This window comes from Protopterus annectens, chromosome 1.part1 (assembly GCF_019279795.1).
Source record: "Protopterus annectens isolate FY-2018-M chromosome 1.part1, PAN1.0, whole genome shotgun sequence".
NCBI classification, from domain to species: domain Eukaryota; kingdom Metazoa; phylum Chordata; order Ceratodontiformes; family Protopteridae; genus Protopterus; species Protopterus annectens.
Genome location: NC_056726.1, coordinates 1,112,629,620 through 1,112,917,977, shown reverse-complemented (window position 1 = coordinate 1,112,917,977; position 288,358 = coordinate 1,112,629,620). Strand labels below are relative to the sequence as shown.

Below are 288,358 nucleotides of genomic sequence, written 5' to 3'. Positions count from 1 at the left end.
AGCAGGCACAGCAGCCTCTATGTAGTCATTTACATGGTTGCGCAGAGCCTCTGTGAATAATTTTGTGTCCTTATGTATTTGAAGTTCTTGTGTATTTGGCTGTGTTTGACTTCAACTATTGACATTTATGTGTGCTTGTGCATTTTACCATGGTGTAGTTATATATTTTGACATGATAGATGATAGCTGAAGTACTTTGCATACATTTCCAAAGTGGGAGGAGCAATACTTATTAGACAATGTAATATGGATGTTTAGAAAATGCCAGAAGCTGACGGCAGTGTTTACATTTCTGTCATTTTTACATAGTCAGACGAGATTCTTTTCTTTGTTTCCTTTGAAGTAAAATGTATACATGTGAGCTGAGCGACTAGTATAATAGTCAAGGTGTTTATCTTATAAACACAAGTTGCAGGGTTTGATTCTCACCTTTGAAACAGAAATTGGCTAGGTTTAAAATGGCTTATAGAGGCAGATAGCCAAGTAATTACCTATGCAACTATGTATGACACATTGTTAGATAACACAATTAAGACATATGTAGGGTGTCATAATTAGGTGGGGCATAACTGCCAGTCCTTTATTTTTTGTCATTTTTTTTCCTCTCATCTTCCATTGTTCAAATTCCAAGCACACTTAGGACTCTTGATGCCAGTAGTCTCATTTCAGATGGTATGACTGACATTTACTGCAGTGTTACTCCCTTCCTATGAGAAGCAGTCAGGTTCATTTTATTTAACTGCTTTCATACAGTATGCTTTCGGTAATCAGTCTGACATGGATACTGTGTTAGCTTTCAAATTTTAATCCTTTATTTTACAGTAAGTGGCATAGTGTTCATAGGTTCATAGATTAGTACTAGGCTATTTGCCTTTGTGGGCCATATTAAGCCTAGCCAAGTACCCCATGTGAGAATCAAACCCTGCACCTTGTGTCTGCAAGGTAAACACCTTAACCATTCTGCCATCCTCCCACCCCCCTTCATTACAAAAGGCTTTACATTTTTGTTTGAATTAAAAAAGCACATTTGTGTTCCTTTACCTTAACATCTCTCCAGGGTGTTAGATCACTGTCTTTGATATGCACATGCTTATTTCAAGGCATCTTCCTCATATGACTAGTGACTTAAACTTATGAATTTTAAATGAATGAGTCATGGCCAGAGCACCATATTTAATAATTTGCAGTATATTCATATAGCTCATGAGTTTTTATGTATTTTTTTTTATTATTCTGTGTTACCCCTAAAAGAACACTGGTCTATAGTGACAGTTTTCAAGTTCAGTGCAGGTGGACACAACAAGTGCAGGAATACATAGAATACATAAAAAAAGTAGATTGATTATCAGAAAGCATAGAGCTGTGTGTTATTATTATTCTCACATGTAGAATGAGGACCAACCAAATAATAAGTAACGCCCAAATGTGAGTGAAGAGGTCGCACCAACACAAGTTGAATTATAAAAATGTTTAATAAATTTTGAATAACGCAATGAAAACACAACTGATTCCATGCTTTCATCCCATTACATGTTAGGACTTCATCAGAATAAAATTAACCATTGCATCACCTCCTTTCATGCCTAAAATCCTAATTAAGAACATTAATTAATCAACCATGTTAAAATCATAGTGTGAAGTGTAAAAAATGGATGAAAATATTATCAGACACAAATCCTCCAAAAAAGTATCATAAAATAATGTAAACTCAAAGCACTGTTAAAAATCAGGAGAACAATTAAAACTCATTGCAAAAAATACCCCTTATTCTTTCAAAAAGATGTTGAACCCTAATAATATAATACATAAAAAACAAAACTGCATGCTATAAACAAGTCATAATTTGGCTGCTCGAATCCTAAAATCCGTAAAATCTTTGTAATATTCCTCATCATAAACCAAACCATTTGAGAACTTCAAAACTCTTAGCCCTTGTAGTACAATCCAGAACTTTAAGCATTCCTTCAGATAATCATTGTATAGTTTTAAACTTCACACTTTGAGAAGCTTTCCCTCAAACTCATGTATATAATGTTGAAAGAGTTCACTGTACCAAGAACTCCTAGATGTTCATAGGTTCATAGGTTGGTACTAGGCTATCGGCCCTAGGGTCTATACAAGCCTAGCCATAACAATTCCCTGGCTATTTCTTCCCACACTATTTACTTCCCTGGACCCCTGCATAGGTTCACATGTTCTGAATTATTCTCACCATCACCAGAACAAAACATAAATGGTTTGTCTAGGATATGATTTACCAGTCTTTGGAAAGTCGCTGGGACATTTTTCATCCCGAAGGGCATCTTCATGAACTCATACAAGCTGAAAGGAGTCACAAAGGCTGACCTCTCTCTAGTGTTAGGAGTCAAGGGCACCTGCCAGTAGCCCTTGGTAAGATCAATAGTTTTCAGATACTTAGCCCCACTCAGCTGCTCTAGGGCTTTGTCTGTTCTAGGCATGAAGTAAGCATATGACTCTGTGTGACTATTTAGTTTCCTGTAGTCCGCATAGTACCTGGTGCTGCCATCCTTCTTTGGTACCAGCACCACTGAGGAGGCCCAGGGACTTCTAGACTCCTGGATTACACCCAGTTCCAACATCTCCTGTATCACCTCCCTCAAAGTCTATCTGACTCCCTTAGGCACCCTGTAATGGGCCTGTTTTATACGTCTTTGGGGCCCTGTATCCACATGGTGCTGCACCTTCTCAAACCTGGTTAGTGGATAGCTGCTGGGACATTGTTACCCCTTCCACTGAGGTGTCATTCTGAGCCTTACTGAGGAGATCAGTTACCAGATTCCCCGTCAGACTCCTCCTGCCATCCACTGCAAAAACTAAGCAAAAGGGCCTCTCGTTCATAATAAGGCTTCATCATGATAACATAGTACAATTTGTGCCCCTACCTCCTGACTAGCAGTTCTACCATTTAGTTAACATCACTGACCTTCCTTACCACCTTGAAGGGTCCCCTCCCAAGCTGCCTGCAGTTTATTGTGTCTGTCAGGAATGAGAACCAACACCTGTTGCCCCACAGCATACTCTTTGGCTTGAGTATTCCTGTCACACTAGACATTTTCCTGCTGTTGGGCTATTGCCAGGTTCTCCAGGCCCAAGCCCATGAGCTCTCTAAGCCTTTTCCTGGGGCTTAGGACATATGCCGCAACAGACTCCTTGTTGGATTTGCACTCATCCTCCATCTCATCACAAATCAAATCTAAAGGCCCCCTCACCCTATGCTCATACAGCAACTCAAAGGGTGAAAAAACCTGTGGATTCCTGGGGAAGCTCTGTGTAAGAAAGCAACATATGGGCAAATATTTGTCCCACTATCTCTTAACCTGGTCTGCAAATGCATGTAACATGGTCTTTAGTGTAGAGTTTAACTCCAAAAGACCATTAGTCTGGGGGTGGACTTTAGGTGCTTCACCCCACAGTGCACCCACAGATAAGCCAGCAGGTCTGGCATGAAATTGGCAATTCTGTCAGTCAGTATTTCTCTTGGGAAACCTACCCTGCTGGAAATCATTAGCAAAGCATTCGCCACCTTCATTATCTCAATGGAGGACACAGCCACCACCACAGGGTATCTAGTCTACTACCACTAGGATATAATTCTTCTCTCTGGAACTCGGGGTGCTAAGAGGCCCCATAATATCCATAGCAACCCTTTGAAATCCCTCCTCTAACACAGGCAAAGGCATCTAAGGAGCTGTGACCTTGTCTCCTGCCTTGCCTAATTTTTGGTACTGCTCACAGGTCCTCACAGGTCCTGCAGTACCCTGTTACATCCCTGGAAAATATGTCTCTTGGTATGCTTTATGCCCATATGAGCTGCAAAGGAAATGTCATGGGCAATGGCTAGAAGTGCAAGATGGTAGACTCTGGGCACTACCAACTGCTGTATTACCTCACCTTCTAGCCCTCCCTCAGGGGTCCACTCTCTATACAGTAACCCTTTGTTCCAGTGTACAGAATCCTCTTTTTGTTGAGAATCAGGTGCCTCCTGAGCTACCTCCCTCAAGCCTTTTATTGTAGGGTCTGAGAAATAAGCCTGTCTCAACTCACTCTTTGTAACTCTTCCCAGCTCCCCATCCACAGGAAGTCTAGCATCCTCTGACAGCAGTGCCTCACTGTCAGCCTGGGTACTACTACTCACCTCTGCCCTTGCAGTCACTCTGTCCAAGGGAACATCAGTACCCACCAGCAGTTGTAGCTCACCTTCAATCTCAATGCTACAGGGTAGCACCCTCCCTGAAGTAGCCACATCATTAGTCCTGGCTTCAGGTGTGCAGTCTATCTGGATCTTTTGCATGCTACCAGACCTACATGCTTATCTTCAAGCCTGACTGCATGTCACTGCATGCACACAAAACTCTACATTATCAAAATCATTCCCTGAGGAATATCCTCAAACACACCTACTTGTTTGCTTTCTTTTCCACCCTCCCAATCAAGGTGATCCGTGGCTAAAGGTATTTGGAATGGAATCCTTCCTAAAGGTCTGAGTGGAGTGGACTGCCCAAGCAAATACTGCTCCTCTTTAACCACTGCAGACTTCCCTATGGTTATATCAGAGGCTATATCTATGGTTATATCAGTGGCCTGTTTTCCATCTACCAAGACTGGATATAACTGAGATAAGAGTCGGTATCCCTGTTAAAAGATTCACTCACCAAAAAACTGAATATAGTAAAGGCAAAAGTGAGGAACCAACCACCAGGAGTGTATACAAATTCAGTCCGTAAAATCAATGGTGTTCTAGCTGAAGAGAATAGTCGCAATCCGTTGTATAATCCAAGCAATTCTTTATTAAAATACAGAAGATGAGCGCTTTCGCGTGGTGAATCCACGCTTCATCAGATATCATTGAAAAATGCATAATTCCTGTTATTTAAATCCAAAAGCGCGGGAAATTAATAGTGCAATTTTATAATTAAAAACAACTGTGTTCTCGCTGCTAGGCGCTCTATGGATGCGCTCATTAAGCAGCGAGAATCTCACCGCTATTACAAGCGAGACATAACAAGTAAGAATCAATGTCATTTAAAAATCACATGACTTGAAATACTTCACTATAGTTTTGTCAATATGATATATTTCTGTTTTAAAACTTAGAAACAAAGTATTATTAACTTGTTATCTAACATTAATTATACATCAGTGGCGTTCCTACGCTTGATGTATCAATGTAAATACATAATGAAAGTCTCGCTAAACATTTGTTAAACTTGGTCAATATGGAGAGATTAATAATCGCAATGATCATGAAAATCTGCACATCTTTTGATTAATAAATATGTCACATAATCATAGAACACTATAAGTGTATATCAAATCTCCAACCTATACTTCAGACATTATTAAAACGTGTGTGAGAGCTTAAATTGCTCTGCACAGATGGTTAAAAGAAACAAAACTAAAAAACACTGTTGAAAAACAAATATAAAAAACAAATATAAAAATGCTAACTCCTTCTTAAAGCTTCTTCATGAAATTATTTCTTCTATATATATATGCATTGCCGTGCACTGTGTTTGAATCAAATAAGCAAAACTCTAACTACAAAGTATTAGCGCAAGGAGCTTACAAATGCGAATGAGCAGCCCAATCCAGGGAAGCTTATTCGGGCTGCGTATCTTTAATAATGTTTAACTAAAATACAATTTTTTTTTTTTTCTAAAGGCGTCAATCTGTTCTATATGATGCATTTTTCAAAACCATAAGACAAAAATAATACGGAAATTAAACCAAAAAAAACAAAAAATGATGCCAGAAGGCGGAAAAACAACATTAAAAACTAACTGCCATCAAATTGTGAATGAGCTAATAGAGCTTACATAAATATACAAACTTGTATGCATTGATTTTACCTCTCACTATAGAGTTGTCTCTATGATAGGACTGGAGGTTATTGATGTCACTTATATAAAGGATGTGCATCTGAATAAAAAACTTTTTGTTAAAACTTAATAAAAATAAGAAATATATAAAGTTATATATTACATTGACACATGAAAATTTCCTGTAACAAATATATACTAATATAAGCGACCTAATATACATAAGTCCATAGGTTCAGCTTAAATGAGGGCTATATATACATAATAATGTTAATATCCTACCTATCTGGATAGCAAAATAGGCTTTATGGATATAAAATTATTAATTCCTGGTGTCAGATGTGCTCCTAATTTTAGTATCCAGTTTAGTTCTTGTATGGCCAAGTTATTGTCCTTATTGCCTTCCTTACCATTGTCAGTGACTATTTGTAGCACTCTAAAATTGAAAGAGTGTAGTGGAAATTCCAAGATATGTTTCGCTAGCGCATTTGTCTCTGTTAGTTTCCTGATATCATACAAGTGGTTGTAAATGCGCTCCTGGAGCTTCCTTTTTGTTAATCCTACGTAAAATGCCTGGCATTTGATACAGGTGGCAAGATATATGAGGTTGCGGGTATTGCAATTTGCAAAGAAATGTGGTATAAAGACATAATCCATGACTGGATGTTTGAATATCTGTTCTTTAGAAATATAATTGCATCTACTGCAACTATAACATGGAAAAGTGCCTCGTTTATGTGAAACGGGGTTGTAAGGGCTCATTCTATCACCATCAGTGGTGATATGTATATCACCACATAAAATCCTTTTTAAGCTTTTACTATTTTTGTATAGGAAAGATGGATTGGTTCCAACCAGATCCCTTGTAGGAGTATCTATACTTAATATATGCCAGTTGTTTTGAATGACTTCTTGTATTCTCTTAATGTCACTAGTATAAGTTGTTACATACCTAACATGATTATTATAAAATAATTTCTTTCTACTACAATACTGAGCAACTTGATTATGTGGTTCCATACTGTCTAGTTCTGCTGATGTTCTCTGTCCCAAAATATCATATTTGATTCTCCTGACCATTTTGGGGTCATAACCTCTGTCGAGAAACAATTTCTCTAGTAGTTGAACTTCTTTATTGAGGTCTACTTCATTGCTACATAGTTTCATTATCCTGAGGAACTGGCTCTTTACTATACCCTGGAACACATGCCTAGGGTGCATGCTGTCAAAAGTCAGTAGCGCGTTGCGCCATGTAGGTTGCCTGTATAAAGATGAAATAATACCACCCTCAGGTGTAAAACTGAGAGTCACATCAAGAAAACTGATTTGAGTGGCAGAAATTTCCTTGGTGAATCTCAGAAAGCTGTTGGTAGTTTCCAAGTAACCTAGGAAAGTTTCGAACAGTTGCAAGGTACCTTCCCATACGATAATGATATCGTCTACAAAACGTCTGTAGAGTTTTATATGCTTAAATCTTTCATCTATAAAGAGAAAAGACTTCTCCCACCATAGAACTACCAAATTGGCGTAGGTATTTGCACAGGGGGTGCCCATGGCTACCCCCCATTTTTGTAAGTAATACCTATCACCAAACATGAACACATTGTTATACAAAATGAGTTCTAATAATTGGCACACCAAAATAATTCTGTCATTACTGAAGGTAGTTTCTTTACTCAAAAGTTGTCTAATATTCTCCACCCCTTCTACATTGGGTATAGATGTAAATAAATTCCTAACATCTAAGGTAATAAACATGTGTTGTTTGCTGTTGTCCAACTTAATGTTCTTTATATTGTCTAGGAGATCATAGGTATCCCTCAATATGGTAGAATACTGATTTACTACAGGTCTCAATAAATCCTCCACAAATTTGGATATGTGGGCTGTCACCCAATTGTCACCTGACACAATGGGTCTGTAAGGGATGGGAGTTATGTCCTTATGAATTTTTGGTATGCTTTTAATGGTAGGTATGGTGGGGAACTCTATATATATAAGTAATTATAAATCTCCTGGCTGACTTGACGACATATGACTAAGTCATATATGGTGTCCTTAACCGTGTTGACAATGTGTGACACTTCTTTGTGAGTTATGGGTGTGTAGGTATCTGCTTCTGACAGCATGCTATGCATGCCCTTAAGGTAATCTTCTCTGTCTAGCACAACAATCCCCCCCCCCCCCTTATCTGCAGGTTTCACTACTATACGAGGATCCTGTTTGAGATTGTTCAGACTATTTGCTTCCAGTGGACTAAGATTATAATATCTACCTTTCTTTGTAATTTTACTAAACAGTAGATAATATTGGTGTTCACATGCCTTTAGGAAGCACTCAACATGTGGGGGCATATTAGGTATAAAAGTGCTATTGGTTCTATAGTATGCTATGCCCTGATTAATCACTTCATCAGTTTTAAAAAGCAATTTTAAACAGAGATTCCTACAAAACAGTCTCAAATCAATCAAAGTATCTGTTAACTTTGCATTAGTCGCTGGTATAAAATTAAGGTCTTTATTCAGGACCTTAATGCTGGATGAGTCCAAGGGAACACTAGAATGATTAAACAGAAGGCTATGAGTCAGTTCCTTCTCCTTCTGTTTTGCGGAAACTGTTCCGATGAGTTTTTCCTTTTGCGTGAGTCTCTGCTGTGAGACCTCCCTCTGTTGTAATAAGTGGTTTGTTTTTTCAAATACGGTAAAAAAGCCCCTGAGGCAGAAGATGTAGTAGAAGTGTTCTTGGGAATCGCTCCAGTAGAATGAAATGAAGCTTTATTAGTAAATGCTTCTTGATTAGGCGGGGGCGTGTCTGCAAAGTCAGAAACCGTTTGCAAGTTGTTAGATGTAGTCGATGTCATCGCTTCTGCCTGAAGCATGGATGAAGGTGGTTCAGGTAATGGTTGAACAATGCTGGTGGTATTAGGATTGAAGGGCCTGACATTATTACCAGTCCTTGCCTCAGTTGTAGCTGATTGAGCAGCTTGATGTCGTGGCCAAACGAACACTTGACCCCTTTGAAAATCGTTATAGTCCCGTAATAATTTTTTCTGTTTGGTAGCTTTCAGCCTTTCACTAAACATGTTGACTTGTGTGAACATGTGATTGATTTTATCTACACAAAAAGTGGAGGTAAAACGCTCAGATAGTTGTTTATATAATGAATTTGTTTTACCTCTTAATTCCATTTCTATAGGTTGAAAGTAATTTAACATGAGTCTCGCATAGTTGAATCCCAACTCTATATTTAAGTCCTGCCAACGTTTCAACAGTTCAGGATGTGAGTCCCCATAGGTGGGCATACAAAATACCCTCATACCCCTGGGGACTATTTTAAAATGAACACATGCTTCTAAATGAAGCCTCTGCCAGGCATATCGTTGAAGTTGGTACAAATTGTCCTCTAACAATTTCAGCAAAGGAAAAAAATCTGTAAGGTTCTCACCATTTTCTTGAAGCTGTATACTTCGGACATCATCCGATAAGTCCAGAAACAATAAAGGGTTATTAGTTGTATGTATTAGTCCATTCCACAATGACAATGTTTCCCTCGGCTCCGGTTCTGGATGTGAGACAGATTCCATAGTGTACAGGGTATACCAACCAAGGAAAGTGACAAAACTGAGATAAGAGTCGGTATCCCTGTTAAAAGATTCACTCACCAAAAAACTGAATATGGTAAAGGCAAAAGTGAGGAACCAACCACCAGGAGTGTATACAAATTCAGTCCGTAAAATCAATGGTGTTCTAGCTGAAGAGAATAGTCGCAATCCGTTGTATAATCCAAGCAATTCTTTATTAAAATACAGAAGATGAGCGCTTTCGCGTGGTGAATCCACGCTTCATCAGATATCATTGAAAAATGCATAATTCCTGTTATTTAAATCCAAAAGCGCGGGAAATTAATAGTGCAATTTTATAATTAAAAACAACTGTGTTCTCGCTGCTAGGCGCTCTATGGATGAGCTCACTGTCAGCCTGGGTACTACTACTCACCTCTGCCCTTGCAGTCACTCTGTCCAAGGGAACATCAGTACCCACCAGCAGTTGTAGCTCACCTTCAATCTCAATGCTACAGGGTAGCACCCTCCCTGAAGTAGCCACATCATTAGTCCTGGCTTCAGGTGTGCAGTCTATCTGGATCTTTTGCATGCTACCAGACCTACATGCTTATCTTCAAGCCTGACTGCATGTCACTGCATGCACACAAAACTCTACATTATCAAAATCATTCCCTATCAAGACACCTGCAGGGATATCCTCAAACACACCTACTTGTTTGCTTTCTTTTCCACCCTCCCAATCAAGGTGATCCGTGGCTAAAGGTATTTGGAATGGAATCCTTCCTAAAGGTCTGAGTGGAGTGGACTGCCCAAGCAAATACTGCTCCTCTTTAACCACTGCAGACTTCCCTATGGTTATATCAGAGGCTATATCTATGGTTATATCAGTGGCCTGTTTTCCATCTACCAAGACTGGATATAATGTTTGCTGGTAGTCTGGTACCCCTGTTGTCTCAAGACAACTTACCACTGGCATTCTGTTAATCCTACTTGCTGGTTTCCCCACCTTTTGTTCCCCACTTTGCCTCTGGGGACATCTATATGTATATGGTCCCACTGGTTACATTTAAAACATTTAACCCTTGATCCTGGCCATGTACCTGAACTAGTGGCTTCCCCTGTTACTGTCAGGCTCTGTTGGGGTGGATTAGGCTGCCCACCGTGGGTTCCATTACACCCATGTGCAGCACTGGGTATCCCTTTCCTGTGCAGTGATGCCCTGCTTGCTAGGTATAGGTCTACTTTTTCCCCAAATCATCTGCAGAGTTGCATTCTCTTTCTGCCATTTATGTTTTCAATGTTCTCATGTACTCAGGCAAAGTGCTAAGGGCTTGTTCCCTCACCATATGCCCGCCAGCTTTTCAAATGTGGTGGCCTGACACCCACTTGTCCACCTATGAAAATAAGTGCTTAGTTCAGCAATATAATAACATACACTTTCATCTGCCTTGCATCTATGCTCATGAAATTTTCTTCTGTAAGCCTCGGGTGTTAACTTGAAACATTGTAATAAACAGTGCGTAACTCAATCATATAACCTAAACAATCAGTATCAGACAATTCTGAAACAACAGTTACAGCATTACCATGGAGTAAGGAGGTGAGGAACTGTACCCAGAGCCCTCATTCAACATTATACTGTTTGCATACCCTTTCAAAGAGATGAATAAAACTATAAAATGATCAACTTCTTGGTACTGGCAAAGACTTTTACTGACCTTTATTGCTTCGGGAGTATGGTTACTCCCTTCCTCATTATCTCTATGACCCTGGTGAAGTCAACATTTCCTTTTCATGTTGCCTCTGCATCTCATTTTCTTTGGCTTCCAAATGCCTGAATCCTCACTATTGACACTGGAGAGGGACGTGTATTTGGAATATGAATGGCTACACTCAGTATGTCCAGATGCAGACCTCTCTGCATCAAGTACCATTTCCCTTAAGAGCATACAGGGAACACACTCAGCCCAGGGTCTGGATGTCTCTTTATCTGCCTCCCTCCAGATCCCCAATAAGACTCCCCACTTGTACAGCTGTAGGGTTAGATCCTCAGCCAATTGTCCAAGCCAAATCCTCTAGCACCCCCTCTGTAAACACAGTGATTTGTGTCCCCACCCCAAGTAGTTCACACACACACACACACACACACACACACACACACACACACACACACACACACACACACACACTTAGGAAAGGCTGACACAGGTCTACTAGCTATGCCCCCTACTGCCCAGATTATAAGGTGGATATCACTGCCACACCACCAGACACTCCACAGTCAGCTACTCTAAGGCCCACCCAGGTGACGCCTCCAGGTGCATCTGCAGTTAACTCCTACTGATGCCTCTAGGCATCAAGTGCTTGCTCATATTTCCATCAATAATTCCAAAAACATGCTATGTACAAGGTTTTAAAAGATTTCATCTTAAAGCTTACATAATAGCAAACTCAACTGCATCACTATTTGACCTCTTTCTAGTGTAGGTAAATAGATTTTAACTGTTGTTTTTATGATATTAATTTATATAGATACAATTTTCACATTTTGCTAAATATCACAACAACAAAGTAATACAGACATAAATCCTTAGCCTTGTATGAAAGTTCTCAATTACATGAATAAAATGCTGCTGACAGTTTGTGTATAACTTGAGCGGTTGCTGAGATATTGTAAGTTGTTTATAAAATATTACAAATATAATAGTTACTGTGTTTACTGAGACTTACAAAATTCACTTTAAGTTTTAGAATCCAAAGAATATTACCACTATAAAAATAGTTTGTGCTGAAAAGTTTGCCATTTCTACTGCTTTCATAATCCCTGTGGTTCCAGAGATATGAATATTTGTTTAAAATTTGAGGACATAATTTAATTCTGACAAAAGGCTTAGGCTCCACCAATTAGAAATTGCAGTGCAAACTTCCTGAGCTCCATTGGAGTGAATGGATTAACAAAGGGTGCCCAATTATACTGTGCAATATTAATACTACTACAAATGGTAGTAGTTCATCAAGACGGCTAGGCCTTTCAGAGTGGCCCACAGAATGTCACCATATAAATATAAGCACTCTGAAAGGCTAAATACTAAGGACCATCCACAATAAAAGTTTTAAATATATTAAATAAAAAAATTGAAAATGTTAAATATATTATATTCACAGTAAACCACAGAGTTCAATTCACAGAAAAGACTGAAAACAACGTTGATGGACATATTCATACAAATAAAGAAAAACAATCTCTAAACTAAGCTTCATTATATTCTTGACTGAAGCTAAGAAAATTATACTGTTACTTGGGCAAGGCAAGGTGAAATATGTGAGCAGTCATTATAGTCAGGCTTCTGAACAGAATACTCTATATTCTGAGATTACTCCCTTAAAATATAATATCCAAGATGACTTGCAGAATGACCTCATCTGGTCACCTGACTGTAGGTTTCCACAATATGTCCTTTTGAAGTTTAAGACAGGACTTTAGCAGACTGCTACAGTACACATTTAGAGCTTTTATGGCAATATCCTGGAGCCAGAAACTTTTACAACACTTCCCCCTTTATTTACAAAAGCTAAGAAATAAAGACTGCTCCCAGGCCTACTAGCTCTGGGCCTACTCAGCACTGTGGGGTAATGTTCAATGATTTAACAGCTCATTTACATTTCCCTTATTTTTTCTTAAAATAAGCCAGCTGGTTAAGCATTGCTGTGCCAGTGTCCTGTATTAAAACATATACATTTAATTCAGTTACCATAATACATGTACATTTCTCTTCGTTTCAGCAGGGTGCACTTTTGATACATTTTAACACAATTAAAACAAGCAGAACTCGCAAATAATTTTTCAGCACAAGCATCTGTACAAATCACCCTGATAGACAGATGACATATAATTATTTATAAAATTCCAGCTAGCTGTGCTGGCACAAGTTTTAAATCCACTGCCCTACTTCTCCCTGACATGGCTGGCAGTACCTTCTACCATTACAGTAGCCATCAATTATGTACCCCAGAAATGAATTACTTCAGCAATACCCATATTTATGGGGAATATGTATTAAAATGCTTCTGTTGTGGCCACTAAGGATATGTGGGAAGAGACCAAATAAAAGATAATAAAAAAATTGAGAAACTGGAAGTTCTTGTATGTTGATATGGAGGTCCCCTTCAGAAGACTAAAAGTTGAAAAGACTGAAAATAAAAATATCTAAAACACAAAATATTGAAAACAGAATTTCCCTTTCTCCACTGTTTTACAATGTCAGAGTTGGCATATATAATCAGCATGGGGGCAGCCCCCACATGATGTTTGCAGGGGCTTGCCCCCTGCATTAAAAATGTTTTTATTTTGAGTTTTAGATATTTTGATTTTCAGTCATTTGAATTTTTGATCAGACACAGATATGGAAAGTAAGATACAAACATTGAAATGTTTTTAGTGCCATTGATTTTATAAACGGGTCAGGCATATTTTTATCAGCCAGAGAAGTTGTGGACAATACCTAATAAGGAGTTGAAGGAAATCATCTGACAGAGGAAGAGGGCAAGAGTTAAGTGGTATAAGTTAATCTTTTCAATAGAAAAAGGAAGCTTAGGATTACCTAATTTGAAGGGGTACTTTACAGCTACTCAGTTACAGCTCATATACATAACACAAGCAGAAAGTTATAATTCAAAATGGAAAGGGATGATGATGAAACATTGGGGGAGATCAAGAAATTGAGAGAGAGAGAGAGAGAGAGAGAGGGAGAGTGGGGTTTTTGATGCAAATCCTTAAGGAGATTAACAAAAGTCATGCATAATATTATATTCATAAAGTAGCAGAACATATTATAAGAACTAAGCTAACATGAGAATGGAGAAAAGAGATTCTATCAGTATGAATAAGTGCAAGTAGGTGTACAGAAAATAGATAACTGGTTGGAATTTACTGGAGAAACTATCAAAGGAACCATGGTATGAGGCCAAGAAGGCATTTAGACTGCCAGCTATAGGTTGTTTTCATTACTGGGGATTGATATTAGAGTATAACAAAGAGGAAGGGATACGGAAATCTGAAGTGGAAGAAAATGTCAGAAGCTGTCTCTGTTCCTGCTCAGCACCAGGATAAACTATACCCCTAAATGTGAACAAATACCACTTTATACCTTACATCTCCTTAGTCTTCCTTCTTTACTCACTTGCTTACTTCTATCAAATGATCTCCCTGGCTTTATCTGTAATTATACCATAAGTCTGCTTTTCTCTCATTTCACATTGCAATTCCTGTTGTATTATACTAACTTACATTTAATTCCTTCATAAACGGGCTACGATTTCTTTATTAAATCATTGTCATATAACTTGTGTCTATTCTTAACCAGGGTTTTCATTTATTTATTTATTTGACATTTGCTTACCGGGAAAGTCTGACTAGGCCAGAAAGTTCTCATTTTCAGTGAAGTCCTGGGGAGATAAGCTCCACAATTACAATTTTTCAGACATCAACTACAGATATTTCAAATCGCAGTATCATGTTACACTACAAAACATTGGATTAAAAAAAAGTTGTAATGAGAAACACATATAGCATATGTTTCATAGTCGAGTGCAATGAAAAACAATACAATGAGTTGGAAAAAATACGTGAAGAAAAACTCATTAGACATATCATTTGTTACAGCGATTAGTATGTGATAAATGAGAACTGAGACAATTCTAATAAGATATTTAAAAGAGATGTTATAGATTACATGATTAGAGACAGTGAGGGGAAATTGAGTGATGTTTTATTATGAGAGGGCATTCATATTATGGCCATAGAATGAAGAAGAATGCAGAGAAGGAGATTATAAGAAAAATGCAGGGTAGGGATTCTTCAGGTAGCTTAGGTGAGTAGGAAGGAAAGAGAAGGAGGTAGAGGAATGGTCCACAGAAATGAACTGGATAAGGTAAGGTAGTGGGGAAAACAAAAGAAAGGAGTTGAGTAGAAGGTTGGAGAGGGTTGTGAGGTGTGACTTAGGTTGAAGGGGGTGAGTAAAGTATAGTGAGGAAGTTCAGCTGGGATTGGCACAGCAGCAGGTCTATGATTTTGTTAAGTATTCTTTTAGGGAGCATTTAAAGGTAGGTAGGTTAGAAATATGTATGGTTACTAGAGGTAAGGAGTTTCATTTTTTTTTTTTGCTATTGATACCTGATTCATATTGTCAATAGCTTGTCTTGTTCGATTCTCAGCTAAAGCATCTTCTGGAGACATGCATGAATGTGTGCATCAGGACCAGAGACAACAATAACCTGATTCATATTGTATCTAATTTTGTATAATTATTTAAACTGTATTTTTTGTATTATTTTTTAAAGACTGTAAAAGTATTGTTCTAGAAATGTTTTGTAATACTTTGGAGCTTTTCTTCCTAGGCATCTGCTGAAAATGGCTGCTACCTACATGGACTTTCCTGGTAATCAAATGTCAATAAATAAATAAATACCTTTCTGGTTAAATCTAGAACAGAAGCTGCTGCTAAAAAGGGGATAATTAGTCAGTGATATAAAATATTGCATGTTATGCAATGACCCCCCATTAATATTCCAAAATGTGCACACTGACTGGCCAACGTACCCATTGTAAATCCCACAATATACCAACAGAAAAAAGGTCCAGCCGCCTGGACTTTTTTCCGTTGGTATAAAGTCGTCAAAATATTTAAAAAAAAAAAAAATGGAGCAACGGAGACTCTTTTCTCCATTGCTTCCATTTGTAAGCATTGATGTACTGGGTATGCATGGGATGCAAGTTCCATACGCATGTTCAGTACATCAAAACAGGGAAGCAGTGTACCACAACCAGCGGAAGAGCAGTAATGTGCCATTATACAACGACATTATTTAAGAAAAGTAATTTTTTTTTTCTTAAATAATATCATTGTATAATAGGAATAACCGACTCCGTGGTATATTGAAATTTACCCATGGTTGGCTTTATTTAATCACTCAGGTTTCACCCTCAGGATTAAACCACACCAACCATGGGTAAATCTTCAGTATACCACACCACGGCATCGGTTATTACTTTAATAACTATAAGAATCAATTAGAAGAAGTTAGAAAAGATTGGAAAAGCTATTTTGCAAGAGAATAATGGGAGGACATATATTAGTAGTTGCTATCCCTTTTATTTATAACTTCAGACATCAAGTTATTAATTAAAGGTTCTGGGTAACCTCTCTGTATGAACATGTTTTTTAACACGAAACACTCTTCCAAAATATATTCATTCAATGAGGTCATGCGGGCTGCACGTACAAATTGTCCCTTAATTACTGCTCTTTTTTGTGTCTCAGAATGGGAGCTGGTGTAGTCAAACAAGACATTTGAATAAGTTGGCTTCCTATAAATTCTAGAAGTATAATACTTGTTAATGCTATTCTTTGCCAACCATGCATCCAGATATGCTATACGTCCCTCACTTATTTCATATGTAAAGCTCAAAAAATCTGTGCTTTTTTAATATATTCCAAAAAAGGGATACTTTTTCCTTTCCATCCTTCATACAATAAAAATGTCATCCAGGTATCTTGTATATAATCTATACGATTCCATAAATATATATATATATATATATATATATATATATATATATATATGTGTGTGTGTGTGTGTGTGTGAGGTCTACAGAACCGATATGTGGCTGAGCCAGGTATGGAAATAAAGGTACATAAGAAAAGCTGGTGGTGGAATGCAGAAGTCCAGGAAGTCATCAAAAAAAAGAAGGAGTGCAGGACAAAGTGAGAGATAGAAGAGATGGACCAGACTAGGAAGGAATACTGGTTAGCTAACAAAGAAGCTAAGAAAGGAGTTGCAGAAGCAAAGAATAGGGTATCGGAGGCACTCTACCAGTTTCTGCAAAGTGACTCAGTAGGTGGACAAAGAAACTATATCAGGTTGCAAGACAAAGACAGAAAATAAAGAAAATAGTCAGATGACCTTCGTAAGGGATGCCAACAACAATCTGCTCAACAGTCCACAGAACATTAAAGGCAGATGGAAGGAGTACTTCCAGCAGCTTCTAAATGAAGACCCCACAGAAACTGTACTGTCCCAAACACAACCTACAATGAGAGAAGAAGAGGATCCCACTCTAGAAGAAGTAGGAAAATAAAGTCAGGGAAAGCAGCAGGCTCAGATGAGGTCACAGCAGATATGATAAAGATGCTGGGTGAGATAGCAGAGAAATGGCTCCTGCGGATACTCATAGCAGTATGGAGAGAAAGTCATATCCCAGATGACTTTAGAATAAGCATATTCATGTCAGTGTATAAGAACAAAGGGGACATCCACAACTGTGGGCAGTACAGAGGTATCAAGCTCTTGTCACATTGCATGAAAGTCCTGGAGAGGGTGATTAATAAATGGATAAGCAAAGTAGTACAAAATAAAATGGGAGATGAGCAGTTCAGATCAGGATACAGGACAACTGACCTGATGTTTGCTCTGAGGCAGATAGTTGAGAAGAAGCTAGAGATGAGAAACAGTTCAACTGGGCATTCCTAGGCTTGGTGAAAGTGCATGAGAATGTCCCGAGAAAGCTGATTTGGACAGTACTGTGGTGGACTTAAGTCCCAGAAACATTGGTAGAATTAGTGCAGGCTATGTACAAGGACCCAGTGACTCAAGTATGAACAATGTTCAGTCTCAAAGAGGGGTTCCCAGTGGGTGTACATCAGGGCTCAGCTCTGAGCCCACTCCTGTTCACACTGGTGATAGACTACATTAGCAAGCAGGTTGAAAGGGACAGATGAACAAAGTTACTGTATACAGATGATGTGGCATTTTAGGTAGACTGAGCAAGAACTTCAGCAAAGGATAGGGAAATGGAATGCAAACCTGAAGGCACATGGGATGAAATGAAGTATAGGTAAGGCAGTGGTAATGGCAGCAAACTGGGGAAATCAGAAGAAATTGAGAATTGACATAGAAGAGAAGACAGTGGAACAGGTTAACAGCTTCAAGTATCTGGGAGGGGTAGTTAAGGAGAAGGGAAGCACATAGGTTCATAGGTTAATACTAGGCTACCTGCCCTTGTAGGCCATTTTAAGCCTAGCCAATTACTGCATGTGAGAATCAAACTCTACACCTTGTGACTGTAAGGTAAATACCACAGCCATTATGCCAACCTCCCACCTAGTCTGAATGAAGAGGTCAAAGCTAGAATCAGAGAGGCTGCAGCCAGCTGGCATAGAGTGTCAGGTGTAGTACATGAAAGAAGAATGCCAAACAAAGTGAAAAGTAAAGTGAACAAATTGTTGGTGCTACCAGTACTAATGTATGGTACAGAAACCTGGGCACTAAAGGCAGAGCAGATGAGGAAGCTAAAGGTGAAGGAAATGAAGTGCCTGAGACAGGTGGTAGGATGCACACTGTGGGACAGGTGAAAAAATGAGGACATAAGAGCAAAAGCCAAAGGAGCTCCAATTATAGATAGGATCAATGCAAAGAGAATAAGGTGGTTTGGGCACATGTGTCGAAAAGCAAAAGACAATCTGGTAAAGAAGATTTGGGACAGACAGGAAGAAGGTAAGAGGAAATGAGGGCACCCAGCAAAGAGGTGGATGGATTGTGTGAAAAAACATCTGTGACAGTCAGGCATGAGTGTCCAAAAAGGCAGGAGTGTAGCATTGAATCAAGAGAGATGCGTACAGTTAACACAACACCCTGACCCCATGTAGAAAATGGAAAAAGGAGGCTGATGATGAATTAAATTGACAGAGGGGTCAATATCATTCCTAGGCATATGTTGTGTGTGGGTGTCTTTTATAGTTTTATAGGTGTTTACTAGGTTAATGACCACTCAGGCCTTTAAAAGCTTAGTCAAGCATCCCAACTGTATCCAGCAAGTTAATGTGCCATACAGGTTATTTTAAGGGGAATATGTAAGGTAGGGCAAGATTTACAGGCTGCCTGTAGCCATTAGGGACATGAATGTGTGCGGCCATGACACAGAATATTTTATTGTGTGTTGCAGATAGTGTATAAGGTAGGGCAAGATTTACAGGCTGCCTTTAGTCATTAGTGAAATAGATGTTAGATATGGAGTATGAATGTGTGCAGGCTCAACATAGAATATTTTATTGTGTGTTGCAGAAAGTGTGTGCGTGTGTGTGTGTGTGTGTGTGTGTGTGTGTGTGTGTGTGTGTGTGTGTGTGTGTGTGTGTGTGTGGTCTTGCTTACAGCTTCACATGCATCTGCTTGTCACAGTATAATGAAACCCACTTTGCAAATACAGATTGACATCACAGTGCTGGGCAGGTAATGGAAAGCTGGTGTCAGAATAGTCATGGTTATTGACATACTGGGCTAACTGAAGTTGCTTTGACAACAGTAGACATGCATCATTGTTTCCAAAGAACTTACCATTGGCTTCTACATTTAGTACATTTAGTGTGTGTGTGTGTGTGTGTGTGTGTGTGTGTGTGTGTGTGTGTGTGTGTGTGTGTGTGTGTGTGTGTGTGTGTGTGTGTGTGTGTGTGAAACACTAGTACATTCTACACATGGTTGTTTATGTGGTGTAATGGGGAACTGTGGAAAAAACCTGGACTGACACCTGCTGGGGAAAAGTTATGTCAGTGCAGTGGGATTCGTGCAATAGCTGTGAGAGGGATATCCAAAACAAACCAGGACTGAAACACTAAAGGTGGAGGAGTGTCAATATTCACCAAGGATATTCACACCACCAGGCTAGTTGCCCAACACAATGCATCTGAAATTCTCCAAGTGCAACTAACACTAGGTAAGACTGCAATCCAAATTGTAGCTTGCTACAGATCCCCCACCATACCCCAAGATTCTCACTACACCTTTCTAAACATACTGGAAAATATTAAGATAGAACCAAACACCCTAATACTGGGTGAGTTTAACTACCCTGCCATTAACTGGGAAAACTACTCATGTACCAACACCTTTGCCCAACGGTTCTTGGAATTCATAAATTCCAATGCCCTGGATCAACTAATCCATAGTCCCATCAGGGGCTCCAATATCCTAGACCTGGTCATTACCAACATGGGAAATCGATGCTCCACACCTATGGTCACCCCTTGTTAGTCAGGTCTGACCATAAGCTAATCACCCTTAACATCCACATCCCACCCCCACCCCCCAGTAAGGAAACCTCCATAAAAAACTTCTCCAAAGCCAACTTCATGCTACTCAAGTCAGAAGTGACAAACTTCATGACACCCATGCAGACGGAAACTGAAAGTTCAACTGCTGAATCCTACACTAAGGCACTGTATGAGCACATCCACTCATGCATGAATCGTGCCATCCCAAATAGAACCAAGATGCTCTCATCCAAAAAAGGAAGCCAATCTGGTGGACCCTGCCATAAACAAACTTTACAACAAAAGGAAGAAACTGTTGCAGAAAAGAGGAAAATCCCAGGATGCAAAAAACTCCCTTACCAGCCTCAGTAAGAAACTGAGATCCCTCATAAAATCCTCCAAAGCTAGTTACAAAAATAAAATTGCCAAAGATTCCAAAAACAACCACAAGGCATTCTATAAGTATGTCAAGAATCTAAATGGCAATGCTCAGATCTGCTCTGAGCTAAAACAGAATGGCATTAAATATACTGATCTCAAGGATATTGCCAATATCCTGGCAAATCGATTCAGTGCCAACTTCACCCCCCCCCCTCTCACCCCCTAAATGGCCCATCTCAATACTGGAAGATTGCCAAATTCTGGTAATAACGGCCACACAGGTAAAAAACGCACTCTCCAAAGCTAAGAATACAGCATCCATGGGACCAGATGACATCCCGTGCTGTGTACTACATGAACTACAATATGAACTGACACCTCACCTAAGTTTCATGTTTAATCATAGCCTCACCTCAGGTTTCATGCCCACTGAGTGGCGCAGAGCTGCAGTTATCCCACCCCACAAGGGGGGATCCACCTTGGATCCCAGAAACTACTGTCCCATCAGTCTGACAAGCCTTATCTGCAAGGCCATGGAGTGTATTATCATGGAACTTATAAACAAAGACATTGGCAACCTTCAAACACTGGACCCCATCTAGTTTGGGTTCTTGAAGGGCCAATCTTGTCTCCGGAACCTGATTGACTTCTTCGAATCAGTCTCCAGAGCCATGGACAAGGGTAAGGTGGTCCACACAGCCTATCTAGACCTTGCCAAGGTCTTTGACACCATGCCCCACTCTGGAATCATAGATAAACTTACTAAGCTGGGCATTAATCCCTACATCACCCAATGGGTTGCTAACTGGCTTACTGATAGAACCCACACTGTAAAAGTAGCTGACTCCAAATCCAGCTCCAGATAAGTGACAAGTGGAGTACCTCAGGGTTCAGTCCTGGGACTGCTCTTGTTTGGCATCTACTTCTCTGAAGTACAGGCCAACACTAAGGGACTCTGGCTAACAAAGTTTGCAGATGACTGCAAACTGTGAGCCATTATTGAATCCCCAAATGATGTGGATACTCTACAAAAGGGCCTAACAGAAACAGATGCTTGCTGCCAGAGCCATGGGCTCAAGCTCAATGCCAAGAAATGTATAGTTATCCCCTTTGGGAAAAAACATGAATCTGTGAATTATCATATAGGTGGCTGTACACTAAACACCAAAAGTTTGATAAGAGACTTAGGGACACAGGTGGACAGTGGTCTCACCTTCGATAACCACATCACCACAACAGTCAGGAAATCCTTCTATGTGGCACATCTCATCACTAAGGGCTTTTCATCCAGAAAAAAGGAGGTCATTGTCCCACTGTACTCATCCCTCATTAGACCCATTATAGAATACAATGCCCCGTTTGGTAGGTACCTCTCAAGACATCTGCAACAACTGGAAAGGCCACAGAAATACCTCACTAAAAGAATCACAGGCCTAAAGCAGATCCCCTATGTGACCGTCTCTAACAACTCCAGCTATACTCTGTCGTGATATCGCCTACTCAGAGGTGATCTCTGCTTAACATACAAGGCCATGTCAAACCCAGAGCTGTTGGACATGCTACACTTAAAGAAATCCCAATCCCTCAGAGCCACACACTCCAGGGATCTAAACCTTGTCATCACAATAAACAAAACATGCTCGAGGGATAGTTTCCTGACCCAGAGGCTCCCCAGAGTCTGAAATAGATTGCCTATACATGTCAAGCAGAGTGCCTCTTTAGCCCTCTTCAAAAGGAACCTTGACAATTGGATGGGAGAAAGGAAATTCACCCCAGGGATGATGTCAGTCGCCCTGCTAGACAGGGGTCCAGGGAAGTAAATAGTGTGGGAAGAAATAGCCGGGGAATTGTTATGGCTAGGCTTGTATAGGCCCTAGGGCTAATAGCCAATACCAACCTATGAACCTATGAACCTATGAAACATTGTCGGTGGCTTTGGTCCTCCATTGCCATTACAGCACCATTTTGTGGATAAGTGGGCAAAGCAACAGGCTGCAACAGTACATGCTTTTTTCTGTGTTTGTGTGTGTGTGTGTGTGTGTGTGTGTGTGTGTGTGTGTGTGTGTGTGTGTGTGTGTGTGTGTGTGTGTGTGTGTGTGTGTGAGTGTGCTCATATGCTGGCACACACATGTCAGTTGGTAACAGTGTAACAAACAACAAACAACCACTTACAGCTGTGGACTGATATCAGACTGCTGCTCTGGCAATTGACAACTGGTGTCACTGTACTGAGTTAGCAGCCATGGTAAGTGACATATTGACCTAATTGCATTTTCTTTGGCCACAGTATGCATATATCATTTTATTTGTAGAGAATTGGCTTTTGCCTCTTGGTTATCCAACGTATTCTGTTTCAATGTGTGTGTGTGTGTGTGTGTGTGTGTGTGTGTGTGTGTGTGTGTGTGTGTGTGTGTGTGTGTGTGTGTGTGTGTGTGTGTGTGTGTGTGTGTGTTGTACATTATGTATATATTTTAATGGAAAACTTTTGAGCAAGCTAGACTGACACCTGCTCGCTGTCCTGTCGGGTCAGCTGTGTTATGTTTCCCTGACTTATGGTTTGTAATTTTGCTCTGAAATCTTCAATTTATTATGCTTTATGAAAAAGTTAATGGATTATCAACAAATAATGGCCATCATTACAATTACATACTTCTTTTTCTTCAGAAAATGCATGAAATTCATGTACTCTTATTTTGTCAGCTATTTATATCAGTAGCACTGCTATCTGAAATGTGTCCCTGATTTCGGTCATTTGTCTGTGATTCTGGTGCTGAGAGGTTGAGAGCTATGCTTAGATTAAGTATATAACTAAGATGAGCAAAATGAGAGTCTTGGAAGGTCACCATTAAGAGGAAAAACATGAGAAGCATTTTATTATGTAAATCTTTGTATGAAATAACAGTTCATGGTATGCTTTAACCAGGTTAACATGCAAAAATAACCCAAAATGATTTATTTATATTTATTTATTTATTTATTTAACATTTGTTAACTGGGAAAGACAGACTGGACAAGTCCTTTTTCAGCAGAGGCCCGGGGAAAAAAACTCTGCTTAAAATTAAGCTACTACAACACAGATACACGGAGAATATAATAAACACAGTAAAACACAATTAAATATACAATATGGGGCACTTAGCATCATCAAAGCATAGTACTAGATATCATTTATATAATTTGTGTTTATATGTATAACTAGTAAGAATGACACTCATATAATGTCAGCATAAGGAAACATACTGGATTAGTCAGGAGCCATACATGGACATGTCCAGTTTTTGGATAGGTGAGTTTCCAGTAAAGCTTTAAATTGCAGTGACGTTGTGATAGATATTATATTAGGAGGTAAACTATTCCATATTTTAGATATACAGTTGGAGAAGAGGGATTCCCCAGTCTGATTATTGGCAATGGAGACTTTTATCAGGGATTTCTTATTGGATCGTAAAGTTCTGGTACTGGAGTATGGTTGTAGTAGATTTTGCAGGGCTGGTGTCTTTTCTTTATTGTAGAGTAATTTATGGGCCATGGTCAGTTGGTTGTAAAGTAGGAGTGGAGGAAACTCTAGCCATTTAAGCTGCCTGAGTAATATACAGGGATGAGACCTGGAGTTTGAGTTGGCTGCAAGTCTTATAATTTTATTATAACATGTTTCAAGTTTTGTAAGGTCAGATTTCCTAAGGTTGGTGAGAATCAGAGATACATACAGAAGGGTTGAGATTAAGTGTGTTTGAGCTATGGTGGCTTTAGTGTTGTTTGTGAAGTAAAGTTTATTCCTATACAGAGTACCTAGTTTTTTTGTGGACTTTTTTATGGTTTCAGCTATATGGAAGTCAAATCTGATGTTATTGTCTTTTTCAACACCTAGCAGCTTCATATGGACAGTGGGTGAAATTCTGGTGTTGTTCACAGATTGGATACTGAATGAGGAGGGGGCTGTTGTAGCTTTGGTAGGATGAAAAAGCATAAGTTTTGTTTTGTTGGGGTTCAGGATGAGGTGGAAGATTGTTAGCCAGTTTTTGATTGCAAAAATGAGTTTTGGGTGAGCACTTGTAGTTCTTAAATAGTAGGGGCAGTGCAAATTACCGTGGAGTCATTGGAGTACTGAATTAGGGATGTCTGTGGGACTGAGGTCTGAGGTTATTTGTGAATAATAAGAAAAGACGGGGACCTAGTAGAGAGCCCTGGGGAAATCACCTATGGTGGTAGGTAAAAGGGGTGATAGAGCTCCTTGCCATTGTACTGCTTGCTGTCGTCCAGTCAGATAGTCTTGGAACCAGTCAAGTGAAAATTGGGAAAAGTTTATTTAAGAAAGGGTGGTAAGGAGTTTGCTGTGGGTGACCATATCAAAGGCCTTCAATAGGTCTAAGAAAATAGAGGACACATATTTGTGATTATTTCTGTGTTGATTTATTGTGTTGATAAAAGATAACACTGCAGTGGTTGTACTCTGGTTTGGATGGAAACTATGTTGTGATTGAGTTATTTGTTTGTAGGTAGTGCATGAGCTGTGTGTGGACAGTTCTCTTTAATACTTTGGACAGTGGGGATAAGATAGGAATAAGTCAGCAGTTGGTTAGGTCAGTACAATTTCCTCCATTGTGAAGTGGGATTATGTGGGAAGTCCTCCCACAGTTTTATGTGGGAAGTGGAAAAAATGCATTTCAAATTGAAGATTTTACAAACGTTCTTAAAAAGGGTTAGGTTTGCCTAAGTTCCGGATTGACACATGAATTTTTTTAGAATTCATTCATGTAAAAGTGCTACCCAGAAGCCAGGAATAAAGAGGCATATTAGGGAACATTTTTAGTTAAACACCAAGCTAAGTGATTTGCTTGATGTCTGTTATGTATAGCTGACTAATTAGCTGAACATAGCTAATCTGGAAATGTGAGACTGGCTCATTGAAGGAGGAGTAACTTGCCCAGGAACTACAAATCACAAAATTGCTCTTTGTAAAAAGTTTGTTTATTTCAGTAATTTGTTGACACTGTTGTAAGCTTTTTTCAGAGAATGTCTAATGCATCAATAAGAAAAACAGTTGTAAGGCAGTGCAGACCACTCAATGACACTTGTTCTGAAGTCTCTCAAAGTTAGCAGTATCATCAGGTCTTCCATTCAAAGTGAATGGAGCTGTAACTTGACAATTCACAGTAGGGCAACTTAGTTTCACAATCTGTGCTCTCATAGTGCATTTAACAGATTTAACTTTTCAAAGAAACAAAGTCTCATCAGGTTTTCTGCCCCATGAGACACTCACATTTAAAAGAAATAAAATAAAATTAAGAATGAGCACTTATTTGTTGCATACAGCTTTGGGTATAGTATCATCATCATCATCATCATCCCCTTTTTCCCATTTACATGGGGTCAGGGTATCGTATTAACTGTCGCCAACTCTCCCGATTCAGTGCTACTCTCCTGCCTTCTTCAACACTCATGCCTGACTGTCGCAGATCTTCTTTCACACAATCCATCCACCTCTTTGCTGGATGCCCTCGCTTCCTCTTACCTTCTTCCTGTCTGTCCCAAATCTCCCTCACCAGATTGTCTTCTGCTTTTTTACACATGTGCCCATACCATCGTAATCTGTTTTCTTTGATCTTTTCTGCAGTTGGAGCTACTTTGGCTTCTGCTTTTATGTCCTCATTTCTTCACCTGTCCTGCAGTGTGCATCCTACCACCTTTCTCAGGCACTTCATTTCCATCACCTCTAACTTCTTCAACTGTTCTGCCTTTACTGCCCAGGTTTCTGTACCATACAGTAGTACTGGTCACACCACTGTCTTGTACACCTTACTTTTCAGCTTCTTTGGCATTCTTCTGTTATATACTACACCTGATACTCTATGCCAGTTGGCTGCAGCCCCTCTGATTCTAGCTTTGACCTCTTCATTCAGACTACCCTTCTCCTTTGGGTATAGTAGATGTTCATGAAAATATATATTTTTTAACATAGTGGTATGTTAAAGGAAGGGAGGGAAGGAGTTACAGAAAAGGTAAAATTTGTGGCTTAAAGCAGGCAAACACAAGTACTGCATTTATATCCCACCCTCATTGGTGCTGACCATGAGATAGAACAGTGAAGTGATGGAAAATGATGGGGGGAGTTGATCATACCAGGAATGACCACCAGCAGAAGAATTCCAGCCCTCTAGCAGGAAACAGAGTACTGTGGTGTATCATCAGGAGTTTGGGTTCTAGAAGTATTAGTATTCACTGTCCATGGGTTTAATTGGACCACACTAAGAGAATTGCTTACAGTTTTTGGAGACCATATAATAAATAGTGTGTTGTGTCAGTGTCGTTCATTGTTGTCTTCATTACTGATTTAATGTTTAATGTTAACATTGTGGATTTTATTTTATAACCATGTATTTTGTATTTTTGAAAGTTTTGTCCCTGGAAACTCACTACAATGGGATTAATCAAATGAGTTATACCATTTAACAAATGGAAACACACACACACACACACACACACACACACACACACACACACACACACACACACACACACACACACACATTTCACACAGCTGTAAGAAATCCAGAGGAAAGCTATTAAAAAGGTCTGAGGAATGGTGGGGAAGGCATATCACCACAGAACGAAAGTACTATTGGCCTTCAAGTCCACTAAGGATATGGAGCCATAACAGCCACCATTATAGTTTCAGCCTGACTACATTGTCTGTTCACACGGTAATTCTACATTTAGGTTCATAGGTAAGTTCTGGGCTAGCTGCCCTTAAGGGACATTTTAAGCCTATCCAGTTTCACTTTTTGTGCTCAAATTAACCTATCCCATTTGGTTAGAGATTTGCCTTACCCATCCGATGGTCAATTATTATATTTTATCTCTGCAGTAAATCCATCAATATTGTGTCGGAGGATGACTTGTATGCCAGACATAGATCACCTCCTAGCAGTTTGCAAGATACTGATTACAGTGACAAGGATTTGAGTCAGTCCATGTAGAATATCTTGCTTGTCTTTGCATCCTTTAAGTAAGGTATATCTGTAAGCTTTCCAGTTGTTAATGTATCTGGACAGATACATGCCAAGGGGGGCATTATACTGAATGACTGGCCTAATGAGGCCTGAGTAAAGGGAGACATGTTTTGCCTTCAGCCATTGCTTTGGTGACATTTTAAAGAAAATCCACCAGTCTGAGTAAGCATGATCTGCCCTTGAAGAATCCAAACTGAGACAGGTTCAGTGTTTGGAGGTCCCCTGTGTCCTGATTAATTAACTTTGTCCATGGCTTTGCATAGGAGGCTGGTCAAATTTATGGGTCTGTAATTGCCTGCATCTGTGGAAGGTCCTCCCTTATGCAGGGGAATGACTATAGCTGTTTTCCATTTGCTCGGTACAAAGCCTGTATGGAGGCTGAGATTGAACAGCATTGTTAGGTGTGTGGCAAAAATCATGCTTCATGTTAGTTAAGATGCATCCAGAGATATTTTCAGGAGCCATCAATACAGTATTTTTAGCTTTTGATAACACTTTTCGGAGTTGTGTGATAGCTAGAAGAAAGCCTGTTTCAAGTATATCTTGATGTGCAGACAGGGAAGATGGGGTAAATTTAGAGCTAAATTTATCGTCCGGTAGCTTTGTTATATCTTCAGTCTCAGTGAAGATAACATTGTTCACAATAAGCTCAGTGCATTGCTGCATCGTGCTTTTGAGATTACAAACATAACTAAAAATGCCTTGTGAATGTATTTTTTAGATAGCTATTTAGCCTCAAACTTGGCTTTAATGGATTTTAAGCTCCTCGTTTGTTTGATTATTTCAGTGACAAGGTTGCTAACATTCTAGGAATTACTCTTCTTACTTTTGGTGAACATTATTTTCCTTTTATTATAAATCTTGTTGATATCATGCTGGTCTATTTCTGGGGTTTGCCCCGCACTTGTTCCTATGGGGTAAAGTGTTTACATCCTGGTATCATGCGGTGGTGTATGTTTCTTTGTATTCAGTATCACTTAGGAGTAGGTAGTTTGTCCTACATAAATTTCCAAAGGTACCTTGGGTGGAAAGGATCTCTGATTTCAACTTTATTTTGAAAAAGACTGCTTTTGAAATAATTTCAAGACAATACTGATCCGGCAGCAGTAGGAATTGAAGGATGTCCTAAAGTAGCAAGAGGAACACTGAACCACTCTTTAATAAATGGACAGTGAACAAGACAAGCATGTCTGAGAAAATGCAGTTGTATTATCCACTTAAATGATTCCAGTCATTTACTTAGGATTAATGCCTTTGAGAACTGAATGGGGAGTTCCACTCTAACAATCTTCGGAGAGCCTGAAAAACTGAAAGATCAGAATGCAGTTAAATTTCTAACTATTTGGTTTCCAATTTTTTTTTTTTTGAAGGGAGATCAATTAACTGACAACAGAATAAAGTCAACACTCTTTCCATACCAAAACTGCGGTGGTGGTGCTGTGGTAGCGTTGTCGCCTCACAGTTAGACGTTGCCCGTTTGATCCTCAGTTAGAGCGTCTTCTGTGTGGTGACATGCGTGAATGGGCATTCCTTCGTTGAAGGTTGTGCGTTAGGCCCGGCAAGCCAGCACGTAAAACTCTACTGCCAATTATTAGCGGACCGGAGTTCCGCTGTGGCGACCTCTAACCGGGAAAAAGCCAAAAGACACAAACAAAACTCTTTCCATACCAATACAACAACTGATCACTGCCTTCTCTGGCCCCATCATTTTATTTTTTAGCTTCCTGTTTTTCTTCCCCATTTTACATAAGGAACAGCTCATCTGAACAGCATGGCTAACTCTTCTTTCTGGGTGGCAGAAGCCAGAAAAACGTCTGGTCACTGGTAGAGGGTGAAGAGGAAGAAGGTAAACTGTTCTATAAAGTTCCCCTTAGCCTGTTATCTAGGATGCTGGTTTGGAACTACAGGGTGTGGACCTGTAATCTTGTCAACAATCATTGAGATGGAAATGGTGAATAGCTCTGGAACACTGGTAAAATAGTCAAAAAGAATAATCTCCTTCAAAATGCCCAGCACATAAATGACAGACAAGATTACCATCTTGGACTGGCACATCTCCAGAGTGAGTGCTGAAGTGGGCTATCTTCTTTTTGTTTTTGTTGAACTCACACAGTGTGTGCATTTCTGGGCTTACATGAAGTTTCCATGGTAATTGTCTAAGGGTAGCTACCCTTTAACTTTTGTTTGTAGTTCTGGGTGATAAAAGCTTTTATTTATAGTTTCACTTGCCTGGGACTTATTTTTGTTATTGCACTCATTTGCATGGACTTTTTCTATTTGGGTTTTCCTTTGAGTCTAACAGGTGTTGGACATCATTGGTGCTGTACTGTTTCTTGCTCCCTGGTATCTCAGCTGGTGGTTGAAGCTAGTTCTCCTGCTTTCTGGACTCTGTATGAATACAGGATCCATATTTATGGTGGAAATATTGTATTGTGCCTAACATTGCATTGATGCTTGACAGGGATTTCTCTTCTCCCTTTCTCCTCCCAAATTGGCATGGAGCACACCTGTATTAGCTATATCCTTTGTTTTCTTGTACTACCTCTCTGTTTTTTAATGTAAATGCATTCATTGAAATTGCTTTGTTCTTTTATTATTTATATATTTAGTGTAGATGCAGACACCCATGCATTCAAATTGCTTTGCTCTTTTATTATTTTTTATTTATTGAATGCTAATATCTAGTTACAGTACTAATCACTACTAACCTGTTTCAGGTCAAGTATCCCTTGGCAGCTGCTATTTTGCTTTCATTTTCTTAGTAGGCTTGCCTTTATTTTCTTTTTTTTCCTTTTCTGGGTTGGTGGCCATAATGAATCAATTATTTTCAGTATTCTTCAGATTTGCATGCATTGTAGAGTTGCATAACACAATGGGCCGGATTCACGATGGCTTGCACGGAGTCTAAGAGTAGAGTAAGACTCCATGCAGCCATCATGTCCGATGAGCGATCCACGAACAGCCTGTAGGGGCATGTAAGAGAGCTCCTAAAACGGCTCTTACACGGACAGGGTTTGGATATGCAAATTACCTCACTTGCAGCCGAATGGAATGCAAATGAGGTAAATTTGCGATCCAGGAAGCACAAACCTGTCTGTGTAGGAGCCGTGTTAGCTGCAGAAATGTACTCAGTTGACAACTGAGTACTGTTCTGCAAATACCACAATGGAGCCTTGTCAGCTCCAGATAAAGGTTGCATATGTTCCAGGAAGCATGCCAATGGCCAAATATGTGGCCACTGGCAACGTACTCACATGCAAAATTAAAATAAAAATGTTTTTTTTCGGTCGATGTTTAAACGTAGCGCAGCGCTGCGCAAATGGGCTGCGCTGCAAAAAAACAGAAAAAGAAAAATTTTATGAAAACCATCAATTTACAATGTAAGGGAATAGCAGGCTGAAAACAACATGGCCACCGAGTAGGGGTTGCTAAGGGGGGAAGCTCAGTGTAAGACATGTAACTAAGCATTAGTAGGCAATCCTATGTAAATGAGTGTTAGGATACTGAATCGCACTTTTACATAGCAAATGAGCACATTCCCTGGAGTGTAGGAGTAGGATAAGGGAAGTAACAGAGTAGGAGATAGGTGACATCACAGGGGGGTATGTATGAAAGAAGTGAAGCTCATTGGAGCAGAGTGGCATGTGAAAGCTGTCAGTTAGACATCATGGAAAGAGGTGTGTCAACAGGTAGACAAGGGAAAGCCAAGAAATAGAAGGTGTACACTGTGGATAACACCAAAGTTTCTTGCTGAGCATTTACGCCGGAGTAAGCATGTAGAAGCCTGTTTAAAGACTTGTAAGCGAGTTTGTGCTGGTGTGCGCGCGTTTTAACCCAGATAAGCAAGCTGTAGTCCATCTAAGCATGTGTGCACGCGTGTTAGCTGCTGTGCGTGTGTTTGCACCTGTATGCGCATCTCTCCCCCCTGAGGAAACAGACAGAAAAAAGGAAGCACAACAAATTGTAGGAAGCTACCAGGGAATACTAGCAGAGCTAGCAGGTGAAAACAATCAGAATCAGGCAATTACACAGGCAGAACAGTAGCCCAGCCCAGCACTGAAAACTCTGCAAACAACAGTGCAGTATGTGTCTCTCAAGAGACACTGCAACACTGGAGTAAGCTACTAGAAGTGAAAACTGAAAAATCTTCACTCAGACAAAAAATGCGAGGGGCTGCCATAGCTGTTATAAGGTGACATATGCAACATGCTGAGGGTGGTGACAATGCAAATGCTGCCGGACAACCCACAGTGAGGAGACGGAGAAGAGTGTACAGGCCCAGGGTCACCTACCAGGGGTTACATGAGCTGGAGATAGTGGAGCACTATAGAGTGGACAGAGACCACCTGCAGCAAATTGTTGAGCTGTGCAGGCCACGCCTCACACACAGAACCAACAGAGGGGAACCCCTCTCAGTGGAAACCAAGGTATGTGTTGGCCTAAAAATACTAGCAACAGGTACCTTCCAGAGACCAACTGGTGATATGATGGGGATATCACAGGCATCAGCATCCAGGGTACTGCACCAGTTCCTGGATGCCGTGTCAGCACATGTCGGTGATCATGTATATTTCCCCAATTCCCATGAGGTATTGGCCAGCAATATGCGTCTCTTCCAGCAAATAGAGAATACCCTGAGGTAGTGGGTGCAATAGACTGCACGCATATATGCATCAAAGCACCAGCCGGTGAGCGGGGTAGGGCCTACATTAACCGCAAGGGCTTCCCCTCCATCAACTGCCAGGTTGTGTGTGATGCCCAGGGCATAATAATGAATGTGTGTGCTGGCTGCCCTGGAAGCTACCATGATTCCCATATCTGGCATCTGACGCAGCTGTACCAGACATTTGCAAATGGAGACATCCCACATGGTCACCTATTGGGGGATGCTGTCTATGCACTGGAGCCGTGGCTGATGACACCCATCAGAAACACACACACACCTGAACAGGAACGCCATAATGAGGCACACGCACAAACACGTAATGTAATAGAGCGTGTGTTTGGGCTGCTCAAGTCATGGTTCCGGTGCCTGGACACATCTGGCGGAGCCTTGCAGTACTCACCAATTACATGTACCCAAATTGTCATGGTATGTGCTATGCTACATAATATGATTCTGCAAAAACAGCTGCAGCAGAACCAGCATAGGCCCGGCCCAAACAGCCCCCCACCATTGCCAAGGCCATCACAGGCAGAACATGACTTGGAGGAGGAACAACCTGAGCCTGCCCCAGTAGGCAGAAGGAGGCATGCCCAGTATGCCTTGGCCTTGGCAAAGAGGCAATGCATAGCACATACACTGGCTCAGTAGGAACCCTGGAAATTATACCTCTCTCTGACTCACACATATAGTAAAAGGGATGCCTAAGTTGACACAACCTGCTTTCAAACATGTACAGGGCGTGTAGTATGTGCATCTAACATAGGCAGCCCTGCAGCACCACCTGAGGCATGATTGCCATGTATTAAGCAATGTAACACCATGTAGTATATGCAAACTTGATGACCCATGAGTAACATCCTACCCTCACCAAACATGATGCCACAATATGAAGACAAGATGATCAATTACAACAATTGGCTTAAGTATTGTTAGTCAAAGGGGATCCAATGCCTGTCAGCCTGGGATGACATGCTGAGCAAGACACGATGCTCCACTAGGGATGGCTTGCACCTATCACCCCTGGCCTTTTGGATACTGGCAAAGGCTGTTGTCACCCCCATAGTGCCTTGAATAGGTAAGGCTCAAAACACAAACCCACCCCCATAGGTATCACAAGGGATACAAAACTAGAAGTAATGCTACCCAATGCCAGAAGTCTAAACTGCAAGATGCATGCAGTCCAAACTCTCCTCAGCATGGAGAATGTTGATATCTGTACAATAACAGAAACCTGGTTCAAGGCTCCCAAGAGCACCCTAGCACTACCAGGTTATACTTCATACCATGCTTTACAGCCCCAAAACATGGAACAAACTACAAAAGGAGGGTGAGTACCAATAATTGTCAAGGATACCCACACCCCCAGGTTGGTGCCACAGCATGAAGCAGCACAGACTATCCACGTGCAAGTAACAGTGGCTAAAACTGCCTCCCAGTTCGTATCTGCTACAGACCACCCTCCTAAATCCAGGAACCCCACTTGGCCTACATGAGAACACATGAAAATATGAAGGTCTCTCCAAACAACATTATATTGGGCGACTGTAGCTACCCAAACATAGACTGGGAGCATTATTCTAGCTCCAACAACCTAGGCCAAAGGTTCCTAGACTTCATAAACCAAAATGCTATGGAACAACTTGTCACCACTCCCACAAGAGCGGTAAACATACTGGACCTGATAATCACCAACATGGGGACTCCATGGCCAAGACGAGAAGTGTATCCCTCACTGGTAAGATCAGACCATAGAGTAATCTCACTGGATATTCACATCCTGACCCCAGTCCCTGGCCAGAAAACCACAGTGAAAAACATGTGTAAAGCAAATTATGCACTCCTAAAAACTGAGGTGGAATCCATTAAAGCCCTTGTGCCTGTGGAAAATATGGCCCAGACCTCAGAACCCTTTATGAATGCATTCTATGAACACCTTCAGGAATGCATGGATTATGCAATCCCAAATAAAAACAAGACCCAATCCTCCAAAGGCAGGCATCCTGTCTGGTGGACCCCAGCCATTAACAAACCATGCAAGAGAAGGAGGAAGCTACTACATGATAGAGCAAAACCCAAAAAGAGAAGGCATCACTGATCAGTATTATGACAAAAAACTATGGCCACACATAAAATCCTCTAAGGCCAGCTACGAGATAGAAATTGTACAGGGCACTAAGGATAATCACAAGGCTTTCTTTACTGATGGCAGGAACCTGGGTGGGAATTCCCAGATATGCTCAGAATTAGTCCAGAATGACAAACAATACACCAAACCCACAGACATTGCCAACATCCGACCTGACAGGTTCAGTGCAACCCCCCACCCCCACACCAAAAGGCCAAATATCTATCCCAGCAGAGTGCTGGCCCCCTGACATCGCAGATGCTCAGATAACAGCCAGCATCTCTAAAGCAAAACACACAGCATCAATGGGACCAGATAGTGTCCCGGGCTGCATCCAACATGAAGTCCAAGAAGAACTGAACACCAAATAAAACTACTGCTCAATCTCAGCCTTACCACAGGATATGTACCCAAACAGCAGTGTACAGCAACAGTGGTCCCTCTCCACAAAGGTGGTGCCTGAATGGATCATGCAAACTATCACCCCAGAATCCTGACTAGCATGGTCTGCAAAGCTATGGAAAGGATCATCATGGACCTCAGAAATAAAGATATTGGGGACCTACAGACACTGGACCCTACCCAGTGTGGCTTTCTTAAGGGCAGATCCTGCCCCTTAAACCTGGTTGAGTCATTTGAATCAGTCAACAAGGCCATTGATGAGGGGAAGGTGGTCCACACAGCCTACCTGGACCTTGCAAAAGCCTTCCATACAATACCCCACTTGGTCATTATAGATAAGCTCACCAGCTTAAATATAAACCCCTATGTAACTAGATGGGTTGAAAACTGGCTCAAGGACAGAACTGACATGGTCAGAAATGCTGGAGCCATGTCAGAGTCCAAATCAGCTACAGCTGGCGTCCCACAAGGCTCGGTCCTGGGACCCCCCCTTGTTTGGTATATATTTCTCAGAGGTATAGGCCAACATGGAAGGACTGTGTCTGAACAAGTTTGCAGATGACTACAAACTGGGTGCCATATCTGACCCTCCAGCTGACACAAGCATCCTACAAAAGGGCCTCATAGAAACAGACAACTGGTGCCACATCCATGTCATCAAGCTAAACACAAAAAAGTGTATAGTCATCCCCTTTGGAAAAACAGTAAGTGCCCACCAATTACCACATAGGTGGTAACCCATTAAGTACAGAAGAAGTAATAAGAGACCTGGGGACACAAGCTGATAGAAATCTCGCATTTGACAACCATATGGCCATAGTGGTTATAAAAACATTTCATATACCCACCTAATCATGAAGGTATTCACATCTAGATCAGGGGAGGTCATCGTGCCTTTTCAGTCATCCTTCATCAGGCTCACAATTGAGTACAATGCCCCTTGTGGGATGTACCTTAGCAGACACCTCCAGCAACTGGAAAGACCCCAAATCTGCCTGATTAAACAAACTGCAGCTCCACACAGTGGCATACTGCCTGCCCAGAGGCGATCTGTGCCTGATGTATAAAGCCATGTCCAACCTGGAATCAATGCACATGCTGCACCTTGTAAAATCTGAATCCCATTGAGCTATGCATATGAGAGACCTGAACCTCAGCACTGAAATAATTAAGACATGCTGTAGTGATTGATCCATAAACCAGAAGCTCCCTCCACTCTTGAGTAAATTCACAGTCCAGCTTAGCCAGAGAGTCCCTCATTGACTCTCTTCAATAGGAATCTTGATGAGTGGATGGCAGATTGTAGGTTTACCCTGGGTATCACTTTTATGTCACAGTTAGACAGAGGCACGGTATACTAACCTTGAAAAATGTCATGGCAAACTCCAGTTAAAATGTGTGTTGAAGGACAAACACACTCTGACTAGGATTAGAAATGCCCTAGGGCACATAGCCTAGTGTTTTTCAATGTCCACCCAAGTTGCGGAATACACTAGTAATTTTGGACAAGCCTGGTTTAAGTAGGCCATAGCTGAACAAAATGCAACATGGTCATACCTTAGTCTGGTGTGCTCAGTATGAATATTTAAAGCAGTGATGAGACTCAAACCCAGGATACTGTGCACCAGAGTGAAAGGACTGAACCACTACACTATGACAATATTACAGTGTTTGGTCAGTATGAAAGAATGTTGACAAGTGTATGCAAACTGTCCCATGGAAACCCTGCAGGTACAGCATACTACCTGTTGGGTTCAGACACAAAGCAGTTGGGCAGTAAGAACACAACATGACTTCCAACACACACACTATACATGTCAAATATTGTTCAAGTTCACACACAACCACAAATGTAGTGGACCTCAGATCTCAACATATGGAAAGGTCACACTGGGCATGCTCACACACTTTGATAAATGAGACATATGTCAGGCAACAAACCATGGAAAGCCTGAACTGGGCATGCTCACACACTTACGCCATGTCTCAGTATAGCAGTCTGCCACACATATCTGGCATTTGTATGTGTTAAGCCAGGAACCTCCCACAATACAGCAATCTGCCCAGTGCACACAGTTAAATGACAACAGAGACATAAGTAATATACTGGAACCCTGCCATGATCAAACATCTTCCACAGATACACTAGTTGTTCATAGAAACAGGGAAAGCTATGGCAATAAAGACCTGCAAACAGTTTATCAGCAACAAATATTGTGCATCCGAAACATAAACATATGGGTGCAGAGGTCAATACTAAGCTGTTTATCCTAAGGAATACATAAGCCTAGCCACAGTGTATTTGGCATCTGCCTCCAGAGTACAGTAGCCTACTGTGCCTCTGTAAAGTAGGTCACAGAAGGCACCATTTAAGGTTAGTTTGCTGTGCCTCCGTCAAGCAGGGACACAGTGGAGATCCCAGGGGTTGAATTTGCAATGTCACATCCATGTGACTGGCATTTGCTGGAAGAGGGTTGGCGAGGGGCTATGTCTAACATTAATTGGGATTCAATTCCAGACTGAGGGGAGCCTTATCTGTAGTATCTGGGCAATTTCACTGTCAAAACTTGCAAGTGATGATTTTGAGGGATTGAAATGTCCTGCCAATACTGTTCAGAGATGTCCTCCCTCTGTGGAATATTGCTCTGTTATGTATTAGCTCCCTCCTTCTTTTGTACAGCTTAGATATGGCTGGTGTCAACCAGACAGGTCTCCTGTTGTGGAGGAGTCTTGGTTTTATTTGGGATAGCATGATCAATGAAAACCTGCAGGTGCTCATAGAATGCATTTGTAAAGGATTCTGCAGATTGGGCTGTATAATCCTCCAGCACAGGGCCTTTGAAGTATTCCACGCCAGTCTTCACAACTGCAAAGTCTGCTTTTGAGAAATACTTTGTTAGCAGTGATTTACTTGCCTGGGAGTGGGGATGGGATATGGACGTCCAGGGAAAGTTGGTTATGGTCATATCTTAACAATGGTGGTCTACCTCTGGTGTGGAACATAGAGTCCCCATGTTGGTGATGATCAGGTCCAATATGTATTCCCCCTTGTGGCTGTGCTGACTGATTCTGCCATAGCACATGGATTCACAAATTGTAGTGGCTGTAGGGTGATGTTGTTGAGGCCTGAGTAGTTCCCCCAGTCAATATTCCTGTACCTGAAGTTAACCACTGTAATGGGGTATGTGAACACCTTCATATCCGACACTGTTCCCAGGGAAGCCAAGTGTGGTTCCTGGATGGGGGGGGGGGGTCTGAACTACACACCAAACCAAAAGGCAGTTTTGCACAATGGTAGTTGTATATGTATGGCCTGTCATGCTTAGTGCAGTGGTAACAATCCAGAGGTGTGTGTATCTGTGATGTATATGGATACACTCCCTGGTTGTGTTGTGTGTTACAAGTCCTGTGTTCACGAAGCATGGTATAAAACATAACCAGGCAGTGCTGATGTGCATATGTGACCCTGAACTAGGCGTCTGTTAATGCATATATATTGTTATCCCCCATACTGAGGGATAGTAATAGATGTACATACCTCTTTGTAAAAACTGATGTCAGCACCCTATAAATATTGCAGGAGAAGAAAAGCCACCCAGTAATGCGAATAGCGTGCTGTGCTAATGCATCTCTCTCAAGTGTCATAACATAGTTAGGTAGGGGTTTGAATCCTACAAAAGCCACGTGTGTGTTTGTCAATGTGTGGTGGGTTTTGCTTTTATTATTGTATGACATATAATTATAACAGTAATTGCAATGCACACATCAGGTATGTGTGTGCCACATACAGATATGTACCTGTGACCTGCGATAGTTCCTATGTGTGAAGCCTGCCTCATATGAATACAGTTGTTACCTTTGCCAGCATGTGCTGCAGATTCCCAGACCGTACGCCAGACATGTATGTTGATGACAATGCAGGCTACTGCAGTGATCTGTGTCTTAGGCCAACTGGGTGACACACAGTCATGAACGCTGTGATATATTAATGTGGGTGAGGGTTCATGTCTGGAGTATATGTCCCACATGTTATAACACAGCAAAGTCTGTGAGTAATGGACATCCAGTGTAGGTGTATGGCAACTGTTGCTGATATGCATAAAGACACCTGCTTGCTTAGGCGATACACCAAGGGACTGCACAATACCTTTGGAAATGTGAATATCACAGGATAGACAAGAAAACACTTGTCCATATGTACACACCATTACCCGTTCTACATGATGGGTGCTGCCACCTACATGGTACTATTGGAATACTATGTTAAGTACATGCTGATGACAAAGTTACAGTTGTGTTACAGTAATAGAGCATGGCTTGGACAACAGGTATCTGTCTGTATGATACCCTTGTGGTGGTCATGTGTGTCATGTGCAGAATGCATTGTAGGCCACTGTATGCATTTCCAGTCGTGGATAAACATATCCCTAGTGTGTTGGCATGTACGTAAACAGTATTCTTCCCAGAGATGTGTGGGGCTCAGTAAGAATGGCTACATAGTATAGTGTAGTACTGCAGGGATATCACTGACACTGGGTTTCCTACATCTGTGTATCAGTGGAGGATACATCATGTAATAGGTTAATAGGTTCATACTAGGCTATCTGCCCTAGGGAAGTTATAAGCCTAGCCAGACTGTGTTTGGCTTTCGCCACCCATTTTAAATGAATTTTGCTATGGCCTTTTTCCAGGTTAGTATACTCTGCCTCTGTGTAACAGTGACACAGAAGTGAGACGTTTGTGCTGTACCTGTCAGCAATGATGTTGGCAATGTATGTGGCTTACGTGTATTCTTTGTCATTTAGGACTACTTCTGAGCATATCTGGGAATTCCCACCCAGATTCCTAACATAACTAAAGAAAGCCTTGTGATTATCCTTAGTGTCTTGTGCAGTTATTCTCTTGAAGCTGGCCTTAGACGATTTTATGAGTGCCCGTATTTTGTTCCAAATACTGATCAGAGATGCCTTCCCTTTATGGGATATTGTTCGATCATGTAGTAGCTACCTCCTTCTATTGTTTTCTGTTATGTGGCTGGGGTCCACCAGAAAGGCCGCCTGTCTTTGGAGGATTGGGTCTTGGTTATATTTGGAATTGCATGATCTGTGCATTCCTGAAGGTGTTCATAGAATGCGTTTATAAAGGATTCAGCAATGTGGGCTGTATTTTCCACAGGCCCGGGGGCTTTGAAGGATTCCACCTCTGTCTTGGTTTTGAGGTGTGTGGAATATGCTTTGGACAACTTTTTCACTGTGGTTTTCTGGGTAGGGGCTGGGGTTGGTATGTGAATATACAGTGAGATTACTCTATGGTCTGATCTTACCAGTGAGGGATACACTTCTGGTCTGGAGCATAGAGTCCGCATGTTGGTGATGATCAGGTGTAGTATGTTTTCCCCTCTTGTGGGAGTGGTAACAAGTTGTTCCATAGCATTTGAGTTTATGAATTCTAGGAACCTTTGGCCTAGGGTGTTGGAGCTACAATAATGCTCCCAGTCTATGTGTGGGTAGATGAAGTTGCCCAATATAATGTTGTTTGGAGAGACCTTCATATATTCATGTGTTCTTAAGTAAGCCAGGTGGGGTTCCTGGGTTTAGGAGGGTGGTCTGTAGCAGGCTATGAACTGGAAGGCAGTTTTATCCACTGTTAGTTGCACGTGGATAGTCTGTGATGCTTCATGCTGTGGCACCAACCTGGGGGTGTGGGTATCCCTGACAATTATTGATACTCACCCCTTTTCATAGTTAGTTCCATGTTTTGGGGCTGTAAAGCATGGTATGAGGTGTAACCTGGTAGTGCTAGGGTGCTCTTGGGAGCCTTGAACCAGGTTTCTGTTACTGCACAGATATCAACATTCTCCATGCTGAATAGAGTTTGGACTGCATGCATCTTGCGGTTTAGATGTCTGGCAGTGAGTATCATTACTTCTAGTTTCTTATCCCTTGTGATACCTATGTAGGTGGGTTTGTGTTTTGAGCCTTACCACCAGAATGCAAACCATTGACATTGGTAAACCGGATGACCCACAGCATACTGTCAAACCATGTCATACATACATGTGACCCCAGGTGAGAAATATGTGTAGTACAACACAAAGTGGCCACCAATATGAACTACAATGTATGACTACTGTGTCACATGGTGCATGTCACCCTTGCCATGTGTGCACTACGCATCTACATGCAGAGAATGCAACTCCACCTTGTTCACAAATGTACACCTGCAACTGTGTGCTGCAAACATCACACATGTACTGTCCAGTCCACAACACATGCAGGCACAGGTACACACAACTGCCATGTGGCACATGTGCAAACATTACACTTTTGGAATTAACACTGGTGTATAAAAAACTGCAATGACAATCATAGTGTTAATGCATCAGGCATGCTGGGATATACCCACAATGATATCATTACACTGTACTGTTAACAACATGATAATATTACTACAGTGCTATGTAGTCACCCAGTGCATCAGCACCATGCTATCCTTTTCCTGCATCAATGTTACAGATTGCAGGAGGTGGCACAGTTTTATCATATGCACAGGGTGTGTACTTGGTTTGCCAGAGTCTGCCATTGACACATCCAATCGACATGTATGTGTGTGCATGTTAGTGAGGGACAACAGTACAACATGGGGCAATGTTGATGCGGTGTGTGTGTGTGTATGTGTTAGCCCTAGGTGTTAGCATTATGCATGTGTGTATGCATGCACACAGTTCCACCACATGGCTGCCATATACGGGTGTTTGTGGACAGCCACAGACTGTACCTGCCAGGTCATACAGATCACTGTCTCTGGCCACAGACATGGTACCTGTGCCTGGCAAGGGTGCTACGGACAGTATCAGGTACTAAGCCAGACTGGGTGCTGTCATCAGAAGCAGTGGGTTGCTGACTGGACACATGTCCCTGCTGGGACTGTCCAGAGCCATGTGCACGTGGTCTTCTAGGATGGTCTGATTACAGCACATACCCAGCATTGCTGGGGCTGGTACTGGCACTGTGGAAGCGGCTGCGGGTTTGTTGCCATCCGTGATGACTACCAGCTCCTGATGTTGCTGGCATACGTCCATGTAGATGCCACAACCGTCCTGCATTGCCCTGGCTTATGGACATGAAGTTGTGGAACAGATCTAATGTGTCCCCCCAACGTCTATCAATGACCTCGCTGACAGTACAGATGGCAGCCGCAACGTCACGCATAGTGTCATTCATAGCAGTGCGATGTGCTCTAAGCTCCCTCAGACCCTGTCTGGTGCTACCATTCCATACGTGCTTGTGCCTGCATTACAGCACGGAACATAGCTGAGGTTGAAAGACCTCTGTGGGCACGTCTGACAGGGGCAGTACGACCACAGATGCTCCCACAAGAACCCCTGGACATCTGCCTGTGTGGTACCATGTCAGGACTCTGGCCATGGTTGCTGTGAGGGGATGCATGTGCCACTGATACCACATTACCCTGGTCAATGCCCACTGTATGCTGTCCCTCAGCTAAGGACACTGGTGACAATGGATGTATCGGCAGGATGACTGTGCGCATTGATGGGGTTGACTGACCAACAACAGACCCTGTCACACCTCCCTGTTACACATGTATCATCATTATCACTATCACCAGCAGTGGCTTCAGGTTCCCTGCTGCACGCCAACAGAGCAACACCAGAACCTGTGAGAGGAAGACAGGAAACTCAGTTTACAATGTGTACACAATGTTACCACACATGCACACGAGCACACATGCACACATGCACACATGCACAAAGGCACACATGCACACATGCACACGGGCACACATGCACACATGCACATATGCACACATGCACACATGCATATGGGCACACATGCACAAAGGCACACATGCACACAGACACACATGCACACATGCACACATGCACACATGCACAAAGGCACACATGCACACGGGCACACATGCACACATGCACAGATGCAAACATGCACATGGGCACACATGCACATGGGCACACATGCACAAAGGCACACATTCACACAGGCACCCATGCACACAGGCACACATGCACACATGCACATGGGCACACGGGCACATGGGCACACATGCACACGGGCACACATGCACAAAGGCACACATGCACACAGGCACACATGCACACGGGCACACGGGCGCACATGCACACAGGCACACATGCACACGGGCACAAAGGCACACATGCACACAGGCACACAGGCACACATGCACAAAGGCACACATGCACAAAGGCACACGGGCACACATGCACACGGGCACACGGGCACATGGGCACACATGCACAAAGGCACTCATGCACACATGCACACATGCACATGGGCACATGGGCACATGGGCACACATGCACATGGGCACACATGCACACATGCACACTCCTCAGTACAGCAGATAAAAACACACACACACCTGTAATCCAACACATACACAATACTGTTTGAGGGTATTATTAGTATTAATATTATTATTACTATTAATAGTATTGTTATTACACACTCACCAGCATGGATTGGCTGCATTGCTGTTACTCCAGAGGGACCTGCACAAATAAGAGAGTTATTGTCAGTGGCTACAACTGTGCCATTGATAATGTGAGTATGCTACAGTACAGTAGTAGAACAGTTGGCTTTCACAGGTGTAGTGATGATATCCAGAATATCAATCTTGCACAAGAATAGGCAGGATAACAGCTACACACACAGTACACATCTCACACATGCATAAACTGCCAGTGCAGAGAACAATCAACTACAGATAGGGCATGTTACCTGCACACTCCATGACCACATGCTGAGTGGCTCCTGCCTCCATCATGACACATGTCTGTGGATGTTGTTGTTGTTGGCCTGGAGCCACAACACTTAGGAGTAGCTCCTCCACTCTGGTGAGGGGGGTGGATAGGTACCCCACCACCTGTAGCAAGCTGTTGTCTGTGGATATCAGACGCACGCTGATGGACATTTCTAATTAAATCACTGCAGTGATGGCGTACCTGCTCATATGTCCGGTTATGCATGCCTGTGTCATTTACCCGACGGACAAGGTCTTGCCACAGTGCAGCCCTCTCCTGCTGGTTCTGGCTGGCCCTGGAAAACAGTGTATTGAAATCCCGCACCAGGCTCTGGTGTATCTCCTCATCCTCTGCAGCTGAATAACATGGGTTGCAGTGATGCACCATCACCCTGGAAGGAAAAGATAAATATGTGAGCAAGTCATATGGCACACATAATACTCTACTGTACTGATATCACTGAACTGCCATATATAGCATCTGTCTGTCTATCAGGGGATACACATGTACATTACCACATATCAGTGCTCAGCCTACAACTGTGTGACAGTGCCTGCCACACTCCATACAACAAACTAGTATACACCAGCACTCAGCACACTGTTTGAGGTACACTGCACACCCTCACACTGGGGGTATGTATCAAGCTACTGGATGGAGAATATTGTCATCCCATGCAATGCACATCTACAGTTTCACTGGTAATCCACCCTAGTCTTTGCTGCCATACCCCTACCTACACCGCACTCGTTCACAGGGAACTACTGCACAACATATGGCAATCTAGTATGTTAGCATCCCAATAACTGACACATCTTTCTCTGGCCTCACACTAAGGACGCGGACTACCATGACAGACACAAAGTCACACTGAGCAATCACACCATTACAGACCTTGCACACAGTCAGTGTCACACTCATTCCACCTCACATAGTTGGTATTGCACTGAGTACATGTGTGTGTGCATTGTGTCATAGGTAGGTGCTATACTATTGGCCCTGGGCCTACGGCAGCATAGCCTTATGCTACCCTGCCTCTTGGGACACATGTAATGTGATTGTACTTGCTCCTGTCAAGCAGTTACACAGAGGTGACTCACACGGCATATTACCTATCTCCATAACATTCATCAGGGTTATGTCTGATATCTACTAATGAGGAGCCTTGTTTGTTAATGCTGGGTGTTTTAGTCCAGGGTATGGCACATTTGTGGATATCAGAGGGGAGGCTATTGTACACTTGTTTCCCATGTTCACTTCTGACACCTCCAGTAGTAGGCAGGCAACCACCTATGTGGTAGTTAGTGGTTAAAGTGTTTTGGAATGGGGTATGGTACTCCTGTATCCACACTGGTGTTCAGTCCATGCCTTGGTCACCAGGCAGCTGTTGCAATTCATCTGCCCCCATGTCCCTCTCTCACTCTATAGATATATATATATATATATATATATATATATATATATATATATATATATATATATATATATATAGATAGATATATTCATATACATACATATCTACATATCTATCTATATATGTGTATGTATCTATATATATCTATATATGTATGTGTCTATTACATCTATATGTATATACATATTCTATCTATATATGTCTATCTATCTATACATACCTCTCTATGTACATATACATATATATATATATATATATATATATATATATATATATATATATATATATATATATATATACATACACATACACACACACACATACTTATAAACATCCATTGCTGTACAACTACATGCACATCTTGGCACATAGAATGCCCACCTTTCATGGTGGGGATGTCACTTCTGTAACAGTTGTGAGACATACCATTCTGTAATGATATTGCACAGTGTTGTGCAGAATGCAGTATGCTGTCCTCAGGCCGTATAGCTGTAGCAGGCCTCACTGGCTTAGTCCCACAGAAGTTCACCACCACATGACATATACCTGCACTGCATGCTGTTTTCAATGCCACACACTACAACCTACATTGATATGTGCACATAGCAACCTTCAACTACATATGTATGTCCAGCCTTCGCTAACGGTTGCAGTATGTCCCTTGCCCTATGCACATCTTCATATACATATAGATACAGACTGCTGACACATATGGAGGGTTCACAGTATGTAGATTATTAGATTATGTAATTTACATTACCTTTGTCTCTAACAGCTTTTTAAGTTTGGCTGGCTGGCTGGCTGGATGCCTGGCTGCCTGGTTGGCTGGCTGGTGGGCTGCCTGGATGGCTGGCTGGCTGGCTTGCTTGCTGGCTTGCTTGCTTGCTGCCTTGCTTTTTTTTTTTTTTGGGTCTCTGTCTCTGTCTGTCTGTCTATCTCTCTCTCTCTCTCCCTCCAGTTGCTGCAATGAAAGTATTGCATGTGTGGACTGGCAGTACAGGCTGCTTTTGTAGGTATCTGCACATGTGCATGTGATGGCCTCTGCACTAATTGGTGGCCAGCATTTACTAATTGCATGCAGCCTGCTGTGTGGTAATTGCAGTTCTCACTGTGATTTCAGGACACTGCTATAAAATGTTAGGTTAGGTAGGCGTAGGCCTTTCAGTTTTGCAAGGTGGGGACCATGCTGGTTTGCTGTGGACACTGTTGTGTCAGTCTGAAGGTTGGTATGTCTCTCATATCTAAGGCTGTGTTGTAGCCACTGAAATGCATGTTGTACTGAAACCTGTCTGTTGCTTCTTCCAGTTCATTCTTCTCAGTGTGTATGTTAACTCACACCTGCTAATGCTAACACTGTTTACATGGGAGTATGTACTTTCCTGTGGGACTTGTGGATTAACTGGTATACAACTGTAGCTCTTGCAATGTGTTGCTATGGCTTCCCTATTTTCCCTTTACATTCACTCCTTGAAGGCCTGATATTTCTCTTTACTGGAATGTGTTGCTATGGCTTTCCTTTTTTCCATTTACATTCACTCCTTGTAATGCATGTTATATTTCTTTCAGCAGTAAATTTGTATATGTTTGCTGTGGTTTGGTGGCACTGCATGCAGTCTGGTGAGGCCAAGGTCTGGGGTTTGACACTTACAAGGGTATCATATTTTGCTTCTGAGTAGTAGTAGGGCCTTGTATTTTGTACTAATAGTTATGAATATCAGGCACATGCAGTGCTTGTAAACTGCTATACTGTCCTTAGTTTGTTAGATGGCTGCATCCTTTGATATTTCTGTGTTGTACTCCTACATGAGGGTGTGCTTGTGGAAGTAATTCTACAGCTATTTGCAGAGTGTGTAACAGCAGACAGGCTGATATGCCGGTGTGTGTCTGACACTTGCAGGCCTCAGATACTCTCAGGTATATATTTGAGCAGCCTCAGGGAAAGGTACATATCAGTGGGATACACCCGTGATATATTTCAGATATTCTGCAGTTGTGACTGTGGGGACTGTGTGTGTTTTGAGCATATGTATTACTACACCTTTTCTGACATGCAAGTAGTGTCTACTTTAACTTATTGATGGTGAACATTACGTGGGATTCCCCACCTTTCTGCCTACTGTTAGTACATTTCACAGGGAGTCAGTGGGGCACAGATAACATTTTTTGATGACAAATCAAGGACATCCCTGTAAATCAGTCACAGTTGGGATGTCTGGCCTCATACCTATTCAAATATGGTGGTGTTTATCCTGCTCTGATACAGTGTGTGGTTTGTAAGGTGCTACTGTAACATTATTACCTACTAGCATGGCTGTTTCTCTTATCACACTCATGTAATGCAATTCCACAGGAATTGCCACTAAACATACAGGGAACAAGCTTTGTGTAATGACCTTCCTATATTCCCTTTACATTCACTCCTTGTATTTCATGATATATTTCTTTCAGCACCATGTTCTTGTATATCTGATGTGGCTCAGTGGTAATTCATGCAGACTAGTGTTTCCAAGGTCCAGGGTTCGAGACTGACAGGAGTATTTTATTTTGCTGATGAGCAGACTACAGGCCTTGTCATACAGAGTGACTAAGGCACTTTTAAGCAGTTGTAAGCAGGTTTGCGCTGGTTTGCGTGATGCTCACGCATGCGCACAGTCACTTAGCTAAGCGCACACAAGCGCACACCCACTGACTACTGCTTAACAGTGCTTACTCTCGCTAACACCCGCACTAATTTCTTTTAAAGAAAAGAAAATGGGGAGATAGGAAAGTGGTGAAAAAGGGGGCACAAAGAGAGTAGGACAGTAGGAAAACAAGCTCGGGATTTGCAGGAAGGATGTAGGGAAAGCTCATAGCTGCCCATTTCTGTATCAGCAACAGCTGTGCATATGTGTGTAATATGGTGTGAAATTTGAAACCTTCCACCCCTGAGAGAGGGGTGAGGACAACAAAATATGTTGTACAGCCAATTTTAATTATCAGTTGACATGTCCAGCAGACATGTCTGCAAAATGGGCAGCTATGTATGGGGCGTAATTTTTTTTGTGGGAACAGAGTGCCCTTTTTTTTTTTTCAGGTGAGAGTGGAATGTGAGGTACAGGAAGTAGGTATATTTGGGGAGGTAGGTTGGGGAGGTTAACAGACAAGACAAACAAGACACATACAGGGGCAGAGTATGACACATGTGGGGGGGGAAACACAATTGATGGGGATGGATGTTTGGATATCGCGAGCCCATGAGCCCACAGATGGCAACAGTGGAACTGAGATCCCCACCCATGGGCAGTTACCACTGCACCTCCACTGCCCAGGACAGGGCTGTGCTGGGGGCTGTATAGGACGGGCAGGCACACCCATGAGTTGCGCCACCCTCGCCTTAAGCTGGCGTAGGGGATCAAGCACAGAACGCCTGATCTCACTACGCACCACAGACTGGACACTATGGAGGGTGAGTGGACGTTCTCCTCCGGCTATGCTTGCAGAGGGGGGACGAGCCCCATCCCCTGCAGCGCTTCCACCTGAAGGTGGCACAGGGCCACTGGAGGAGGTTCCGGCCTGGGCACTGGTGCCAGGTGCACTCGCCAGCTGAGGTGGGAGAGGTGGGTCCACTCGAACCCGCCTTCCCTGTTGTCCTATGTTTAGCAGTATTTTATGACATTTTGGGTTAGTAACAAACAACACCATTCAAAATTAGTTGTAACAGCATGCACCAGTATTCCCATTAACCAAACACCCATAAATTCCGAACATTGAACAGCAAGCATAACACATGCATATTTAGAACAACAGTACACATTCCAACAGCATGCAGGGTTGATTGGTGGCAACAGGCCATCAGGTTTGGATATGTGAACAGAGCACATGCATCAACGTACATGCAGATATGTATGAACCAACAGGACAAATATCCATGGGAATTAATTGTGTATACACATACCTAGTTTGGTGTGGAATGGCATCATTTGTGAAAATAGGGTAGGGTGACGAAATATTACATTAACAACTTAAACTACCTATACATATGCTGTACATTCCTAGTATATATCCCCTACATGTATTAGTACAGTTTCCTATATGTAAACTTAGGAATGTTGGTGATGGGAATGTTACTGCTACATTAATATAAATTCCAGTTTTATTCATACATGTTCATATCTGGCTGTGTTCAGGTACAGCATCCTGCTACATTTGATTTATATGGCTCTAGACAACTGTGGATGTTCAGTATTTCAAACAACCATACTATCTCCATATTGCAAGGGTACAACAACATATCCAAATTGTGGGACAGACACATTCCAGGTTCAGTACTTTATTACACACATTTCACTCTGGTTGTGGCTGTCTCATTCGTTTCATTATGTACTCACTGCAATATAACTTTATTCCAGACTTATTACAGCTTTCTTGGTAGATTCATACCCTCTTTCTCACACTCTCACTTGTTTTATTTTTACATTTCAGGATGGTACTTAATTCTAGGTATTATTAACATTTCTTACTGGGTTACAACAATCTTTTCCAACTGACTCACTTATTTCATATGGCAGATTTTAAAAGGGATGTATTTGACATGTCTATCCTTTGTTGATTGATTACCACTCATTTTCAGGCTGAAGCAGTTATCTGATATTACAATACAGGTGGAGACTCTCTATTTGAGACTTGTCTAATGTTTATTTCTGGATTACAGGCTGCATCACTTATCTAATCTTACAGTACTAGCAGAATCTTTCTTCTAGGCTTATTTGAACTTTATTAATATGTAACAACACTGAACTCTTTTACAAGCTGTCTCACTTATATTCTATAACAATTCCATCAAAATAATTACTAACCTGTCTGGTGGCGCAACCTCACCAGCCTATCAGCATAGGCTTGCTGATTCATGGAACGGACACCTGCAGCTGTAATATAAATGATGTAATATTGGAACATACATCTCCATACTATAGGCTAGGATAATTTCTTACATACTTAATTACATGGATACTTACTTAGTAGTGGGGCGTTGGGCATTTGCTGGGCCTCCTGGATCCAATGGTTCAGTTGGTCCTGCTTACGTCTCTTCAGGTCCACATGGTGGTGACGGACCTGTTCACCAGTCCTTGGAATGCCTGTGGCACTGGTGAGATCATGTGCCAACCGGTTCCATGCCTCTGCCTTGTATGCACCCCAGTGAATCTGGCCCTGCATGAGTTGTGCCTCATGATTATGGACTAGGAGCCAAACCTTTTAGTTATGTACTTACCATAACAATAGATGTATGTGATCCATCTCGCCTACATTCATAACTGATGGGCTCAGAGCTGAGAATCGGCCAATACACTAGCACAAAGTCTCTCATTGGCTGGGCCAACCCCCTTATCCCAGGATGCACCACGCCCAAACCCCCAGATCTTGTTTACCCCACCACAACTCACTCACATGAGCCACTCCAACTGTACAATAGTGTTTCCTCCAGATCCAACAGGTAGGGGGAAGGAGGGCGGGTACGTACAAATGTAGGCGAGATGGATCACATACATCTATCGTTATGGTAAGTACATAACTAAAAGATGTAATGCGATCCTATCTCACCTACATTCATAACAGATGGGACAGCGTCCCTAGCACCTAGATCCTGGGAGGCTCACTGGAAAACATTCCTGAGCACTGTGGAACCAAAGGACGCCCGACCTCTAGAGGCCACGTCCAGTTTGTAATGAGAAATAAAAGTATGTGGAGAAGCCCAAGTGGCCGCTGCACATATCTCATCCACCGACAGTCTGGCATGGAAAGCCACTGAAGTAGCCATAGCCCTAGTAGAATGCGCTTTAACTGGAAATGGAAGGTCCCTTCCTGTTGATGTATAAATAAATGAAACACAATCCCTAATCCACCTAGCAATAATAGTCTTAGTTACTGCTTTGCCAATCCTGTTATCTGCAAAGGCCACAAACAACTGGTCCGATTTCCTCTGCTGCTGTGTCCTATCCAAATAAATCCTCAGTTGTCTATGCACATCCAACTGATGAAGTCTGTATTCTGCCTTGTTGGAAAATTTTGGAAAGAAAACTGGTAGCTCTATAGATTGCTGCAGACAAAGAGCAGAAGAAACTTTCGGAAGAAATGACGGGTTTAGTCTTACAAATACTCTCTCTTTGTGAAAGATCAGATAAGGGGGGCTTAACAGAGAGGGCTTGAAGCTCTGAAACTCTTCTGGCTGAAGTAATAGCTACCAAGAAGGCAGTCTTCCAAGATAAGAACTTTTGCTCACAAGTGGCCGCCGGCTCAAAGGGAGAAGACGTCAAGGCTCCTAAAACTACATTCAAATCCCATGGCAAAACAGGTTGCGACACCGGAGGGCGAAGCAACCAAGCTCCCTTAAGAAAGGCCTTACACAACTTATGACTCATGAGTGAAGGCTCAAAGGCAACATGATAATTAGAAATCGCTGCCAATTGGACTTTAAGCGTGGAGACAGCAGAACCCTGTCTAAAAAGAGTTGCCAAAAAATCTAATACTGCGGACACTGGGGCTGTCAAAGGGTCAGGGTTGTGCTGCTGGGCCCAAATGGCAAACCTTTTCCATTTATTAGAATATATCTTCTTAGTGGAAGCTCTGTGAGAGGATGACAGAATCTGGACCACTTCAGGCGAAAGGATATGCTGTCTGACTAAGGTCGGAAGTGGAGCAGCCAAGCCGTTAGCTTGAGAGTTCGCAGTGATGGATGGGCCTGACCTGACTGAAGAGTCAGAAGGTCTGGAGCTGGGTCCAGAATCCAAGGATCCTTCACTGCATAGTTCCGAAGGAAAGGAAACCAAACCTGGAGGGCCAGTGTGGTGCGATCAAAATCATGTTGCTTCCCAAGCAGATCGCCTTCTGAATCACCTTTGACAGTAGTGGGACCGGAGGGAAGGCGTAGAGCAGACCGGAGGGCCAATTGTGGACTAGAGCGTCCCTGGGTGACCCCCACTGGGGGGGGAATCAGGGAGAAGAAATTGCTGCACTTCACGTTCCAGGGGCTGGCGAAAAGGTCGCAACAGGGAAACCCCCACTTGGCGAAGATCCGAGCCGCTACTCAGCCGTTCAGGGACCACTCGTGAGGCATCAGAATAACTCTGCTCAGCCTGTCTGCTATCACATTGGACTTCCCCGGAATGTGTGTTGCCACCAGAAATCTCTGGGAAGCGATCGCCCAGTTCCAAACTCTCATGGCTTCTCTGCAAAGAGGATAAGACCTGGTTCCTCCCTGCTTGTTCAGGTACCATACTACTGCCATATTGTCTGAGAAGACTGCAATGGTACCCTTGGGAAGAGAGCTGTGAAGTGCCTGCAACACTAGAAGCACTGCCCTCATCTCCAGAACATTAATGTGTAAGTGGGTTTCATGATCGTGCCACGTGCCTTGAACTGTCCTGTCCAGATAATGCCCCCCCCACCCTATTTGGGAGGTGTCCGTGGTCACTGTGGCGATGGGGGAGGGGGGCAGAAAATTCGCCCCTGGTTCAAGTTGGAGGAGAGGAGCCACCAACGAAGATCTCGCCGGCAGGTATCCGTAATGAGAATCGGGTAGGACAAGGGCAGATCTTGGTACGACCACTGGGTCGACAGGAGCCATTGGAGAATTTGCATGTGCAATCTTGCCAGAGGGACCAGAAGATTGGCGGTCGCCATCGACCCCAAAAGCTGAAGTACCATCCTGGCTGGGGCTTTGCTTCGGGAAAGTAAGGCTAGGACTTGGTTCTGTAGTATCTTTATCCTCCCTGTAGGAAGGAATGCTCGCATTTCAACAGAGTCTAGCTCTGCGCCTATAAAGGCAACATGCTGTGATGGCAGCAATACAGACTTTTCCCAGTTGAATGTAATTCCTAATAGATGTCCCAATTCAATGGTAGTACTCACTGCTTGCATAAGAAGATGCCTGGTGGGGGCGGTGAGGAGTCAGTCATCTAGATACGGAAACACCTGGAATCCCAGACGTCTCAGGTGAGACGTCACCACTGCCAGACATTTGGTAAACACCCTGGGTGCTGTGGTGAGATCAAAGGGCAGGGCTCGGAACTGGAAATGACTGGCTCCTAGGCGGAAGCGTAAATGTATCCTGGATGACCTGTTTATCTTGATGTGATAATAGGCGTCCTTGAGATCGATAGAGCACATCCATACTCCTTTTTCCAGCAATGGGAAAATGGATTGCAACGTGACCATCCGAAACTTGGACTTCTTTACGAAGCGGTTTAGGTGGCTGAGGTCCAGAATGGGTCTCAAGTCCCCTGTTCTTTTTGGCACCAAAAATAACTTTGAGTAAGTTCCTAATCCGGTCTGGTCTGCGGGGACTGGCTGGATGGCTCCCTTTCCTAGTAGCTTTGCGACCTCTATGGCTGCTTGATCCCGTTGACTGGGTGGCACGTCCAGGATTTTTCTTGACAGTGGAGGGGGACGGATAAAGGGAATGGTGTAACCTCAGGCGATGATACGAAGCACCCACTGATCCTGAGTGATGGAACCCCAGGCCCTTGGATGCTCCAAAAATAGACCCCCGACTGGCTTCGGAGATGCACAGTCGGGCAGTCCCTCAGGGATGGTGGAAGGAGGAACCACGAAAGGATTCGCAGTCTCCTGTGTTGTGGGGGCCTCCGCTGCCTCTAGGGCGACGTCTTCCAGAATAATTCTCCCCTCCTCTGCCTCTGGAAGGGGGGTCACTCTGATGGGCAGGGAAAGACTTTTGGGACTTTCTGAACCACATCTTTCCTCCCCTCTGCGCCTTGGGATAAGGTCTCGAAGGGAGTGAAAAACAGGCCCCAATGGCAGACAAAGTCTTACCCTCCTGCTCGCATCTAGTGAGTGTGTCTTTCACCTTGGGTCCAAAGAGAGAGGACCCGTCGAATGGAGCGTCTGTGAAAGAAGACTTGAAAGCCTCCGCAAAGTGACACAAGCGCATCCAGGCTTGCCTCCTAAGGGCTACGCCCGAACTCGCTGCCCTACTCGCCCCTTCGGCTGCATACGATATGAGCCTCATGGATAAGTTAACAACTGACGAAAGGGTAGACAGCTGGACATTGACAGACTGCGTCAATGCCTCAGGCATGTTACCCGACAGGGTATCTCCCAACTCCTTTATGAGATCCCTTTGGAGCCTCGCAAAATGACACAAATAATTCAGCGACCACAGGATAAAGGTCGCTGAAGTCAGGGTACACTTCCCGCACCTATCCATGCTCCTGGACTCCTTGTTAGGAGGATGGATCGACGTAGATGCCTCTGCCACATCCTGCTGGGTGGCAGACGCCACCACCATAGCATCCACTGGGACTCCCTTGGTTAGAAACTCCTTGCCAGGGGGTGCAGATAAGAATTTGTTGGGGCGAGAAGGAACTGGCTCCACAGAGTCAGGGTGCTCCCACACCCTTCGACAAATAAGGTCCAGTAATTCATCGAAGGGTGGAAACACCCAGGAGGCAGAAGGTTGGGCTCCGAAAGCCTTGAGGAAGACCGACTCCTCCACGGAAGGGGTTTTGGACGGCCAGTCACCCCTCTGTCTCAAGATCTCCAGGACATTGGAGAATGAGACATCGTCAGAGGATGACTTCGGAGACCCTTCCGCATCATCGAGGTCGGTGTCCGAGGTGACAGACTCATCTGGGGAGTCTATGTGCTTCCTCTTGCACAACTTTTTCCTGGGGGGATCTTCAGGCAATGACTCTGAAGGCTCCTCGGAAAAAGGGGGACCAGACATGGAGGAATCCTCAGGCCTCGGAGCCGCACTGTCCGAAGACAGGGGAGCACCAGAAGCTCTAGTCGCCGTGTCTAGGGAAAGGGTCGCAGATTCAGGTGAAGTCACTAGAGCTTTGTCTAGCGCACTCCTCATAGCCTCGAAGGCGGGTCCACCAGAATCTGAAGAAAAGCCTGCCTGCGAGACCATGACCGGTGTCGGGGTCCCCCTATCTGAGGTGCCAAGTGGGAGACTTGGGGCAGAAACCAGAAACCCCGAGAAATCCCCCTCGGGCTCGGTCGAGGAAACCCGAGAACCGAAACCCTTGGAAGGAACCAAAAAGGTTGGAGCTGAAGACGGTGCCGACAGACAAGCAGTGGGTCTTGGAACTGACTCAGGAACTACACCAGACTCTGCAAACCCCGTCTTCGACGACACCAGGGTTGTCGGAGGAGGAAAAAATGGAATCGAAATGGTTGGCTCCGGCCGCTGGGCTGGAGCTGAAAATAATTTAGATAAAACAGGTGACTGGAGGAGCCTCTGGACCACCCTATCCAAATCCAAATCTGAAAGCCTGGAGGACCTGGAGGAAACAGACAGGGGGTGAGAAACTCTTTTAACCGGCTCCGAGGCAATGCTGGAATGTCGACTCCTAATCAGCTCCAGAAGGATCGGACCTGAAGAAGACTCGATTAGCACCGAGATCCTCCTCGGCGCTGACGGTTCAGGAGCCGAAGAAACCGACCCTGGAGCCGAAACACTCACCTGCGGCTCCGAGACCAATGGAGCCGAGGAAAACTCAGATAGAAATTCTCTCTCCTGCAGCTCCAAGACCAATGGAGCCGAGGAAGGAGACCGAGACTTAGATCTTCTCTCCTGCGGCTCTGAGACCATTGGAGCCAAGGAAGAAGACCCCAACATAGATTCCCTATCCTGCGGCTCCGATATCAGTGGAGCCGAGGAAGAGGACAAAGACTTAGTTCTTTTTTCCGGTGTCTCCGACGGACTTGTCGGAGCTGAAGACTTCTTTTTCTTCGATTTCGAAGAGGGAGAAGAAGATAAAGCTTCCTCAAAGGCTGGTTTTAATAACCCTTTCAAAATCAACTTATTTTTCCTCTCTTGTAGTACACGAGAGGAAAAGGCATGGCAAACACTGCAAGATTCCTGCAAGTGTTTAGCCCCTAGGCAGTAAACACAGATGGCATGGCCATCTGTTAAAGACATTTTGTAGCCACATTTCGAACATTTTTTAAAGCCTGATGGCTTATGCTCGTTTTCTTTGCCAGACATACCTACAAAGCACTCAAAACACAAGGAAGGGAAGGGAGGGGAGAGTTCTAACTAAAACACTTTAACTCAAACGGGCCTAGCCCGCCAAACAGAAGGAATCACACAACACCAAAAAAAAACACAGCCAATCACAAGGAATACAGACAAAGGTAGCTTTTAAAATAGCTGTTTGGTTATGAAATATTTAAGCTATGAGCAAAAACGACCCAAAAAGGCTGAAAAAGAAGCGTACGTAGCCACAGCCAAGTCGAAACCATGTCGTTACTTCAGAAGCAGCAAACGAGATCTGGGGGTTTGGGCGTGGTGCATCCTGGGATAAGGGGGTTGGCCCAGCCAATGAGAGACTTTGTGCTAGTGTATCGGCCGAGTCAGAGCCGATTCTCGGCTCCGAGCCCATCAGTTATGAATGTAGGCGAGATAGGATTGCATTACATCATATATTTTGACTCCTCAACACCCCACCTCTGTGCTCTAAAGCGACTTTCCTCTCCTGCACCTGCCATCCTGACTGCAAATGGGTAGCACAATCAGTTATGCTGTGTATTCCCACCTATGGGGCTTATATATGCCCGTTTTCCCACACTTATCTGTGATTGGCCATTTTGGATATTTATCAGCTTAAAAAAAACCTGCTTTGTCATGCTTCTATTTCCATTCATTCCTATATATATGCTAATACTGCATTTCTCAGTACAACTGTCATGGCTTAGTGGTTCAGTACTTTGACTATGGTGCACAGTATCCTTGGTACGAGCCTGGGCATTGTTTTTTTTATTTTACTACTGTCTAGACAGGCTAGGAGATGTGTCTGTGTAAAGGCGGCTTTGATACAGCTTGCTCAACGTTGCCAACCGGTGAGCTGGTTGGCGCAGTGCGCAGCTCCACGCAAACGGCTTATGCTGGGTAACGCATTATTTGGCTATGAGCACTCATATTACGCTGTGTGAAGCATTGCTCAACTACGGGCACTCATTTTAAGCATGTTAAAGCACTGCTCAAATCTGGGCACTCATATTACACCTGTTAAACCGCTGCTCACCTGAGGGCAGTCATATTAAGCATGTTACAGCGCTGCTCACCTATGGGCACTCATATTAGGCTTCTTGAAGCCTTGTTCAGTTATGGGCACATAATCTCTTTTTTATATTTTATTGTGTCGGATTTCTTCAAAAATACATGGCCCATTTCATTACATTTTACTTAAATTAAAGTTATATATATATATATATATATATATATATATATATATATATATATATATGTCAGGGGATTGTTTCATGCTTATTTAACTAAAAATAGAGAATGATGTTGTGGGGGCTTGAACCGTGACTACCTCCTCTTTCGCCAATGTCTCTAGCCCTACGCTATTGCTACTTGGCTTAATTTGCATATTCAGATCTTATATGCTTTTCACTGTCTGCTAACTGTGACTGAGCGGAGGGCATACCCGCGCAAATGAGCGCAACTACGGGCAGACATTTTGGAAATTAAAAAAATAAAATTAAACTGTTATTTTTCCGTTTTACATTTCAGTTGGGTTTATAGTCTGTGGGGGCATGTGTGGTGTTGTGTTCATTGACATTTCCGCGGACTCGCTCGTGGGAGTTTACTTTCAGGACTCTGACTCTTCTGGGGGCGTGTCCCTTTGCAGAACTCGGCATTCGGACACACCCCTTACTTTCCTACATGGACCGTGTTAGCCTAGGGTATGATTCAGCATGCCCTCATGAATACGCATGGTATGCTGACGTCATACCGTTAGACTGCAGTCTCCGTGTAAGACATATTAACTCTTACACGGAGGTTTTGTGAATCCTGCTCACTATCTTGGTCACTCAGTGTTACTTTTCTATGAACAAGGTTGTCTTTATAATTAGATTTTTATCAGACTCACTGCACTTAATAGGATATTAGGCATAGTCATATACCTGTATTCAGTCAGTAATGCCTTTTATAAACTCCCCTATTTTCAGCTGTTGTGACGGATGGGGTTGACACCTTTTTGAACATTCAAAATGGGACTTTTTTATGGAAATCTAACATTTTGCAGGAGAAAACATACCCACAACCAGTATAAAGGATGGACTTCATTTTTCTCCAAAATAAAAGCTCTGTCCTGATGAATTTGAATTATTTGTTTTGTTGCAAATAGTTTTAAGGTATTTGAGGTGGAAAAGTAATTGTTTTATGCATCTTTGATTTGTGCATATATTATGTATGTATGTACATATGTGTTTCTGGTCGGCCAGTGCAAAGACCATTGTTATCCATAATTTGGTTCAGAAGGGTAAACAGAAATTACAGACAATACACAGAAGATCGTATAAGACATTGCCATATAAAATAATAACATTTGGTCTCTGTGATAAAGTATATATATTACATATATCCAACATAGCAATAGAAATTTAGGAAACAATGTTTCATGTGCTGATTTATTTTACCTAGTAGCTGTTTTCATGTACATGTGTCTCTCTGTGGAATAGTTTAGTACGATGATTCTTGAATTAGTCCACTTTTTCAGTTTTCTGGTGTTCTGAGGTAGGGAATTCCGGGCATCACCTATTTGGTGAAAGCACTTGTGTTACTATCTGTGCACTGAAGTAAAAGCTTTTAAGTTGGATATAGCAGCCATTTCTGAGTATTTTTTTGTAGATTATTACCAACTGGATCTCAGTCATATAGTTCCAGATTCATGTGAAGTCCTTCTAGGTTTATTTTTACAGTTTGAAAACTGATTTATTAGATCTACATTTAATGATGTAAATTTTGCTTAGTGTACAGATAAGACTGGCAGGTCAAGTATAGGTTGCTAATAAAGCTGAGAACAGAAGAGGACCTAAAACTGAACCCTGGGTCACCCAAATGTAGAAATCACCATTTCCTTGCCGTTGTGATTAGATATGAGAGTAAAGGTTCCACTGTGAAACTATGCTGAAAACCATTCAAGAGTTGTGCCACTAATGCCAAAGAAAAAAAGAAAGTCTGCAGAGTAGGACTTTACAGCAACAAGAAATAGCAGGCACATCTGTCTTAGAATCTCAGGAAATTTTTCATATTTTCATTGGGACTGTCTTTTACATATAAAGAGGTGCAAGTGATAACCTTTGTTTCAAACAGCCTTCCCTGCCATCATCAACCCCCATTTTCCCATTTCCTACATGAGTTTGGGATGCCATGTCAACTTTTGCCACCTCACTGAGTTCAGTGCCACTCTCCTACCTTCTTCAGCATTCATGCCTGACTGCTGCAGGTCTTTCCTCACACAACCCATCCATCTTGGCTTTGTTTACTACTGCGTTCTTCCCATCTCTCCTTAATTATCTTCACCACATCATCATCTGCTTTCATGCATGTGTTGAACCATGGATGGCATAATGGTTAGTATCTTCATCTCTCATGCACAAGGTGTAGGGGTTCAGCCTGACTTCTGGCCAATGACTGGGTGGAGTGTGCATGTGGTTTCTGTGAGTCTCCTCCCACAAAAGTCATCTTGGGTATTTCTACCTTATAGTTAAGTGGTATGCTACTAGAATCCACCCAAAACAGAATAAAATTGTAGACAGCAACACAGACTATAAGTGGTACCTATAGGGGAAAACCTGTATATATAAAGTGCTTTAGGCATAAACTGTGGTATGCAGTATCTTTTAGATAAGAAAACTCTAGTCCCACACTGTATTGCATGTTAGCTACTCAACAAGGTAAAATTGCCTTTAAGTTATTTGGTAATATGGGCAAAAGATTATTGTATAAAAATTGTAAGTAAGTACTTATGTGTTTCAATTTCTATTAACCTGTTGCCTCTTATTTCCTTTATTACTGACCCTTACACACACACACACACACACACACACACACACACACACACACACACACACACACACACACACACACACACACACACACACACACACACACACACAAATACATACATGATGCGTGTGTGCCTGTGTAGCTTGCTTACTGTTTTTTTTTATTTGTTTAGTTTCATAGGTATAGTTGATGACTTATTATTTTTACTCTCAATTTATTCCACCTTATGAGACTTTAGGACATACTACATTTATGTATATCAAGCTCTCCGTCAAGTATCTCATTGTTAGGGGTGAGAAGATTACACCTTGTCTGAAGAGTAGCTTTAGAATTTTCTAAATATGTTTCATGACTGGTTGGTTTATAGGTTCATAGATTAATACTAAGCTAATTGCTCTGGTTGGTCATTTTAAACCCAGCCAATTACCCCATGCGAGAATCAAACCTGGCACCTTGAATCTGTTAGATAAACACCTTAAGCATTATGCAAACCTTCCAGTCCCTTTCACTGCTTGGTATCTTCTTTATAGATGGATCAAATAGTTATTTTGTTAAAGAAAATAATTTTAGCAGTCACTCTCTTCTTCTAGTGGTCCATATTCAACTTTGCATAATATATTGGAATGTTTATCAGACACATGGAAATGATTATTCCTCAGATCTGAAATTTTCTACCAGATAATAGAGTTTCTTGGCACCATACATCTCAACCTGCAGACATCAGAAATCTGGACAAAATCTTTTGAAAAGTAGGCACACCCAGACAAAAATCTGGACATGTGAATAGCATAAAATTTGCATGCTAATCATAACCCCACCCATTATTGATGGGCTCATGGGCTGTATTACCATCAGAAACACAGGTTTAAAAAATAACTGTGACAATGATACAATATATAAACATTTCATTATGAGATGACATGTCAGAACAGAAAAAAAGCTTTCATTCCAGCTGCTTCCTACTCTCTTGTGTTTGATTGCCTCAGCCTCGGTTTACCTACTGAGTGACTGTCTTTATCAGACAATGCTCATGGGCTTAGTCTGAAAAAAGGCCATAAACCCAATGCTCCTTGGTCAATCCCAGTTCATAATACAAATAAAGAAATAAGCTTGACATACATATACATGCACTAACAAATCAGATTAACAAAATCAGATTTTTAAAGCTGCAGCTATTATGTAGAAACATGTTGTAAAATCCTAATTTACAAGTGCCACTCAGAATTTCATAGCAGCATCTTACTTGACTTAGAAATTGTATATTTTCAACAAATTCTGAACAGTTGAGAGGTATGCCTGGCACACCTTAAAAATGGAATAAGATTTTGGTTCTTATAGGTTATTGGGGAATTATCCCTTTCTCAGTGGAATTGCTTGGTCTATTTTTTAATTCTACTTTTATGGAAATATTTTCAGTTAGGATAAATGGACTTAAAATCTGTATCAAGAAAGTTAAGATACTTGGTGGTTACAGAGACATGGATATAACCTTATCCTTCTTCAGTGGATTTGCAATTCCCACAGAACATGAAACATTTTAGAAATGGACACAAATTATCAGCTGCATCTCCACATAGCTATGCTAAAATGAAGGACATGGCTATTTCTGCAATGTATTCTCCAGATGTTAAAACAGTGCATGCCTAAAGGGATAATGGAGGCAGGATATCTGTTGTCACGGCATACATTAGTATGGTAGTAGATACCACAGTGTATATGTACCACCCAGGCTGGTAGTGAAGGTTATCAGATTTCCCCACTGGAAAGTAAAGGAAGGAATTCATTGTAGACTGGACTGCCCATCTAGTCCTGAGACTACAGATAATGATAATAAACTTAATTTATTATCATTAATCAAGTTTTTAAATGACTTCAATTCCCTACCTGATCTTAGCAATGGTGTTACAAATTTCTGATATAAACCCTCTATACTTCATGCAATATTCTTTGGGAACAAAGTCTCTCTCTCGCACTGACAGAGCTTATTGATGTAATAACTTAATGCTATTAAGAGGTTTGATATGGCTGCCCTTTCCTCTCTGATCATGCCACCCATTTTCTTTAATTATAGCCAATAGACAGTGACCTACCTTTCCTTTGTTGGTTGATTCCCACCTTACGTTATCTGAAACCAGGGAAGCTATTTATATGTTGTAGGAAGAAATATATGACAATATAGCAGGCATTAGATAGCTCACTGAAGTTTTGCAGAATACACAATGCTATTTGCTTACCTGTTTTTGACAAGCTAACTAAAAATCTGATTTCTTCCTGGTATGAGCAGCTAACATATAGGCAGAGTTGGCTCAAATTTTTTTTTTTTTTTTTGCAGCAATAAGACTGTGTAGCTATAGATTAGGAAACCCACTGAATTATAAGGCAACAAATTTATCATACATTGAAGTGAAATTTGTGGAAGCATTTCAATGTACTGTCACCTAAAACAGTTCAACTGATATTGCCAACATCCTGGCAGGTAGGTTCAGTGCTAACTTTACCCCACTCTCACCCACTAAAGGACCCTTATCTGTACAGGAAGAATGCAAAGTCCCTGTAATCACATATATCCAGGTAAAAACTGCACTCTCTAAAACCAAAAATACAGCATCCATGGAACCGGACAACATCCCAGGCTGCGTTTTACATGAACTTCAGAACTAACTGCCTCCCTACCTAAGCACCATGTTCAATCATAGTCTCATGTTCGGCTTTGTGCCCACTGAATGGTGCACAGCAACAGTTATCCCACTCCACAAAGGAGGAGCCACTACTGATCCTGGGAACTATCTCCCTATTAGCCTGATGAGCCTGGTCTGCAAGGCCATGGAAATTATAATCATGGAACTCATAAACAAAGACACTGGTAAACTCCAAACTCTGGACCCCACCCATTTCGGGTTTGTGTAAGGCAGATCATGCCTTCTGAACCTGATTGACTTTGTTGAGGCAGTCACCAAAGCTGTAAACAGGAGTAAGGTGGTTCACAAAGCCTATCTTGACCTTGCCAAGGCTTTCAACACCATCCCTCATTCTGGAATTATAGCTAATCTCACTAAACTAGGTATAAATCCCTACGTCACAAGATGGGTTGCAAACTGGCTCACTGACAAAACCCACACTGTAAAAGTTGCAGACTTCAAATCTGACTTCAAACCAGTGACAATTGGAGTACCACAGGGTTCAGTCCTGGGACCTCTCCTGCTTGGTATCTACTTCTCTGAAATACAGGCTAACACAAAAATCCTCTGGCTAACGAAGTTCGCAGGTGACTGCAAACTAGGAGCCATAGTTGAGTCTCCAAATGATATGGACGTCCTACAGAAGGGCCTCACTGAGACAGATGCCTGGTGTCAGAGGCATGGCCTCAAGCTCAATGCCAAAAAGTGCATTGTCATCCCCTTTGGTAAAAACTCTGTACCCATGAACTACCACATAAACAGCAGTCTGCTTATTGCTGAATGTGTGATATGAGACCTTGGAACTCAAGTGGACAGTAGTCTCTCCTTTGATAATCACATCACCACAGTAGTCAGAAAATCCTTCTATGTGGCACACCTCATCACAAAAGGGTTCTCTTCCAGGAAAAAATAGGTCATTGTTCCCCTCTACTCGGCACTCATTAGTCCCATTATAGAGTACAACGCCCCTTTTGGAATGTACCTCACAAGACATCTACAGCAGCTGGAAAGGCCACAGAAGTACCTCACAATGAGAATTTCTGGCCTCAAATAGATGCCCTACACTGACCATCTCAAAAAACTCCAGCTTTACTCTGTAGCATATCACCTACTCTGAGGAGATCTCTGCCTAAAATGTAAAGCTATGTTAAACCCAGAGCTGATGGACATGCTACACCTAAAGAAATCCCAATCTCTCCGAGCTACATGCTCTAGGGACCTAAACCTTGTCACCACAACATCAACATGACATGTTGGAGGGATAGATTCTTGTCCCAGAGACTTCCTATACTCTGGAATAAGTTACCCATCTATGTTAAGCAAAGCTCCTCATTAGCACTCTTCAAGAAAAATCTTGATGAGTGGATGGGAAATAGGAAATACACCCTGGGGATCACTTTTGTGGCTCTGCTTGACAGGGGCACAGGAAATTAACTTTCTTGGGTGGCGTATGCTAGGGAACCTTGTTGGCTAGGCTTACATAGGCCCATGGCCTGATAGCCTAGTACCTACCTATGAACCTATAAACCTATAACCCTTTATTTTCATCTAGATAGTGCAGAACACATTAGTCCTACCACTAAATGCCCAAATCTGCTTAAAGTTATAAGAAGAAAGAAGGCAATCATGCAAGCATTTCAATGACATTTACAGCCTGTGCGCCAGGCTTCAATGGAATATTTAACATCATCAATCATACATTAGCTACAGAAGCCAAACTTCTAGTACAGAAGGACAATTTACTAACCCCATATAGGATTCAGAAATTAGTCTTGTCATGTGTAAAATAAAGATAAAGAAACCACCAGAAACTAATGTGCTCATACTCATCTGAGAATTTTTAAGTACATGAGTCACAAGGTTGCAGGGCTTGCAATCAAGTGATCAGCCTTGTAATGTGTCATCAGTAATGCGTGAGTCCAGGGTTTTGACTTTATCAATCATTGTTGTCTGCCATGGATTTTTCTTTCTCTGAAATACAGCAGTCTTACAGCTGATGTGAATATGAAAGTAGTGTGTGTGTGTGTGTGTGTGTGTGTGTGTGTGTGTGTGTGTGTGTGTGTGGGTGCAAACGTGCATGGAGGGAGGTGCAGCTCCTTTTTGAAAAACGCTTTTTTATTGTATTGATTTTTGCAAAAATCATTCTCTTTTGAGTGTTGAGTCTTTTATGATTACCATTTTGAGCAACAGACACAAATGACTTGCATTTTAATCAAGGAACTGAGTGACAATATATTCTTGAACTTTAAAACTATTTTGGCCAGGGCAAATGTAGTCACATGCTCATGGAAACATCCTCTTATACTGGGCTTGCTTTAACCAGGGAAGCCAGCTCTGTGGATTACATCTGTACCAATCTACTGTCCCTCATTTGCAGCTTGTTCCTGATTTTGCCTCATATTTATGGTACATTCCTCCAAAAACATTTGAATTTCTGGTATATTATCAAGGATTGCAGTCAATCAATAATACCAGACATTACTGTTTCATGTTTCTTATTGTTCAGAAAATGACTGTGGGTGCAAAATAACATTAGTGTATTAACATTTTAAGTGAATTAGAGTAATATATAAAATGACTGTGGGTGCAGAATAACATTAGTGTATTAACATTTTAAGTGAATTAGAGTAATATATAAAATGGTTCTAGATTTGTGGCCTTCATGTCCCTATTATTTTCTTTGGTCCAGAATTCCCGAGCAAAGAAGCTGAGTGGTATGATTGCATATTGTATTCCAATTGCACTGCTGAATGCAGTTGCCAAGATTTTCACAACCATTTGAGAATTCAGGCTGCAGAAATACTTGCTTGACTAAGTTGAGTAGCATATTTGAGTGTGTGGCTTCCTTTAAGAAAGGAGAAACAGGGGCAATTTTTAGAAAGCAATTCTGTTCTGTTAAATGAGCTTGTAACAAAGTGACACATTCCAGGCATTATTTTAAGCTTTATTAAAAAAAAAAAAAATCTTGGGTTACAATGACTTACTTAATGATATTGCTCCAGCATTTAAGCTTGTCAATTTCTCTGTTAGTATTCAGAGTTTTTATATGGCTTCTCATACAGTCCTCAAAATATTTCACATTGAATATTGGCTTACAGTGGTAACAGACTACTTGGACAGCTGAACTTTATTTGGGGTTAATCAGAGTCTCTTTAATTGATGGCAGGTGTGTACCCAAGAAGACTGAATGCTGTAATTAATTCAAAAGGTGCTTCAACAAAGTATTAGTTTAAAGGTGTGCACACTTATGCAACCAGCTTATTATACATTTTTTAATTTTTTTATATTTTTCCCCTAACATATTTGTTTGTTTTTCAGTTGACTTTTACAGGTTATAGGTCACATTAAAGGTAGGACAAATTTTGAAATGATTTATTGTGGTCTAATTTTTTTATATCACAAAAACCTGGCATTCTAGCAGGGGTGATTATGTGCTTTTTATATGCAGTGTATGGGGGAATTTGAGAGACAATTCATGTAGCCTAATGAGTATTTTTCAAGGAATGTGGTATATTATAAGAGATTTATTGATGATTTGATTTTTATGTGTAGAGGTGAACACAAGGATTTTTGGAATGTATACAGAGTGTCTGACAGAGTGATGTTTATGAAGCTCGAAATTGATGGTGTAATGATGAATGTTGTTAGTGCATATGCTCCACAAGTTGGGTGTGAGATGGATGAGAAAGAGAAATTTTGGAGTGAGTTGGATGAAGTTGTGGTGAGTGTACCCAAGGGTGAGAGACTAGTGATTGGAGCGGACTTTAATGGGCATGTTGGTGAAGTGAACAGAGGGGATGAGGAAGTGATGGGTAGGTATGGTGTTAAGGAGAGGAATGCAGAAGGTCAGAAGATTGTGGATTTTGCGAAAAGGATGGACATGGCTGTGGTGAATACATATTTTAAGAAGAGGGAGGAGCATAGGGTGACGTACAAGAGTGGAGGAAGATGCTCACAGGTGGATTATATCCTATGTAGGAGGGCCAGTCTGAAGGAGATTGGAGACTGTAAAGTGGTGGCAGGGGAAAGTGTAGTTAAGCAGCATAGAATGGTGGTATGTAGAATGACGTTGGTGATCAAGAGGAGGAGGAGTGTGAAAGCTGTGCCAAGGATTAAATGGTGGAAGTTAAAAAAGGGTGATTGTGAAGTGGAGTTTAGGGAAGAGTTAAGACAGGCACTGGGAGGCAGTGGAGAGTTACCAAATAGCTGGGTAACTACAGCAGAACTAGTAAGGGTGACTGCTAGAAAGGTGCTTGGTGTGACATCTGGACAGAGGAAGGAGGACAAGGAGACCTGATGGTGGAATGAGGAAGTACAGGAGAGTATACAGAGGAAGAGGCTGGCGAAGAAGAAGTGGGATTGTCAAAGAGATGAAGAAAGTAGACATGAGTATAAGGAAATGAGGCGCATGGCAAAGAGAGAGGTGGCAAAAGCTAAGGATAAGGCATATGGAGAGTTGTACGAGAGATTGGACACTAAAGAGGGAGAAAAGGACCTGTACCGATTAGCTAGACAGAGGGACAGAGCTGGGAAAGATGTGCAGCAATTAAGGGTGATAAAGGATAGTGAGGGAAAGGTACTCACAAGAGAGGAGTGTGTTGAGTAGATGGAAAGAGTATTTTGAGAGGCTAGAGAATGAGAGAGAGAGAAGGTTGGATGATATGGGGATAGTGAATCAGGAAATGAAACAGATTAGCAAGGAGGAAGTAAGGGCAGTTATGAAGAGGATGAAGAATGGAAAGGCTGTTGGCCCAGATGACATACCAATGGAAGCATGGAGGTGCTTAGGAGAAATGGCAGTGGAATTTCTAACTAGATTGTTTAATGAAATTTTGGAAAGTCAGAGGATGCCTGAGGAGTGGAGAAAAAGTGTTTTGGTACCTATCTTTAAGAATAAGGGTGATGTGCAGAGCTGCAGTAACTACAGAGGATAAAACTGATTAGTCACAGCTTGAAGTTATGGGAAAGAGTAGTGGAAGCAAGGTTAAGAAGGGAGGTGATGATTAGTGATCAGCAGTATGGTTTCATGCCAGGAAAGAGCACTACAGATGCAATGTTTGCTCTGAGAGTGTTGTTGGAGAAATACAGAGAAGGTCAGAAGGAGTTGCATTGTTTCTTTGTAGACTTGGAGAAAGCATATGACAGGGTGCCTAGAGAAGAGTTGTGGCATTGTATGAGGAAGTCGGGAGTGGCAGAGAAGTACGTAAGAGTGGTACAGGATATGTACGAGGGTAGTGTGACAGTGGTGAGGACTGCAGTGGGAGTGACAGATCCGTTTAAGGTGGAGATGGGATTACATCAAGGATCAGCTCTGAGTCCTTTTTTATTTGCAGTGGTGATGGACAAGTTGACAGATGAGATCAGACAGGAGGCCCCGTGGACTATGATGTTTGCAGATGACATTGTGATCTGTAGTGAGAGTAGGAATCAGGTTGAGGAGACTCTGGATAGGTGGAGATATGCTCTAGAGAGCAGAGGAATGAAGGTCAGCAGGGCTAAGACAGAATACATGTGTGTAAATGAGAGGGAGGGTAGAGGAATGGTGAGGATGCAGGGAGTAGAGTTGGTAAAGGTGGACGAGTTTAAGTACTTGGGATCAACAGTTCAGAGTAATGGTGAATGTGGAAGAGAGGTGAAGAAGAGAGTACAGGCAGGGTGGAATGGGTGGAGAAGAGTGTCAGGAGTGATTTGTGACAGACGGGTACCAGTAAGAGTGAAAGGGAAGGTCTACAAGAGGGTAGTGAGACCAGCTATGTTAGATGGGTTGGAGACAGTGGCACTGACAAAAAGGCAAGAGTCAGAGCTGGATGTGGCAGAGTTAAAGATGTTAAGATTTGCAATCGGTGTGACTAGGATGGATAGGATTAGGAATCAGTATATTAGAGGGTCAGCTCATGTTGGACAGTTTGGAGACAAAGCAAGAGAGATGAGATTGCGTTGGTTTGGACATGTGCTGAGGAGGGATGATGGGTATATTGGGAAAAAGATGCTAAGGATGCAGCTGCCAGGTAAGAGGAATAGAGGAAGGCCTAAGATAAGGTTTATGGACGTGGTGAGAGAGGACATGCAGGTGGTTGGTGTGACAGAGCAAGATGCAGAGGATAGGAAGAAATGGAAAGAGATGATCCGCTGTGGCGACCCCTAACGGGAAAAGCCGAAAGAGAATGATGATACAATAGATAAATGGCACCCCACATGGTTTAAAATTCACATGTCACCTTATTTCTGTGGATATTACTTTCTTGGATGTGGAGTTATATGTGGACAGTGATCACAGGATTCAGTTTAGACCTTTTAGGAACCCTACATCTGTTAATAATTTTTTCCATGCAGATAGTATGTATCCCCCTCACTTGATTAAATCCTTGTCATATGGAGAGTTTAAGAGAATTTATCAGAATACTTCAGATGTCATGTTGAAGGATATTTTTTAAAATGAGGTTCAGAATAGACTGGGTGCATGTGGTTACTCTGAATCTGTTCTGTTGGAGGCCTGGAATAGAATTTAAGGCAGACATAGGGGGTCCTGGTGATAGATGTTGGAGGGAATATGGGGAGAATGTGAGAGATAAGAAAAGGATACATTTTTTTGTGACTACATTTTCCCCTTTTTCATTATTTTGGAGAGGATAGTTAGAAAATCCTGGTACATGGTATAAGGTGATGTGACAGTAGGGCATCTATTTCCCAGACATATAATCTTTTTCATATGGCAGGTATAATAATTTTAAAGGACTGTTGAGTGGGGATGGGTTGATAGCCAGAAACGGTAACAGAGTGAGGACAAGAGCCTGTGGTAATTGTTCAGTATGTGGTAGGGTGAAGAACTTAAATGGGTATAAAATCAATGGTAGACATTACAGAGCCAGGGATTTTTTTTAATTGTAACTCCCAAGGGGTTGTGTATATTATTGGGTGTGGTTGCCAAAATATAAAATGGTATAGTGGACAGATAAAAAGAAAAGTGAAAGTTAGAATAATGGAACATTTAGGGACATCAGAAGACATAATATGAATAGCCCAGCAGCTAACCATTTTATATCTGCACATGGGGAATTGGAGAGTAGCTTATTTATTAGTGTATTAGAATGGCCACTTTTGAATTATGGGGGTAGTTTCAGAGAGGAACTCAATAGACTAGAATGCAGGAGGACTATTAAATATAGGGCACTTCATCCCAGGGGAATGAATTTGGATAGTAATGTAACTTCATAGAATGGGATTTAGGAAGTGTGACAATAAAGTGTGTTTTACTATTTAGTTATTAATATATAAACTTTATATATATATATATATATATATATATATATATATATATATATATATATATATATATATAGTTATCAAATGTGATTAACTCACTCAATCATTCAATCATGTGGGTAGTTTGAGTTAATCCTAGACATTATCTTCTGTTATTGGTTTCTGTTTGCATTGTACTTATATCTGATATTATGAGATATACCCAAAATATCACCTTTCATTAAATGACTTTCTTGTTTAACATATCCCACAGGCTATTGACTCCACTTTTCTTTATATATGACTATACCCCATTATATATCTCTTAGTGTGCAAAGGTTATATACTCCATGAAACAGCTATGATAAAGTACTCAAACATACAGAGGATAAAATAGGATATTTTTGTGAGTCTCTCAGTTTTATTGTTGGTATTTTAACAATGTTTGTGTAAGCATGGACAGTAAACTGAATCAGCATTCCTTTGATAATTAATTGCTACTTTCCATCAGAGCTACAAATAAACAATTTGACACCTATGAAAATAGTACAGGTGTTACTCTATAACACAGACTGAATGATGTTAATAAAGTTTATAAATGTCAATTAATAACACCATAATTACAAACTTACTATTATACATATGACTGAATCTGTTTTTATTACTTTAAAATTTAAGCAACATTTTGTCTTACAAGGTATCTTCTAGTGTTCATATCTGGTCTCAGTAGAATAATGTAGCATTTGGGGGAAAAAATGCAAAGTAATAATCCAGTACTAGATGAGAGAATTGCAAAAATCTCAACAGCAACCATGTATTTCCCCTTTGTGCTAATATAAGCTGGTATGAATGATAACCAAACACTTATAAAAACAATCATGCTAAATGTGATAAATTTTGTCTCATTAAAACTATCTGGGAGGTTCCTAGCATGAAATGCTATTAAAAGGCTTATAGTTGCTAATATACCTAAATATCCCAGCATGCAGTAAAACATGGCAGCTGAACCTTCATTACACTGAAGAATTGTTTTCTGTGGATATGTTTTGTCAGTTTCTTGGAAAGGTGGAGAAACTGAGATCCATGCAATGCATATTATAATCTCAACCACAGAACAACATACAATAGTGAAAAATGATGTCTTTGATCCAAACAGGTTTTTCAGTCGGCTTCCTGGTTTTGTGGCTCTGAAAGCGATCACTACAGTGATGGTCTTGGCCAGTACAGCGGATACACAAATGGAGAAGAATATCCCAAAAGCTGGTTGCCTGAAAATACAAGTTTCATTTCTTGGATGACCGATAAATATTAGTGAAGCCAGTAAACATAATGTAAGTATTACAAGGAGGAAGTAGCTGATTTCACGGTTATTTGCCTTGACAACTGGTGTATCATGATGTTTGATGAAGATACACAGAACCCCCACAGGCATCAATGACAAGGCAACAGCAATAGCAGCTAATGATGTACCCAAGGGATCTTCATACGAGAGGAACTCAATGTATTTTGAAATGCAGAAATCTTTTTCTGTATTTGACCAGTAATCATCAGGACACTTTATACAAATACCTGTAATGATACAAAAATAATGAAGTGAAAACTAATTCTGAATATAACTTCAAAGACCTTAAACTCCTTCGTGAACTAATATCAATAAGCAAGGCCTCATATCATCTCCTGTCCAGCTATTGTACCCCATTCATTATATTCGCAAACCATGACACATATCTTAATAAACAAGAGTGCCCCTCCATTAACCCAATCATAATCTTTTTTTCTAAATCACTTTATATAATCTCTAAATTGGCACATCTACACTCCTTCAAACTAATATGCTCAACATTTCCTTGATATTATCATTGCAAATTCTCCAGATCAAACATTGCCTTCCCCATTAGATGCATCAGCCTACTGTGCCTTGTCCTTCCAAGCATAGCTCCATTGGTTTCTTGCTCATTTCCATTCCTTCATTGGTCACATGCAATATCTAAACCATTGTATTCACCATACAGTCCCAGTGTAGGTCAACAACTGACCTAGCCATCTTGCAGACTTTTCCAAGGTCAGTCTCCTTGGGCTTAATGATAACCTGAGGCAGTTCAACAGTCCCCCACCCTTCAATAACTTTATAGCAAATATTGCTGGATACAACTAAAGTATATATATTTGTATCAGCTCTTGAATAAGGACTTACTCATACTCTGAGTATAAAGCTAATATCCTTTCAGATAAATTCAGCTCCACATCACCTCCAAAATTCCTGTCACAAAGTATATAGTCTGTACTTCCCAGTAATTACTGCTATACAGATACTAAAAACATTTAATGGGTCCAGTTAATACATCTCTCTGTTTCCTGATTAGTAAGAAATTCCCAGTGTCACATCTTCTTCTTAAACTATTCCACCAGAACATTTCCACTAGAAATGTACCATAAGCCTGGAGAACAGCTGCAGTATTTCCCATCCACAAAGAAGACCCCACCATGGTCCCTTGCAACTACAGACCTATCAGTCTCAACAACATGATTTGCAAGGTGAAGTAACACATAATCCTGGAGCTCAAAAACAGGAAATAAGGAAACAACAATTATTAGACCCTAAGCAATCTGGCCTTGTAAAAGGTAGATTATGCCTGTTAAATCTGGTTGACTTGTTTGAAAGGGTCACAGAAGTACTAGATGAGGGCAACTTGTTGCACACAGCTTATGTTGATTTAGCTAAGGGTACTGTCACTATACCACACTCTGGAATATTAACAAACTGATTAAACCTAATATATATATCACTACCGGGTTGTCATCTCTCACACTGACATGCATAATTTTATTAAAATCAGTGTAACACTGTTCTACACAATACTTATCATCAGTGGTGTAACCCAGGGGTCTGCTTCTACTACTATTACTACTACTACTACTGGCACTACTACTACTGCTGCTGCTATTACTACTGCTATTGCTACTGGCATGACTACTACTACTACTGCTATTATTACTACTACTGGTACTACTGCTACTACTGCTGCTACCACTATTACTACTACTACTACTGATACTGATACTACTATTGCTGCTACTGCTATTTGTACTACTACTGGTACTACTGCTACTACTAGTACTATTGCTATTACTATTACTACTGATACTGATACTACTACTACTGATACTACTACTGCTGATACTGATACTACTATTGCTGCTACTGCTATTTGTACTACTACTGGTACTATTGCTACTACTAGTACTATTGCTATTACTACTGATACTGATACTACTACTGATACTACTACTGCTGATACTGATACTACTATTGCTGCTACTGCTATTTGTACTACTACTGGAACTATTGCTACTACTAGTACTATTGCTATTACTACTGCTACTGATACTACTACTGATATTACTACTACTGATACTACTATTACTAGTACTGCTGGCACTACTACTGCTACTGCTGCTGCTATTACTACTACTGGCATTACTACTACTACTGCTATTATTACTACTGCTACTGGTAATACTACTACTGCTGTTACCACTATTACTACTACTACGCTGATACTACTATTGCTATTACTACTATTTGTACTACTACTACTGGTACTACTGGTACTATTGCTATTACTACTGCTACTGATACTGATACTACTAGTGCTACTACTACTGCTACTGATGCTACTATTACTATTACTACTACTACTGGCATTGATACTGCTACCGCTACTGCAATTGCTACAACATTCACTAGTACTTCTATTGTTGCTACTACTATTTGTATTTCTTCTTTTCTGATACCTAATTTGAGATTAAAAGCCTCTGGCTAACAATGTTCCAGCAATTATCAACTCCCCAAAGGACCCTGAGATCCTCTGAGAGGGCTTAACATGGACAAAATCATTGTGTTGGGATAAGTGCCTAAATCTGAATGCTAATAAATGTAGCATTGTACAGTTTAGGAACAAGAACTGTCACAGAACTACCATGAAAGCAACACACATCTTACAGTAGTCCCTGTCATTAAAGACCTATGTGATTTTGTAGATAACACATACTGCTTTGACCTCCATAATTGCCATCTGCTTGTACTTCATCAGGTCTATAATAAAATGCAGTGCACCCATAGTTACATATTTCTTTTCATTTTATTTTACACACTCGTTAACCAGGTAAGCCCAGTGGACAATGTGGTAGTTTTCTGGGGTGACCTGAGAGCACTGGCTGGTTAAGTGAGTTGTCCAGAGTCACAGAGTGCACAAATGAGGGTGGAAAGAATCAATAATTTATTGGCAGAATTCCATCTCTTTCAACTTTCTGGTTTAAAAGCCTGTGTTTGTGCTTGTTTCTCGTCTTTCCTGTAACTAGTTTAGTCCAGATACAGATCTGCTGTATCCAGGACTGTTTGTAAGAATCTGAGCAGTGCCAGAAAGTCTGCTCTTAAATTTTTCCCTTTGATCTGCTAGTTCTCTCCTCTCCTACACTTTTACTAGCTTATTAGTCTAGCACTTTACCAGACCTCTTGTAGCAATTATTGTTACCAGCACTAAACGTTCTACAAGGAAACAACTCCAGTACTTATTATTAATGCCTACTCCTCCAGGCATGTCTAAAGATCAGTTCCCTGTGCTTTCTCCTATTAACCTGATGAACTTGGGCATCCTGAGGCAATGTAACAACTGCCTTATGTACACTGACAACCCTCTTCTTTTACCTCCCAACACTCAGACTTGCGAGAGGTGCACTTATATATCCAAACTGGTAGCCACGCACTCTCCAGCTGAGACCGGGATAGCTGGTCAAGAGGAGAAGGTCAACACTTATGCCACACCACATGGAACACATAGCCGTCCAGAACACACACCAGCACTGTCTTCACATGAAAACACAAACCACACACCCACCTTCGCTGAGGGTCTCAATACAGATCTACTCAAGCAGCAGAGACTTCCAAGGCAGAAACACACTCAACCACCACAACACAACACTAATCATGAGACACATAACTCTCCTAAACAGTGTGCCACTCAACCGAAGCCCGTAAGGCAAAACAGCATTCCCAACAAAATAGTCATAGGTGACTTGATAGTGAGGCATACTGATGTTCCACTCACTAGGTTGAATAAGGAGAAAGTAACAGTCAACTGCCTGTCAGGTACCAGGATCTGCCACATAATGCACTCACTCAGGTTCCTCAACAGTAGTACAAATATGACTCTATCATTGTACATGTGGGTGTGAATGACCTGAGACTTACCTCCCTGGACTGCATTAAAAGATACATGGAGGAGCTGCTGGATTATCTAGCCTAGGCGGGTAAGGCCCTAGCCCTGAGCAGCCTCCTACTATCACCCAGAATGATAGCACAGTGCAAGCAGAAAATGATTGATTTCAACAATTGCCTAAATTTCTGGTGTCATTCTAAGGGGATCCAATATGTGTCTGCCTGGGATGACATGATTGACAGACCTCGACGCTTTGCCAGAAATGGCCTGCATCTGTCACCCCTGGACTTCCAGATACTGGCCAAGGCTCTTGCCACGGTAATAGTGCCTTTTTTGGTGGTGTTCCAAAGACCAAATTACCACCATAACAGCTATAAACAAATGCAATCTGAGGGTCATGCTGGCTCAATGCTAGAAGTCTAAATTTCAAAATGCACTTGCTTGAAGCACTCGTTAAAATGGAGAACATCGACATTTGTGCTATAACAGAGACCTGGTTCAAGGAAGCAGAAAGCACCCCTGCACTACCAGGCTATAACTCATTCCACACCTTTTGGCCCCAAAACTTGGACCTAAGCTCCAAAGGTGGTGGTGTTTCCATATTCATAAAGGATGCTCACACCTCCAGACTAACGCATCAGAGATACTCTAGGTGCAGCTAACATTGAGTAAGACAGTGAGTCAGGTCGTAACCTGCTATAGGTCCCCAACCATGTCCCAAGACAAGTTCCTAAGCACCCTGGAGTATATTAGCGTCCAACCTAACACTCTCATATTGGGCAACTTTAACTATCCCTCCATTAACTGGGAAAACTACTCATGTACCAGTACTCTTGCCCAACGTTTCCTGGAATTCATTAATTCCAGTGCCCTGGACCAGCCCGTTCTTATCCCCACTAAAGGTAGCAACATCCTTGACCTGGTCATTACTAACATGTGCAACCATTGCCCCACACCATTAGTCAACACCTCCATAGTTGGATCCAACCACAAACTAATCATCTTGAAAATCCACATCCCTCTCACCCCCCCCACCCACACAAAGGTAACCACCATGAAAAACTTCTCCAAAGCTAACTTTGGGCTCCGAAAAACAGAGGTGGCTAACTTCACGGCACCCATGCAAATGGAGAATATTTGCATGACTGCTGAATCATACACCAATGCACTGTACAAACACGTACAGAAATGTATGGATCTCACCATACCCAACAGAACCAAGACACTCTCCACCAAAAACAGGAAACCAATCTGGTGGTCCCCTGCCATAAACAAACTCTACAACAGAAGGAGGAAATTGATGCAAAATAAGGTGAAGTCCCAAGACTGGAAAAACTCCCTTATCAGCCTTGGGTCTATATCACATGTTAGAAGTTTTATAATTTTGAACATTAAAATATCAATTAAAATGTTCGAAGGTATAAAACTTTGAACATATGTAAAAAAAAAACAACAAAAAAAAAAGCAAACCCAAAACTAATTGCTGTAGGCACACCCCATGCACTTAAAATATACCAATTCCAAGACTGCACTAAAGTGCAGTAAGGGAAATCTTCCCTTTATCACACTATGGTGCAGTCTCAGAGTTGGTATATTTAAAGAGCGGGGGCGTGGGGGATGCAGGGGGGTGTACCCCGCCTACACAAGTCAGGTATGTTCCATTTGTTTTTTGTTTTTTTTATTATATGTTCAATGTTTGAAACTTCGAACATTTAAATTCGATTATTTAACATTCAAAGTTTTCAAACTTCGAACATATAATATAGACCCATCAGCCTCAACAAAAAGTTGAGATCCCTCATCAAATCCATTAAAGCAAGCTATGAAAACAGAATTGCAGCAGATAGTAAAGACAGCCACAAGGCCTTCTATAGTTATATAAAGAATCTCCACGGCAATACCCTGATATGCTCTGAGCTACTGCACAATGGTACCTCCTATACCAAGCCAACAGATATTGCCAATATACTGGTCGACAGATTCAGTGCCAACTTTACCCCTCTCTTCCCCACAAAAGGACCAATCACAATACCAGTAGATTGCCAGGCACCCAGTATTACTGCTGCACAGGTTAAAACAGCACTGTCCAAGGCCACGAATACAGCTTCTATAGGACCTGACAATATCCCTGGCTGCGTTCTACATGAACTACGGAGTTATCTGGCACCTCATCTGTGTGCCCTGTTCAGTCACAGCCTCACCTCAGGCTTTGTCCCTACCGAATGGCGCACTGCTACAGTCATCCCTCTCCACAAAGGAGGAGCGACTACAGACCCTGGGAACTATCACCCCCATTAGCCTGACAAGTCTGATATGCAAAGCTAAAGAACACATCATCATGGACCTAATAAACAAGGATATAGGGAATCTCCAAACTTTGGATCCCATACAGTTTGGTTTTGTGAATGGTAGATCATGCCTGCTCAACCTGGTCAACTTCTTTGAGTCAGTCACCAGAGCTGTGGATGATGGCAAGGTGGTTCATACAGCCTACCTTGATCTGGCCAATGCCTTTGATACAATTCCCCACTCAGGAATCATAGAAAAACTCACTAAGCTTTGCATCAATCCCTATATCACTATGTGGGCTGCAAACTGACTCAAAGATGGAACCCACAGTGTGAAAGTAACTGACCAGTCATGAGTGGAGTCCACAAGGTTCAGTCATAGGTCCTCTCTTGTTCGGTACCTACTTCTCTGAAATCCAGGCCAACACAAAGGGACTCTAGCTGACAAAGTTCACAGACAATTGCAAGTTGGAAGCTATTATTAACTCCCCAAGTGATGTTGACATCCTACAGAAAGGCCTCACTGAGACCAATGACTGGTTTCAGAACCATGGCCTTAAGCTCAGTACCAAAAAATGTGTCACCATCCCCTTTAGGAAAAATCTGGTTCCCATGAATTACCACATCGATGGTAGTCCACGGAAGACAGAAGGTGTTATAAGAGATCTGGGAACACAGGTTGACAGCAACCTCTCTTTTGACCACCACTACTCTTTCCTCATTAGGCCAATCATCAAGTACAACGCCCCATTTGGCATGTACCTCACTAGACACCTGACACAACTGGAGAGGCTGCAAAAGTACCTCACAAAACAGATCCTAGGCTTTAAACACTTGTCCTATATGGACAGACTCAAAGAATTCCAACTGTTCTCTGTCTCATATCACCTACTTAGAGGTGATCTCTGCTTGATTTACAAAGCCATGTCTGACCCAGCTCTGTTATAAATGCTACATCTAAAGAAATCCCAATCCCTCCACACCACATGCTCCAGAGACCTCAACCTCATTACCACAATCAACAGAACAAGCTGGAGGGACAGATTCATAATCCAGAGACTGTCCATGCTATGGAATAGACTTCCCATACATGTCAAACAGAGCACCTCACTGACCCTCTTCAAAATAAATCTTGATGAATGGATGGGAAATAGAAAATTTCCGGGGATCACTCCAGTGGCTCTACTCGACAAAGGCACTGGGAAGTAAGGTCCGGTGACACAGTGCCAGGGTAATCCTATGGGCTAGGCTTGTAAAGACTCCAGGGCCATTAGCCCTGTACACATCTATGAACCTAAGCCATTTTACCATTTAGTTACAAGAAGCAGGTCACTAACCGTTCAGAGATTCAGTTGTCTGCGTTAACTTACATCTGTGATCTATAACCTCTACAGACTTCTAATCCAAAAACCCCAGTGGTTTCTCACTGAACAAATATCAGGTATGCACTCCCTTTGTTACTCAGAATGTCTAAAACCCTGTGTTCTCTGTCTCCTAGAAACACCTACACGGTGGTCTGTACCTGCCCTACAAAGTTGCAAAAGATCCAGTCCTGCTTGATCAACTGCTTATTTGCAAAAGCAGTAGTAAGACAAATACAAAGTCAAGTACCTAAATTTATATTGTGACATCAATAGGACTTATTACGATTGGTATATGTTTCAAAGAATTCTCTATCTCTAGTACAAACTATCACTTTCTGTAAAGCAAGGTATGCCCTTCACTATATTCAAATCTAACTTAGAAATATCGTTGGGAAACTGTAAATTTACCCTGGCCTACCAACTTGTCCCTTATCGATATGGTGGGCTTACTAGCTGTTTGTAACAGTTAGATTACAGTGACTAATCTGAAAAAAACCTTAACTAATTAATCACCTAGTAGCAAACTATGAGCCTAGGAATATTCTCCACACATATTACTGTAAATTGTCTTTTTGAAAATACCTGCTCTGTAAAATCTATAAATCATTAAAATACTTCAAGGACACATTTTCTGTGACTTTCATAAAGCATTATAAGCAAATAGCATTTCTGCATCAGTGAGCAGTGAGTTAAGTAATCAGAAATGAAGGAGGACTAGTTATTACCAGTGATAAAAATTAAGCAACTTGCAATATGAATGGGACATAAAAATGATCATTTGGGTAAAAGAGAAATGGTTGTATTCATTATAAATTAATTTATAATCTTAATGAAAGCCATGTATTTATGGTTAAAATACAGTGATCAGCTACAAATGTGTTTATTTGAAATCATTGGGCTGACAGAAGCGATTAAGATACCCTATCACAAAAAATGCAGTCCAAAGCATCAAGCCAGTTCAAGTTTCCATTTCTTACAACTTCAGCAATCTCAAATTATGGGCAGCTGGTTGCAAAAAATGCAATAGATGTGATTCTGAAAAATAAATAATTATCTACTTGCTGTGATTCTGAAAATTAAGTATGTTGATACCGTTGTAGTTCTTTGTAGCTTTCTTATGATAAATTAATTTTTCAGAAGTCCCTTGGACTTTGTGCAATGACTGAAATTACAGAAACTGTAAGTAACACTTTGGTAATTTCAACTATTCTAGACATGATTCAACATTTATTTTTGTTAATGCGTCTCGGGCAGTTCATGCATATGAAACTAAAACATGCTGTTGTGCATTGGGGTCAAGTGTATTCACTGTAAGCGTGTTAAATTTTCATGACAATTAATGGTGATTTAGTATCAGTGCTGCAACAGGTAACAAACTCACCTTTGGAGCAGGAGGCTGTGGATTTTATTCCTGCACAAGGTGCATCAATTGCTGTCATGGGGAAGGGGGAATGCTGCACCCCTGAATGTGTTGTTTTTCAGAAGCAACATTAAACAGAGGTTCTATCTGTTTGAGTCAGTGGGAGCTCAGGTGAATATAAAAAATCTCATAGTACCTACCGAAAAAAGTAAGGGAAGTTCCCTGATGCCATGTCCCAATTTCCCCTAGTAGTATGAATACTGCAACAGGTCTCCCCTGAAAAGAGGCCACTAGCCTGGTGGTACTAACACAGTAATAAATAGTGTTGTGCTGTACAATAATGTATTTTATTTCCTAGCATAGACTTTGACAGGTATTCAGAAACACATACTACACTGAGCAGTCCTGTATTTAATACAGTTGCTCATCGCATTACGGGGGTTTTAGACTTATTTATTAAATTGTCATTAACCTGACAGGCTTTGTACAATAAAGCACTTGCTATAAGTTCAAATAAGGGGTAGGAGAGGGTCATAAACTTGTGTACCTGACTAAGATAAGGTTAGCCTCATAAGTCTCCCTGTTGGCTCTGCACTGTTTTGAAAATGATGTCTTGCTGCACTATTCCAGTGTTATGTTAAGGGAATGTTTACATGAAGAGAAAAAAAAGATATTTGCAATTAAATATATAATAGGAATATGAAATGTTATGAAGTAATACATTGCCATACAGCTGTAACTGAACCCATGATACTATGCAAAAACATCAGACTACAAACACGGTAATTATCTCAACCTACCACATAGGAACTCCAACATCCAACAGCCTAAGAACTGCTACATTATCTGTTGCACTGTGCTGCCTTTAGTTTGCCTTTACTCTGTATTCCGATTGTGTAATATATTTAAGCATATTTGCACAAAAGTAACAGGCCTGCTGCAGGTTAAATTGAAATCTTTTGCAATAAGATGTTAAACAGCGTTTACTGTCAGTCAGCATTGCTGTGCTATACCAAATTCTGTGCAAATGCTGAAGGCTTGTCCATTGGCCTTTTCTGGCCCTGTGTGCTGTATGTGAAACTATTTTTGATCAGATTAAACATGTGGAAAGGGTTGGATAGGACCATGGTGAAAATGGGGTTGGCAAGCAGAGGGAAAGACACAGGGGAAAGAAGACAGGAATTTGCCGGAGGGTTGTGGGAGAGCACCATATCTATCCACTTCTTCACAAGATAAATGTACAATTGTACACACATTGTCATGACTTTGCAGAGTCAACATACTAGTGATTAATGACAACAGAATAATGTTGTATGACTTATTAGACAAAATCAGGCATCTCAAGATGCCACATAGACAAAGTGGAGAGCTATGTATGGGGCATACTTTTTTTGTGGTACAGGTGCCCATTTGTTGAAGGCTTGGGGGAAGAATGTTGCGAAAGGTACTTAGGAATGACAGGGTCAGATGAAACTGAGGAATTGATGATGAAATTTCAAAAAGGACATTTATCTGTGAAACAATTATTTGTTTTCAGGTAGTAACGTAAATGTTAAAAATGTTATTTTGCAGTTTTGAACTGATTGACTGGAAGAAGAGGATGTTAAAATGCATACAGGATGTATGAAACTGTTCACAACATTGTAAAAGTCAGGGATGACAGAAACTTATAAAATGGAGGGTTGAGGTCGGAAGCTGTTAAAAAAGCATGGTGATAAACTTGCCAAGTGTTAATTTTATGCATGATCATACAGAGACACTAAGATATGCTGGCTAGCCAAAACCATGTTTCTTTTGTGGGACTTTTCTCATTTAATTAATGATTATGACAATGTAAAATGCAACCAGTGAGGGGAGAAATAACATACAGGAAGATGTGTGCCTGAATGCATGTTGTGTGAAAAAAAGGACATTTAGAGCAAACAGTAAATAATGAAAAATAAAGAAAAGGATGAAAACATATGTGAGGAAGGACAACAACAGGCTGGGAGAGAGGGTGAACTCAATGAAGAAGAAACTGTAGAAGAGAAAAAATATATGGAGGGGAAAATGAGGCGAGAGAGAGAGTGCATGCAGGCAGAGAGAAAGAGAGGTTGACACTAATATTTTTTAAAGGTCTGGCCAGTGAAAAATCTGATTCTGAAAATAAAGGATTATTTGTGTATAAACCCAGGAAAAATATCCATTTGGAGAAAGAGTAAAAATAAGAAAATGGAAATGTTAAAATACTTTCCCTAAACTTAAAAAGAAGGAAAACATAATTTTACAGTACTTTTGGTAAGTGTGGGCAGTATTGTTAACATTGTAAAAAGGATAGGGATACTGGAATGATGTGCTAATTATGATGTGGATGTTATCATGTTGAAGGATATAAGATTCCTGACAAGTGAAGAAAGACTGCAAACAGAACAAATTGTGAGGAGGAAATATAATAATGAACTTAGGAAGTGAAAGTTGTTCTGAAGTGGCTTTATTGTATAAAAAACAGTGGCGATACTAGCTGCAACATTACTAAGGACAGGAAGATTAACTTTTGTGAATGTGAGGTGGAGAGAACATGTTTATAGAATTATAGGAATATATATTTGTATGAAATATAGCATATATGAATATATATATATATATATATATATATATATATATGTATATATATATATATATATATATATATATATATGAATATATATATATATATATATATATATATATATATATATATGTATGTATATATATATATATATATATATATCTATATATATATATATATATATATATATATATATATGTATATAATATAGCATTATATGAATATCTGACTAGCAAAGAAAGAGAATCTGTTTCATCAAATATTAGGTTAATATGAAAATTATAATTGCAAGGGACTTTAATTGTGATTTAAGGAGAATATGTAAAAAGAAGGAGAAATATGTAAAAAATACAGGAAGTGATACAATGTGGTAAATTATTTGTGTGGAACAAATGTCAATGGAGTTATAGAAGGGGAGCACCTGGATCTAAAATTGATTATTTTGCATTATCAGAAGGCTTGAGAATAGTAGATTGTGATACCATTGTGACTGTTTTTTCAGACATTTAGCAATATGGATAGAGGTGATGGAAACATGGAGTACATTAAAAAAGGAAATACAATAAAAAAGAATAAATGAGAAATTATGAGATGAAACTGGAGAGTGGGAAGTACTACAGTTATGGAAGGATCATATAACCATGAAGGACTTCTATAAAAACTGGTCTTAATGGCGGATTTTATTTAAAAAAGAAATATAGAATGTGTTTTTTAACAATGCCAGGATAATGTAATGAAGGAAGAGTAAGGCAAGTATGGGAAAATTTATAGAAATGTGAAGGCAATTCAGAGAATAATACAAGAGAGTATTATGGTATGGAAAAAATATATATATAAGAAAATGAGAAAAAATAAGCATTACTGTTTAGGCAGAGATATTGAAGGCATTCAGTAAAGCGTACACAGTGTTTTTTACCATGTCCATGGAAAAATTTTGAATTGAGTAAGTACCATGTAGATTCAGGGCTGTCAGCATGGTGAAGATGCAAGTAAAGTCTGAACTCATAAGAATTTCTGAATCCCAAAAAAAGTTGGATCCATGTAGGAATGTTTACATCATGTAGGCACTTCCTCAATGTTTGTGTTTATGGAATGGATTGGCTACATCATCAGGTGGGTGTGTCAGTTTACACTTACAAAGTATTACATGTAGGTCTGTCAAGGTTGGAAATGCAAGTAAGCAGTGCACAGTTCACAGGTTCTGTTTCATTAACATCCAAACTCCTATTCATTTGTTTGCAAACCGTGTTTTCTTTGTTAGGTTTTAGTATTATTTAGTAGAAAAGAAAAGAAAAGAAAAAAAATAGAAAAGGGAGAAATAGTTGAAATGAGGAAAAGCAATCTATGACATATGCAGAAGAAAATGTTAGTAGACATGAGATATGTCTACATAGGTCTGGATTTCAACTCTCACTCCGATGTACCTTCAGAAAACAGGATGGGTACCTTATCCCTCTTTGCCACACAAGCAGCTTAGCAGCAAAGAACTGAAGTCATTCATCACACAACCAGCTGCAATGGAATTTATACTGATGTCAAGCCATAAACCACCAATGGGACCAGGTTTAGGGTTTCATTCTCAATTGGCTAGGATTAAAATGGCCCAGAAAAGCAGTTAGCCTCGTACTCATCCATGAACTGATTTATTATTATATTTGGAAATAGTGCACTTAGTGATCACACAACCTGTTATGATTATTGCTTGCAAATATACAACTCTGTCTACCTTTCTGTGTCTTCTGTTTATTCATCAGTTATCTGACCACTACTGTGAGACATGGGGTCTGTAAGCCATGCTTTATCATTGGCCTTAAAATGTGTGAGGATATTAACTGGCAATAATATGAAATGCATTTGCCAATAACTGAAGGGCAGATTGTATGGCACAAACATACATAGACTGTGCTTTTGTGGGGGAGCAGAGGTGAGTTACTATTATGGCACATACATGGGTACAACTATTCTGTTGAGGGGGCAAAGGTGAATTACTGTTATGGCAGAAACAAGGATATTCTGCTCTTGTTACTCTCTTTGTTTTGCATCCTGCCTGTTTGATCATGTGAGGGTCGTGAAGTCAGAAACTGCAATGTGCATCATTACTTTCTAACTTCTCTATGCAATGATTTTCTAGTACAAATGTATGTTGCTAAACTGAGAGTGCAGTCATCATCAGTACTTTTGAGAGGTATGACTGTGTGAATCCTTGATGCTTGAGGCCTATGACTTACTAATGGATACATATATGTCCATTAAGCCTCTACTGCCACAAGTGAGGGTAATGTTTGTACAAATCTCACACCTTTTACTTGGTTACTGTAACAAGTGATGAAATACAAGGGTATGCCATACTATTATTAAATAACACACTCCAGGTTCAGGACTTACCTTGTAGATGCAACAGTTACCAAAGTGTTAGACCAGGGCTGACATAAGTAGTACACAGACAATACATGGAGAGGTAAAGGTTGTTTGAGTTACCTGGCATCAATATTACTATATGTATGTGAGTGGAGGAAGGTTTTAGGTCCCTAGGTGGTGAATGAGTGTGCTATGCATTGTCTCCTAGCCAATGCAAGGGCATGCTGACCATGCCTATGTCTGACTACACCTACAGCAGCTGGTGGCTCCCCCTCTGACTCCTCATCTGCCTGAGGCTGTGGTGACCTTGGCATTGGTGGTGAGTGCCCCTTCCATTTGCTGATCGTGCTGCAGCTGTTTCATCAAGATTATATTGTGTAGCATGGCACATACTGTGAAGATGTCTGTACATGTATGTTGATTGTACTGCAGGGAACCCCCAGATGTATCTAGGCACTGGAAACATGAAAGCAGACTAAACACATGCTCTATGACATTTCTGGTCTGAGCATGTGCCTCATTATGGTGTTCTTCTGTGGGTGTGTGTGCATTTCTGATGGGTGTCATCAGTCACAGTTCTAGTGCATATCTTGCATCTCCAAGTAGATGACCCTTTGGGATATCTCCTAGCAAACATCTGGTACAGTTGGGAGGTGTGCCAGATATGTGAGTCATGGTAACTGCCAGGGTTGCCAGCAGACATGTTCAAGATGATTCCCTTGGCATTACACATGAATTGGCAGTTGATAAACTGGTAGCCCTTTCTATTAATGTAGTATCTACCCTGTTTCCCAGGTGGTTCCTTCATTTCTACATGAGTGCACCCAGTACTGCAGGGTGGTCTCCTACCTGGTAGAAATGTTGCATATTTCTGGCCCTCTCCTCAGAACTACAGAGAAAATATATGTGCTCACTGGCATGTTGGAGCATAGCATCCAGGAATCGATGGAGGATCCTGGATGCTGATGTCTGTGACACCCTCAGCATGATACCTGTTGGTCTTTGAAAAGTACCTTTAGCTAATATTTCAAAGGCTACATATACCCTTAGTTTCCACTGGGAATGGTTCTTCTCAGTTGGCTCTGTCTCTAAGTTGAGTGCGGCAGAGGTTGCAGAGTTCCTGTAATGTGCCTGTGTCCACCCTGTAGTGCTCTACAATTTCCACATTATGTAGGTTGTAATAAACTAAATATGTCCTGCAAACTCTTATCCTTCTTGGCCTAGGTCTATTGGTAGCAGCAGCAGCATTTGGCTCCAAAAGTTTTGACATCCACAGGAAAAAACAGCATGTGGTCTACAAGGATGCTTTATAGTTTATTGAATAGCTCCACAGTGTTGGATTGGTTGATTAGCATGCAGTTCAACTCCTTATGCTGTAATTTGCATCTGTGAAACAAAGACAAAGACAGAGGCAATCCATTAATAATACACCACTATAAAGAGTCAAATGTGTAACTAGCCAAACTGATGGTGAGGGGAGTTGTATATGTTTGAAAGACTGCAAAAAAGCTTTTTTCAGGATATATCTGTACATAGGAGTACCGAACCTTAGCAGGTATGTTCCAATTTTGTCACCTACATACCTTATATGCTGGAATGTATTTAAGAATAGTGTGAATCAAAGGCTTTTACACTTTTTTATCTGTATGCATTAGTTAGAAGTGTACTGATGGCAAGGGCCTGTTTGTCAAGACATTTCAGAGGTACACATGATTGACAATACATGAAAATGGAATGATGTGTAATAAATATGTACAAATGTGTAAGTGACTGGTCCTTTGAAAGCACTTTTAGCATTTCAAGGAGGTTTTGTTAGAAGAATAGGTCATTTTCCTGTTCTTTGGGGGGACAAGGATGAGTTACTGTTATGGCACAAACAAGAATGGACTGTTCTTTTGGGTGGGGAGCAGAGGTCACTTACTGATATGGCACAAACAAGAATGGACTGTTCTTTTGGGTGGGGAGCAGAGGTCACTTACCGATATGGCACAAACAAGAATGGACTGTTCTTTTGGGTGGGGAGCAGAGGTCACTTACTGATATGGCACAAACAAGAATGGAGTGTTCATTTGGGTGGGGAGCAGAAGTGACGTCCTGTTTTGGCACAAGCAAGGACATTTTGCTCTTGTTACTCTCCTTGTTTTGTATCCTGCCTGTTGTTAGTATTTCACATCTGTACACTGTTCTATGTTTCGCCAGTGGGTAATACTGATGGGCTACCTTTTCTGTTTTATCTAGAAACAGTTATTTTGTAGTTATGTGATATTTATGCCTATTATACTTCTGTTGTCTTTTTGGATACCTACAAGTATGTCACTTAAGCATGTCAGTCTAGGGAGACACCCCCTTCACTGATGTGGAAAGTCAAGTCTTAGTAGATGGGTTATGACAACATGGTGATTTTCTCCTGGAAAGGGGATAGGTAGATATTGCACTTAAGATGTGAATATGGCAGCAGATCTTTCATGATTTCAGTGCCATGGAAGGCCATGGCAGAGCATAAGAACAGGTGCACCACAGGGCCACTGACATGATAATATCTGCAAGGAGGTGAGCAGCTGAAGTATTCTATGACCAAATGGTTACCAGGGGAGGGCCTGCTAGAGAACCACCACTAACCTTCAATGAAGAGTTCCTGACCAATCTGAGAGATCCAGGCAGCTCCCAGGAGAGTGCAGGATTGCTTGTTCTGGATGTGGGCGCAACACCTTCTGAGACAGCAAGCACATCCTAGGAGGCGCTTCCAGGTAAGCTTTGATATCTCAGCAATTGAATACTGTTGTATAGTAAAACAATTGAAATTAATAAGTTAATTCTGTATCACGTCTTGTTTTTTGGGGGATTGAAGATTGCTACAGTTAAGCTTAATTTCGAGTTGTCAACCACATTCTTGTTCAAGATACTATTAATGAACATATACAGGGGTAACTGTATCTTCTGCAGATGGAAAGCCAAGTATTTTTATGTCAGTAGTGCTGACCAATTTAACGAAATATTGTAGTTTGTGATTTTGATCTCAGGCACGTTGTGTATATTGCTCTACTTTCTGTAATAGAAACAGCAATGTTAGTTTGTTAACATATATTGCACTATAGTAGTAAAGATATTAATGTATTCCTGTGTTTCATGCTTTTTATCACAGGTGATCATGAGAGTGGGAGTGTGGGCCCTGTGCCATCCTATGTCAGTGGATCCACAGACTCTGATGATGATTGCAGCCAAACTGAGGCAGAGTCAGAGGTTGCACAGGTTGAATCTGACACAGAGGTTGACATATAGCCATCCCCTGCATTTCCATCAGACACAGCCAGTAGGTCTATACCTTCCCAGTCTACTGATCCTGCAGACATTGGATAGGTGGAGGGTGAGGACGTTGATCAGAGAAGTGTGGCTACTGCAGCTTCAGTGCCTGTTGAGTCTGTCCATAGCCAAATTGTAAGGGAGGTGCCACACAGGAGGATAGATAAGGATGTCTGGAGGGGGCCTGCTGTCTCTTCTTCATCTTGTGCAGATGTCACCTCCCACGCTACTTAATGTAAGTTTAGGGCAGTCATGGAGGCACAGGCATGTTCTCATAGGTGCTCCAGACAAATGCTCAGGGTTGTGGACGTGGCATAGTTTGACATGAGTGACTGACTCCAACATGTTGCCAGTTCACAGAATTGGATGTATGATACATTGGAACAAGGGGTATCTGTGATGGACCGAGGGGTGTCTGTCATGGAACGAGCAGTGTCTGTGATGGAACATCTGCTGGGAGCGGAACAGCATCCTCATGGGCATAGGTCAGCCACATCATCTGCTGTCAGCCAACATGGCAGTGACTGATCACGCTCCCATAGTGGCAGTAGTTCCACTACTCCATCAGTGAGTCTGATGTCAGCACCTAGATGTGGCAGGCCATGAGGTTATGGTCCTGGGAATGCCCATGTAGGGAGCTCATCCAGCAGACATCAGTCATGTTCAGGTAGCAGCACTGCGTATGACTGTGGGAGTGAATGTACCAGTGCAACATCTGGCATTACCAGTTCTCATGGTCGGGGACAACAACTAAGAACTACCACCTCTACCATACATGGCTCACATCTGTCCAGCAAACTCAGACATAGAGCTAGCACAGAGTTTTGCTGTGTTCATACAGACACTCACACTCATTTCATCTGAAGGACCCCTACAAACACACACACAACAGTTACTGAGTTTGTATCAGTGGCCATTTGTTGTTTTATTCCAGTGTCTGCCTTCTTCCCCTTCCTGCTCACACACACACTCACCAACCTTCTGTGCCAGTCTAGCCCCCGCTCCCCCCACAACACTCTGTGCAAGTGATCATAACTGTGCCATATCCCTGATTTCTGTCTTTTGGATTCAGGGATACAAAAGCTGTGTCTGATGCTTAGGATGCATAGCTAACTTAGTGCCTAGTATATCTGCATTTGTGTTATTGAACTGGTCATTGTACCTTTGACTTACATTGGATTTGAAAGTTAGACAGTTGATAGCATCAACTTTTCACAACATTATAGTTAATGCTCATGTAAGGGTGTTGATGTCAGAAACTGCAATGTGTATCATTACTTTCTAACTTCTCTCTTTAATGATCTTCCAGAAAAAAACATATGCTGCACAACATAAGTCACGTCATCATATCCCGATCTTAGGATTGTATGACACTGTAGTCAAACCTCATCAGAACAGTAATACAGTATAATGCTGTCTTTTGCATGAACCTCTAAAGTCACGTGCAGCAGCTGGAGAGACCACAGGCCATTCTCAGGAAGATAGCACAGGGCCTACAAACCATGGCATGATGTATGTGGATAGATTAATAAATTAAAAGCCATGTCACTGTCATCTGGTACAGGATGAGGTGAGATCTGCCTGGTCTCCAGGCCAGTGTCTGACCATGCCCTGGTGGGATGATTGCATCTGATATAGTTGATGACAGCAATGTCCATTGAGAATATGATAATAACAGTGTCCCACATGCTGTTGTAAAGGTCTCTTTGTAATGTCGAGCAACAGCACACAAAGTTGACTTCAGTGAGAGTAGAACCCCTATCTATCTATGTACACAGACTACAGAACACAGTACATAAAGCAAGTATCATGGTGCAAGTCTGACTTTTGCAAGATGGCAGCTGAACTTATAGTACATGACATCAGCAGCCCATGCATGTGAAAAAATGTTGGCAAGGCTGCATAGGTTCATACAAGGCTACTACCATAATGGCCTAAGGTTCATAGGTTCATAGAAGGTTACAAGGCTAATGAACCTAGGGTCTTGTCAAGCCTACCCAAGTTGTACCATTGTTCCCTTATAGACCAGGATATCTTGTCCATATTTGCAAATCCATGATCAGCACTGGTTGACCAAGTCTAAGAGTGACATAAGTGAAACCCCAGGGATAAATCTATGCTTTCCCATCCAATTGTGACCAGTTACACTTAAACAGGGTCCTTGAGGAGCTCAGTTTCATGTTAATTGTGAGTTTGTTCCATAAGACTGGCAATCTCTGGGAGGCATATCTGTGTTTCCAGGATGTCCTGTTGATGTTGCAGGCTGGGTTAAGATCCATAGAGTGAATTACTCTTGTCCCATGTGATTTGCAGAGGTGCAGCATTTCCATTAAGGCAGGGTTCAAGAATGCTCTGTAGTTCAGCCACAAGTTGCCTGTCAGCAGTCTATACAATAGAGTACAGTGACAGGGCCTTCAGTCTGTCCATGTAGGTAATGTGTTGGAAGTCCCTGGATTTTCTTAGTGAGAAACCACTGAGGCCTCTCCAGCTGCTGCAGGTATCTGGAGATCTACATGAAAAAGGCAGCATTGTACTCTATTACTAGTCTGATTAGTGAAGAGTACAGTGGAGTTATAACATCATTAGTCTTTGATGCTCTGCCCTCACTTATGATGTGTGTAACGTAAAGGGCCTTCATTATCACTGTGGACACATGATGATCTAAGGTGAGGTTGCCATCAACCTGCATTCCCAAATCTCTACCATTGAGTTAGAACATAGGAGGGTATTATTAATAGTGCAATTTGCATGCACTTCTGCTTTGCCCAAAGGGATAATAGTCCTACAGGAGATATATTCAAATCAATGCTATTGTAGAGTCTGAAAAATATTGAGGAATATACACCATCTGGCTTATGGACTGCCCAAACTCCTGCCAACAAGGAAGCACTACAGAAGCATTAGCTGCAGGACATCCAGATTCCATAACAGCTTCTTCCCACAGACTATCAGACTGCTGAACAACAAACCTATAACCTAACCTGCTAAATGAGTAAAACATTATGTATGTGCAATATGTCTGTTATTTACATAACTCTCTGCATAGCTCACTTTATAAATCTCTATCTGCACTATGAAAACTGCAAACAGTAAGTGTATGGCATATATTTGTGGTGGGCAACTTTTACATACGTGCCTCTTTTATTTATTTATAGTATTGTTTTTTTATATATCCTTACATTTCTACTGAGTCTTCTGTTCCTGTTGTTTTTGTATTTGTTTTGTTTCTGCTGTAAAAAAAAGCTTTCAATATTTTACTTTATTTTTAGTATCTTATTTTGATTTTTATTTTTACTACTTAAATTTTTATTAGTTTAATCTATCTTCCTTCTGTAAAGTGTCATTCTTATGGTACAAGCCTGAGTATCGAAATTTCATGAAGTGATACACACTTTTTCCTCTGTGTTGATCTGTATGACAATAAAGTTTACTTTTGACTTTGACTCGTGCATTATTTTGGGTTAACTGTAAATCTGTAGCTTTGGCAACAACCATTTATGCATGCAAGCACATTTTCTACTATGTTAACATCATTTGGGAATTCAGTAATTGCTCCCAGTTTGTAGTCATCAGCAAACTTGTTGAGCCACAGGCCATCTTTTTCTGCCCGATTTTCTGAGGAATGCATTTCAAACAGTAGGGGACCCAACACAGATCCTCATAAGACTCCATTGGTAACAGGTCTGCTGACAGAGGTGGAATTCCCACCTATGACTGTATGCATTCTGTTGGTGAGCCAGTTGGCTACCCATTTAATGATGTATGGGTTAATCCCCAGGATGGTGAATTCCACAATGTTGCCTCAGTGGGGGATTGTGTTAAAGCCCTTGAGCAAGTCAAGATGGGCAGTATGTGCTGATTTGCCTTCATCCAGGGCTTTGGTGACACACTTGAAGAATTCCACTAGGTTTAACAAGCATGATCTGCACTTGACAAAGCCAGAGTGGGTCAGGTGATGGGTTTGAAGGTCACCAATGTCCTTGTTGATAATGTCCAAGATGATTTTCTCCATGTCCTTATAGACAAGGCTGGTCAGGCTTATAGGTATATATTTACCTGGGTTGGTTGAGGGACCCACTCTGTGCAAGGGTATTATGGTTGCTGTTTTCCTCTCTGTCGGGGCAAAGCCAGTACTTAAACTGTTGTTGAAGAGAGTACCCAGTGTTTCTGCTAACTCTTGCTATAGACTGTTTAGTAAGCAGCCTAGAATGTTATCTGGTCCCATATAGGTTGTGTTTTTGGCATTGCTGAGTGTGGTTATATCCGGTTATTCAGAGATAATAGGTAGAGAACTGTTGACAAGTAGGCCATGGGGTATGATCAGTGAAAATAGGGGGTGTAAAATTGTTACCAAATCTGTCTACTAACAGGTTGGCTATGTCCTCTAGTTCAGTATAAATTATACTGTCCTCTCTGAATTTGGTGCAAAGCCGGGCCTTCCCTTTTACATTACAGATATAGATAAAGAATGTGTTGTGATTATCCTTAGCTATGGATAGTAATCTAGTTTCATAATTAGATTTAGAGGACTTTACAAAATTTCTAATTTGCTTGCTCAAGTTATGGAGGGTGCTGTTCTGCTGAGACCATTCCCTCTTATTCCTGGATATCAGTTTCTTTCTGTTGTTGTATAATCTATTTATGCTATATGTCCACCAGGGTGGCTTTTTTTCATAAGAAATTTTGATCCATTCTGGTACAGTTAAGTCTATACACTTGTAAAAGTATTTATTCAGGGCATTTGTGTACACCTCCATATAAGAGCCTTTAATGTCAGTGGAGGCAGTAGGTTTGAAACTATATATGCCATCACTTAGGAGGCTATAGTTTGCTTTGCAGAGAATTTTCCCCATTTTAGATCCTAAGGGGGCAGGTATGATTGTTACATTGAAAATGACTGATTTATGGTCAGACTTTACCAGGGAGGGTCTCACACATGGGCTGGTGCAGCAATCTCCCATGTGTTTGAGTACTAGGTCAAGGACATTCTAGTCATTTGTAGGGGTGCAGACTAACTGTTCCAGAGCATTTATGTTTACAAAGTGCAGAAGCCTTAGAGTGGACATGTTTGAGATCATATATGTATCCCAATCGATGGAAGGATAGTTAAAGTTACCCATGCCTAGGGTATTTGGCTGTATTATGAGTGACTCAAGTAGGTCCAAAAAGGCACTGTGAGGTTTTCATGGTTCATTTTAGTGGACCTGTAGCTATCAATGACATGGAGGGGGTTTCTCCTACAGTTAGTTGGACTTGTGTTAGCTCTTAGGGAGTCATACTGCTGAATCTGTCTTGTGGTGCAGTTGTCTTTATGAAGATGGATGCACCTCCTCCTTTGATTATTTCATTTTCATTTCATGTCCTGAACATGTGGAAGGCATTATAACATTTCATGGCACAAACATCAACATCTTCCCAAGTAAGAAGTGCCTCCATTGAGCGTAGTTTGTGATTTAAACTCCTAACAAAAAGCACAAATCTTTCAGTAAAAACTGTTTTAATTCTACTGCCTCAGTGAAAACACTTTCTTGGAATACAAATCTCATCAAACATCAAACTTATATACACACTGTACATCAATTGCATAATTAATTAACTAATTAAACTGTTTATCCCTTAAAGCAAACTTCTCCAATTCAGTTCCCCATTAAGTCCCATAGGGCATAGTTTTTACTGGAAGATTTGTGTTTCATTTGGAGCCTGGTTGTTCATCTATTGAAGTGTGGTGGTGGTGTTGTGCTATATTCGGTCGTGTCTTCGGATCCAAATGTGGATATTCCCCGAGTGTTAAGGGATGAATCTGTTTCTTCATTGGAAGCATTTGGTGGTTTGGGATCCTTGATGGCATCCCAAAGAACAATGGAGCATTACATGAATTCTCAAGCAGCTATAGGTCCAAACCAGGATACTGGAACATTAACTAAAAATTTGGGACCTTTATTTGAAACATTTGTTAGTGAGAGAGCTAAATGCAATGTTAATCCATTTATGGCAGTGGGACAAACTCTGACCACCATTCTGGTGGAGAAAAGAGAACTGCAATAAATTTGAAAAACTGCTAGAGAAAGAGACCCATGTGCACTATAATATTTTGGGCCTGAAGAGGTATATTGAGCTGGACATTACTCCAAGGGGTCTCCGTTTTGTCAAAAACCCAAGTACTCCATTTGATGAGTGCTGTCCTGCAGACAAGCAGTGCAAGGGCCGTTGGTTGGCAGCCTCACATAAATGTGTAATGGAGTGGCAACAGATATTGCTATAAACAGATGAATTAAAACATAAAAAGCTAAAACAAGAGTTGGTAACTTTGTCTAATACTATTACCAACTCTATTGGGGCAGTGAATGTGAATAATTTTCTGAGTAAAATTAATACTAAACTAAGCGCACTGAAAGCTGAATTGGTTAACTACAAAAAGAAGAAATTGGTGAGAGACGTCAATGACTATGAGGGGGGGATGAGCTTTCGTAACATCAACCAATCAGCGCAGAGACAAACCACGGAAGCAATATGGTGACAAGAAGCAAAGGTTTTCAGTGTCGTTTGCTTCTTCGGATGGTTCAGGTCTAAGCGATACTACAGAGAATTTTGAAGAGGACTATCCACCTTTACCACATCCACAGCAACCATTTGAGCATCAAAATAGTTTTCGGAACCAGGAAGGACAACAATGGCAGGGTTAGAAACGGAGCAGGAATAATGACTATAATCCAAATGGCTTTTACAACAGGGACTATAGAAATGGACAGTACAATAGTAAGAAATTTATAATAATTCAACATGTAATGCACATAATGATGTTATTTTAAATGTAGTGAATTTATCTAACTGCAATTTAACACAAGAATAGTATACAGTTTTAAATTTAGGCTTTAAGTTCATCCCAACGGTTATACCACGGACGCATGTTTTTAAACAAGAAATTTTTAAGTTTGTCCATAAATTACATTTAAAATGTTTTTTCTCTAACAAAGCAAGTTTGAATGATAGTGAAATGAATTTAATTGAAGAATTTTCTGATGAAAGCTTGTTTTCATGCAATGAAGATAGTGAGCAGCAATGTGATGATGATGAAATGTTTAAATGTAATGCTTATTGTTTACTTAATACCTCTAGTATCTTAGTAGTTAGTAAATGTATGCCTCCTTTCCAGAACCAGAGTATCTCCCATTTCAACTCAATAGTTAATTTTGAAGGAGGTAATATATGTGAGAAAGTATTAGAAAATAAAAAATCTATTGCTTATAATTTAACTTACAAAGAATGGTAGAGCTTAAAAATAACAAAGACCTAGTAATTAAACCAGCAGACAAAGGTAATCTAATTGTTGTAATGAATGCCATACAGTATCATAGGATGTGTATGGAACATTTAAATAATCAAGACGTATATGAGAATAGTGAAAAGTCATGCCTTACTAGAGCAATGGGAAAATATGATAAATTGTTACAGAAGGGTCTACGTTTGAGCTACTTCTCAAAGAAGGATGTGGAAATTAAATTGGCAGGTAATAATAAAAAAAATTAGTGATATTTGTTTGTTTGCCAAAAATCCACAAAAATTTAAGAGAGCCCCCAAGAAGACCGATTGTATCGGCCTGTAACTATTTTTTACATAATATGGACTACCGCTCCTTGTGTAAAAAAAACATTTTCCTATATACAGGACAGTTTTGATTTTTTAGCAAAAATTGCTGGTATTGAGTGGAAGAGGGAGATGTACTGGATTGTGTTGATGTGAAAAGTCTTTACACATCTATTAAACATTGTGATGGTTTATCTGCCATATCATATTTTTTAGGGGATAATCCTCTTTCTACTTTTATAACAGAGATGGTAGATTTCTGTTTGCAGAATAATTTCTTTCTTAATAATAAAAAAATGTATAGACAGAAACAGGGGACTGCCATTTGGGCACAATTTTCCCCCATGTATGCCAACCTCTTTATGTCTTTTTTTGAAATAATGTTCTTGTTTAGACAGGAATTCATAAAACAACATGGCAAGAATTATTTTCGTTACATAGATGATTTAATTTTTGTATGTGAAGGAGGGGCAGAAAAGGTTAATGAGTTTATATTAGAGATGCAGCAGAACCCATTTGACCTCAGTTTTGATGGTTTACAACAAGGAAATAAGGTGCATTTTTTGGATTTGGAGTTAGAGGGCAAGGAAGACGGTTCCATCGTAACAGGAGTACATAGAAAATTTACTGATGGTAACCAGTTTTACATGTATCTAGTTGCCATCCACCCCATACAATAGCTGCCTTCACTATAATGAATTATTAAGGCTGTCAAGAATTTGTAATAAGGAAGATCTTTTAAAGAATGAAATTTTCAAATTGGCAGATATGTTTATAAAGAGAGGTTATAGGTTCATAGGTTCATAAGTAGATACAAGATACCATGGCTTACACCACCCAAGAAAGTTATTTTCCTGTGTCACTGTCGAGCAGAGACACAGAAGTGATCCCCAGGGTGTATTTCCTATTTCCCATCCACTCATCAAGATTTTTCTTGAAGAGTGCTAATGAAGAACTTTGCTTGACATAGGTGGGGTAGCTTGTTCCAGAGTATAGGAATTCTCTGGGACAGGAATCTAACCTTCAGCATGTCCTGTTTATTGTGGTGACAAGGTTTAGGTCCTTAGAGCATGTAGCTTGGAGGGATTGGGATTTCTTTAGGTGTAGCATGTCCAACAGCTCTGGGTTTGACATAGCTTTATATGTTAGGCAGAGATCACCTCAGAGTAGGCGATATGCTACGGAATAAAGCTGGAGTTTTTTGAGGTGGTCAGTGTAGGGCATTTGTTTGAGGCCAGTAATCCCCTTTGTGAGGTACTTCTGTGGGCTTTCCAACTACTGCAGATGTCTTGTGAGGTACATTCCAAAAGGGGCATTGTACTCTATAATGGGTCTAATGAGTGTCGAGTAGAGGGGAACAATGACCTCTTTTTTCCTGGATGAGAACCCTTTTATGATGAGGTGTGCCACGTAGAAGGACTTCCTGACTGCTGCGGTGATGTGACTATCACCTGGGTCCCAAGGTCTCTTATCACGCATTTGGTGTTAAGTAGATTGCTGCTTATGTGGTAGTTCATGGGTACAGAGTTTTTACCAAAGGGGATGACACTGCACTTTTTAGCATTGAGCTTGAGGCCATGGCTCTGACACCAGGCATCTGTCTCAGTAAGGCCCTTCTGTAGGATGTCCGCATCATTTGGGGATTTGACTATGGCTCCTAGTTTGCAGTCATCTGTGAACTTCATTAGCCAGAGGCCTTCTGTGTTAGCCTGTACTTCAGAGAAGTAGATACCAAATAGGAGAGGTCCCAGGACGGAACCCTGTGGTACTCCACTTGTCACTGCTTTGAGGTCGGATTTGGAGTCTGCAACTTTTACAGTGTGGGTTCTGTCAGTGAGCCAGTTGGCAACCCATCTTGTGATGTAGGGATTCATACCTAGTTTAGTGAGTTTAGCTATAATTCCAGAATGGGGAATGGTGTTGAAAGCCTTGGCAAGTTAAGATAGGCTGTGTGAACCATCTTACCCTCATTCACGGCTTTGGTGACTGCCTCAAAGAAATCGATCAGGTTCGGGACGCATGATCTGCCTTTCACAAACCCAAACTGGGTGGGATCCAGAGTTTGAAGGTTACCAATGTCTTTGTTTATGAGTTCCATGATGATACGTTTCATGGCCTTGCAGACCAGGCTCATCAGGCTAATAGGTCAATAGTTCCCGGGATCAGTGGTGTTGCTGTGCACCATTCAGTGGGCACAAAGCCTGATGCGAGGCTATTATTGAACATGGTGCTTAAGTGGGAAGCAAGTTTGTTCTGAAGTTCATTTAAAACACAGCTTGGGATGTTGTCCGGTCCCATGGATGCTGTGTTTTTGGCTTTAGAGAGTGCAGCTTTTACCTGCGTAGTTGTGATTACAGGAACTCTCCATTCTTCCTGTATAGATATGGGCCCTTTAGGGGGTGAGAGGGGGGTAAAGTTAGCACTGAACCTATCTGCCAGGATGTTGGCAATAACAGTTGATTCTGTAATTTTCGTGCCTTTGTGCTGTAACTCAGAGGAGATCTGGGTGTTGCCATCTAGATTCCTGACATAGCTATAGAATTCTTTGTGGTTGTCCTTGGATTTAGTTGCGATTTTTTTTCGTAGCTAGCTTTGGAGGATCTTATAAGGGATCTCAGCTTCTTACTAAGGCTGATCAGGGAGCTACTCCACTCATGGGATTTTACTCTCTTTTGCAACAGTTTCTTCCTTTTGTTGCACAGTTTGTTTATGGCAGGGGACCACCACACTGGCTTCCTTTTTTTGGAGGATAGCACGATCCATGAACTTGTGTAAGTGCTTATAGAGTGCATTTGTGTAGGATTCAGCAGTTGTAACTGCATTGTCCATCTGCATGGGTGCCATGAAGTTCACCACTTCTGTCTTAAGAAGCATGAAGTTGACTTTGGAGAAATGTTTTACTTTGTTTTCCTTAATTGGGGGAGGGGGGTGGATATCAAGGGTGATAAGCTTATGGTCAGATCGGGACGAACGAGGAGCTGACTTCAGGTGTGGAACACCGGTCACTCATGTTGGTAATGATTAGGTCTAGGATATTGTTGCCCCTGGTCAGGGTGTGGATAAGTTGATCTAGGGCACTGGAGTTTATGAATTCCAGAAAGTGTTGAGCTAAGGAGTTGGTACACGAGTAGTTTTCCCAGTTAATGGTGGGGTAGTTGAAGTTGCCCATTATTAGAGTGTTTGGTTGAACCCTAATATTTTCCAGTACATCAAGAAAAGAGGAGTGGGAATCCTGGGGCATGGTGGGGGATCTGTAGCAAGCTACAATTTGGATTGCAGTTTTGCCCAGAGTTAGTTGCACTTGGATAACCTTGGATGCATTATGCTGAGCAACTAGCCTGGAGGTGTGGATATCCTTAATGAATATGGACACACCTCCGCCTTTGGTGTTCGGTCCAGGTTACATGGCCAAAAAGTGTGGTATGAGTTATAGCCTGGTAGTACAGGGGTGCTCTCTGGAGCCTTGAACCAGATCTCAGTCACTGCACAGATATCGATATTCTCCATTTTAAGGAGTGCCTCGAGTGAGTGCATTTTGAGATTTAGACTTCTAGCATTGATTAGCATTACCCTCAGTTTTTGCTTGCCTGTTCCTGTTATGGTGGTGAATTTGTTATTTGAACCCTGCCTAAAAAAGGCACTATAGGGGCAGCAAGAGCCTTACCCAGTATCCATAATACCCAGGGGCGACAGGTGCAGGCCATCTGTGGCAAAGCATCGTGGTCTGTCGACCATGTCATCCCAAGCAGACAGATACTGGATCCCCTTAGAATGACACCAGAAGCTTAGCCAATTGTTGAAGTCAATCATTTTGTCCTTGTACTGCGGTATCATTGTGGGCGATGGCAGGATGCTACTCAAGGCTAGGGTCATACCTGCCTGGGCTACAAGATCAGAGAGCTCTTCCATGTCTCTTTTCATGTAGTCCAGGGAGGTACATCTCAGGTCATTCACACCAACATGAACAATGACAGAGTCATATTTGTACTTGTGGAGTGACCTGAGTGCATGGGTTATGTGGCGATTACTGGCACCCAACAGGCAGCTGACAGTAACCTTCTCCTTGTTTAGCCTGGTGAGTGGGACATCAGTGTGCCTGACTATAGAGTCACCTATGACTAGTGTGTTGGGTACATTGTTTTGCCTTATTGGCTGTGGTTGAGTGTCACACTGAGTCTATGGGCTATGTGTCATTTGGGTTGTGTTGGGGGACGGAGGTTGCTTGCATTTCTGCTTTGGAGGTCTCTGTTTCTTAGACAGATTATTATTGAGAGCCTCCGCGAATGTTTTTGTGTTACTATGTGTGGATTTTGGTGGTATAGATTTAGTGAGACTATGTGATGAGTGTGGTGTGGTGCAAATGTTTACCTTCTCCTCGTGACTGTCAGGTTCAGTCTTGATTGGAGAGAGTTTTACCTCCAGTTTGGCTAGATAAGTGCATCTCTCAGAGGTTGTAGTGTTGGGTGGTAGGAGGAGAGTGTTGTCTGTGTACATGAGGCAATTTCTACATTGCTCCAAGATGCCCAGATTCATCAGATAGACGAGAGAACACTAAGAGCTGACCCTTGGACATGCCTGAATAAAAAACTATTTTCCTCTAGATAAGTGAGGAAAGTGAGTATAAGAGCTGTTTTTCTCTAAGCAAGTGAGAAAAGTAAGTACAAAAACTGTTTTCCTCTAGGTAATGAGGAAGTTTGAGTGCTATAGTAATTAATAGCTTATTTAGTGCTTACAAGTTCTGAACAAGTGCTGAGCATGAATAAGCAAATTTAAGTGCTAAAACTAAGAATCTGTATCTGCACTAGATGAGTTACAGGACAGAAACAAGTGCAAATGCAGGCTTTCAAATCAGAAAGTTGAGAGAGATGGAAGATTGCCCAAACGGCCAATAACTACAATTTCTGGGCCAGAACCACTCCTTATGTGGCAGACAGGTTACCTAGTGCTTACCACTCCCACTGATAAGCTAGAAGGCTTCCCCCAACACAGAAAGGCTTGGGGAGGCTCAGAAGCTTACATACAGTCCTGGATACAGCAAATCTGTATCTGGAACACTAGTTACAGGAAAGGTAGGAAAGAGGCTTGCAGTATTTTTTTTTTTTACAGAAAAGTATCAAAAACAGTCCAGATATGGTAAAGGAGGCAATACATAGGGTGTATTATAAGAATGGAAATAAATTAAGAGAAATAAAATAATACATGAAATGAAGGAATTGAAATTAAATCAAATACAACAGATTTACTTTGTCTCTATATTTGAGATGTTGGAGCATTATTGGAATTTTTTGTTGCATGATAAATATTTGGCAAATGTTTTGCCAAGACATCTCTCTAGATCATATGTGAGAGGTAGAAGTGTAAGGGACATGTTAGTCCATGGATTATTTGCTTTACCAGATTTACCAGTACCTAGAATGTTGATAGAAACAGGCACAATTAAATGTGGGAGATGGCCAGTTTGGCCATACATTATCAATTGTTTTGAATGTATTAATAATATTTATTTTACTCCTAAGGATAGATTTTAATGTGAGTCTAAGGCGGTAATTTATATTTTAAGTTGCCCTTGTAATATGTTTTCTGTGGGAGAAATGAAGAGGATGTTCTGGTTAAGATTTTTGGAACAATATTGATTATTCATTGCTGAAGGGCAGCATTCTAGAACAGATTAATTGTTTTTGTATTGATGTTTAATACATTGGTCCCTATGGGACTTAATGGGGAACTGAATTGGAGAAGTTTGCTTTAAGGGATAAACAGTTTAATTAGTTAATTAATTATGTAATTGATGTATAGTGTGTATATAAGTTTGATGTTTGATGTGATTTGTATTCCAAGAAGGTATTTTCACTGAGTGCTAGAATTAAAACAGTTTTTACTGGAAGATTTGTGTTTCATTTAGATCCTGGTTGTTCATCTATTGAAGTGTGGTGGTGTTGTTGTGCGATATCCTAACAAAAAGCAGTATAAGTAAAAAGAAAGAAACGAACGAATCCAATAGAAGATAGCCACCAGGTTTATTGAGCGATAAATCTTTTAGTAGTGTTATAAAAACGCTTTCGGTGGGAACAATGTACCACCTTCTTCAGAATACAAATGAATTAGTAACGAATGCACCACTTTTAATACATTTAAAAATCATTAATACACGTCACTTCCTTCTATTAATTACACTAAACCACCTGGAATTCATTACATCTATTTGTGTGTGTTTAATAAAATGTATGCGCATATGTCGGTGTTCTATTAAGAACTGTATTTGCTTTCAACATGTGTTTAACAAAGCCCTGAACCTGTAAGAGGTAAAAATAAATAATAAATGCATTTTAACATTATAAATGGGCTCATCTTTACATCAACATTTGCTCAAGCGTGTCACTATTATACGCAAATATATACAGCAGCAGCTTAAAAGCACATCTACTTTAAAAACCGCATCCACTTTCAAAAAACTTACAACTAGTAGGAAGGCGCCCTGTGAATGGGGAAGTAATTCAACAAGATGGTAATTTACCTTCCATTAATTCATTTCTGGACAATAATAACTTTTTTTCACTTGAGACTCAAGCAGGGCAGCAACAGCAGAGTATGCCCACAGTAAGTACTTTAGCTAATGACATTAATAACTTTGATTATAAACTGTTCCGTTGTAGAAAACTCCAATTAGAGGTTGCATATTTAACAGAAAATCTAGAGAAAAAGATTGTGCCTAAAGGCTTGCGCCAATGGCGGTACCCTACAGGTTTAATTGATAATTCACTTTTTCACCAAGAACTTTTAAACATGTTTGACAGGCAAGGAGCGGAGTTTATTAATAGATTGATTCTTCAATACAACACCGAAATAGGTGACTTGAAGGCTGATTTAGAGATTCTAGAACATATCATAAAAACCCATGAAGAGTTTTCAAGATATAAATATGACTATGCCCGTATTTTTTCTAGCATTGAAGCTACAATTATCAAGCTGTTAGCGAATAAAAAGAAGAAAATTGCACGGGATGTTTCAGATTATGCTAATAAAAAAGCATATCCGAGGCCTCCAGCCTTTCATTCCAGGAGTTCGAACCAAACAAACCTAATTGTAGATCCAAACAACATAGACCTTGACGTAAACGGAGCTGACACTAATGGTACCTCTTGTGCAGTACCAGAAACACAACTTCCTAGGCGCAGTGAAAGAATTAACAGTAATAGAAACAACAGAAATATGGAGATGACTAATAACACTAACCAACAACGGAACGTCAATAATAGTCACAATAACAACTCAAACCTGATTGACCAGTATGAAAACAATACTAATGGAGGACAACAGGTTTTTCATAGGGGCCGCAATGGATCCCAGAACAACAATCAACCCCAAAAGAAACAATACATGGCCAAGAACAAAAGGAGGCAGAGGAAGAGATAATGAACAACTTCGAGACAGGCCCCCACCCAGTAATACTCACAAGTACTGGGGGCGATTTTAACGTGTATAATTTCACAGAATTGGACATCAAACAGGACTGGGTAGACTTTTTTTCAAAAGGTCTGTCTTTTGTCCCTACTAGGAAGATGAATTTAGTTAAAACCATTATAGATTTAAAATTATTTGTTCGTAAACTGAACTTACATGTGTTAATAGGTAACACCACATCTTTAGTTAATACTAGTAGGGTGTCTAGTGTATTTCATCCAGTCACCCACCCTACTTTAGGCCTGTTTGAAAGAATGTGTGAAATGGATTTTAGAGACCTTTACAAGAATTCCAGTGGTGGCACAAATCAAAATAGTAACAGTAATTTTGAGATGATCGAACATGAAATTGCTAGTTTATTACAATTTTGTCAAATACGAGCAATGAAACCCGACAAAGGTGGAGGGTTAGTCTTAATGAACCAAGATGATTACAACAAAGCCATGTCCAAACTTTTAAATACAGATGTTTACGTTAAGATTTCATTAAATGAACTTAATTCAGCTTACAATAGAATTAAGAACATCTTGGAAGACCTGTTTTTAGAAGAATATATCGATTTGGATCTTTACCAATATTTACAAATGATTGCACCTAAGGTACCTTACCTTTTTGGGGTTCCTAAGTTACACAAGTCCATTAGCAATCCACCATTCAGGCCAATAGTGGGCGGGAGGGGTTCTGTAACATTTGCTTGTGCAAAACATGTTGATAAACTACTTAAACCATTTATTGAATCTGAAACCCAAATTTGCAAAGATTCATGGAGCTTTTTGCACAATATGAACCAAGTTGAATATCAAGAACAATCATGGTTCTTAACAATAGATGTTAAGGACCTCTACACCGTCATTCCGCAACATTTAGGAATGGAATGGGTTAGAGATTATTTAATTTCCAAAAAAGCCACGGACAACACCATTTACTTAATAGAAACATTATTAGAAGTAGTGTTGTCCAATAACTACATGATGTTTGAGGAAGAATTGTTTTTGCAAAAATCAGGAGTAGCAATGGGTTCACCCTGTGGGGGAACCTTTGAGAATGTAATTATGGCACATTGGGAAAAGACCTTATTGTTTAAACACCCAATGTTCAAGGAACATGTCTCATGGTACACTAGGTACCAAGATGACATGTTTCTAATTTGGAAAGGACCAGAAGCACTGGTGGCCTCTTTTATAACCAACATCACGAGTCTAACAGATTTTTTGCAATTCACATTCACCTTAGAAGAAAATAGCATTAATTTTTGGACATCCTACTTGTTAAGGATAGATTGAATTCTAGATACATTAGTAAGATCTATAGAAAACCTACATATTCTAATGCCTTTTTACACTTTAGTAGTTGTCACCCTTTTCATCAGAAAAAGGCAGTTGTAAAAGGGCAGATGGTCAGGGCAGCTAGGATGATTACAACATCAACTTATTTCGAACAGGAATGTGATAATTTGGAAAATATGTTTGTAAATAGAGGATATCCTTTAAGAATGATTGTTAGCATTAGGGAAGAAGTTAGAAATAACAGAACTTCAGGACATTTTAATCCCTTGCTAAACACAACTGTCAATAATATGCAAACTTTGGAAGCAAAACTGTTTGAACCTGCTTTTGCTATGGTCGAAAGTCACAATAACAGTTTCTTGTGTACTTTTTCTAGCGACCACAAATATATCAGGCATATTATGAACAAAAATTGGAGAATAATTTTTGAAGATACAACATTACATAACAAACTAGGTCCTGAATTAAAAATTACATATAGAAGAAACAGCAATTTGAAAATGCTGTTGGAGAAAAAACATGAACCCTATTCCAGTTTATTTAAAGGAATGTACAAATGTGGTGCATGTACTCATTGTTCTATTCTAGTTAGTAAAGAGGTCGTTATTAATGAAGTAAGACATAAGATCAATAAAAGATATAACTGTGAGAGCAAAGGCGTTGTATATGCAGCACTATGTCAACAATGCAACGCTTTTTACATAGGTAAAACAGAAAGAAAAATAAAGCAAAGGATTTATGAGCATAAATATGCCATTTTTAAGCAGGACACTAATAACGCATTAGCTAAGCACATATTGGAGCACAGTAACCACAATTTCAAATTTATTATTCTGCATCAAAGAAAACCAGACCCAAGAGGTGGTCCATGGCAACTAACTTTAGAGTTAGATGAGCTAATGTGGCAAATTAGGACTAATGCTAGTGCATATCCAGGCTTAAACGACTTTATATCCATCAAATGTATCCTGAAATTATTAGCTCTTAATAGAACTTAAGAGATATTTCCTACCAATAATTTTGATAATATTCTTGGTTCCACATAATGAAAAAGACTAAGTAACATACTGCAAAATGTCAGTTACTATCATATATAATTTTAAGTTACATGGTATAAAATATGAATAATTAATTTTTTTTAATAATAGTACATATCAATGTAAATAAAGTATAATCAACAGAATTTCACAGTAATTTTTGTAACTATTCCTATTTATTTATTTATTTATTTATTTATTTAAAATATAATTTATAAATACACATGTATACACTAATTTACATAATTTTTATAAATAAATATATATTTTTTATGATGATGATAAATAAATGAATTATAAGTTGGATTTAATAAATATTGGTCTGTTAATATAACAAGTTCTAGGTTAAGGAAAACAACAAGTTTACCACCATCATCAATTATCTATTGATTTATAAAGAGTAACATGATGGTTAATGGTAATAAAGACATATTACACGATTTCATATTACTTTTTCCTGCAATGGATATAAAGTAAATGTAAAAAGTTTAGACATAATTTTTTAAAATTAATCCAAGTTTTAATGTTCACTTGTTTTTAATAATATTTTACTTTCTCTGATAAGCGATTGTTAAAAGTAAGTGCAGAGAAGTTTTTTGAAAGTGGATGCGGTTTTTAAAGTAGATGTGCTTTTAAGCTGCTGCTGTATATATTTGCGTATAATAGTGACACGCTTGAGCAAATGTTGATGTAAAGATGAGCCCATTTATAATGTTAAAATGCATTTATTATTTATTTTTACCTCTTACAGGTTCAGGGCTTTGTTAAACACATGTTGAAAGCAAATACAGTTCTTAATAGAACACCGACATATGCGCATACATTTTATTAAACACACACAAATAGATGTAATGAATTCCAGGTGGTTTAGTGTAATTAATAGAAGGAAGTGACGTGTATTAATGATTTTTAAATGTATTAAAAGTGGTGCATTCGTTACTAATTCATTTGTATTCTGAAGAAGGTGGTACATTGTTCCCACCGAAAGCATTTTTATAACACTACTAAAAGATTTATCGCTCAATAAACCTGGTGGCTATCTTCTATTGGATTCGTTCGTTTCTTTCTTTTTACTTGGTTTGTTTTTTCGTTGTGTGGAAAAAGCAGCATAACCCTGAGTTTCTCTTTTGAGGATATTTTAACATCAGAATGTTGGTTCTTATGACATTGCATAAAAACGTCACTATGGGGGCGGCAAGTACCTTGACCAGTAACCAAAAGGCAAGAGTTGACAGATAAATACCATCAATGGCAAAGCAGCATGGTCTGTTGACCATATCATCCCAGAATGACAACTACTGGATCCCCCTGGAGTGACACCAGTAGCTAAGCTAATTGTCAAAGTCAATAATTCTTTTGTTTGTATTGCGGCATCATCCTGGTGAAGGTAAAATGCTGCTTAAGGCTATGGACATACCTGTCGGGGACACACAATCTCAGATCAGTAATATGTTTCTTCATATAGTCCAGTGAGGTATGTCTCAAGTCATTTACTCCAACATGGAGTATAACAAAGGTGTAACTGTGGTTGTTGTTGAGAGACTTGAGTGTATGCATGACTTTGTGGATTCTGGCAGCTGACCGTGGATTTCTCCTTGTACCACCTGGTGAAGGGAACGTCTGTGTGTGTCACTATAATTCACTTATGACCAAGACATTGGTTTTGAGGTGTTTTGCCTTAAGGGCATAATAGGTGAGACACTGATACATTTATTTTTATGTGAGCAGGTTCTGTTGCAACTGTTATGTATGCAGATTTGCATTTGTGAAGCTTTTGCTTTTTCAGTAAGTTTTTAATTAGTACCTTTGGTATGTGGGTTTATGTGGTTTGTTGAGCAAGTGAGGTGTGTGTGCTGACAATATGTTTGATATCTGGTTCATTGTTACCTGAGAGAGAGAGAGAGAGAGAGGGAGAGAGAGAAAGAGTATTTATTCTAGATTAATTGTATACTTGCATCTCTCACATATTGTTTTGGTAAGTTTTAGGAGTACATGGTTATCACTATACATGATGCAATAGAAACCTAGTTGAGCGAAAACACAAGTACCCTTATTAAACATATTTAGATCATCTTTATTAGCAGAGTGATTCTGTGATTAGCAACAACTGGGCCTCTGTATGAGGGACACGGGTGCCACCTGAGAGCCTGAAATAAGCTCTCACTGGGTGGAAGCAGTATTACTCAATTACCCTGTTCAATTACAACCTTGACTACTGGATGAGTGATTGTACAGTCATGTACATGGCCAGTTGGTGCTGTTCACAAACATGCCCTGCTAAACGCAACCATCCAACTATGGTCAATGATGGTACTTGTGTTTTTACACAGATAGGCTTCTACACACCCTAGTACTATTTAGGCTAGTAGCCTCATATGAACCTATGAAGTTATGTGCCTATGCAGGCCATACAACCTGTTGTCCCCACATGGCCTGCTGATGTCATCTACTATAAGTTCACCTGCAGTCTTATATAAATCAGGCTTGTGCCATGGCTTTGTGTAAGTACTGTGTTCTGTCGTTTTGTGTACCTAGGTAGGTAGTGGTTCTTTTCTCACTACAATCAACTTTGTGTGTGTGTGTGTGTGTGTGTGTGTGTGTGTGTGTGTGTGTGTGTGTGTGTGTGTGTGTGTGTGTGTGTGTGTGTGTGCATCTGCATGTGTTTGTGTGTGATGTCATCTACTATAAGTTCACCTGCAGTCTTATATAAATCAGGTTTGTGCCATGGCTTTGTGTAAGTACTGTGTTCTGTAGTTTTGTGTACCTAGGTAGGCAGGGGTTCTTTTCTCACTACAGTCAACTTGGTGTGTGTGTGTGTGTGTGTGTGTGTGTGTGTGTGTGTGTGTGTGTGTGTGTGTGTGTGTGTGTCTGCGTGTGTGTGTGTGTGTGTGTGTGTGTGTGTGTGTCTGCGTGTGTGCATGTGTGTGTGTGTGTCTGCATGTGCCTGCATGTGTGTGTGTGTCTAGGCAGAAGAGCAGAAGTGTATCCCACAGTTACTTCTCCAATAGCATAGATTGATAGTATTTTGATACTTGCACATACCTACACATCCATTTCATGCAGACCTCCCAACCTCTTGTCTACCACATAGCCTGCTGATGTCATCTACTATAAGTTCATCTGCAGTCCTTTATAAGTCATACTTGGGCTGTGGCTCTTGCATTACATACAGTGTTCTGTAGTCTGTGTACTTAGGTAGGTAGGGGTTTATTCTCACTGCAGTCACCTGTGGTAGGGTTTGTGTTAGTGCTCTTGCTTGACATTACAGAGAGTCTTTTATACCAGCATGTGGAACACTGTAATTATCATATTCTCCTCACCAGACAATGCTGATGTCTTCAGCTATAAAGTGTTGTCTGACACACTCCAAGTCACACTTGAGCTTGTGTTAAGTACTGTGTTCTGTAGTCTGTGTACTTAGATAGGCAGGGATTATATTCTCACTGCAGTAAACTGAGGGGGGAGGTGTTCACTTGCTTGATATTACAGACAGCCTTTTGCACCAACATGTTGGACACTGTCATATTGTCCTCAACAGACAGCTATATTACAATTTTGGATATGCAGTAGTCCCACCAGGGCAAGGTCCGAGACCGGCGTGGGGGCCATGCAGAAGTCACATCATCCTATACAAAATATTTACAGTGATGTGGCTTTTAATCTATCCACATGCATCATGGCATGGTGTGTAGGACATGTGTTATCTTGCAGAGAAAGCCCTGTGGTCTCTCCAGCTGTTACAATTTGTTTGGTGAGATATATGCAGAAAAAGATCATTATACTCTATTAGTGCTTTAATGAAGTTTGACTGCAATGCTGTCATACAATCCTAAGAACCCAAAATGATGATGTGACATGATATGCACAACAAAGGCTTTCAATAGCAGTGTGGACAGTTGGTGGCCACAATTCAAAATGCTATCTAAATGTGTTCCCAGTGCTTGCATCACTGGATTTCTGCATAGCAGGACTGTTGTCAGCGCTGTGGTTAACATGGAACTACACTATTCAGATGGACAACATTACAAACACACATTTCAACATTTATCTGTAGATCATGTGCCTCTGTCACCGTTTAGTTGTGTGTGTTACCTCCTCCTGTACTATGTTATCATCATTGGCGGACTCAGTGATTGCACACAACATGCAAGACTCAGCAAACTTGATAAACTAAAGGCCATATACTTTAGCCTGAACTGTCAGGAAATATAGTTCAAACAGTGAAGCACCAAACACAAATCCCTAGAGTTTGCCAGGGTGACAGCTATACTGGTGCAGGTTGATTCGCCAGCTATAACATGATGTGTTCAGTCACTGAGCCAATTGTTTACCTATCACCTGATGTAAGGTTTAGTCCCCAGCTTGGGGGTTTTCTCAATGATACCAGTGTGTGTGACTGTGTCAAAACTCTAGGACAGATCACAATAGGCAGTGTGCACTTTCTTCCAGGCCTTTCACATGGAATTAGTGTGCTTTGATAACATAACAGATCACCTGTGACATGACCCAGCACATGCACCTTTCTGATATGGTGGAATACACAGTTCAACACACTCTCCACACTGTGGTATTCAATCAGCACTGTTGCATGTGGCCATAAACAGCTATATTACCAAATGGTTAGACCAGTGTATGACATACGTGGCATCTCACTATGTTGAAATGTGTGACGTGACATATCTCAGGTCCAGTGATCAGGTCAGTACATTAGGGGTGTCTGCTAGGCCCTTGCCTGCCCCTTAGTTATGTGATGGACATCACAGATGACATATACATGCTATGTCAAATCAGCTGCCTGATGGACTACAGCTTGTGGGCAATCATTTACTTCAACTGTGATATTAGTATAATTCCAACAGTATGAGCACATACTAGAGACTGCTGCTACAGCCATGACAACACCTGAATTGATGAGACATATGGAGGGATGTGTTGCATCAGGAAACAGACATACCACTCAAGAATAATATGGACATCACATGTTATAATCAGACCAATAGGTATGTGACTTGTGTCCTGGGGTAGAGGGCAAGTGGCGCATCCACCAGCATGTGGTTAAAGTGGTGGCTACTCCCTTTGACTGTAACACCAGTACTGGGTATGTGAAGGACATGCAGATCAGAGGGCATACTAACATCATGGTTCCCAGCCTTTATTACACCAATAACTGAGTACAATACACCCTTTTCCATGTACTTCCCTACACATGTTCCAGAGATGTGTAATTGAAGTGTACCACCTTTGTCAGAGTGCACTGTCACAAAGCTTATTGTCCATACCTAGGTATTCTTTCTGTGAAATAAACATGACTGTCTGATGGTGCAGAACAACAATCAAGTTGTTACACCAGACACGTGTGCTACCTGTTCACCTTATGTACACACTGCATACATAGGTGCTTGACAGCACTAATGGCATGTATATCATTTGTGACAGTGTGAATTGTGCCATTGCTATATGCCATGCACACAAGGCAACTAGCCTGTAGTGCCCATACTGTCACATATAGGTATAGCAGTGTCCCTCATCTGTCATCACTCCAAGTCACATATGGTATGTTACAGGCATGGGATTAGTGGTGGTATTATTCAGATATTGTCCATGATTGTGGTTGGTTCTTGTAATGTTTGCCATGATCCTTTACCTGTGGCCACCAAGCTGGAGACCTCTGCTGAGAGTACACGCATAGGATCATACAAGGTTACTAGGCTATTGGCCCTGAGGCCTTCATAAGCCTAGCCAAGAATTTAGCCCATGTTTAGACAAATCAGCACCCAATGCCCCTGTCCAGCAGGGACATAGGTGGAATCCCAGGGGTATATTTTCTGTTTCCCATCCAGTTATCTAGGTTGCCCTTAAAAAGGGGTAAAGAGGTACTCTGCTTGATGTAGAGTCTATTCCATAGATGAGGGACTCTCTGGGACACAATTCTGTCCTTCCAACAAATCCTGTTGATGTCACAGACTAGGTTGAGGCCCCGTGTGCATGGGTGCCAGAAGCATAGAGCCAGGGGGATGGGGCGCACCCCCCACACACTTTTACAGATGCAAGACCTGTCAGGAAAAATTAATGAAGCGGAGTTTTCACGCTAACATGGATTCATGTGCGGAAGTTAAACTACCTAAACTAGCTGTTCTTGTTCTCTTATTGCTCTGTTACAGGAGTTATGCTGCCACTGTTCTGTTGGTGCTGCCAGAGCCAGAGTTATGCCAGAAAGGAGAGCTTTGTTCTTTTATTTGTAGAAGTTATGCTGTTTGTGTGGGTGTGTGTGTGGGTATGTGTGTGCAAAATGGCACAGTTAGGAATACCTTGTGGTTAGTGTTACTCAGGCTCAAACAAGAGCCCAAATTCTCCACCCATATCACCACTAATGATTCAGGGAGTTGAGTCCATAGATCTCAACTGTCCAGATTTTCACAGAATATTTGGCTCATACTTTTGGTCTGTTCCTCTTAAAATTTGTGGTTTTCTGGCAAATCAGTAGGAACTGAATTCACTAAAGAATGATAGCCCTTTAAGTTTCAGTCTTCCTTTCTTTCAGGAAAGACATGGTAACACATACTGAATTGCTTCTTACTGAAGTTGGTGTGCCTTGTTTGCTGTGGCATAGACTGGATTCGGGCCTGCTGGATCTAGCTTTGTTTGTGTAACTTGAGCACTAATCCAGGCATTCTCTAAAGTATTCAATTGTATTTATTACTGCTTGGTAGTAACTTGATTAAAGTGTAGCTATCATTCTAAGTCTTTTGGATTAAGCACTTGGGCTTCAGACCAGTTGTTTTACATTAGGAAGGTTTGTGGCATGCACTGTGGTGGCAGGACAGGTAGCTTTCATCCTTCTAAGTTGGGAACTGCTGATTGAGAGCCCAGTGTCTGTTATTCTTAAAGTGTTTTAGTTCTGGTTTAAGCACTTGGGCTTCAGGCCAGTTATTTTACATTAAGAAGGTTTGTGGTCTGCACTCTTGTGCGAGAAGATGCTGGACTCTGCCCTTCTGAGCTGGGAATTTCTGGTTAAAAGTTTATAGTGCCTGAATATTTGAACTGTATCTTACTGAAATTGGTACACCTTGTTTGCTGTAGCATAGACTAGATCCAGGCCTGCTGAATCTAGCTTTGTATATATGCTTGTTGTTTGTTTGCTTGTTATTTCCCTGGAATGCTAATTCCACCTAATACGCGGCTTCTCAGCGCTTCTGTGGATCACTAGTGATATCTGCATTGCTTACTGTACTTATTTCCTTGTTTCACTTGAAAGAAAGTTACTGTTTGTCGTTTTTGCATTTAAGTTACCTGTAACACATTGCACTTAAGTTACCTGGCACTTGCTCACTAAAGCAATTATATAAGTCAGCACTAAAATTAAAAGCACTACACCCTCACTCCCCACTGGCCCTGGTTTTCAATTATTAAGGAATTCCCAATATTATTCTAGCATGTCAAAAGGTCAGTTGTCAATCTCCTCTCTGGTCCAGCTGGTGAATCTGGGAATCTTGAGGCAATGTTACAACTGCCTCATGTACACAGACAACCCTCTCCTCCTCCCAACAAATTCCAACACATGTGAGAGATGCAACCATATAGCCAAACTGGAGGCTAAGCTCTCTCAACTCAGTACTGGCATAACCAGTCAGGAGGAGAAGGAAACCACACTCACTACAATTCCAGTCTCACATAGACCTACCACGACAGCAAACCAAACACATAATCACACAAAACATACTGGAGGCTCTAAATAAAGATCTGCTGAAGCAGCAGAGACCTCCAAAGCAGACACCCAAGCAGCCGCTACCCCAAAACAAAACATGTGCAACACATATCTCACAAAGCCAGTGTGCCAAACAGTCACAGCCCTTAAGACTAAACAACACACCTGATACCCTTGTAATAGGTGACTCTATCGTCAGGCACACTGACGTCCCGCTCATGAGGCTGAACAAGGAGAGGGTCACGGTGAGCAGCCTGTCGGGCGCTAGGATCCGCCACATAACACAAGCACTCAGGTTACTCCAAGGCAAGTACAAATATGACTCAGTCATTGTCCATGTTGGTGTGAATGACCTGAGACGTACCTCCCTGGACTACATGAAAAGAGACATAAAGGAGCTCTCTGAGCATGTAGCCCAGGCCGGTATGACCCTGACCTTGAGTAGCATCTTACCCTCACCAAGAATGATGCCACAATATGAAGACAAGATGATCAATTTCAACAATTGGCTTAAGTACTGGTGTCATTCAAAGGGGATCCAATGCCTGTCAGCTTGGGATGATATGCTCGACAAGCCACAATGCTTCACTAGGGACGGCTTGTACCTGTCACCCCTGGGCTTTCGGATATTGGCAAAGGCTCCTGCTACCCCATAGTGCCTTTTTAGGCAAGGCTCAGAAGACAAACCCACCTCCATAGGTATCACAAGGGATAAGAAACTAAGAGTAATGGTACTCAATGCCAGAAGTCTAAACCTCAAGATGCACACACTCAAAACTCTCCTTAGCATGGAGAACATCGATATCTGTGCAGTAACAGAAACCTGGTTCAGGGCTCCCGAGAGCACCCCAGCACTACCAGGTTATACCTCATACCATGCTTTTCGGCCCCAAAACTTGGACCGAACCACAAAAGGAGGGGGAGTATCGATATTCATCAAAGATACCCACACCTCCAGGTTGGTGGCAAAGCACGAAGTATCAGAGACTATCCATGTGCAACTAACAGTGGGTAAAACTGCCTTCCAGTTTATAGCCTGCTACAGACCACCCTCCCACACCCAGGAACCCCACTCGGCCTTCCTGAGAACACTGGAAAATATGAAGGTCTTTCCAAACACCATTATATTGGGCGACTTCAACTACCCAAACATAGACTGGGAGCATTACTCTAGCTCCAACACCCTAGCCCAAAGGTTCCTAGAATTTATAAGTTCAAATGCTATGGAACAACTTGTTACCACTCCCACAAGAGGGGAAAACATACTGAACCTGATCATCACCAACATGGGGACTCTATGCTCCAGACCAGAAGTGTAACCCTCACTGGTAAGATCAGACCATAAACTAATCTCACTGGATATTCACATCCCGACCCCACCCCCTGCCCAGAAAACCACAGTGAAAAACTTCTCTAAAGCAAATTTCACACTCCTCAAAACTGAGGTGGAATCCTTCAAAGCCCCCGGGCCTGTGGAAAATACGGCCCAGACTGCAGAATCCTTTATAAACGCATTCTATGAACACCTTCAGCAATGCATGGATCATGCGATCCCAAATAAAACCAAGACCCAATCCTCCAAAGGCAGATGTCCTGTCTGGTGGACCCCAGCCATAAACAAACTATACAATAGAAGGAGGAAGCTACTAAATGATAGAGCAAAATCCCAAAAAGGGAGGTCATCACTGATCAGTATTAGCAAAAAACTATGGGCACACATAAAATTGTCTAAGGCCAGCTTCGAGAGAAAAATTGCACAGGACACTAAGGATAATCACAAGGCTTTCTTTAGTTATGTTAGGAACCTGGGTGGTAATTCCCAGATATGCTCAGAATTAGTCCAAAATGACAAAAAATACACCGAACCCACAGACATTGCCAACATCCTAGCTGACAAGTTCAGCGCAAACTCCCCCCCCCACCAGAAGGGCAAATATCTATCCCAGCAGAGTGCTGCCCCCCTGACTTCTCAGATGCTCAGGTAAGAGCCGCCCTCTCCAAAGCAAAAAACACAGCATCAATGGGACCAGATGGTGTCCCGGGCTGCGTCCTACATGAACTCCAAGAAGAGCTAAACCCAAACATAAAACTACTGTTCAATCTCAGCCTTACTACAGGATATGTGCCCAAAGAGTGGCGTACAGCAACAGTGGTCCCTCTCCATAAAGGTGGTGCCTCAACGGATCCTGGAAACTATCGCCCCATAAGCCTGACTACCTTGGTCTGCAAAGCTATGGAAAGGATCATCATGGACCTCATAAATAAAGATATTGGGGACCTACAAACACTGGATCCTACCCAGTTCAGCTTTGTTAAGGGCACATCCTGTCTCTTAAACCTGGTTGATTTCTTTGAAACAGTCACCAAGGCCATTGACGAGGGGAAGGTGGTCCACACAGCCTACCTGGACCTCGCAAAAGCCTTCGATACAATACCCCACTCGGGCATTATAGATAAGCTCACCAGCTTAAATATAAACCCCTATGTCACTAGATGGATTTCAAACTGGCTCAAGGACAGAACCCACATGGTTAGAATTGCTGGAGCCATGTCAGACTCCAAACCAGTTACAAGTGGTGTCCCACAAGGCTCAGTCCTGGGACCTCTCTTGTTCGGTATATATTTCTCGGAGGTACAGGCCAACACGGAAGGACTGTGGCTGACCAAGTTCACAGATGACTGCAAACTGGGGGCCATAATCGACTCTCCAGTTGACACAAGCATCCTCCAAAAGGGCCTCATAGAAACAGACAACTGGTGCCAGAACCATGGCCTCAAGCTAAATGCCAAAAAGTGTATAGTCATCCCCTTTGGCAAAAACAAAGTGCCCACAAATTACCACATAGGTGGTAATCCATTAAGTACAGAAGAAGTAATTAGGGACCTGGGGACCCAAGTTGATAGCAATCTCTCATTTGACAACCACGTGGCCAAAGTGGTTAGAAAAACATTTTATATAGCCCACCTAATCATGAAGGGATTCACATCTAGATGAGGGGACGTCATTGTGCCTCTTTACTCATCCCTCATCAGGCCCATAATTGAGTACAATGCCCCTTTTGGGATGTACCTTACCAGACACCTGCAGCAACTGGAAAGACCCCAAAAGTACCTCACCAAGAGGATCAAAGGGCTCAAACAGATGCCATATGCTGCCCGGTTAAAGAAACTCCAGCTCTGCTCAGTGGCATACCGCCTGTTCAGAGGTGATCTGTGCCTGACGTATAAAGCCATGTCCAACCCAGAATTAATGGACATGCTGCACCTCAGAAAATCCAAATCCCATCGAGCTACGCGCTCGAGAGACTTGAACCTCAGCACTGAAATAAATAGGACATGCTGGAGGGACAGATTCATAACCCAGAGGCTCCCTTCACTCTGGAATAAAATCCCAGTCCAGGTTAGGCAGAGTCCCTCATTGACTCTCTTCAAGAGGAATCTTGATGAGTGGATGGGAGATCGTAGGTTTACCCTGGTATCACTTCTGTGTCACTGTTAGACAGAGGCACAGTATACTAACCTTGAAAAAGGGCATAGCAAAATTAATTTAATATGGGTGGCGAAAGCCAAACACATTCTGGCTAGGCTTATAAATGCCCTAGGGCAGATAGCCTAGTATGAACCTATGAACCTATGAACCTATTATACATGCAACATTTAACATGTGTCCCTGGTTTGGGGCCTTTGCCCCCCCCCCCCCCCCCACACACACACACACACACAATACATTTTGGCTTTTTCCAGATTTCATGTGCTATGAGGTTGAGAGATTTAGTTGAGTGTCAAGTGGAATTCACAAGGAGCTGAGAGCTTCAGGGGAAGAGAAGTTTAGTGCTATGTATGCTAAGTCATGTGCATTGCTAGTAACACAACAGGTAGTATACTTGCATTTAATGCAGAAGACTGTGGGTTCTACTCCCACAGTATGTAGATAGATCGCTGATACTGTCCTGTGTTGTACTTTAATGGAAGTGAATGCTGCAGTCCTATGAAATGTCCTGTTTTGGAGGAGTTACCTAGTAACTATGTTTCTGTTATCAGTTTGCCATCCATTCCCCATTGCAAAATTACTAGCTTATCATTTTGTTAATGTAGCATAGGCAATTTATTCTTCAAGGGCAACATGCACTTTATTTGTAGATGAAGCAATGAAATATAAAATTGTTTGCTAGCAGCAACCTCTTCATTAGTTACAGATCCCTTTAATATGGAATTATTTAGATGACTTACTTCTGCAGAAAATGTGCATGTTTACTGATATTGGTGGATTGTAATGACAGAAGTATGAGTGGCCTTTTATGGTTGAAATTTTCTGAAATGGGTAGTTTTGTCATTATTGGTTCATATATTTTGTTTCATTGCTTACTAGAAGACTGCTCCAAACTTCAAATTTAAAACACATTCTAACAAGCGGTGCTGTATTATACAAGGAATATAATTAAATACAATCAGGTTAATGCAATCAGGAAGGTGAATCAAAGAATGCATACATGTATGCTTGCTCACAGGATGCAGAAGATCAAAATAGGCGAAGAGACCAGTCACCAATGGAGTCCCCCAGGGTTCGGTGCTGAGACTGTTTCTGTTTGGCATATACATCTCAAAAGTAAAAGGAAATACCAAAGGGCTTTGGCCGTCTATGTTTGAAATTACTACAAACTAGGAGCAGTTATTGAATCCCCAAATGACTTAACCATCATGCAGGAAGGTTTGTCCCAAGAAGTAACTGGTGCCAGAATCATGAATTGAAACTAAACTCCAAGAAATACATTATTATATCCTTTGGGAAGTCATCTACTCCAAGGAACTGCCAAACTGACAATGTCCCCTGAGAACTGACCTGGTTGTTTGGCATTTGGGAACTTGTGTGTACAGAGACCTAACGTTTGGCCAATATGTGCCCAGAGTCATAAGAAAGTTGTTCTATATTGCACAGCTTATAAAAAAATCGATTGCGACTAGATCAAGAGATGTTATTGTCCCCTTTACAAAGCCATAATTAGGTCAATTAGGTCAATCATTTTGTATAATGCCCACTTTGACATGTATCTGTCCAGACCCATGCAACAATTGGAATACCCACAGAGATAACTTACTAAAAGGATGCAGGTCCTAAACAATAGGTCCTGCATGAACCACCTCAAGGATTTATCACTATACTCAGTATCCTACAAAGTGCTTAGAGGTGACATGTCTGGCATATAAGACATGTTCTGACCTAATACAAATAGACCTACTGAACATCAGAAAGTCAAATGGCATCAGAAATACTCAGGCCAGGTATCTAAACTGAATGTTGTGGAGAGATGGATATATATCACAGAGGCTACCACTGTTCCAGAACAGACTATCCATTCAAGTAAAACAAAGCATATCCCTGTCCATATTCAAATGCAACTTGGATCTAAGGATGGGTATTAGAAAATGTACTCCAGGATTGCCTCTCATGCCACTAATGGATAGAGGCAGTTCCTAAATGCTGCATCCCTTACATGGGTCCCCTCAAATTATCTATAGTGTGATCACATTTATTCTCACTAGGACTAATATATAATTAACAGCCATGGGATAAGACTGATCAGGAAATGTTAATTCAAGCACCAAAAGGGAAATTGGCTAAGCTTAAAATATCCTCCAAGCAAACCTATGTTGTGGTAGTAAATAGTTTAAAAAAAATGTCCTTTTTAGATCACTAAGTGCCCCTCTCACTATCCCTCCTCCAATCTTCAACAGCTTCTGGCACCTCTCTCCATGTGTGGGTTACTCGAGTGGAGCTTGACTTGTGGATATGCAACAGTCCCATCAAGGTGGGGTCTATGATCGCCTCATATGCCAGACAGTGGTCACCTCTGAGGAGTCTGTATGACACTGAGTAGAGAGATAGTGCTTTTAGCCTATCTGTGTGTGGTAGAATTCTGAGGCCCTGAATTCTCCTGGTGAGGAACCTCTGTGTCTCTCCAGCTGCTGCATGTGCTTTATGAGGTACATGCCAAATGGGGTGTTGTACTCAATAATGGGCCTTATAAGGGAAGAATACAGGGATGTTATGAACTCCTTGTTCCTGGATGAGATACCCTTACTTATGAGGTGGGCCATGTAGAAAGCTTTCCATACCATGGAAGCAACATGGTGGTCAAAAGTCAGGTTGCAATCAGCCTGGGTGGCCAAATCCCTTACGACTAACTGAGTGCTTAGGACGTTGTTATTAATGTGATAGTTTGTGGGATGTCACTCTCCCCAAAGGGGATGATGATGATGATGCATTTTTTGGTATTCAGCTTGAGGCCATGTTTCTGGCACCAGTCATTTGTCTAAATGAGACTGTCTTGGAGGATGTCCACATCACTAGGGGAATTGATGACAGCACCCAGCTTGCAGTCATCTGTAAACTTGTCAGCCATAGCCCACTGGTTTTGGCCTGCACCTCAGAAATGTATATCCCAAATAACAGAGGCCCCAAGACCGAACCCTGGGGTACGCCGTTTGTTATGGGTCTACTGCTTGAGGTAGTCTCCCCTATTTTGACTACATGGGTTCTGTCAGTGAGCCAGTTTGCTACCCATCTGGTAACATATGGACTGATGCCTAGTTGAGAGAGTTTATCTATTATGCCCATGTGGGGAATAGTGTCAAAGGCTTTGGCAAGTTCAAGGTAGGAGGTGTGCACAGTCTTCCCCTCGTCCATGGCTTTTCTGACTGTCTCGAAAAAGTCAACCAAATTTAGCAGACATGACCTCCCCTTGATGAAGCCAAACTGTGTGGGATCAAGTGTTTGGAGGTTGCCATTGTTCTTGTTAATGAGGTCCATGATAATCCATTCCATGGTGCTGCAGATCAGGCTACTTAGTCTAATGGGTCTAAAATTTGCCAGATTGGTGGATGCTCCACCTTTGTGTAAAAGGATGACAGTGGCTGTCCTCCACACAGCTGGGATTAAGCCAGTACTCAGGCTTTGATTGAATAGGGAGCCTAATGGTGCTGCAAGTTCCTGCCTGAGTTCATGTAGGATGCAGCCTGGGATGTTATCGGGTTATTTTTTTCCTTTGAGAGAGCAGTGATGATCTGTTGCCTAGATTAAGGGAAAGGGACCAAGTACTGGGGATGTCCTGATTTACTGATGGTGGGGGACAGACGGGTATGTTTTCACTGAATCTGTCAGCCAGCAAGTTTGCTATATCTATAGCATTTGTATATGTGTTGTTCTTGACCACCAGTTCTGAACAGATCTGGGTGCATCGTTTGAGTTTGCAGACATATGTGAAGAAGGCCTCTAGTAGATTTGGCCAATTTGGACTTTAAATATGCTTTGGAGAATTTCACTAGTGCTCTTATTTGCTTGTTCAGGCTGTGGAGAAATTGCTTCCAGTTGTGCATCTCCTCCTTCTTGGTCTTGAACAGCATTTTTTTCCTTTTGTTATACTGTTCATTTATTGCAGATGTCCACCAGACAGGTTTACTCTTCCTTGCGGAGGATGATTTAGTACTGTCGGGTATTCCTGATTCCATGCATCCATATAAATGCATGTACAGTACTTTGGTATAGTTTTGGATATTGGTGCCAGTTTCTACAGAGGGGAGGGGGTTGTGAAGCTGTTTATACCATCCCTCAGGAGGCTGCAATGAGCTTTGGAGAAGTTTTTATGTCTGATCCTAGCTAGAGGGGGGTTGGGGGAGATAGTGGCTTCTAAATATTCAGGTATATCAGTTTGCACTGCTTCCCACTGTGCACCCTATCTCAAGTGTATGCCAGATCCCTGATTTACCAGAAGAAGTGAATAAAGCCATTAAAGTTAGGAAACGGTGGTGTACCCAGATAATAGAGTGTCAGAATTTCCTATGACGAAGGCAATGCATAAGTTACCAGTAAATGGGATTATGCCATATAAAAATAAAATTGAAAGAGTGAATTTATTTTGGATGGCTGAAGATTCAACAGAGTACAACTTTTGAAATGTAAAAGCATGATGAAACTCTTCAAAAAGGTTGTGTGAAGATATTTTTCAGAATATTGACTGTAATAGAAGACCAACAATGAGGATGTTATCAGAAAAATGATAAATAATAAAACATAGAAATATGTGTTGTGTTAAAAGAAAGGACAACTACTCTTTTCAATAGATGCAGTGTGATCTTTTACAGCTACCTGAATTACCATCAGCTCAAGAAGATGGGACCTTGGTTTGGCATCTCATCCAAAGAACGAGACACTCAGGAGTGCTGAACTTCCCTTATATTGCACTGCAATGTCAGCAACTGCTCTACCTGATGTGGGAATAAAACCAAAAATGAGTGTGCAACATGATGTGCCACTGACACTGATTGTTTCATGAGATTTTTTCTGACTGAACAACTCACGCAGCACTCAATATAAGCAAAGCTAAAGCTACATGACAATACCTCTCAACCGTCCAGATTTTTGCAGAATGGCCAGACTTTTTGCCTCATAATTTTGGTCTGTTCCTCATAAAAATGCCTGGTTTTCTAGCAAATCCGTGGAATGATCTAAGGAATAAAGTCAATAAATAATGGCATACATTTGAATTTCAAACTTCATATCCTTCATAAAATGCATATTAACACAAATCCTGTTATTCTAGTAACTTTTTAAGGTTATAGGAGAAATATTTAAACTCTGTCCAAATTATTGGGCCTTTGAGCACCCATTATGTCAGGCTTTGTCCAGATTTCTTGGGCTAGGAGTTTGAGAGGTATGCGGACATGGCTAAGTCAATTAATTTAAAATTACTCTAGCTCCTTAAAGCTATTCTCTTTAAAATATGTTTTAACAAATGTGTTACTTAAACCAGGAAAGCATGGTGAACAGAATTCACTGATCCATTTATATTCACAGTCTTCAGTTAAACATCTTAAATATCCACCTGTATTCCTAAATTAACTCATTTTACAACACAAAACAAAAACTTAAGCTGTTTATCACACTGCATAATATGTTTAGCCAAAGTATTATTTTTATTGCATTTCTTTATATCAGATATATTTTTTACTAATATGTTCTTTTAATGTTCAGTAAAAAAATCCACCTAAAAACAACCTCAAGTTTATGCTACTAAACACTAGAAGTCTCAACAGGAAGCTGCACTTACTAGAAGCTGTCCTCACTTTGGAAGATGCAGACATTTGTGCAGTCACGGAGACCTGGTTCAAGGCTATGGAGAGCACCCCACCCATACCACATTATGCCTCCTTCTATACATTCAAATCTCAAACTGAAGGCATGAAAAATAAAGGAGACAGTATATCAATATTCATTAAAGACAAATACACCTCCAGATTGGTTAAAAATATGATTCCCTGGAGACACTTCAGGTGCAATTAACTGTTGGTAGGACACCTGTTCAAGTCATTGCCAGCTACAGGACTCCCTCCATAAATTAGGACACCCACTCTGCCTTTTTCAATCTACTTGAGTTCATCAAGATACATCCAAACACCATGGTTTTGGGTGACTTTAACTAGTCATTCATTGACTGGGTAAATTAATTGTGCACAGACTCTCTTGCCCAAAGGTTCCTCAACTTCGTTAATTCCATTGCCCTGGATCAGCTGGTTGACACCCCCACAAGGGCTGACAACATCCTGGATCTGGTGCTTACCAATATGACAGACCACTATAGTACCCCTACTGTGAGGTCCTCCCTGGTGAAATCTGACCACAAATCGGTTGCATTCTAAGTAACTATCACACCTGAACCCCCAACAGCAACTAAACTAAAAAACTTCTCCAAAGCAGTTTACAACCTCTTACAGGATGGTATAAATTGCTTCACTCCACCTCCTCCCTTAGATGGAACTGGCCACTATGCCAAGCTCTACAACAATGCTTTATACAGACACCTGTATGCCTGCATTAACTTGGTCATACCTGATAGGACCAAACCAAGCTCTTCAAGGAAGAGCAAACCTGCCTGGTGGACAACTGCCATTAACAGGCTTTACAATAAGAGGAAGAAATTGCTGTCTTAAGAGTAAGTGGGAGAGAGTCCTCCTAAGCAAGAAACACTCCCTCCTCAGCTTAAACAAGTAAAGAAGACTTCTTGTGAAGTCCTTCAACCAAACTATGAGTCCAAATTAGCTTCCTCAAAAAAGGACAACCACAAGGCATTCTATAGTTACATCCATAACCTAAAAGACAAGGCCCAGATTTGTGCCGAACTAGTAGTTAATGGTACCACATATATTGAGCCTGTGGACATAGCTAATCTGTTGGTGACCAGGTTCTGTGAAAACTTCATTCCCCTGTCCCCACCACACCTACCCCATGACACCCCTACCACCTGTTCACTACCTTGTATCTCTAAAGAGCAGGTCATAAATGCCCTCTCTAAGGCCAAAAACACAGCATCTATGGGACGTGATAACATCCCATGCTGCATCCTACATGGGCTCCAACATGAAATAGCAACACCACTCTTTTCAGTCATAGTCTAAGTACAAGTTTCATACCAGCTGATGGAAAACAGCCACCGTTATTCCCTTGCACAAAGTTGGTGCTTCTACTGTCCCACAGAACTATAGACCTATTAGCCTGACTAGCCTTATCAGAAAGGCCATGGAGCGAATTATAAGGGACCTTATGAACAAAGATAGAGGAATCTCCAAACACTCGGTCCTACTCAGTTTGGATTTGTCAAAGGATGATCATGCCTGTTAAACCTGGTGGACTTCTTCAAGACAATCACCAAGGCCCTGGATGAAGGGAAATCTGTGCATACAGCCTACCTGGACTAAGCCAAGGTGTTTGACACTATCCCACATGCAGGCATCATTGATAAAGTAACCCAACTAGGTATCATCCCTTATATCGTTAGATGGGTCGCTAACTGGCTAACTGATAGAACACATATAGTCAAAATAGTGGACTCCACCTCCGATAGCAGACCTGTAACCAGTGGTGTTCCACAGGGATCAGTCCTGGGACCTCAACTGTCTGGAATCTATCTCTCTGAAGAAACAGCAAAAGCTAAAGGTCTATGGCTTACAAAATTTGCAGATGATTGCAAAGTGGAAGCGGTCATAGAATCTCCAAATGATGTCAACATCCTACAAGATGCTCTTACACAAACAAATGATTGGTGCCAAAGTCATGACCTTAAACTCAGTGTACAAAAATGTATTATTCCTTTCAGTAAAAGTGATGTTCTTGCTAATCACCACATCAGTAGCAGCACCATAAGTACACACTCAGTGGTGAGCGACCTGGGCACACAGGTTGACAGCAACCTTACCTTTGACCACCATGTCTCTACAGTGGTAAGAAGGGCATTCTATATTGCTCATCTCATAATTAAGGGCATTGCTTGCAGAAAAAAGAAGCTAGAAACTTCCCTCATCAGGCTAATAATTGAGTACAATGCTTCTTTTGGTATGTACCTTTCTAAGCACCTGCAGCAACTGGAGAAACCACAAAGGTTCCTCATGAGGAAAATTCAAGGTCTTCACCATATGTCCTATGGGGATCATCTGAAATTACTGTCACTTTATTCTGTTTCATATAGACTAGTCAGAGGTGATTTCTGCCTTGCATACAAGGCAATCTTGGACCCAGCTTTATTGGAAATGCTGCTTATCCTTAAGTCAAATGGTATACTGGTTACTCACTATAAAGACCTTAACCTGGTATGTGACATTAATAAAACCTGCTGAAGGGACAGATTTGTCTCCCAAAGGTTACAACACCTTGGGAACAGACTCCCACTTCATGTCAAACAGGGTACCTCTTTGTCCCTCTTCAAATGCAATCTGGACAATTAGATGGGTGACCGTGAATTCACCCTGGAGGTTCCACCTGTGTCCCTCTTGGACAGGAGCAGTAGGTGCTGATCATGGAAATAAGGGTAAGAACTTGGCTAGGGTTGAAAGGGCCCTAGGGCCATTAGCCTAGCAACTTCATATGATCGTATTGTACATAAATTACGGTTAGCTAAATAAACTAGATCATTAAAAGGGTAATCTACAAAATGTGAAAGTACATTCATTTCTCATCAAAGGATATATAAAACAGTAAATAAATTAATATATTTGTAATAATTACATTTTCTACAAGGATAAGTGCCTGATCTATCTGAGATGGAAATACCATTATGTTTACTGTAGTATAACTGTCTTTTTTTTATTTTTAAATGAAAAATATGGCACATAATCTAATATTTTACTTATATCATTATTCACAGTTAAAATATAGCACTGTTTCTTTAAAATAACTCAGATAATATTAATGCTGTTAGAACAGCATAAACAAACTGTAAGTTTATCTTATTTTCTAACTCACTTATTTTCCACTCTAGATACAAAATAAGGCGTAGCTTCAATATTCCTTGATTATTTGTCCTCACTGGCTACGGACATTAAATGTCTATGGCCATACCCTCTTGCTATAAAATCCTTTGATACTTCATCTAATGATTTTTCTAACATTTCACCATCAGTAGTAAGATGTCAGGTCTTAATATCTGTCCTTTAACAATGTTCTTATAAAGGTGATTGGGATGCATGCTTTGTCTACACAAAAGTGTACACCCTTAGATGTACTGATGTATGTATACTGCCATTCAACTTCTTTGAAACCCCAACATCTAAAAGATGTATTTTCTCATGTGAGTCATTCATTGCAAATCTTAAAAATGCTGTTCATAGTCTCATAGGATTATGCTGGGATAATGGTCATCGGGATCTTTACAAGCCTTGACATACAACCCAACTCAGTTTTTTCCCTGAGTTCCTTGGATGCCTATATGGTGGGGTATGTTAGTAAGGAGGTAGCTGATAGTTATGCTGATAGAGGTATGTTAGTTGAGGATGAATTTACTTACTGTCAATCTATGTCCATCAGAGACATGGCCGCCAGAGTGTCGATGAATTTGTGACTTCCCATCCAGTGATCAAGATTTTTGATGCTTGTATGATGTGGTATGTTAGTAAGCAGGTAGCTAATGGTTATGGTGGTGGGGGTATGTTAGTTGGGAACTAATTTACTTACTGTCAACCTGTGTTCCTCGGAGACATGACAACCAGAGTGAGGATGAATTTGTGACTTCCCATCCAGTGATCAAGGTTTTTTTTGTATTTACTTACTGTTAACCTATGTCCATCAGAGACATGGCGGCCAGAGTGGGGATGAATTTATGACTTCCCATCCAGTGATCAAGGTTTTCTTTGTATAAAGGTATGGCTGAACTTTGCTTCACATAGATGTGGAGGTTATTCCATAGCACAGATATCCTCGGAAACACATATCGGTCCCTTGGGCTATTTATGTTGCAGGCAAAGTCTGGGTTCTTGGATCTAGTGTTTCTAGTGCAGTTTTTTTGCAGATTTGCAAGAAACCCATTAGAAACAGATCTGAGGATGCCTTATATGGCAGGCATAGATTTCCTCTCAGTAACTGCAGGACACTAAGTACAAAGATAGGGCCTTAAGACCATCTGTGGATTGTCCTGGTAAGAAACCTTTGAGGGCATTCTAACTGTTGCAAGTGCCTGGTTAGGGAAATACCAGAGAGGGCATTGTACTCAATGATGGGACCGGCAAGGGCTGAGTAGAGAGGTACTATAACTTCCTTGGACCTGTTGTACTATTTAAATATTCTAATAATTTAGACAACTGAATAAACATCACTATTTCAAATGAGGAAACTACCACACACAAATCTACAAAAGAATATAAGGTTTAAAAACATTAGTTGAATACATGCATTCTTTTTCCTCATTTTGCCAGTACTGTATTCACATAGTTATTAGCAGAAGTAATGTCCATTGCAACACCTGTTTTCTGCAAGTAAGTCTGATCAGAATATACAAACACATTATTTTCTAAAATTAAGTCCAGATGGCACTTACAAAAACATTTATTGTCTGTGCCATTATAGTTAGGAATAATAGTAAAAGAACATTGAGTGTAACCAACAAAAAAGTCTATAACAGTTTTAATTTGAATGATGAACTGAGTTACTCTCTACAAGTAAATCTACTGACAAAAATATTTCAGGAAAGGCCTTTTATGAAGGGGACGATTGAGAAAAAGAAGCAAGTGAAAGTATAGTATTAACTTTCACAGATGCAGATGTTATGGGGTGGAATTTTAACTTTGTGGTGATCACAGGTAGCGAGTGAAACAAGCAAGTAAATTGGAATGTATACAGTGCATGATAGATAACAGCTGGAAAATTTTAAAATAAATATGATTTCAGTTCCAATATTATTTTTTTTTTTTGCAAAAAAAGCTTCATTAACAAAAAATTACCTACCGGATTTGTTAGCAATTTCTCCATCTGAACAAGGGATACAGTCAAAGCAACATGGTGGTTCTCCTTGTCGAATAACTCTTCTGTAACCAGCATTGCAGGCTTCACTACACACAGACTTCGGAACCTTATATAATACAAGGGAAATAATAAAATCTAGGTTAATATGTTGGATTCCATTAGTGATTAACTTTTATGGACCTTTCTGAAACTAGAAACTCATGGGTTGATTAATGTAAAATACATATTTATGTTAGAGAGTTACTTGGGAGTAACCATAGAAACATATTTGCAGATGCCAGTGGCAGTGAAGCACAAGAAGAGTTACATGCAAAGAAGTACCCTCACAACAGCAACCTGGGCACTGAGAACCATCCACTGCTGGCTAACACAGCAAAGTGCTAATTCAGGTCATTATATTAAGTGGCAATCAAAGGTATAAATGGGGAATAGTACACAGATAAAAACACTCAAAGCCAACCCTAAAGAAAGGCAGATGGTGGGCAGAAAATGTATCTGTTGACATTTGGTTACAGGGAAATTCCAGCTGGGTAGGAGCCCATTTTTCAGTGGAGCCCCAGGGAGAAAAGCTACAAAGTATTACAACACATTTTAAGGACAATAATATTACAGTCTTCAAAAATAATACAAAAACATCTACAGTTTAAATATTTATACCAAATTAAACATAATATGAAAGCATTGATAAAAAACAGATGCAAGTTATATGATGAAGATTTTATATTAGAGAACTTTTAACAGATTTTTAGAGAAATTAAAGTTAAGTTAGTATAATAGAGACAGGAATTGTAATATGAATTGAGAAAAGAACAGTCTTGTGGTATATCTATAGAGAAAGCCAGGGAAGAGAAACGGTAGAAGTAAGGGAGATGAGTAAAGAAGGGAGAGTAAGATGTAAGGTGCGAAGAGGTACTTGTTCACATTTAGGGATATTGTTTACCCTGGTGTCGAGCAAGAAAGACACAATTTTTTTTTTTTTGGGGGGGGGGGGCAGGTGCCTGTTTTATAGTTACTAAAAAAGGGTGGATGGGGAAAGTAGCAAACAGCTTGTATAGGAAGGAAAGGTGGACTATGAAATGTATCAGAGAAAAACAAAAATAACATATATTCATAGGCAAGGGTTATATGGAGACAAACTGTTGCGACAACAGAGGAGGGCTGCAGATTTACAGAGAGGGGACAACTAGTGATGACGAAGTTTGGACAACAGACAGTGCATGCAGAATGGAACCTAAGGGAGGGGAACACCAAGATAGGCATCTGTTGAATCAGCCCACTAGAGAACTCACCCAGACATCAGTCTAAGATTATGACAGCCCATTCTTCTGGTAGCCTGCATTTTGGGGCTAGATTGTCACACAGCTCTATTAGCTGCACCATGATTCACTCCATTATCCCATACTGGTATCTAATTGCTTGTTTACTTGCACATAAACATACACTTCCTCTGATGATGTATGATTAAGGGGGAAATTATTTCAATGGTGCTTCAGTGAGAGAATTTTCTTATTTCAGTGATAAATACAAGCTCCTAGCCTTAAAATCATACATTCAGAGAGCTTGCCAACTCTCAAATGTTGGCTGTAGGCCATATCTCCCATCCAAGTATCAAGTACATATCTGAAAGATCACAAACTATTGACCTTTCTAAAGCTAAGTGTAACGTCATTCCTCATTCACCCATCCCTACAATGGAAAGCACAGTTTTTAATTATATTGAGACTCTTGGGTACAACTACAAATTATCCTTTGTTATGAGTCACTAGTGGTTGATTTATTATTTCTATACCTATTTCTGCTGCCAAAATGGAGTTATGAACACACTTATACACATAACTAAATCCCATCTCATGAATCTGTATTAAATACAATGTAAGTGCAACTTGTTTAATCTTAGTTTATTTACCAAACCTTTTGTCTCTGTAGTTTGCCTAGTAATGAGACTATGAATTATTTCACTCTGGTAAGATGGCCCCTCTTAAAAAGACCAACAGCTGCACATTATTCAGTTTGAGAACTAACTATTGTTTTATAAAGTGGAATTATCATTATTTTATTACTAATTTAGAGAGAGAGAGGTGTCAGTATATTTGTAATAGAAATATAACATTTTTTTATAATCATCCTCACATTTGCCTTGAAAATAAACTGGTTATCAATAACCAACCCAGGGTGTCTTGCAATTAACACTCCCATAAAAAAATCTCTTCTCTGTCTCACTAGATGGCCATAGTTGCTACCAGCAGCCATTCAGGTTACGTTCAGCAAAGTGACCTTCTTGCCCTCACTGAGAGGCAGGCCAGGTCAAAACCAGTGACACAGCAATAAGCATGTCAGGTGGTACAAAACCAAGTTCCTGTTGCTACTCCTTATCCAGCATCACATCCAGACAGGTTGAAAGATGAAGAAAAAAAATAAAAGAAATTGAATACTTAAACACATTAGTATGTGCAAGTGTTACAAGTAGAATTGTAATCACACAATATAGCCTTGAACATAATGTACTTACCATGCCAGATGAACAGTCTCTCAGACCTCTGCAGTCAGGCCTGCCTGTTAAATTCTACCCCCTCTGTCTCTGTAAAACAGAGTAGGCACAAATAAGCATGCTGTAACCCTATCAAAATAAAGAAAGAAAGCCGACAATCAATTAATAAATAAAAAGGAATGCACACACTGCCTAACCTCTTCCTTCCACTGATTTAGGAGGTTGGGATTGCATGCCAGGAAGTCACAACAGTGATACCTGCCCCACTCATTAGCGTGGTTGATGCCTGTGACAATGCTCACTATCCTGGCAAGCTGATGCCATGCATCAATGTTATCTAATGGGCCATTGTAATGGACTATTAGGGGCTTGTAATAGTTCCTGACCACAGACACAAAAGACATCTCACTTTCCTTGCTGTATTAGGCAGGTGTCCTACTGAAGTGAGTGTGTGAGGAGGCCAAGTCCACTCCATATGTCTTCACAAGGAGTGAAATGATAGCCTGTGTGCATGGCCATGCATTATTGACATTACATGACACACATCATTGGGCAGCAACTGGGCATTATCAAAACCATCACAAGCTAGGAGTCATTGCTCACTGAGCTTCATAGTTTCCATGCACAAGCATAGTATGCGATAGTGCCAATAGCCTTGAGGTAGGTAGGGATGAATATGGTAGCCCTGCCAGAGTGAACTAACTCAATATATTGTGGTAATGATTAGAGGCAAACGCATCATCATCATCATCATCATCATCATCATCATCATTATCGTTGTCGTCATAAATGACATGCTATGAAGCCTGTTTCAATATGATAAAAAGTGTTGCCACCATATTGCAGGAGACCATGTTAAGACAAGCAAGTCAGGAATAGTAAGTCAGTGGTAAAGACTTTATACTGAGTACAGGTATAGTGAAACAAGACAAGGCACCTGGTCTGTAACTCTGCACTGCACTGAGCTCCTTTGGTGCATAGCAGCAACAGAAAAAAATTGGAAGCAATAGATTTGGTGTGGTGACATAGCATGAGAGCATGACAAGTTAATGTCCAGCTTCAGATCCTCACCATGACAACACAGAAAAATAGCAAGACAAGATAATGTCTAGCTGAAAGGCTCACCGTGACAGAGACCATAAAGCATGGGTATGACAGATGAATGTCCAGATGGGAGGGGTGTTACCATGGCACAAGGTATAGCATTGACTGCCAGACATGCAAGTAGAGGCATGGGAAGGTGAAGGGAATGGCTGCCCCAGGTGAAAGGTTTTGGGGGCTGTGAGCAGTAGATGCCAATGGGGTGGTAGAACAGCACTGGTATTCAAAAATGAATGCTAATACTGTATTGGCAATCACAGCTGAAGCACTGATGTGCTTTATGTGCGGTATTATAACAGTAGTTCCTATAGCAAACCACTTTTTATGGGAGCATGTCAGGTTGCTGAAGATACATGCAGTGAATGTGAAATGATCAAAGTAAGTCCACTGAAATGACATTCAAGGACAGCGGAGTTTGCCTTATTCTCCACTGCTGTGCAACCTCACACTGGGTTAATATACATTTGGGAGGAGCAAGGGACTTGCCCCATGCAAAATAATTCTCAGGATTTTTGCTGAAGGCATTTGTGGTGAACATCGTTTGAGATGTTTATGTTTGCTGACATAAAGACATAAACCCCTTGTTACATTTGTAGCGGTATGTTTTCCACAGTTATTGTACTTTTTATTTTTTTTTTGTGGTCCACAAATTAGATTTAAGTAGGGTTCTCAGATCAAAGAACTACACAGGGCAACCAATGAGTTAGCTATGATTCTGTATGTATGATATACTACAGTGGGAACAGTGGTCTCTAAATATAGGTAATCAGAGGTTGTACATGTCTTTTCATGTGCCCGACAGAAATGCAAAAACTAGAAATGTTCATCATCCAGTAAATAGAGGTGTTACTTGAAGGCCTATACATATATGGAATGTGCAGACCAGATAAAGGCAAAACTAACAAGGCTTTCCAGGACAAGGTGTGGCATGAAGTAGTGCAGGACATCAGTGCTGCGGGCAGCCTTAGTAGGACAGTAATAAAGGTACATTAAAGAGTCACCAATATGATAATGCATGCCAAGAGCAAAGCACAAAATATCACAGGTGCAGGTGCACCAAAAAAGCACTATAAGGTGCAGGGTTTGATTCTCACATGGGGTAATTGGCTAGGCTGAAAATGGTCCATGAGGGTGGTTAGCCTAGTACTAACCTATGAACCTATGAACCTACACAAATATAGAAGTGGCTCCTAGAGGTGGAAGAGTTCCAGGTAATTCTACCTGGGACAGACAAGTGAACTCTCTTACCTGGCAGTGACTTAAATGTTGAAGCTGGGCTGGTGATGACTTCCTAAGTCTCCATAGAGGATGTACCAGAACCATTAAGGCATGTACATTTGAAGTTGTATACTCACTTACATATGAGAAGGGGTCATACTCTTCAACTTCCAAGCATTAAAAATCATAGTATTGTCCTTTAAAACGTCCTGTAAGAGAGTCAAAAAATGAGCACTTTTATTTTTTTGAACAGAATTTTTTTACATATTAGATCCTATATAGTTACTAGTTTGGGGAATACTTGCATTTGCTTAGTTTATTTATTTAGTAAGGTATGAACTCAGAAACAGGTCTGCTTTACGAAAGAACATCAGTAAATCTAAGAAGACCAAGCATAATTCTGAGGGCCAAAATCATCATGCTATGTGTAAATCACAGCAGTTGAAAAGTATAAAGTGGCTATTCAGCAGAACATCTATTTATATCTGTTCTCTAATTACATTAAAGCTGCAACTGTAATAACCTGAATCACAGGATAAGTATGTATGCGTCCATATGATGTTGACATAATTGGCTTGTAAGGGAGGAATATGCTCCAACACAGCCACAGATATGTCATATCTTTATGTTTTCACATGTTTCACTTATGGAGGGACAAGCAATGCATGAAAACATTTGCCTGATGTCAGCGGTCATCTGGTTGACAGTGATGTCAGATAACTGTACTCTTAGCAATGATACCATTGGAAGGTATGTGCACATCATTCACCTATGTGGCAATGGTTGAGGTGAAGGCCTAACAACTAGCATCACCTGTTTTTAGAACTGGATTCCATTTCCATGTGATGCCCAGACAGTCTACTCAAATGAGAATAACACACATGGTAACTATCAGTTGCACTGCCTCCAATGTGCGTGCACTTATCGTGGGGAAAGGCATGCTGGTGACTACTGCCATCATGAATTCAGATCTTTCATTGACCTGATTACCACAATTGTACAGTTGTCATCAATCTGAGGATGTGTAGATCAGTAATCTAAGTACAAACATCTACTACACAAGAGATGGTGAGCATGCTGGATACATTGTGTGATGATGTGGAGAGCAACCTGCAGTGCTTGCAGACTGACATGGAATACAGGGACTTTGAGCAAGCATGCTTGTTTGTGTCATTAGCAGCCAACCTGAAATACTGAGGTGTGTCTATATGGTTTGTGGCACATGCCCTCCATTGTGCCTGTGATGACCATACCAGCATAATATGTGCAAATTTCCATTTATATGGTAGGCAGTCATAGCTGGGCTTATATTGATGGCACATGGTGTTTCAGACTCCAGTAGGAACAGCCACACACATGGTCCATTTTTATGAATCAGAAAAACTTGAGTGGAACAAGCACAGAAGAGAAGAACATATGCTTGTGGTGATAACACGACTAATGCCCCCAGTAAGAAGGCAACAAGAAGATGCAAACCAAACTGTCCATTTGGAGAGTTGCTAGAACTCTGTAGTGAGAAAAAGGGAGAGGCAGAGGATTTACAAGAGGATATTCTTGCTGAATGTTTCCAAAATGGCAGTTCATTATTTCATTGACAGAAACATATAGTTTCATAGATTCAAAGAGTCATACGTGTATAATAGGCTAACAACCAGCAGGGCCCTTATAAGCCTAGCTTGCAATCAATCCCACTTGTGTCCCTCAGTATCGCAGGCATTTATTAAGAGTGTGTTTGTTAGTTAGGATGTTACTAGAGGTTATTTGGGGTGTACATTAGTTTGGGAATTACTATCCGCCTTTGTCTATCACAGACAGGAGAGTTAGACCTAGGGCGAATTTCTAATATCCCATCCATTGGTCAAGGTTACACTCAAATAGAGTGAGGGATGGACTCTGGTTCATATGAATGAAGCCTCTTCCAGAGCATGGAGATCCTCCGAGACACATATATTTTTCAAACCAACATTCCTTATTTATGTCAAAAGCAAAACTTATATCCTTGGATCTAGTGTTCCTAATGCTGTTCATTTTGTGGATGTGCAAAAGATCCATCAGAGGTGTATCCAAGGATGCCTTGTATACAGGGCATGGTGCACCGCTTAATAATCTGCAGAAGACAAAGTATAGCAACAGGGATTTAAGATGATCCATATAAGACAATGTGTTTATACTATGGATTCTCCTGGTAAGGAACCTTTCCAGGTGTTCTAACTGTTGCATATGTTTGGTCAGTTACATGACAAAGGAGGCATTATACTGAATGATGGGTTTGATAAGAGCCAAATAAAGTGGCACTATGACTTCTTTGGACCTAGATGCCATGCCCTTACTTTACTGACAAACGTTGAGTTAAGTATACTTTTCTCTGCACTTATTTAAGATTAGATATTTGTAGATATTTGTTTCATTTGAATATTGTGCTCTCTGTCTAGCTGCAGTTAGTTGCCTGAAGTGCGAAAAAAGTGTAGCCATCTGGATACAATGAAAGTTTTTAGCCTGCTTTTGAAATTCTGTGTTAAGTCTTAGCCTGGGGGTTTCTGGTTTTATTATAATCTGTGTTGGTCACAATTCAACCATTTCTGCTCATCTTCTGAGTGGTTGGCTGCTGAGATTCACCTGTATAAATCAACTGACAAAAGCTGATTTAAGTATACATTTTTCTGCACTTATTTAAAATAAGATATTTGTAAATATCTGTTTCATTTCATAGGTTCATAGGTTGCTACTAAGCTATTGGCCCTAGGGCCTATACAAGCCTAGCCATAACAATCCCTGGCTATTTCTTCCCACACTATTTACTTCCCTGGACCCCTGTCTAGCAGGGAGACTAACGTGATCACCGGGGTGAATTTCCTTTCTCCCATCCAATCATCAAGGTTCCTTCTGAAGAGGGCCAAAGAGGTGCTCTGCTTGACATGTATGGGCAGCCTATTCCAGAGTCTGGGGAGTCTCTGGGTCAGGAACCTATCCCTCCAGCATGATTTGTTTATTGTGATGACAATGTTTAGATCCCTGGAGTGTGTGGCTCTGAGGGATTGGGATTTCTTTAAGTGTAGCATGTCCAACAGCTCTGGGTTTGACATGGCCTTGTATGTTAAGCAGAGATCACCTCTGAGTAGACGGTAAGCGACAGAGTATAGCTGGAGCTTTTTAAGGTGGTCAGCATAGGGCATCTGCTTTAGGCCTGTGATTCTTTTAATGAGGTATTTTTGCAGCCTTTCCAGTTGTTGCAGATGACTATTTGCATACATTTGAATATTGTGCTAGCTGCAGTTAGTCTCCCAGTCCCCCTCACTGTTCTTGGAGCGGTATTAATCTTGGTGGCTTTGGAATTGCCTGCCCCTGCTGCAAATCTGTTTTTGGACACTCCTCCTGGACCCATCTCATTTGCTCACTCAACTGAGTACAGTGAGATCATATTTTGATTTCAGACATTCCTACCAGTCCCATCTCCTCTGCTGTATAAAGAGAGAGCACTTGGGAAGGTCATCCCCTTTAGCATATTAATCTGCTCTGTTCCCTCACTCTCCACAAAAAAAAAAACATATTTATACTTTCTTGAGCTGCTCTTACATAACTCTCTTCTACCTTATTGCCTTAATTTGCTTTTCTATGTGGTTTTAAGTGTTCAAGTGCTCTTATTCTGCACTTGGTGCCTCCATTTTGATTTTTCATAACTTACTGCTCTCTGCACTTGTTTTTGTCATTTTTAAATTATCTGCATTTATTTAAACTGTATTTGCCTTAATATTGCTACACACTCAAGTGTGCTAGCTTGTACTGCATTTAAAGTGTTTTGCTACTGTCATTAGCTCATTCTATCTAATACAGAGAGAACTTAAGCTCTTAACCTTGAATTGTCATCTGTTCCTCCCTACTCCCTTTCCACTTTACTAATAAAAAAATGCTTTATATATATATATATATATATATATATATATATATATATATATATATATATATAGATATATATAGATATAAATTCCAAGCTTGTTTTCTGCTTTTCCTGTAACTAGTCTAGTCCTGATATAGATTTGCTGCATTCAGGACTGTTTGTAAGCTGCTGAGCCCCCCCCCCCTAAGCCTTTCATGTGTTGGAGGGAAGCCATCTAGCTTATCAGTGGGAGCAGTAAGCACTAGGTAGCCTATATACCATAGGAGGAGTGGTTTCTGGCCAAGAAATTGTAGTGTATTGGCTGTTTGGGTAGTTTTGTTTCATCTCTTTTAACTTCCTGGATTAAAAGCCTGCAATTGTGCTTGTTTCCCACCATTTTTGTAACTAGTCTAGTTCAGATACAGACCTGCTGTATCCAGGACTGTTTGTAAGCTTCTGACTGGTGCCAAAAGTCTGCTCATCAATTTTTCCCTTAGATCGACTAGTTCTCTCCTCTCCTGCACTTTTACTAGCTTATTAGTCTAGTACTTTACCAGACTTTTTGTAGCAGTTATTGTAGCACACAAAAGTGCTACCATCACTAAACATTCTACAAGGAAACAATTCCAGTACTTATTATTAATGCCCACCCCTCCAGGCATGTCTAAAGGTCAGTTCCCTGTGCTTTCTCCTATTGGAATAGCTGGTCAAAAGGAGAAGGTCAGCACTCACACCACACTGCATGGAACACATAGCCCTCCAGAACACACACCAGCATTGCCTTCACATAAAAACACAAACCACACACCCAGCTTCACGGAGGCTCTTGATAAAAGTCTACCCAAACAACGGAGACCTCCAAGGCAGAAATGCACTTGACCATCACAACACAACACTAATCACGAGACACATAACTCTCCTAAAGTGTGCCACTCAACCAAAGCCCTTAAGGCAAAAGAGCATGCCCAACACACTAGTCAAAGGGGACTCGATAGTGAGGCACACTGATGTCCCACTCACTAGACTGAATAAGGAAAAAGTAAAAGTCAGCTGCCTGTCAGGTGCCAGGATCCACCACATAATGCATGCACTCAGGTCTCTCATCAACAGGTACAAATATGACTCTGTCATTGACATGTGGGCGTAAATGACCTAAGATGTACCTCCCTGAACTATATAAAAAGAGACATGGAGGAGCTCTCAGATTATTTAACCCAGGTGGGTATGACCCTAGCCTTGAGCAGCCTCCTACCATCATCCAGAATGATACCACAGTACAATCACAAAATGATAGATTTCAACAATTGACTAAGTTTCTGGTGTCATTGTAAGGGGATCCAGTATCTATCTGCCTAGGATGACATGACTATCAGACCTTGATATTTTGCCAGAAATAGCTTTGCATCTGTCACCCCTGGGCTTCCGGATACTGGCCAAGGCTCTTGCCACCCCTATATCGCTTTTTTAGGTGGTGTACCAAAGACCAAATTACCACCATAACAGCTACAAACAAATGCATTTTGTGGGTCATGTTGCTCAATGCTAGAAGTCTAAATCTCAAAATGCACTCGCTCGAAGTATTCCTTAAAATGGTGAACATTAACATTTGTGCTATAACAGAGACCTGGTTCAATACAGCAGAAAGTACCCCTGCACTACCAGACTATAACTCATTCCACACCTTTTGGCCCCAGAACTTGGACCAAAGCTCCAAAGGCGGTGGTGTTTCCATATTCATAAAGGATGCCCACACCTCCAGACTGGTAGCCCAACATAATGCATCAGAAATACTTCAAGTGCAGCTAACATTGGATAAGACAGCAATTCAGGTTGTAGCCTGCTACAGATCCCCAACCATGTCCCAAGACTCACATTACATGTTCCTAAGCACCCTGGAGAATATTAGGGTCCAACCTAACACTCTCATACTGGGCAGCTTCAACTACCCCTCCTTTAACTGGGAAAACTACTCATGTACCAATACACTTGCCCAATGTTTCCTGGAATTCATTAATTCCAATGCCCTGGAACAGCGTGTTCTTACCCCCACTAGAGGTAGCAACATCCTTGACCTGGTCATCACTAAAATGAGGGACTGTTGCTCTACACCAGTAATCAACTCCTCCCTTGTTAGATCCGACCACAAACTAATCCCCTTGGAAATCCACATCCATCCCACCCACTTGGCAAAGGTAACCACCATGAGAAAATTCTCCAAAGTTAACTTTGGGCTACTAAAAACAGAGGTGGCTAACTTTACAGCACCCATGCAAATGGAAAATAGTTGCATGACCGCCGAATCATACACCAATGCCCTGTACAAATACATACACAAATGCATGGATCTTGCCATACCCAATAGAACCAAGATGCTCTCCTCCAAAAAAAGGAAGCCAATCTGGTGGTCCCCTACCATAAACAATCTCTACAACAGAAGGAGGAAACTGATGTGGAATACGGTTATATCCCAAGACTGGAAAAACACTCTTAACAGCCTCAGCAAAAAATTAAAACCCCTCATCAAAGCATCTAAAGTTAACTATGAAAACAGAATTGCAGCAGATAGTAAAAACAACCACAAGGCCTTCTAGAATTATGTAAAGAATCTCCACAGCAATACCCAGATTTGCTCTGAGCAACTGCACAATGGTACCTTTTCTACCGAGCCAACAGATATTGCCAATATACTGGTCGACAGATTCAGTGGCAACTTTACCACTCTCTCCCCCACCAAAGAATCAATCACAATACCAGTAGATTGCCAAGCACCCAGTATTACTGCTGCACAGGTTAAAATAGCACTGTCCAAGGCCCAGAATATAGCTTTTAAGGGACCTAACAATATCCTTGGCTGTGTTCTACATGAGCTACAGAATGAACTGGCACCTCACCTGTGTGCCCTGTTCAATCACAGCCTCACATCAGGCTTTGTTCCTACTGAATGGTGAACTGCTACAGTCATCCCCCTCCACAAAGGAGGGGTGACTACAGACCCTGGGAACTATCACCCCATTAGACTGACAAGTCTGATATGCAAAGCTATGGAAATCATCATCATGGACCTAATAAATGAGGATACAGGGAATCTCCAAACTCTGGATCCTACACAGTTTGGTTTTGTGAAGGGTAGACCATGCCTGCTCAACTTGGTTGACTTCTTTGAGTCAGTCACCAGAGCTGTGGATGAAGGCAAGGTGGTTCAAGACAGCCTACCTTGATCTGGCCAAAATCTTTTATACCATTTCCCAGTCATGAATCATAGAAAAACTCACTAAGCTAGGCATCAGTCCTTATATTACTAGGTGGGTTGCAAACTGGCTTACAGATAGAGCCCACAGTGTGAAAGCAGCTGACTCCAAGTCAGACTTCTGACCAGTCACAATTGAAGTCCCACAGGGTTTGGTCCTGGGTCTTCCCCTGTTTGGTATCTACTTTTCTGAAGTCCAGGCCAACACAAAGGGACTCTGGCTGACAAAGTTCACAGACGATTGCAAGTTTGGAGCTATTATTCACTCCCCAAGTGATGTTGACATCCTACAGAAAGGCCTCACCATGACCAACGACTGGTGTCAGAACCATGGCCTTAAGCTCAATGCCAAAAAATGCATCGTCATCCCCTTCAATGCCAAAAAACGTGTCGTTATCCCCTTTCAGAAAAACCCTGTTCCCATGAATTACCACATCGATGGCAGTCCACTGAACACAGAAGGCGTTATAAGAGATCTAGGAACACAGATTGACATTAACCTCTCTTGACCACCACATTGCCACTATGGTCAGAAAGTCCTTCTATGTGGCACATCTCATTACTCAAAGTTTTGCATCCAGGAAGAAAGAGGTCATTGTCTCCCTCTACTCTTCCCTCATAATCCCAATCATCGAGTACAATGCCCCATTTGCCATGTACCTCACTAGACACTTGCAACAACTGGAGAGGCTGCAAAGGTACATCACAAAGAGGATCCAAGGCCTTAAACACACTTCCTATATAGACAGGCTAAAAAAACTCCAACTATTCTCTGTCTCATATCGCCTACTTAGAGGCGATCTCTGCTTGACTTACAAAGCCATGTCTGACCCAGCTCTGTTAGAAATGCTACATCTAAAGAAATCCCAATCCCTCCGCACCACACACTCCAGAGACCTCAACCTCATTACCACAGTCAACAGAACAAGCTGGAGGGACAGGTTCATAACCTAGAGACTGCACATGCTATGGAATAGACTTCCCATACATGTCAAACAGAGCACCTCACTGGTCCTGTTCAAGAGAAATCTTGATGAGTGGATGGGAAATAGAAAATTCACCCCGGGGATCACTTCAGTGGCTCTACTTGACAGAGGCACTGGTAACTAAGGTCAGGTGGCAAGTTGCCAGGGTAATCCTATGGGCTTGGCTTATAAAGGATCTGGGGCCATTAGCCTAGCACACAGCTATGAACCTATGACCCTGTAAGTTTTGTGACAATTATTTTGTTACTACCTTGGCCACATGTTGGTCAAAGGAATGATTACTGCCTACTTATGCTCCCAGATCCCTGACTACTGAGTCAGCTCTTAGGTGTATCTTATCTTTAGAGTAATTAGTCTGGAACACAGTTTTCCCAAAAGGCACTACAATGTATTTCATGTCGTTTAGTTTTAATCTGTGACTTTGGCATCAGTCGTTTGTCTGTGTTAGACATCTTGTAAGATATTTCTGTCATGGGAGAATCTATGATAGCTCCCAATTTGCAGTCATCTACAAACTTTGTTAGCCAAAGGCCTGTGACATTAGCTTTCACCTCTGAAAAGTAGATGCCAAACAGGAGCAGTCCCAGCATGGAGCCCTGAGGTACTCCATTGATGACTGACCTCTTAGTGAAGGTGGTCTCACCAATCCTGACTTCCTGGGCCTTGTTTGTGATGCATCTGCAATCCAGTGAGTTATGTAGGGGTTTATGTCAGTTCAGTGGGTTTGTCATCTCTATCCATGTGGGGTACTCTGTTGAACACCATAAGCAGGTCCAGGTAGGTGGTATGCTTTGTTTTCACCTCATCTGTTGCTTTGGTGACTTCCTCAAAGAAGTCCACCAGGTTTAGTAGACATGATATTCCTTTGACAAAATCAAACTAGGATGGGCCAGGTATCTGAAGGTTGCCTATGTCTTTGTTGATCATTTCCATGATAATTTGTTCCATGGCTTTGTATATTAGACTCATAGGTCTGTAGTTTCTGGGATTGGGTATGGTCCACACTTGTGAATCGGGGTAGCTGTTGCAGTCCTCTATTCTCATGGTACAAAACCTGTTTTCAGGTTATAGTTAAAAAGTATCTCAAATGGTCCAGACACATCATGTTTCCAACTATTTATGAGACATTCTGGGATATTATTGGGGCCCAATGAAGCCGTGTTCATAGCCTTAGTGAGTGACTCCATAACCTGCTCCCTGTTAATAGTTGGGGGGTATGCTAGTATGTATTTTTTGAAGGGAGGCAGGGGTGACTAGGGGGTGAAGTTTGAGCTGAATTTGTTAGCCAGGAAATTCACTATATTGCTCTGCTAAGTGAAGGTGGCACCATTGTCCACCAGTTTAGCACACTATGTGTGCTGCCTTTGAGGTTTTAGACATAGCTGTAGAAGGCCTTTTGGTTGCCTTTAGCCTGTGAGGCTATCTTGACCTTGTAAATGACCTCGTTTGACTTTATTATCATTCTTAATTTCCTGTTTAGTTTAATTAGAGAGCTCCTATCATTGTGGGAGATGTTCTTCCTGATTTCTACCATGATTTTTTTCCTTTCGTTATATAGCCTATTAAGGTTAGTTTGCTTTGGGTTTATTTCTAATAGTAACAGCAGACTCTACACATCTATTTATGTGATTACACAGGGTCTCTGTGAACAATTACTCATAGATTCTTGTGAATTCGAAGTTGGGAGGGGCACTGGATTTTGATAAACTATCTCTTACTATGGTGTAGTTTGCTTAATAGTTTATAACTATTACAGGGTTTGCTGGGGTTACTGGGCTGATTATTATTTTGAAGGAGACAGCTTTATGGTTAGTTCTCACCAGTGAGGTATTGCATCAAACACTTTAGTCAGGTCTAGCTAGGTGATGTGCATAGTTTTCCCCTCACCCATTGCCTTGATAATGTTCTCAAAGAAGTCCACCAGATCTAGTAGGCATGATCTTCCCTTGACAAAGCCAAACTAGGTTGGGTCCAGTGCTGAAGTTGGCATATGTCTTTGCTGATCATGTCCATGATAATTCATTCCAAGGCATTGCATATTGGACTAGTTAGACTAATAAGTCAGTAGTTTTTGGAGTCGGTTGATTGTCCGCTCTTGTGAAGTGGCATAATGTTTGCAGTTCTATATTCTTGTGATACAAAGCCTATTTTGATACTATAGTTAAAAAGGGGCGCCTGTGATCTTGTAGGTCATGTTTCCAGCTATTTAAAAAGCATTCTGAGATATTGTCAGGGCCCATTAAGGCTGCATTTTTGGCCTTAGAGAGCACCACCAGGACCTGCTCCCTGTTAATAGAAGAGGAGAGGGAGGTAGAGGGAGTGGGTGTGAAGTTTGAGCAGAATTTGTCAGTCAGCAAATTTGCTGTATCACTTTGCTCACTGAAGGTAGAACGACTGATCACCAGTCTGGTACACTGATGTGTGCTGCCTTTGAGGTTTTGGATATAGATGTAGAAGCCCAAGTTGTGGCTGTTTTTAGCCTGTGAAGGTATCTTCACCTTGCATTTGGCCTTGTTGGACTTAATTAATCATCTTAGTTTCCTGTTTAGTTTAATTAGAGGGCTCTTATCTATATGGAAGTTGCTCCTCTTTTTTTACACAAATATTTTTTATTTTGAAATAAAACACAGAAATTTTAATTACAATTAAATAAATTAAATAATTAAGTAACTATTTACAATATTTACATTTAGCTTGACATAAGTAGACTTTAGATAGTATTTGATATAAACAAGTGATAAATAGTCAAAACAAATAATAAATATATCATGAGATGACTGAGATTGATTGTAGTGTTAATCAATGACAGAACTTTCTTCCATGGATTATTAACTATTATACCATGACACCCCATTAATATTCCAAAACGTGCACGCTGATTGGCCAGCGTGCACGTTGTAAATCGACTTATACTAATGGAAAAAGGTCCGGTCGCCCTGACTTTTTCCATTAGTATAAGTCTCTTTTAAAACACTGTCTCGCTGTGTTAAAAGAGTTAAAGAGTTTAACATAGCGACACAGGTTTAAAAAAAGCAACTCTACCCCTAGATAATGCTGTTGAACACTTCAATACAACTTTCCTAAAACTGCTAGATAGTTTTGCCCCCATAAAAATCAAAAGAATAAGTAACAAAATCACCCCCTGGCTAACAAAAAACACAAAAACCACTATGCGACTCAGAGACAAAACATGGTCTCGTTACCAAAGAAACAAAACTCCTACCACCCTTAATGAATTCAAAACACTTCGCAATAGAGTTAAAAAGCTTATCACAATTGATAAACAGAATTATTTCTCCTTACTACAAAACAACCACAAAACCAATCCACAAAATTTCTGGAAAGGCATCACTACCCTCCTAAAACCTGGCTCAACAGAAAACCCAAGCCCAGACCCAAATGCACAAGATATAGATCTGGCTACCCAATTCAATTCATTTTTCATAGACTCTATTTCCAAGCTAACCTCATCCTTCTCTAATAACACCTCACCGCCTACTGCTGCATCTTCCCTATCATCACCCCCTTCATCTCCAGCCTCCCAACTCCCATCATTCTCCCTAAAACCCATTCCTACTTCTACCATAAGAAAACTCCTCCAAAAGCTAAAACCATGCTCCAATGCCCCCGATAACATTCCATCATCCTTCCTCAACATAGCTGCCGAAGCCATTGCCTTCCCCATCAGCATCCTAATCAATCGGTCTATCCAAGAAGGTCTTGTACCCAAACTCTGGAAAAGGGCTTTCATCATTCCCCTGCACAAAGGAGGCAATAATAACAATATTACTAACTTTCGTCCCATCGCCATCCTCTCTCCTATATCAAAACTCCTAGAGAAATGTATCCATTTTTAACTCCTTCCCTATCTCTTAGATAACAGCTTACTAACTTCCACACAACATGGATTCAGACCAGGTCACAGTACCATGACTGCCCTCCTTTCCTTCCTGGAAACTGTAAATAAAGACAGAGATTCTGGCTCCACTGTATCTACCCTCTTTCTTGACCTGTCTAAGGCCTTTGATACTATATCTCACAACCTTCTCCTTACTAAACTATCTAACCTAAACCTATCCCCTTCCTCTCTCAATTGGTTCACCAGCTATCTCTCTAACAGACAACAAGCTGTCAAGTGGAAAAAAAGCCATCTCCACTTTCCTTAACACACCCACTGGTGTCCCCCAAGGATCCATCTTGGGCCCTCTCCTTTTCAATATATTCATAAACGATTTTTTCCATTCAATTCCCCATGCTAAACTTATTCAATATGCAGATGATTCTACAATTATCTGTGCAGCCAGATCCATCCCCACTCTTTTACATCTAACTCAAGATGCCTTCTCTACCACAGAACAGTGGATGAAGGACAATCATCTAGCACTCAATGCATCAAAAACCAAACTTATGGTATTTACCCCCTCAAAAACCACAACCTTTGATAGTACACTATTCTCCATCACTAGCCAAAATAATACACCTCTCGAACTAGTATCTGAAACCAAACTACTAGGAGTCCAGATTGATGACCAGCTTAGATTCAAAAGCCACCTATTACTAAACATAAAAAAACCCACCAGAAACTCGGCATGCTGTACCGTAACAATAAATTCCTCACTACATCTACAAAGATCACTCTTGCTACTACATTTCTCATCCCCTCTCTCCTGTATGGTGCACCTCTCCTAACAAACCTACAATCATCTCTCAAAAGTAAACTGTCCTCCTGTTATAATAAGATTGCCAAATTTGCCACAAGCCACAAATCATCTACCCATCACTGTACATCTCTGCACAAACTCAATTGGCTAGAGCTTCCTCACTATCTCTCATATACTCAGCTCACTTTTGCTCACAAACTAATTTTTCAACCCTCACTCTGTCCCTCTCTCAACTCTACCTTTAAAATGCACATGCCACAAAGACTCCTAAGATCTAATAACCAAAACCTAATAGAACTGTACAAACCCCTTCACTCTCCAGGACAAAACCTCCTATCCTATGCCCTGGCACGCATATGGAACTCACTTTCTCCCTCTATCCGTACCACCACCAACCTCCCTGCCTTTAAAAAATCACTGCACTCATATTTAACATCCTCATGGGAATGCTCCTGCACCCACCCCTCATAGCCTATTCCTCACCTCTTACAAACAACCATATCATATATTACGAGACACCAATTTAGCCAACTGTAACAACATCTTATCATTTGACAATCCCTACAATTCCACTCATGGAACTATATATTTACACAACAGCAATGCTTGCTCCTATCCAGAACTTAACTCAAGGATCTTTATTTCATCTACTTATATCTTAATTTTCCTACAAAATAAAACCCGTAACTTATCACTGTAACTGCTTAACCTTTGTTTTGTTTTTCTCTGTAACCCACAAATGATTTAAATTTTAAACTGCTGTAATCTTTTTGTTACCATTGTTTAAAGATTTGTCTCTAATCTACAAATGATTGAAATTGTAAACTAATGTAATCTTTTTGTAATGTTTGTTTTGGAGCTTTTCTCCCCAGGACTCCATTGAAAATGGGTTCTTTTTGGCCCAATGGACTATCCTGGTAAACCAACTGCAAATAAAATAAAATAAAATAAATAAATTGCTTTTTTTTAAACCTGTCTCGCTATGTTAAATGGGTTTAACATAGCGAGACAGCTTTAAAATAAGCAACGGAGATCTCCATTGCTTATTTTAAAGCTGTCTCGCTATGTTAAACCCATTTAACATAGCGAAACAGTAAAAAGCAACGGAGATCTTGCTTTCTCCATTGCTTTTGGCCACAGCTTTGATGTACTGCATAGGCATGCGCAGTACATCAGAACTGCCGCGGATACCAGACAGCTGCAGAAGGGCATCAAAGAGGCATTATACAATGCCATTATTTAAGAAAAGTAATTATTTCTTTTCTTAAATAATGTCATAGTATAATAGCAATAACCCACTTCTGGGTGTGGGTAATGCGGGTTTTACCCATGGTTGTCTTTGTTTGGTCCCTCGGCCTTCGCCCTCGGGACCAAACCACGCCAACCGTGGGTAAATCCCGCATTACCCACACCCAGGCGTGGGTTATTGCTATAATGGCTTAAGGAATATTCTTAGTTTTTTGACTTATTTCCATTGGAAGTTGCTCCTCATGATTTTAGCTATGACTTTTTTTCCATTGTTATGTAGCCTGTTAAGGTGAGAATTCCACCAATGTGGTTTGTTTTTACAGTTTGTTTTGGGTTTACTTCTAGTAGGTACATGCAGCCATTTACATGGCTGTACAGGGTCTCTCTAAAACAATTACACATAGGTTGTTGTGAACTCAGGACTGGGAGGGGAATTTCATTTTGATAAACTATCACTAATTAGGTATAGTAACTGTTACAGGATTTGCTGGGATTACTGGGTTCATTTTTATTTTAAAGGAGACCTCTTTGTGGTCAGACATCAACAGTGGGGATGTGACTCTGGAAGTGGGAGGTGGGTGTTAGCATGTACATCTCTGTTCTGTATTGGTGAGTACCAGGTCCAGTATGTTTGAAACTCTGGTCAGTGTGCGCACTATCTGGTCAAAGGTATTTTTGTTAATAAAGTCCAGGAATCATTTCCCCTGAAAGTATAAGGCAAAGTATGTTTACCATTCTATAGATGGGTTAAAGTCTTATGAATAGGGTATTTGGTTTAATGATGAGTGTCTCTAGTATGTCTAGGTATTAGCAATGGGTTCTAGGGACACAGAGGGCGACCTAGAGTTTGTTGGGATATGGTCTATGATTTTGTTTATGGTTATTTGCATGTGGATAAATTCCAGGATATTGTCCTGTTTAATCAATGTAGAGTTACGCTCATTGCTAATATAAACTGAGACTCCTCCACCTTTTGTCCCTGTCTGTATACCTGATGGTCTAAATGTATGGAACACACTGAAGGCTTGCTCTGATGGAGTACTTTTTGCAGATTTAAACCATGTCTTGATAATGGCATATATGTCTATACTCTGTAGATTAAGGAGAGCTTGTAGGGTGTGAAGTTTTGTGTTTAGGCTCCAAGCATTGAGAAGTAAACACCTTCAGGTTTCTTTGAGTTTTATTTTTCAATATTTGTAGGCCTGTCTATTTGACATTGCCTATAAAAGGCTCTGAGGGGTGGATAAAGTTTTAGCCAATATCAGGAAGCCTAGGGCAGACAGGTGCAGACCATCCTTTGCAAAGCAACGTGGTCTGTTAACCATGACCTCCCATGCTGACAAATATTGAATACCCCTGGAAAACCAGCAGAAACCAAGCCAATTACTGAAGTCAATTATCTTTTGTTCATACTGTGGCATCATCTATGGTGAAATTAGAATGCTGCACAATGCAAGACACATATCTGCCTGACACACATATTCAGAGATCAACAATTTCTCTCTTCATATAGCCATATAAGTAAATCTCAGGGTGTTAACTCCCACATGGACTATGGCAGAATCATAGTGGTACCTGTGTTGTAGTGACATGAATGTATGCATAGCTTGGCGGATCTTGGCTGCAGATAAAAAACGAACTGTTATATCTTCTCCTTCATCAGTTTGGTGAGTAAGGCATCTGTGAATCATACAATGGAAAACCCTATGTGAAGAGTCCTGGGTAATGTGTTGGCTTATCTTTTGGGTTTTGTTCTTGAGGCTTCACTGGGTGTAGGAGAACATCTCTTGTTTGGAGTTGCTTTTGGTGAGTACTTTAGAGATAGCATTACTGCTTATAGGCTTAGAAGGTCTTTGAAGTTAATTGTTTTTTAGTGTCTCAGCTTAAGCTGGTCTATGTGTGTATGGTGGATGTTATGTGTGGTGGATTTAGTGTGTGTTTTTGACAACCTTGTTTGTATGCAAGAATTTTGCCACCAGTGAAATTGTGTCTGTACATCTCTTTTACCAACAGTGATTCTGCAGACATTATCTGCCACACAGTTAAATGAATCTGTTTCTTTCTGACTGTTATGTGAAAGTGGGTAGATTTTCATATTGAATCCTTTGGATATATTAGTAGATTCCACTTAAAAGTCTTCTTTGGAAATGAAAGTAAAAATCATGATGATAATATTTTGAAAATTCGTTTACATTAAATGCATACTAATTTATTTGATCTGTCTATTAAGAAATGGAACAGAGGAATATGAGTATGGTGTCAGAATACAAAGCAGCTGTTAATGTGACTGCAGTTAATATAAAAAAAAGGATATAGTGATGTCCAAGAATTACTTTGTAAAGAAAAACAATTAAGCCACATTTTACTAATCCTAAAGTTAATGTTTCTCAAACGGTCTTAAAGAAAATGCTGGTAAAATTTAATAAATGCATAAAATGGAAGAAAAAGTTTAATCTTAGTAAAAATGAATGGACATTACTTAAGAACTTAAAAATAATCATGCTATAGTAGTTAAGTCATCAGATAAACCCTGGGATTCAGAATAAGGCAGGCATGGCCATGGACAACCCACCAAAGTTTATCTTGTTTGCACAACAAGGCTCAATTCTGTTTAATAATGAATAAGGGTGGGGGGCGGGCAGCACAATGAAGTAAGGTCATTAAACATCCCACTCGCTGTTGTAGCAGGATCTTCAGGAAGACCATTTAGTACTAACTTCTGGATGTGGAGAAGGTGAAGCACAATCTGTGCTTGATCTTAGAGCACACACTTCGATGAGGCTACGTGTGATCCTGACAGCAAAGTAGCGACAAGAAAGAAAAATAATAGAAAAGGACTGTCATTTATTTGTGTTGATCTATTTTTGGCAAAAATGAAGGTTGGGAATGGGAATACAGGAAAGTGATGAAAAGAGGCAAATAAGCAGAAGGTAGAATATAAGGTGACACATATGGAGTGAGCAGTTTGGATGTAGACATTGAGTCAGGTGCCCATTTTATATATATATATATATATATATATATATATATATATATATATATATATATATATATATCCTGCCACGGTGGTGCAGCGGTAGTATTGTTGCCTCACAGCAAGAGGTTCTCCCGTTCGATTCTCAGCTGGAGTGCGGGGAGTGCCTTCTGTGTGGAGTCTGCATGTCCTCCCCGTGGTTGGGTGGTGTTTGAAAGACATGCATAAATTTGCGTGCCTTTGTTGAAGGTTGGACGTCAAGCTGGCACCTCGTGTGTGCATGTGTGTGTGTTTGTGGAAAGTAGGAGCATTAGCTTAAGTAGCAAGGGCACACAGACAAGCATAGAAGAAATACAAGACTGACAACAGAGGTGGTGACACAATGAGGGATGGAAAATACAATGAAAAAGGAGATGAAAGACAATGGTAATGAGGAAGATTGGACAACAAACTAAGGTTGCTACACATCCTGTTATCAGTGGGACACTCACAGGTTGAGCTACCTCAACCTGCTGCTCTCTGTTGAAAGTAGTGGGACTTGAAAAGTCACCCTTTTCACGATCACACTGCATTGCCATGGAAAATCCACAATTACTTCTGGCTTTTCCACAGCAATTAATTTACATAACCAACCTAGACCAGCAGGCAGAGCTATTCCCTGTCAGGTCTGGGTGTTTTAAATCATGCAGCAATTGGCTGCAAACATGAACGAGGGGTGGATTAGGGCAGGAAGAGCCCTGTAAAGATCACGGCTGTAGAGCAGTTTGTTTTTAGCACTTCTACAGTTGCAAATTAAAAGGACAGAAATTTGTTTTAATGAGCCAGCCATCCATCCATTCATCCAGCCAACCTCCCATTCATCCTGCCACCCAGTCATCCATCCAGCCAGCCAGCCATCCATACAGCCAGCCAGCCATCCATCCATTCAGTCAGCCAGCAGTCCAGCCAGTCATCCATTCATCCAGCTAGCAGTCCAGCCATCCACTCATCCAGCCAGTCATCCATTCATCTATCCAGCCAGCAATCCAATCATCCATCCAGCCATTAATTCATCTGTCCAGCCATTCATCCAGCTGCTACTCCCATCAACCAGCTAGCTACTCCAGCAGTCAGCCAGCCAGACAGCCAGAAATCCACTCCAGCAGCCAGCCAGCCAGCTAGCTAGCTAGCCACTCCAGCAGCCAGCCAGCCAGCTAGCCACTCCAGCAGTCAGCCAGCCTGTTAGCTAGCCACTCCAGCAGTCAACCAGACAGCTAGCTAGCTAGCCATTCCAGCAGCCAGCCAGACAGCTAGCTATTCCAGCAGCAAGCCAGCTGTGTCCCCATAAGAGTACCTCCTTCACCACTCCTGTGGTGATGTCAAGGTAGAGGGTGTGGTCAATAGCATATTGACCACACCCCCATGTCCCACTTTGGCCCAATTAAAAAGTGGAAACCCCACAACAAACTGGGGCAGACAAAGACACAAAAGACAGAAGGAACACCAGTATGGTAATAGGATGGAGCTGCACATATGCAGTGCCTTCCAGACATGATCCAGTGAAACCTTATACTCACATGGAAATTAAAATGTGATGTATTACTCCATTAGCTACTTGAACAATGCATGCCATACTTCTGTGTAAATAGAAGATATGCAGCTCTCACATGGCAATGTTGTGAGTACATTACTCAGAATGACAATAAACAACAAAACGTGCATGAACGTGCTAGTGACATCTCAACAGACAACCGAGACTAGGCAATCAAACCCACAGTTAGTGTGCACAGTCGATACATAAAAGACACAATGTGCTAAGCCATTTATACAATCTAACTGAAGGCTGCAGTTAAACTTCTAGTAATATCATCATCGTCCCTCTTTTTTTCTCATTTTCCACATGTGATCGGGATTTAGAGTAAACTGTTGTCATTTCTCTCAATTTAATAATAATAATCATGCTTCTACCTTCTTCCACAGTCATGCCTGACTGTCACAGGTCTTCTCTAACAATTGATCCATCTCTTACCTGGACACCCTTGTTTTCTCTTGCCTTTTTCCTTTCTGTCCCAAATCTTCTTCACCAGAATGCCTTTTGCCTTCAGCACATGTGCCAAAAACCACCGTAATATGTTATCTTTGAACTTGTCTGCAGTTGGAGCTAATTGGAAATCTACCCTTATTTCCTCATTTCTTAATTTGTCTGATAAATCCACAAAAATGAGTGTAGAGGAGGCAGACCACTTCTTAAAACCACCAATCACATCTTTTATTTAATAAACAATAAAATATATAAGTGCTTTTGTCTCAATATTCCAAAATTACAGAGACTTCATCAGATATAAATTTTAAAACAGCCCAGTTTGTTTTAGACCCTGTAAGGATGACATCATATCCTGAAACAGACTTAAAAAGTTTAAAACAGCAGTATGTCCTAAAACAAGGTCAGACAGCAGCAGTATTCAAGTTCAAAAATATATTATATATCATCAATATTTAAAAAAAATTTAAACAATATAATAAAACCAATCCATTTAATATAATATATAAGCTTCCTAGTGGTAGCTGTTCCTTTACCTTTCATTATTTTTACTGTTTTACAATTTTGTTTATCTTTTATTAGCACATTTATAGAATGTTATATTTAATTAATTAATTATATTATATTATTTTAAATGGATTGGTTGTTCTATACAACTCTTCTCCCAATGGGCACCATCTAGAGTATATGCTGCTGCTTCTCACATCTCCTTTCTTGAGTGAATTTGAGGTGGATATATTCATCATGTTTTTGAGAGGTGGGAGGAACCCCACAGAGACATAGAGAGAACATTCAAACTTCATACAAGCATTGCCTCCAATTTAGGATCAAACTTTGTACCTTGTGTGTGGGAGGAGAAGACATTAACCATTATGACAACTATGTCTTTGAATAATTAAATACACTTAATGTCATCAGACCAGATATACAGGTGTATTGAGAAAGCAGTTATGTGAAAGAAATGTACCAGTGTAATAGGAAACTGCATCTCATACATATTTCCTATCAAATGTTGTAGCTGTTGTGTTCTAAAGTAGAGCAAACACCCCATCCAAACTAACAATAATGCCATAATAATCTAAAGTAGAGAATCAAACCCATTGTTGTAATAAGACAAACTCTGAAAGTAATGCCATATCATGTCACTCTCTTGTATAACTCCACAAAAAAATGCATCCACACACACATACATTCTATCAACAATTAATACTGCTACTTCTGAACTACTGAACTTAGCACAGAAGCACCAGTATTTAAAAAAAGCATATTTGTCAAACTGCATTGATAATAACTAACCATATTGTAAATATTGACACATGTAGTATATGTTACATGTATACCCATCCCTGTACCTGCTAAGGTGCTCTCTCCTCCTCCTCCTTTGCAGACATGCATTTTTTTGCTTTGGAGGCTATGGAGAGAGAAGGGGCATTGTGTTAGATATGTGGATTGCTCAGACTGGCAGGTTGTATGTGGAGGCAGAACAAGGGTTACTTACAGTACACAGTAACATATAAATGGAGAACTGCAATGGTCATCACTCTGCACAAAGTGTGGGCCATCAATGGATCTTGGGAGCTACAGACCCATAAGTCTGACTAGTCCCATAAGCAAAGCCATGGAATGAATTATCATGTAAATGATTAAGAAGGATAGAGAAGACCTTCAAACACTGAATGCAATGTAATCTGCTTTCATCAAGGATGGATTATGCCTATTTATCCTGGTAGACTTCTTTGAGAAAGTCAGCGAGACAATGGATAAAGGCAAAATGCCTCATACTGCCTACCTTGACCTGGCTAACACATTTGATAGAAGACCCCACTCAGACATTATTAACAAACTCATGCATAGACACATAAACTCCTATGTTCTGTGCTGGATAGCCAGCAAGCTCTTAGAAAGGACCATGGAAGTTAAAATAAAAGAGATCACCTCCGCAAAAGGCAGGACCCATTAGCTGTGTCCCACAGGGCTTTGTGCTTGCTCTGCTCCTTTTTGGCATTTTGTCAAGCCAATATCAGGGTCATCTGGCTAACCAAGTTTGCAGATGATTGCAAACTAGCAGCAGTCATAGTATCTCCACAAGACACTGACATCCTACAGAAAGGGTAATGCAGTGAAATGACTGGTGTCAAAGCCACATCTCAATACTCAAGGCCATAAAGTGCAGGGTCTATATCACATTATCGAAGTTTCAGAACTTTGAACTCCATATGGTCCACACTATATGATCAAAGTACTGAAACTTCGAAAATGTAAAAAAAAAAAAAAAAAAAAAAAAGTACAGTTGTGTACACTTACCATAAATGTAGATGTTCGAGGGTATTAACTGTTGCAGTCATTACATTCGGGTTATCTGCTTGCAGGTTGCCCTCAGTCACCTGATTAACAAAGTCTTGGGTCCTGCGTCAGTTGTTGTCCCTTCTTCCATGATGTCAGGTCTTCAGGGGTATAAAACATGCAACCAACACCATTACATCAGCTTTTCTTGCCCCAGATGTCAGGTGTCCCCCTAATGGGAAGCAATTAAATATAAAAGCACAAAGATATACCTCCAACAAAAAAGCAAATACACCAAAAAGGCTTTTAAGCATAGCAAAGGAAAGTAGAGGTATAGACAAAAGAAGTTAGGGGGCTGGAGGGAGGGTAACCAGGACTGCAACAGTGAATACACTCAAACATCTACATTTATGGTAAGTGTACACAACTGTACTATGTTCTTCATGTTTCACTGTTGCAATCATTACATTTGGGTAGATTCCCAAAGCTATGGTTGGGAGGAGGAATTTAGATAGCATTAGGGCTAGCTATAAGGCCCTGCAAGACTGCAGGGCAAAAGCCAGCTCTGGATTTGGAGAAAATTGGCAAATGTTAATGCTTGGTGAAAGTATGTACAGAACTCCTGGTAGCAGCTTCTAGGATGTCCCTGGTAGGTACGCCTCTGAGAAAGGCTGTAGAAGTAGATGCAGCCCTGGCGGAGTGAGGTCTGATCCCCTGGGGGATAGGTTTTCCATGGTGCTTATAACAGAAATGAATGCAATGGCTTATCCATTTAGAAATGGTTTGCTTTGAAATAGCCTTCCCCTCTGCCCCTGCAGCAAATGCCACCAGCAGTTGTTCAGATTTCCTTTGAGGTTTAGTCCTGTCCAAGTAGAATCTAAGTTGTCTGTGCACATCTAAGGAATGCAGTATCCATTCCCCTTTATTCTGTGGATTGGGAAAGAAGGTTGGCAAATGAATGGACTGATTAAGAGCCACAATGGATACCACCTTGGGCATGAAGAATGCCTTGGTTCCGAGGGACACCCTGTCTGCATGAAAGATGATGAAAGGCTCCACTGCCATAAGGGCCTGTAATTCAGATACCCTTCTAGCTGAAATAATTGCTAATAGGAAAGCTGTTTTCCAAGAAAGAAATTTTAAGTCTTCAGTAGCAGCTGGCTCAAAAGGAGGTAGAATGAGTTTCTCCAAGACAAAGTTAAGGTCCCAGGCTGTGGTTGGAGCTCTCCTGAGTGGTCTCAAATGTTTGGCCCCTCTGAGGAACTGCTTGAGCAGTGGATGAGAGAAGAGGGGTGGTTCTGTGTTATAATGAGCTGAAATGGCTGAGGCGTGGATTTTAATGGAGGAAAAAGACAGGCCCTTCTAAAGCATCTCAGTTAACTATTGTAAAATCTGAGGTAAATTGGGTGCTGCTGTGCTCATCCCTTGAGATTGGTTCCAGGCACAGAATCTTTTCCATTTTTCAGCACAAGATTTTCTAGTACTAGGCCTCCTTGCCTCTAAAATGATATCCATAACAGGTTTGCTGAAGGATGGTAAAGGAGAGATTAAGTAATTAGCCAGGGGTACCAGTGTTGGTGCGGCCAGTCTGGAGCAATCAAAATCATCCTTGGTTTGTCCTGTTTGATTTTTAGTAGTACTTGGAGAGCAGAGGCAGAGGGGGGAAGACATAGACTGATAGGTTTTTCCAGCTGAATGACAGGGCATCCACTTTCCAGTCTTGTTTGTGGGGACTACTTGTGTAAAATGTGCCTAATTGGTAGCTCTGGGGAGAGACAAGCAGGTCTATATCTGGGCTCCCCCATTTGCTTGTCAACATGTTGAAAATCCTTGGTTCCAGTTTCCACTTGTGTGGGTCCATGAGGTTTCTGCTTAGTCCGTCTGCCAGTGTATTTAATTTTCCTGGCAGGAATTGAGCTTGTAGGTGCACTTGGTAGCTCAAGGCTGTTTTCCACAATACCATGGCTAGTCTGCAGAGGGGGTAAGAATGTGTACCCCCCTGCTTGTTTATGTATCACATAACAGTGGCATTGTCCATCTTTACCATTAGTTGTCCTGGAAGAATGTGGTCCTTGAAGGCTGTCAGAGCATTCTGTGCAGCTAACATTTCTTTTTGATCGATATGCAGGTGCATTTGACTTGGGTTCCATTTGCCCTGAATGCACTTCCCTGCCAGGTGAGCCCCCCATGCATCTGTTGTTAGGGTTTGTGTGGTAGGGGGTGGTGTGAAAGGTAGTCCCTTGTTTTGGTGGCAGGCCTCTGCCCACCAAAGGAACTCTAGGCGTACGCAAGGTATGATAGAAATCATTGTTTCCAGGTCTTGAGAATGTTGACACTAAAGGCTTTTTAGATACCACTGTAGTTTCCTCATATGCAGTCTTGCATATGGAATTAGAAGAATGCAGGAGGCCATGAACCCCAAGGCTTGCAGCATTTATCTTGCAGATAGCAGGGTTTTTGTGGCCACTTGTTTGAAGTAGTTTGTCAAATGAATTTGTTTCTCTGGCATGAGGTAAGCCATCTGGGAAGATGTATTCAAGCTTGCAACCAGGAATATAATTTGTTGACAGGGTACCAGGTGTGATTTATTTTTGTTTATGGTGTACCCCAGACAAGTTAGAACCCTTTGTACAAAGGCTAGATGATTCAAAAGTATGTCCTGGCTTTCTGCCTGAATTAGAGAATCATCCAGGTATGGGTATATTTCAATATTTCGTTGCCTGCAAAATGCAGTAACTGCAGATAGGCACTTTATGAATACCCTGGGCGCAGTAGATAAGCCAAAGGGTAGTGCAGAGAACTGATAGTGCTTGTAGCCAGCTTTGAAGCATAGATATCTTCTGCAAGATTCCCTGATTGGGATGTGCAGGTATGCTCCTTTTAAATCTAGTGTTGCCAACCAGGCATCTTTGCCTAGCATAGGAAGTAATTGGTGAAGAGTCAGCATCTTGAATTTTGGAATCTCCAAAAAAGGTGTTTAGAGTAGACAGGTCCAGGATAGGATGCCATGAATTGTCTTTTCTGGGTACCAGGAAAAGTCTTGAGTAGAAACCTTGTCCCTTTTCCTCTTCTGGTACCAGTTGAATAGCCCCCATGCTTAAGAGAGAAAGTACTTGTTTTTGGGCCTCTGTCCACTGATTTGGGTTAGGTCTGGCCACCCGCTTGGTGTTGGCAACGTGTGGAAGTAAAATCTGTATCCCTGGGACACTATATTTAAAACCCATTTGTCCTAGGTAATGAGTTCCCAATTATTTGCATGAAGAGCAATCTTTCCCCCCAAGGGGGCAGTCAGTTGATAAGTGCTTGGAAATTTTAAAAGGAAGTAATTGAGACAGTTTACCATAGGGGGGGTCTTATTATTCCCAGATTTAGAAGTGGAGGCCCCCCACTTAGTTCTGTATGTCCCCTGGGACTGAAACCTGGGGTTTTTGCTGTGTCTGGGTTTGGTTCGAGAAGACCTGCAAGGGGCTGGAAAGGACCAATTCTTAGAGGGCCAGTGCCTACTAAATCTAGGCGGCTGAACTTGTAAAAAATCTTTAACAGTTTGCATAGATTTAGCTTTGTCTTCCATCTTTTTAAGAACTTCCTCAGCCTTGTTGCCAAACAGGTGGTCCTGATTTAAAGGAGCATCCAACAATTTAGCTTCAACATGATCAGGCAAAGATTGCTCCTTAAACCAAGCATGCCTTCTGAGCACAGACCCACTAACAGCAGCCCTGCAAGAGCCCTCTAATGAATCAAAACCGCATTGCAAAGTATGTTTTCCAACTTGTTCAGCAGAATGCATTAAATCTTGCAATTCGTTATTTTCCACACAGTCAGGAATCAACATGATTTTCTGTTTAAGCAGTCCAATAACATGTTGCTGATACTTTAACATGTGAAACTGGCAGTTTAAAGCCCTAATGGCCAAGGTTGCAGAAGTGTAAACCTTCTTACCCCATCTATCCAGCGTCTCTTCAGAAGGGGTAGGATTTTTAGCAGTAGAAGCCTTAATGCCCTTGGGCCCCTGTGAAATAGTCTCTGGATCTGCAATAGGGTTTTTAAAAAGGAACTTGTAGGACTCAGGGACCCTGTAGTATCTGTCAGGTTTTCTGAGAGCAGGAGGCAGGGAATCAGGAGCTAAACTAGATTCCAAAAAAGCATCATCAACAATGTCTAGTACAGGAGGAATAGCTAAAGGCCTATGCTGCGGTAGGAGAAGGAAATCCCTAAGCCTTTTTTTTTTAATCAAAAAAAATACTGGCTTTCCCAGTGGAAATGCTCCCTTCGAGTATGTAAGGTTTCCAAAAAGAAAAATCCTCAGGAGGAGAGGCAGAGAGAATGGAGTCCTCTGCATCAGAATCTTCATAAGTAGATAAGGGCAAATCCAGATCATCAGAAAAATCAGAAAAAACAGAATCCTGATCAGAAGATTCATAATCAACTTCAGTCCTAGGCCTCTTAGAAGGGGGGGGGGGTTGGCTACCCCTGATTAGAGTTATTAGATCTTCAGCCATTCTTATCATTTGTTTTTTAGGCATAGATGAGCATGTGGACTGGGTGTCAGGTGTCATTTTTTTTTAGGCATGGATCAAGATTTAGGCCTAAGTAAAGAAGGAGGCATCAGTTTAATATGCAAGTCCATCGGCCTGAATACACCCTCAGAAGCCAGTGTCTGCACAGCGGCTCCGGACCCAACCAAGGTAGAGACATCCGTGGGTTACATAGTTGAAGCATCTCACGGCATACCGGACTCTGAATGGGTCTCAGTAGAGGCCTGCGAATCAGAAGTAGCAGGTATCAGGGGCTGCGAAAGCACCTCACTGAGTACCGGTGAATTGGTGACATTTCTGGATAATTAAATCGAGAACAGAAATATTTAGAAGTGAACATATAAAGACGACGGATAGTGCACTGATTAAATAAATCACAAAACCGACAACAAGTTATACCATGGTCAGGGCCTAGGCAAGGAATAAAGTATCCTCGCTAACCATCTTCAAGAGAAACCTTGATGAGTGAATGGGAAACAGAAAGTTTACCCCAGGGATCACTTCAATGGCTCTGGCTGGACAGAGGCACAGGGAATTAATCTAAGGGGGCGGCAAAAGCCAACACATTCTGGCTAGGCTTATAAATGCCTTCGGGCAGATAGCCTAGTACCTACCTATGAGCCTACGAACCTATGAATGAAAATCTTTATGAGCTATTTGCTTTCCACAAGTAATGCAATTATTAACTTTTACTGACATCAGTAAGGAGCAAAAAAAAGTTTCCCCAATAAGGTACTTAGCTTTAGTTGAAGACTTCGGTTCTGAAACTCAAAAACAAAAATTTCAGGAGTCGGCCGACTGGCACTTGCGAGCTGCTTCTGCTTTGGGCACTGCACGGCAAGAAAGACTGATATAATGGCATTGGCTGCATGCTTTATACCCCTGACTACCTGACGTCATGGAAGAAGGGACAGCAATCGAAGCCGGACCCAAGACTTTGTTAATCAGGCCGACTGAGGGTTACCTGCAAGCAGATAACCCAGATGTAATGACTGCAACAGTGAAACACGAAGAACATCAAAGAAAATAAGTAACTGCTGTAAGCAGGGGGGCAAGCACCACTGCACCCCCCACAGCCCTACTACTTAAATATACCAACTCTGAGATTGTGCTACACCGTAGGAAAGGGAAACCTTCCCTTTCCTGCACCTAACTCTGTTAAAGTGCGATCTCAGAGTTGGTATATTTAAGTAGTGGGGGTTGTGGGGGGTACAGGGAGGCCCTGCCCCTTGCTTACAGCAATTACTTTTGTTTTGTTTGTTTTTTATTTTTTTTTTACATTTTTGAAGTTTCAGTACTTCAATCATATGGTGTCATAACTGACACTTCTGAAACTCCAATAATGTAATATAGACCCAAAATACATAGTAGTACCTTTGGGAAGTCTGCCACCCTAGGAAGTTACTTCATCGATAACATACCCCTAAGAGTAGAACAGTATTCATAAGATCATAGGATCATAGGAGGTTACTAGGCTAATGCCTTGAGGGCCCTTACAAGCCTAGCCAAGTTCAACCAGTGTTCCTAAAAGTGTCTGGTCCAAGCATTCTAATTCAAGGATTTGGGTATGTATGTAGATAGTAACCTGGCTTTCAACCAATGTGTCTAAAGTAAAGCAGACCTTACTACAGAGTCTGGCCAGTCAGTGTGGAATGTGGAAATTGAGTGATCCAAAAACAGTACTGTGTTGAGGCTTCATCTGCAAAATTACCATATCCAGGCACCTGAATATGCATAATATAAGCACAAGGGAAGGCACTGATCCCACCTGTTCTATGGAAGAAGTCATGGGGAAGCTTTTCTAACTGCAGCAGATGTATATTGCACAACTTGCTTCTAATTCAACAGTTTCTTCAACCAGAGCCCTCAACCTCATTATCACAATCAACAGAACAAGCTGGAGGGACAGGTTCATCACCCAGAGACTGCCCATGCTATGGAATAGACTTCCCATACATGTCAAACAGAGCACCTCACTGGACCTCTACAAAAGAAATCTTGATGAGTGGATGGGAAATAGAAAATTCACCCCGAGGAATCACTCCAGTGGCTCTATTCAACAGAGGCACTGGGAATTAAGGTCGGGTGGCATGATGCCAGGGTAATCCTATGGGCTAGGCTTGTAAAGGCTCCAGGGCCATTAACCTGGTACACACCTATGAACCTATTGGTAGCAGTTGTGGTAACAGACTATATATACAGCTATGACAATACTTTCTTAGCATATAAAACAAAAGTGTACTGAGAGGAGTACAGAAAGAATAGTTAATTTTCATGCACAAGGATTTTTAAAGCCTAACGGAAACACACTCATATGGAATAACTCAGGGTACCTGTGTTAACCATTAGCTTAGGCTTGTAATATTTGTGAAATAAGCTAACTGCCTGGTGTATACCTTATACAGCCAACACATTTGTCTGTTTTGAAAAATGGCAGGTCATGCTAATATCATCCTGAGGAGTTTCAGTGGTAAAGCTGTCATACTGTGGGGGCATTTGGTCAGTACTATTATGTACTTGACAATAGGTGCAGACTCTGAATAGCCACATAGAAATGTCAGACACAAGTATATGGGCAAGGAGTGAAACAGCATTAGAAGGGGTTTTGTGGGTCCCTCCTGATAAATATGCTCATATAAGTGTTTTCCTTATCTGCAGATCAATGTCAAAAAGACCATCAAAGAAGAAACACACAGGTGATTCTGCAGAAAAATAAATACCAAGAAGGCAAAGTTGTTAGATGCAGAGAATGAGGTTCAGATACAGGCCCTACATCTTCATGGCCAATGACTCTTTGGGCTGGATGCTGCTGGCTAGGCCTATAAAATCCATACTTGGAAAACGTGAGTGGTAGATATTAATGCTGTTAGTGACCAAGACTGTACATATGCAATGGTCTGATGCAGGCCACCAACATTAATCATGCTGCTAAACAACAAACTGTCTACCTGACATGAAAAGAATTTACTGGAAAAGCTCACTCAGACTTTGCCATAGATTGCTGTGAGGAAAAGGGTAGTTTGTTTTTTCACTTTCTTGTAATTTGTATTGCTTCATTGTCTTCTTCTATTGTTTATATTGTGCTGTGTTTTCTTTGCACTGTGTTTTATTTGTATTCTGCTTTCAACTGCATGTTTAAACTAGGAAAAAGACCACTGCTGAATATCTTGTGAGTAACACAGAAATTACATTTTCCCACACCATCCCATCTCTGTAGTTGCTTTCACCTATATTAGTTCAACAACATATTTCCTTCCCTCTCCTGTTTCACTGGTTATTGTGAATAAGCACAAAATTATAATTTTGTGAAATCATTCCCCCTCTGCTATTTAAAATTATTGGCCACCCCACTATATTTCATGGAGCCAAAATACAAAGTGCCAACCCCTTCCAGTCTATGTTGCTCTTTTAAAATTAGTGTCTCTCCTCTTAGATTTCTAAAGTTTGAGTTATCCCCTCTTTTGGATCTAACTGCTTAGTGCACACTGCAGCTCTTAGGATATTAACACATTTTTCTGTCTTATCTTTAAAATCTGCAACATCTTGTCTAACACCACCAGTTATTGGAGAGCCCACATTCTGCCTCTCAGCAGTTATCTTAGGATTAGTATTTCTGTTTTGCTCATGATGAGAGAAAGAGCACAGGGTCATCATTTCCTGGAGACTGCTGATCACCAGAAAGCCTGATAACTGATTCCTAGGTGCCAGCTTGGCATTTGTGCTTATATTTTGCTCCTGGTCAAAGAAGGAGCAGAGGGCATTTATTCCAGACTGTCTCTGATTGAGCAGTGGATGTCTGTTTGGGACCTTCCTGACTGGTCTGGGTGCTATTCAGGGTGTCTACCAGAAAAAGGATACAGCAATCCTGCAGACCTCAGCATCATTTGCGATAAGACTCTAGACCACCAAAGAGACTGTTGCCTGCTTCTCATCTTGGTATCAATACTACTGTTTTGCTTCTGGTGAGAGAAGAAGCAAAGCTGCATTGTAACCCAGCAGCATGAAGCTGTGGTGAGACCAGCACTAGTAGTAGCCAGGCATTAGCAAATCAGGTACATCTTCTCTTTTCATCAATTTTGACAAAGCTATTTTTTTCTTTTGTAAGTACTGCTTCATTAGCTGTTGTCTAACCTAACTTTATAATATCTCCCAAAATACTATAGCCATAACTATCACAATCTACTTATTAGTTTCCCGTCAAGCATTTGGCAGTGCCCTGTATAGATGCAGACACCTTGAGTTGACATTTTCCTGTGAAAACACCCTTGAAATTTCACCAATACCTAGTTGCACCAGGATAACTACTTTGCAGTGACAAGCACTCCCCCTGGAGTTGAAAACCATATACTCTTAATCACGAAAAACTGATACACAAACTGTAAAATTTACACACTGGTAGTCCAAAATAATAAAAGAAAGTTAAATTTAATGTGAAGCACTTTTCATTTACATACAATAGTAAACTTCGTCAGACATTGAACTGATTCAAAGTGAGCTCTTTAAATACATTGAAAATTGGCGCCAATGCAAACCCAGAAATGATGTCATCAGTAACAGAAGTCCCTCCTACTAAATTACATGAATATATAATTAATATGCTCATGTTTATTTAAACTTTAATTTTAATAAAAACTACATTAAAAACTTTATATCTTACATACTTAAACAGCTTTATATATGATGCATATTGAAATGTACTAGACAAGTATGAAAACTGATCTCCAATGTGTATTAAAATACATATATGATTTGTAATAAATATATATTTATTATATTATATTATTATAAAAGGAAATGGTTGATTCTAGCTACTTAATGCCCTTAATTTTAAAATACTACTAATGTTACAAAGATCATTCAACCCTGGCCAAGTGTAAGAGTACAAAGTTAACTACCAAATGAGTTTGGCTTTCTGAAGTAACAATTTCCATGGACCCCCTCTATCATTACTGACAATTTGCTGTAAAACACAAAACTTAAAGTCATGATTACTAAACTCATGGACATGCTTAGCCAATGCATTATTCAAAATTTCTTTTCTTATTGCATACAAGTGCTCATAAATTCTTTCCTTTAACATTCTGGTGGTTTTTCCTATATAGAATGCCGAGCACTTTGGGCATAACGCTACGTAAACAACTCCTTTTGAGTTACAATTATGCTTGCCTTTCATTATGTATCGTTTTCCTTTTATTTCAAGGAATTGACCCTGGTGAATGTACCTACAGTACTTACACATTCCACATGTATTCATGATTCCTGCTTGTCTACCACACGAGTGGTCATGCTTTCCTTTTTTAAGCAAATTTTTCAAATTATTCGCTCTCTTTGCTACTGTTATAAAACCTTGCACCAACCTCATTCTAATTTGTGCATCATCATCAATGACCCTCCAATTTTTCAACATAATAGCTTTTATTTCATAAAAGTGTGGATTGAAAGTTGTTATGAATAATGTAGATGTATCAAAATAGTTAACATTAGTTGATACCATAGGGTTAACTTTTTTATAATTTAAAATAGGTGAAAAATGACCATTTAACCTCTTAGTTCTGACTTCTTCATATAAATCATGCAACATGTGGTCAGGATATCCCCTTTTTTTGAACATTTTAATCAAATTAATACATTCTGTGTCAAACTATGTGTCCAGGCTCACCATTCTGGCAGCTCAGATAAACTGTCCTTTGACCACAGCTTTTTTATTTATTGTTGGATATGTGCTTGTAAAAAGTAAAACATAATTTGAGTAGGTAGGCTTTCTGTGTATCTTAGCTTTATATCTGCCATTGACTCTATACTTACTCAAATTTACATCCAGGAAATTAATCTTATTGTCGTCTTCCGCATGCGTAACTTTCAAATAAGAAGTTGTACCATTAATGTAAGTAAGAAATCGTTGTAACACAATATAATTACCATTCCATAGGATGAAAATATCATCCAGGTAACATAAATATAAGTTAATATGTTGACCAAACTCACTACCAAATATATAATGGTCCTCCCAAACCTCCATAACAATGTTGGCAAAAATGGTACCACACGATGAACCCATGGCTACTCCCACTTGCTGGAAAAATAGCTCCCACTGAATTGTATGTAATTATTTTTGAGAATTATTTCAAACAAGTCAGTATATAAATTAATCCTCGACTGATCCCTTGTTTTATTAAAAATGTTTCTACAGCTTGAATACCTTCCTCATGAGGTATCACTGAAAGTAGATCCTTAATATCTATCGTTAAAAACAAGCTATGGTCTGAATATTCCTTTTTACTAATTAACTCCAGAAAATGCCATGAATCTTTACATATTTGAGGACATTCAGTTAAACATTTCTTCAAGTTAATGTGAAGAAATTTGGCACATGCATAAGTAATGGAATTACACTCATCCACTATAGGACGTAGTGGAGGGTTATTTTCATTCTTATTCTTAGGTGCTCCAAAAATGGTAGGTATAGTAGGAGAGATGATGTTTAAATAACTGTAAGTGCCAATATCTATTCTATTTTCAAGAAACATGTCATTTAACATCATGTGTATCTTCCTGTAAGCTATATTCAGTTCATTCATGTGTGACAAAGGGGGATACTGCCAGCCCAGCTATCTGGAAATTTGTAAATAATTATGTCATTTGTGAATATCAACATGATTTATACAGAAATGTGACAAAGGGAAATACTGCCAGCATGCGATCTGGAATTTTGTAAATAATAATAATATGTCATTGGTGAATATCAAAATGATTTGTGTAAGATGCTTGTGTTGCAACTGTATAAGAACTGTACATTATGTGTATATCAAATTGCAGGTACAGAAATGTGTATTGAAAAGGGTTTATAAAGTACTGAGATTAAAAATGTAACCACAGTATACCCTACTGGAAAATAACAGAAATATACATACACTATTGTAACTGTTTAAATGTATATATTTTAACAACTGAAACTGGAACACAGAAGGTTAACTTCAGAAAAATAGCTGAAATGAATTACTTTATGTCCAGCCCATTAAAAAAAATCTTTCAGTTTCAGTGCAGTAACAGATACAATGTCTAGAGCTAGAGAAATTTCTATATTGTCTTGGAAGTGTTTTGTTGTTTTTTGACTTCCATCAAGAGCCAAGATCTAAGGGAAAGCCCTTGTATATCTAGATTCAGAGGGCAGATTCTAAATACTGCTAGATTTCAGCAGTGGGGGTTTATTCCTAGGATAGAGTCAGATGACAACAAATGATGTCATTCTGCAAGCTATCCCAGCAGTAATATTTGAGATATTAATTTAAGAATTCTCTGAGAGAAACTCTGCATTCTGTATTCTGTCTTGGACCTGCCAAGATCCATTCATCACATCTGCCTTGCTGCTCCAATTAAGTAAGTGTACTTGAGTATAGTAATTCTCTAAGACATAGTCAGGAATATAACAAAGCTTAGCTTTGATTTTTTTATTTATCTGAGACTGTCCTGCAATGTTGTTTTAAATATTTGCTGTGATTATGAACTCTGGTGTTACTGTAAATATATATTTAGTATTGTCTTGTTCTTTTATTTATTATTAAATATATTTAAAGACTTCATTGTGGCTGATTTGTCTAGAGATATATACGTTCTCAGAGCACTTGCATATTTTTTTGGTCACACTGTGTAGGCCACTCCTGATAGCCCTGCTCTTGGTCAAACTACCATTTGTATTGATAGTAACATTACACAGTAAGTTTGGACACCCTTTGTTAAGTGCATTAAAGTAGCAGATAAAGAGCTGGCAGGTGGCAATGATAACTACCTTATAGTCTGGGCAAAAGGGGGCATAGCTAGTAAACCTGTGCCAAACTTTCCCAGGTTTGTATGTGTGTGTAAATCAAACCTCAAAAAGTGTGTGTGTGTGTGTGTGTGTGTGTGTGTGTGTGTGTGTGTGTGTGTGTGTGTGTGTGTGTGTGTGTGTGTGTGTGTGTGTGTATGTGTTGGGTACTTTGTCAGGGACACGAAGCATTGGTTGGACAGAGAGAGTGTTGGAGGTTTTGGCTTGGCCACTCAGCTGAGAGCTCAACTCTATAGCTGTGCCAGTAGGGAGTCTTTTTGGGGATCTGGAGAAAGAGGGAGAAATCAGCCCCAGACTGGCTGTGGTCTCTGTGTGCTCTTAAGGGAAATTGCACTTGATGCAGTGAGCTGCATCTGGAAATACTGTGAGCGTACCTGTCATCCTCCCAATGTACATCCCTCACTGGTGCTCGTGATGAGGATTGAGGCTTCTTGATTACTGGTCCAGTGGTGGGGCATCACACACTATCATCAGACTAAACAAACAACTCAGAGTACAATTAAAGTCTACCAAAGACAAATCTGACAGAAATTTGGCCTCCCAGGCCAAGAACAGCCATAAGGGATTCTTTAGCTATGTTCTCTCAACCTCAAAGCTAATACACAATTGTATGTAAAGTTCACTGTTAATGGTGCCACCTATACTGATCCTTAAATTGTAGCAAATCTACTAGCAGACAAATTCAGCTCTAACCTAACCCCACTGTTCCCCTCATATTCCCTTCAAGAAATGCCATCAAATGTAACTCTCCCTACTATTACAAGGGAGCAAGTCCTTAGTGCTGTCTCTGAAACCAAGAACAATGCATTGATGGGCTCAGACAATATCACAGGATGCCTTCTAAACAACATGAAACATGACCTATCAGGGTCTCTGGAATTATTATTCAACTGTAACCTCCAAAGAGGCTTCATGCCTCATGAACAGAGAACAGCAGCAGTCATCCCTCTACACAAAGGCTGGTCATCTGCTGACCAATAAATCTCACTAGTCTCATACACAAAGCTATGGAAAGAATTATCATGGCAATGATAATGACAGGAAACCTCAAACATTGGACACAACCAAATTTGATTTGTCAAGGGAAGATCATGCTTACTAAACCTGGTGGTCTTCTTTGAGAAAGTCACCAAAGCAATGGTTGAGGACAAAAGAGTTTACACACCCTTTAAAGTAAAACAAATTCCCCAAGGGACAAACTGTGCATAAACCAACATAAATGAAGTTCAGAACAAATGCAAATGGACAGAAACACAGCTGATAACTTTAAAAAACTTTTAATGCAAATGAAAAAATACATTTTTTTTAAAGTTATCGGCTGTGTTTCTGTGCATTTGCATTTGTTCTGTAGTTTACACTGCCTGCTTTGACCTGGTCAAGGGATTTGACATAATACCCTACTCGGGCATTGTTGACAAACACAAAACATTAAGCATAAATCCTTATGTCACCTTGTGAATAGCAATCTGGCTCACAGACAGGAGCCAAGAATTTAGAATTTGGGAGTCCACCTATACAAAGAGGCCAGTTACAAGCAGAGTTCCTCAGGGATCAGTCCTGCAACTGCTTCTTTTTGGCATTTATTTTTCTGAAATCAAGGCCAATGTCAAAGGCCTCTGGCTGACTAAATTTGCAGCTGACTGTAAATTGGGAGCAGTTATAGAATCCCCCACTGACACTAATTTTCTCCAGGAAGGGATGTCACAAATAACTTGTGTCAGAACCATGGATTAAAACTAAATGCAAATAAATGCATAAAAGTATCCTTTGGGAAGTCCTCCATCTCTGCTATCATATTGACTAAACACCCCTGACAGTCGAACCAGTAGTCAAGAACTAGGGGATACACACAGGCAGTAATCTACCTTTTCTCCATCACATGTCTACACTACTGAGGAAATCATTCTATGTTGTGAAACATACAGACAAAGTTATAGCATCTAGTTCCAAGGAGGTCATCAATCCACTGTAATCAACATTCAACAGACCTATCATTACCAACAACTGGAATGTCCACAGAGATTCCTCACTAAAAGAATACAGATCATAAGTAACATGTCCTGTGCAGACCACCTCAAGGCCCTATCCCTGTAGTCTGTCTCCTACAGGCTTTTGAGGGGAGATCTATGCCTGGCATACAGGGTATTGTTAGACTCCACTCTGATGGACCTCCTGCATATCCATAAAACAAACAGCACCACAATTACCCATTCTAAAGACTTAAACCTTGACTGTGATATAAATAGGACCTGCTGGAGAGACAGGTATGTATCACAGAGACTACCCCATCTATGTAACAGGGTCCCCATCCATGTGAAGTAGAGGTCCTCCCTAACTCAGTCCAAGTATAACATGGACAATCAAATGTAGAACAGAAAATGTATCCTGGTTTTGCACTTATGTCTCTAATGGACACAGGCAGCCTGTAAATGTTTCATCTCCCAAGCTCCTGCTTACACTTATCAAGAGAACCAGACCTTGCCAGAGATTTGGTATGTATGGCTAAGCTTAAAAGGCCATAGTTGTCATTAGCCTAGTACACAGCTATGAACCTATGAACCTATGAAGGTGTTGATGAGTGGTTAGGCATTAGTTGAGCTACCTCTGACAGAAATTGAGTTTCTGGCCTCTGTCAGAGGCAGTAACATCTCTAGACGGTCAGACACTGTGGTACTGGATATTAAGAAAAGTGAATGTGTACCTCTCACTACTAAAGGTGTAGCAAGTAAGAGAGAATGAGGAGAAGTGATCAAGCAACACCTCCACGGTTAGAAAATATGCAAGTAGTGGCAGCACGTTAAAACACCAAAGTTTTAATTCTTCTTAAAATAAAACGACTCCAAAACAAATGAAACAAAATGTAAAAAATCCCAATGCTGAATAACACGATAAGCGCTTTCGGTAAACCTCCTTCAGATCATAGTATGAACAGGGACTGATTTCTTCATTAAAAAAGGCTAACAGCCAATAAAAACTTGTAAATTATCTGATCTGAATGTAACAATCAATCTCATTGATTCAGGCTTAGTGCATGTTTCTTTAGAAATATTAGCTTCTGTGCAATTCAAACCCGCTTCCTCATTTCTCATGGGTTTATTGGGTGAAAAGTTAGTATCCTTATTGGAGTATCCTCGTAATTGTAAACATTTCTGTAGATCTTGGATCTCTTGCTGGATAACCAACTCTTGGGTACACCTTCTAGTGATTCTAGTAATCTCATTGTGCACGATGTTACTAGTAACGTGTCTCGGATGCATGCTACTCTTATGGAGGTAATGGTTCCTCCAGGTATCCTGTCTATATAAGGTGGTGTCTATTTTACCATCCATTCTAAGAATAACATTAACATCCAAAAAGCTTACAGAAGTATGTGACCTTTGCCCTGTAAGCTTGAAAAATGTGGTAGTACTGCAAAAACAAAGTAAAGTGTTCCACCTCTCCATCCCACATCAGAAAGAGGTAACCTACAAAATGACCATAAAATGTAACATGCTGGCACCAAGGGTTGGAAGCACTAAGAATGTATTCTCTTTCCCATTCAGACAAAACAAGATTAGAATAGCTGTTCACACAGGGGGTGCCCATGGCTACTGCCCAGCGCTGCCAAAAGGTATGCTGTCCATAGACAAAAAAATTTTGTTTCCAAAATCATTTCTAATAATATGCATATCAAGTTGGCATCCACATCAGTAACATCCTGTGTCAGAATCTTCCTAATAGTCTCAATTCAATGATCATTCGGTATTGAAGTAAAGAGACTATTAACATCCATCATGGTTAACAGGCAATTGGATGTATCTAATTTTAAATTCATAACAGTATGTAACTTGTTTAAAAAATCATCCATATCTCGTAATACAGTACTTGTATGTGTTAACACTGATTTCAGTTCCCTTTCAACAGAAAGAGACATAGTTTCTGTAACCCAGCCTTGTCCTGAAACAATGGGACGTAAGGGTGGGTTTGCTAGATTCTTATGTATTTTCAGATGTCCACTTATAGATGGAACAGTAGGATGTATAATATGAAAAAAATTGAACTGGTCTATATTTATAGTGTCTTCTATGAGCATGTCATTTAGTTGGTTCTTGATCCTTTGCATGTGATTTTTAAGAGTCTGAGAAGTTACTTCAGAATATGTTTTCTGGTCACTTAGCATCTCTAACATTTTTTTCTCTATACCAATCAGCACAAAAAACAACTATAGATCCTCCTTTATCTGCTGGTTTAAGTACAATATTGTCCTTCCACTGCAGATCAAAAATGGCCTGTCTTTCGTAATCTTTACAAGTAAAAGATGTCATACACAAATATTGGCCGATCCTTACTCAGGATCCAAAGCTACAAGATATTGTAGGAGATAAACCATGTTTTGGTTATAAAAACAAAAAGAATATTAAAAGACTTTTGTGCACAAAGGAAGCCATTGCAAGTAGGGCCCAAAGGAACTTTTCAATGTGAGAACTGTCTGGCATGTGATCATATAGAAAGTAGTAATTTTTTCAAGCATCCCAATTCTCATTTTGAACACACCTTCAGTTGTAAAGCCACCTGCAACACTCAGAATGTGGTTTATTTAGCAACCTGCGTGGTGTGTTCAGCATTCTACGTTGGCAAAACCAACAAGGTTTTTAAAAGGAGAGTTCTGAGGCATTTAAATGATATCCGCAAAGGTGATTTGCACAATGCCCTTGCTTTACATTTTTTTGAGTTTGAGTTTTTCTACTCATTCTTTTGTTTTTAAAGTCATTGAAAGAATATTTGGAGGAATGAAATAGGGGGATATTTCTAATAAAACCAAATTGTGTGAAGTCAAATGGATAATCAGCTTACGGGTGGATCACCCCCACCCCCCGATTGAATGCAGTAATCCCCTTAAAACCAGTATTGAAAGCTAGGAGACCAACCATTGGTTAATTAAGAGATGCGCCGCTAGTTGACTTATCTGACTGGTTGAGAGATTATGAATGAAAGAAAAAGGGAGTTGTCTCATCACTCCGTTTTTATTGGCTGTTAGCCTTTTTTAATGAAGAAGTGAGTCCTTGTTTATACTATGATCTGAAGAAGGTTTACCGTAAATGCTTATCATGTTATTCAGCATTGGGACTTTTTACATTTTGTTTCATTTGTTTTGGAGTTGTTTTAAGAAGAATTAAAACTTTGGTGTTTTAATGTCCTGCCACTACTTGCATATTTTATAGCCGTGGAGGTGTTGCTTGATTACTTCTCTGTGGTACTGGATAGTGGTGCTTAGCCTCACTGAATATCAAGGGTCTCTACATTGTGTACAGTTCTTCCTCAGTAGCAGCACTTGTTGTCCATCCTGACTCATACTTCCTTGGCCTAGTTAGCAATGTTGTTTGTTTGGGTTATACAGGAACATCAGAAATTTCACTAGCACAACTCCTTGCACAAGATATGATATTTCACTGTGTGATTTTTCTATAGTTATGATTCCTATAACTGAGTTTAATGTACACAGATGGTAACTGGGTTTCATTTATATGTGGCATTGTGATTTGTTGTGTTTACTGGTAATTCTCTATTTGGCATGACTGCTGTGGAACTGACATTGCCTGATGTTGGATTATTTGATGCATCGATGGATGATGGTATGCAACAGCTGGCACAGCCAAGGGGTAAGATGTGTGTTCTTGACACAGGGGATGTGATCACTGAAATCCCTACACAGGCCATGGACACTGTCTATATGCCTGTGCACACCCAGTAGAAATACAACACAGGGATGATGGGTTACTGGGAATGAGTCAGGGGAGAGCAGCACTCCTAAACAGACAAACGAGATATTGTAGGAGATAATCCTGTTTGGGGATCCCTGTCAGGATTTGCCACTAACATCATTCAACAGGGGGATACAGACATGTCAGGATCTACTACTAACATCATTGAACAGGGGGATACATAGATGGTGATCATTGTTTCTCAGTGGAGACATGGTTACCAGACTTCCACTGAATTTAGTCTGTCAATGGGTACAACCCAGAGTTTGTGCAGAGCCATCAGTCTCCCCTCAAAAGCCTGTAGGAGACAGAATACAGGGTTGGAGCCTTGAGGAGGTCTGCACAGGACATTTTACTTAAGCCCTGTATTCTTTAGTGAAGAACCTCTGTGGACATCCCAGTTGTTGGATATGCCTATCTAGGTACATACCAAAGAGGGCATCATACTCAATGATTGGTCTGATGAACGCCGAATACCGAATGCAGTGGAACAATAACTTCCTTGGATTAGATGCCATACCTTTGTTTATAAGTTGCGCAACATAGAATGATTTCCTGACTACTGTAGACACATGATGGTCAAAGGCTAGATTACTATCTATGTGCATCCCTAAGTTCCTGACTACTGTGGCAACTCTAAGGGGTGTGTTGTCAATATGATAGTTACAAGGGATGGATGAATTCCCAAAGGATACTATTATGCATTTCTTGGCATTTAGTTTTAGTCCATGGTTCTGATACCAGTTTGTCTGCATCAGCCCTTCTTGGAGAACATTTGTGTCTGTGTGGCATTCAGTGATAGCTCCTAATTTGCAGTTATCTGCAAATGTAATCAGCCAGATACCACTGACATTGGTCCTGACTTTAGAGAACTAAATGGCAAAAAGGAGCGGTCCAAGGACTGATCTTCAAGGGAGTCCATGTGTGACTGGCCTCTTTGTAGAGGTGGACTTCCAATTCTAATTTCCTGGGTCCTGGCCTTGAGCCAGTTGGCTATCCACTGGGTGACATATGAGTTGGTAGCTAACCTCCTGAGTTTGTCAACAATGCCCGAGTGGGGTATTATGTCAAATGCCTTGGCCAGGTCAAGGTAGGCAGTGTGAACCATTTTGCACTCATCCATTGCTTTGGTGACCTTCTCTACAAAGTCCACCAGGTTGAGTAAGCATGATCTGCCCTTGACAAAACCAAACTTGATTGGATCCAGTGTCTGGAGGTTTACTATATCACTACTGATCATTTCCTTGGTAATTCTTTCCATGGCTTTACATATAAGACTAGTGAGTCTTATGGGTGTGTAGTTTCAGGGTCTGTAGATGGCCCACCTTTGTACAGAGGGATGACTGCTGCTGTTCTCCATTCATGAGGCATGAAGCCTGTTTGGAGACTATAGTTAAATAGCAATTCCAGAGAGTCTTATAGGTCATGTTTTGTGCTATTTAGAAGGCATCCTGAGATATTGTGTAGGCCCATTGATGCAGTGTTCTTGGCCTTAGAAAGAGCATTAAGGACTTGTTCCCTAGTGACAGTAAGGAGAGTTATATTTGATGGTATTTACTGAGGGAAGGTTGAGGGGGAGAGAGGAATAAAGTTGGAGTTGACTTTATCTGCCGTTAGGATTGCAATATCTTTTGGCTCAGTATAGGTGGCTCCATTTACAATGAGCTGTGCACACAATTATGTATTGCCTTTGAGGTTGCAGACATAGCTAATGAATATGTTGTGGTTGTCCTTGGTGTGGGAGGCCAAATTCATTTCAAATTTGGCTTTGTCATACTTTATTTGTCCACTGAGATGTTTGTTTAGTTTGATGAGAGTGATTTTACCCTGCTGGGTGCTGCACCTCCTAATTTTTGCCATGATTTTCTTCCTTCTGTTATACAGCCTATTGATTTTGTGATTCCACCAGGGTGGCTTGTTTTTTGAGTTAGTTCTGTACTTCTTTCTGGTGGGTACAGCTACCTCTGTGCAGCTATTAACATGTTTGTGTACAGTCCTGCATAGGCAGCAGTGTTCTCAGGGTGTATGGGGTTTTGAAATTTTGCCAGGTTGTTATTGAATAGCAGGAGGTTAGCCTTAGAGAAGTTTGTGAATATTCCGGGTTTAGCTGGAGGTCCAGGTTCTATTTTTACTTCAAAGGAGACCATTTTGTTGTCTGACCTTACCAGGGAAGGCATTACAGTAGGGGGTGTGCAGCACTCTCCCATATTAGTGAGGAGTAGATCCAGTATGGCTGCACACCTGGTTGGTGTATTGACTGTCTGGTTCAAGGAGCTTGTCCATAACCTCCAACCCCTGTCACTGCACACACATAATTGCACTCTTTATTCTACTTATTTTCTGCGCTCACACATCTCCTTGTAAAAGTCATCCACACGTGTTTACTCATCCACCTGTGCAGATGTTGATAACTGTGTTCTTCCTTTTATACATTGTAATTGGGTTTCCTATATCCGATGTACAGTGTGTCCAGCCTATGCCTGGGTGAGCACAATCTGTCCGATGTAGTTTTGCAGGCATCAGTTCTAATGTAGTCTATCTACTTTAGTTTCCTTTGTCTATCTAAACTCCAACTTAACCTTTCTAATCTAAGCCTCTGCAATGGTTACATTCCTAAATACTGGAAAATAGCCATTGTAACACTGTTACACATGGTGGTCCAACCACAGACCCTGGTAATAATAGTCTCCCTAGCCTCACATGTAAGTTTGTGAAACGTATTATATTTGACCTCATTAGAGGATGTTGAAAACCTCCAAATCCTAGATTCTCATCAATTTGGCTTTGACAAAGAATGATCCTGCCTGTTTATCCTTATAATGCATTTGTAAAAATCACAGAAGTAGAGGATATTAGTTATGCAATACATACAGCATATTCTGACTACACCAAGACCTTTAAAACTATTCCTCATTTAGGCACTATTGACAGAGTTGTAAATCAAAATGTAAATCTAAACCTTTATGTGTGCATTCAATACCTAATTGGTTGTTTGGCAGCACCCATGTGGTTGGACTCAAAGGTGCTACTTCTGAAAACAAAAAAGTTACTGATCATGAACGATGGGGCTAAGTGTTGAGTCTCTCCTATTCTGCATTTATTTCTCAGAATTTCAGGCAAACCCTCATGGCCTGTGGTTACCCAGCTTTTGCAGACAACTATAAATTGAATGTCATTTAGTCTTCTGCTGACTTGCAAGTACTCCATCATGAGTTATAGTATGTTTAACAATCATGCAAGAACAACAGTGATCTGAAAATCTGAAATTAAATGTGAAAAAAATGTAGTGTAGTTAATTTTGGCAAAAAAACATTTTCCCATACCATATAGGTGATATACTCCTCAAATTTGACTGTGATCTAAGCACTCTTATTAATAATATCTTATGTTTTGACCAGCAACTCTCATCAATAGTTTGGAAATATGTCTGTCTGGCTCATCTTATTTCCAAAGGCATCTACTCTGGAAGTGAAACAGTCTTAGTTCCCCTTTTCTAATCTCCCATCAAGCCTAATACTGAGTATAATGCTTTGTTGAAGCATATCTTTCAGATTGAGACATCCCAGAGATTCTTCACTAAAAAGGTCAGTGGCCTCAAAAACCTTAATTTTTAGGACAGACTAGCAGCCCTCTTTATGTACTCAGTTACCAATAAACTCTGCTGTGGGGATCTTCATCTAGCCTTTCAAACTATGAAAGATCCAACACACTTTGAATTCCTATTGCTTCACAGAACAAATGGTTCCTCAAATACCAGTTAAAGGTACTACACCTTCATCAACAGATAAACAGGATACATTGGTGTGAGTGCAGCCCCAGTCACTGGGGCTGCACAAGCCAGTGCATTTTTGTGCCATTTCCCAATCCTGGATAATTGGGGAGGGTTATGTCAGGAAGGGCACCCAGTGTAAAACTTTTGCCAAATGACATAGGCAGACAACAATACAGATATACAGATTTTCATACCAGATTGGTTGAGGCTGGATTAACAATGACTGCCACCAGTACTGATAGCCAAGAGGGTGTTGGTGGAAATCGGGCTACTGTTGGCCAAGGAAGAAGGAGAAGAAAAGGGGGAAGGCATGCCCTAAGGCAGGAAGAGAGTATGAAGGTAGGAGAGTAGTGGTGAGGATAGGAACTTTGAATGCTGGCAGTATGACTGGTAAAGGGAGAGAGCTATCTAATATGATGGAGGGAAGGAAGGTGGATATATTATGCATGCAAGAGACCAGATGGAAGTGGAGGATGGTCAGATGTATCGAAGGTGGGTTCAAATTGTTCTGTCATGGTGTGGATGGGAGGAGAAATGGGATAGGAGTTTTCCTGATGGAACAGTATGCCAATAGTGTTTTGGGGGTGAGAAAAAGTGTTGGATAGAGTGATGTTTATGAAGTTGTAAATTGATGGTGTGATGATGAATATTGCTAATGCATATGGTCCGCAAGTTGGGGTGCCATGGATGAGGAAATAAATTTTGGAGTGAGTTGGATAAAGTATTGGTGAATGTACCCAAGGGTGAGACAGTGGTGATTGGACCGGATTTCAATGGGCATGTTGGTGAAGGGAACAGAGGGGATGAAGAAGTGATGGGTAGGTATGGTGTTAAGAAGAGGAATGCAGAAGGTCAGATGGTAGTGGATTTTTCAAAAAGAATGGACATGGCTGTGGTGAATGCATATTTTAAGAAGAGGGAGGAGCATAGGGTGATGTACAACAGTGGAGGAAGATGCACACAGATGGATTATATCCTATGTAGGAGGGCCAGTCTGAAGGAGATTAGAGACTGTAAAGTGGTGACAGGGGAAAATATAGTTAGGCAGCATAGGATGGTGGTCTGTAGAATGATGTTGGTGATCAAGAGGAGGTGGAGGAGTGTGAGGGCAGTGCCAAGGATCAAATGGTGGATGTTGAATAAAGGTGATTGCAAGGTGGAGTTCAGGGAAGAGTTAAGACAGGCACTGGGTGGCAGTGAAGAGTTACCGAATAGCTCAGTAACTACAGCAGAGCTGGTAAGGGAGACAGCTAGAAACGTACTTGGTGTGACATCTGGACAGAGGAAGGAGGACAAGGAGACGTGGTGGTGGAACAAGGAAGCACAGGAGAGTATACAGAGAAAGAGGTTGGTGAAGAAGAAGTGGGACTGTCAGAGAGATGAAGAAAGTAGACAGAAGTATAAGGAAATGAGGCATATGGTGAAGAGAGAGGTGGTGAAGGCTAAGGATAAGGCATATGGAGAGTTGTATGAAAGGTTGGACAATAAAGAGGGAGAAAAGGAGGTGTACCAATTGGCTGGATAGAGGGACCGAGCAGGGAAAGATGTTCCAGCAGGTAAGGGTGATAAAGGATAATGAGGGAAATATACTCACAAGTGAGGAGAGTATGTTGAGCAGATGGAAAGAGACCTTTGAGGGGCTGATGAATGAAGAGAATGAGAGAGAAAGAATGTTGGATGATGTGGGGATAGTGAATCATGAAGTGCAACGGATTAGCTTGCAGATTAGTGCAACGGACAAATAATCATTTATTTTCCATTTTCTTTTCTATGTTTCAGTTCAGCCCTCTGCACCTTTTTAATCCTAAAATTATTTCCACTACTGCTAAGACACTTACTCTTAAACAAATACTAGACCATTCAGAATACCCTAAATCCAAACCAAAACACACTAAAATAACTTCCCTCAATAACCTCATCGTAGCTGGAGACATTCACCCCAACCACGGACCTAACCCACCCACAAATAACAATTATCCTCCCCCTTCCTCTAACCTTTCATCCCCTACAGTACTCTTAAATTTTTCACACTCAGTGCCCAGAGTCTCAACAACAAAGCAAATCAGTTTCAGGCATGGCTAAGTCATAACCAACCTGACATCGTAGCCATCTCTGAAACTTGGCTCAAACCCCACATCTCTGACTCTGAAATCCTACCCTCTGGATTTCACACTCTTAGATGTGACCGCCCAAAGAAAAAAGGTGGAGGCGTTGCATTAAACTATTCCAATCTACTTACCATAATTCCCCTACCAAAACCCATTCTTAAATTCGCCAGTGCAGAACTAACAGTCAGTCTATTAAAAATGAATAATCACAAAAGCCTCTGTATCATCACCCTTTGTTTCCCACCAGGAAATAACATCTCAACCCTTGAAGACATACTCCAATGGGCCTCAGCTGAAATTAACCTTGAAACTTACATACTAGGTGATGCAAACATCGACTGGAATAAAATCAACAGTCCCATACCCTCCCTGTCCATTAACCTTTTTAACTTTAGTCAAGTAACCTACTCCATCACCAGACCCAATAAAACAAATCCCCCAGGATCCACTCTTGACTGGATCTTAGGCACCCATCCAAATAAAATTACAAACTCTAGCACCATCCCTGACTCTATTAGTGACCACTTCCCATCTTTTATTTACCGTGCAACCATGTCCCATCCACACCAACATCAATATATTCAGACTAGCAACCTTAGTAAATTTGACCCCAAAACCTTCTCTAACTATCTCAAACAAATGAATTGGAACATTCTAAAAACCCTTCCACTCAATAAAGCCATAGACCACTTTAATTCTACTTTCCTAGATGCTCTAAATTCCCCAGCTCCACCAAGGAAAAAAAGAATAAAAACTATAACTGCCCCTTGGCTCCCTAGCTCCACCAAGGAAAAAAAGAATAAAAACTATAACTGCCCCTTGGCTCCCCAGCTCCACCAAGGAAAAAAAGAATAAAAACTATAACTGCCCCTTGGCTAACCAAAGGAACAAAGCAAATTATGCATCAAAGAGACAAATCCTGGAAGCTTTACCAAAAGAATAAACTTCCCAAAACCTTTCTCCAATATACACAGCTCTGTAACTTTGCAAAAAAACAAATCTTCAAAGACATAAAATCCTACTACACTAAGCTCCAGTCCAACCATCCTCAAAACCCTAGTTTTTTTTTGGAACTCCATAAATTCACTCCTCGACCCAGGCTCCAAAAATAACCCCTGTCCGGACCCAAGTAAATCTGACCTTGAATTAGCCTCACTAGTCAACTCTTTCTTTATGGAGTCAATATTCGACCTAATGAAAACTTTTCCCAACAACGACCCATCTCTCCTACATTCCATCTCATCTAAGTCACCATATAATTTCCCCCCATGTTTGAGCTTAACCCTGTCTCCCCTAACTACATAAAAAGACTTCTATCCAAACTTAAACCCTGCTCCAATGCACCTGACAACATCCCCTCTTCCTTTCTCAAGTCTGCTGCCGATGGTATAGCTCTCCCAATTAGTATCCCGATTAATAGATCCATAAAGGAATCCTATGTCCCTAAACTCCGGCATTCTGCCTTTATTCTTCCTCTTCACAAGGGAGGCAAAAACATTAACATTTCAAACTTCCGTCCTATAGCTCTTCTCTCTCCAATCTCCAAAATCCTAGAAAAATGCATCCACCTCCAAAGTATGCCTTTTCTGACTAAAAACCAACTTCTTACCCCTACCCAACATGGCTTCTGACCAGGACATAGCATCATAACTGCTCTACTCTCATTCTTAGAAACTGTCAATCAAGCCTGAGATTCTGGGACCTTAGTATCCACAGTGCATTCTGGGTACTTAGTATCCACAGTGCTCCTAGATCTCTCTAAAGCATTCAATACTGTTTCCCATAAGCACCTGCTAAGTCACCTCTCAAACCTAAATCTCTCCCAAAACACTCTTTTTTGGTTCTCAAGCTATCTGTCAGATAGATCTTAGGCTGTGAAATGGAAAAAAGGCACCTCACCTTTCTTACCCACAACTACTGGAGTACCAGAGGGGTCCATCCTCGGACCAATGCTGTTTAATATCTTTATCAATAACTTTCACTCTGCTATCTGTAATGCCAAAGTCATCCAATATGCAGATGACTCTACACTTGTCTGCTCTGCCTCTAACCTCCCTGAACTCCTATCTAAAACTCAGACTGCCTTCTCAACTACTGAGATCTGGATGCGCCAAAATCACCTTTCTCTCAATGCTAACAAATCTAAAATACTAATATTCACACCCTCAAAATCTTTCTCTTGATAAAAATTCCTTCCAAGTCCTTAGCCAAAGCAACTCTCTGATCGAAGTTGTTCCCTTTTCCAAACTACTAGGTGTAACTATAGACAAATACCAAACGTTCGACATCCATATTGAGCAAAATATAAAGAAAACCCACTAAAAACTAGGTATGCTATACAGGAACAACCACTTCCTCTCTACATCTACCAGGCATACTCTGGCCTCCTCTTACCTCCTTCCCTCCCTTCTGTACTGTGCACTGCTACTAACTATACTAACTATCCTATCCTCTACCATCACTTCCATACTTGAAAGCTGTTATAAAAAAATTTCTAAATTTATCACCAAAGCCAAACATTCCACTCATCACTGTATTACCCTCCAATTCCTCAACTGGTTATAATTCACATTTTACCTGGACTTCCTCCAGCTCACTACAGCACATAGACTAATATTTAATCCAACCAAATGCCCCACTCTAACTAACACCTTTCCCCATACACCCCAAATAGAACTCTCAGATCTGAACACAAACATAAACATCCTGCTGGACAACTTCTCCTCTCCTTCTCCTTAGGTAAGAAATGGAACTCTCTCCCTTTCACACTAAGGACAATGTCAAAGACAAACAACTTCAAAACTCAGCTTTACACCTACCTCTCCTCCAAATGGAAATGTAACTACATTATCCCTACCTAGAACTCTTTAATAAAAGCCCCTGGGAGGATATCCTCCTGAGTTCCTAAGCACCTTATAGCTGGCTATAACCTTCTATAGCTAATTCCCATACAATCTCTCACACTCTGTAAAGGTTGTAAATAGCTTTTGAGTTTTGACTTTAACTGTGTGAATTTGTTAACATGTATCTGCACGATATTTTTCCACTATGGTCAATATTGCTCACACTTTGTATTATTTGATATGTATTTGTACTTGTACTTTTATTTTTTTATTGGACTGCTATCTTTACTGTAATCTGTTTCATGAAGCTTTTCTCCCAGGGCCTCCACTGAAAATGGGCTCTCTAGGTCCAGTGGACTTCCCTGGTAATCAAACTGGAAATAAATAAATAAATAAATAAATAAATAAATAAATAAATAAATAAATAATAAATAAAATAAATTAGCAAGTAGGAAGTAAGGAGAGCTATAAAGTGGATAAAAAATGGAAAAGCTGTTGGTCCCGATGACATACCCATGGAAGCATGGAGGTGTTTAGGAGAGATGGCAGTGGAGTTTTTAATCAGATTGTTTAATGAAATCTTGGAAAGTAAGAGGATGCCTGAGAAGTGGAGAAAAAGTGCCTTAGTACCAATTTTTATGAATAACGGAGATGTGCAGAGCTGTAGTAAATACAGAGGTGTAAAATTGATCAGTCACAGCATGAAGTTATGGGAAAGAGTAGTGGAAGCTAGGTTAAGAAGGGAGGTGATGATTAGTGAGCAGCAGTATGGTTTCATGCCGGGAAATAGCACTACAGATGCAATGTTTGCTCTGTGAATGTTGATGGAGAAGTATAGACAAGGTCAGGAGAAGTTGCATTGTGTCTTTGTGGACTTAAAGAAAGTATAAGGTAGGGTGCGTAGAGATGAGTTTTGGTATTGTATGAGGAAGTCGGGAGTGGCAAAAAAGTATGTAAGAGTGGTACAGGATATGTATGAGGATAGTTGTGACACTTGTGAGGTCTGCAGTAGGAGTGATGGATGTATTTAAGGTGGAAGTGGGATTACATCAAGGATCAGCTCTGAGCCCTTTCTTATTTGCAATGGTGATGGACAGATTGACAGACGAGATCAAAGAGGAGTCCCCATGGACTATGATGTTTGCAGATGACATTGGTATCTGTAGTGAGAGTAGAGAACAGGTTGAGGAAATCCTGTAGAGGTGTAGATATGCTCTAGAGAGGAGAGGAATGAAGGCCAGTAGGACTAAGACAAAATATATGTGTGTGAATGACAGGGAGTAGATTTGGCAAAGGTGGATGTGTTTAAATACTTGGGATCAGCAGTTCAGAGTAATGGTTAGTGTGGAAGAGAGGTGAAGAAGAGACTGCAGGCAGGGTGGAGTGGGTGGAAAACAGTGTCAGGAGTGATTTGTGACAGATGGGTACCAGTAAGAGTGAAAGAGAAGATCTACAAGAGGGTGGTGAGACCAGCTATGTTATATGGGTTGGAGAAGGTGGTATTGTCAGAAAGGCAGGAGTCAGAGCTTGAGGTGGCAGACTTAAAGATGTTAAGATTTGCATTGGGTGAGATGAGGATGGACAGGATTAGGAAGCATATATTAGAGGGTCAGCTCAAGTTAGATGGTTTGGAGACAAAGCCAGAGAGGAGAGATTGCATTGGTTTTTGACATGTGCCGAGGATGGATGTTGGATATATTGGGAAAAGGATGTTAATAATGGAGCTGCTAGGTAACAGGAAAAGAGGAAGGCCTTAGATAAGGTTTATGGATGTGGTGAGAGAGGACATGCAGGTGGTTGTTGTGACAGAGCAAGATGCAGAGGACAGGAAGAAATGGAAACAGATGATCCACTGTGGCAACCTCTAACAGGAACAGCTGAAAGAAGAAGAAGAAGGTGTGAGTGATTCATATCCCAACATATTCCCCATATTTACATCAAAAATTCTCTACAAGTCAAGTAGTGTTGCACCCTCGTCAACTTCCAGGTAAACTTAGATAACTGGATCAGCAAACTTGACTTTTTCCCAGTCTTTCTTGTATCACCCTGTACAAAGCTGTAGGGAACTTTTGAATATTATTTATTGGTTAGGCCTGCCATTGCCTGAAGACTGATTGCCTAGTACTTACTTATCAACCTATGAATCTCTGAACAACACAGTCTGACAATAAAATAGCATCATTGTTCCTTTATTACAGTTCATAGGGGAAAATGCATATTTAAGCTGCAGAAAAAACAGAAACATAGACTTTGAAGCTATCCTTAGCTGGAAGAAAATAAAAATTGCATATTACAATCACTTATTTGTAACATTTTTTAATCGGATACCTTATGGATGGGTTATTATTTGCAGACATTTCACTGACTTAACGTTGCATACCTACGACTCTCTAGCAGTTTCTCATTATAAAACATAATAAAAAGCAAAGAGTATGAAGCAATTAACATGTAAAATAATTATACAAAAATGATGGCCATCAAACCTCAAAGTGTCCTCCACTCCACACAACAGCACTGTTATTAACAAAGAGTTGTTGACCATGCAGGGTATAAGGCTTAGACCATCCCACGGTTAGGCTTTTCATGACACCATCTGGAGTGAGCTGCCAGTTAACGATATCAGAACGTACAACTACATCTCCGTTCTCATCAAAAAATAAGTCTTCTCCATCTGATGTTTGGAAATGCACTTTCTTGAGGTGATAAAGAAGCTTGAAATAGCCAATGAAGAATAATAGTAAAATAGTTCAAATTTGTTTTATTAAGCATACAATTATTTAAAGGTGTTAACCCACAAAAAAAGCTAACCATGTAATATGCTTTCCATATTCCCCACAATGCAGAGATTATGCAATACAACTCTTCTGCTGAAAACACTAAACATTATGAAATGGATGGTCCTTCTAATGCATAATCTGTTTATGCATTTTTATTAATTGATATATTTACAAGGAAAACTGATTGAGCATGACAGGATTTTCATGACTTTATTTTATTTTCGTCAGACTGGTGAGAAGAATGTCACACATGATCTAGTTACAGAAAACAAATTGATTAAAATACAGATGATACACCTGGAGAGAATAAATAAAGCAGACATTAAAAAAAAATCAAGAATACATGTGGAAAGGTCTTACCAGACAAATAATAGATACTAATATTTTACTAGTCTCTGTGGTAAAATAAACTGATAAAGCCCTAACCATAGCCTAGGTAACCAGAGTTTGATTACTTGATTGGGCACCTGTCAGGGAGTATGAGCCTTATCATAACAGGTGAGATTGTGCTGGCTAAAGGCAGATCTCTCAATGGGTTCTGGTCATGGTCAGAATTCAGGGTGATCTCCAGGCATATCAGAGGTATGGACAGTAGTGACTCCAGGCTTTTTCTTGCTGGGGCATAGTAAGGGCAAGTAGCAAGTTGTTGGGACACACAGGATGCTCACCTCTCATGCCCTTGTGCTATGTTCTCTATCATCTGTTTGTTTTGTTGGTTTGTTGACATTTGTTGACCAGGAAAGTCCACTGGGCTTGAGACCAACTTTTAGTGGAGGTCCGGGGAGAAAAGCTCCAAGTGACATGAAAATCATTACATGAATCTGTAAGGAAACAATTACTTATAAAGCAAGTAAAATAATACAGAAAACTAAACAGCACATGTGTTGTAAAAAGGCACAATACAGTAAGAATGGAACATTAGCATGTAGGAAAATTATACAGTTAGAAATATTTAACAATACAGCTCACTTGTTTTTTTTTGGGGGGGTAGGAAAAGGGAAAGGTAAGTGTAGTGGGAAGGTAGAATTAAATAGTTAAACTTAAAGGTAAAATAGATATAGTTAGAATCTTATAGCTAGGTGGTGGGAATATGTAGAGTATAGGTAACATGCATTTAATTGTAGTAAACAAAGTAGAAAGTGACAGAGAAGAGAAAATGTGTTAAGATGGTTGTATTGATGTGTGGACTATGATACTAAAGGTTAGGGATAACTCATATGGTGTAACAGTATAACATATACATAAGTATATTTGCTACGTGAAACAGTTTTGCTAGATTAAGGAGGTTGTGGATATGTGTTGCATGTGCAGCTGGAGTTATCAGTGAGATGTTGTTTTAGTTTTCTTTTAAAGGAGATCATGTAACTGATGATGAGAGGCCATTCCACAGCTTAGTTATGGAATGGGAATAGAGGCAGTTACCTGCTCTTTTACTAGGCTTTGATACTTTGCGTAGGTGTTTGTTGTTAGAGCGTAGATTTTTGGATGGGACGTAAGCAGGGTTGCCAGACGTCCCTATTTGGGCGGGACTGTCCCGAGATCAGTAGCCTGATCCCGAGTCCCGTCCTGCCGGTTTAAATCCCGGCCAGCCTCCACTTTGTTTGTTTTTTTGATTGACCCGTATACCTGGCATACGGGCCAATCAAAATTGCTAAACACGGAGTTCTTGTGTTCGCATTAAACACGAGAAGCTCCGTGTTTTGATTGGCCCATATCCCGCATAGGCCAATCAAAATCGGTAACACGGAGCTTCGTGTTTAATGCGGAACTGCAATGCATTAAACACGAGAAGCTCCGTGTTTATTGCAGGCAGAGTGAGCTCAGTTCTTTAGTTCTTTAATGCGGAACTATGTTCCGCATTAAAAACCTTTTTTTTTTTTTTGGTCTTCAGTTGCCGCCGAAGACTTTTTTTTTTTTTTTTTTTTTGGTCTTCACTTTGACGTGAGAGACCTTTTTTTTTTTTGTTCCTACCTGCGTTGCTGGAAATCTGGCAACCCTGGACGTAAGGTTCAATGATATTTTTCAGGGAAGGGCAGCACTTGGGTTTATAAATGAGTTTATGGGCAAAGGTAAGTTGTGTGTAATGTAGGTAATGTGCAAATTCTAGCCAGTTTAGTTCTCTAGTGGCATGGCAATGGTGGGTACAATTTGGTTGGGCTGATATGAATTTTGCAATCTTTTAATAAAAGGACTGCAATTTGTGTTGCAAAGAGTTGTGGAGATTGGTGAAGATAGGAGACCCATATAGTAAGGTTGGAAGGAAAAGATTTTTTGAAAGTTTTATTCAGCTAGATTTGTCTAAGTATTGTTTGTTTCTGTAAAGTTTGACTAATTTGAAGTGAGTATTTTTTATTGCGTTATCAATATACAAGTCAAAGCTGAGTTTGCTGTCAGTAGTAATTCCTAGCAGTTTGGCCTGATTTACTAACTCTATTTGGGTTTTGTTTATGGAGAATATAGCAAAGTCTGTAGGAACAGATTTAGATGCAGAGATGAGTAGTTAACCTGGACATTGTCTTATCATGTCATTTTGCTATGTTCTTTGTCATGGTGAGTGTCCAAAGCTGGACATTAACCTGCCATGCTCTTGTGCTTTTACCTCATTACCTCATCCAGTCTAATGTTTCCTATCTGTCTCTGTTGCTGATATGCACTAAATCAGGTCAGCACAATGCAGAGTTACAGGTAAGGTGTCGTGTCAACTTTCACTATGCCTGTATTTCCGTAAAAAAGGTGTCATCTTCTTTTACTCTGCTTGTATTGCAATATAAAGTCTATTCCACCAGAATTACTATTTCTAACATGTTTGTCTTAACCTGGTCTCCTGCGATATGGTGACAACACTTTTATATTATCATATTAAGACAGGCCTCATAGCATGTCATTTATGATGATGATGATGCTGTGTTTGCCTCTGAACCATTAGCATAATACATTGATTTAGCTCACCCAGGCAAAGCTACTATATGAATCCCTACCTATATCGGCACAAGTGCCACTGGCTGCTCCAGGTTCCTTTTCTTGTCTGGGCACAATGCAGGCACAAACAAAATAAAGAAACAAACACTATACCAATAAATTATAGAATAAATGATATATGATACATTCATCCATAATTCAGTGTTAAAAATGAAAAATCATTTCCCTGTGTAAAACAGTCAATATCTCAGTCTTATAAATCTTGACAATAACCCCCTCCAAAAAAATACTAATTTGTGTTGGTAAGCTTCAGTATAACAACTCAAGGTGCATCCAGCAATGCAACAGAGGTGGAAAAATGTCATATACAAAGACATTGGGTGGTGCAGTGGTGCAGCAGTTAACGTTGTCGCCTCACAGCCAGAGGTTCTCCAGTTAAATTCTTGGCTGGGACGCCTTCTGTGCAGAGTCTGCATCATATCCTCCCTGTGTTTGTGTGGGTTTCCTCTGGGTACTCCAGTTTCCTCCCATATTCCAAAGCCATGTGTCTGGAATGTTTCTCCCCAGGCCTCTGCTGAAAATAGGTGCTGTCCTAGTTGGACTTGCCCAGTCAACAAATGATAAATAAATAAATAAATAAACAAACAAACAAATAAATAAATAAATAAAATTTGTCTCAATAAAAAAAATCACTAACTGAAATTCAAGAACAGAAAGTTTGACTTGTTTTGTTGTTTATGAGCTGTATTGTAAGATTTTTTTTTTTTTAATTAGTATAGCATATTTTGCCAGTGCTCAAGATAAAACACATCATCCCACTGCAAACACTGGTGAATAGCAAAGTAATTTAAATGTCTGTTAAAATGTCTTTAAAGTGGACACAGGAGTGCTCAGTTGACAGCTCCTAGATGACAGTGATAGTTTTAACACTTCAGGAAGAATAAGGGAGAAGGTCTGGTATGTGGGCAAAAATTGAAAAGCCTTAAAACATGCAGTTCAGGTAGTATATTTTGCTGAGCATTTACAACTGCTGATAACGATGTAAGAGCTGCTATGAAAACACAAATCACAGTAATTCAAGCAAAAGAAAAAAAAAATGAAAAGAGGTTCCAGAATTTATTTGTTTATGTATCTTTTTTTGAAATTTGTTGACCGGGAAAGTCAGGCTGAGCTAGTGCTCTTTTATTAGCAGAGGCCCGGGGAGAAAAGTTTCGCAGAAAAGCATCATGTATTGTCACAACACATAGTCATTAAGATTAACATTAACATTAAAATTAAAAATATATATTTTATTTACAATGTATAGAGATAAGCATCTAAGGCTTATGCAGTAAACTCAACAGAGAGAGAGCAAGAGAGAATATTTACACACAATCGGAGGAAAAGAATACAATTAGAAATAAATCCACACAAACAGGTAAATAAATAAGGTACAGGAGATGTGATAAAATGAAGACGATGCAGTTTGCTGTGGCTGGTGGGATATATAACAGCACACAGCATGTTATTTTAAGATGTTAGGGAAGAGGGTAAAGGTTAAGCAAAGTGATGATGGTAGAAGGAAGGCTGTAGGAGAGAAAAGAACAAAGGTTACAGAAGTATTTTGAGATTTAGATGTAATTTCGGGGAGGGAGTTTTGGACTGTTCTTAGTGCAGTGACATATCCTGAAGCTGTCCAAGATGCCTGTGACTCACACTACTGCTATTCAATTTAAATGGAGGTTTAAAAAATATGATTTCCTTATATCCAGTATGACTCATATAAAGGGGATTGTGGGAAAAAAAAGTCTCCAAGATCACTTTACAATTGCAGGTCCATTGAGGTATAATAACAATAAACATGTGATGATTTTAATTCATTAAAACAGTCAGAGACCAGCAATTCTAAGACTAACTAAGATATTGTAGCAACCAAAATTTAGTTATTTCTCCTTTTTTTGACCAGGTTACTACCACTAGGTCAATGACCATTTTTCAGTGAAGACCTGAGGTGGTATTCGACTTGACTCAGGGAAATTTGACCAGAATATCAAGGTACTTCCCCTACTCTTTTTGATAATTGCCCTGGGACCTTTTACATCCACTTGAGCTACTAACAACAAAGGGAGATGGAACCTTGGTTTAATGCCTCATCTGAAGGATGGCCCACCTAAGAGTGCAGCACCCCTCATACTGTACTGCAATGTCAGTACTAGAAAATTAATCCATCTAGCTGGTGTGGGAATAGAACGCAAAGCCTTTTTCACCAGAAGTAGGTGTGCTACACATTGAGCTACTCAGACTGCAAATAAGCATTCCATTTTTCCAGCTCACTCCAAGAATAACAACACTGATAAAGACAAAAGCTGTAATAAGCTAGTGTAGCAACATGAACCACTTAGTATTGGTTTCCTGAAATAACATCAATAGAAAATATTTAGTTCTAAATGGTTTGGGGGTAGCAGTATACCTTTCAACATATTTGATCAAGAATTCCAGACAAAGCAAAAATAATGGGGGTAAAATCAGGAATAGTTTTTAAATATTGTTATAATTCAATTAAAATGAATAAAACATGTTTTGTATTAATATGCTTTTTTAGAATAATAAGAAATATAAACCTCTAATGACCAGCCTTACTAACTGGCCATCATCATGAGTGATTTACAGGAAAATAAAAACTGTTTAGAGGAGCAGGACAAACATTAGAAGCAAATTCAGGGTCATTCTGCAAAGATAGGAGCAGCTGAGACGCAAGGACAGCAGTCAAAAGAGAATGTCTGGTCACAATAATACATTCCAGCATTTATGTTTTGGATGTGTAGAATTTTTAAAGATGCAGTTATGATTTTCTAATGTTATTATTTCAGCAGCAGATTTTAAGAATTTGTATATTTAATGAGCGAGATCATTATAACTACATATCTTTAAATTCTTAAGATGAGGGTTCATCATTTTCAAACAGCTTAGTATGATTTCTCATTACTATAACAATATAGATTTGTAGGTTCCAGGGCCTTTATAGCCATGCAATCCAACGCATTTGTGTCCCTATGTATCATGGGCATTTATTGAGAGGGGATATGCTATTTAGGAAGTTTCTAGAGGTTATATGGGGGTGTATGTTGGTTTGGGCTTTGTTGTCTACATGCTTTTTATTAGAGACATGGGGGTTATATCCAGAGTAAATTTCCAGTTTCCCATCCATTGATCAAAGTTATGCTTAAATAAGGTTAGAGATGGACTCTGTTTCACATGGATGGGGAGCAAGGGGATCCTCTGAAACACATATCTGTCTTGCCAACATGGCGTATTTATGTCTCAAGCAAAAATTAAATTCTTAGATTTAGTGGTTCTGATGTTGTTCATTTTGTGTATATGCAAAAGGTCCATCAAAACTGAATCCTCGGGTGTCTTCTATGATAGGCACAGACTGCTTCTCAGCAAGTTGTAGGAAACAGAATATAGAAATAGGGCTTTAAAGTGATCCATATAGGGCAATGTGTTTATACCGTGGATTCTCCTGGTAAGGATCCTTTGTGGGCATTCCAGCTCTTGCGTATGTTTGGCCAGATACATGCCAAAGGGGGCATTATACTCAACGATTGGTCTGACGAGGGCCAAATAAAGTGGCACTATGACTTCCTTGTACCTGGATACCATACCCTTACTTATAGGTTGGCAACACAGAATGATATTCTTGTTACCCTGGTCATATGTTGATCAACGGTCAGATTGTTGTCAACATGTGTTCTCAGATCTTGATTATTGGGTCAGCTCTTAAGGGTATTTTTTCAATGGAGTAATTAGCTTGGGTGGCAGCTTTCCCAAAAGGAACTATAATGCATTTCTTAGCATGGGGTTTTAGTCTATGACTTTGCTACCAGTTATTTGTCTGTGTTAGACTCTCCTGTAATATGTTTGCATCATGGGAGGACTCTATGAAAGCTACCAATTGGAAGTCTTTTGTGAACTTGGTCAGGTAAAAGCCCTTGATATTAGCCTTTACCTTCAAGAAATAGATGCCAAATAGCAGCAGTCCCAGCACAGAGCTCGGACGTACCCCACTAGTTGCCAGTCTCTAAGTGGAGACAGTATTACCAGTCCTGACTTCTTGAGTTCTTTCTGTGAGCCAGCTGGTGATCCAGCAAGTTATTTAAGGGCTTCTGCCCAGTTCAGTGAGTTTGTCAACTTTAGCCAAGTGGGCAATTGTATTGAACAGCTTAGCCAGATCCAGGTAGGCAATATGCCCCATTTTTCCCTCATCCATTGCTTTGATGACCTTCTCAAAAAAGTGCACCAGGTTTAGTAGGCATGATTTTCTCTTGACAAAGCCAAACTGGGTTGGGTCCAGTGTTTCAATGTTGCCTATGTCCTTGTTGATCATTTTCATAATAATTCATTCCATGGCTTTGCATATAAGACTAGTCAGACTAATAGGTCTGTAGTTTCCAGTGTTGTTTTATGGTCCATCCTTGTGAAGTGAGATAACCATTGAAGTTCTCCATTCACATGGTACAAAGCCTGTTTTGAGGCTATAGTTGAAAAAAATTACAAAAATGGTCCTGATAGCTAATGTTTCCAGTTTTTTAGAAGGCATCCTGGGATACCGATGGGGCTCACTGAGGCTGTGTTTTTGGCTTTTGCAAGTGCCAGTTGGGGGAGTTATGTTAGTAGAGATTCCATGGAGGGAGGTATGGGGAGTAGGGAGTGAAGTTTGAGCTGAATTTCTTATCCAGCAAATTCTCTGTGTCACTGTGCTCAGTGGAGGTGGCACCATTGATGACCTGTATGGCACACTGATATGTGATGCCTTTGAGGTTTTGGACACAGCTATAGAAGGCCATGTGGTTGTCTTTAGCCCGTGAGGCTATCTTGACCTTGTAATTGGCCTTGTTGTACTTAATTAGTCCTCTTAGTTTCCTGTTTAGTTTAATTAGAGAGCTCCTATCATTATGGGAGTTTTGCTTCCTATTTTAGCCATGACTTTTTTCCTTTTGTTTTATACCATAATAAGGTTAGGGTTCCACCAATGTGGTTTGCTTTTAGAGTTTGTTTTGGACTCACCTCTAGTGGGTACAGCAACCTCTATACAGCCATTTACATTGTTGTACAGGGTCTCCTTGTACAATTCCACATAGATTGTTGTGAACCCGGGGTTGGAAGGGACATTCAAGTTTGCTAAGCTATCACTTAATAAGGTGTAGTTTGCTTTGGAATAGTTCCTAATTGCTAGAAGGTTTGCTAGGATTACAAAGTTGATTTTTATTTCATAGGAGACCGCATTGTGGTACGACCTTACCAATGATGATATGACATGGGGAAGGGGCTGCAGCACTCTCGCATATTGGAGAATACACAATATCGGATCAAGGATATTTGTCTTAATGTCCAAGAATTGTTGTACCTACAAATATGAGGCAGTGTATTTTGCCAGTACATAGAGGAGTAGTTAAAGTCTCTCCTGAATAGGGTATTTGCTTTAATGGTGAGTGTCTCTGTTAGATCAGGTATCATTTAAATGTCGAAAAATACAGTATTCTTTTTGCAGAAGTCTAGAAATGCTGCCATATTAAAGCAGGCTTTACAGTTTGCATACAGTTTCAGTGAATGCACTTTTAGTAAGTGAAAACCTTCAGTCAAGAATTTTGATAAGAACAGAATGTGCCATACATTTGAGTACAAACACATTTTGTTTGTATGTTATAACGCTTGAGAACCACTATTATAGAGACATGTAAAAACTTACTGGGTTTTGGTATGATTCGGAAATATTTCAGACATAGTTAATTAAGTTAGTTAGTTTGGACTGATACGCAGAAAGTCTTTGCAGTGCAGACACTCGAGTTTGAGTGCAGAAGTCAGGTCAAATATCCAGCATTCCAGAATATTAATGATATTATTCAGAAGGAAAGGAATATAAAAATATGAATGTGAAGGACTATTTCAATTTATAAAAGAAATATGAATATGAATGCAGAGGACTGGTTCAGTTTATCAGCATTGTTATTGGAAACAGTATTCAGATATTGTTGGTATCTACCTCCACTGTACATAATAAAACATACTTAACTGAATTACAGTGTCTGCAGACTTTATTGTGAAAAGTACAAGAGGATTCGGTCAGTAAAGGAGAGACTGGGACCCGTTCAGCACAGTTCTGGGTAATTACCAGATGAAGACATTCATTCCAGTTTCTTCTAGTTGTTTCCAGTTAATTCCAGTATCCTACAGTTATAGGTCTTGGTATGCACTTTGGGATTCTAGAGACACAGAGGGTGAATAATTGCTTGCTAGGATATGGTATGGGGCTTTGTCGATGGTGATTTGAACATGGATAAATTCCAGGGCATCATCCTGATTAACCGACATAGAATTATGCTTGTTGCTAATATTAATCGAGTCTTCTCTTCCTTTTGTCCTTCTCTGTGCAGCTGATGGTCTAAATGTGTGGAAGGCACTGAAGCTTTGCAGTGCTGGAATGCCTACTCTCTCACTGTAAAGGCAGAGATTTTTATATTATCCAGTGATAAGAGCATGTTACGTGTGGAAGAAAAACATTTTATATACACGCACACACACACACACACACACACACACACACACACACACACACACACACACACACACACACACACACACACATGCGCACACACACTCAGCATAGTCCCAAGCCATCTCATGGCAGTGACAATGCCTCTTGGAGGTGATGGAATATGCCTCTTATTAGTAAAATTTTGATAAATCAGTTTGTATTATCTCAGAAATGCTGCAAGTATTTGTCATTGTCTGGCATTGTATGCCTTTAGAGATTTCGGATTGTATTACTTACATTCCTAATGCCTTCAGTGGAGCCATTAATGTGAAGTCCCATTTGCTGAGCTGATTACAGGTAAGGTGAGTGTAAAAGATCCCATGGCACTTTTGGAAAAGAATATGGTTACGTTATAGACATATATATATTCACATATTTACATGTGTACGTATCTATATATGCCCATCAGTCTTTATATACATAGAAATTATGAATTCTTTTTTTCAATTTTTCAGTCAATATAGCCATTCAAACCCCTCTCCCTGCACACACACACACACACTTTTAACCAGCACCACATTCTGATTTTTCTTATTATGTCTGCCATTACCTACTTTTTATTCATTTATTTATTTATTTATTTGCTTGTTTGTTTGTTTATTTGTCTTTGTTTACTGGGAAAGTCTGACTGGATAATATCAATTTTCAGTGGAGGTCCAAGAGGAAAACCTCCATCTGTTTACATGCATTAGTTTCAGTTAAACACAGAGTAGTTACAGTTCTGTTTACACTGATACACATTCAGTAGTTACATTTATACATTCTAATATTTTACAGAGGTAAAACTTACTAAAGAAATTACTTTTTAATTAAAACCAGTTCTTTTTGGACTTTCCATGCTTTTCAAATGATACTAAATATAGTCAAGTCAAATTTGTATGCATTCAGCTGGGTTCTTCCAGTAGAAAAACATAAAAATCATATTCATATTTGTACCAATATAACAGTTTTCTCTATGTATGCACATTTCATAACTTTTTAATTCTTTCACATGCCAAAAATACATGTTTAAATATTTCAGCATTTTAGTATATAAAATATAATCTATCGCTGAAAAAGAAAATGTAAAAAGTTGGGAAACTTATCCAGTGTTGTGGGCAAACCGTATGATGTAGAAAAAGGGCACAGAGGGAGAAATGCTCAAACGAAACTGCTTTAATGATCCACAAGACACAAATAATTTAAGTGCTTTCATTTCTGTTCATTCAAAAACTTCTTCACAACAAATAAAACATTTTAAAATCTTCAATTTATACTTATAAAACCATACCCCTTTTCCATATAGGAACCAATCAACACCATTATGGAGCAAACCACAATTCTTTTTACAGTACCATTTTTCTTCTAAAATAACAAAGCATATGAAAGTTTCAATTCGTAATAAAATACCTTGTCCATTTATCATAAAAATGGGTAAACAATTAAAATGAAAAAAAAAGAGAGATAAAACCTTTAGAATGCTATGTATGTATATCAGTCTTTATAGTTTAGTTTATAGTACTAGGCTAATTGCCTTTGTGGACCATTTTAAGCCTAGTCATTTACTCCATGTGAGAATCAAACCCTGCACCTTGTGGTTATAAGGCAAACACCTTAACTATTATGCCAACCTCCCACTAAGATAATTCCTGGCAAAAATAATTTAATAAAACATGCATCCTATTTTTATCTCTAATGTCTTCAGTCTTAGGAAACATGTAATAGAAAACAAATCATTTATGCCAGGCCATTGAGTGGCATTTGTTGTAATCTGCCACAAGGCGTCCTACTTCTCAAGGTAGAGGGTCCACGGCCCACCTCTCATCCCTACTTCTAATACTTCAATTATGGAAAATTTAAAGATATGATTGGTAAAATCCATACAATGTTTTGCTAAGGTATTGGTATCTTTTTTGATTTTTATAGCTCTTACATGTTCATAAATCCATGTTTTTAGTTTCCTCTATGTTATCCAGATATAGAAACATGGACATAATGTACAGAAGGCACAATAAACAGCCTTTTCTGTCTTGCAAGTACATCTCTTGTTTAATTTCACTTCCACATTATTGATATTGAATGTGGAACCTTCAAAAATGTAGGAACAATAATTACAAGAACCGCATTTTTTCATACTACCCATACATGGCCCTTTGAGGTTTGATTCTATAAATTTAAAGTTCACTGCAGAGTCTGTTTAAGCGCTAGCATGTAACACATTTCCTAAATGTTGACTCCAGCCTCACTGAATGTTATTTGCTTAACACAAGGCTACTTCATTGAGGATCAGCCTCTCTGGGGTATGGACTGCCTCTGCATATTTCATCTTTCTGAGGGCAAAAACAGGTAAATCTGAAAATGTTGGGTACTTAGGACATTTAGGTATTCCATATTAAGTCTACATGCAAAAAGACAGCATTTCTTTTAGCAACCCAACAACATAATTAGCCAGCTGTTTTGGATTGTGTGTGTGTGTGTGTGTGTGTGTGTGTGTGTGTGTGTGTGTGTGTGTGTGTGTGTGTTCGTGTGTAAATATTATTTAAACATTTGCATATGGCATATCAAGCCCTATTAGACAGTTTACAAAAAATATATGGAGACTCTGCTCACCATTTGTAAGACACTGTGCTAAAGCTTATAAAGTTCTGAAGCAAACACCACATGGCTGACCTGATGTACTGAGCTTCCAGTAATATTAAACTTTCATATTTACTGTCTAAATATTTTTAAGACTTGTTACGTCTTCACAAGGTCTGCCTTTGGTATAGATCAAGGTTAAAAGGATCTCTTCATCAAGCCATCTACAAGGTTAATGACTGTCTAAGTAAATACGCAGACACACTGACACACACATGTGTGTATAAGTGAGAGTGCGCACGTGTGTGTGTGTGTGTGTGTGTGTGTGTGTGTTCACAGGTACATTCACATGTCTGTGTATTGTTGTTATGACATGTACGTGCGAATGTATTTGTTGACATTTTGTAGCTTATTTTTTATGATAAGGCTCAAGTCGCATTTTGATTTCTAGGGGAGATTGAAAGCCTTTTCTGTGGACTGTGGGAGGCTGAATGAGACACAATGTAATAATCCATGCTGTATAAGATATAGAGATATGAAAAATGCAGGTAACTGTGCAGTGTTTCATTGTTACACTGTACATGTAGTATAAACTGGAAGCCACCACCACGTAAAAAGACAATTCTTTATTTAAAACAGGAGAATAAGCGCTTTCGCGTGCGTCCACAAAGGCACGCTTCTTCAGATTCAATGAAAATTGATTAGAATACATTCATTATATCTTAAAGCATTAATTAAATTAATTCATATTAACCAATAACATTTAGTTCTCACTTATTCAATTAATTAAACCAGGGTGTAACTTAAAAACACTTAGTGCTATATGGCTTTTGAGATCATCAGCTTCAAGTAATACAGTGTATATCAAAAAGTTTGTGAACTGTTAAACACAGATAAATAATAAATAGTTTGATGCATAGCAACCCTATATATTGTCAAGTATAATGCAAAATATATCTATTCATATCATAAAAAATATATAATAATCTATATCTAACTTGATAATAATAACTATAAATAATTGTTTACTAATTATGTTAAAACTCTATAAAAAATAGTAAAACCAGCAAATCTATACTTAAACTTCCAATGCCAATATTAACTTATATAGATAGAAAAGCAATTCATAAATGTATTATTCTCATGTTTAGGCTCTATTTCTATCTAGAGCCACCATAAATCTATATATGTATGTATATGCTCTACCCTTCATCATGCATGTAAGTTCATATTAATTCTATATAAAGCCATCATACAACTTTATACAACTTTATACAGTATATAAGAAACTGCTAAAAACTATTTTTGATTTGACAAAGACTGAGTTTTTGCAGTCAGTGTTTTAGCACATTGGAAATGTCCATGTTCTAAATGCTGTACTTTTATTCTGGATTTGCCAGACACAAACAGCGAGTTTTATTTTTTTGTTTTACACCTTCTCCATTTTCTCCAAATGTGTGCAATCCTTGAGCTAATACATATGTTGAAATGTAGAATGGTGATACAACGAGAAAACTTGCAAGCCATTTTTTCCTAACATTGTCTTTCCTTATATCTTTGCATAGTTATCCTATAATTTTTGAAATTTCATATGTGGTGCTTTTCTTCACATGCCTCTGTGAGAAATGGTTATCAGACAAATCAGAATATTCTGACTAACAGACTGTAATAAACAAACAAACAGAGAAGTAAGAAAATAGATTTATAATCTGATATCTAAAGGACCAGAATCTCAAACAATATTCTCACACACATTTGAGAGAGCCGATCCCAATCTGACTTCTAAACTGTGTGTCCTTGTGTGTGAGTGCATGCATGCGTTTGTGTGTGTGTGTGTGCGCTTGCGTGCATGCGCGTGTGTGTGTGTGTGTGTGTGTGTGTGTGTGTGTGTGTGTGTGTGTGCATGCGTGTGTGTGTGTGTGTGTGTGTGTGTGTGTGTGTGTGTGTGTGTGTGTGTGTGTGTGTGTGTGTGTGTGTGTGTGTGTGTGAGTGTGTGTGAATCCCACTTACATGGACCATCTTAGAAAGCCTTCAAAATGTCAGTCAGTTAGTTATAAATATTTATTTTATTTTATTTATTTTACATTTGTTGACCGGGCTAGTCTGGCTGGATAACAAGTCCATTTTCAGCAGAGGCCCGAGGAGAAAAGCTCCACTATCTACTAGTACATTTCAAAATCAAATATATTTTCTCAAAAAAATACATCATTAAAACATTGCAAGGAAGGTATACAAACAGTAATGTAACAAGTTTTCTCATAATAAAATAAGAAAGATACCATTATTCAAATTCAACAAATTTACAGAGAAGGTATAATACTAATTGTTTTAATAGAGGTAGGATCAGAAGCAGAAGTTGGAGTGGAGAGGAAAGGAGTAGAGGAGTAAGAGAGTAATAAATAAAATAAATTAGTCAGGTGTGCTACAGGAACAAAGCCAGTGGTTTTGGAAGTGTAGTTTAATTTTCTGTTTGAAAAGGGGCAAAGATGTAGTCAGAGTTATGTCACTAGGAAGAAGATTCCAGTTCCTACCTACAGTATTAGTGAAAAGACAGTCACCGCAAAGTTGTTTGACTTAATTGCTTTGGCCATTAGTTTATGAGATGAGCGTAGGGAGTTGAGATTGTTATAGGGGATTATCAGTTGGGAAAGTATTGGTGTGTGGTCAGGTTGATAAAGTATACTATGAGCAATCGAGAGTTGAGGGATAAGCAAGTAGTTTTGGAATTCAAGCCAGCCTAGAAGTTTTAGGTTTAGACAATGGTGGGTTCTGAAGGGATTACCAGTGGCAAAGCGGGCAATATTATTGTAGCAGGTTGTTAATTTAGCTAGATTACTTTTTTTAAGATTGGTATAAATAGATGAAGCATATAGTAGTGAAGATAAGAGATGTGATTGGGCTATTTTAGTTCTCGTTGCTGGGGTGAGAAAAGGTTTAATTCTATATAGGGATCCTATTTTTCTGTTAACTAATTTGATGGTGTTGTTAATGTGTTGGTTGAAGGAGAGATTGTTGTCGATAGTTATACCTAGCAGTTTTGTAGTAGACTCAGGTGAGATGATAGTGTTTGTGTTAGAGGAGATGGAGAAATGTAAGGGGGTGGTACGAGAGGTGGGGGTGAAAAGGAGAAGTTTAGTTTTTTTGGCGTTAAGTAGGAGGAAACGTTTTGAGAACCATGTTTCAACAGTATTAAATACGTTTTGGGTGAGTGAGATCAGTTCTGTGGTGGAAGGAGCAGAAATACTTAGTAAATACTTTAGTAAAATTCTAATTATTCTCTTACTCATATTGTCTTTTGACAATATTGTGGCTTGACCAGATTCTCTCCACTGCAGAACCACAACTGGCTAGTATATGTTTTCTTTATTCTTGAAGTATTCCTGTAGTAGTGTTCAGCATTATTTCTTCTTTTGGTGATAGTGGTTACTACATCAACATTTCTTCCTTATTTTTCTTATTGGTGTGCACTACTAAAGTAGTAGTTTACTTTTTATTGGCTACAAAGGTGGTCTTCTTGGGGTGCTCATACCTCCACAGGAAAGTGGCTTCATTAACTTCTCTCATTTCCTATAGCAGGCACATTTGCTGATGGTTTTCTTGCTGTATAATCGTACAGGATGCTGTCACCAGCCTTCTCTTAGGTTGGTTGGGACAAGGCTTTCTTTTTTGATATGTGAATTCAGAAATTGTCACTATAGAGCAGAAGAAGGCATGGTGCTGACATACCTTATTGGATGATTGACCAGAATTAGGTGTAATCTCTGATGATGTGTCTGCCCTGGTCACTGAAGCAGCCACACCCAGAGGTGAGCTAGCAGGAGATGCATGGGGGAAAATGCCCCCTGAGTGTCCCAGTCACTAGAACACTAACAAATTCTGCCTGGCTGACACATGCTACAAGCAGTCGCTTGCCTCTTTCAGCTGAGAGCACAGTTGCTGCATGCATGTGTGCTTGAAACTCATTTTACCAAGTTCCAATGTAGAGAAAGGCTCTAATGTCTTTTATTTCATTTGTAAGCAGCAGTCATGTCTTAATCAACAGTGTGTGTCTTAATGCAAACTCTGGGGGGGGGGGTTGTTAGGCAACAGAGGAAGTAAATGTGTCTTACAGCTGGGAGATGGTGTGTGTGTGTGTGTGTGTGTGTGTGTGTGTGTGTGTGTGTGTGTGTGTGTGTGTGTGTGTGTGTGTGTGTGTGTGTGTGTGTGTGTGTGTGTGTGTGATTAACTGACTCATTCAAAGTCTCATAATTGGAAATACAGAGAATCAAAACCTGTACCCTTGAGGCAAGCTCATTAACAACTTAGATTTCTAATTCTTCACACTGACTGCCAGACCTCCTTAATTCTTCTTTGGGTAAGGCACTTATTAGAGTTTCATAGTTCTTATTTTTCTGAAAATCTGTGTCCATGCAACACCTGCTGTAGTTCTGTTTAACCTGTTGCTTGGCTTGCTCATATTATGCCTTGGACTTCTGCAGCTTGAGTTATTTCTTTCAAGAGTCTGTAATGGTAGAAGAAGTGAGTATGTGATAAAACAAGTACAAAGTAGCATTTTAACCAAGCTATGTGTTGGCACAGGAAACTAATTTTTTTGGGTGGCGAAAGCCAGGGAACCTTTTTGGCTAGGCTTATACAGGCCCCAGGGCCGATAGCCTAGTACCTACCTATGAACCTATGAACCTCTCTAGTTGTTGGTAAGTATTCCACATTTTGCCCATTTGCTGCACTTTATAAGAGGTAGCATAGTTTCAATATTATGAAAATATTAAATTGATTATGGCTGCAGTTTCTTTAATTCTTTTGCTTCTTGGTGCAATGAATGTTTTTCTGTATACAGACAACCCTCTGTTACTACCAGATAGGAACACAATTTGTGAGAGATGCAATTATATTAAAAACCTGGAGTCTGTGCTCTCCTGCTCACAAGCCAGAATACCTGGCACTAAGAAGGTCGTCTGCATAAACACCACAACTTAAACATCACCCACACCAATACAATATACACTCCCATATGCAGAGGTTGTTAACAAAAACATACCTAAATGAAAGAGACCTCTGAGACAAAAACACACACAAACTCCACAGCCTACTACACCACACACCACACATACACCACACATAGTCCACATGCCTGTGTCTCACAGCCATCAAGGTTTAACCTTAAACCCAATATATTTATCATAGGAGACTCCCATTGTGAGACACACAGATGTGCCCCATACCAGGTTGGATAAGGAGAAATTCATAGTAAGTTGTTTTTCAGGTGCTAGAATCTGCCACATCACCCATGCACTCAAGTCACTCAACAAGTACTGCTATGAGTCTATCATAATATATGCTGGCGTGGATGACTTGAGATATACTTTGCTGGACTATATGAAGAGAGACATGATCGAGTTCACCGAATATGTGTTCTAGGCAGGTATGTCACTAGCCTCAAGCAGCATTCTACCGTCACCCAGAATGATACAGCAATACAAACAAAAAATTATCAGTGTCATTCTAAGGGTAAAAGACACTGCTGGAAACAAAGGTAATGAACACTTTAGGACTAAAAGCAAGAAACTCTTTAATGCAAAACCATAAAAACCAAACAGTAATGTAAAGTGCTTTTCATCTGGCTACATAGCCAGACTTCTTCATACAAAGAAACAAGAAGTTTGCAGCATTAAGTATTCACCCTGTACCTTCCTATTAAACTAATTAACCAATAAAAACACATCTCCATAGAAACAGTTAAAAGTCAGTAATTAGTGTTAAAACAGCCAAGTTCAGCATTTTCCAGCATAAAAAGCTACAAATAAGTATTAAGCAAGTAACCCCACTGCCCCCACCCACCAAACAAAACATTTTACCATATAATTTGTTACCAAATATAATATTAAATATTAGTTAAAGTTTCCTTAAAATTGACACAATCTTATTACAATTATATTACACTGTTTCTAGTCACCTACACATGTTGTTTGTACAAAGTGTTATTAGTATACTCCATTTAATACATTTACTATAAAAATGTATACAGTTGCTTCAGACCAGAGGTAAAAAAATCATTTATCTGTTACACTTCCAAGGTGCGAGTTATATTCTACGCTAAACCTCCAATTTTTGTATCCAGGGCCAAACAAGCAATCAATGTCATCTACTCAAACTTTTTAGTTTTAAAATACAAATTAGTGAGATGACTTCATTTAGCCCTGGTGCCCTACTGGCATTTAGCCTCAGTTGCCAAAGCAGTTCTAGTTGTTCCAACAATAATTGGAATGGACCCCCTCTTAAATTGGGTATAATCTGATCAATAATTCTAAAAACAAAAGAATGCCCAGAATTACTGTTACAATGCCTTGCCAAAGCGTTCTCCTGTTTGCCTTTGGCAATACTATGTACATGCTCATATACCCTTTCCTTTAGTCTTCTGTCGGTTTTTCTGACATAGAAGGCTGGGCATGTCTGACACTGTGCTAAATACACCACTGCCTTGGAATTACAATTAAACCACCCACTAACTTTATAAGTACTTCCATGGATCAAAAAAGGTGCTACCAGTCACCATAAATTTATAAAAACTGCAAGTCTCACATTTGAACATTCCAGGTGTTCTAAGGCACATAGCTTTTCCACTGTCTAGGAGAGCTTTTAAATTTTTACCTCTTCTAAATTTTACAATAGGTTTGCTCCCCACCTTCTCCATGATCTTTGTGTCTGAACCAAAAATGTTCCAGTTTTTCTGCAAAATTTTAATAATTTCATTAGCATCAACACTAAATGGGGTGATGAAACTAATTCTTTAGTTCTCAAGTCTACTGTCTTCTACTGGTAAACCATCCATAGGTGCTTCTATACATCTCGAATCATGGGGAAACCTCTTCATGGTTACATAAGATAGGTTTATACCACCCTGTCTGTCTTTTAAACTGGATCTCTCTCACAAGCTCAGACACCGTACCAACTGGGTACCTTCTATGAATAAACATATTAGATAGGGCATCACACTCCTCTAAAAAATCCTTCTCCTCTGACACCATTCTGGCAGCGCGGACTAACTGACTTTTAATGACAGATTTTTTTCTGGTGGTGAGGATGTGAACTTGTATAAAAAAGAAAATAATTAGAGTACGTTGATTTGCAGTAGATTTTAGCCATGTATTTTTTACCCTCTCTGTCCTTAATTAAGTTAACATCCAAGTAGGCAATAGACTCTTCATGGAAGACACTAGTAAATTTTTAAAAAATAATGATATGGTTTAAGTTGCCCACCAGTTTTAAGGCCTCTTATTGTTCCCCTCCAATCATCAGAAAAATGTCATCCAAAGACCTCGTATACACCACAATTTTGTCCATTGTGTCATTATTAAAGAAAAACTGATGTTCCCACTGAGCCATCACCAAATTAGTGAATGAGGGCCCACAGGGTGAGCTCATGGCTACACCTACTTTTTGTAAATAGATGTCAGAATCAAACAAAACAAAGTTGTTGGACAAGACCACATCCAACAGGTCTTCCATGAGCCTCATTTCATTACAAGGAGTGCCATGAAACTGTAACCTCTACACCACCCATTCTATACCAATGGCACTTGGGATAGAGAAGTACAAGTCATAAACATTGATAGTTAGGAAGTTCACATCCTCCATAAACTCACACTTGTTGATGGTAGCCAGAAATGCCCAAGAATTCTTACAAATTTGCCTTTCTTTTTCTACATATTTTTTAAGGGTAAGGTCTATCAGTTTAGCAATAGCATACATAATGGACTCCCTTGCGTCCACCAATGCCCTCATCGGGGGATTGTGGATGTTCTTATGCATCTCTGGGATGTCAAACAATGCTGGAATTTTTGGGGACAAAGTGCAAATAGTTAAAAGTTGACACATCAATAGCTCCTTCAATAAACAAGTCTTGTAGGAAAATCCTAATACAATTATAAGCAACATGTAACTCATGCAAACTTGCTTTTACATATGTAACATTATTTAGAACATCATTCATTATTTTGTTGTAGTCCGACTTATCCATCAAAACTAACCCCCTCCCTTATCCGGATTTAGGAAGCGAATAGGTAATGATAAAATTAAAGACAAAGCTTCCCTTTCTTCTTTTGTTATGTTCCATTCTCTTGTGTCCACAGTATGATTAAACAAGTCCCTCATCTCCAATTCAGATAGAAATTCAAATAGTGACAAAAGGGGGTGTAAAGGGGGGTTATAAGTACTTGTTACACATAATACTGGTAGCTGGTCTGACCTGTTGGTGTCCAATAGGATGTTCAAATTCACTTTCTGAGTAAAAAGCTTCAAATCCACCAGGGTTGCTGGTAAATAAAACCTGGTGGAAGGAACAAAAGGTCAACCTTTTGCAAATACTTCAATCAATATAGGATCAATGTCAAAGGTAGTTAAATTAAAAATTTTAAAGTCCCCACTTTGATTAGTTATAAATTTACAGCATTGCTGTTCACCTAAAGTTGAAACTGGTTGATTACCTTTTGTTCTTGGTGTTTTTGTTGCTCGAGTTATAATTCCTCAGTACCCCTCTTGTGTTGTAATGTCCCTGGTGGTTCTGCCTACAGTTGTCCTGAAAATCCTGCACCTCTCTAGCCCCGTTTTCCATGCCTTCCTGGTTGGAAAAGGCCGAATAAAACCCTCCATTTTTTTGGTGTACTACTTGCTCGCATGTTGCTCTCTTTCCCTTCATCCTGCCTATGAACAGTAGTTCCTGGCTCAACTGACCTAGTTTGATTGTAAGGGTGTGTTTGCGATCCAGCACGGCCAACTGCATTCCAAGTCTGTGGAGGGGGAGGTACTGGATACGCTGTGCCATTTTTGTAGTCTTTTTAAGTCTCTATTGAGTTTCTTCATTTTTTGTTCTGTGCTTTTTAAAATCTGTTGAACAATAGACATAAAAATCCTCCTATAATCAAACTAGTATCTAGTAAAGTCAGCATCAGACTTTATGTCTTTATCTAAACTAGTAGTATCCATTACTAGTTTATCAATAGTAAGTTGGTAAAGCTTACACATTACCTCCATTAGTTCAGTCCCATGTCTATTAAATAAGGCAAGCAGTTCTTGATGAAAATCTGACGCATCTTGCAAGCCTGTCGGGTATTGCCACAATCTTAAACATTTAGGGACGACCCCCTCATGGATACACTCTGTGAAGTAATTTACTTCCAGTTGAAGTTTCCTTAATTTCAGCAACATGTAGGTGAATCTCCCTAGGTTGGATTTGATAGTTGTATTAACTCCAGTCAATCTCCCTATATGCACCTCTTCAGGCTCAGATTTAAGTGAAGGGAGGTTGTTCAACCATCCATTAAGATTGGGAAGACCTCCTAGTCTCGAAGGTGATGAAAAACCATTGTTTGCAGTCACTGTTGTTGCTGTTCCATTGGAAGCTATTACAGCTCTCATTTGTACGTTGTCCATTTGTGGAGTAGTAGAACCTTTTTCCATATCAAGAAACCTTGTAGAAGTCCCCTCATGTAGTTTGTTCAACAAGGGGGGGGTCGCCGAGGATGAGGTTGTGACAGGTAGTCCACCCGAACAGATAGGTCATCAAGTTTCTGTGCCATAACATTCAGTAGGGCAGCAAGGTTACCCACCTCTGTAGCTGACACTTGGGAAAGCAGGGACAATTGAGTGATTAAGTCCAAAGACGTGTTCTGTACTCCTTCAGCAGCCATAATGAACAGCCAAACTAAACTCTCAAAAACAATGAATGGACAAACCATGTAAAAGACACTGCTGGAAACAGAGTTAATGAACACTTTACGACTAAAGGCAAGAAACTCTTTAATATAAAACCAATGAAAACCAAACAGTAATGTAAAGCACTTTTCGTCTGGCTACATAGCCAGACTTCTTCAGACAAAGAAAGCAAGAAGTTTGCAGCATTAAGTATTCTCTCTGTACCTTACTATTAAACTAATTAACCAATAAAAACACGTCTCCATAGAAACAGTTAAAAGTCAGTAATTAGATAGTGTTAAAACAGCCAAGTTCAGCATTTTCCAGCTTAAAAAGCTACAAATAAGAACTCATTACAGCCGAGTGACTTCTACAGGCGTTTCTGCAGTTACATCCTACTGCTCCACTAGGCGCCAAATATTGTGTGTTCATATTTGCATTAATAATTCCAAACCCATGTTACATACAAGGTATCAGAATATTTTATCTTGAAGCATATACGATGGCAAACACAACTGTACTAATATATGACCTCTGTCAATAAGTATCTGTTAGAACTGTAAGGCGATAACGTCATTTTTTTAAAGGCTGAAGCCACACCTACTGGGAGTTAAAGGTGCACACTCAAAAGAGCTCTACTAGAGGGAATGAGTTAAGCAAGTAACCCCATCGTCCCCATCCACCAAACAAAAGATTTTACCATAGAATTTGTTACCAAATATAATGTTAAATATTAGTCAATTAGTAAATATTAGCTATTCTAAAGGTATCCAGTACCTGTCAGCCTGGAAAGGCATGACTGACATGCCACAATGCTTTGCCAGAGATGACCTGCATCTGTCTCCCTTGGGCTTCTGGCTCCTGGCAAAGGCTGTTGCCTCCCCATAGTGCCTTTTTAGGCAATGTCTTGAGGTCAAAACTACCAACATGAGAATCTCATCTAAATGCGATTTAAAGGTCATGCTGCGGAATGCTAGGAGTCTCAATATGAAATTGTACTCATTGCAAGCATTCTTAACCCTGAACGATGTTGACATTTGTGCAGTCAAAAAAACTTGGTCCAAAGCTGTCAAGAGCACCCTAGTTTTACCTGGTTACTCATTCTATCATACATACAGACCGCAAACAAAGTGCAGCAAAGCCAAAGGAGGTGGTGTTTCAATATATAGTAAAGATATACACACCTCCAAACTGGTCAAACAGTATGACACACAGGATACATTCTAGGTGCTGTTACTGGTTGAGAAGACACCTATTTAAATCATAGTTAGCTACAGGCCCCCAATGATGACTCAGGATGCCCACACCACATATCTGGACCTCCTTGAATCTATTAAGATTCAACCCCATACCATGATCCTGGGTGATTTTAACTACCTAACCATTCATTAGAACTACTCAAGCCAAAACACCAATGCTGAAAGATTCCTTGACTTTGCCAATGCCAATGCCTTGGACCTGCTAGTTCATACCCCCACAAGAGAAGACAATATCTTGGACTTGGTACTAACTGACATAGGATACCACTGCAGCATCACCGCAATGTCATAATCAGACCACAAAGAGGTCACCTTCAAAGTCACCATCTCCCCTGAACCCCCCCCCCCCCAGCTAGGGTTAAACTAAAAAACTTCTCCAAAGCTTATTACAACCTCCTGTGAGAAGGTCTAAACAGCTTCACAGGCCCCTCCCCAACAGTAGGAACTGGCACTAATGTCCAAACTTACACCAAAGTACTATACAACCATTTATATAAATGCATGGATTCAGCAATACCTTAAAGGACAAAATCCTCCTCCTCAAGGAAGAGTAAATCTGTCTGGTGGACATTGGCTATAAATAAACTCTACAACAAAAGGAAAAAAATTGCTGTCCAGGACCAAGAAGGAACAGGTGCCTAATTGGAAGCAATCTCTCCTTGGCCTAAACAGGCAAATAAGAGTATTAGTGAAGTCCTCCAAAGCTAACTTTGAGTCTAAAGTGGCCCCATCTACTAAAGACAATCATAAGACATTCTTCACATGCATCTATAATCTAAGGGGAAACACCCACATCTGCTCAAAATTTATGGTCAAGGACACCACATACACAAATTCCATGGATATGACCAACCTGCTGGCAGACAGGTTCAGTGAAAACTTCACCTCTCTGTCCCCCCATCAGTAATCAAGGATATCCCCAGCTCCTGCTCCCCACCACTCATCTCTAGGAAATGAGTCATTACCGCCCTCTCAAAGGCAAAAAACACAGCTTCCATTGGAGCCAATAACATTCCAGTCTGCATCCTGCAACAACTCAGGCAGGAACTCACAGCACAATTAGGCACCTTATTCAATCTAACCTTGAGTACTAGTTTAATCCAAGCTGAGTGGAGGATAGCCAGTGTCATCCCTCAGCAGAAATGTGGAGTGTCCATCAATCCAAGCAATTATAGACCCATCAACTTAACTAGCTTGGTTTGCAAGGCCATAGAAAGAATTATCATGGACCACATTAACAAGGACATCAGCAACCTCCAAAAGCGTGATCACACACACTTTGGTTTTGTCAAGGGGAAATCATACCTGTTAAATTTGGTAGACTTCTTTGAGTCAGTCACTAAAACCATGGATGAGGGGAAGATGGTGAACACCACCTACCTTGATCTGTCCAAAGCCTTCAACACTATTCCTCACTTGGGCATAATAAATAAACTCTCCCAGCTTGGTGTAAATTCATATGTGTCCAGATGGGTAGCTAACTGGCTAAGTTACCTCAAGTAGTAGACCCATAACAAACGGTGTACCCAAAGGATCAGTCTTGGGATCCCTGCTGTTTGAGAAATACTTCTCTGAGGTGCAATCCAAAACCAGAGGTCTATGGCTGACCAAGTTTGCATTTAACTGCAAGCTGGGTGCTGTCATCAACTTCGCTAGTGATGTAGACATAGTGTAAGAGGGTCTCTCCTAGACAAATGACTGGTGCCAGAAACATGGCCTCAAACTAAACGCCAAAAAATGCATTATCATTCCCTTTGAGGAGAGTGATGTCGGGTCTGTATCAAAATGTTGAACTAACAAACATCCGATCATTGTAATATCGAACCCTAAATTCCAAAACCCAAGGAAACCGAAAACACAGAACAGTGTTTTTTTTTCCCAGGGAAATAAATCGCTGTTTTGTGACAAAAAAAAAAACTTAACCTTAAACTTAAAATAAAGTGGGGGCTTTGGCCCCCACAACCCCTCAACTTAAATATACCAACTCCGAGATCGCACCACAGTGGAGGAAATAGCAAAACCCAGAAAACGGCCCACTGATTTTTTCCCTGGGAAAAAAGTCGATGTGCCGTGGCTTCTCTATTTTCAACTTTCGGACTTTAGGGCTTGCTATTACAACATTTGAACTTGTTTGAGTTCGACGCTGTAATATAGACCCATAATGTCTACACAAACTGCCACATTAATAACAACATCCTAAGCATGCAAGCAGTTGTGAGGGACCTGGGTACACAGGTTGACAGCAATCTAACTTTTGACCACCATGTTGCCTCCATTGTATGGAGAACTTTCTATGTGGTTCACCTCATTAGTAAGGATATTTCTTCCAGAAACAAGGAAGTCATAACTTCCCTGTATTCCTCCCTTATCAGGCCCATCATCAAGTATAATTCTCCTTTAGGCATGTGCCTTGTGAAGCACATGCAGTAGTTGGAGAGACCACAGAGGTTCCTGACCAGGAGCATCCTGGGCTTCAAAAATCTATCCTACATGGACAGGCTAAAAGCCCTGTCCCTCTACTCCATCTCATACAAATTTCTCAGCTGTGATCTATGTCTGGCATATCTGCAAGCCAAGCTCCACTCGTGTGACCTGCACACAGAACCTCAACTTGGTCTGCGACATCAGTAGGACTTGCTGCTGGGACAAATTTGTCTCCCAGAGATTCCCCATCTGTAGAATAGACTCCATCTCCACATCAAGCAGAGTACTTCATTATCCCTCTTTAAGAGGAACCTGGATGACTGGATGGGAAATAGAAAATACATCCCTTGGATTCCACCTCTGTCCCTGCTGGATAGGGGCATCGGGTACTGAATATTCGAAACATTGGTTAATTAATTAGCTAGGCTTATAAGGGCCTCCGGGCCAGTAGCCTTGTAACTTGCCATGATCCTATGATCCTATGAAATTGCTAGGCTTGAAATGACCTCTTGGTCAGCAGCCTAGTAACCTCCTATCATCCTACGAACCAACCTGGATTCATGCTTGAACCAAAATAGAGTTATGCTTGTTGCTAATACAGATTGAGACTCCTCCACATTTTGTCCCTGTCTCTGCAGCTGATGGTCTAAATATGTAGAATGTACTGAAGGCTTGCACTGCTGGGGTACTTTCTGAAGATTTAAACATGTTTTCATAACTACACAGATGTCTTAGGTTCATAGGTTCATACAAAGCTATCTGCCCGAGGGCATTTATAAGCCTAGCCAAAGTGTGTTTGGCTTTTGCCACCCATTTTAAATTAATTTTGCTATGCCCTTTTTCGAGGTTAGTATACTGTGCCTCTGTCTAACAGTGACACAGAAGTGATACCTGGGGTAAACCTACGATCTCCCATCCACTCATCAAGATTTCTCTTGAAGAGAGTCAATGAGGGACTCTGCCTAACCTGGACTGGGATTTTATTCCAGAGTGAAGGGAGCCTCTGGGTTATGAATCTGTCCCTCCAGCATGTCCTATTTATTCCAGTGCTGAGGTTCAAGTCTCTCAAGCATGTAGCTCGATGGGATTTGGATTTTCTGAGGTGCAGCATGTCCATTAATTCCGGGTTGGACATGGCTTTATACGTCAGGCACAGATTGCCTCTGAGCAGGCGGTATGCCACTGAGTAGAGCTGGAATTTCTTTAACCGGGCAGCATATGGCATCTGTTTGAGCCCTTTGATCCTCTTGGTGAGGTACTTTTGGGGTCTTTCCAGTTGCTGCAGGTGTCTGGTAAGATACATCCCAAAAGGGGCATTGTACTCAATTATGGGCCTGATGAAGGATGAGTAAAGAGGCACGATGACCTCCCCTGATCTAGATGTGAATCCCTTCATGATTAGGTGGGCTATATAAAATGTTTTTCTACCACTTTGGCCATGTGGTTGTCAAATGAGAGATTGCTATCAACTTGGGTCCCCAGGTCCCTAATTACTTCTTCCGTACTTAATGGATTACCATCTATGTGGTAATTTGTGGGCACTTTGTTTTTGCCAAAGGGGATGACTATAGACTTTTTGGTGTTTAGCTTGAGGCAGTGGCTCTGGCACCAGTTGTCTGTTTCTATGAGGCCCTTTTGGAGGATGCTTGTGTCAGCTCGAGAGTCGATTATGGTGCCCAGTTTGCAGTCATCTGCGAACTTGGTCAGCCACAGTCCTTCCATGTTGGCCTGTACCTCCGAGAAATATATACGGAACAAGAGAGGTCCCAGGACCGAGCCTTGTGGGATGCCACTTGTAACTGGTATGGAGTCTGACATGGCTACAGCAATTCTAACCATGTGGCTTCTGTCCTTGAGCCAGTTTGCAACCCATCGAGTGACATAGGGGGTTATATTTAAGCTGGTGAGCTTATCTATAATGCCCGAGTGGGGTATTGTATCGAAGGCTTTTGCAAGGTCCAGGTAGGCTGTGTGGACCACCTTCCCCTTGTCAATGGCCTTGGTGACTGTTTCAAAGAAATTGACCAGGTTTAAGAGGCAGGATCTGCCCTTAACAAAGCCGAACTGAGTAGGATCCATTGTCTGTAGGTCCCCAGTATCTTTATTTATGAGGTCCATGATGATCCTTTCCATAGCTTTGCAGACCAAGCTAGTCAGGCTTAGGGGGCGATAGTTTCCAGGATGTGTTGAGGCAACACCTTTGTGGAGAGGGACCACTGTTGCTGTACGCCAATCTTTGGGTACATATCCTGTAGTAAGGCTGAGATTGAACAGTAGTTTTATGTTTTGGTTTAGCTTTTCTTGGAGTTCATGTAGGATGCAGCCCGGGACACCGTCTGGTCCCATTGATACTGTGTTTTTTGCTTTGGAGAGGGCGGCTCTTACCTGAGCATCTGAGATGTCAGGGGGGCAGCACTCTGCTGGGATAGATATTTGCCCTTTTGGTGAGGGGGGGGAGTTTGTGCTGAACCTGTCAGCTAGGATGTTGGCAATGCCTGTGGGTTTGGTGTATTTTTTGTCATTTTGGACTAATTCTGAGCATATCTGGGAATTCCCACCCAGGTTCCTAACATAACTAAAAAAAGCCTTGTGATTATCCTTAGTGTCCTGTGCAATTTTTCTCTCGAAGCTGGCCTTAGACGATTTTATGAGTGTCCATAGTTTTTTGCTTATACTGATCAGAGATGCCTTCCCTTTTTGGGATTTTGCTCTATCATGTAGTAGCTTCCTCCTTCTATTGTATAGTTTGTTTATGGCTGGGGTCCACCAGACAGGACATCTGCCTTTGGAGGATTGGTTCTTGGTTTTATTTGGGATTGCATGATCCATGCATTCCTGAAGGTGTTCATAGAATGCGTTTATAAAGGATTCTGTGGTCTGGGCCGTATTTTCCATAGGCCCGGGGGCTTTGAAGGATTCCACCTCAGTTTTGAGGAGTGTGAAATTTGCTTTAGAGAAGTTTTTCACTGTGGTTTTCTTGGCAGGGGGTGGGGTCGGGATGTAAATATCTAGTGAAATTAGTTTATGGTCTGATCTTACCAGTGAGGGATACACTTCTGGTCTGGAGCATAGAGTCCCCATGTTGGGGATGATCAGGTCCAGTATGTTTTCCCCTCTTGAGGGAGTGGTAACAAGTTGTTCCATAGCATTTGAGTTTATAAATTCTAGGAACATTTGGGCTAGGGTGTTGGAGCTAGAGTAATGCTCCCATGTCTATGTTTGGGTAGTTGAAGTCGCCCAATATAATGGTGTTTGGAGAGACCTTCATATTTTCCAGTGCTCTCAGGAAGGCCATGTGGGGTTCCTGGGTTTGGGAGGATGGTCTGTAGTAGGCTATAAACTGGAAGGCAGTTTTACCCACTGTTAGTTGCACATGGATAGTCTCTGATGCTTCGTGCTGTGCCACCAACCTGGAGGTGTGGGTATCTTTGACGAATATTGATACTCCCCCTCCTTTTGTGGTTCAGTCCAAGTTTTGTGGCCGAAAAGCATGGTATGAGGTATAACCTGGTAGTGCTGGGGTGCTCTCAGGAGCCTTGAACCAGGTTTCTGTTACTGCACAGATATTGATGTTCTCCATGATAAGGAGAGTTTCGAGTGTGTGCATCTTGAGGTTTAGACTTCTGGCATTGAGTAGTATTACTCTTAGTTTCTTATCCCTTGTGATACCTATGGAGGTGGGTTTGTCTTTTGAGCCTTGCCTATGAAAGGCACTATGGGGGGTAGCAACAGCCTTTGCCAGTATCCAAAAGACCAGGGGTGACAGGTGCAAGCCGTCCCTAGCGAAGCATCATGGCTTGTCGAGCATGTCATCCCAGGCTAACAGGCATTGGATCCCCTTTGAATGACACCAATACTTAAGCCAATTGTTGAAAGTGATCATCTTGTCTTCATATTGTGGTATCATTCTTGGTGATGGTAAGATGCTACTCAAGGTCAGGGTCATACCGGCCTGGGCTACATGCTCAGAGAGCTCCTCTATGTCTCTTTTCATGTAGTCTAGGGAAGTACATTTCAGGTCATTCACACCAGCATGGACAATGATTGAGTCATATTTGTACTTGCCTTGGAGTGACCTGAGTGCTTGTGTTATGTGGCGGATCCTAGCACCCGACAGGCAGCTAACTGTGACCTTCTCCTTGTTCAGCCTGGTGAGTGGGACGTCAGTGTGCTTGACGATAGAGTCACCTATTACAAGTGTATCAGGTGTGTTGTTTAGCCTTAAGGGCTGTGACTGTTCGGCCCACTGGCTTTGTGAGCTATGTGTTGCACGAGTTTTGTTTTGGGGTAGTGGTTGCTTGGGTGTCTGCTTTGGAGGTCTCTGCTGCTTAGGCAGATTTTTATTTAGAGCCTCCGAGTATGTTTTTGTGTGTTTATGTGTTTGGTTTGCTGTCGTGGTAGGTCTATGTGAGACTGTAATTGTAGTGAGTGTGGTTTCCTTCTCCTCCTGACTGGTTACGCCAGTACTGAGTTGAGAGAGCTTAGCCTCCAGTTTGGCTATATGGTTGCATCTCTCACATGTGTTGGAATTTGTTGGGAGGAGGAGAGGGTTGTCTGTGTACATGAGGCAGTTGTAACATTGCCTCAAGATTAACAGATTCACCAGCTGGACCAGAGTGGAGATTGACAACTGACCTTTGTGCATGCTATAATAGTATTGGGAATTCCTTTATAATTGAAAAAAGGGCCAATGGGGAACAAGGTACTCAAGGGAAGTTTGTGAGGGTGTAGTGCTTTTAATTTTTTAGTGCTGACTTATATAATTGCTTTAGTGAGCAAGTGCCAGGTAACTTAAATGCAATGTGTTACAGGTAACTTAAATGCAAAAATGATAAACAGTAACTTTCTTTCAAGTGAAACAAGGAAATAAGTACAGTAAGCAATGCAGATATCACTAGGGATCCACAGAAGCACTGAAAAAACGCGTTTTAGGTGGAATTAGCGTTTCAGGGAAATAACAAGCAAACAAACAACAAGCATACAGAACTAATACACTTTTAGAATAACAGACACTGAGCCCTCAATCAGCAGTTCCCAACTTAGAAGGATGTAAGCTACCTGTCCTGCCACCACAGTGCAGGCCACAAACCTTCCTAATATAAAACAACTGGTCTGAAGCCCAAGTGCTTAATCCAAAAGACTTAGAATGATAGCTACACTTTAATCAAGTTACTACTAAGCAGTAATAAATACAATTGAATACTTTAAAGAATGCCTGGATTAGTGCTCAAGTTATACAAACAAAGCTAGATTCAGCAGGCCTGGATCTAGTATATGCTACAGCAAACAAGGTGTACCAGTTTCAGTAAGAAGCAGTTCAAATATGCAGGCACTATAAGCCTTTAACCAGAAATTCCCAGCTCAGAAGGGCAGAGTCCGGCCTCTCCTCCCACAAGAGTGCTGACCACGAACCCTCTTAATGTAAAATAACTGGCCTGAAGCCCAAGTGCTTAAACCTGAATTAATACACTTTTAGAATAACAGACACTGAGCACTCAATCAGCAGTTCCCAACTTAGAAGGATGTAAGCTACCTGTTCTGCCACCATAGTGCAGACCACAAATTAATGTAAAACAACTGATCTGAAGCCCAAGTGCTTAAACTAAAAGGCTTAGAATGAGTTACACCAAGCAGTAATAAATACAATTGAGTACTTTTAAGATGACGCAAAAGCAAAATAAAGTAGGAAGAAACACAAATGCAGTAAAAGCAGATACAATTTTTTTTTTTTGAGTGAGCAAATGAGATGGGCCCAGGAGGAGTATCCAAGTGCAAATTTACAAGAGGGGTGGGCACTTTCAAAGCCACCAAGATTAACACCAAAACAAACACAGGGAGGGTGGATGGGGACATACTGAAAAAACAGAGTCATAACTTCCAGCTAGATATTGCTCAATGCAACACAAACAAATTAATTTAAATTGTGTATTATTTGATAAAAGTGCAGATAAAAATTTACTTAACTTTACTTATGCATTCAGTTGATTGCATGCAGGTCTTAGCTGGCCAAAGCTCACAGTTTAAACAGAAAATAATTCACTGTACCACTTGTATAAGACAGAAACTCAATAACAATGAAGTAAACTACCCCCACTTATCACTGGCTATGCAGGTTTTTTAACAAGCCTTAACTGAAAATACCACTTGTATAAGACAGAAACTGAATAACAATGAAGTAAACTACCCCCACTTATCACTGGCTATGCAGGTTTTTTAACAAGCCTTAACTTAAAAAACAGAGTCACAACTTCCAGCTAGATATTGCTCAATGCAACACAAACAAATTAATTTAAATCATGTATTATTTGATAAAAGTGCAGATAAAAATTTACTTAACTTCACTTATGTGTGTCTATATCCTTGAGGGTGAGGAGAGCTCATAGGATGTGGAGTTTCTTGTTTAGGCAACTAGTATTGAGCAGTAACACCTTTAGGTTTCTTTGGGTTGTATTTGCTATGCTGGCTGGTTGGTTTGTCAAACTGGCATTGTCTAAAAATGGCTCTTAGGGATAGATAAAGTTTTAGCCACTATTCAGAGGCCTAGGGGATACTGGTGCAGACCATCCTTTACAAAGTAATATGGTCTGTTAACTATGTCCTCCTACCATGCCTCTCAACCTCTTAGCACAAGAAATCTGTACAGAACCAAAAACAATGGGGAACAAATGCCTGAAAGGAGGGACAATTTTGAAATATTGGCCTTATAAACTTAAAAGGTTACTAGGCAAAAAAATGTGTTTGTGCTACCATGCAGAAGGACATGACATCTGAAACTCAAATGTGTGTCATTATTTAGTGAATTCATTCACACAGGTTTACCAGAGAAAACTACACATTTTATGAGGAACAGTCAATAAATATGAGGCAAACATCTGGGTATTCTGCAAAAATCTGGACAGTTCAGAGATATGCTTCCTCTGCTGACAAATATTGAAAGACACCAGAAACTAAGCCAATTATTGAAGTCGATCACCTTTTGCTCATACTGTGGCACCATTTCTCCTGTATCTCAGCCAACACCTTGATCACATCTGCTGTGACCTCATCTCTGCCTTTGATCACATCTGCTGTGACCTCATCTCTGCCTTTGTTCACATCTGCTGTGACCTCATCTCTGCCTTCTACTTTCCTTGACTTTATTTTCCTTAGTGCTTGTCTTACTTCTTCTGCTGTAGGCTCTGCCTCTTCTTTCACTGTGGGCTGTGTCTGGTGCAATACCACCTCTGTGGGGTTTTCTTCATTCAGAAGCTTATAGAAGTACACCTTCCATCTGCCTTTTATATTCTGTCAACTGGTGAGCAGGGTGTTCCTTGAATCCCTTATGAAAGGTTCTTCATCTTTCTGTCTTTGCCTTGCAAACTGGTAGAGTTTCTTTGTGCCATCTACAGAGCCACTTTCCAGAAGCTGATTGAGTGCCTCTGATGCCTTTTCCTTTGCTGTTGCAACTCCTTTACTAGTCTGTTTGTTAGCCAACCAATATTCTTTCCTAGCAGGGACTGTCTTTTGTCTTCCACACTTTTTCCTGTGCTCCTTTCTTTTGATGACTTACTGAACTTCTCCATTCCACCACTAACTTACCTTATATACCTTATTTCCATACATGGATTGGCCATATATGTGTTTTATAGTCATCACACATATTGTTTTGAGGCACTGCCTTTCTTCTTCAACTTCACCTATTTCCTCCTCTTCCTGATGCTCAAGAACCCTAAGTATTTCTGTGAATTCTTGTGCTTTCTCTCCTGTCAACCTCCAAGTCTACAGCCTATGTTGACTTTAGAGCCTTTCCTGACCACTGCTTACAGCTGATAGTGGCAACCGCTGGTTTATGCTGTAGACTGACTGTTTCACTGATTCTACTCCATTACCCTTTCCTCACTATGAAGAAGTATATCTGAATTGCATGTTGACTAGTCTTGCATGTAATCTTTTGATTGCGTCTCATGTTGAACTATGTGCTGGCCACCATCAAAGCGTTGCCAGACAGAAGTCTAGAATGACTTCTGCTTCATTTTTCTTGTTGACTCTCCAAAGTGGACTCAGGCAGTTCTCATATCCTGTTCTGTCTGTCTGTTCTGATATGTGCATCAAGGTCATCCATTATTATCAGCAATTCTTGTTGTCCTGCTTTATCTAGTAGGTCTTGCAGCTGTAGCCTGAATGAACTCTTACACTTGCTATCATAAACTTGCTGTAGATATAGGCTGAAATTATAACTAGTGCCCTATCTTTACAGTGGAGTCTGATTGCCATTAGTCTATCACTAATTCTGATGATCTCTCACAGTATTCTGAAACCTCTCCCTCACTGCAATTTTCACACCATTTCTAGCCTGTCCTAATAGCTCTCAACCTTCCATCTCTAAAATGAGGAACACTAGCCCTCATAATGTGGAACAATGGGCAAAATGTGGAATATATACTAAGGGTTTACTACCAATTTCAACTAGGAAGGTCATAGGATGGTTAAAATATCCTGGTTTTACTTATAAAGAATATATTTTAATGAATTAATATGATTCATTTCTATTTACAATGGATTTCACTTAAAACAATTCCTAACACTGAATGTGTGACAGAGTCTTTCAATGTGGAACTTTGAGGAACTTCGAGGAGCGTGAACTTTTTAAGACTCCAAGAGGTATGTTACTCCTAATGAGGTACACATGAGAGGTATGCCTGTTCTCCTCTGGAGTAGTAGACTCTGGATCCCATGCTAAGTGGCTTTGCTGCACTACCCTTCTATCTTGTCTCCTGGATACAATATATGTCCAGCCACCTCCTTACCATCATGTCATCCTCTTTCAGAAAGCCTAGTTCCAGAGTCACTACATTTTGGGGAAAAGGAAAACTTCATTACACTTCTTTTACAGTTTTGGGTGGTTGTTGCTTCAGTCATCTAAATAATGACAAACACTGCAGTTTTCACCCCTCACTGCTCAGCTCTGAACATGAATAGTTGGAACTCTTACATTTTCAGCTATGGGGAAAATGTGTATTATCTCTACTTTAATAAACACTAACATTAGTATGAAACTATATTGTATGTAAGCAGATGATATCAAGTAATAACACTTGTATACAGGAAAGCAGTTCTTGCAGATACTGAGTGTAATTTCAAATGAATACTTAACGTTCATGTCTTTGATTTACAACTAACATCTCCATGCACAGAAGGCAGTTTAAGTTCTATAGTTGAAAATCTCAGACTGCAAGTCCTTAACCTATCCATCATCTTTATTATCCTACGGAATTAGGTTCAGTCTGAATCAAAACAGGTAATATGTACAATTCATTCTTAGCCTTTGGCAAAATATTATGTCATTGTTTTTCTTGAAAGGAGACCAAAGTCATTGTTTTACTTGAAAGGAGACCAAAGTCATACACAAAGGCAGATTACAGAAACAGTTGAAAAGGAATGCATACATAATTATTTGAACAATAATACTCATTATAATAAATAAAGTATTCATATCTTACTTCCAGCAGTTGTTGAATTTGTTGAGAGTTACCATCTAAAATTTGCACATTTACTATAAAGAAAATCTTAAAGAATTGATAAATACTTGCTGTGGCTGCAACTTGTTGATTTCTGCACATGATGCATTAAATAATGTGCATTTTCCTTCGTTCATGCATGCCTGTAAATTGCGCAGTGCATGCGCCAATGCATACACTGCATTATATGTACTGTATTGAAATCGGAAATCTGTGGTTTGATAAATAGATTGGTCCAGTGTTAGCAGGTTCTCTTGACCAGTACAATATCTATGATTATCAATGCCTCCTGTCATCTGTGTAGAATTACTGCTATTATCTGTCCACTTGCACTGAAAAGCTACTTCCCAGAATTGTTTCAAGAATATATCATTTGGGAATTTATTGGGATGAACTGAATAAAGAAAATCTTTAAAGCCAGCAATATTATTACTGGCCAGTGCAAACCCAACAGTACCATGAACTGCTTTCATAATGCTCTTCTTATAAAATACTGCAGAGGAGCTCCAGCTAGCACTTCCGATCCAGACTTTTCCAGTAATGTTCTGCAGAACAACTTCCTCCATCAGAGGAATTACCTGTTCCTGGAAAGCATAAATGACTACTACAGTAGCCAAAGACTGTTTTATTATACGCACAAGTGATGTGGCTTTTGCCCTTGCTAATTGTAAGGGAATAATTTCAGAGAATGCAAGACAGAATCCAGACTTTGTTAATTCATCCTTGAGCTGCTGACTTCCTTGTAGACCATAGTCATTTCCTGTAGCCAGAAGCCCCACCCACTCCCATCTGTAGTATAAGAGAAGCTGTGCTATGATTTGTGGTTGGATGAATGTACTTGGGACTGTCCTCACAAAGGAAGGGAATTGTTGTTTGTCACTTAAAATAGAAATTGATGCTGCATGGCCAATCTAAAAAAAATGTCATTTTGGCTTATTAATGAAGAAATGTTACTTAAAGAAGAAAAATGTGATGAAAAAAATAAAAAAATAAAAAAGCTATGCATCTGCATCTGTTATAGTCACTCTGATAAGGAGTGACCTCATAACTGTTCCAGTTTTTTATCATGTCCTCTTACTCTAAAATAGCTCAGATTTACTTTTTTCAATAAGAAATTCTTGTCGCAGTCCATTTTCTCAATATTCTGAAACAAAGTAGTACTACTTAACAAAAATTCCATCATCATCATCCTCGTGCACGCAACAAATTAACATACCAGCGCAAAGCAAACTATGATCCAACACACCATATTGTAGTATAATCCCTACAATAATAATAGTTATACTGACAGTGATAATTTAAATGCATACCATTTATTTCCCATGACATATCACCCTCTAAATGGAGATCCATTTGGTATAGACTGCTATCATAACATATCTACTACAAGATGTGATTTGAATATATTTCTTTTTTCTAAGTGAAGTTCTCATACCAGTCTGATTTGACTCAGAAAGGGGTTATTTTCCACAATAAAACATGAAAACATTTTTTGAAGTGAAAATAAATGTCAGCATGTGCCACACTTACATACACTGTCAAACTGTGTGTGAGCATAACTTCCTAAACTCTCACTACCCTTCTCTCCTTCAGCATTACACTCACAACGTTCTTTTCTACTACTGAGTAGCTTAGCTGGCCCTGCCATTCCTTAGTGACAACCTGAAGATGTGGTTCCTTCTATGTAGCATCCTACAAAAGCACAACTCCATAATCTTACAAAAACCCTAACTGCAGCCTTTATTCATTAAAGAATTGCATGAGTTTTGCAGTTTTCATTTTTGCAGACCTTATCTTTTATATTTTCCTTTATACTACATGCAGCCCTCTTGAAATTATTAACACTAACATACCTTCCTCATACTGGGATAAAATGCTGTGCCTTTTAGGCTGAGCTACTGCCTACAGTTTTTATGAAAAAAGCTTATTTGCTCTTTTTTCTAGTTCCTAGCAACTTTACTGTTTTCTATAAACTGAAACTTCTTATTCCTAATTTTTACTTTTATGAGTATACCTTATGTTCATGCTCTAAACTATGGTGTCCACCAAAGCAGTTGGAGTTATTTGAGTTTCATCACTATGAGTTAGGCAGCAGAGGCAACAATAGCCATAAGGAGGTCAGAGAAATGCTACTGCTCATAAGCAAGACCTTCACTGCCAAATAGCTGACATATCAGTGCAGTGCATTACAGCTATCCCTAATATGAGCCATTTGTTGGCAACCAGGACATTTAAGAATGAGATAATACCTCCAATATCCAGGAAAGAAACAAAGGCCCTTCACTTTACCAAGTAAAGTACTAACATTTTAAATATTATAAACCGTGTGCAGTGTACTTTAGGATCAATTTAAATGTCCATTTCCACCAGCAAACTGACAATGAAATATCAAACAGCTTCATGAGAATCACAACCTTTCCCATCCAACTCCCCCCAAATATCTTTCACTGGAATCTATTTGTAGGTGTAAATCTATGCATAACTTTTCATCTCGGTTACACAGATTTTGCAAACATTTGCCTACAGCTGTACATTCTATCTATTTTCAATACTTTCTCATGGCTTAAAAACAGGTACTGGCATTTATGGACATGGTTCGTGTATAAGAGATTCACTACATTGCCTGCCAACCTAGCAGCATTGTCACATATATGATTCAGACAGGATTTATTTACCAGGAAAGTCTTACTTGGAATAAAGCCAATTTTCAGCAGTGGCCCAGGAAGAAATGCTCCAGACACATGTCTTTGTGATGTAGGAAGAAACTGGAGTACCTGGAGAAAACCCACACAAATACAGGAAGGATAGGCAGACTCCACACAGAAGGCACTCCAGCCTAGAATCAAACCAGAGAACCTCTTGCTGTGAGGTGACAATGTTACCGCTACACCAATGTACCATCAAGTTGTGATGACAGAATTCTGCTCATGACAGTACACTGCATTCAGACTGTTAAAGAAATGTAAGCTATATTGTGCATGTTTAGTAAGATACACATGTCTGCAATGCACCAATAACTTATTCAGGTATGACCCACCTGTCTGAGGCTATTAGGGTATATATAGCATGGTAGACTGTATGCCCTACATACAAAAAACGTATACATATTTTGCTTGGTTTTGGGAGGGGGATATCTAAACATGTTCAGTATGAGGCTGGGAGATAACTGCAACTAATGATGACAGGTGATCCTGTCACAGGTTTCCCAATGAACATAAATAAATTGGAGGGGATACAAGACTATTCATGGGAAGGAGATTTGGTGGACTGTGATGGATAAATAATAGCATATAGACATGCATGCAGACTTACAGACACACAGGTGTGTGTGTGTGTGTGTGTGTATTTCTTTATGTAGTTATTGTTTAGTAAATGACACAACAAGGGCTCAAGAAGACTAAGTGATAAATGAATGAATTGAAGAAGCAGGAATCAAAATGAATAACCAGTAGATGAGCATGGCCTAGACCATATATCTCAAGTGTCCAGCATTTGCCAGAAAATACATATTGTCTTTGTAAAAATAACAGGGTGACACAAAATTCTTTGCAGCCCATTTGAATCGCTGTTCGTTTACTCATTTCCTGTCATTTGCCATCACATCATCAGACTGTGCCCTTGGCCTCAATATTGGATGCAATGATGTCACTAGAGTCATGATCACAAATGGTTAGTGAGCTCAAAGAGGGGCTCATAAAATATGTTTGGACTTGTAAGTCAGTAACTTCTTCATGACTTCAACTCTATCCTTGTAACTCAATACAACATCAGTTTGGTTTCTACAAAACAGTGCACATGCGTGTGTGTGTGTGAGAGAGAGAGAGAGAGAGATAGTGAGACAATGATTCTGATGGCCTAACTCTTGTCGTGGTCTTATTTATTATACAAATACCCGTTTTTCACAGTGCTGTCTGGACAGCTAGGTTTGCAGATAACAATTATATAGTAATAAAGTCTAGAAAGTCAGATGCCGTTTAAGGATATTCTAAATACTGGGAATGAAAATCCATATGCAGTAAATGACCTTGATTATAAAATTGTGAGCAGTGACTTTTTTAGAATAGCTGAAGTGTATGAGACAGTAGTGATTGCACAAGACGCGGGCACATATACGATTTATTTTGTATTTATGAAGGTCTGACCTGAGTACCTCTACAGGTTGTCACTTTCATTTACAGACCACCTATTTTCAATGCTCCTGGGCATTTTCACTGTAATGTGCCCACTGTAACACTCTCCTGTTTTTAGCTGGCAACTGACATGTTATGGTTGTTCAGTTCCTAATCATCACTAAGAGTTCTTTCAGGGAGAAAAGCATTCTAAACTAGAGATCAAGCAAGGGCAGGAGAGCTGAATTGTTTCTGGATTAATGACAGACTGACTTGTACATTTGGGCATCCTATCCTTTTCAGAAGTCATTATATTATATTTGATTAGTGCTAGCATGCTACGAGTACTCATGCTTGTCAGTGCATTTAATGAGATTTAACCGCTGTTTCCTATACTTTCCAAGCAAGCAGTCCTGTAGCCCCTCTGCACTGGAAACATAACCACACTCATGTAGCTTTGTGTAACACATTTAGATAGGGACTCGGAGAAGCACTTTAGTCATTAGTCACTTGTGCACATGGAGTAGTTTGAGGGAATGTGTGTTTTCTTCCTGTGATAACAAGTCTTTCAGTTTTTACAAAGTCTCAATAACAAAACAAAAAAAATGATATAAGCAATATTCTGCCAGAAAATATAAAATAGTACCCCCGAGAAGCAAAAATGGTTGTGTGTTCATATCTGAAATAGCTATTAAATAGAAGCACCGGTGTGTTGCTTAAAAAAGAATTTATTGAGTGCACATTCATCTTCAGTAACAAGACTTCATCAAAAACCTTTACATCCCATAACAGTGATGCTTTTATACTCTTGAACAATTGAATAATTGTCAATCAATTATACATCTCCCTCTCATTGTTTAAAAAAAATATCACAATTCATACATAAAAAATGTCATTTGAAATAAATATATCTATTTGAGACAATTAATATATATTACTAACATGTTTAATATATATTATTAAAAAATTAAGTTTTAATATATTACATAATTTAATTAAAATACATTTTATAGGGAACATTTACAGCTTAAATGAATGATATTTTAAAACAGGCATAATACTACATGTTTCATTTATACCTGGGGAATGGGTAGAGTTCAGTCTAAATTGCCACTTTAACTCTTCCCTATCCAACCTATTTTTCCAGTCACCACCCCTGTGATCATTACCAAGATTCTCCAAAATACCAAAAAGAAAGGTTTTACAGGAACTGTTGTCCCTAAAATGTTTATAGAGGGCATTATTGTCATCCTCATGTCTGACAGCATAAAGATGTTCATATATCCGTTTGCGCTGAGCCCTTTCAGTTTTGCCAGTAATAATCTCAAGTTTTTACTTGAACATCCCATAAAAACAAATGCCATATCCAGAGGAACTAGGAGTTGTAGTTCCTGCGCATACTGTTCATATATTTTAGGTGTTGACTGGGTGGAAATTGGTTCACCTAAGAGAAAGGTGCATTTAAAGAGAGGTTCCTGTAGTTCTAAACAGCTAGTTTACATTTCTGTCTGTCAGAGCTGCCAGCAATTTTACGTTGGTTACAAGTTAAAGTGGCAATTAAGACTGAATTCTAGATGTAAATGTTTCTGATGAAGTCTTGTTACTGAAGATGAAAGCGCACTCAATAAATTCTTTTTTAAGCAACACACCAGTGCTTCTGTTTAATAGCTATTTCAGCTACACCACTCGGGTGTTCCGTTGGAACTGTGTTTTTTCGTTTTAGTTTTGGTTGGTTGCAGTTCCTATTTTTTATTCTGTTGTGTGTTCATATCTGGACATGAATTCAAAAAGCTGATGTGAATGATTCTCTTCTTTTTTGTTATAAAAGGAAATATATGGGGTATTGTTTTATGTGTGTGTATGTTTGTATATATGTGATTGTGTGTGTGTCTGTGTGTGTGCGTGTGTGCGTGTGTGTGTGTGTGTGTGTGTGTGTGTGTGTGTGTGTGTGTGTGTGTGTGTGTGTGTGTGTGTGTGTGTGTGTGCATGTGTCTGTGCGTGTGCGTGTGTCTGTGTGTGTGTGTGTGTGTGTGTGTGTGTGTGTGTGTGTGTGTGTCTGTGTGTGTGTGTGTGTGTGTGTGTGTGTGTGTGTGTGTCTGTGTATGTGTGTGTGTGTGTGTGTGTGTGTGTGTGTGTGTGTGTGTGTGTGTGTGTGTGTGTGTGTGTGTGTGTGTGTGTGTGTGTGTGTGTGTGTGTGTGTGTGTGTGTGTGTGTCTGTGTGTGTGTGTGTGTGTCTGTGTGTGTGTGTGTGTGTGTGTGTGTGTGTGTGTGTGTGTGTGTGTGTGTGTGTGTGTGTGTGTGTGTGTGTGTGTATGTGTCTGTGTGTGTCTGTGTCTGTGTCTGTGTGTGTGTGTGTGTGTGTGTGTGTGTGTGTGTGTGTCTGTGTGTGTGTGTGTGTGTGTGTGTGTGTGTGTGTGTGTGTGTGTGTGTGTGTGTGTATGTATGTGGCTTAGGGTTAGAATTGGTGATGAGTGATGGATAGGCATTGAATGCCTGTGTGCAAGCTTGCGTATTTTAGGGACAGGGTCAGGGTTAGGTTAGGGGATAGATATAGTGCTTGTATGTGTTTGTGAATGTTTCGGTGTCTGAGTGTGTCTTGTGTAGTGGCAGTGTTACAGGAAGGTTTTTATGAAGGTAAGGTGTTGGGTTAGTTTGGGAGAAGGGGTAGCATTAGGGTTAAGATTAGTACCAATTATTAAGATGGTGTGCAGGGGGGATGAACAACACTGGAAACAGGACCTCAAAACTTGATTTCCCAGGATATTGGTTGACTAAAGCAATACCAGGGTAAAGTTGACAAAACACTTTTAGTTAATTAGAGAAACTGACACACTTTCAGAGGCAGTACAAACTACTCCTGGAGTTGGTTCTGCATATGATATGCATTTCATGAATTAGGAACGCAGGGTGGTAATGAAATGTTGCCTTATAGTATCCATATTTATCTGCTAACAAAAAGCATGGTACAGAGTGATTGTGGACTGGCCATCAGCTGAACAGTATGAGTCTATCCCACAGCAGTAGTATCCTCTGCGAAATACACCTGCCCATCCAAAATGCTCTGCTGATGTTGCAGAAGAGATTTATTTCCCTAGACTGAGTATTTCTGATGTCATTTGGCTTCTTGATGTGCAGTAAATACATCAGCAATGGGTCAGAGGATGCCTTGTAAGACAGACACAGGTCACCTCTTACCATTCCATAGGATACAAAGTACAGTGACAGTACTTTGAGCTGGTCTATGTAGGACATGTTGTTTAAGCCTTGCGTCCTTTTAGTAAGGTATCTATGTGAGCATTCCAGTTGTTGCATTGCATGTGTCTGGACAGATACATACCAAAGGGGGCATTATATTCAATGACTGACATAATAAGGGTTTAGAAAATCAATATCTATATTCATACATACATACATACATCTATGTATATATATGTTCCCTGTTATATGATCGAAGACAAATGCGTCTTTGAATTTGCGCGAAACGGCAAAATACCGAAACGACATATAAGGAATCTCTTGGCCACCTTCATTATTTTGCCATTTTCGTCACTGTAGTGTGATCTTAGTAGAGGTGTGGAGGGCGAAGCCCCCCACTTTATGTAATGTTTTAAAGTTTTTTTTTTTTTTTTTTTCTTTTTTTGGAACAGCGGTTTTTTTCCCTGGGAAAAAAATCTCTGTTCTAAGTGTTCAGGATTGTAAGCTTTCACTTACATGGGGGTCGATAAATCAGCATTCGCTTTTTTAAGCATTCCCTGATTTTATATATATATATATATATATATATATATATATATATATATATATATATATATATATATATATATATATATATATATATATATATATATATATATATATATATATATATATATATATATATATATATATATATATATATATATATATATATATATATATATATATATATATATATATATATATATATATATATATATATATATATATATATATATATATATATATATATATATATATATATATATATATATATCTATATATATATATATATATTTATATATATATATATATATATATATATATATATATATATATATATATATATATATAATATTGTATTTTATCAAAATCTATATTTATATTGGTTTATTTATTTATGGGAGAACTTAATGTTGCTTTAGCTGACGTATGCATAGTTGCCAAAATTTGGTTGACTAAGCTGATGATTGACAAGTGTGCAAGTTCACACAGTTTTCAGGGTAGAAGAACATGCCCTTTCCCTGATATTGTGTAATCTCAGACGTAGCATATACATAATTAGCAAGGGATGTTGGGGAGCTACAGGGGGGCTTGACACTCTGCAAAAAACATTATTTTTATGTTTTATTTTTGTATTTTTGCATGCATTGAGGCTGTTGATAGGAGCATGCATAGTTGCATGTAGCATTGTGTTGATATTTGGAATGTTGGAATGTCCATGTTTTCTGGTCGACACTGTGTGCCTCGAAATTATGTATATATATATATATATATATATATATATATATATATATATATATAGATAGATATATGTGTGTGTGTGTGTGTGTGTGCACGTGTGTGTGTGTGTGTGTGTGTGTGTGTGTGTGTGTGTGTGTGTGTGTGTGTGTGTGTGTGTGTGTGTGTGTGTGCGCGTGCGTGCATGTGTTTGTGTGTGTGCATGAGTGTGTGTGTGTGTGTGTGTGTGTGTGTGTGTGTACACACACACACACACACACATATATATTGATATATATATATATATATATATATATATATATATATATATATATATATATATATGGATCTAGGACTATTGCACAAAATTACTTTCCCACAAAACGTAAACGGCCGAACACACTTTAGCAAAAGTGCTTCTCACGGAAAAAGCACTTTCGCTAAAGTCTGCAAAAAAAATAAAAAATGGCAAAATTAAAAAAAAAAAAACCCACAGTACTCACGTTTACGCAGGGGGGCAAGCCCCCCTGCACCCATGCATGTAGGGTGCTGCACCCCCCTACACCCCCCCTACTTTTGTATTCTCACTTTGAGATCGCACTACATTGGGAAGAAGGGAATATTCCCTTATCCCCATTGTGCTACAATTCCAGCAACAGCCATTTCCCTATATTTTTGTCTTTTTTTAGCACACTTTTACAAACGTGCTTTTTCTGTAAAAATCACTTTCGCGAAAGTGTGCTCGGCCGTTTCACTTTTGGTAAAATGGTTGTTCGATAAACCAGTACGGATCCCATATATTGATATACATATATATATATATATATATATATATATATATATATATAAATATAGATTTTTTATAGAAGGTCAAATGGGTACTAGATTGGCATCCATTTGGTCAACACCAGTTAGTCAACCAAATATTCTCTTTTCCTGAGAATTGTGTGATATCGGAGTTAGCATATATAATTTGCAAACGGGTGTGGGGCACAGCTCCCCTCATGATGGATGCAAGTGGTCTTGCTCCCTACACAAATACTTGTTACTGCTTTATCCTGCTGCAGGGTAACCCTTGGGGATCATGTGCACTATACATTTTTATGTTGACATTACAGATGTTGACTTGAACATTTGACAAGTTGTAATAAATCCATACATATATATATATATATATATATATATATATATATATATATATATATATACGTATGTATTTAATCAGCCATCCACTGAATGTGAGGAAATGAGCAATGACCTCTGTCTTCTGACACTGTAAGACAGCAGTGCTTGAGTTATAAAGGCTAGGCAATATCATCTTAAATACCCCGTCTATGGAATAGGGTCCCCATCCATGTGAAGCAGAGTTCCTCCCTAACCCAATTCAAGTGGCACTTGGGCAATTGGATGGGAAACTGGAAAGTCATCCCTGGTTTGGCACCTATGTCTCTAATGCAAACAGGTAACCTGTAAATAGTTCATCTCCCATGGCCATGCTTACCCTTAACAAGGAACTTGTCAGAGAGTTGGGATACATGGCTAGGCTTAAAAAGGTGCTTGTGGTCATTAGCCTAGTAAACAACTATGAACCTAACGCATCATTATTTTAGCATTTCACCTTCCTGACTAGAAATACATGAATGACATATGAAGTTGTTTGAAATGGTGTTTCTGGGAACCTTCATCACAACACTTGTTGTGAGTGAAAAGAAATTACTGATACAATGATCCCACTTGCTAAAGAGCCCTTCAACCTCTTTAAAACAATCTGAATAGTTCATAGGTGGTTACCGGGCTATTGAGCTGAAGGTCTTTATCAGCCTTGCTGTGTGTATCCAATATAATACTAGAGAAACAGGAAAACAAGCAAAACAACAAATTAAAAAACTTAAAGGAAACCCTGCCAGAGAATACAAAACCAAGTACGATGAACTGTTTATTAAAGCAAATAATAAATGCTTTCATGTAAAAGCATCCGGACTTCTTCAGGTCTCTGGTCTCAGATAGGGAGCTTTGTTATAGTTAATTTGACATGCAGTAGGTCAAGAGTCACACCAAAGGACAAACCCAAACCTACAACCATGCATGTGAAAGGCAAAGAGCCAAGTACAGTGCCAAACAGAAGTACTGCAGAAGATCAGCAAAGGCTGCTTAATACACAAGTAGTATAGACAACCAAAACAAACGTGCAATGAAATGTGTGTATGTTACACAAATATGCCACATCAAAGGCAATACACAGGTATGTATGTGTCAGTGGCATAAACAGAATGTACATGAAATAAAGGTTAACAGGCATACAGATATATATATATATATATATATATATATATATATATATATATATATATATATATATATATATTTATACCAATTACATATAATAATATGCTAAAATATGTAAGACTACTGAATAATGAATATTGCAGGTTCTGCACATGGATGTGAGAAAACTACACTGGGTAACACACAAGTACCATGAAATTAAGAAAGTATTTCAGGCATTAGCCAGCAACTTAATTTAATTTATTTATTTATTTAACATTTGTTTACCAGGAATATTCCGACTTGGAACAAAGTCAATTTTCAATGGAGGCCCGGGGAAAAATGCTCCAGATGCACGTTTTTGAAATGTTGCAGGAAATCGAAGCACCTGGAGGAAACCCACACAAATGCAGGGATCTGTGGGCTGCCCCTGTACCTCATTGTCCCTTTCAAAGCTCTGCTGCATCCCTCCGATGCAAGTTATCATAGTGGTGAGATGCCTGCACTCCAAACTGGTAGATCCCCTTCCTCTGTTGATGCTCCCTTGTGATCCAGTTCCACATATCGATCATAGTGAAGTTCCTGGGCCTGGCTCTCATCTGCTGCTGCAGTCCAGCATATGTTGTCAACATCTGGGTTGTCACCTCATCGGTCCAGTTGGATGGACTGACATATCTCAGCCACCTTGAAGTAGCCATTGTGATCCTCACGTAGCAGAAATCTGAAAAACGCAAAATAACAGAAATGCTCACTGAAGTACTACAAAGCTCTCAGCAATGGCTTGATCAGTAAATGCATCAAAATCGGTATTTGAAAGTGGCACCGATGCCATGTTCTAAGACTGTTGGAAGATAAATGGGCATGTTCCACATGTGATACCATTTATTGATACCTTTTATGTGTTTATGAAGTGTTTTGGCACATAACAGCAATTTATGTGGATGTGTATGAAAGGGAATCGAAAAAATTGAATTTTAATTTTGCTCATTAATTATGTATGGTGCAATAATAGTACTTAAATTGGAGTGCACTCAAGGTGCACTTTGATTCTGTGAGTCTGAAAGGTACATTGGCAACTAGTGGAAGTTCTGTAGTGGTAATTAATAAATTTGTTAAAGATAATCATTTCAAAACATACATGCTTAAAGTCATACTTCTTCAAAATGTTAAGGTTAACAAAAGTTCAAATATTAGAAACAACAGCAAACCAGTGATGAACTATATGAAGAAATATAGCAAAAATGAAAATCCAAAAAATCTGTGCAGACACAAGGCATGAATTCGTATTTTGAGAAGCTTTGAGAATCTTTGTCCGTTTCTGCCTTGTGACTACATGGATGTTTTGGATTTTGTTTTAACAAAAGTTGTTAAAGGTTCCTAAAATCATGTTGTCTGCAAATTTATGTATGCAGGTGTATTTCTTCTAAATATTTTGGTTCAGTCCTGTATGCAGTTTTCTAGACAGACTTCCACTGCAAATGACAACAGTATATGGATAAGGATTAATGGATCATCTACAATTCTTACTGATAATTTCTTGTACTCTGTGGTCTAACTACAGAAACCTACAGATTACAACTCTATCCATATATAATGTGCAGTGTTGATATGATGGATATTACTTAAATCATGTTTCCTAAAATAGTGCTAAAACATGTGCTGTTGCTGCTGTGGATATTTTTTCAGTTATGCTTCTTAACAAAGGTTTTATACTTACTGTCTCAGATTAGTATGTATCTGTACTGCCTATGGATCCTGAGGTATTCCAGTGTATTCCATAAGTTATTTAATCATTAATCGATGTAGTATTTTAATGTGAAATGCAAACAGGCTCTTGTGACATGATGCTGTTGTCTTTGGTCCTCCATTCAACATCTATGTTGTGTCAGTGGTTCTGATCCCATTCACGAACTGTACAGATATTACAAATTATGAAGGCATTTTGATACTTTTCACATGTCATGTTAGTATTTATCACAGACAATGTCATGCAGATCTTTGCTTTGCACAGAAATGCATAGTGTTTATTTTGACATATGCTGGTCACAGAATCAAATGCATAAATGTGCTCAACCATGATTACTATCATGTGTGTATCAATGTTTTCCAGATGGCAAACCATCCTAGGGGTGACAACTTTCCCCCTAGGAAAATGACATCATAACCAATGCCCTCCACCAACATGAGATACTGTTTGTAGAAGTAAAATCCGGATGGACCTCACCAACTCGATCAATGCAGTTGGAGGCCACAACTGATCCCATGAGGCTTGTAGACAATGCTGCTCAGGCATGATTCTTTGTGCAGCCAGCAGAGTAAAATATTATGAGAGATTGCGGGATGCCACTGGTGGTGGACCACCACTGACCCCCCGATGACATCACAATTTATTTTTGGCCTCACTGCATACAGCAAGAGAGGAGAAATGAATCCCTATTGGAGGGAATTACAGTTAGAGTTCCAGGATGGACATGCTAGCATTTATGTTCAGTGCAAGGATGAGTATTGTCACACTCAGTGCATATTGATTCAGTATGCATATTCTTGTATTGCTGTGTTTTATTTACAACAGCAGAACTGAGCAATGAACACACTTCCATAGAGTGAGGATGGTGACTATAAGTATAATTAAACATATTGGTAGATATGAGCTAGAGACAGAGCAGTGCAAACTACATTTCTAATGCTTATTGCATTAATATCCACAGGTCCATCTACTTTGGGCCTACACCAGGGAGCAGCAGGTGAGAGTTTCTATATTGTTGCTGTGCACACTACCTTCTTAGTGTCCCCACCTCATTTAATGGCACTGGTGTTTACTGCTATAGTGTTGTTTCCCTAACATTGAACACTACAGGTACATCCAGTGAAGGGTCAAGCCATGCATTATCAAGTGCATAAAGACCAGGTATGTTACAGTGACATTGTGATAGCTTTCAATGTTTACCATACTTGATGACTGGCATCTTTGTCAATATTTGTCAGTACAGGCCCTTCTTATGTAAAGTTGCAACATCCGTCATGTGAGTATTTGCAGCTCATATTACTGCATTGTATATGTGATGGTGTCAGTATTGATTTCACTAAATACACAATTGTGTTGTCTTTCTCTTTACTTCCCCACTGAAGGATATACAGTACAATCCACAACTTCTATACATCAGGAGTCCTCAAGTGCTCACATGAGTGGTATGTGTATATCACACATTCTGTATGGTTTAACTGTGTTTACCTGATTAATGGTGTGAATGATGTGATTGATAATGTTTTTTTCCTACACTAGTTGAACTTCACCGCAGTGGAAAAACAACATCATTCCATGAGTGTTTGTCAGGTGTGTTTTTATTCTGTCATATATGTTTGCTGTGTTAATAGATTAAATAGTTATGATGTGTAAATTCCATGAAACATACACACATTTAGCTGCAAGTGAAGCCACTAGTATCCATAACATTGCAGTGAAATGTATATGGCAAGTGTCTTGATATCTATCATGTGCTGCAGGTACATAGTCCGGATCTGCGTATTTGTATCTTGTAACACATCAGCTGTTTTTATCATTCAGCAGCCCATCCAGAGATCATGATGTTGTTCATTAAGTGTCTCAGTATGGTAGTAAGGCCCCAGGCACAGAGGACCTTTTATTTATTTATTTATTTATTTATTTATTTTTTGCATTTGTTGATCGGGTTTGTCTGACTGAGCTAAGTAGCCCTTTTACAGCGGAGGCCCAGGGAAAAAAGTTCCACATGTTCTACAGATTATAATTTACAAAAATAAGTAAACAATCAACAACTGGTTTACAGAAAATATTCAAAGCAACATATGCATAAAAAATAAGGATTTACAACAGTAAACTAAACATTATGTTTGTCAGATTTAGAATCCTGCATCATTCAGAAGGACTAACAATAATTTTGTCACCAGACGTAAAATCTTACATTATGCAGAAAAGAAAAATATAATGTGCTTAGATAGAGAAGTTAATGTAAGACCAAGGTCTAGAGAATTAGAGAAAGTTACATAGGTTGTGAGCAGATAGTGGTGTGCAATTAGGATTGATAAGCTGTTTAAATGGGGTGGGTACAGAGGCAGGTCCATTGGATTAGCAGGTATTCTTTAGTGGCTAGCTTGAATTGACTAAGTTGCTTGAGTGACCTGATCTCTAGTGAGAGTTTGTTCCATGCCTTGGAAGGATTATAGCTATAGAGAATACATCCTTTCTTAGTTTTAGGTTTGTGGATTTGTAGCAGATATAGGTTAGAGATCCAGAGGGTCTAGAAGATGAATAGTGGGAGATGACAGATGATAGGGTAGGACAGTAAGAAGGCTGGTAAAGGATAGAGTGAATGATCTGGAGTTGAGGGAGAAGAAGCTGGTGAGGTAGTTCAAGCCAGTTAAGTTTCTGGACTCTCCAACCTTGACTTGTTGGAGACTCCATCAGTGAGGTTGACACTGATGTTGCACCAGATGTATCCTCAGATGTGAAGGTCCACCCTTGACGCATTCAGAGGATGGTGGCACAGTTGACTTTGAACATGGTGAGGACGTTGATCAACATAGCACAGTTGGGAGCACTGCTGCTGGCAGACCACACAACATCCAGACACAGAAAGTTGCTGTAGATGTAGTCGAGCAGATCTTGTACATGGCCAGGTAAAAGAGAGTGTCTGCCTCCTGCTACAGGAAAATTAATAGTCACAGCAACAACATCATTCAGATTTCCATGCACTTGCCATGCCACAGATTATGTGGCACACCAGCTACATGTCATGTATGAAGGACAAGAGTGCAGACATGGTGAGATTATGGTTGCATTGGCCACTGGGAATGAGAGTCTGCAGGCAATGACATGGTCAGTGGAAACCATGGCCTCTATTGTACTATGACAGTGTCATACTACAAGCAGGATTTTGGATTCCCTGACTATGCACAACAGATTGCAACGTGTGAGAGGTGGGCACTTGTCTGCAGAACTACCATTGGGCATAGAGAATCCCTGTCTGTAGTCCAGCTTGCACAGATGTCAATTGCTAGTCCATCTGCTGAAGTCTCACCCTTTACAAGGTCTTCAACTCACAATCATGCTCCTCCATCTCAATATGGTTTTGTGGATCAACCCAGGCAAGATGTGTCTGTATCTGGTCATGGTCGTGGCAAGATGGACCGTGTTGTGTGTCTTTAACGAGGTCAACCAAGACTGTGTTAGAGTGTGTCCAGCAATATAGTACACATAAATAGCTCATATTATTTCAATACAACTGCACTGTGATATGTTTTCTTTTCTGTTCAAGTATTTTTATTGAGATTTTAACATTCAAATAACAATTAATACCATTTGACATTTATAATATTACATAACGTAAGAAAGAAAATTTAAAAAAGAAAAAACTAAGCAACAAAAACAGCTATTTACAAAGGTGTCTACTGTACAACAAGAATTCTAAAAGATTACAAAAGCTTAACATTAATTATTTAAGCACTGATATATGTTTTCTGAAATAAAAATGTCTGCATTATGTTGTGCATGTGTTCTCTTTTTCATGTTATAATATTGTACATTTACAGGAGACTTCCTCTTATCCGGCCTCTCTTTATCCAGCCTCTTCCTTAACCAGCCAACAAATTTCTGCCATAGCCCTAGAAGAAGACAACAAAGAAGAACAAAACTTTCACCTCCTCTGGGCTAAACAATGACAAACATTTGTGTTTTAGACTTAATATTCATTAGAAAAATGCACACTAACACAAATTATGTTACTCTAGCTGATTTATAATGAGTGAATGATATTTTGTATGCTTTTTCTGATTAACCAGCCATTTTTTTATCCAGCCTACGGTCCAGCCCCAGCAAGACTGGATAAGAGGGAGTCTACTGTATGTAAGTGTAGCACTGATGTGTGTCCCTTATTGCTTACCATACAGTGATACAACAAACTGAGTGTGTATGCACAGTTGTGCCCTGAGCTGATGTTTTTTTTTTGTTTTTTTGACACATTTTCATATGTTCATGTTGGAATATATTATATGCTTAAGTTATGTGTGAAAATCAATGTGTACATCTAGTGAGTACTTGCCATTAGATGCAATATGTGCTGCTGCTGTGTGGCAACACCTGGACATTACTGTTCAGTCAGTGTACTCATGTACATGAGGTTGTCATGACTCATATGTTTGAGCCAGATGCTTAAAATTGTGGTCACACCCTATGTTGCCTATGCCTGTGATTTCTGTCCCCATGTCCTCTTGCTCCTGCTCCAATAACTGTGGGCTATCCTCTTTAGATATTTGTGATTCTTAGGTAAGTTCACTCACACCTACAGCTGGAAGATCACCATGTGCTTGGGTTAGCATGTTGTGGAACATGCACACACTGTTACCATCTGCCTTCTCAGGTTTGTATTGCAGTGTACCCCCAGATGTGTACAGATATCTGGAACAAGCTTTCAACACACCAGACACACACTGCATGGTGTTTCTGGTTGTTTTGTCTGTTTTGTTGTAGACCTTCTATGCAGGGATGGATGGGGATGGTTCAGAGTATGTCTTAAGTGGGGATAACCACAGTCACCAGTTGTAGGTCATAAAACACTTTTGGTAAGACTGGATATTGTTAAGAGGGATATCCTTATCTTGTATCCTAGCTGTATTCCTACACTTATCCAGTAACAATTCCTCAGAAATTTCACCTGGCTGGACTGCAGCTCTGATTCCACTTTCCCAATAAATGGCAATATCATAGACACTTCCTTGGTGTGTTGCCATGATGTTTGTTATGCTGCTAACTGCTGCACACACAACTTGGCAGTTGAGGAATAGCCATCCCTTTCCATTTATGTATCGGTCTGCTTTTGGATGCATTGATGTCTTGATAGGTATGAGAGTGCAATCTATTGCACTGAGTACATGAGGGAAATTTTCTATAGTGTAGAACTGGTGCATTACATTTCTCTGCTCCATGAGAGGAGTGGATGAAAAGTGTATGCAGTCATCCACCTTGCTGCACATTGCTTCTAGGAATTTTGCCAGGATACGATTATCAGCTGTCTTTGCTACTCCTCTACCACCCCCATGTGTCTCTGGAATGTGCCAGATGCAAGTACACCCAGGCTGAGACACACTTTGGTTTCCAGGGGGGTGGGGTTTCCTCTCATGATCTGCACAGACATGTCTGGGGCACACATGTTGCAGACAGCCTGCAGAATTTGCCTGTCTAGATGATATCTGTAGATTATTTCTTATTCTGACAACTGGTTTATTTGCAGCCTTGCTCTGACTCTAACTGGCTGCCTTCTAGGATGCACAGCCACATCCTGATTTATGGTTTGCATCACTGCAACCTGTCGCAGTATATAAATAGCAGGTTTCATTTTTATATGTTTTTTTTCGTTGTTTAGCTACTGATTTCATCATAATCCATAGTGTTCACTTGAATTCTTTGGGGTCTGTAATGCATGCATTGAGGATTTCAAAAATAAATGTAGCCGGCATGATTGTCACACTTCAGTTGTGTTGTGTGTCTGTGATGTGTTTTGTAATCACAATGGCATGTGTGAAATCCCTAATTATCTTACTCTGAATACTTAATACTCAGTCTGCTTTCAGTGTGTCTTCTGGAATCGTGCCTGCAGCAGGTGTGCTGAAGTCTTCCTTCATTGTTCTGTGCTGTCTGCATGGAATCCAGCCCAGTATGTTATGCAATAAAATCAAGCCACCGTATAATGGCAATCTCACAGGGTTAAAAGGTAAAAAAGAATTGTCGACTAGCACCTTGGAGTGAGCCTTTCGTGGAATATTATCCATGTTTCTAGTAGTTATTTTTTTCTGTAAGATTCTATATTTGTTAAAATGATTACAAGTAACAGCAACATTTCTTATATTTTACTTGTTACTAATCTTAGTTTGAGACACTGAAAAAAGTAAGTAAAAAAATGGAATATATTGAACATTATTGGCAATTAATTGCATTTAATACAGATAATAATTTGGGCATAGAATACTAGCTGACCTAATTAACCATTCTGTCATATCCTGGTGGATTATTTAAGGTCATATTTTTCAGCCCCTATGTAGGGCTTGGTTAAATAATGAAAACTGAAGCAGAAATACTGTAAATCACTATTATTTAAAATAATGTTATATTTCAGAAATGTGAAAAAAGGCATACAACTTCTCAACTGGAATGTGCATATAACCCATATATATCAGCTGTTTATCAGTTTACATTATGCAGCTTAAAGTAATGATATTTTCACATTATTCCATATAACATGATGTTACCTGAGGAAATCTATACAGGCCCAATATTCTTGCCACTGGAATTGTTTGTGCAGACTGAGTATCACCAATAATTGCAACTACGTTTGGATATTCCTTGCAATTATAGTGAGGAATTAATTTCTTCAGGCCAGAAAGAAGCTGGAATGTGCTTTCAATAGCTTTAAAATCATTGTAACATGAGTCAAAGATCTGGAATCCAATTGAGTGATTGGCTAAGAAATGAAGATTATCATTTATCTGTTGAACAGTAAACACCATACTGAGAACTTGTTGATATCCTAAAGAATCAAACCTAAAAGAGGCATAAACTTTGTAAGTATGCAAATGAAAGGTATATAAACATAAATATGCAAATATTGTATCAAAAACTGAAAGCCATGAAGCATGTGAGAAAAATAAAATAAATATTGTTGTATGCTTGCTTAGATGTGTTATGAGTTTATTCATTAACTGAATGATCATAGTCTGAACAGTAGTTAGCTCACTATGGGATTTATAAAATGAGTTAATGTTAGAACTCACAGACTTTCTGTTGTTTGCAAATGTCATTCAATTCTCAAAGCATATTTAGTATAATACAAAGCAGTTAATAATAGTTATTTACAGGTCTGCATCACTTAATAGCTAAGTAATAAAACCAAATGCTGGGCTATTATTCCCTTAAATTACTTTTAAAAGCATGGTCTAGCTACGTGGTCAAAGCCTGTTGAGAGTAAACCACAAAATACAAGTAAATGCAGGACTCCTAACACTAAATACATGTGACTATATATCTATATCTAAATATGTATATATATATATATATATATATATATATATACATATATATATATATATATATATATATATATATATATATATATGGATCTAGGACTATTGAACGAAGGTTCAATAGTCCAAATCCACAATACCCGAACGCACTTTAACGAAAGCACTTTCACCGAAAAAGCGCTTTCGTTAAAGTCCGTTCAAAAAAACAAAACAATACATCTTCTTTTATGCAGGGGGGCAAGCCCCCCTGCACCCCCCATGTGGGAGGCTGTGCCCCCACACCCCCCTACTTTTATATTCTCACTCCGAGTTCGCACTACAGTGGAGAAAAGGGAATTCTCCTTTAACCGCACCGTAGTGCAACCGGCACAACCAGCATTCATAACCGAAAGTGCTGCTTCGATGAACAGCACTTTCGGTTATGTATGTTCAGTGATTTCTGCTTCGGCAGAAAGTGCCGTTGGGGATCTGTACAGATCCCATATATATATATATATATATATATATATATATATATATATATATATATATATATATATATATATATATAAAGATTTGATATATATATATATATATATATATATATATATATATATATATATATATATATTCCCTTCACAAGGCCAAAGTTTCAAAACTTTAAACTGCAAATTGTCGAGACCATTAAATCGAAGTTTTGAAATTTCAAACATTTTGAACTGAGATCGCCATATAGAACAGAATGGGAGATTTACTGTTTTTCTCACTGTTGTGTGATCTCGGAATTGGTATATTTATTTATTAGGGAGTGTGAGGGAGGTGCAGGAAGGCTTGTCCCTCTGCAAAAATGTAAAAATAATTTCAAAGTTTCAAAACTTCGATACTATGGTCTTGGCCATTTGTAGTTCAAAGTTTTGAAATTTCAAGCTGGTGAAATATATCCATATATCTATCTATCTATCTATCTATCTATCTATCTATCTATCTATCTATCTATCTATCTATCTATCTATCTGTCTGCCTGTCTGTCTATCTATCTATCTATCTAGCTAGCTAGCTGTCTATATATAGTTTGCTTCTATATGGTTTATTCATCTAAAAAAAAAAAACTTGAAGAATCTCTTTTTCTCATCAGGGGTGTGATGAACCACCACTTGGCAGGTAATGAAGGAGCCTCAATCCTTACTACTGGCACCTGTGGGGGATGTACACTGGCAGGATGACAGGTACACACACAGTATTTTCCAGATGCAACTCCCTGCATCAAGTGCAGTTTCCCTTAAGAGCACACAGAGACCACAGTCAGTCCGGGGCTGGTTTCTCACCCTTTCTCCAGATCCCCAGTAAGACTCCCCACTGGCACAGGTATAGAGTTGAGATCTCAGCTGAGTGACCAAGACAAGGCCTTCAGCACCGCCTCCGTCCAACCAGTGCTTCATGTCCCTGCCCGAGTAGCTGACACACACATTCTTTGAGGTTTGATTTACACACACACACACACACACACACACACACATACACACACACACACACACACACACACACACACACACACACACACACACACACACACACACCTGGAAAGGCGGGCACAGGTTTACTAACTATTTTTGCTTCTGCCCAGACTATAAGGTAGTTCTGACTGCCAACAGTTACTCCATATCAGCTACTTTAAGGCCCTAAACAAAGGATGACCAATTTTAATGTGCAATATCAATATTAATATTAATATTACTATTAATACAAATTGTAGTCTGACCAAGAGCAAGGCTATTAGGAGTGGCCCACACAGTGTCACTAAATAAATATGTTACTACTCTCAAAACTTAAATAGCTCTACACAGATCAGCCACAATGAAAAGTTTAAATATATTTAATAATAAGTAATAAAATAACAAGACAATACTTAATATATATTCACAGTGACATCTGAGTTCAAAACCAGAGAAAATATTAAAAACAACATTGCAGGACAGGTTCAAATAAAGAAAGAAAAATATCTAAGCTAAGCTTCACTCTATTCCTGACTGTATCTAAGAGAATTATAGTATTCCCTAGAAACTTACTTCTTTAGAGCAAGACAGATGTGATGAATGGGTCTTCTTGTCAGGTCCATGACAGACTACAGAGTGTTCTGTCTCACTAAGAGACTTCTCAAATTAATATCGCAAATATTACTGTTGGGAAAGCTTGCAGAATAACATAATTTCTTGCCATCTGACTCTAGTACCTAGGTGAAACCCCTCTGCTGCAAGCTGGCAGTATTTAGCATCTACCTGTAAAAATACAAACACCTCAGATCTTTGGCAGATGCAGGAAATCATAAAACAATTGCATTCCTTCATGCTTTCAGAGGTAGTAATTAGTTCACTCTGAAGATAATACAAAAAACTTCTCAGAACAGACTCTGTGTCTCCAGCTGCATTGAAAATTGAAAGATAGCATATTTTATTACCTAGCCATACAGTAATTTAATTTCAGTTATTTTTCTGAAGTTAACCTCCTGTATTCCAGTTTCTATTGTTAAAATATATACATTTAAACAGTTACAATAGTGCATGTACCTTTTTGTTCTCTTCCTGCAGGGCACACTGTGGTTACATTTTAAGTACAAGCACTTTATAAAATACCTTTTCAACATACGTCTGTACAAACCAGTTTGATATACACCTGCCATACAGTTCTAATACAGTTGTAACACAAGCATCTTATATAAGTCATGTTGATATTCACAAATGACATATAATTATTTACAAAATTCCAGATTGCTGTGTTGGCAGTATCTTCCCTCATCTCAAGTAGCATTAGTCATTCCTGTATAAGGGACATATAGGTATACTTTGCCCCTTCACAAGTGGTGTCGTTTTTTATAATAAAAACTAAGTATGTTCATGTTAGCAGCTAAGGTATGTTTTCTGTTGCTTAGTGTACTTAAGTGGGAACTGAAAGTGCTTTGTTATTTTTGTAGTTTGTGGAGGGAGTCTATATGTAATTCCTGGATGTGATTAGGCGGTTGTGTATGAACGGATGTATAGCCAATCAAGTTCTGGATTTGCAGAACTGCTCCCCTGCCATCCTATAATAGCCAATGCCAAAGACAAAATTATTTACAGTAACTGCTAGAAAAGCAGCAACATTGCAGCTATTCTATCACCATGTAGCAAGCCTTTATTTAGTAGTCTATGAATCATTACAAGACTACTAAGGAACTTAAACAGAATGCATCCATTGTGTATGCTAATTTATACTTCGGAGTTATTGTTAATCTTATATTAGGATTTGCCAGACCAGATACATTTCATTAGTGCTTATATCTGACATTTAATGTGTTGATGTTAGTATAAAGATGTTCAGGAATGCATCTGATAAAATATACTAATACTAGGAAATGTGTGAAATCATCATGTGTTCACTTGTTTTTAACTCCTTCCAATAGTGTAAATACCACCCCCTATAAAAAAAATATTTATATTCAAATTTCTCAGTTAAGTATAATGCATTAAAAGTAATATATATAAATGCATTTACCAGCTTCTTGAATTCCCTCCATCATATACTTGATTCAGATTGCTGTATTTTGTACTCCCCTTCAAAAAAAAGTGACCTTCACCTAAAAGTAATGTCTTTTGGCTTTTCCCGGTCAGGGGTCACCACAGCGGTACTCCGGTCCGCTAATGATTGGCAGTGGATTTTATTACGGTGCCGAGTTGCCAGCCCGACACCCAACCTTCAAAGAAGGCACACCCATTCATGCATGCCCCTACCTGCATGTCTTTCAACATCCCTCGACTGTGGGGAGGACATGCAGGCTCCACACAGAAGATGCTCCAGCCGAGAATCGAACGGGAGAACCTCATTTGTTTATTTAATTTTGATTTTGTTGACTGGGAAAGTCTGATTGGGCAATTGTTGTCCCTAGTTACAGTAAAACATAATACATTTTAGAAACAGCAATGGTATATTTTGAAATGGACATGATTTGTGTTTTGTCTACTTCATTATATTATATGTCAAGTTGTTTTAACACTGCAGCTTACTTCATAGACTATAAAAAATCCATTTTGTCTTTATCTGTTCATCCCTTCCTTGACAGAAGACCTACATTTTTGTAAGAATTAGCATATTCTTCTTATTCATGGGTTCCCCAATGGTATTCCCAAAGTTAGATTTTTGATGCTTGTGTTCAGCTTAATTATATTAACACCACTTATAAAAATCTCTTTCCTCATATAAACTACAAAGCCCAATTAGATGTTCAATTAAAACTGTGCAGAAACTAATAATGTCTTAAGTTTGTAGCTATGATTTTTATTGCTCTTCATTATGGTTGGTTTATCTTTTATTAAAACTTAGTCTTGAATCTACTGCATTTTATAATGTGTTACTAAATGAATCTGATAAACACATACAAACTTACACATAAAAATGCATGGCAATAGCAAACTACAGTGATAAAATGTGTTAGCTCATTGAAAGCCAAGATTACACTCCAGTATCAAAAAAATGATAAACAAGTTGTCACCTTCTCTTGCACTTGACCCAATAATAATGACATTTTAGCAGGTGCTTAACAGCTGTTATGCACCCCCCTCCCAAGCTCTGCTAGATCAGATCTTCTTTCAGAAAATGCATATTGATTTAAAACTCGTTTCTCTATTAACATTTTAAGTGAACAGGAGCAATATTTAAAAAATGCCCCTCGTTTTGATCCTTTCTCGCCCTCTTTGTGGATGTGTCCAGAATGTGTAAGCAAAATTCATGAAATGTATGATGCTGTCTGCTTCACAGTGCTTGGCATCCATGTCTCAAACACATAATAAGCCAGTTATGATCAGACACTCATTCATAAGCCGCCATATAGTACACTTGGGAGTCCTTATAGATAAGAGAATCTGGTTTTAAAGATCACGCAGAAGATTTTTTGCTATGATTTCCTTATGTTGTAATTATGATCTCATTCTGTAAAGTGGGTCTTCTGTTTCTAAAGTAAAAAATATTTATTTCACAATCAGAAAACCCACTTTACTTAATGAAAGCAGAAGTACAGGAAAAATAAATTGTAGCACAAATTCTTGCACACGATCTTCAATTCCAGTTGCATTATTTAACTTGTAGAAGCATACCGGATCAAGATTCCCATTTTGATGTATTATCTAGAGATTCAGTTTTAGTGCTTTGCCTTCATGTTGCAGGAACGCCAACATTTATGTTTTTTTCTTGCTTGCTCCTTAATATTCTTATTCATTTCCCAAGTGAATACCTTCTTTTTAAACAATTAGACTTCCTGAGAAATATGTATATTCGCAATGGCTAACATAAATTGCTATATTAAAGAATTTGAAAATAAATTACAGTGCACCCTCAAAGACTGAAGAATATGCTTTGGTTTACAATCAGATATTACTTATTGACTTCTTTCTGAAATAATCAAGATAGATATGTGGGAGGAAGATTTTTTCCTATGTCAGATTGAAACATCCATCGACAACACATTTCACTGATTTTTTTTAAAGATCAAGAAGCATAACTTGAATTCTTGTGAAGAAAAATAGTAATTCTCCAGTACACCACATGTGGGAGACTTGACTCCTCACGCCTGTAACTTGTGTGTGTGTGTGTGTGTGTATATATATATATATATATATATATATATATATATATATATATATATATATATATATATATATATATATATCAACTCTATGGTCACAGAAACATGAGTAAAACAGAAAAATACACTGCAGGACATAGCCATCTCTCACAATACAAGTGGGTACATCTTTGATGAACCATGAACAAGAAAAGTTAATGTAAAGTCAACAGAAGCAATACTGTGTAACTGTAGGACTACCAGAAGTGGAAAATATACACCAGTCTACCTTCCTAAATGGCTATAGGTTATAAGCTGGACAATTAAACCTGCCAATGTATATAACTTTCAGTAAAAATGATAACTTGGTAGGGAAATTAAAACTTTAAAACTTCAGCTTGGCCAGCAAAACTTTAAAACTTCAGCTTGGCCAGCAAAGAACTTGGTTATATTCAACTGGACGTATAAGAGAATTTAAGTACCTTTATCTGCTCTTTTTTTAAAAAAAAAATACAGTATTATACAGTATTTAATTTGATTTAAACTGTGTATGAAGGAGTGTTGAAGGAATTTTTAAGTGAAGTTATTCTGCTCTTCAGTAGCTAGTGTTGGCTGAATTTTGTTATTTGCTAGTAATTACAGGTGTGGGGGTAGCCACATTCTTTGATTTCCTGTCCTTGCATATTTAAACTGGTGCATGTGAAATAATTCCTGCTTTAAAACTTCAGCTTGGCCAGCAAAGAACTTGGTTATATTCAACTGGACGTATAAGAGAATTTAAGTACCTTTATCTGCTCTTTTTAAAAAAAAAATACAGTATTATACAGTATTTAATTTGATTTAAACTGTGTATGAAGGAGTGTTGAAGGAATTTTTAAGTGAAGTTATTCTGCTCTTCAGTAGCTAGTGTTGGCTGAATTTTGTTATTTGCTAGTAATTACAGGTGTGGGGGTAGCCACATTCTTTGATTTCCTGTCCTTGCATATTTAAACTGGTGCATGTGAAATAATTCCTGCTTTAAAACTTCAGCTTGGCCAGCAAAGAACTTGGTTATATTCAACTGGACGTATAAGAGAATTTAAGTACCTTTATCTGCTCTTTTTTTAAAAAAAATACAGTATTATACAGTATTTAATTTGATTTAAACTGTGTATGAAGGAGTGTTGAAGGAATTTTTAAGTGAAGTTATTCTGATCTTCAGTAGCTAGTGTTGGCTGAATTTTGTTATTTGCTAGTAATTACAGGTGTGGGGGTAGCCACATTCTTTGATTTCCTGTCCTTGCATATTTAAACTGGTGCATGTGAAATAATTCCTGCTTTAAAACTTCAGCTTGGCCAGCAAAGAACTTGGTTATATTCAACTGGACGTATAAGAGAATTTAAGTACCTTTATCTGCTCTTTTTTTTTTTAAAAAAAAATACAGTATTATACAGTATTTAATTTGATTTAAACTGTGTATGAAGGAGTGTTGAAGGAATTTTTAAGTGAAGTTATTCTGCTCTTCAGTAGCTAGTGTTGGCTGAATTTTGTTATTTGCTAGTAATTACAGGTGTGGGGGTAGCCACATTCTTTGATTTCCTGTCCTTGCATATTTAAACTGGTGCATGTGAAATAATTCCTGCTTTAAAACTTCAGCTTGGCCAGCAAAGAACTTGGTTATATTCAACTGGACGTATAAGAGAATTTAAGTACCTTTATCTGCTCTTTTTAAAAAAAAATACAGTATTATACAGTATTTAATTTGATTTAAACTGTGTATGAAGGAGTGTTGAAGGAATTTTTAAGTGAAGTTATTCTGATCTTCAGTAGCTAGTGTTGGCTGAATTTTGTTATTTGCTAGTAATTACAGGTGTGGGGGTAGCCACATTCTTTGATTTCCTGTCCTTGCATATTTAAACTGGTGCATGTGAAATAATTCCTGCTTTAAAACTTCAGCTTGGCCAGCAAAGAACTTGGTTATATTCAACTGGACGTATAAGAGAATTTAAGTACCTTTATCTGCTCTTTTTAAAAAAAAATACAGTATTATACAGTATTTAATTTGATTTAAACTGTGTATGAAGGAGTGTTGAAGGAATTTTTAAGTGAAGTTATTCTGCTCTTCAGTAGCTAGTGTTGGCTGAATTTTGTTATTTGCTAGTAATTACAGGTGTGGGGGTAGCCACATTCTTTGATTTCCTGTCCTTGCATATTTAAACTGGTGCATGTGAAATAATTCCTGCTTTAAAACTTCAGCTTGGCCAGCAAAGAACTTGGTTATATTCAACTGGACGTATAAGAGAATTTAAGTACCTTTATCTGCTCTTTTTAAAAAAAAAAATACAGTATTATACAGTATTTAATTTGATTTAAACTGTGTATGAAGGAGTGTTGAAGGAATTTTTAAGTGAAGTTATTCTGCTCTTCAGTAGCTAGTGTTGGCTGAATTTTGTTATTTGCTAGTAATTACAGGTGTGGGGTAGCCACATTCTTTGATTTCCTGTCCTTGCATATTTAAACTGGTGCATGTGAAATAATTCCTGCTTTAAAACTTCAGCTTGGCCAGCAAAGAACTTGGTTATATTCAACTGGACGTATAAGAGAATTTAAGTACCTTTATCTGCTCTTTTTAAAAAAAAAAATACAGTATTATACAGTATTTAATTTGATTTAAACTGTGTATGAAGGAGTGTTGAAGGAATTTTTAAGTGAAGTTATTCTGCTCTTCAGTAGCTAGTGTTGGCTGAATTTTGTTATTTGCTAGTAATTACAGGTGTGGTGTAGCCACATTCTTTGATTTCCTGTCCTTGCATATTTAAACTGGTGCATGTGAAATAATTCCTGCTTTAAAACTTCAGCTTGGCCAGCAAAGAACTTGGTTATATTCAACTGGACGTATAAGAGAATTTAAGTACCTTTATCTGCTCTTTTTTAAAAAAAATACAGTATTATACAGTATTTAATTTGATTTAAACTGTGTATGAAGGAGTGTTGAAGGAATTTTTAAGTGAAGTTATTCTGCTCTTCAGTAGCTAGTGTTGGCTGAATTTTGTTATTTGCTAGTAATTACAGGTGTGGGGGTAGCCACATTCTTTGATTTCCTGTCCTTGCATATTTAAACTGGTGCATGTGAAATAATTCCTGCTTTAAAACTTCAGCTTGGCCAGCAAAGAACTTGGTTATATTCAACTGGACGTATAAGAGAATTTAAGTACCTTTATCTGCTCTTTTTAAAAAAAAAATACAGTATTATACAGTATTTAATTTGATTTAAACTGTGTATGAAGGAGTGTTGAAGGAATTTTTAAGTGAAGTTATTCTGCTCTTCAGTAGCTAGTGTTGGCTGAATTTTGTTATTTGCTAGTAATTACAGGTGTGGGGTAGCCACATTCTTTGATTTCCTGTCCTTGCATATTTAAACTGGTGCATGTGAAATAATTCCTGCTTTAAAACTTCAGCTTGGCCAGCAAAGAACTTGGTTATATTCAACTGGACGTATAAGAGAATTTAAGTACCTTTATCTGCTCTTTTTTAAAAAAAAATACAGTATTATACAGTATTTAATTTGATTTAAACTGTGTATGAAGGAGTGTTGAAGGAATTTTTAAGTGAAGTTATTCTGCTCTTCAGTAGCTAGTGTTGGCTGAATTTTGTTATTTGCTAGTAATTACAGGTGTGGGGTAGCCACATTCTTTGATTTCCTGTCCTTGCATATTTAAACTGGTGCATGTGAAATAATTCCTGCTTTAAAACTTCAGCTTGGCCAGCAAAGAACTTGGTTATATTCAACTGGACGTATAAGAGAATTTAAGTACCTTTATCTGCTCTTTTTTAAAAAAAATACAGTATTATACAGTATTTAATTTGATTTAAACTGTGTATGAAGGAGTGTTGAAGGAATTTTTAAGTGAAGTTATTCTGCTCTTCAGTAGCTAGTGTTGGCTGAATTTTGTTATTTGCTAGTAATTACAGGTGTGGGGGTAGCCACATTCTTTGATTTCCTGTCCTTGCATATTTAAACTGGTGCATGTGAAATAATTCCTGCTTTAAAACTTCAGCTTGGCCAGCAAAGAACTTGGTTATATTCAACTGGACGTATAAGAGAATTTAAGTACCTTTATCTGCTCTTTTTTAAAAAAAATACAGTATTATACAGTATTTAATTTGATTTAAACTGTGTATGAAGGAGTGTTGAAGGAATTTTTAAGTGAAGTTATTCTGCTCTTCAGTAGCTAGTGTTGGCTGAATTTTGTTATTTGCTAGTAATTACAGGTGTGGGGTAGCCACATTCTTTGATTTCCTGTCCTTGCATATTTAAACTGGTGCATGTGAAATAATTCCTGCTTTAAAACTTCAGCTTGGCCAGCAAAGAACTTGGTTATATTCAACTGGACGTATAAGAGAATTTAAGTACCTTTATCTGCTCTTTTTTAAAAAAAATACAGTATTATACAGTATTTAATTTGATTTAAACTGTGTATGAAGGAGTGTTGAAGGAATTTTTAAGTGAAGTTATTCTGCTCTTCAGTAGCTAGTGTTGGCTGAATTTTGTTATTTGCTAGTAATTACAGGTGTGGGGGTAGCCACATTCTTTGATTTCCTGTCCTTGCATATTTAAACTGGTGCATGTGAAATAATTCCTGCTTTAAAACTTCAGCTTGGCCAGCAAAGAACTTGGTTATATTCAACTGGACGTATAAGAGAATTTAAGTACCTTTATCTGCTCTTTTTAAAAAAAAAAATACAGTATTATACAGTATTTAATTTGATTTAAACTGTGTATGAAGGAGTGTTGAAGGAATTTTTAAGTGAAGTTATTCTGCTCTTCAGTAGCTAGTGTTGGCTGAATTTTGTTATTTGCTAGTAATTACAGGTGTGGGGTAGCCACATTCTTTGATTTCCTGTCCTTGCATATTTAAACTGGTGCATGTGAAATAATTCCTGCTTTAAAACTTCAGCTTGGCCAGCAAAGAACTTGGTTATATTCAACTGGACGTATAAGAGAATTTAAGTACCTTTATCTGCTCTTTTTTAAAAAAAAATACAGTATTATACAGTATTTAATTTGATTTAAACTGTGTATGAAGGAGTGTTGAAGGAATTTTTAAGTGAAGTTATTCTGATCTTCAGTAGCTAGTGTTGGCTGAATTTTGTTATTTGCTAGTAATTACAGGTGTGGGGGTAGCCACATTCTTTGATTTCCTGTCCTTGCATATTTAAACTGGTGCATGTGAAATAATTCCTGCTTTAAAACTTCAGCTTGGCCAGCAAAGAACTTGGTTATATTCAACTGGACGTATAAGAGAATTTAAGTACCTTTATCTGCTCTTTTTTAAAAAAAAAATACAGTATTATACAGTATTTAATTTGATTTAAACTGTGTATGAAGGAGTGTTGAAGGAATTTTTAAGTGAAGTTATTCTGCTCTTCAGTAGCTAGTGTTGGCTGAATTTTGTTATTTGCTAGTAATTACAGGTGTGGGGGTAGCCACATTCTTTGATTTCCTGTCCTTGCATATTTAAACTGGTGCATGTGAAATAATTCCTGCTTTAAAACTTCAGCTTGGCCAGCAAAGAACTTGGTTATATTCAACTGGACGTATAAGAGAATTTAAGTACCTTTATCTGCTCTTTTTAAAAAAAAAATACAGTATTATACAGTATTTAATTTGATTTAAACTGTGTATGAAGGAGTGTTGAAGGAATTTTTAAGTGAAGTTATTCTGCTCTTCAGTAGCTAGTGTTGGCTGAATTTTGTTATTTGCTAGTAATTACAGGTGTGGTGTAGCCACATTCTTTGATTTCCTGTCCTTGCATATTTAAACTGGTGCATGTGAAATAATTCCTGCTTTAAAACTTCAGCTTGGCCAGCAAAGAACTTGGTTATATTCAACTGGACGTATAAGAGAATTTAAGTACCTTTATCTGCTCTTTTTTTAAAAAAAAATACAGTATTATACAGTATTTAATTTGATTTAAACTGTGTATGAAGGAGTGTTGAAGGAATTTTTAAGTGAAGTTATTCTGCTCTTCAGTAGCTAGTGTTGGCTGAATTTTGTTATTTGCTAGTAATTACAGGTGTGGGGGTAGCCACATTCTTTGATTTCCTGTCCTTGCATATTTAAACTGGTGCATGTGAAATAATTCCTGCTTTAAAACTTCAGCTTGGCCAGCAAAGAACTTGGTTATATTCAACTGGACGTATAAGAGAATTTAAGTACCTTTATCTGCTCTTTTTAAAAAAAAAATACAGTATTATACAGTATTTAATTTGATTTAAACTGTGTATGAAGGAGTGTTGAAGGAATTTTTAAGTGAAGTTATTCTGCTCTTCAGTAGCTAGTGTTGGCTGAATTTTGTTATTTGCTAGTAATTACAGGTGTGGGGTAGCCACATTCTTTGATTTCCTGTCCTTGCATATTTAAACTGGTGCATGTGAAATAATTCCTGCTTTAAAACTTCAGCTTGGCCAGCAAAGAACTTGGTTATATTCAACTGGACGTATAAGAGAATTTAAGTACCTTTATCTGCTCTTTTTAAAAAAAAATACAGTATTATACAGTATTTAATTTGATTTAAACTGTGTATGAAGGAGTGTTGAAGGAATTTTTAAGTGAAGTTATTCTGCTCTTCAGTAGCTAGTGTTGGCTGAATTTTGTTATTTGCTAGTAATTACAGGTGTGGGGGTAGCCACATTCTTTGATTTCCTGTCCTTGCATATTTAAACTGGTGCATGTGAAATAATTCCTGCTTTAAAACTTCAGCTTGGCCAGCAAAGAACTTGGTTATATTCAACTGGACGTATAAGAGAATTTAAGTACCTTTATCTGCTCTTTTTTTTAAAAAAAAAATACAGTATTATACAGTATTTAATTTGATTTAAACTGTGTATGAAGGAGTGTTGAAGGAATTTTTAAGTGAAGTTATTCTGCTCTTCAGTAGCTAGTGTTGGCTGAATTTTGTTATTTGCTAGTAATTACAGGTGTGGGGTAGCCACATTCTTTGATTTCCTGTCCTTGCATATTTAAACTGGTGCATGTGAAATAATTCCTGCTTTAAAACTTCAGCTTGGCCAGCAAAGAACTTGGTTATATTCAACTGGACGTATAAGAGAATTTAAGTACCTTTATCTGCTCTTTTTTAAAAAAAAATACAGTATTATACAGTATTTAATTTGATTTAAACTGTGTATGAAGGAGTGTTGAAGGAATTTTTAAGTGAAGTTATTCTGCTCTTCAGTAGCTAGTGTTGGCTGAATTTTGTTATTTGCTAGTAATTACAGGTGTGGGGTAGCCACATTCTTTGATTTCCTGTCCTTGCATATTTAAACTGGTGCATGTGAAATAATTCCTGCTTTAAAACTTCAGCTTGGCCAGCAAAGAACTTGGTTATATTCAACTGGACGTATAAGAGAATTTAAGTACCTTTATCTGCTCTTTTTAAAAAAAAAAATACAGTATTATACAGTATTTAATTTGATTTAAACTGTGTATGAAGGAGTGTTGAAGGAATTTTTAAGTGAAGTTATTCTGCTCTTCAGTAGCTAGTGTTGGCTGAATTTTGTTATTTGCTAGTAATTACAGGTGTGGGGGTAGCCACATTCTTTGATTTCCTGTCCTTGCATATTTAAACTGGTGCATGTGAAATAATTCCTGCTTTAAAACTTCAGCTTGGCCAGCAAAGAACTTGGTTATATTCAACTGGACGTATAAGAGAATTTAAGTACCTTTATCTGCTCTTTTTAAAAAAAAATACAGTATTATACAGTATTTAATTTGATTTAAACTGTGTATGAAGGAGTGTTGAAGGAATTTTTAAGTGAAGTTATTCTGCTCTTCAGTAGCTAGTGTTGGCTGAATTTTGTTATTTGCTAGTAATTACAGGTGTGGGGTAGCCACATTCTTTGATTTCCTGTCCTTGCATATTTAAACTGGTGCATGTGAAATAATTCCTGCTTTAAAACTTCAGCTTGGCCAGCAAAGAACTTGGTTATATTCAACTGGACGTATAAGAGAATTTAAGTACCTTTATCTGCTCTTTTTAAAAAAAAAAATACAGTATTATACAGTATTTAATTTGATTTAAACTGTGTATGAAGGAGTGTTGAAGGAATTTTTAAGTGAAGTTATTCTGCTCTTCAGTAGCTAGTGTTGGCTGAATTTTGTTATTTGCTAGTAATTACAGGTGTGGGGGTAGCCACATTCTTTGATTTCCTGTCCTTGCATATTTAAACTGGTGCATGTGAAATAATTCCTGCTTTAAAACTTCAGCTTGGCCAGCAAAGAACTTGGTTATATTCAACTGGACGTATAAGAGAATTTAAGTACCTTTATCTGCTCTTTTTTAAAAAAAAAATACAGTATTATACAGTATTTAATTTGATTTAAACTGTGTATGAAGGAGTGTTGAAGGAATTTTTAAGTGAAGTTATTCTGCTCTTCAGTAGCTAGTGTTGGCTGAATTTTGTTATTTGCTAGTAATTACAGGTGTGGGGGTAGCCACATTCTTTGATTTCCTGTCCTTGCATATTTAAACTGGTGCATGTGAAATAATTCCTGCTTTAAAACTTCAGCTTGGCCAGCAAAGAACTTGGTTATATTCAACTGGACGTATAAGAGAATTTAAGTACCTTTATCTGCTCTTTTTTTAAAAAAAAATACAGTATTATACAGTATTTAATTTGATTTAAACTGTGTATGAAGGAGTGTTGAAGGAATTTTTAAGTGAAGTTATTCTGCTCTTCAGTAGCTAGTGTTGGCTGAATTTTGTTATTTGCTAGTAATTACAGGTGTGGGGGTAGCCACATTCTTTGATTTCCTGTCCTTGCATATTTAAACTGGTGCATGTGAAATAATTCCTGCTTTAAAACTTCAGCTTGGCCAGCAAAGAACTTGGTTATATTCAACTGGACGTATAAGAGAATTTAAGTACCTTTATCTGCTCTTTTTTTAAAAAATACAGTATTATACAGTATTTAATTTGATTTAAACTGTGTATGAAGGAGTGTTGAAGGAATTTTTAAGTGAAGTTATTCTGCTCTTCAGTAGCTAGTGTTGGCTGAATTTTGTTATTTGCTAGTAATTACAGGTGTGGGGGTAGCCACATTCTTTGATTTCCTGTCCTTGCATATTTAAACTGGTGCATGTGAAATAATTCCTGCTTTAAAACTTCAGCTTGGCCAGCAAAGAACTTGGTTATATTCAACTGGACGTATAAGAGAATTTAAGTACCTTTATCTGCTCTTTTTAAAAAAAAAAATACAGTATTATACAGTATTTAATTTGATTTAAACTGTGTATGAAGGAGTGTTGAAGGAATTTTTAAGTGAAGTTATTCTGCTCTTCAGTAGCTAGTGTTGGCTGAATTTTGTTATTTGCTAGTAATTACAGGTGTGGTGTAGCCACATTCTTTGATTTCCTGTCCTTGCATATTTAAACTGGTGCATGTGAAATAATTCCTGCTTTAAAACTTCAGCTTGGCCAGCAAAGAACTTGGTTATATTCAACTGGACGTATAAGAGAATTTAAGTACCTTTATCTGCTCTTTTTAAAAAAAAAAATACAGTATTATACAGTATTTAATTTGATTTAAACTGTGTATGAAGGAGTGTTGAAGGAATTTTTAAGTGAAGTTATTCTGCTCTTCAGTAGCTAGTGTTGGCTGAATTTTGTTATTTGCTAGTAATTACAGGTGTGGGGGTAGCCACATTCTTTGATTTCCTGTCCTTGCATATTTAAACTGGTGCATGTGAAATAATTCCTGCTTTAAAACTTCAGCTTGGCCAGCAAAGAACTTGGTTATATTCAACTGGACGTATAAGAGAATTTAAGTACCTTTATCTGCTCTTTTTAAAAAAAAATACAGTATTATACAGTATTTAATTTGATTTAAACTGTGTATGAAGGAGTGTTGAAGGAATTTTTAAGTGAAGTTATTCTGCTCTTCAGTAGCTAGTGTTGGCTGAATTTTGTTATTTGCTAGTAATTACAGGTGTGGGGGTAGCCACATTCTTTGATTTCCTGTCCTTGCATATTTAAACTGGTGCATGTGAAATAATTCCTGCTTTAAAACTTCAGCTTGGCCAGCAAAGAACTTGGTTATATTCAACTGGACGTATAAGAGAATTTAAGTACCTTTATCTGCTCTTTTTTTTAAAAAAAAAATACAGTATTATACAGTATTTAATTTGATTTAAACTGTGTATGAAGGAGTGTTGAAGGAATTTTTAAGTGAAGTTATTCTGCTCTTCAGTAGCTAGTGTTGGCTGAATTTTGTTATTTGCTAGTAATTACAGGTGTGGGGTAGCCACATTCTTTGATTTCCTGTCCTTGCATATTTAAACTGGTGCATGTGAAATAATTCCTGCTTTAAAACTTCAGCTTGGCCAGCAAAGAACTTGGTTATATTCAACTGGACGTATAAGAGAATTTAAGTACCTTTATCTGCTCTTTTTTAAAAAAAAATACAGTATTATACAGTATTTAATTTGATTTAAACTGTGTATGAAGGAGTGTTGAAGGAATTTTTAAGTGAAGTTATTCTGCTCTTCAGTAGCTAGTGTTGGCTGAATTTTGTTATTTGCTAGTAATTACAGGTGTGGGGGTAGCCACATTCTTTGATTTCCTGTCCTTGCATATTTAAACTGGTGCATGTGAAATAATTCCTGCTTTAAAACTTCAGCTTGGCCAGCAAAGAACTTGGTTATATTCAACTGGACGTATAAGAGAATTTAAGTACCTTTATCTGCTCTTTTTAAAAAAAAAATACAGTATTATACAGTATTTAATTTGATTTAAACTGTGTATGAAGGAGTGTTGAAGGAATTTTTAAGTGAAGTTATTCTGCTCTTCAGTAGCTAGTGTTGGCTGAATTTTGTTATTTGCTAGTAATTACAGGTGTGGTGTAGCCACATTCTTTGATTTCCTGTCCTTGCATATTTAAACTGGTGCATGTGAAATAATTCCTGCTTTAAAACTTCAGCTTGGCCAGCAAAGAACTTGGTTATATTCAACTGGACGTATAAGAGAATTTAAGTACCTTTATCTGCTCTTTTTAAAAAAAAATACAGTATTATACAGTATTTAATTTGATTTAAACTGTGTATGAAGGAGTGTTGAAGGAATTTTTAAGTGAAGTTATTCTGCTCTTCAGTAGCTAGTGTTGGCTGAATTTTGTTATTTGCTAGTAATTACAGGTGTGGGGTAGCCACATTCTTTGATTTCCTGTCCTTGCATATTTAAACTGGTGCATGTGAAATAATTCCTGCTTTAAAACTTCAGCTTGGCCAGCAAAGAACTTGGTTATATTCAACTGGACGTATAAGAGAATTTAAGTACCTTTATCTGCTCTTTTTTAAAAAAAAAATACAGTATTATACAGTATTTAATTTGATTTAAACTGTGTATGAAGGAGTGTTGAAGGAATTTTTAAGTGAAGTTATTCTGCTCTTCAGTAGCTAGTGTTGGCTGAATTTTGTTATTTGCTAGTAATTACAGGTGTGGGGGTAGCCACATTCTTTGATTTCCTGTCCTTGCATATTTAAACTGGTGCATGTGAAATAATTCCTGCTTTAAAACTTCAGCTTGGCCAGCAAAGAACTTGGTTATATTCAACTGGACGTATAAGAGAATTTAAGTACCTTTATCTGCTCTTTTTTTTAACAAAAAATACAGTATTATACAGTATTTAATTTGATTTAAACTGTGTATGAAGGAGTGTTGAAGGAATTTTTAAGTGAAGTTATTCTGCTCTTCAGTAGCTAGTGTTGGCTGAATTTTGTTATTTGCTAGTAATTACAGGTGTGGGGTAGCCACATTCTTTGATTTCCTGTCCTTGCATATTTAAACTGGTGCATGTGAAATAATTCCTGCTTTAAAACTTCAGCTTGGCCAGCAAAGAACTTGGTTATATTCAACTGGACGTATAAGAGAATTTAAGTACCTTTATCTGCTCTTTTTTAAAAAAAAATACAGTATTATACAGTATTTAATTTGATTTAAACTGTGTATGAAGGAGTGTTGAAGGAATTTTTAAGTGAAGTTATTCTGCTCTTCAGTAGCTAGTGTTGGCTGAATTTTGTTATTTGCTAGTAATTACAGGTGTGGGGGTAGCCACATTCTTTGATTTCCTGTCCTTGCATATTTAAACTGGTGCATGTGAAATAATTCCTGCTTTAAAACTTCAGCTTGGCCAGCAAAGAACTTGGTTATATTCAACTGGACGTATAAGAGAATTTAAGTACCTTTATCTGCTCTTTTTTTAAAAAAAAATACAGTATTATACAGTATTTAATTTGATTTAAACTGTGTATGAAGGAGTGTTGAAGGAATTTTTAAGTGAAGTTATTCTGCTCTTCAGTAGCTAGTGTTGGCTGAATTTTGTTATTTGCTAGTAATTACAGGTGTGGGGGTAGCCACATTCTTTGATTTCCTGTCCTTGCATATTTAAACTGGTGCATGTGAAATAATTCCTGCTTTAAAACTTCAGCTTGGCCAGCAAAGAACTTGGTTATATTCAACTGGACGTATAAGAGAATTTAAGTACCTTTATCTGCTCTTTTTAAAAAAAAATACAGTATTATACAGTATTTAATTTGATTTAAACTGTGTATGAAGGAGTGTTGAAGGAATTTTTAAGTGAAGTTATTCTGCTCTTCAGTAGCTAGTGTTGGCTGAATTTTGTTATTTGCTAGTAATTACAGGTGTGGGGGTAGCCACATTCTTTGATTTCCTGTCCTTGCATATTTAAACTGGTGCATGTGAAATAATTCCTGCTTTAAAACTTCAGCTTGGCCAGCAAAGAACTTGGTTATATTCAACTGGACGTATAAGAGAATTTAAGTACCTTTATCTGCTCTTTTTAAAAAAAAATACAGTATTATACAGTATTTAATTTGATTTAAACTGTGTATGAAGGAGTGTTGAAGGAATTTTTAAGTGAAGTTATTCTGCTCTTCAGTAGCTAGTGTTGGCTGAATTTTGTTATTTGCTAGTAATTACAGGTGTGGGGTAGCCACATTCTTTGATTTCCTGTCCTTGCATATTTAAACTGGTGCATGTGAAATAATTCCTGCTTTAAAACTTCAGCTTGGCCAGCAAAGAACTTGGTTATATTCAACTGGACGTATAAGAGAATTTAAGTACCTTTATCTGCTCTTTTTTAAAAAAAAAATACAGTATTATACAGTATTTAATTTGATTTAAACTGTGTATGAAGGAGTGTTGAAGGAATTTTTAAGTGAAGTTATTCTGCTCTTCAGTAGCTAGTGTTGGCTGAATTTTGTTATTTGCTAGTAATTACAGGTGTGGGGGTAGCCACATTCTTTGATTTCCTGTCCTTGCATATTTAAACTGGTGCATGTGAAATAATTCCTGCTTTAAAACTTCAGCTTGGCCAGCAAAGAACTTGGTTATATTCAACTGGACGTATAAGAGAATTTAAGTACCTTTATCTGCTCTTTTTAAAAAAAAATACAGTATTATACAGTATTTAATTTGATTTAAACTGTGTATGAAGGAGTGTTGAAGGAATTTTTAAGTGAAGTTATTCTGCTCTTCAGTAGCTAGTGTTGGCTGAATTTTGTTATTTGCTAGTAATTACAGGTGTGGGGGTAGCCACATTCTTTGATTTCCTGTCCTTGCATATTTAAACTGGTGCATGTGAAATAATTCCTGCTTTAAAACTTCAGCTTGGCCAGCAAAGAACTTGGTTATATTCAACTGGACGTATAAGAGAATTTAAGTACCTTTATCTGCTCTTTTTTAAAAAAAAATACAGTATTATACAGTATTTAATTTGATTTAAACTGTGTATGAAGGAGTGTTGAAGGAATTTTTAAGTGAAGTTATTCTGCTCTTCAGTAGCTAGTGTTGGCTGAATTTTGTTATTTGCTAGTAATTACAGGTGTGGGGTAGCCACATTCTTTGATTTCCTGTCCTTGCATATTTAAACTGGTGCATGTGAAATAATTCCTGCTTTAAAACTTCAGCTTGGCCAGCAAAGAACTTGGTTATATTCAACTGGACGTATAAGAGAATTTAAGTACCTTTATCTGCTCTTTTTAAAAAAAAATACAGTATTATACAGTATTTAATTTGATTTAAACTGTGTATGAAGGAGTGTTGAAGGAATTTTTAAGTGAAGTTATTCTGCTCTTCAGTAGCTAGTGTTGGCTGAATTTTGTTATTTGCTAGTAATTACAGGTGTGGGGTAGCCACATTCTTTGATTTCCTGTCCTTGCATATTTAAACTGGTGCATGTGAAATAATTCCTGCTTTAAAACTTCAGCTTGGCCAGCAAAGAACTTGGTTATATTCAACTGGACGTATAAGAGAATTTAAGTACCTTTATCTGCTCTTTTTTAAAAAAAAAATACAGTATTATACAGTATTTAATTTGATTTAAACTGTGTATGAAGGAGTGTTGAAGGAATTTTTAAGTGAAGTTATTCTGCTCTTCAGTAGCTAGTGTTGGCTGAATTTTGTTATTTGCTAGTAATTACAGGTGTGGGGGTAGCCACATTCTTTGATTTCCTGTCCTTGCATATTTAAACTGGTGCATGTGAAATAATTCCTGCTTTAAAACTTCAGCTTGGCCAGCAAAGAACTTGGTTATATTCAACTGGACGTATAAGAGAATTTAAGTACCTTTATCTGCTCTTTTTTTAAAAAAAAAATACAGTATTATACAGTATTTAATTTGATTTAAACTGTGTATGAAGGAGTGTTGAAGGAATTTTTAAGTGAAGTTATTCTGCTCTTCAGTAGCTAGTGTTGGCTGAATTTTGTTATTTGCTAGTAATTACAGGTGTGGGGGTAGCCACATTCTTTGATTTCCTGTCCTTGCATATTTAAACTGGTGCATGTGAAATAATTCCTGCTTTAAAACTTCAGCTTGGCCAGCAAAGAACTTGGTTATATTCAACTGGACGTATAAGAGAATTTAAGTACCTTTATCTGCTCTTTTTTAAAAAAAATACAGTATTATACAGTATTTAATTTGATTTAAACTGTGTATGAAGGAGTGTTGAAGGAATTTTTAAGTGAAGTTATTCTGCTCTTCAGTTATTCCCACCCACCGCCCTGATTTTGTTTTGGTGTTAATCTTAGTGGCATTGAAACTGCCCGCCCCTCAGCCTGCCTCTGGGCCCATCTCATTTGCTCACTCAACTGAGTGCAGTGAGATCATATTCTGATTTCAGGCACTCCTACTTTGTACAAAGAGAGCATCTGGGAAATAGAAAAAAAAAAAATTAAGCTTATTTCCTGCCTTTCTTGTTAAGTGGTACAGACTATTTGTAGGCTTCTGAGTCCCCAAGCCCTTCTGTGTTTGAGGGAAGCCTTCTAGCTTGTTTTTTTTCTTATAACTAGCCAGTTTTCTAGTTTCAGCACTCAAATCTGTTTCTTTGATCTCAGCACTTGTTCAGGAATAAAAAAAAAAAAAAAAAAAAAAATTTCATCTGCTTTTACTGTACTTGTGTTTTACCTACTTCTTTTTACTTTTGCATCATCTTAAAATACTCAATTGTATTTATTACTGCTTGGTGTAACTCATTCTAAGCCTTTTGGTTTAAACACTTGGGCTTCGGACCAGTTAGTTGTTTTGCACTGAGAGGGTTTGTGGTCTGCACTGTTGTGGCAGAACAGGTAGCTTACATCCTTCTAGGTTGAGAACTGCTGATTGAGGGCTCAGTGTCTGTTATTCTAAAAGTGTATTAATTCTGGTTTAAGCACTTGGGCTTTCAAGCCAGTTATTTTACATTAAGAGGGTTCGTGGTCTGCACTCTTGTGGGAGGAGAGGCTGGACTCTGCCCTTCTGAGCTGGGAATTTCTGGTTAAAGGCTTATAGTGCATGCATATCTGAACTGTTTCTTACTGAATTTGGTGCCTTGTTTGCTGTGGCATAGACTGGATTCGGGCCTGCTGGATCTAGCTTTGTTTGTGTAACTTGAGCACTAATCCAGACATTCTCTAAAGTATTCAATGGTATTTATTACTGCTTGGTTGTAACTTGATTAAAGTGTAGCTATCATTCAAGTCTTTTGGATTAAGCACTTGGGCTTCAGACCAGTTGTTTTACATTAGGAAGGTTTGTGGCAAGCACTGTGGTGGCAGGACAGGTAGCTTTCATCCTTCTAAGTTGGGAACTGCTGATTGAGAGCCCAGTGTCCAAGTGTATTAGTTCTGGTTTAGGCGCTTGGGCTTCAGGCCAGTTATTTTACATTAAGAAGGTTCGTGGTCTGCACTCTTGTGGGAGAAGAGGCTGGACTCTGCCCTTCTGAGCTGGGAATTTCTGGTTAAAGGTTTATAGTGCCTAAATATTTGAACTGTATCTTACTGAAATTGGTTCACCTTGTTTGCTCTAGCATAGACTAGATCCAGGCCTGCTGAATCTAGCTTTGTTTATATGCTTGTTGTTTGTTTGCTTGTTATTTCCTGGAAGCTAATTCCACCTAATACGCAACTTCTCAGCTTCTGTGGATCACTAGTGATTTCTGCATTGCTTACTGTACTTATTTCCTTGTTTCACTTGAAAGAAAGTTACTGTTTGTCGTTTTGCATTTAGTTACTTGTAACACATTGCACTCAAGTTACCTGGCACTTGCTCACTAAAGCAATTATATAAGTCAGCACTAAAAATTAAAAGCACTACACCCTCACTCCCCACTGGCCCTTGTTTTCAATTAAGGATTTCCCAATATTATTCTAGCATGTCCAAAGGTCAGTTGTCAATCTCCTCTCCGGTCCAGCTGGTGAATCTGGGAATCTTGAGGCAATGTTATAACTGCCTCATGTACACAGACAACCCTCTCCTCCTCCCACATAACACAAATACTTGTGAGAGATGCAGCTATTTAGCCAAACTGGAGGCTGAGCTCTCTCAACTCAGGACTGGCAAGACCAGACAGGAGGAGAAGGCAACTACACACACCACAAAACCAGCCTCACATAATGCTACCACTCCACTGAATCAAACACATAAACACACAAAGACATACTCGGAGGCTCTGAGTAAAATTTACCTAAACAGCAGAGGCCTCCAAAGCAGACACCCAAACAACTGCTACCTCAAGACACCCCACAAGCAACACATAAACCACAAAAGCAGTGTGCAAAGCAGTCACAGCCCTTAAGGCCAAATACAACACCAAACATACTTGTCATAGGTGACTCCATAGTCAGACACACTGACGTCCCACTCACCAGGCTGAACAAGGAGAGGGTCACAGTAAGCTGCCTATCGGGCGCTAGAATCCGCCACATAACACAAGCACTCGGGTCACTCCACGGCAAGTACAAATATGACACAGTCATTGTCCATGCTGGTGTGAACGACCTGAGACGTGCCTCCCTGGACTACATGAAAAGAGACATAGAGGAGCTCTCTGATTATGTAGCCCAGGCAGGTATGACCCTAACCCTGAGCAGTATCCTTCCTTCACCAAGAATGATGCCACAATATAGAGACAAGATGATCAGCTTTAACAATTGGCTTAATGTCTGGTGTCATTCAAAGGGGATCCAGTGTCTGTCTGCCTGGGATGACATGCTTGACAAGCCACGCTGCTTCGCAAGGGACGGCTTGCACCTGTCACCCTGGGATTCCGGATATTGGCTAAGGCTCTTGCCACCCCATAGTGCCTTTTTAGGCAAGGCTCAAATTCTAAACCTACCACCCTAGAAAACAAAAATGGGAAGAAACTGAGGGTAATGCTGCTCAATGCCAGAAGTCTAAATCTCAAAATGCACGCACTCGAGGCCCTTCTCAGTATGGAGAACATCGATGTCTGTGCTGTAACTGAAACCTGGTTCAAGGCTCCTGAGAGCACCCGGCACTATTAGGTTTTACCTCATATCATGCGTTCCGGCCCCAAAACCCGGACCACACCACAAAAGGAGGGGTGTATCCATATTCATAAAGGATACCCACACCTCCAGGTTGGTGGCAACGCACGAAGCTTCGGAAACCATCCAGGTGCAACTAACCATAGGCAAAACTGCTCTACAAATTGTAGCATGCTACAGGCCACCCTCTCAAACTCAGGAACCCCACACAGCCTTCCTGAAGACACTGGAGGGTATAAATGTATCTCCAAACACCATCATATTGGGTGACTTCAACTACCCGAATATAGACTGGGAACATTACTCAAGCCCTAACTTTCTAGCCCAACGGTTCCTGGAGTTCATAAATTCAAATGCCATGGAACAGCTAGTCACTGTTCCCACAAGAGGAGAAAATATACTAGATCTCATTGTCACAAACATGGGGACAAAATGCTCCACACCGGATGTATATCCCTCATTGGTGAGATCTGATCATAAACTAATCTCACTGGAAATCCACATCCCGCGCCCACCCCAAACAAAAAGACCATAGTGAAGAACTTCTCTAAAGCAAACTTCACACTACTCAAGACTGGTGTGGTATCCTTCAAGGCCCCTGAGCCAGAGGAAACCACAACCCAAGCTGCGGAAGCCCTTACAAATGCCTTCTATGAACACCTCCAGGACTGCATGGATCAGGCAATCCCAAATAAAACCAAGACTCTTTCCACAAAGGGCAAACGTCCAGTCTGGTGGACCCCAGCCATTAACAAACTTTACAATAAGAGGAGAAAGCTATTACATGATAGAACAAAATCCATAAAAGGGAAGTCACCCCTGATCATTATTAGTAAAAAATACGAGCACTCATAAAATCAACTAAGGCCAATTTTGAGAGAAAAATTGCCATGGATTCAAAGGAAAATCATAAGGCCTTTTTCAGCTATGTTAGGAACCTGGGTGGAAACTCCCAGATATGCTCAGAATTAGTCCAAAATGATACAAAAATCACTGAACCCACAGACATTGCCAACATACTGGCAGACAGGTTCAGTGCAAACTTCACCCCTCTCCCCTAAAGGAGAGATAACTATCCCAGCCGAGTGTAGCCTCCCGAACATCTCAAATGCGCAGGTGAAAGCTGCTCTCTCTAAAGCTAAAAACACAGCATCAATGGGACCGGATGGTGTCCCCGGCTGTGTGCTACACGAGCTAAATGAGGAATTAAACCCGCACATAAGGCAGCTGTTTAATCTCAGCCTTACCACAGGATACGTGCCCAAGGAGTGGCGTCGGCAACTGTGGTCCCACTCCACAAAGGCGGCGCCTCACGGACCCTGGTAATTACCGCCCCATAAGCTTAACAAGTCTAGTCTGCAAAGCTATGGAGAGGATCATAATGGAGCTCATAAACAAAGATATAGGGACTTGCAGACATTGGACCCGACCCAGTTTGGCTTTGTCAAGGGAAGATCATGCCTTTTGAACTTGGTCGACTTCTTGAAACAGTCACCAAGGCCATTGATGAGGGAAAGGCAGTCCATACAGCCTACCTTGACCTTGCAAAGGCTTTGACACAATACCCCACTCGGGTATTGTAGAAAAACTTACCAGCTTGAATGTAAACCCATATGTCACAAGATGGGTTGCAAACTGGCTTAAGGACAGAACCCACAGGGTTAGAGTTGCTGGCGCTGTGTCAGACTCCAAGCCGGTCACAAGTGGTGTCCCACAGGGCTCGGTCCTTGGCCCCTATTGTTTGGCATCTACTTCTCAGAAGTACAGGCCAACATGGGAGGACTTTGGCTGACAAAGTTTGCAGACGACTGCAAACTGGGCGCCATAGTGGAAAGTGCATCGGACATGGATATCCTTCAGAAGGGACTCACGGAAACAGATAGCTGGTGCCAGAGCCATGGCCTGAAGTTAAACGCCAAAAATGTATAGTCATACCCTTCGGGAAAAACAAGGTAACCCCAAGCTACCATATAGGTGGCAATCCACTAAGCACAGAAGAGGTTATCAGGGATCTGGGGACCCAGGTTGACAGTGGCCTTTCTTTTGACACTCACATTGCTAAAGTGGTTAGAAAGACCTTCTACATTGCCCACCTGATCATGAAGGGATTCACATCCAGATCTAGTGAGGTCATTGTTCCCTGTACTCTTCACTTATCAGACCAATGATCGAGTACAATGCCCCATTCGGGATGTATCTCACCCGACATCTGCAGCAATTGGAGAGACCCCAAAAGTTCCTCACCAAAAGGATAAAGGGACTCCAAAATCTGTCATATGCTGCCAGATTGAAGAAACTCCAGCTCTATTCAGTCGCATACCGTCTGCTCAGAGGTGACATGTGCCTGACATACAAGGCCATGTCCAACCCGGAATTAATGGACATGCTCCACCTCAAAAATCCAAATCCACCAAAACCACTAGAGCAAGCGACTTAAACCTTAGCACGGCTATAAATAGGACGTGCTGGAGGGATAGATTTATCACTCAGAGACTCCCTATGCTGTGGAATAAAATCCCGGTCCATGTGAGGCAGAGCACCTCGCTGACTCTGTTCAAGAGAAATCTAGACCTGTGGATGGGAGATCGTAGGTTTACCCGGGAATCATATCTGTGTCACTGCTGGACAGAGGCACAACAAACTAATGGGCACAGTATTTTTTCATATAAGGGGTGGCGTAAGCCACAAAAATTTGGGCTAGGCTTATAAATGCCTTAGGGCAGATAGCCTAGTATAAACCTATGAACCTATAAATAAGACTAAGGGAAGGGGGAAAGATAAGGAGTGCAATAATGCCACAACATTTTTATACAAAAGAAATCAGTACATAATGCATTTATCTGTACATAAAATGTGTGATTCGGATGATTTTAAATAAATTCTGTCAAACTATCTGGGACTCAGAAAAGTTGGGTAGAACATTGCTCCAGCTGTTCTTAGCAATAAATAAGAGATACAGTCTTCAAATGGGAACATAGTCAGAAGGAGGAACAAAATATTGTGGAACTCCTGAATCTGACAAACATGTCTTCATCTAAGGAGGCACTGAAAGAAACAATTGGTATAAATGGGTCAGTTTTCTATGGATGAGATCACTGTGGCCATTAAAGTGATCCACAGTAACACAGCTTTGAAAGTGGCTAAGATACAGCTACAATGCTGGATATTGTTGTGTCATGGTTAACATGCCTTTTCACTTATATGTGAAAGGTAAGGAGAGTGTTGTTAAATATGTCTCCAGTTTTCAAAATGGAGGATGAGAGCATATCTTCTTATTATAAAGAGACTGTGCTCATCAGCCTTCATGGGAAATCTATGTCAAGGTGTTGGAAAGGAAAAGACCCTATACAATAACTCAGACTCTGGTTTTGGAGGAACAAAGTAAATTATTTGTTTGCCATGAAGTGGTGCATCAGGTCTTTTGTCCTAAATGGATATTGAGGTGGTTGTGGAAGTTTGCTGACTCTGTCAGTGAGTGTTTTTCAGACTTGTAGAAAGCATACAACTGCATATACCAGAGTACCTTGTGGGATGCACTGTCATAGTACATGGATCCAGGACAACTGGTATATGCCTGTCAGCACCTATACATGCAAAGTAACAGTTGTGTACTGATTCTTGTCATTAAGTAAAATACAATCAATCTGGGAGCAGCACTCAACAAAAGGTATATGACTTGACATTTCTCCTGCTTGAGATCTTTATGGACATGATATTTGGGTGCAAATGCTGTTTTGAAAGTGTCATATGTGGGATGTATTGCTGTTGTTTGCAGGTGATGCCATCCTCTTTGTATCCTGTAGTTGTGATATTCACCATATATTAGAATAGCTCACTGCTGAGTATGAAGCAGTTGGAATGAATCACTGCCTCCTAATAGGAGGTTATCTTCCTCTCATAAAAAAATAAAGAACATTGTCTGAATGTAAAGGAGAACAGCTACCACAAATGGATATGTGTAAATATCATGGGGTCTTGTTTACAACTAAGGATAGAGGAATTCAAGAGATGGACCATGTGACTACCCTGCACTGTCCCAGGAATCAAGGAGCCTCAATCCTCACCACTAAAACCAGTGAGGGATGTGCACATTGGGAGGATGACAATTAAACGCACAGTAAAGTACAATTTCCCTTAGGAGTACACAGAGATCACAGTCAGTCTGGGGCTGGTTTCTCCCTCTCTCTCCAGATCCCCAATAAGACTCCCCACTGGCACAACGAGTGTTCAAGCCAAAAGTTCCAGCACCCTCTCTAACCAACCAGTGCTTTGTGTCCCTGTCCAAGTAGCTGACGCACACACTTTGAAATCTGATTTATATACAAACACACACACACACACACACACACACACACACACACACACACACACACACACACACACACACACACACACACACACACACACACACACACACACACACACTCACACTCCTGGGAATGGCTGGCACAGGTTCACTAGTTATGCCACATTCTGCTCATACTAAAAGGTAGTTAGCACTGCCACCAACCAGCTCTTATCATCTACTATAAGGACCTTCCCAAAGGTGACCAATTCTACTGTGTAATGTTACTATTATCCAAATGGTAATTGTGACCAAACTTTTAAGGCTATCAGAGTGGCCTATGGAGTGTCACCAAATACATATGCAAGTACTCTAAGAGCTTAAATATCTCTAAACAAACCAGCCACAATTAAAAGGTTTAAACATTTTAATAATAAATAATAAAAGAACAAGACAATACTCAATTGCTCAATACAGTGACAACAGAGTTCAGAATCACATGAAATATTTTAAAACAACATTGCAGCACAGTCTCACATAAATACAGAAAACATCTAGACTAATCTTACTACATTCCTATATATCTCTAGGAGAGAGAGAGAGAGAGAGACTGTAATCTAGTACTTACTATTAGCAAGGCAAATGCAAGCGCTGAATGGATGTTTCTAGGTCCAGATACAAATACAAAATGCACAGACTTTCTCTCTGAGATAGTTCTTAAATTACTATCAAACATTTCTGCTGGGTTATCATAGATTAAATAATTTTTGTCACCTCTGCCTTTAATTTCCTGGCTAACAGGAACTTAAAATATAACATCTCTGTATTAAAAACATACTTATCTCTCTGAAGTTTTCCCTAGAACTGGAAATTGTAAAACTGTTAAACACTTGTACCTTGGAAACCTGTAATTATTTCTCTTTCCAGACAATAGAAAGAATTTCTAGCTGCAGACATTCTGTCTTCTAGCCATGGTAAACACAATTATAAAACTCTTATTTTCTTAGAGTTTTGCAAGTTAACTCCCTTTTTTTTCAGTAGGGTACACTGCGGTTACATTCTTGAAGCTCAGCACATAACATGTTTGTTTCTGCCTTCTGTGTTTCTGGCACCCATCTTGTGTTTGCTTTCTGTGTTTCTGATAGCCATCTTGTGTTTGCTTTCTGTGTTTCTGGCAGACATCTTGTCAGGGCCGGTCTTAGCTGAAATGGCGCCCTAAGCGAAGTAGTACTCCGGCACCCCTTATGCCCTACCGACAACATACTTATGAAACACCCCTATTTGAACCTCACCCACAAGTAGGTCACTCCCCAAGAAAGCCACTCCAGTCATTTCCTTAAATCATTTAAATGGATAAGATGAAAAAGATACCTTGTAATGTAGTTAAATTGCAACTACCTTTGTGTATGCATTTCCTACTTTAAATACCAGAACTGGATCATGGTCAAATAGGGCCCTAGGCAGGGTAATAGATCAGCCCCATTCTCCCCCCCCCCAGAGCAACCCCTTCTGCAGCAGCCCTTTCCCCAGCCATTTCAGTGTTCCATTACTTGGCTATTTCTCACCAGTTACCATACACACTGTTCAAATTTATCACCTTGCATACTGTTTTCTTATTTACTTCTACAATTTTTGCAGATATTGAAATAAAATAACACAAACACAGATAGCCATTTGCTAAACAAACAATACAGTCTCACAATGAATGCAGACTTAGCATGAGCAGTAAACATCTCTGCCCTTGAAACTCACACTCATTGAAACAGCAAAACTCATATTCATTAAAATAGCATGAAAACCCCCACATTCATAGGAAATGCATCTGGCCAGTGGAGGATTAAGTTTACCTTTGGGCTGTTTTCAAAACAGACTATTTGCACACATTTTTTAGGGCAATGCATACACGCATTTGTTTTTTGATTCACCTTCCTGACTGTATTAAATTATATTCTTTGTATAACACAGCACCACTGTGTGTGTGTGTGTGTGTGTGTGTGTGTGTGTGTGTGTGTGTGTGTGTGTGTGTGTGTGTGTGTGTGTGTGTGTGTTTTAAATTTGTAGTTTTAAACATTCTTTTAATAAGCAATGAAACAAAATGTCTGAACCAATAACTACCCATTTTAGAAAATTTCAACCATAAAAGGCCACTCAAGACTTCTGTAATTACAATCCACCAATATCACTTGATGCGCACAATCGCTGTAGAAGTAAAATCATCTGAATAATTCTACATTAAAGAAATCTAACTAATGAAGAGGTAGTTACTGACAAACAAGTTCACATTTTAATGTTTTATCTATAAATTCAGTACCTGCTGCCCTTGAAGAATGAATTGCCTATATTAAGTTAAAAAAATTAGTAAGTTAGCAATATTGCAATAGGAAATAACAAACCAACAAGTTCATAGTCACTATGCATCTCATACAGAGGACATACTCAGGAGTGTAGAACTCCTTTCCCTCTTGTAATGCAAACAATCAGCAATTATATGGGTACTGCAATATCAGCACTCCATTTCCATGGTGTGGGGGTAGAATCTACAGCCTTCTGCGCCAAACGCAATTATGCTACCAACACTGCTTTCAGAATCTACAATGCAGCGTGCCATATGATAAACAAAAAACAGCTATTTGCACTTTGAAAACAGACAGCATGAGCAGCAGTAAACTTTCTTCCACTGAAGCTCACAGTTCCATACAGTGTTAAGTAGCGGGCATTAGGCTAGTTAGAAGGAGGAAATAGCATGAAAGTATAAGCAGTCTTGTGACTCATTTACCTTGCATTTCCTATGAAGTTTTGATGAATAATATATAATTTTGCATAAACAACTATCTGATCGGTCTAACACACCTTTTGGAATGAAACAATAAACTGTGAAACTTACATAGAAGTAAGAATTTCAGGAAACGCAGAAAAGTGATCCAAAAATCTCCTTTTATCATCAACAAAGGAATCACTTTTATTTGTTCAGAATTATGCAATCTAATTGTCATGGTTCTCTGCTAGTTTAAGGAAGTGCGTGGTTCTCAAATGCAGCACACTGATTCTAATAAGTATCATCATCTGATATTCTTTGAGAAAAGACATGTTTCTCTGCCACTAGATAGTGCAACAGTAGCAGAAAAATATTCTTAGAGTATGTGCTATGAGTTGGGCAGCTAATACAAAAGTAGTAATTTAAATGAAGTATTAATATATTTGTTTTTATTGTGCTACACTTGCATCTTTTAATCATTCTCTGGGATATGCAGCCTGATGTAATCTGTAACTGTTCATGCTGTAGAAACAATTTAGCAGTCTTGTCTCTCCTCTCACCGAGATCAAATTATCTCACACCCCAGTAATGCTGATTAGCAGGCATTATTTTGTCTCCTATAAACATTGGGGATACATAAAATGTGTATCAGAAAAGCAGCAGGCCTTCATTTGATACCAGTAAGCAAATGAAAAATTAGACAGCAAGTAGGTTTCTTAGGTAATCTGGCCTCAGAGTTAAAGGAAAATTCATTTAACATTTTGGAAGTATAAGGACATGGTGAAGAAGAAATATGTAACAGTGTCAGATGAAGAACAACACACAGACAGGCACTCATATACATACCTACTCTCTCACACAGTAACACACACACACACACACACACACACACACACACACACACACACACACACACACACACACACACACACACACACACATTTTTATACTAACAGGACGACTAATTTAAATTACATAAATACACACTTTCTTTCACAAAAAGAAACGAACGGCTTAAATTACACATAGACTCACACATACACTTAACTTGTTTGGAATCTGAATGGCCACACGGTCATGCATGACCTTAAGCCCTCTCTTCTGGCCAACCTGAAGCTATAAAAAGTGGGAGGGTGCTTCCCCCTTCCCTTTGCCCTATGGTTTTATTTTGCGATCTTCTCGGCTCCCTGTCTCTGAGTGAAGGGTGCAGAGAAGATCACAAAATAACAAAAGTACATTAATTAAAATAAACAAATAAATATATAGCATACAAAGAAGACACCTCTAAGGCAAAAATACACGTGAATTACACTGCCCACCATGCCACACACCACACATAGTCCACACACCTGTGTCTTACAGCCACTAAGGTCTAACCATAAACCCAACATATTAGTCATAGGAGACTTCATAGTGAGACACACAGATGTGTCCCTCACCATGCTGGATAAGGAGAAAGTCACGGTAAGTTGTTTTTCAGGTGCCAGAATCTACCCTATTACTCATGCACTCAAGTCTCTCAACAAAAGGTACTGTTATGACTGTCATAGTCCATGTTGGCATGAATGACTTGAGATGTACCTCCCTGGACTATATGAAGAGAGACATAATCGAGCTTGCTGAATATGTGTCCCAGGCAGGTATGTCTCTAGCCATAAGCAGCATTCTACCATCACCTAGAATGATGCCTCAATACAAACAGAAAATGATTGACTTTAACAATTGGTTTAGTTTCTGATGTCATTCCAAAGGGATCCAGTGCCTGGCAGCCCGGGAAGACATGATCGACAGAGCACAATACTTTGCCAGAGATGGCCTGCATCTGTTTCCCTTGGGCTTCAGGCTTCTGGCAAAGGCTCTTGCCTCACCCATAGTGCCTTTTTTGGCAATGCCATGAGGTCAAAACTACCAACATGAAAATTTCATCAAAATGCAAATTAAAAGTTATGCTGCTAAACACTAGAATACTAAATGTGAACCTGCACTCATTGCAAGCATTCTTAACCCTGGAAGATTCTGATATTTGTGCAATCAGAAACCTGGTTCAAAGCTGCAGAGAGAACCCCAGCCATACCAAGTTACTCATCCTATCATACATTCAGACCCCAAACCATGGGCAGCAAAGCAAAAGGAAGTGGAGATGTAATATATATTAAAGACATACACACCTCCATACTGGTCAAACAGTATGACACACAGGAGACACTTCAAGTAAAGTTAACCATTGACAAGACCGCTATTCAAATTATAGCTAGCTAAGGCCCCCAACTTTGACTCAAGATGCCTACTTCACCTATCTGGACCTCTTCAAATTTATCAAGATTCAACCCTTTACCCTGATTCTGGGTGACTTTAACTATCCAACCATAGATTGGAAGAACTACTCATGCCAAAACCCAAATGCTCAGAAATTCCTTGATTTCGTCAATGCAAATGCATTGGACCAGTTGGTCAGCACCTCTGCAAGAGGTGATAATATTCTGGCCTTGGTATTAACCAACATGTGTAACCACTGCAGCATCCCTACAGTGTCATCCTCCCTGGTAAAATCCAATCACAAAGCAGTCACTCTTGAAGTCACCATCTCCCCAGAACCCCCCATAGGGTCAAACAAAACATTTCTCCAAAGCTGATTACAACCTCCAGAGGGAAGGTATAAACAGCTTCACAACCCCCTCCCCCTCAGTAGGAACTAGCACATATGTCCAAACCTACATCAAAGTACTATATGAGCACTTATATAGCTGCATAGAATCAGGAATACCCGACAGGACAAAATCCTCCTCCTCAAGGAAAATAAAACCTGTCTGGTGGACATCTGCAATAAATAAACTCTATAATAAAAGGAAAATAAATGCTGTCCAGGACCAAGATGGAGCAGGGGCCTAATTGGAAGAGAACTTTCCTTAGCCTGAACAAGCAAATAAGAGCACTAGTTAAATCCTCCAAAGCAGACTTCGAGTCTAAACTGGCCACTTCTACTAAAGACAGTCTAAGGCCTTCTTCACATATGTCTGCAGTCTCAAAGGATGCACTTAGGTCTGCTCAGAACTGGTGGTCAAGGGTACCACATACACAAATGCTGTAGATAAAGCCAACCTGCTGGCAGACAGATTTCATGAAAACTTCACCCCTCTGTTCCCTCTTCAGTAAATCAAGACATCCCCAGCACCTGCCCCCCTCCCCTTATCTCTAGGGACCAAGTCTTCACTGCCCTCCCATGGACAAATATACAGCCTCCATGGGACCCGATAATATCCCAGACTGCATCCTACATGAACTCAGGCAGGAACTTGGAACACCATTAAGCACCCTATTCAGCCAAGTGGAAGACAGCCACTGTTATCCCTCTGCAGAAAGGTGGTGCATCCACCGATTCAGGAAATTATAGAACCATGAGCCTAACTAGCCTGATATGCAAGGCCATGGAATGGATTATTATGGACCTCATTAACAAGGACAATGGCAATCTTCAAACACTTGATCCCACACAGTTTGGTTTCATCAAGGGGAGATCATGCCTGTTAATATTTATATATTTGCTGGCATTGTTTTTGATCTGTGCTGAAAATAGTTTTCTCCCACCCACCCCCACCTTATTCCTGTTTTGTTCTTAAAGTTGGTAAAAAGGGCCTAACAGCTTTTGGTTATCTGATTGTCTCAAGGCTTGCTGGTATAAAAATATTCCAATGTTTGTAAATCTCTGCATATCATTGCTAGAATCACCTTGTGCTCTGACTGAGTGTGCTTCTCAAACAATCTGGAAATATAGAGCTGATATGTATATTTGTTTAGCACTTTAACTGTTCAGAGCTCTGCATTGTGTTCATTTTTGCTTGACTGAATTATTTATATATTTGCTGGCACTGTTTTTGATCTGTGCTGAAACTGTTTCCCCCCACCATTCCTGTTTTGTTCTTAAAGTTGGTAAAACTGGTCTAACAGCTGTTAATTTTATCTGATTGTATCGAGGCTTGCTGGTATAAAATTATTCCCTGTTTGCTGGTGTGAATGACTAGAGATGTACCTCTCTGCACTATATGAAGAGATACATGATCAAGCTTGCTTATTATGTGGCCCAGGCAGTTATGTCCCTAGCATTAAGCAGCGTTATACCATCATCCAGAATGATGCCTCAATACAAACAGAAAATTATTGACTTTACCAATTGGCTTAGTTTCTGTTGTCATTCCAGGGGGATCCAGTACCTGATAGCCTAGGAAGATATGCTTGATGGACCATGATGCTTCTCCAAAGATGACCTGCATCTGTCTCGTCTGGGCTTCAGGCTTCTGGAAAAGGCTCTTGCCTCCCCTATAGTCCTTTTTTAGGAAAAGTGATGAAGCTAAAATTACCAACATAAAAATTTCAACAAAACACAAATTAATGGTCATGCTGCTAAATGCTAGGAGTCTAAACATGAAACTGCAGTCACTGTAAGCATTCCTAACCCTGGAAAATGCTGACATATGTTCAGTGACTGAAACCTAGTTCAAAGCTGCGGAGAGCAACCCAGCCTTACCTGGTTACTCATCCTATCATACATTCAGACCCCAAACTGTGGGCAGTAAAGCCAAAGGAGGTAGAGTTTCAATATACATTAAAGACATACACACCTCCAGGCTGGTCAAACAGTATGACACACAGGAGACACTCCAGGTGCAGTTAACCATTGACAAGACACCTATTCAAATCATAGCTAGGTACCATCCCCAAATCCGACTCAATATGCCCAATCCACCTATTTAGACCTGTTTAAATCTATCAACATTCAACCCTTTACCCTGATCCTGGGTGACTTTAACTTCCAAAATGGAAGGACTACTCATGCCAGAACATAGAATGGAAGAACTACTCATGCCAGAACACAAATGCCCAGAGATTTCTTGATTTTTGTCAATGCATATGCCTTGGAACAGCTAGTCAATACTCCCCCACAAAGTGTGATAATATCTTGGACTTAGTATTAACCAACATGAGTAACCACTCCAGCATCCCTATAGTATCATCCCCTTGGTAAAATCCAACCACAAAGTGGTCACTTTCGAAGTCACCATCTCCATCAAACCCCTTCTAGCCAGGAATAGACATAAAAACTTCTCCAAGGCTGATTACAGCCTCCGGAGGGATGGTATAAACAGCTTCACAGCTCCCTCTTCCTCTCTAGGTACTGGCATCAGTATCCAAAACTACACCAAAGCACTATATGAGCATTTATATAGATGCATGGAATGGAATCAGGAATACCCGACAGGACTAAATCATCATCCGCAAGGAAGAGTAAACCTGTCTGGTGGATATCTGCAATAAATAAACTCTATAACAAAAGGAAAAAAAAATTGTTGTCCAAGACCAAGAAGGAGCAGGTGCCCAATTGAAAGCAATGCCTCCTTAGCCTGAACAAGCAAATAAGAGCACTAGTGAAATCCTCCAAAGTAAACTACGAGTACAAAATCAGCCACATCTACTAGAGACAATAATAAGGCCTTCTTCACATATGTCTGCAGCCTCAAAGATAGAACCCAGATCTGTTCAGAACTGGTGGTCAAGGACACCACATATACAAATGTCGTAGATATTGCAAACTTGCTGGCTAACAGATTCAGTGAAAACTTTCCCCATCTGTCCCCCATCAGTAAATCAGGACATCCCCAGTACCTGCCCCTTTCCCCTTATATCTACACAACAGGTCATCACTGCTCTCTCAAAGGCAAAAACTACAGCCTCCATGGGATCCGATAACATTCCAGGCTGCATCCTATGTGAACTCAAGCAGGAACTTGCAGCACCAGTAGGCAACCTATTCAACCAAAGCCTGAGTACTGGCTTCATCTCAGCTGAGTGGAGGACAGCCACTGTCATCCCTTTACACAAAAGTGGAGCATCCACCAGTCTGGGAATTTATAGACCCTTCAGCCTAACTAGCCTGATCTGCAAGGCCATGGAGTGGATTATCATGGACATCATTAACAAAGACATTGGCAACCTCAAAACACTTGATCCCACACAATGTGGCTTCATCAAGGAGAGGTCATGTCTGCTAAATCTGGTGGACTTCTTTGAGATAATCACCAAAGCCATGGACGAGGGGAAGACTATGCACACCGCAAACCTTGACCTTGCCAAACCCTTTCACACTATTGCCCACTTGGGAAAAATAGATAAACTCTCTCTGCTAGGCATCATTCCATATGGTACCAGATGTGTAGCAAACTAGCTCACTGATAGAACCCACGTAGTCAAAATAGGGGATGTCACCTGAAGCAGTAGACATGCAACAAGCGGCGTACCCCAGGGTTCGGTCTTGTCTCCTCTGTTATTTGGGGTAGACTTTTCTGAGGTACAGGCCAAAACCAGTGGGCTATGGCTGACCAAGTTTGCAGATGACTGCAAGTTGGGTGCTGTCATCAATTCCCCTAGTGATGTGGACATCCTCCAAGAGGGTCTCACTCAGACAAATGACTGGTGCCAGAAACATGGCCTCAAGCTGAATACCAAAGAATGCATAATCATCCCCTTTGGAGAGAGTGACATCCCCACAAGTTATCACATTAATTGCAACATCCTAAGCACTCAATCAGTTGTGAGATATTTGGGCACCCAAGTTGATAGCAACCTAACTTTTGACCACCATGTTGCTTCCGTGGTACTAAAAGCCTTCTATATGGCCCACCTCATAAGTAAGGGTAAGGGTATCTCATCCAGGAACAAGGAGGTAATAACATCCGTGTATTCTTCCCTTATAAGACCCATTATTGAGTACAATGCACCTTTTGGCATGTACCTCGCACATGCAGCAGCTGTAAAGACCACAGAGTTTCCTCAGCAGGAGAATCCAGGGCCTCAAACATCTGCCATATACAGATAAGCTAAAATCCCTATCCCCCTATTCAGTTTCATACAGACTTCTCGGAAGTGACCTCTGTCTGGCATACTAGGCAATCATGGACCCCACCTTGATGGGATTGCTGCATATCCGCAAGTCACGCTTCACTCGACTAACCCACATGCATGGCATCAACATGGTCTGTGACATCAACAGGACTTGTTGGCAGGGCAGATTTTTGTCCCAGAGACTCCTTCATCTATGGAATAGACTCCCTCTCCACATCAAGTAGAGTACCACTTTACCCCTTTTTAAGCACATCCTGGATAACTGGATGGGAAAAAGAAAATATACCCCTGGGATTCCACCATGTCCCTGCTGGACAGGGGCACTGGGTGCTGATTTGTGTAAACATGGACTAAACTCTTGCCCAGGCTTATAAGGGCCTCAGGCCAATAGCCTACTAACCTCCTGTGATCCTATGGTCCTGTGAGACAATCATCAAAGCCATGGATGATGGAAAGACAGTGCACACTGCTGCCCTTGACCTGGCCAAAGCCTTTGATACTATTCCACACTCAGGTATAATAGATAAACTTTCTCAACTAGCCTTCAATCCATATGTTACCAGATGGGTAGCAAACTGGCTCACTGATAGAACCCACCTAGTCAAAATAAGGGAAGCCACCTCAAGCAGTAGAACCATAATGAGTGGTGTACCTCAGAAATCAGTGTTGGAGCCTCTGTTGCTTAAGATATACTTTTCTGAGGTGCAGGCCAAAACCAGTGGGCTATGACTGACCAAGTTTGCAGATGACTGTAAGTGGGGCACTCTCATCAATTCCCCTAGTAATGTGGACATCCTCCATGAGGACATCACCCAAACAAATGACTGGTGCCAGAAACATGGCCTCAAACTGAATGCCAAAAAATGCATCATCATCCCCTTTGGAGAGAGTGATGTTCCCACAAATTATCACATTAATAGCAAGGTCCTAAGCATGCAATCAGTCTTGAGGGACTTGGGCACCCAGGTTGACCACAAACTGACTTTTGACCACCATATATCCTCCATTGTACGGAAAGCTTTCTACATGGCCCACCTCATTAGTAAGGGTATCCCATTCAGGGACAAGGAAATCATAACATCCCTGTATTCTTCCTTTATAAGACCTATTATTGAGGACAATGCCTCTTTTGGCATGTACGTCAAAAAGCACATGCAGTAGCTGGAGAGACCACAGAGGATCTGTAGATCACAGTGCAAGTAATGTGTGTCAAGGCTATACATGCACGTATAAATTCCAGACACATGCAATCCCTAGTGACATTTTGTAAGAGCAGCCAGAATGAGAGCATGCATGATTGCAGTTGTTAGTATGTATATATATATATATATATATATATATATATATACACATATATATATATATATATATATATATGTATATACATATAAATATATATATATATATATATATATATATATATATATATATATATATATATATATATAGATATATAGTCAGTAAACTTTTATAGTGATGTGTTTATATAAAATAAAGCTACTTGAACACAAACCATGAAGACTCTTCGATTGTGTCCAAAGTAGGAGATTGACAGGTTCCTCACCAGGAGAATTAAAGACCTCACATATCTACCCTACACAGATAGGCTAAAAGCCCTGTCCCTCTACTTAGTCTCATACAAACTCCCCAGAGGTGACCTCTGTCTGGCATACAAAGCAATATCAAACCCCACCTTGATGGGACTGCTGCATATCTGCAAGTCAAGCTCCACTCAAGTAACCCCACGTGCAACCTCAACCTGGTCTGTGACATCAGTAGGACTTGTTGGCGGGACAGATTTGTGTCCCACAAACTCACCCTTCTGTGGAACAGACTCTGGCTCCACTTCAAGAAGAGTACTTCATTAACCCTTTTTAAGTGCAACCTGGATAACTGGATGTGGAAGAGAAAATACACCCCTGGGATTCCACCTGTGTCCCTGCTGGACAGGGGCATTGGATGCTGATTTGTTGGAACATGGGCTAAATTCTTGGCTAGACTTTTGAGGGCCTCAGGGCCATTAGCTTGGTAACTTGCTATGATCCTTTGATATCCATTTGGAAACAGTCTGCTTTGAAAAAGGTTGTCCCTTCTCCTTACCATTACAAGAAATGAGCAACAGATCAGTAGTTCAGAAAGATTTTGTAATGTCAGCACAGTACATGAACTTTCTGTGGACATCCATGGTATGAAGCATCCTTTTCCCCTCAGTTTGAGGTTCAGGGAAGAACATGGGGAGATGGATAGTCTGGCTTTAAGTAAGTTTGGATATCACTTTAAGCATAAAAGAAGGATTAGTTCTCAAGGAAACCCAGTTCTGTGGAAAACAAAATAAGGTTGCCCACTATAAGAGGTTACAACTCAGATAGTCTTCTTGCAGAGGTCAGAGCAATCAGTAAAACTATTGTCCATGTTAGGAATTGCAAGTCAGTTAGATGAGCTTGTTCAGATGAAGCAAGGGCTAGCTTCTCTAACATAAAATGAATGTCCCAAGGAGGGGCCATTGGTTTTCTTGGAGGTTTCTTACACAAAATTCCTTTCAAATATGTTTTGACATGGGAATATCTTGAAAGAGGGGGATCCATGGGCAGATATACTGAAATGGCGAACAAATGAACCATGATAGAGGAGTAAAACTGGTGATAGGAAAGCAACTCACACAAATATTGTAAAACAAGAGGAAACACTACTTTGAATGGGTTCTGGTTATGTTTTGGCACCAAGTAGAAAACATTTTCCATTTACTAATATATGATTTTCTAGTAAAGGCTTTCTTGCCCCCATTAGTACTTCCTGCACATCCTCAGTAAACAACGTGCCTAAAAGGTACTAAGACCTTACGATCCAGCCAGTCAAAGTTGTTTGAGGTTGGGTTGTATAAAATGACCCTCTTCTTTTTTTTTAAACAAGAAATGTTTTTTTATTAAATTATCACTTATTACATAGGCAATCATGCATTTATATAAATGAAAACAAACCATATTGACATATTTTCAGTAGAAAACATTATACATCACTTATAATCTACCCACTCATCTTCAAACATTACATAACTCATTCAATTCCTGCCTTCTCTTAAACCTCATTCCTCCTCCAAAATATTATTTTGTCTGTATCGTTCCCACAATTCCCAGTTTTCAATGTAATTTGCTTCTACCCTTTTCTAATGATCCTACTTCCATTTGTTTTAATCCACCACACACTCCCATGCACTGTGTATTATAATACCCCACCACCCCTCTCATGCTTGTGTATTACTATATTCACTACTTCTAGTACAGGTGGTTTATACTTTGATTTCCATTTTGTAGTAATTGCTTTTTTGCAGCCACTCAGCAAGGCCTCACTATGTCTAGGCAATTTTGATTCTGTATCACATATAAAAAAATAATTTCCTTAGTTACACCGATTTGCTCAGCTAGTATGTTTGACAGAGTAGTCTGCAGGGATTTTTTAAAGTCTGCCAACTCATTACACTCCCCAAAAATGCATTCTTATTTACCTTTTTCATCCTTGTTCTTTTATGACTAGATCCAGTCTGTGAAGAAACATGTGGTAATTGCCCCTGGCCATTTCCAAAAGAAGGGAGAATCACCCTTGCCTGGGGCAGTAGGGAATCACTTCAATGATCTTCGGATGTTCCTTCTGAATCTTCAGATTTAGCTTGAAAATCAGTGGAAAGGATGTAAAAGCATACAGGAATATTCCTGTCCAAGGAAGAAAAAAGGCATATGTCTTCCAGGCATTGTTGTATGAAGTCCTAGAACAGAATTCTGCCAGATGATTGTTCATTGAAAAGGCAAAAATACCTGCTTGAAGAACTCCCCACAAATGGTTCATATCTTGGAAGACCCCCTGATCCAGTTTCCATTCATGAAGGTCTACTTTTGTCCTACACAGCTTGTCTGCCACGCAGTTTTGCTCTGATAGAATGTAGAAAGTAGAGTGAGATTCTGCTGTAAAGCTATATCCTGTGATAGCATGTGTAGTCTGCTTAGGGGTGTAAGACCTGTGTCTCCCTTGCTTGTTTATGTACCACATCACTGTGGTATTGTCTGTAATAATGTGAAGTGGTCTTGGGGAATGAATAACAACTCATAGTTGTCCTACGGACCAAAGGTGATTTAGAAAGTTGAGTGCGGTCATAAGGACAAGCATCTCTTTTCCATTTATGTGCTTGCATCTGTCTTTGTTGAGCCAAATAACTTCCACTTTAATCTCCCTTAATAATGATCTCCAAGCAAAGTCCAAGGTGTCTGCAGTAACAAACCTGGATTCAGGGTATTTGATATCTCCACCAAGCGATTTCTCTTCTCACACATCCCAGAACTAGAATCTGAAAAGGTAATGGGCTTTGCTGCTGGGATCAAAGAGACTTCAGATACCATTGTACCTTTCTCATGTGGAGTCTTGACAGAGGTATCATGTGTCAGACTTAATAAACTACTCCTGGCCAGTGAAACGGAGCAGGATATGCTGTAAGTTTAGTTTGCTGTTTATTTTTCACAAAAACATTAAGGTAAACAGAGTTTTTAATGACACCAATAGCTTCCTCAAGGATGGGAGCAGCATTATGGTTAAGCAGGTGCACTTCTCTTGCCCCTTCCTGCTGATAAAAAATGGCCTCTTCTTACCCACTAAGAGGACCACAACAGCAGCAGAGGTCATTGCTAACCCCCCAGTCCATAGTGGCTATATTTGCCATACCAGAGGGGTCCAGGGAAAATGAAGAGCGGATTGAGGAACCAGCTTTGCCACAACAGAGTCCCTCACCTTCATTTGAAGCAAATTACTAGCCTGCTGTTGTGGCAAAGGCTGCTTAGTTTACTTTTTTAAATACCTTACGTGGGCAACTCATTACACATTTTATATAAATGAAAACAAACCATATGAGTAACTTCTACTAGCTAAGAATTATGAGTAATGATCCTTGAGCTATAACAAAATATTCACTGGTAATTACTTAGATAAGTTTGTTGACTGAACAGCATGAAACACTCCAAAATATTGTTTATGTATTAGTCAGAACCACCAAACCTCCCATGCAGTGGTGTATTATAACCACACCACACCTCCCATGCACTGGTGTATTCTAACCAAACCACATATCCCATGCACTGGTGTATTATAACCCAACCACACCTCCCATGTACTAGTGTATTATAACCCCACCATACCTCCCATGCACTGGTATAAACTCAACACATCTCCTGTGTACAGGTGCATTATAATCTCATCACACTTCTCGTACACTGGTGTATTATAACCCCACCACACCTCCCTTGCACTGATATATTATAACCCCACCGCACCTCCCATGCACTGGTGTATTATAAACCCACCATATCTCCTGTGCACTGGTGTATTATAACCCCACAGCATCTCCCATCCACTGGTGTATTATGACCCCACTACACATCCCATGCCCTGGTATATTATAACCCCACCACACCTCCTGTGCACTGCTGTACTATAACCCCACCACGCCTCCCATGCACTGGTATAAACTCAACACATCTCCTGTGTACAGTTGTATTATAACCCCATCACACTTCCTGTGCACTGGTGCATTATAACCCCACCACACCTCCCATGCACTGGTGTATTATAACCCCACCACACCTCCCATGCACTGGTGTATTATAACCCCACCACACCTCCTGTGCACTGGTGTATTATAAAGCCACCACACTTTCTGTGCACTAGTGTACTATAACTCCACCACACCTTCCATGCATTGGTGTACTATAACCGCACCACACCTCCTGTGCACTGATGTACTATAACCCCACCACACCTTCCATGCATTGGTGTACTATAACCCCACCACACCTCCCATGCACTGGTGAATTAAAAACCCACCACACCTCGCATGCACTGGTGCATAATAACCCCACTACACCTCACACGCACTGGTGTATTATAACCACAACCACACCTCCCATGCACTGGTGTATTATAACCACCACCACACCTCCCATGCACTGTGTATTATAACTCCACCACACATCCCATGCACTGTGGTATTATAACCCACCACACCTCCTGTGCACTGGAGTATTATAACCCCATGACACCTCCCGTGCACTAGTGTATTATAATCCTACCACACCTCCTATGTGCTGGTGTATTATAACCCCACCACACCTCCCATGCTTTGGTTTATTATAACCCCACCACACCTCCCATGCACTGGGGTATTATAACCCACCACACCTCCTGTGTACTGGTGTATTATAACCCCATGATACCTCCCATGCACTGGTGTATTATAACCCCACCATAGCTCCTATGCGCTGGTGTATTATAACCCCACCATACCTCCAGTGCACTGCTGTATTATAGCCCCACCATGTCTCCCATGCACTTGTGTATTATAACCCCACCACACCTCCCATGCATTGGTTTATTATAACCCCAACACACCTCCCGTGCACTGGAGTATTATAACCCCACCACACCTCCCATGCAGTGGTGTATTATAACCCCATCACACCTTCCATGAATTGGTGTATTATAATCCACCACACCTCCCATGCACTGGTGTATTATAACCCCACCACACTTCCCAGGCATTGGTGTATTATAACCCCACCTCACTTCCCAGGCATTGGTGTTTTATAACCCTACCACACCTCCCATGCACTGGAGCTGGGAGCACAATTCATGATTTTATATAAAGTGGAAGGGGTGCTCACCCCCTTTCTCTATATAGGTCTGGTCCCCTATATGTGTATGTACGGAGTTTGTGGCATTTGTTGAATAAACATTATGTCAACCCAATAAAGTTGAAACTCAAATGTTGACACCTGTCTGTGCATGCGCCAAGAATACTACTTAGAACAAACTATACTAAAAATAGTGTTTTTTGCAGGGGGCAAGCCCCTTGCAGTTCCATAAATAGGAAGCAAGCCCACCACATCCCTGTTAAATAGATATAAGAACCTTGGGATCGCACAATTGCACAATCCCTGTAGAAGGGGCATATTCCTCTTCCCCAGGGATTATCCTTTTCACACAGCTGGCAGCCATCTGCATTATCAACATAAGTGTTGAGAATGCAGAGATTGATATTAGCTATGATTAACAAGTTTCATAGAAGCCATTTCTATCTCTGTCTTTATATATATATATATATATATATATATATATATATATATATATATAAATATATATATATATATATATATATATATATATATATATATATATATATATATATATATAAATATATATAAATGGGTCTACTTTTACTTACCCAAAAAACCACATTGCCGACATTCACTTCACCAAGATGAATAAACTGACAAACCAGAAGTCTGACATCTGGAACACCAACATTCGGACCCAAGGTAAGCAAACGCTTGGCCATACTGTTGAACTTTGCCCATTACCTCCGAGGTAGTGTGATCTCAGAGTTGGTATATTTAGTTAAGGGGGTGTGGGGGGCTTCATGGGTGGGTTTAGTTTTGTTTTTTTGTTTTTCTTTTTCAGGATGGCCAAGCAGTTACTTACCTCATGTCGGAATGCCGATGTTCCAGATGTCCGGCTTCTGGTTTGTTGCTGCATTTGTCTCGGTGAAGTGAATGTTGGCAATGTGTATTTTTGGGTAAGTGAAGTAGATCCATATACATATATAGTTATATCTCTATATCTATCTATATATATATATATATATATATATATATATATATATATATATGGGTCTATGACATTTCGCTGAAAATCCTGACATAGGGTCCAAATTGCCGAAAATCCATTTAGCTGAAAATAGTGCTGACAGTGTATATGCCCTTTTTCCCAACTGTAGTGTGAACTCGGAGTGAGAATATTAATGTAGGGGGAGTGGGGGGCGTACACCTACTCAAGTTATAAACTACTTACTTACTGTTTAAATAAGGACTGGACAACATAAAACAATACTTGACAATATTAAACTGTATTGGGTGGGGAGCTATGCCCCCCACACCCCTCAGCCCCCCACACACCCCCTACTTTAATATTCTCACTCCAAGAATCGCACTACAGTTGGGGTAAAGGGCATATACACTGTAAGTAGAATTTTTGGCGAAATGTATTTTCGGCGATTTGGACCCTATGTCAGAATTTTCGGCAAAATAGATTTTTGGTAAAAAGACACTGATCAATATATATATATATATATATATATATATATATATATATATATATATACACACACACACACACACACACACACACACACACACACACACACACACACACACACACATATCCCCTTCAGAAGACCAGAAGCACAAAATATCAAAATGGAATTTGCCGTTTCTCCAGTGTTGTGTGATCTTGCAGTTTGTATACATATAATTAGCAGGGGGTGTGGAGGGTTGTAGTCCCCCATATGAGGGTTGCAGGGGGGGTTGCCCCTTGTATTAAAAATATTTTCAATATTTTGAGTTTTAGATATTTTGATTTTCATTCTTTTGAACTTTTGATTTTCTGACATAGACCCATACATACAAATATATATATATATATATATATATATATATATATATATATATATATATGTATATATATATATATATATATATATATATATAAATATGTCTAGATACATATATATGCACGGTTCCACTTGAAATCATCGAAAGCTTGAAACATCGAAATTCTGATCATCGAGACCAGAACCTCGAGTTTCAAACCATCAAAGATTCAAAGGGAATGTAAAAAAAAAGAAAAAAAAAACTCTAAAAACTATTTTATGCAGGGGGGCTTTGCTCCCCTGCATCTATATGGGAGCTGTGCCCCACACCCCAACTTTAATATACCAACTCCGAGTTCACACTACAGTGGGGTAAAGGGAAATCTCCATTTTAGCACTATATGTAAAAGCGCTAAATGGGAGATTTCCCGTACCCTGTCTGCAGTGCCATCACGGACACAGTGTGCAGGGCACCTTGCTGCCCTGCAGAAACACTAGCTTTTTCCCTTGTTTACTTACCTTTTTCTTCTCCTTGACAACATTGGTGTTCTAAACACTCGATGATATGGTCTCGACCATATGAATTTCGATGGTTTAGAATTTCAATGTTTTGAAATGGAACCATATGCACACATATATATGAATATACATGTTTTTGTGTGTGTATAGAGAAAGAGACAGACCATGAAAAAGACCCTAACACTGTATATCACATAAAAGTGGGTAAGAAAAGCACATACCTTGTAAACAGGCTAGATACTTTTTCAATATTTACACTCTTGCAATATCATAGAAAGCCCATTTACAGCCTTGGTGTCCCATCAAAACTAAAAAAATAATAGTTTTTAAAACTGAACTTCTCAAATTGCTTCCATAACATGCCAATAAATACACTACAAAACAGCACATCATATGATATCATATATAAAATGCTACCATAATACTTAAAAACAAGCAAAATAACGTCAAGATAAAATGAAATATAGGTTGCATTTTCTTTCACTTCAACGTGGAAAAGTGGTTTTGCACACTGCAGATCAAAAATCCACACAGACAAAGCATTCAAAGCACAACACTGTCACACATGAATCAGATATCTAGAAGAAAAACAAAAAGAATAAAAAAATTACACTGCCACAAGCCAACTGGAAACTTCACAACCAGCTAAACAAATACAAGTACAAAAATAACCACAAAGCAAAAATAAACTGTAAACTGACAAATCTTAACTGAATCCTAATTGTACATCCACAATACTTCAAAAATGAAGGGACATGCCAAAAAATACCTTAGCACAATCACAAAAAAAAAAAAAGAGTCCCTTCTTAAAAAACTACACAAACTAACTAAAGTTCTATTAAGTAGATATTTTGGTAAATAATGTTAGCGGGGGGTGGGGGGTTTCCCCCTGTATTAAAAATATTTTCAATATTTTGAGTTTTAGATATTTTGATTTTCATTCTTTTGAACTTTTGATTTTCTGACATAGACCCATACATACAAATATATATATATATATATATATATATATATATATATGTCTAGATACATATATACGCACGGTTCCACTTGAAATCATCGAAAGCTTGAAACATCGAAATTCTGATCATCGAGACCAGAACCTCGAGTTTCAAACCATCAAAGATTCAAAGGGAATGTAAAAAAAAGAAAAAAAAACTCTAAAAACTATTTTATGCAGGGGGGCTTTGCTCCTGCACTTTAATGGGGAGCTGTGCCCCCCACACCCCCCAACTTTAATATACCAACTCCGAGTTCACACTACAGTGGGGTAAAGGGAAATCTCCATTTTAGCACTATGTGTAAAAGCGCTAAATGGGAGATTTCCCGTACCCTGTCTGCAGTGCCATCACGGACACAGTGTGCAGGGCACCTTGCTGCCCTGCAGAAACACTAGCTTTTTCCCTTGTTTACTTACCTTTTTCTTCTCCTTGACAACATTGGTGTTCTAAACACTCGATGATATGGTCTCGACCATATGAATTTCGATGGTTTAGAATTTCAGTCTACAACTATTCTATGATCACTATGGTAAGTAACCTTGTTTTTCCCGAAGGGTATGACTATGCATTTTTGGTATTTAACTTTAGGCGTGGCTCTGGCACCAGTTATCCGTTTCTGTGAGACCCTTCTGAAGGATATCTGTGTCAGATGTGTTTTCTACTATGGCGCCCAGTTTGCAGTCATCTGCAAACTTTGTCAGCCATAACCCTCCTGTGTTTGCTTGTACTTCGGAAAAGTAGATGCCAAACAAGAGTGGGCCCAGGACTGAGCCCTATGGGACACCACTTGTGACAGGCTTTGAGTCTGACATGGCGCCAGCAACTCTGACCCTGTGGGTTCTGTCACTCAGCCAGTTTGCAACCCATCTTGTGATGTATGGGTTAACATTTAAGCTGATGAGTTTTTCAATGATACCCGAGTGGGTATTGTATCGAAGGCCTTAGCCAGATCGAGGTAGGCTGTATGGACTGCCTTTCCTCATCAATGGCTTTGGTGACTGTTTCAAAAAGTCAACCAAGTTTAAAAGGCATGATCTGCCTTTTGACAAAGCCAAACTGGTTGGATCCAAAGTCTGCAAATTCCTATGTCTTTATTTATGAGGTCCATTATGATCCTCTCCATGGCTTTGCAGATGAGGCTTGTCAAGCTAATGGGCCGTAATTTCCAGGGTCGGTGGAGGCACCGCCTTTGTGAAGTGGGACCACAGTTGCAGTGCGCCACCCCTGGGTATGTATCCAGAGGTAAGACTTTGATTAAACAGCTGTCCTAGCTGTGGGTTTAATTCTTCATTGAGTTCGTGGAGCACACACCTGGGACACTGTCTGGTCCCATTGATGCTGTGTTTTTGCTTTGGAGAGAGCAGTTCTCACTTGGGCGCTGGAGATGTTTGGGGGCTGCAATCATTTGGTATAGATATCTCCTTTTGGGGAGGGGAGAAGTTTGCACTGAACCTGTCAGCCAGTATGTTGGCAATGTCTGTAGGATCAGTAATCTTCACATCATTTTGAACTAGTTCTGAGCATATCTGGGAGTTTCCTCCTAGGTTTCTAACATAGCTAAAGAAGGCCTTATGATTGTCTTTTGAGTCTTTAGCTATTTTTCTCTCGAAATTTGCTTTGGATGATTTTATGAGAGCTCTTAGTTTTTTACTTATAGTGATCAAGGGTGTCTTACCTTTTAAGGATTTTGCTCTATCTTGTAGTAGCTTCCTCCTTTTGTTGTAGAGTTTGTTTATGGCTGGGGTCCACCAGACTGGACGCTTGCCTTTGGTACAAAGAGTCTTTGTTTTGTTTGGGATTGCCTTATCCATGCAGTCCTGCAGGTGCTGGTAGAAGGCATTTGTAAGTGATTCAGCGGCTTGAGTACTGTTTTCCATGCCGCTCGGGGCCTTAAAGGAGACCACACTAGTCTTTAGAAGTGTGAAGTCGGCTTTTGAGAAGTTCTTTACTGTGGTCTTTTTTATTTCAGGTGGGGGTGGGATGAGGACCTCCAGCGAGATTAGTTTGTGATCTGATCTCACCAGTGAGGGGTATACTTCCGGTGTTGAACATTGTGCTCCCATATATAAATATGTCTGGATACACACACACATAGATATATATATATATATATATATGTATAAAAATATGTCATATATATATATATATATATCTATATATAATATATATATATATATATATATATATATATATATATATATATATAAATATGTTCGATACATATATATATATATATATATATATATATATATATATATATATATATATATATATATATATATATATATATATATATATATATATATATATATATATATATATATATATATATATATATATATATATATATATATATATATAGAAATATACACACACACACACATATATATATATATATATAGAAATAAATATATATATATATATATGTATATAAAATATGTCATATATATATATATATATATATATATATATATATATATATATATATATATATATATAAATATGTCTGGATACATATATATATATATATATATAAATATATATATATATATATATATATAATATGTCTGGATACACACACACATATATATATATATTATATATATATATATATATATATATATAGATAGATATATGTATAAAAATATGTCTGGATACATATATATATATATATAATATATATATATATATATATATATATATATGTCTGGATACATATAT

At 39.8% G+C, this 288,358-nt stretch overlaps 1 protein-coding gene across 1 annotated transcript; it reads right to left on the bottom strand.

Annotated features, from left to right (window-relative positions):
• Nucleotides 1-70,677: 70,677 nt before the first annotated feature.
• Nucleotides 70,678-205,037, bottom strand: LOC122815564 (vomeronasal type-2 receptor 26-like). The gene is made up of 5 exons (XM_044088166.1): nt 204,606-205,037; nt 183,239-183,466; nt 127,817-127,940; nt 96,130-96,135; nt 70,678-71,573 (listed from the first exon to the last, which is right to left on the bottom strand). Exons 1-5 carry the CDS (start codon nt 205,035-205,037, stop codon nt 70,678-70,680), a joined length of 1,686 nt encoding a protein of 561 aa, XP_043944101.1.
• Between the last annotated feature and the right edge of the window lie 83,321 nt (nt 205,038-288,358).

Excerpts from the sequence above, each read along its gene's own strand:
- LOC122815564 (XM_044088166.1), bottom strand. The coding sequence starts at position 205,037 with ATGGAAAAAGGTTCTACTACTCCACAAATGGACAACGTACAAATGAGA. Across the intron at positions 183,467-204,605 it reads ATGGGACTGAACTAATGGAG|CTTCTTTATCACCTCAAGAA; the intron begins GTAATGTGTAAG and ends GGCTATTTCAAG. Across the intron at positions 127,941-183,238 it reads GGAGTGGAGGACACTTTGAG|GTTCCGAAGTCTGTGTGTAG; the intron begins GTTTGATGGCCA and ends GTATTATATAAG.